General features: G+C 37.9%; 6 protein-coding genes and 1 long non-coding RNA gene across 18 annotated transcripts; 4 read left to right on the top strand and 3 right to left on the bottom strand.

Annotated features, from left to right (window-relative positions):
* Window positions 1-45014: 45014 nt before the first annotated feature.
* On the bottom strand, window positions 45015-49738 carry FGF20 (fibroblast growth factor 20). Its single transcript, XM_030492418.1, is given in 3 exon segments — window positions 45015-45576; window positions 46868-46971; window positions 49210-49738. Coding segments are annotated over 3 exon segments (879 nt in total). The 3' UTR covers window positions 45015-45330.
* Window positions 49739-56539: 6801 nt separating this feature from the next.
* MICU3 (mitochondrial calcium uptake family member 3) lies at window positions 56540-109672 on the top strand. 4 transcript variants are annotated; one of them, XM_030493161.1, is made up of 15 exons: window positions 56540-56873; window positions 68569-68722; window positions 72691-72722; window positions 73567-73645; window positions 77540-77587; window positions 79021-79103; window positions 83900-83971; window positions 85240-85278; window positions 88505-88600; window positions 93701-93801; window positions 94646-94817; window positions 97154-97262; window positions 98240-98397; window positions 101533-101607; window positions 106175-109672. In XM_030493161.1, the coding sequence occupies exons 1-14, from the start codon at window positions 56592-56594 to the stop codon at window positions 101599-101601; spliced, it is 1494 nt and encodes a 497-aa protein (XP_030349021.1). In that variant the 5' UTR covers window positions 56540-56591; the 3' UTR covers window positions 101602-101607; window positions 106175-109672. The 4 variants fall into 4 exon arrangements, with proteins under 4 accessions (XP_030349021.1, XP_030349020.1, XP_030349023.1 ...); XM_030493160.1 differs by lacking the exon at window positions 101533-101607; XM_030493163.1 differs by lacking the exon at window positions 88505-88600.
* A 7449-nt stretch (window positions 109673-117121) lies between these two features.
* Window positions 117122-152001, top strand: ZDHHC2 (zinc finger DHHC-type palmitoyltransferase 2). Of its 3 annotated transcripts, none has more exons than XM_030493164.1 (13): window positions 117122-117310; window positions 126516-126542; window positions 129649-129743; window positions 132831-132951; window positions 133870-133939; window positions 135566-135598; window positions 139631-139751; window positions 140488-140620; window positions 143029-143155; window positions 143331-143423; window positions 144825-144934; window positions 145393-145471; window positions 148409-152001. In XM_030493164.1, the coding sequence occupies exons 1-12, from the start codon at window positions 117139-117141 to the stop codon at window positions 145431-145433; spliced, it is 1143 nt and encodes a 380-aa protein (XP_030349024.1). In that variant the 5' UTR covers window positions 117122-117138; the 3' UTR covers window positions 145434-145471; window positions 148409-152001. The 3 variants fall into 3 exon arrangements, with proteins under 3 accessions (XP_030349024.1, XP_030349025.1, XP_030349026.1); XM_030493166.1 differs by lacking the exon at window positions 117122-117310 and adding an exon at window positions 117333-117344; XM_030493165.1 differs by lacking the exon at window positions 135566-135598.
* Window positions 152002-157539: 5538 nt separating this feature from the next.
* Window positions 157540-178119, bottom strand: CNOT7 (CCR4-NOT transcription complex subunit 7). Of its 6 annotated transcripts, none has more exons than XM_030493169.1 (8): window positions 178040-178086; window positions 176809-177013; window positions 176323-176516; window positions 174400-174459; window positions 172973-173134; window positions 166891-167035; window positions 162037-162147; window positions 157540-159238 (listed from the first exon to the last, which is right to left on the bottom strand). In XM_030493169.1, the coding sequence occupies exons 2-8, from the start codon at window positions 176923-176925 to the stop codon at window positions 159110-159112; spliced, it is 918 nt and encodes a 305-aa protein (XP_030349029.1). In that variant the 5' UTR covers window positions 176926-177013; window positions 178040-178086; the 3' UTR covers window positions 157540-159109. The 6 variants fall into 6 exon arrangements, with proteins under 6 accessions (XP_030349029.1, XP_030349027.1, XP_030349028.1 ...); XM_030493167.2 differs by lacking the exon at window positions 178040-178086 and adding an exon at window positions 177857-178026; XM_030493168.1 differs by lacking the exon at window positions 178040-178086 and adding an exon at window positions 177627-177714.
* A 38-nt stretch (window positions 178120-178157) lies between these two features.
* Window positions 178158-196106, top strand: VPS37A (VPS37A subunit of ESCRT-I). The gene is made up of 12 exons (XM_030493176.1): window positions 178158-178374; window positions 182126-182200; window positions 183037-183151; window positions 184098-184198; window positions 185104-185320; window positions 186367-186437; window positions 188615-188742; window positions 188833-188891; window positions 188983-189051; window positions 191043-191186; window positions 191895-191975; window positions 192212-196106. Exons 1-11 carry the CDS (start codon window positions 178247-178249, stop codon window positions 191973-191975), a joined length of 1188 nt encoding a protein of 395 aa, XP_030349036.1. The 5' UTR covers window positions 178158-178246; the 3' UTR covers window positions 192212-196106.
* Window positions 196107-197985: 1879 nt separating this feature from the next.
* On the bottom strand, window positions 197986-242434 carry MTMR7 (myotubularin related protein 7). Of its 2 annotated transcripts, none has more exons than XM_030493175.1 (14): window positions 241891-242434; window positions 224317-224439; window positions 223067-223229; window positions 222685-222797; window positions 221022-221150; window positions 218442-218576; window positions 213470-213602; window positions 209352-209461; window positions 207253-207378; window positions 206431-206480; window positions 204578-204778; window positions 203251-203391; window positions 201196-201322; window positions 197986-200725 (listed from the first exon to the last, which is right to left on the bottom strand). In XM_030493175.1, exons 1-14 carry the CDS (start codon window positions 241912-241914, stop codon window positions 200366-200368), a joined length of 1935 nt encoding a protein of 644 aa, XP_030349035.1. In that variant the 5' UTR covers window positions 241915-242434; the 3' UTR covers window positions 197986-200365. The 2 variants fall into 2 exon arrangements, with proteins under 2 accessions (XP_030349035.1, XP_030349034.1); XM_030493174.1 differs by having other exon boundaries at window positions 222685-222842.
* LOC116915274 lies at window positions 200354-203259 on the top strand. Its single transcript, XR_004389940.1, has 3 exons — window positions 200354-200494; window positions 201414-201588; window positions 202894-203259. It is a non-coding gene; the product is annotated as an uncharacterized LOC116915274 (long non-coding RNA).
* Window positions 242435-243793: the final 1359 nt, after the last annotated feature.

A 243793-nucleotide genomic window follows, 5' to 3' on the forward strand; every position in this document is an offset into this window, starting at 1 on the left:
CATTCAAATCTGTACTACATCTCTCTCCAGAAGGAGGGGAAAAAAAAAAATTAACAAAAAAGAATTACAGCACCTATTCTAAGGAATCAACAACATGGGATTGTTGTAACTCAGAAGAAATGAAGCACAAAGAACTGCTAAAGGGAACTATAAAAGAAACACATAGTTTTGTAGTAAATATTATCATCATTCTTCCATCAGAAATTACAGCACAGTGAGAGTAGGTGAGAACAACGTGGGTTTAGACATTTTGAATTTGAAGAACAGGCCACAATTCACATAAATGGTACAGATTTTCTTTTGCTTGCCTTTGGGCTGTTGAAATATTTCTTCTCCTCTGTCCATTCCCTTCTCCGCTGCCAGCTTAATCCCCTTTTCACAAGGTGTTGCAACACTGCTCACACAGAGGAAGCCCAGCTCCATGATGACAGCTGCAAAACCAATAGCTTTTCCATGTTTCACCTGTTTTATACACATGAAAACAAATCCTCTTGCAACAATTACAAGCTAAAGTGAAACAAGCTGTATAAAAATGTGGCCACACCAACAGGCAGGAACTGAGAAGGTGAGCATGATGGTTATCTCAATTCCCTTTTCAAGTTGTTTGGCAAGGATACTGCGAATATTATAGCCACCTAGCACAGAATCTTTATATGAACACCTTAAAAATATTAAAAAAAGGAATGCAGATTCATGAATCCAATTTCTAAATCTCTTTGTGTTTGGCCAGTGAAAGAAAACGCTTTTAATGAGGAGGCACATCCTATTCATAGTTAAATCTGTGTAAATCTAGCACAAAACCACTGTCTTAACAGAAATTGTTAAGAATTTACAGAATCTGCCATAATCAGATGTTATGCATTTTTCTGAAAAACCTTCCTACAGGTTCAAATTTCAGCTGCAAATTACAGTCAAAAACTCCTGGTAAAAATTATATAACTAAGCAGGAATAGCCCACGGCATTTTTTACACAATCATTATAGTTAGTTTGCATGACTCATGGATATGAGAGAGCAGTACAATGGCAAACCTATCTACATCTGTGGTGAATGGCAGGTGCAAAAGTCAGGCACCCACCTTTGGATCCTTCAATTTAGTGACTAGTTGTCATTCACCATCCCTTTATGTCACCTTCTCTTCCACTACAACTGTCAGGAAGCCTGAAATACAGTTATAACCTAATAATATATTTCTGACTAAAAAAAACAAAAACCAAAAGATTACTGTCTTCCATTTAACATGAGAGTGTAAATGTAAACTTCTTCAGTCAATTAACAACATTTATCCTAAATCTTATTTTTAAATTATATAAGGTCTAGAGCCAAGGAATTCAAATGCTAATGACATGCTGTTAATCTCTTTAATAGAATTTGTTTGAGATAATTCAAGATGAAAAAACACAAACATACAAAAAGAATTATAATTCATATTTTTAGTTGATTTTAAAATTTACTTTATTTTAAAAAAGTTTTCTCATATACATCAATGTATGACACATTGTTTTCTCTACTTCTGCATCTGATTGCTCAAACCATAATCATCTAGGATTACCATTAAACATGCACATGTTTTTAAAGCAGGCTAATCTTACTTCAGTTTGAAGTAGATAGGGTTAGACATTAAAGTCTGCATGAACAGTCCATTTCCTTTTAGGGCTCATGCAAGCTACCTGTCCTCTGAGGCTCTGATTTTGCAGCTGTCATCTTTCCCAGCATTTGGGCAATGAAGGAATCTTTTGTTCCGCTGAAAAGTGGTGCACTGTTCCCTGCTCAGGTGCTCAGAACAAAAAGTATAAGAGAATACAATGAGCTTCTCTCCAGAGTGGCTTAAGGCAGGGAGGGGGCAGGTTCTGTATGGAAGATTTTTCACTGAATGAAACTTTCCTTGTTCAGGCTAAGAAAATTTGCAACTTTGTATTTAAGATCTTGAGGTGTAGGATAAAGATTCCAAAATATATTCAAATGGCATAAAGTGTCTAAGCCAAATGTAGTCTCTTTACAAACATAACAGTAAATTGAATGTTTTTATTTTGCTTGAGCTATGCAGGCACTTTGTTTATTTCAACAACAATAACCAGGTTATTTCCAGACATTTCCAAAAAACACTACTCAGCTGCTTCTATTTATTCTGGTTGCTAATGAGAAATCCCCATACTGTGAGCTTCCCTTGGCTTGATGCCCCAAATTGCTAGAGGAAAGCTCTTCAGAATTATTTTTGCCTATTTTCTATACTTCTTTAATGTATCCTATCACAGAAAGGGGCTGCCTCATCACGTCTAACTCACATTAAGATCATAAACCCAAGAAGAATTACAAATGCCAATCAACTAGCTGTAGATATATTCCCCGTGAAACACATTCTTGGATTAATTTTATTTTTTTTACACTCTCGGAGATATGCTCAGCTCTCTACAAGATATCGCATTAGGCAAAACTCTCTAGAAAGAGAGGGATTTCTCAACTTTGAGGAGCAACTTTCTTCATTCTCAAGGGAGATAAAACATCAAAGCACAGGTTTAGCAGAGGAATAAATAAGAGTGAGTTCAAGGAGACAAGAACCTGTAACTCAAAAAAACTGACAGCGAGTCTGCATTAGCATTTTTGTTTGGATTGGGAACACACTTCCGGTACAAATCTCCTAATATTCCTCAGTTAACATGCTTTGATTTGCACCACAGGATTGTCTCAGAGCACACAAAACAGATCTCTTTAGATGAAACTAAACCGGGAGATGTGCGTCCTGTTAATGCCAACACAAACCTGGGACAGAGTGCTCCAACCCCTAATTGGCATGCAGACCAGGAGACCAGACTAGAGCTATTCTGAAATAAAACCTCCCAAACACGCACAGCATGGGTTCTAGGTCTTCAAAAATCCATTGGTTTTCTTTCCAGATCTGTTATATTCTGCTTTACTGCTTGTCAATATAGACATACTGTGAGAGAAGCAGACAACAAATAGGCCTGACTAGATCAAGGGTACTTGCTATTTAGCAAGAAGTGTTGCACAGCATTTGATGAAACTGAAAAGGTCACCAAACTGGCTGAAGCAAAAACCCATCACCTGTCAAAAACACAGTTTTCAGGAGGGCAGATAAGGATAAGCCACCTTTATTTCTATTCTACCTGGCTGTCCCTTTCTACTGAAGGAATCAGGCATTCATTTCACATTTTAGTAACAACTACTGACTCCACTAAAGAAAACTTAGAGGATTTTAAGGCTAGGAACTCACAAATGCAAGGCACACCCAGTAGAAAACACTGCAGATGCTCTGGAAGCATTCAGGCCAAGGCCGTTTTGCCAGAAGCCACATGACCTAGGAGCAGCTTATCGTATAGCAGTGGCTTAACACTCTTTACCTTGTTTACACTCTACTGAGCTCCACTCAGCACAGTGTATATGCACTGAATTAAAGGCATAGCATGTAAAAGCACTTGTGATATAAGCTCTGGTTAAATAGAAAATATCAGTTTGCCATCTAATTACTATATAGGGTGAAATACATCATGTTTGGTGAATATATTCTGATTATAATATTAAGCTCTTTCCTTATTGGACGAGGTGAGGTAAGGTGTTCTTAAAGGTTACTACAGGCATTTCTTACCTGCAGGCTATCATAAGGCCCTGCTCATCACTGCTTTGCCCATTTAGTACCAGAAGATGGTGTGTAAAGCTATCAGTTCAGAACAGCAGTGTATTCATCTTGACCTCAATCGCATGAAAACCAGAAGGGTAGGTACAGGTCATCAGGTAATTAAGCCCAGAGCTTACTTCTAGAAGCCTTTAGTATTTGATATATGTTCATCCTGACAAGCTAGAGAGGCTATAAAATGTGGTTACCATGAAGCACCTTTGAAAGATGCTTTTTGAAGTTCTGATAATTAACTTTATTTACCAAGCAAATATAGATAGAATTTATAAAACTTCCACAGGTCTGTGAAGCAATAAATGTTTCTTGCACCAGCTGTATTGATAAAAATTCTTAGAAAGGCAGTAGTTATTCAAACCCTGCTAAGGAGTCCTGCGTGGTACATTCTAGTAACATTCAGCCTCAGCGAAGAACCTTCCTGCGTTACCCTAGTGTTATCGTGTAGTTACAAGTACAAGGTTTTTGCTTGCAGGATAAGTCTTTCCACCCTCTTGCTGTCCTTTTCCCAAAAACTGATTACCCATGCAAAGTACAGCGTATTTTTCCCCCTTGGCTGCTGTTGGTTTGCACCAGCTTGCTACAAGTGCTCAGGAGGCTTGCTATATCAATTAGTGGATTTATGTTTTAACACCTATAATACTAAGTAACCCTTCTAAATAATTCCCACATGACATATTTCAGATTGTGAATTTAGAAAGGTTTGTTAAAATACTGAAAATATAGACCTGGCAGGATCAGTCATATTCACACACGGGAACAGTAGGTGGAAGAGAAACTGTTTTCCACCTTTGCAAAAAGCCAGTTATCTACTAATAGAATTTAGTAGAAAACTTCCAGTCAGCACAGGCTTTTCTGTAACCCTACCTGATAGTGTTTCTTTTGCCACCTGAATGGATGAAACAGCTCCTAATAGAAGTGTTTTACCTCTTTCTACTTGATCGTTGTATATCTGAAAGGTGAAAAGCAGACTGGTTAGCGACTGGTTAGACTCTCACTTCTGGAGTACACCATTTTCACTACAAGACTATTGAATAAGATACAGAAAGATAAATTTGTCTTCTGCTGATCAGGAGCAGCAAACTTACATCTACACTCAAAAGACTGCTGAACAAATAAAGTCTGTGATGTGAGGTAAGAGAGAAAACATCTTTTCTTGTAATTTTGGCTGTCGCAGAGTGCAGTTTCAGACTAGGTGAAATCAAATCTAATGGCCACCAAAATGGGTATCTCCACTTCTCATTTCTGTCTCCACTTGTGTGCTCTAGCCCATTCTTTTGTGTAAATGACTTTGTGGCTTCAGGGTGTCTCAGCTCAACTGACTGATCTGATAGAAAACTAAACAAATGGGGAAAAAAAAAAAAAAAGATTGGTTTTCTGTCAGATCAGCAAACTGAGTTAATTCGTCCTATGAACATATTACTCCAATAAATTTATTGGCATTAATAGAGACAGCAAGCTTCAAAACTGTGTAGTTTTGAAATGGCTGTAAAGAGTGGGGTGGCAACATAGCTCGTAATAATTAAAAGAGAGAAACATTCTGTTTGGAAGATTAGCAGATAATAAATTGATATTTAGGGATTCTTCAGGGTGTTTTTAGTGAAAAGTTACCATTACAATGAACTTATACTCTCAGTCTGCAAAGAAATGCAAATAAAACCTTCATTATCTTTCTATACTCTCTTAGCTAATGAGTTTCAGAGTAAATAGTAAGCAAATATAACAAACTATTTTTAAAACTGCTTGTACTTCAGTCAGAGGTGAATCAAGAATCACTCCTACAATTTCCTAGGTTGCTTGTAAAATATTTGAATAAACAAAGCACTGTTGACTGGAAGGTTTGAAAGAAACCTCTGTTCATCAAACCCTTTAATTATTCCAAGAAATGTAATGAGTGCTCCATACACACAGAAAACTAGCTCATGTAAAGTCTGGGAAATTACCACAATTTAATATTACAGAGATGTCTTTATTTTTCATTTATATTTTGCATTACTCTTGATTTTCAATGATTGAATTCTCTGACACAAATTCAACACTTTGCATTTGTAAAACAGAGACACATTTCTAAACAAATTTTTCAGCTTGCTTTTTATCTCTTGACACGTTGAAATTAGTTTGTACATTAGTTATTTTCATTAATATTTTGGGGGAGGATTGAGACATTGCTCTAAGTTTTACTTGCAGTCAAAGAAACTGCTATTTGTATGTGTAGCCCCAAAATAGTTTAGCTCTTGCTCTGCAAAAGTTTGAATTACCACCAAGTGACTAACTTTGTTCAGGTAGACACAAACATCAGCTTTCAATATGAAATCAAGTACAACAGGAACAAGATGAGAAATATGTGATAGATACCAAATCTGTACTTGAATTAGTTCTTTTGCAAATATCTGCATATATTTGCCACTAAATCATTGCTGAAAGACAATTTTCCAAGAACAATTAGTACTCTTCAAGAACACTCTAACAAAAGAACCAGAATTAGGGCTTATACTAGACTAATTTTCTGATTTTAGCACCATACTTTTTAAGTTTACTGATTTGCCTCAGAAATCTGTTTTTGTCTACTAATTGCAAGTCATCCTTATTCTGGTGCTCAGTAGCAATTAAAGGACACTGACGCCTAAGAAAACATTCAGCTGTTAAGCTATTTTTCTGCAGTACTCAACTACACTGAAAAAGTTACTCTTGTGACAGCCTAAGCAACTGCATGGCACAAGTTTGTATTTCATTTAAAAAGCAAACAGATAACAATAAATGAGAACAGATTAAATGGATTCTCTTTATAACACACAATATGCTGGGAATCAGGCAGCAAGTCAGCCATAAAATTTTCTCCATTACACACACCACCTAAAACACCTTTCCATTGTGGCCTGTGATTTTTTTTTTACCATTCACACTGAAAATCAAGTTGATGTGATGGAGATTTTAAGTACTCTTAAACTGTGTTTACATTATCAGTCATTTCATTATAGTATTTAGACAGACAAAATTTTAACAGCCTTACAATTACGTCTATTGTCCATGATTTTAACTCACATCTTTTGTGCTTTGCAAGTACTTTTTTTAGTAACATCCTTTTGTGAATCATCCTTATAGCCTAACAGAGCATTCAATGACATTTGACAAGAAGATTATCAAATACTTAAGATACTATGTACCTAGGTACTTCACAATATTAGCATCCACTATAAAACATGCATATTTTTAAAATCAAAGTACAGATTTTTAACTATTGTTTACTGTGGAAAAATAATTTTTATTTATTAATTTATGGGTTGGAACTAGATGATCTTAAGGTGCTTTCCAACCCTAACTCTTCTATGATTCTATGATTAATTATTATTTCTATATTAAGAATCATTACACTCTAATTTCTATAAAAGTTAGAACATCTGCCATAGTAGGAATATAACTCTATGAATAATTCCCCTGGAGAGATAGTGGCAACTTTATTCTGCAATATTTGTGATTTTTGCCTATAAAGTTATAACCAGAGAAAACACATATGCTGAAACTTGATTATGTATGTTCTGTAGGAATGTCACTTCATTAAACTATTCTTATAGCCCTAGAAGCTTTCAGTTGTAAAAAGATCAGGAAAGGTAAATATTAGTATGACTTCAGTTTACAGAACAAAATGTCACATTTCAGCCCAAGAAAGAAGTAAAAAGGAGAGAAAGACTGGCTTCTCTGTATCTGACCACACTATCTAGCTTTATTTCTGATCATTTATGCTAAATCTGTAATTTGAGTATACTTCTGCCATAGACCCCCTGGACAAAAGCATGTTCCACTCGGCTCTGGCATGGACACATGAACTTCATTCTGTATTTTGCCATCTCAGGGTGACACACTTTGGCCTTCTAGGCTCAAAGGCTCAGGAGCATTCAGAGCTGTGTGCATCAATCTCCGCACCTTGAACTATAGGAGAAAGTCTTCACAGGAAAAGCTACATTTGCATACTTGGTAGAGAGAAGACACAACATATGCTGACCAATTAGTTTCTTTTATTCATTTTACTAACAAACCAGGCTTTTAAATCATGTACAATCTTCTGAACTACCATTTACCTTCTTTGCTTCTTCAACTCACATAAGCAATTACTTTTCTATGAGAAGCAGATGGGAAATACTGCTGAAATACTTATCATTTGGCCAAGTTTTAGTATTTCAGACCACCTTGAAGGCTGCCTTCCTTTGAACGGAAATATGTGCAAATCTATTGAAGATTTACAATCGTCAGTGGAAGAGTTTGAGCTGAGCAAGTTTTTCTGTAACCCTATCAAGTTGTAATTTTCCTCTATTTCAAACGTTGGCAGGTAAATTTTGTGCATCTCAACAGTTTTGCACCACCAGGGCTTTAGCTTAAGCTGCTGTATTTTCTACCTGGCTAACCATCCTTCTTTGATCTCTGTGAAGCCCTGTCAGGTGGAAGTTCTCCTAAATCCTTGAGTTTCTTTGGGCTTTGTTTGGCTTCATAATAACATCCTAAATAACTGTATATACCCATCCCCTACCTTCTTTCTTTTCTCTTTTTGTTTCCCCAGAGAAATGCCTGGAGAGTTAAAGGTCAACCGGGTGTAGGTGAAAGATAGTACACCTATACTATGTAATATAACTCTTGCCAGAAAGAAAATGTTAAGCCTTCTTGCAAAATACAAAGATGTAAAAATAGTCTTCACTCACAAACACTAAAAAAAAAAAAAAAAAAAAAAAAAGCATCACTTTTTATTACTGTAGTAATAATATAAAGAAAGAAGCTTTGCTTTATTTTCATAAGCTAACTAGAGTAACCCATTTTACTGATTGGGGATTTTTAAACTTAAGACCTCTTACTCCATGTTTTGTGCAACACGTTTTCAGATGCAAGACAGCATTAAAGAGTTTATTTATTAACCTTAAAATTACAGTTTACAATCTACTGTATTATTGCCATTGGAAATTAACTTTCCCTCCAAGTTGTGGGAGGTTTTCTTATTCTCTCTATTTTTTTGCGATATTTTTACACATATTCTTGCCACATGGATAAGTACTTTAAGCGGGGCTTCTGCAGTATATTTCTGCTTACCTGGAGACCTTGTTTCATTCCATAGTATCAATGTGCTTTAACGTTTTCTCAGTTTCCCATTAACCTTCTCCAAGTTTGCACAACTCACTGAACAACAATAACTAACAACAGATTCATACAGGACAGAAAAGAGACAAAAAAGAGATAAAGTGTCATCTCCAATTCATTTGAAAATGTTTTGCAACATTTCTGCTTTCAAAAGATATGGCCTTCTCAAACAAGAGGAACTATCCAAACCACTTTCCCATCTAAAAGTGACTGTTAACAGCTGCTTAACAGAATATAAAAGAGTGGATACTTATGGAATAACTGGTGCAGAGAAAATTTCCTCACTATGCAAACTACAATGTGTTGAAATCTACCTGGAGAAATCTCAGGTTTACAAATTACCAAATGCTTCAGATTTAGAATAACAGATGATACTTCTTCCAGCATTTCAGAGATTAGCCTTCATTTGAATTAATGGTTCTGTTACCTCAGATATAAAATAAAATTACTGTCTGACACATAATTTATGATCACTCAATATACAACAGTATGTAATTAAGCAAAGATCACCTATTACTTCAAATTCCACCTTTCATTCTCAATTTCGCAATTGCAAATACAAAAGCAGCCATGGATTTGAAATAATTCTCCAAAGATCCAATTATTTTTCCTCTCTTTCCAAAGAGCATTCACATGAGAAATATTTAGTGGTCCTTTCATAGATTTTTAATCATGCAAGACAATATTTACGTAGAAAATTGAGCCCTCCTATGATTTAATTTTCCTATAAGACTTGGCTGAGGAGTGTACCGGGTCTCCTAGGATGAAGTTAATTTTCTTCATAATAGCCCACATGGTACTACTTTTGTATTGATTATTGCCTATCACACAGGGTGTATTCTGATCATTCTGATCTCTATCAGTTCAGTTTGCAGGCTGAGGTTTATAAAGTAGTATTTCCAATCATGGGAATAGCTACAAAAATACTAGTTTGCAAGCACTGTTCATGACTGAGTAGAGTTCAATTAACTTACTCTGGCCTCTGATGAAGATGCTGCATAAAAGGCATGCTGCTATCCTTGTGAGCCTGAGCTTTCATGCACTGGCAGTGGACATTGGCATAGGGTCAAAAGTTCCCACGAGAAAAAAGCACTGTTAATACTGTGGTAGAAGGAAAACCTGCCTTTTCTTTCATCAGCTGATGGCATTTCGACAGATATCACATTGCAATTTTGTTTTCCTATCCCAGAGAAAAATTCATGAACATGCAAAAAGAGGCTCCAAAGCCAATTGTCTACATTCAGAGCTGAAGTCTAATTCTAATTCAAACAAATTTATTCTGCATTTTCCCTTTTCCTAAACCTCATGGACATTTTCACTAATGTTCCCTGCGTAGTTCTGTTCAAAGTGCTGACTTTTTTATGTAACATTTAACTTCCCCTTCATTTCCTTTGTTTTGCAAATAAAAAAAAAAAAAAACAAAAAAAACAAACCAAACCAAACCAAAATAAAAAAAAAAAAAACCCACCCTGTCTTTGTATTTCACTTACCAATGACCATGGGACCTTTCACAGAAAAAGGTGAAGGTGAATTGTGACGATTCCATTTCCTGGGTTGATCTTCCACTTCACCAGGAAATTACTAGGGCTTATACAGCCTAACAAAAGACAGGTAATAACTATTATTCCCATTGATAAGCAATGTCATTTGTACCTTGTGAACCAAGGTTTGCATTAATTTCCTTTGTTAGTAAAATGATTCATGCTACTCTGTTATTCTACTGGTATTCACATGTAACTTTCACGCACTTAAATGACCATAGTCTCTCTAATAATTGCAAATTTGTAACTGTTTTGCGAGCTAAGGCTTTAACTGCTCACACAGTGAAGGTGCTCTTTGCTCTTGCCTAGCCACAGAAGTGTCTGGTTGAGGAGCTGGAGGCCATGCCAGTGCCAATAATGAAGAAGACAAGTGAGCATCATACCTGCACGCAGCTCTCCTTCTTTAGGTGACAGAGGAGCTGGAGCCAGCTGTGGTACCACAAATGCTGCCAGGGCAAAGCACTGACAGCTGCTGCCTCAGCGCCAAGGAGCTGAGGCCCATCATGGTACCCAGATGGCTGGGCAGAGACAGGAGCTGGGCAGCTGTGGGTAGCCATCAGGTAGCTCAGGTGGGGACAGGCCAGGATGTTGGCCCAGCGGTGGGTCTGACTCGGCAGGGTCCATGGCTGGGCAGCGCAGGGCTGTGGGGAGCTGGAGACACGGTCCTGATAAAACAGAGAGGCTGGAGATGTGTTTATTCCCCAAATCTGAAAGGCAGAGAAAGTTTTCATGGTATAAAATTGCAAACCATAGGATAAAACCATCAGAAGAGAAGCACAGCCCAGGCTAGTGGCCACATGCACACTACCACCCGGTCCTCACTGTGGAGACTTCCTGCATGGCCAAACAACAGGGGAGTCAGTATTGAAACTTTCCTGTGTGCCATCTGGCTAGGACCTCTTCCTGCACAGTGAAGTCAGTTGTTAGAGAATAAAAGGGAACTTTTTCACTTAACATGGACTTTTTACCTTGTTAATCATACACATTTCTATGCATTTATCTTAGTAATCCATCTGCCCAGACCTGACACAAAGGCAGTCTTCAAGGAATTATCTTTCTATTGAGAGAACCAACTTACTGCTTCATTTGTACATATATGAATATTTATACAAACATGAATGATCTTATCTGTCCATGCCTGTTAACTTAGTTTGGGAAAAATTATACTGAACGAACATCAAAGATACTTCATTTTATTCCATAGTTTCTGAAAGACAGCAAATGACACTAAATCAGTGGCATGCCAGTAAGTTTTAAAAAGAGTATGGACACTGTGTAAGTTTAGTAAACACTGTGTTCAACAGAACAATAAAACAGAACCATGCTTTGTTTCTCTTCAAACAAGTATCATTTGTACTGTCTCTATCTGACACTGTGTTATTCTACCCAGTTTCCCTTCACCAGAGATTGAGCAGTTTCCTCAAAGATTCTTTTTCTTTTGGAGAATAGTTTCAAGGCTGCAGTTAATATTTTTTATTAAAGAAATAGGTTAAACAACATAACAACTAAGAGCTCAGTTATTATAAAGATATCCTTAACTCAGTAAAAGTTCTATAAGTTGCTTAAAGATTTTTCTCAAGCTATCAGTTAGTTATAAGAGTGCTGCAATTCTGTATATGTCCTCCAGGTGTAGCATTTTCACAGTTCATAGGTAGTATCTGACTGTCATCACTGACAACGCTACGCAAAAAACTACATATAGTTCAAGCTCCGTGCTAACTTTCATCCAAACAGTCACAGAGACTTCAAAAGATTTGTACAGGGTTTGTATCAACATGGAATCTGGCCCTACATCTATAAACAAACCACTAATTTGAGGGCAATTATGCTACAGATAAATTTAACCAAAGCCTGTTTGCTTGGTGTCTTTTTTAACTACCAAAGCACTCCCATCAAACTACATTCAATGAATTCATATTACTGTTTGTGAATATATTACTGGTTCTTTGTTGTTAAAAGTAATACTGTAGTGGCTTTCCTAACAATTTGTTTAATACTGTTTTTCTGTACCCTATCTGAGCTCAGGTAGGGTACAGAATAACCTATTTGAGAACCTCAAAATTTTTACTGATGTTTCAGATCTTCATTACATACTATATTAGGAGCCTGAGGAACAGAATAATCAAGTTTTAGAGAGAGAGGAAATGAATTGCGTACGTTAAGGAACATACATATATGATTCAGATTTCCTCTAATTCCATGTGACTGGGTGTTTGGATACCCAAATGAAAGACCTCTGCATACTCTTCTGTCCCAGTAATTTGACACATATACACAAAGCACTTTGCTAAATCAAACCTAATACTACTAACATACACCTTTTAACATGCATTGTTTCCACTTTGGGGGAGCAGGGAGGCAGAAGGGCAACCTTTACTTTTTCCATTGAAACCCTGGATGGAAAATCTGGGTTTACATCTGACAGTTTACATCTGACTGATGTAAACTTATTTTTCTTAATTAATGTCATGGTTCCCCATCATGCAGAAACAACAGTTTAAAAACTGTGTAGTAATAAAAATTCAAGCAGTATGATATGTACCTTTCTGGGGGCTAATAGTGGCTTCATTTTTCTGTCAGTTACTAGTGATGGCAACCATTAAGATCAGGTGGGTCTTTTTTTTACTCGTCAGTAAAAATAATGAGAACAATTTAAAAAATCCTCCCAATATACTGGATTTTCATTGAAACATCTCAAGAAATATGTTACTCTTAGCCCACGTATACTATGAACCTGATCTTGAGAGAGAGAATATTTCTGTAACGTTTCATGCTAAAATAAAATTTCACAGGTGAGGTGACTTCTTCCCCACAAACCAGCATTCAGATTTCTCCGTTTCCCTGTCAAGTTGTATCCTTTTTAAAATCAAACCAACATTCATTGTTTGTACAGTCAGAATGATACTTTTATCCCAGGAAATGTCATGTCTAATTTTTATGTTTGTCCATGAATATAATAAAGGACTGAAAATCCTAATATAATCACTGATACGGATGGAAAAAACTGGATCATGACTGAACTGATGAAATATCCTTGTTTAAATTCTCTTGAAGTGACATTCAGATTCATATAACAGAGACTAAACAGAGTTACTATCAGGGTCCCATTCATATTATTGATTCTTGATGGTTGATATTCTGTATTTGCTTGACAATAGTTCCTGTGATACATGGTAAACAAGCAATCAGCTCAAGCCAACTGAGGCTGATAGTTGCTGCATAAAATAAGTTCTAATAACTCATCAAAATAGAAAAGTCAGCTTTGGAAAGCAGCAGAGTCTTTGTTAGCCAAAACACACAATAACTGGAGCATAGATTTGTCTGGATTGGGAAAGCATTGAGCACTGAGGTAAGTTAAACTTCAGAATAAACATAGAGATCCACATTCTTCTTCCAGGCTGAATCTTTACTTACATGCTTGGGCACGCTGCCATTTATCCTGGAGCTATGATTCCCCAAATGTCCAGATCAGGCACTGTTTAGAATATACCTCAGCTCCTGTCTGGGAGCATACTTGTGTTTGCTTTCATGAAATTCAGAAAGCAGGCAGTATATCTATCTCATCTGAAGTTAAGGTGTGACCAATTTTCACATTAAAAAAAAAAAAAAGGACTGAATTTTCAGAACTTAGAAGAGATTAATTTCTAGTGGAAGACAATTCACAACTGTAGCTGTTACATAAAATGAATAATTTCATTGCCTGTTATTCACAGCTAAACCTGAAAAGAAAACAAAATCTGCCATTTTCTCCTATTTTCAATTCCCTTTATAGCATTACATGCAAATAATTTTACTGAAGGAGGGTATGCCAGAAATATTCATTGAATTAATACATTTTCAGTTTTTAAAATACATGGAAAGAAAGTGTGAGCTTTGGTTTTCAAGAGCATTCACACTAGACTGTACAAAATGTATAGAAGTTCTAGTCAACCAATCACACTTCAGTTTTAGTGGTCATTTATTCTCATCATAATGCAAATATTTGTGCTTTTAATGAAGGAATTTCATACATGAAAAGTATCACTAGCTTGAATATAGTATACTAATGAAAATATCAAGCGAAATATGATAGATAAAAAAACATTACTGAGTCAAGAAAGCAGTTAAATGATGTCACTGAATGGTACTGGTGTCTAAACAGGTTTGTTACACTGTAACTAGAGAAGTATCAAGATCAGTTTCATTAAACTGATATGTCTGTTTAGAGACAGGGTCTAACATTTTCCCTCAATGATTTCAGGCTTAATAAGCTGTCTTTTTGTTAATGACCTTAGGAAACCCAACCAAGAACCAGCAGTTCCACATTATAACATCTCTGTTTTACTTAAAGCCTAAACACTGTGCAGATAGCTGCAGTAATGGCTATCTCAGCTGACCTACCAGTAACCCCTGTTTTGACCTCTACGAATCACCCTCTCTCTAGAGGGCAAGAAGTTATTCCAATTATGGGGCTTACTGATTCATCTGTGTCAGTGGAAAAGTCTTAGGCAGAAAACGTTTCCGAGTCTTGCCTGGGTTTTTACAAGCCAATTTTCTCTGAAGATTTCATTATGACTGTAGAAAGAATCTTGATTACCCTTCCCTCAGAAAAAAAGATGGAAAAAATAAGGTAAGAATTCAAGCCATCAAACTTGAAAATTGATTCTTTCAATTGTCATATTTGTTTGTCATATTTGCTAGCTGACCAGCTCAGGAAATCCTCTATCCTGCTCTTTGCTCCACTATTTGCAGTATTCATTGTCACTATACAAACATCTTTTTACAAAAGGCAGCAGATTCCTTACTGGGTCAGGAAGAACATTCCAATCGCTGCAGTGTCTTTTTAATGAAAACAAATCCACAGCCATCCCAGATCAACAATGTTATTAAGGTAAATATATCAAACAAATATAAGCTAACAGGTAAAGGTATGAAAGGTACCAAAAAGTTCTTACAGCATTTAGTTCCTACTCTTTCCAAAAGCTGTTGTATTCCTAAGTACATTTATGGATCTGGCACCATTTCTTTTCCAGGATGATGACAACGTCTGTCTAAAATTGACACATTTACACACTTGCTGATCCTTCATAGACCATAATGGGGCAAGAATGGGGAGGGGGCTTTTTTCAAAGACAAATTTGGAGCACAATACATTTGGCCTCTGAGGCTCAAAGGAGCAACATATTTATTCAACATGCTGAAGACGGTAGTACTTTTTCAGAGCATACAGTAGATATAGTAGCATACATATTTCTATATGCCTGAATAGTTTATATGAAAAACTGTAGATTGTCTGTGAAATTGAGATAAGAATTTGACCCATCATTACAGAGAGCTGCCAATTTCTGTGTTGGAATACTTTGTAGAGCAGAGCACAGCATAACCCTAGCAGAGACTGAGTTCTATTGCAGCATTAACACACATACTATTGTCATGTGTTGTCAGTGCAAAATATATCTTTAGAGAATTATTTCTTACTCACTTAACTAAAACCTTGTAAAATACCTATTAAAAAATCATCATAACAAACAATGCCAGTAAATCTTCCATTACATCTCTTGACATCTAATAATACAATCTTTTTGGAAAACATGTTTTTCAAGCAAGAAATGAGTATATCAATCCCCTGTTTCGGGGCTAAATATGCCTGCTCTTGAGATTATTAAAAAATAACTAGGTGCCCTTTAGAAAGGTACATTTTAAAGCAATTTAATAAAGCTCATCAACAGTTACTACTATTATGATAGTATCTTGGCAAAATACTATTCCTCTGTGGTTTTCCTTTCATGGCATTATTCATTTAGGCAATAGGAAGGAAAAAGCAGTTGAATATTAGCCATGCAAGCAGTTAATAAACAAGCACATATCTGTCGTTACCTGGTATTTTCTACTTCTCAGTACTTGAAGCTACAATTTCACTTTTAATTTATTGCATTTTTACCTATTAAAAACATCCTAGTTCAAGTAGCAGTTCTAAATTAAGCCTGTTACTGTGGAAGGAATCTATGTATGAGTTTGGTTATTTAGCTATTGAATGTGTTTAAAGAATGAGACATTAAACAGAGAACATAGTTCAGAAAATTAAAAAAAAAAAAATTGTATTATTTTCAGGTCAGAATCTCTTTCTTCTGGGTGAACAACGACTGTCAATAATGTTGCTCTCTGGAGAGATGGGAAGTAAGTACCAAATACAAATTGGAAATTATTACATAGGTATAAGAAGAAAAAAATCGGGGAAGCTCTTTGTGCTTATCCAACGCAGTCACAGACTAAAGAGCAATTCTTTTCTTTCTTTTTTTCTTTCCCCTAAACATTAAATAACTTCATACAATACTGTGTTTCATGGCATTTTATGTAATCTCTTTTATACTGAGAGGCATATTCTGCGTATCAAGGTTAAGGCTTTTTTTACATGTTTAATATCAACATATAACACAATATTGGAATATGCCCTACTGTTTGACAGCTCTGAGTGTCTACCCACTCACAGGAAGAGTAGTATGAGAGATGATCTCTGGTATCCATGGAATTATTCTGGTATTATAACTGATAAAACCAAAACCTCAGGCACTTGGCTTGTGTGGTGCCTATGTTACCTGCTCTCTTTAGCATATGCAGAGAAGGTAGCGGGAGGCAGAAATAAGGGTGCTGCACAGGAGGGAAGGTGAGGCAGAGGCTGTAAAACTGCTGTTTCCTTGCAGCAGTCCTGTGCCTCTGCCACAACAGCTGCATGTTTGAATACCTTGGACCCTGCTGAGTTTCAGTACCAAGCCCAAGCCACATGGCCTTTTTTGCTCCAAAGCCCTGTATACTCCTCATCTTTTAAACTAAACACTTAATTTACTATAAAGTAAAAAGTGGCATTTCATAGTCATGTAGCACATGCTTTTAGCATGCAATGGAGACTTCTAATTCCTTTACATTCCTAGTTCTACACAGGATTGCTGCATGTAAGACTATTACCTAACAGATGCTTTTGAAGGAAGTTAATTCCTTTCACACGAAACACCTGCTGGGTGACAAAAAGCAGGACAATTAGCTGACCTTTTCGTTGCCTCAGGAATAAAGAACTAGCACAGTGCCAAACGAATACTTGTCTTTTCTGTAGCAAACTGAGCACATATTCTTGTTTTTACTAGTAGAACATGACATGGTAGATTTTCTTCTCTCTATTTCTCCAGCACTGTGATTATTAGGATAATTGATTATCCTAATATGGGAGATGTTTTGTACGTTAGTACATCAGGTTTAACTTTTAGTTATAAATCAAGTCTGAGATTCTGGTTTTCTACTTTTCTAGGATTCAAAGAGATTTAGGGGACCTTTTTTATTGCTTCAAAAGGAGTAGACCATCAGTAAAGTGACCGTGACTCATGTCTTTCTTGCCCTTACCTTGACTCATTATACAATGAAATTTCCCATATTTCCCACTATGTGGCATCAACTTTTTTTAAGTGCCTTAAGCAACATATGTAATAAACAGTCTTTGGAAAGCATTTAATAGAATACACATTTTAGGACAATCAAATCTTTAAACCTGTCTTTCCCTGAATTTCTGCAGACCCTAGGAAATGGGAGACTCTTGGCAATTTCAAATACTTTTTAGGGAGTATCATTTTATGCTCATTTGTTCTCAGATCAGCAATGACAGCATGCTTTTCTTCTCTCTCCAGAGAGTCTTTTTGGAAATTTTATTCCTTTGGTATCTATGCTTCTGGCCCTATGTCCAGCTGAGACCTAAGAGTAGTCCACGCTTTAACAGGTTCTTTTTTGTAAAAGGTGGTTGTCTACCATTATCACATTGCTCCATCAAGCTAACAAGAAATTGATCCGGGTTTATTACTATGTTAGTTATTAGATACTATATTAGTATCACACTGCCCAAATCACATCAATATTCATAAAATTCTTAGGTAGCATTTTAGTTAATCAATTGAAAATGGGGACTTTCACCATGCCAAACTGATGTATCACAAAGTATGTGAAATTATTCAGGTGCCTGGTTACATGTGTGGTGTAAAGAAACAAAATTTAGAAAGTAGCTTACCTAATAAGACTATTACTTTGATTACAAAAAATACCAGAGTTTATATTGGTTTGGGTTTTTTTCTAATATGAAAGATTTGTGTTTAATCTCTCTTCTAATGGTTCAGCAGCACCAGTTTATGTGGTCTTACTTGGATAAGAATTGTTTGGCTAACAGAACATACCGTACTGTTTGTGATTTAGAATAGAAGATCAATGCCAATACATGTGGTACTTCATCCGGTAAACATGACATTCCAGAATGTGAATGTGAACAATATGGGTAAATTCCTGCTTTGAAGTTAGTGGTAATCTCTAATAGACCTAACAGGGGCCACATTTCACCTGATAAATTCTACAATCTGTCTCTAAATATGGCTGTAAAATCTGAAAGTAAATAATTGACAAGCCCAGTTAAGATCAAATTACTTGACAGGTGTGAAAGGCATTAGAAATTCATACAGCTGCCTGAATGTATCCAGTGAAATTGTGTTTCACTATTGATTGGCATTTAAACTGAATTAAAATAAATGTGAGCTCAGTCCTTATGAGAAAGCATAATGAGAAGCCATGTGGAGATAACATATATATTTGCATTGTCTGTAAAAAATATTCACACCCTTCTAAACAGTAGACAATACAGTAGAGAATACAGGTTACTCTCTCCCAAACAGATTTTATGGTGTCTAATAAGTTAATATGTCGTAAGTCATGAATTCTCAAGAAAGCAAGATGTTCATAGCCTCACTTTCCCACTCTCTTCCTACCTCTTTCCCTCCCCAATTCTGCCCCTCCTTCTCCCTACCAGTGTGACTTCTTTAATGTCTATAAACAGTATAGATCACACTTTTTATTTTCCATAGCAGGGAAATCAATGTAGTCTCTCCTTTTTCTGCCTGGTAACCTGTTTTCATGAACATTTGTAGATCTTTTACACCCCTATCCCAGTGTCAAATTTGCTCTGCAAATTGGTTTTTCTGTTTGAATGATATTAGGGTCTTGCACAAATGCATATCTGTATCATGTCTGCAGTCATTTACTTAGCAAAGCAGGCTGATGAACAAATTGGATGATACTTTAAATTTTTTGTCATAATTTTATGTGGGTATGTAAATCTCACTGAAGTGCCACAAAGAAATCCCAAGGGGATTTTGCCTGTATAACAAAATGGCTGCCAAGCATAATCTGAAGTGATCAACCACAAAAACCACTAGCTAAAAATTAACAATGCAAAGTTAAATAACTTAGGCCTCTGTCAGAACTGACAATACAAGACCATGGATGCTTACTTTATGTAAGCTGAAAAACTAAGACTGAAAATTTACTGTATTGGGTCCTATAGGTATTGCACAGATTCATAATCCAAATGACTGCCTGTTTCCCCCTTCTCATAGTTTTCCCTTCTGTATTTTCCTTTAGACACTTGAGTGCTTACACTCTACGAACAGATTCTTCAGAAAATTCACCACTGAGCTTTGTAATAAGACCAATGACGTAAATTAAGGTGATAGCAGTCACATAAGGTGATATCTAGGCACTTAGCATCGTTTGAACTCTGAACATTTCTTCCTTGAAAAACAAGTTTGAAAGTATGAGTGTTGAAATTCACAACCAATTCTGTGTTTATAGTAATGTGAGAATTTTCTGTGTTCATTCACCAGATGCTTTTAGCTGTGCATACATAGCAAATATTAAAAGTTAAATACACAATTTCAAGTTTTTACAAGGACTGCAGATGGATGGTTTCCATTCTTGCAAACTGTCCTGTCTCTGTGAGAAAACAAAAGCATGTTACTGAATGGCAGAACTACGGCTGATATTAGTAGGGTATATTATGCCTACACAAATTACTACTCAGACATACATATTTCACAGATATTGTATGTGTGCATATGTGTGTGTGTTACAGTGTAAGGTAAATATCTCATTGTTTGGGGAAACTGGATGTTATATAATTTCAAAGTATTTGGTAAAGAAATCAACATGTGTTTTATAATTACATTTATTATATTTAGCGTCTAGATGTAGGAAATCTACCAGCAGAAGCTGATTATTGATTGAAAGGTATATGCTTAGCTTTGGGGATTACTATAAAAACCTAACACTGGAGGCAGGTTCCTGTACCACAGAAATAAACTGAACAATATCAGCTTCATTTGGCTCAAAACTTCAACCTACTTTAGAGAAATTTGCATATTTTAGGACATAAAAAGTATCTGTTAGACTGAAATATATGAAAAGATTTCAAGGATATAAGAACCAGAAAATTCTATGATACCACATTATTCAGAAATACACAAACAAAAATATTGTATTTTAAAGCACATTTCTAATTGCCCTGAATTCTGCCATCTTGGCTATTTTGGAAGTTTATTTAAAAGTTTAGGGCAAAGTCAAATGTATATTCTATAGATCTGGGGTCTATTTATCTGCTTGCTGGAGTCTTATTGCAGGGCAAATACGCTCCAGGTGCTTCTGTTCTGCTCTCTGTCTACATTCTGTTCCCAGAATGTGACTGAAGTGAGTAGCAGCATTTAAAGTCTTTAACCTTTAGACAGTCCTAAAAGCATTCCACATCCTCCTGAACATCACATAAGCCAATGTGGTGTTACATGCACTGGACCCATAGCCACATCTGATTTCCAACATGCAAACCCTTACTTGGAGGCTTTGATAGACTGTTAGAAATGACAAGGAAAACAACATAAATGCTGCACATAGATTAGCAGATCATTATTAGCCCTTTGCACACTAAAAGCTGAAACCTCCTTGATCCTAGACTATAAAAAGCCTTCTGAAGCATTTTGAGCTTCTCTTTGATTCTTGGCCCAAGCTTTAATTTTCTCACAGTGTTGCAGCTCTGGGTTTCATTAGGGATATCTTCCCAAATTCCTTTGTGCCTCTACTTTTTTGTAAATGTTTCTTCCAACCTCATCTATACATACTCTCCACCTGTGTCAAAAGTTAGCTGATGATATCAAAATGCTTCAAGCAATGCCCATTTATGAGCACTGTTTATTTTTTGCATCTAATATAATTTGGTTTTGTCATTCCCTTGTAATATAGAACATTCTTATCATCTATCTCAAAAAAATGAATTTGTTGTCATGTTATTCTCAATTTCTTTCCAAGTATTTATATTTTGCTGCATTTTCAGCTAGTTCATTTCTTGCTGGAAGGTTATCTTCAAGTATTTTTTATTTTTGATGTATGTCGAACATGAACACCTTTTGTGCAACCAAAACCGGGAAGACTTGTACCTTGCAAATATGCACTTATTACTCCAAAATATAATACATTATATTCTCATAATCTTTAAATTAGTGTGAATAAATACTTTCAGAGAAGTCTGATTCGAGAATTATTATTTAGTTATTTCTTATAACCATATGATAAGCATATAATAACACTCATGTATATTGAGGGAAGGTCAAAAGTGACCAAATACCAGAAATTCAATTTTTTAAAACTACTTGATATTACTAGTAAAATGAATATGCAAAGCCTTTGGTTTTGTTTGGCTTCTGCTCATCATAATATCTGTATCTCTATTAACTGACAGATTTCTGGAAGTTCAGTTTCTGACTCGTACTACGAGTCATCTTACCTAATCTTAGATATTAATCAAAATACAGATTACTTTTAGTGGTGGAAAATGCTATGCACCTTTCCAAGATCTAGAAAAAGTCAGGAGGAGAGGGAAAGGAAAAGACAAGAACACCAGAGTCAAAAGCAAAGAGGTAAGGCCATTTTGATGGCAAATTTGATTTTGAATGCTGAAGCCAGACAGAAGAGGAGAATTTATAATGATCAGAACAATGGGATGAGAAAATGAAAAGTTCATTGTGATGATAATAATGCTTTGTTTGAGATAACTGTTATGGATCTAAGACAGTATTTTGATGAAATTTAGCCTTAGAAACATTTTTTACTTTATACTAAAAATGTGTCTTCAACTTTTTAGCTGCAAAGCTCCACAACTTGTTAAAATCTACTGGTTGCTGTGATTAGGACATTTGTAATAGAAAAAGAAAAAAAAGAATAATTTTTATAGTCTACTAAGTGTCATAAAACTATCATCTGAAGTACTGCTCACTGTTAGGTTTGGATTTGAAGCAATTTTATATCTCTTGTCAGACTTTCATTTAGCTTTCTCAGGACGAACTGTTTAAGGCAGATTCAGCTACAACAGCACAGCTTTTTCTGAGAAAGAGATTTTGGCACTGATCAGTCTTAAAGGTTCTTGCACTGAGAAGCTCCATGCTTGTATCTTCATGAGCAGGAATATAAAAATTGTCTAGGCAGTGGTCCTGATGCAAGATGCACTATTTTCTGTCTCTGAAAAATCTGCTTCATAGTGGTTGAATTATAAACCTTTCAAAGGTTTCTGTTTGCACATGGTCAGCCAAGGTTTCCATTATTCCACCTGTACTGAGCATGCTGTTGCTCAAAGATGCAAGGATGAAACAGGACTTCTTTATGATTGCTCCAGCTAATTGCTAAATTACATGACACAGGACCCTGGAGCTGAAAGCAAAATGTCAGTTTCTCCTATCCTCAAGTACCTTTCAGCTGGCTCTCAAACAGTCAAAAGAAGAGGAAACTACTCATCTTGAATGCAGAAGAGTGACAAGCATGGAGAAGCGGGTTGCAAGTTTGAGGATATTTGCAGGAGGAAGGAGTTGCAGAGTTAGGGAAATACAAGGGCCGTAGACAGCACAACTATCTGAATTTCAGAAAGACACAAAGGAGCCAGTGTGCTGACAAAGGCACATCCAAAAAAGGAATGTGTGAAAAATTTCTTTTTTTTTTTAGAAATTATTAGAAAGTGGGAACTAAGAGAGGTGGGATTTCAGGAAAAGAAAGAGAATTGTTGAAGTTGAATCCACTCAGGTTTTATACAACGCAGTTACTACCAAATGAGAAATTTCAATGATCCATCTAACATTTGGAAGTTAGTGAGCACTGCAATTGTGTACAAATTGCTTTCAAAAAATGAGGTATTCATAAAAAAAAATCATTCTTCATATCTCAGCTTTGGCACCCAAAAATGGACACAGTAAATTTGGCATTAATGTCTTTGCACTTGAGTTCCATAGCCGCAAAAAAACCATACTGATAACACACTTTCAAAGGGATAATAAAGATAGGTTTAGGAGTAGCCATGAAGCAATTAGCTGGTGTGATAAGACAACCAGAGAAATTCCCAGGAGAAGAAATTAATAATTCTGCAGTCAGTCAAGATTTTGGATGATGTAACACAAATAAGGCCTGAGGCTAAACCACATAATGAACAGGATAAAAAGAAATGCTGGATAACTATTATTCACTCTAAAAGCCAGAGGACTCCTGGGAGACAAACTGTACGTGACTGTGTAATTAAAAATTATATCATAACTCATATGCACAAGAGGATGAAATAAGTTCAAGTGGGAAATGTTCATTCCTGTCTGTCCTTCTTTTCTGACTTTTAAAATTTCAGACCTACTATTTCAAATGTCATGTTAGAGTAGAGGAGGATTTATGAGTTTTGTATAGGGAAAGCAAGTGAAAATAATTTTTAAAAATTATTAAAATTAATATTAGCATTGTAAGCAAAAACTGTTTAGATCTGCACTTAAAAGGACAAAAGAATATTATTTAAAAAAAAAAATTGTTCACGACAACTTATGTACAGGTGAAGTCACCTATCTTCAGGTACTTCATTCATGTTGTCATCACATTGCATGTGTTTCTCTTCTCCCTGATGTTTGATGAAGGAGTTGCAAAACACAGCAGACTGTAAGTCACTGGGAAACCTACTGATTACCAGCATTCTTAGATAGCTGAAATTCTATCAATCAGATCCTCATTACCCTATGAGTTTTCTTACCATTTTCTTTTTGATCTTCTCAGTCCAATAGAATCCAGAAAAACTTCCTGAGCTTTTTCTTGGTTTTGAAATACTTTACCAGTGTCATCTTTATCATGAACATCAGAATATACACATGGAAGTTGAGTAAACTTTTTCAGATGAGACCCTCTCACCCTCTACCCATCCCTGAGGCTGCTCTAAAAACTTTTGCATATGCAGTTTATGCATCATTTACTGGCATTGAAGTAGGCTCTTGAGCCAAGACAGATACAATATAAACACTTGCCGAAAATACAACCAGCTATTTTATTGATGTAAAGAAAACATACACATTGCACCTTGCTGTGCAAAAACTTAATTAAAACATTATTTCATTACATTCTTCATAGTTAATCAAAACTGGATTCCTTCTGAATATAAATTGAAGCTTTATTCATGTTGAAAATAAGAAGGAAAAAAAAAGAATACTTATTCTTTAATTTAGCCTAATACTAGATATAATTCTCATCACTTTCACTAGCTTTATTGTTTCAGTAGAGTGACTGATGCACTACTACTTCCATACATAGGGCATGAACTCTCTATTCTAAAAATCGGCCATATTTAGCTTCCTTTCTTGCTGAGGCACCTATTGATTCAGACAACCCAGCATCTGTTTTAACCCTGGAGTTCAATGCAAATTTGAGTCTGGGTTTAGGACTCCACCAACTGAATCAGAAATGTTGTTACCTGGTGATACCAAAGGCTGATGCATCTAAATTTGTTCTCTCAGGCTGATTCCTTCAAAAGCATGAATGGGTATATTTCTCCTGAGAGACTTTATGATGGACCAGGTATCACATGCCTGTGTGCTTCTAACTGTAAGCTGAACTGGGTATTTGCTATGTGGAAGCAATGTTAAGTATGTAATGCCAACTGTATTGTATACTATGGCCAATTTGATAAAGTGGAATGATATTTCTACACCTGAATTAAGTAAAACTTGGTTTAGTCAGATAATGCAGTAGGTTACAGATTTTATGTCAATGACGATGTACTTTGTCAGGAAGGCAAAAAAAACATTCTTTGTCCTCGTAGCTCATTCTTGGCTTTGAGAAAACCAGTTCAATGCTTCCTTTAGCAAGCTGGATCAAAATAATTTGTTTGAGGAAATTTTTAAACAAATCCTATTTGTTGGTTTCATTAATCCTTTAGTTACTGTATAGCTTTCCTCTACTTCCCCATTTCTTTCCTTTTAATTATTTAACTCCTCTTGTATGACCTATAGCCATAAATAATAATATGCCTCCAATTTGTACAGCATCGTGGCAGCTGTCAGAAAAAGAACGGTGCCTTTCTTTTGCAAAGCCAGAAAATGGAGGTTTTCCATTTAGAGAATTGTAGTCTGAAGAAAAGCTACACAGATACAAAGGCAAACACTTTTTATCATATATTCTCACTCTTAGATTCATTAAACAAAAGCTGCTGTTGCTTGAATATAGTGTTCTCAATTGACCTTACTTCTAGGCAATCTAAAATATGGAAAAACACTTGGCCACATCAAGTGCCCCTTTATTAGCTTAGTTTCAACACAATGTTTATAAAAAACCATGCTAGACTACCATCTACCAGATCACACAAGAAATTGAAGATGTGGGGATGTACAAAATGTATACACAAAGGTTTTTAGAGCAGGAGGGACGGGTAGAGGTGAGAGGGTCTCATCTGCAAATATTCTGAGCTGGTTTATGCATCATCTTCAGTACTTGGACAAACAATACTGTATTGCCTGCTTTTGAAAAGATACGCATTTTACTTACATCCTGAGAACAAACTGCAGCAGCCACATTCATTTTTAGGCACAGTAACTAAAACGCATTATTTTGTCTGTTTTTTTTTTTTTTCTTTTATCAGTAGTGAGATAAATTTGTATGGATCATCAGTAAAGTCATTTTAGAGATTATGACTGATTTCAGGATGTTGCTGGGGGAAGTGGGAAGGAAGAAAGTAGATTCTGAGGATTAGAGCCTGATAACCCTGCATTTGAATACCTCCAAGAGCCTTCTTAAGTGAAACATTTCCCATTCTTTGAGATTTGCTTTTTATGAAAACCATGCATTTGATAATATTTCTGCTTGAAGAAATAATGTTTAAAGATGAGGACAGTTGTACTTTAATACATTTATTTACCGTTTTCCTACATGGATAAGCTATGGGTTATATTAGTAGCCTTCAGACCACTTTAGAAAATACACAAGTTTTACTGTGTGCTATTTTCCAAACCTGAATTTCCTATTATTTTTGAATATGGAACTTTCTCTAGTCTTCAAATACGGAATGTCTTTCTTCTTAGCTGTTTCTCAGCTTCGCGATTCAGAAAGTATTGCTAAATGTTCATGATCAAAAGTATTTAACAGAATGTTTTTAGAGCGTTTTGACCAAAATTGTCTTGACAATAGTTAACTAACAGTCTAACAGAAATATTGATGTCTGCCAACATAGAAACCAGGGCTACTCTACCAATAAGGTTAAACAGTGTTCCCCCTTTGGCACCTGAGCTCAATCTTAAATTTTTCCTAATGCACTTTACTGAAAGTTAATGAAGTCGTTCTGTGTCAGTCATGTTCAGACATGAAAGTGATTCAAAGCACAATATTTGCAACTTTCATTTTAGGTTTCACAGAGCAATGAAACAGTTTGCTAATATAGAACAATTGTTAAATTTGCCTGATTACCTGAGGAGAGGGAGGGTTCCCAAATGGACTCCAGTGGCTGACATTAAACTGGCAGCTGGTTAGCATTATCAAAATGAATAATGAAGTATCAGTGACATCTGGATGGGTTCTAGGCAGGCTCTGATGTATCAAGACAATTTCTCTGTTTTAAAGAATGATCCTTCCACTGTCATTGACCTGATGATAAAATGCATCTTCACTTAAGCTGTGAAGTGTTATGAAAACACAGAATTACAGTAACTGCTAAAAAGATTTAAACAGGGAAATGAATCATAAATAAAATTTCCTCTCTTTCCCCTTCCAAGCCAAGTATTGGCATGATGAGATAATGCAGTAAATGTCACAATAAAATGATGGAAAGTCAGGTTTAACTCCTGTAAGTGCTTTGACACAGCAGATAAAATCTTCCATATACACAGTAACTTTTGGTGTAATGATTTATCAAGACCATAGAAATTTTTTTGAGTACTAAACGCTTTGCTTTACATATTTCCAGTAAGATACATGACATAGTTTTCAATTCAGCTCAGTGACACAGAGAGGAAATTATAGAACATGACCTTGAGTAAGAACATCTTCCTGTGTTTGCAGTAACAGGTTAAAAACACACTGATGCCACAGTTTTCTGGTCTATTATTGTGAAACACAGCATTATCTTTGAATGCATTTGAAACAGCATTTGATGAGTTAAAAAGACAAAAAACAGTTGTGTAATAGTTCAAAATGTTGCACTGTATTACTACAAGCATTGCTTGAGCATTCAAGGGGGATGTACCTGTGTTCTTAAGAATAGAATACCTGGCAACAAAATATCATTATTCTCTTCTTGCTGATAAAATATAAGACAGTGTAATTACTCAGTGTAATTACTGCTTAACACTCTGAAAATTTGTTGGTGTATGTCTGTGGCCAAAGATAATCAGCTATCTCGAAATCACTCAGAAAAAGAGGATTCCCTAGTTATCACAGAGGCAGAATAACATCTTTACTTGAAGTGTCTGACGCAAAACAAACCATTTCCTTGCTTTTCATACTGCTATGTCATTCAGAAATACCAGGATGCTCTCTTGAAAAACCTTTCCATCACCAAGCCGATAATTGCAACACAAATAAGAAAATTTTCATAGAAATTAGTTTGGGAACAAATGGGAGGATTGTGTTTTCTTTTTAACAATCCTAATTATCAGACTAGTTCAAGCAATTCCAGGCAAGTCCCTGAGGGACAGTAAATATGTCTTAAACTTATTCTAAGTTTCTACCCTGCATGGTCTCCGTGCAAAATAAAGTAAGTCATGAACAACAACCATACGACAGATCAGCTGTTCAAAATTTTAGTTTCACACTTAATAGGAAGGGACTAAATAAGTGGCTGTATAAATTTTATAGTTATTCAGAAGGCCTTCATTATACTTTGTCACTTTATAGAAGATAGAACAAAAACAAGCAGCGGTAGCCTTTCGTATGTCTTAAGAGTTATTTAGATGGGAAAAAGAAATTACTGTGCAGATTCTATTGACATTGAAGGTATACATCCTCCGCTGGTTTAAAGAAACAAGGTAATTTAAATCTGCATATTTATATGGAAAAATGTCTTTTTCATATGTAAAGGATTTTAAAGTTATATGAGCATTTTGTATCTTTTATTGCTTATTCTTTAATACCACATACATAATTCAATCAAAAATGAATTTTTATCATAAAGCAGAAATGTTCTCCATTTTGCCAGCACATCTATCAGATTTTTCAGCCAATTTTACACATTTTTTTATAAGTTCACACATTTAGTGTAGGCATTAAATGCATACCCTTTTTTTGCCACATTTTTCTGTTATTTATCAGTAATTGCAGATTTCAGTAATAGTTAGCTTGCTATTCTTTACCTCTTAGTGGTTGTTGTTTTGTAAACTATCAGGTTAAAAAAAGCCCTCCACCTCTTAGATTGACAGACATAGCTGTGATAGTCTTTTTAAACTGAAGACCAATAAGAAATAAATTCTGTTTTATCCTATTTAGCCAAAACAACAAAGCAAGGGGGGTTTTCCTACAGATTTAGTGTAAAAGTCCCCAGATGACAAACACAAAAGCCTAGATATCAAACAGGATGAAAATGCTGATGTTCAACACCTGCACTGTGTGAGGGCCAAGAAGTAAGCTAAAGCCTTTGCTAACCAACACACCTGCTTGACAGTGCAGTTTTTAACCCTTTCCTCTTCCTTCTCAAGTTCCATAATTTAAATAGGATAGGATTCTAATAGAATGGTGCAATCAAAAGAGATGTTAAAGCACAGTTCTAAAACAGACTACAGTCTTCCTTCTCGTCAAAATGTATCAAATGAATATTTTATTTGTATTAAAAGGCTATTTAGCCTTTTAGCATTTTTTAGTTTTTAGTAATACTGGAAAGGATTATTTATGGCTACAAAATTATGCAAAAAATTATATGTGCTATGTGGAACTGTTATCTGTGCCTACCAAAATATTTGTGCCATCACATTGTTATATCTGACCAGGCATATGCTGTTAAAAAAATATGAGTGGTCTAATCTTTCTCCCTGCTTTTCAGAGCCTGCAGTGATATGATTAAGGGCCATCCAGTCAAAGCTGAGCACAGGTATCTACTGGGTCTGCTTTAGCAGTGCATAAGCACTGCGCATTCATGATGAAGTGCAGAGGGCTTATTTATAATGCCACAAATGCATGAACAGGGGCCCATATTGCAGCAGTTCTTACACTGTCATTCAAAAAGAAAAATATTTGACAGCTTTTCCTCTGTCAGAAGTAATACTAAAAATGACAGTCACATTATCAGGTCTTTGGTCAATTTTAACATAAGCCACACAGGCTAATTGTCACTGTAGATAAAAGTAGTTTGCCTAACTGTGAAAACTTGTGCTGCTGGCAGTTAATTCATAACTTTAAATTGATGTTGCTTTCTGCTTCTTTCACCATTCCATGTAGAAAACACATTCTAGTGTCTTCCTTTATTGCTTGGAAAGTTCTAAATAAATTCAAAACCATAACCGAATACTGGATAAAACGAGATACTGCGTATGGGAGATAGTTGTGCTTCTTACAACAGAAAGCGGGGTCAAAATGGAAAGAGTGGACTTGATTCAGTACAGTTATTGCTGTGCAAAATAGGCATTTTCCCCATACCTCACCGATACCAGGGTATGATCACACCAATGCAGCAGCAGTATTTTTCATGCTCCAAGATCTCAGAGGCAAGGACATGTGCAATTTTGATGTTAATTACCTGAACAAAGACATTTCAAGTTTTGGTATGCCTCACAAGATTATTCATATCTCACTTGCAAAACAAAATTATAACCAAAAGTTTGACAGTATCTGTGTGGAAACAAAGAAAAGGCAAACAAAATTTCTTCTCACTTGCCACCTCCTTTAGCCCATCCTTTTAACCTCTGTTTGAACTTTTGCAGCAGTTAAATTGTAGATTGACACTTTTAAAAGAGCTAAAAAGTGCTGACAGTGTTGGAATAAAGGTTTGAACACACTAATAGGTTTTAGTGTCTGAAACTTTTGATAATTTGGCCCTGAGTGTCATGGGTCTGTCTGAGTAGATTCCATCTGTCCCATAAAGTTATGTATTGAATTGTAACACAGTCCTTTGATCTTCTCTGCGTGAAGATCTTCGTGTTCTATAAAATCAACAAGATGCTCTCACTCACTGAAAAGCCAGATCTGGGACTTGGTGATTGGTGAGACTATAGTCCTTGCCAGTGTACGTGCCTTTTCCCCTTTTGTTTATGTCACATTTTGATTGCAGGACAACCCAACAACACTGATGAAAAATCTGTCTTTATTACAACATAGTTAACTAGCCTTTGGCCACATCAGCATAATATCAACTGAGACTGTAAAATAAATATTAATGGTTACACTGTGAACTGAAAAACACTGTAGACACATCAGCAATGTTGTTTGTTTGTTTTTAGTGAAGTGGTTTAACATCTATAAGTGTTCTTTGCAATGGAGTTTGTTACACAAACATGACAACTATTGGGGTTATTTCAGATTAGGGTATTTTTTACCTGAGTACATAGTTAGAAATAAAACTCAGACTGAAAGCTCACTTGCCACTTGTGTGGTTATACAAAATACCTGTGCTCAGATCTTCAGCTATTCCTGGCAGACCTGAAAAGCAGTCCAGAGGCATAGGCTCTCTCCATGCCAAGCACACATCCACAGTAAGTCCACAGCACAGTGCAGAGCAAACTCGTGCACGGTCCTTCCGTGCTAAGACTCTCAGCCATACAACCAGAGCTGCCACTAAGCTACTTAGGAGCTCTGTAAGACCCCCAGAATCGCCAGTACAGGGGAAATCCAAACAGAGCTGAATCCCAGCCGGCCTCCAACAGTCCCAGAAAATGAAGCACTACGAGCCCTCAGGGGATCCCCTCATCCTGCTTCAGCATCCACACAGCAGTGCTGCTGTATCTGAGTACTTTTATGCAGACAGATGTAGGACAGGATTTTCCCTTAGTGACTTATCAAGCTCATTCAAGAACTACACTGCATATCTGGAAACACAGTCCAGGTGCCTCTACTCCCTATACCTTCATCCTCAAAACTCATTTAGGTCCTTATGTGCACTAGTTGGTGAAAACAACCTCTGGCACTGTAAACACTGTGTTTAAGACTGTCTGAAATGCAGAATAAACCTATTATGATGTGAAATTAAATTTAATTTTATTTTTTCTTCATGTCTTCTAAGAAAAACTTAATCACTGTATTTATTTAGTTTGCTGTTTTATTTAAATACCATCAGTAAGATGAACATTTTTCCAGCCACTTAGCACATCATCAGTTAATAATATTATTAGTATAATTCTATTAATCAAGGTCTGTTTTCTATTACTATAAATGCTATTAATATTGAAGTTGTATTCTGTGTCATATCATTTACTTCCAAAAACTGATGACAAAACCATGAAATGTTTTCATGTAATTTACAGTTACCTCATTAGATGGCAGTGTAACATTCAAAAGAAATGTTTTATTCTTTTATACATATTAATTTCATATTCACCAGCTGATTTTATGTTAAGTGATAAATCTAATCTTCTTCTAAAGACCAATTTAATTTTACATTTTGGAATGTTACAATCTAACATCTGCAACTGTTTCTTAAATTTAAATGCTAAGTGTTGATAACTGAATCAAGATATTATTCTTCTCGCCAAAAAGTTATAACTTTTAATGAGTAAGATATTATTTACTGTCATCTTTAACTCATAGGGTCTAGTCAAGAAATTTGTGCTGCAGAAATCAATGTGTTGAGAGGAATGATGGTTTTCAACACTCTTTATAACTTTCTGATTCTTAGGCCAGCTCCAGATAAAAGTTTGGAACTACTTTAATATGTTTTCCCAGTAGAAAGAGTCTTTACAATGCCAAACATCATCAGAGAATTATTCCTTTTGTATCACAGATACCTATGCTGCCCATTTCCTACGCTAAACTCCAGTTTGTGCTGCTCCATAATGCAAAGACTTGGTATCTTAATTTTCAGAAAACCCTATTTTTCTAGAACTGAAAGCATATATCAGGATTTTTTTTTCTTTCCTAATTCCTTCACGCTCCTTTCATCTCTTGATATATCTATCAAGGAGGAAGAAGAAGTCTTAAATAGTTGGTATGACTGATAGTGAAGTAAATCAAGTATGTTCAAAATATCTAGTTAAGTTTCATATTCTTCTGTATTTACAATTTTAAGTTTAGCAATGCAGCCAGCCCTCAGTGGGTTGTCAGGACTGGCCAACAGTAACTTGCTGGTTCTGAAGGAGAATCTTGTCTTGAAATTCTATCACTTAATAGTTCTCACACTAATAAAAAGCCCTAGGCTACAACTTACTATTTACAACTTGTTCCCAGCATGCTAGGATACATTCCTTGGACCTTAAAAGCTTCATACATGACAATTCATAGTACCGAAGAAGACACAGACAGCTTCCCTTGAACACGTTGGTTTATTTTGAATTGGTGAAAAAAAAGTATTATCCTGATATGATGAAAGCTAGCCCTCCATTATAGTTAACTGAGTAACATTGTTTTGCATGGAAAAAAGTTATTAAATATAAAAAACATTTGCAAAGAGCTGCAGAAGGGTATTTTTTACCTAGTGACCAGGTAGTTGAAATGACATATGAAATTCGATGGAAAAAGCTCTCTTCCACAGCAGTGGACTCAGAACTAGCTGTTAAGGCTCAGAAAAAAGATCCCAGTGTTAGAGCAGATAGTTCCATGAAAATAGAACTCATCTCAGTTCTCAGGGGCAGTCCAGAAAAAAAAACCAGCCAAAAAAAATGATAGGGCTTATTTTACAGTAATTCCTTCTTAGACCACAAACCAAAAAACATATACCTATATCATGAATTTAGTAGACAGTTTTACCACTGACAAAAAGAACAAAAATAAATTGGCAATAAGGATGTTCAAAGGTATCCGTATAAGGCATGAGTCAAATAGAAAAAGAGAGAAAGAAAGAGAGAAAGACAAATTTCTGCACTGAATGTATAATTACATAGTGGAAATCATTTAGGTGCTAAAGTTTTCATAAGCTCAGAGAAGTTTAGTCAAATTTGTGGAAGAAAAAGACCATGTAAACACAAAGATTTGAATACAAAGGCATTGCCTCTGATTCAGGAAACTGCTGCATACCAAGGAGTTGGAGGGTAAAAGGGTGCTGGGGAAATAACACTGTATGTTTGTCCCAGGCCCATCTTCACATCTGGCATTGACCATTAAATAGGATAGCAGCGTGACTGACAGACCGTCTGGTCCAACCTGGTATCACTGTTCATAAGGAAAAAACTAATAAAAAATATTAATGCTATATACATGCTTCAGACTGTTCTCAAGTGCCACATGCTTCAGATGACGTCCTTTTTTTTCCCCCAGAAATGAATTCTGCCTTTGAAACATACAAACACAATTTCCACCTATAAAGTTTTTTTTTGCATTTTTAATCACTTCATCCATGCAGCTCTATACTTTTATACTTTTTGTAAATCAATAGGGTTTCAGTCTTGCTGGAGGAAGATTATAGTAAAGAACTACACTAATTCTTCTTCAGTATTTCTCTATCAGCAGCTGTTCTGATAGCAGCAGAACTTTTACTGGGAAAAAAAATACTCACCAGTTAAAAAGTGCAGTTTACATCTCTCTCTCTTTACAATACACATGCTACCAACAAGGTTACTGACATACTGTTTCTCCTGACTCTCCTTTTCAAGGTGACAGAGCTAGTACTGCAGGTGCCTGATAAGAGAAAGCATCCTCCTTAATGTTGTACTGTCCTTCCCTGAACAGAAGTCTCAGGCGGTGTGCTGAAGTGGACTGCTTTTGTCTCACAATATTCTTTGAGGGATTTCTATTTTTCAAATAACATCTGATGTGACAAGCATTTTAAGAATCTCTGGTTCTTTAAAATTCCACCTATTCCTCTGGAAAGGCTTGCTAGCAAAATGCCATGTCCTTTACTGATATTTACCCTGAAGGCTAGGAAAGCATTTCTGTAGTAAGTGGAGTTCTGGGGGTACAGAATTACAGCAAATGTCTTGCAAAGACCTACTTTAGGCTAGTTGTTTTTTCTGCACCCTATCAGGGTTGATTGGTTTTTCCTATCCGTGTGAAATTATTTTGTAATTACACCAGTATAAGCATACCACAGATTTGGTCACAAGTTTGTGTGTCTGATAGAAATGTCCCTTTGGGAATGTCTTCATTTTTGCCATATTTAAAATGACATGATTATTTGCCCCCTACTTTTCTTTTCAAACTTCATTAAAAATATAAGATTCTCTTCATTTAATTTTCTGCTTCACTTTATTAGCAAGTTACTCAGTTCCAGGAAATGGAAAAGCAGAAAACTGACATTGTCATTGGGTCCTTGGGAGACTACACATAATGCAATGAGATGACACAAGTCTATTAGAAATTGAAGGAAAGAATACAGGCTGAAGAAGAAATTAATTATCTTAGTAATGATAGTATACGAAAAAAATCTTGTTTTCCAATCTTTTGCTGGTTTTTCCCATCTACATGGCTAGGAACTGTTGGGTTTTTTCTGTGGTAGCTTTTATCTAGCAAGCAGAAATATAATTTTTAAACTGAAATCTTTAAAAATGAAATCCAGGATGATGATGATGAGGAGGAGAAGGAAGTGGAGAATGATGACAATGATCATGATGATGAACATTAATATTGTTGTTGTTATTATTATTGTTATTAAGAATAATTATTGTTGTTATTGTTTGTAGAATAGCAAAAGATATTGCAGATCATGTTTTATAAGTTCATTAAGATGCATCATAGGTGGCTAGAGTTCCCAGTGAAGCTGAAGCACTTGGTAATGGCTCTGCAGTATGTGTCCTATCATGCCTTCATGTTGAAATACCTTCTGGCAAAACTTGTCTTCTCATTGGACACAACCAGATACTAACTCAGATTTGAAACATAGCATTCTCACATTCATGTTTACTAACATATTAATGTTTCAAATTCAAAAAATAATTGGAAAATAATTTTTCTTCTTTTTTTTTTTTTTTAATACTAGGAAAACATAAATGTTCTACAGAGCCATCTGGGGATTTAGGAAATTTTAAATGTAAATTATAGACATGAAAAACTACAGAAGTGAATATGAGCACGTAACTCTAATAGTATGTTTTATCTATAAGTGAACATGTCAGACCAGGGCAGAATAGATAGTCCAAAGTCTTCAGAATTTTATATCATCAGTCATTGGTGACAAAAAAAAAAAGTTACTATAAAATTATAGTTTGATCAGCATTCGCTGTCAATCAAACAGATTCATGCTTCCCATACAGTTTGTAGAATGTGTGAAAAACACCACTATGTTTGCCAGTAATCACCCTTGTTTGACTATTTAGCCAGCAAATAAAATACAGAATGCTGAGGGAAATGAAAACCTGTACCTCAAAAGGCCTCGGGCACCACAGTTCAGACAAAATGGAAAGTGGTGTGTAATGCTACTGAATGTTTTTAAAAGAAAAAAGTTCATCTGCCTTTTAAGGATTGACAGCCAATAAGATTTGCATCAGACCAGACATTTTCTGATCCTGCTTCCCACCTATATGACTAAGGGCTAAATGCTAGCAAAGCAGTTTGATCTCAGCCTGCCGTTGCCTCCCCTCTGCACACAGACCTTTGCTGCTACTCACATCCCTCAGTGCACTGCTTGTACTCAGGCACTCCTTTGCACTTCCTAGCCCTGCTCCTTTATCCGTCTCAGCTGCATCTCTTTGCACAGAAACACACTGGTGTTACTGCTGCAGGCTAAGGTAGCCACGCTGGGTGAGGGATTTGGCATGTCTTGGGAAGCAAGGCAATGCTTTCCTCGAGAGCAGTAAGAGATGCCTCTTCATAGATCAGGGGTAGCTTTACAAAATCCAGAGTTGCCTCTCACAGTAAACACTAAGCAGTACAAGCATCTGTGGCATAGCCTTCATCAGAAAGGTCCAGCTCTCTTCAATTAATCAGGAGATATCAGTTGACCAAGGAATTCAGGCTATAGTTTCTAAAAATGTGAGGGTAATTAGGAAGACTTCATTTCCTCGTGAAACTGAATGTGGCTTGTGAAGGGATATAGGAGGATATGTATGTAGAAGAATTGATGACTGACAGATCAACCTTTGGAGGCAATCACCTTCATGGAGAGCATAGCTTGTGCAAATAGTCAGGGACTTGGGACTGGGAATTGTTCATAATACATTAACCCCATCCTGCCATTCTCAGTGCTTCGGGCCACTTTCTAATTCTGTCTTAGGAAAAGAGAAGCAGAGATGTTAGCCAATTATGATTTAATTAGCTGAGTATTCCCATATACTTCCAATGACCTGAAAGAGATTAATTTCCTGCTACACTGTATATATTTACTTTCTGGTAGCAGGAAAAATAAATGTTATACCTCATAAGTCAGTAGCAAAATACATTAGTTTTAATATCATTACACAGTTATGAATTTTATACAGAAAAGCAGGACACCAGCCAATTTCCTTCTCTTTTTTTCCAGCTATGTGAAGGAAAACCTGAACAAAAAAAAAGTTAAAAAAAACCCAAAGATCAAAAATATATCTTTTGATTATTTTTCTTTTACTATCAGATCTCTTCTGCTGATTTGAATAGGTTACCTAGGAGAAACAATGTATAGAAGTCTGTTTCAGATCTCTGATAGGAAATCCCCACTGCAGCAATATATATTATATTTGTGGCAGGCAATTGGCAAGCTACCTTGATCATGATAGTCCCTGGCTGACAATCACACAAAAGTGAGACCAGAAAGTATATCTTAAATATTTCAGCACTTGGATTTTCCTAACTACTCCTTTCAAGTACTTTATGAACAACGTGTATATAGATCAAAACATGCTAATTTCATCATTGCTGGCCAGCATCATAAAAGAATCATAAGAAAGCATATGGGCACACTCACCAACTTTTTAAGCAACCAAATCTTTCATAAAACTATTGAAGTTTCTTCATAAGATAAAAGTTTGCTGTTTTGAAACAATAGTATCTCTTTTTATAATACGAAAACATATGCAAGTGCTATATGTCATTCATTATCTGTCACCTTTTCATTGAAAATGCTGTCAAGGGGCTGCCTAAATGTAAAAGTAGCAAGGGCTAGTACACTGCACTGCCAAGACAGGTTTGGGTTTTGACCCCGAATACACTGCCTAATTCCCCAAATCAACAAGAAAAAAAAATATCAAAAAAGCATATGCAATACCTGATTATGAGATTATACCTTATTTTTAATCTCTTGCACAATCTTTGAAGGAGCATTGAGGAGCTGCAAGTGATCTGTTCTCAGAGATGCGCAGAGGTAGGAAATCCATCCTAAAGAGTAACCTGAAGAAGGGAGAGGAGGGAAGAGCATTAAGAAAATACAGATTCACCACATTAAAAACGCCAACAAAGCAGACAGAAAGTCTTAAGGAAAACTGCTAATAACCTAGAATTAGATGACTTGGGCTTTTCAGAGGGTATGTGCTGTGAATAAAACCCACAGAAACGTCTACATTTTTCTTATTGCAGTTGTTTGCCTAGCACCAGCATCAGAATGAAGAATATTTTAGCATTCTTCATTTAGTATAAAGAATACTTTACATAGTTAAAATTAGCAGACACATTCCTAGATAAAAGAATTTATCTCCTCATTACAGTAAACTTGAGGAGTTAACTGAGGTTATAAGCCACAAAACTAGAACCACTACAGAAATGCAGGTATCTTGGGCCCAAGTTTTAGTAATAAATCAAATGCAATATGGCACTTTCAATGGTACTTGAATACAAACCTGAGACATTTCTGGTCACATCAGACAATTTCATACTGCACCTTACAGTGCTCAGCAATCACTAAGCACGAAACTTACCCTAGGAGACTTTATGATTTTGGAATAGGTATGCATGACACCATGACCTAAAAGATTAAGTGTGACTGACTAGATACCATGCCACACACAGGTTTAGGGTTTAGTGTTCGTCAGTTTCTAGTTTATACATAAAGATTATAGCATAGAATTAAGTGCATTTGGTGACTGTTAAGTACTGAATTCTAGCTCACTACAGAAAGTTTGGACAAAGCAATCTTCTCACAGCAAAAATCTACTGCCAGTTTATTCAAAGAGGAATAAAACTGTAGCAAGAGCAGGTATTCTTTTGGATTAGCTGGAAAAAGATTAGTAAGAAAAAAACATGTATCCAGATCCCTACACTAAATTATAGGAGGTAGCTAAAGTGGTTTCTATAAAAAATAAAAAATAAAAAGGAAAAAGAGAGAAGTCTCTGATCTATGTTAAGAGCTACAGATCTGAAAGTTTGACTGGAGGGCCAGCAACACAGCATAGCTTTGTAGAACCATGTCAAGGAGTTTCCTGAACAGGAAAAGCTACCATCTGACATTTTAAAAATCAAACCCTGTTCTAAATCATATCTGGAATAGAGTAGCCTACAAACAGGTATCTGTATCTTCGTGTTAAAAGTTACCAAATGTGTAGACCATTTTAATAGGCCCATTCTGCAGCAGGTGAAATCTCCTGACAAATTTGCATAGTTGCATGTGTTGTAAGACTTTTCTGCACTTGTTTAGCTTGATAATTTATTAGAGATATTGTCCCCTTATAGGTGTTGAAATTAAGATTTAAAGACTTTAATAGGTAGTCCCAAGTTTGAATAGCTGGAGGAAAAGGCAGAACAACAAGCATAATGCAGTTCTGACTTTTCATGCTGTCATTGGATTATGCTACTTTTCAGAAAGTGTAGATGGCCAAAGTGGTGCCAAGTCTAAGAGATGAAGACACAGTCTTTGTTCAGCTGAAAAGAAAAAGAGCTTCTGGCTGGAGTTCAAAACTTAATAATGCACCTGATCAGTAGGCTCTCTAGTAAGGAAGACTTACAAGTTGTGAAGATCATCTTGGAGTTTGCAAAAAGTCCTGAGAATATTCCCCTTCCTATCATTTCATGACAAGTTCCCACCATGTTCATGACAAGTTCCAGCCAACTGGCTTCCACCCATACTTCTACTAGAAAAAGAAATTATATTTTTCTGGCTCAAGCAAAATAGGAGACATAGAATTAGCATTATAAGGATATTAATGACTTCATAGTTAATATTATTTTATGCTCCTACCTAGAAGCTTCAGCACGATAAGGGTCAACTGTTAAAACTCCAGTTGCCTATTGCCATCTTCTGATACTCTCAGCCATGTACAGATGAAACCACCCTAAGCCAAATCTAACCATGAGACCCATATTCATGTCTCTGGCACCTTCCAGCCGCTGGAATTAGAGATGGATGGTAGATCTCACATGAATAATAAAAAGACAGATATGTTCCCTGAAACACTGAGACTATTACTGCCAGGAACAAAGGAAACGCTTGTAATTTGAAAAGCGTCTTCCATAAGTATATGCTAGTGTAGATACGTATATATAAAAGATGACATTTGGGAGACAAATGTGACTTAACTTGAGCTCTGTTCATAAATCAAGTAACACTCATTACTTGAAGATATCCATGACAGTGGTTTGTGATATTTTAAGTGTGAATAAAGCATGATTCAATTTTCCTATAATTAGAAAAAATATATAAACCAGGACTTTACCACAGAAAGATTTTTATTAAGCTCGCTTTCAGTAGACTACCTTTCTAACACTCTTACTCCTTTCCCTGTGAATTGCATTTACTGGTGATTTTCTATAATAAGAGAACACCAAGACCATTTTGGATGTGTTCGAATTATAGAGCGCTACTGTCACCACTGTGTTAATTCAGTATTTTCTCTTTTTCCTGAACTTCCAGAATGGTTCTAGTGTCTGATCATGTTGCAGATGAAACAGTTATTTTGGCAAGGTGCCAACCAGTTTCTGTTTGAAACTTAATCTCTCTCCAACTGGCAACAGAAGTAACTGTTTGACCTCTTCCCTGTTCAGGGTTTTTTTCTCCCTATTTGCACACAACTTATTCATAAAGATGTCATGGTTAAGTATGTTCCACCTGAGAAGCTTTTACACCTTTATGCCCATGAATCTCTGACTGTTAAGAACCCATACAGAATTGCCAAAAGTGCTGCAAAACTTTGTATCAAAAACTAGCTAAAACTAGTGCCATAAACCAAACTTTCCTGATTAACATTTTGATAGGACATAACAACTGCAGAATGTTCTCTTTCTGTCTCTAGCAATATACTTATTGCCTTGTACTGAGACAAGAACATGTATATCCAGACATACTCTGACACTAAGTAAACTAACAGCAATGATTTCACCACAACACCTGAATATACCACAGCAAAGTAAATTGTTTTAAGAGAAATGTCTGATAGAGTGCAGATTGATGCAGACATCCAGGAAGTGTAGAATTCCACCCTCATATTATTCAATGTTGTGAAATGTTTACTTCTCTTTTCTGCCTCATAAAATGAAATGATCCAGAGGAGAATTGACTAATCTTAGGTCCTAATCTTAGCCAGGATTCTACAATGAATGCCCAAAATATAAGCCTGTCTTATTCTTACTCTCTTCCCCATGCAGTAGAGGTGTGGTATGGTCTGATCCCATGCAGCTATTGTTATGTTCATATAACTTCAATCTTCAAATGGTTGCACTACCAAAAAACCCTATCAAATAACTGCACAGAATTTAACAGCAGTGAAGTCAATATTTTTTTCTCTCTCATGAAAAGCAAAATGTTCAAATGCAGAGAAGATTTACAAAAGGCCTCCTTTCTGATAGCATCTCCATGCAGTATAGAGCAAAACTTAAGCATCTTAACCACAGTGTTCTCGGTATTTATGACCCAGGCTTTGTCCAGTACATTAAGGCAATAGTGAAGATGCATTTATGGTGTATAAAAACTGCCCTAGCTCTGTTTAGCTCTTTGCTGTACAGAAAAAGGAGCAAGGCAAACCTAATGGTTTGCAATGGTATAACTGGAGACATGGTACAGTGGTACTAGTATGATTACATAAACTGAAAAAAAAAAAAAAAATTAATAATCACACCCATAGCTCATATGGCTGCTGGTAAAGACCTATGTTTAAGTAAAACTTCACAAAGTTACTGAAGCATAATTGGATGGCTAGGAAAAGGAGTTAACAAAGCACATCAAGAAATTAAAATAGCTGGAAATGAAAGCTGATATTAAAATGTACTTGTTGAATGACTCTCACATGTCTGAAGTTAATTCTGCACAATCCTGGAGTGCTACTAGAGTGCATGGCCATACCAGTGATTTGAGCATGAAGGATAACATCAATAAGCTTATGACAGACAACCAGAAGACATAGACAGGACCAAACTGCTCCATGCAAACACAAATGGTTCAGACCAATGAAAGGACTATGTGCCTGTTAGACTAGCTGTCACTTTTTCTGATTATATCAGCTTGTCTAATAAAAAATACCCATTTCTAGAGGCACATGGGTTCTCCTATGTCCTATAACTATTACAGCTGGAAGACTTCCACAGAAGACAGTTAAAAATACTACCATCTGCATTCTGACCAAAAGCACAAAGATTAATAAAAGTAACTATTTTACTTCAAATATGCTCAGAAGTCAAGGTTACCCCTGGATTTCAGAACATCTCCTGCATGGCCAATATATTATTTCTGACACAAATTGGAAAAGAGAGTAGCAGAAAACAAAGCATGTGAAGAAATACAGAACTGGCATAGAAAACTCAATATCCAGCCAGCTCAGAGATCAAAGAGACAAGTTTTACAGCTACTAGGAGAATCAGTGAGAAGCAGAAAGTGGGGCTGCACCTTCTATACAAACTCCGTACCTACCTTGAATGGTTCTCCTTCCCCAGAAAAAAGGCACGGCAAAAATAAAGCAGCCAGTCATGCATTGTTTCAAGATGTGGCATTTTCTCTGCCTTCAGAGATTTCCCCTGAACTTCTTCATATTACAGCAGCTCCACAGCTTTCAGATTGATAGGTTATGCAAAATGTAATGAGTGATAAACTAGACCATTAATTCTAAACAAAACCAACCTCTCCCCCTCTATCCAATTGGGCTTTCTGAAACCACACAAATAAAACAACCACTGACAACTGAGGTTATTAGTCTAATGACATCTGAAAAGAGCTATTTTGAGGTGTTGCTTTTGCATCTGCCATTTTCAAACTAGAAAAACATTAACTGCATCTGAAGATCATGATGGACGGAATGTAACAGAGAGTAAAGAAATGCTGCAAGCAAAATGAAGAAAGAAAACACAGCATCTTTCTTCAATGGCAGTACATGAGAACTGACAAAGGAGGCTGTGGCAGATTTTCAATGCTCTGGGGGTTTTATACCGTTATTCATCACCACCATACTTGCTCCATTACATTTTGTTCAAGGATTATTTACATATATCTAAAATGGGAATGGGGCAAGAAAATGACAATCACGTATTGCTGCTCTTCTTCATCTGTATGTTGGCTAGGTGTTTGGATACAGAAGTTTCAGCTGATTATTTACCACTTATCCCCAGTTACTGGTCTGGACTGTGTTGTATCTGTGAAAAATAATGCACAATAATAATAACAAGAATTACAGCCCTTGTCATCTTCAAAGTACTTTTGAGATACTTGGATTAACAGTAAACTGCTAATCCAAAGAAAGATAACTCTGTTATTGGTATGATTTAAACACTGTGTTTGCTGGAAATGAATGGAATTATGCCCTGAGCAGCAGCCACTGGTTTTCCACACAATTTATATGGAATAAATTACTTTTTAACATGCAGAGGAAAAAAAATCTATTTAAAGCAAATGCTTTCATTCTCAGTCATTAATCTATTACTAATGTGACTCGGTGTCATCCATAAAATCATTATTTCATGGTAAGTTGAAGTGCATTACAATAGTATTTTATTAAACTGCATTCAGTGCATAGTAGATCTTCCACTGCCTGTTTTGCAGAATATTATAATGAAGCCTTTAACCTTTCTAAGTTGCATTTTGCTAGCCACAAAGTGCTGAAACACCTTTTTGTGTATCTGCATTTAATTTCTATTTGGCAGAGAGCAAAACGATTTTGTACACAGTCCATCAGTAATCTATGCTCATCCACTTGTCATTATAGATTGAAAGAAGTTCTGATATAGTAATGGCTCTAGCATGTTATATACTGGAAAATGCCTTTTGTTAACACCTTGGTTTGATATAAATGATATGTATGCAGTACTTGAATCGTGTTCACAAACTGAACTCAAATGAGTTATCTTGAGCTGGAGCCCACTGGGAGCATTGGCACCTGAAACATGAGCACACCTCTGGTACAGTATAAATATTGCTGCCCTCTCCTGGACTGTCTTTCTTGCAGACCTTTTCTCAGACCAACCTTTGCCATGGAGGTGGCAATCGCCTCCAGCTTCAGCAAGTTTAGGTCTAAATCACATAGGTTCTGTCATTAACCCTTAGTATTCCTACAGAGGGCAGAGACTTCCCTGTTTGTTAGTCAATACGCAGATGAGTTTGTGCTTCATAATTGGCAGTCCTGAGTTACTGTAAAGTAAATCAGTGGGATCTACCTGTTGTATAGCTGTAACTAGCATATAGACATAGCTCATCTTTGTCCTGACAATCTTCACAAAAAAACTTATGCAGAGATTATTCCCTAGAGGAGGAACTAAGATAAGAAAGTAGCCTCCTTAGGCTCCTCTGCACTCAGCAGAGAAACAACCTTCACCCACAGAAGCTTTTCATTCAGCAATATCAGGAACTTCTTACTCTGATACTGTTTCCCCTTGAACATATTGATAGGGAATATAATAAAAATATATAGTGATGAGAATCCTACATTAAAATTTTAAGCAATTCAGAGAATATTTATTTGTTTGTAAAGACAGTAGGAACCATTTGGCCAAAAAAAAAAAAAAAAAAATCCAGCATGCTGTGATTTGCATCAAGATTTCAAGAGCTAAGACTACTTTTTCTTTCAAGGTAACTGCAATACACTTCACAATTGTTGCAGGTTTGAAATATTACACACAGTGTGCTAAGAGACTCTCAATTTAAAAATGACAGTAAACCAAATAAAGTGAAATAATCTTTAATTCCCTTTTTAAATGTGCATTGGAATTCAATACAAATCTGTAAGGCACTCTCATAGGCAAAAAAAAAAAATAAGAAAGTTAAACATTCTTTCAAAAAACAAAGACAGTCACAAGGCAATGGTATGTGCATAAAATATAACCTTATCTGTAACTGATAAACAGTGAAATATGAATGTTCAGGTTTTGGACGCATTGCAATGTAATGTCATTTCTGCCTCATGACACTACTCGAGTAAATATTGGCACTGTAAATGATTTCTCATTGGGGTTAGGGGCTTGTATTCTCTTCATATCCCAGTAAAAAATAAACTCTTTAATAAATAAATATATAAAATAAATATATGCTATCTGGAGATGTATAAATAGGTCCATCCTGAAAAAAAGTTCCAGCTCATACTATGATGCACCAACATCTAAGGTCCATTGCTAAAGTGGAGGCACTATAACTTCATATACAGTTCTTAGGATTATTATTTTACAGTCCATTTATTTCTATTTCTTCCAGCTGTTGTCTCATCAGCATGATGCAGGTAGTTCTCTGCTAATTCATGGACTATAGGTAATCCAGACAAATTTGCCAAGATTTTGTTATTTTAAAAAAAGTCACACTCCCAACTCCCCTCTGGTTACTGGCTACCAAACAGTTCAGCAGGTTTGACGGAGGCTGGTCCACTGCCAGCTTTAAGGCTTGTCTCCTAAATCCAAAGGTTATAAACCAGATGCTCGCCTATCACAAAGCAGCTTCTTCCAATCCATCATCTCAGACATCTGGCAGGTTCCTCATGCTGGTATTGCCATGAAAGCAGAGGCAAGAGCTCCAGTATGGGTTTTTTTCCCTCAGTTGCCTCCCTCCTTAGCTGTATCCTAAGACATCTTTGTACAGTTCTGGAACTCTTTCAGGATCCACGGGCCGAGGCAAGAAATGTGTGAACTTCTGGTGTCTTTTGGACCTTGCCCCATCTCTGGGAGTACCGTCTTTGTTAAGCGCTACGAAGTATCGTCGCCCCGAATCTCCATGTTTGTACACATTGGATGAGTAAGTGTTGTACCAGTTCTCTTCAAACTGTTCCCTAAAGATGCATTCAGAAGTTAGTTTCTCCTACAAAAAGAAACAGCAAAGAAAAATAAGTCAAGCTGTTGCAAGATATCATAACACACAAAAAAAAAAAGATAAAAACAAATGAAATGTTTTAGGCTTTGCGTGGCCTTACTGTTCATTTAACTGTCAATACATCAAACCTACAAGAAGAGCATGTAAACTCGACACTGAGTCTGGAAGCCTATTTTAATCTTAACTATTTTAAAAACCTGTACATATACAATTTTGATTTTAAACATGAACTAGATAACTCTCAACATCTCTCTAAGGTGGCATTATTTATGATTTAACTAAAATACCTGGCCTACCGGAACTGTATTACGTAGAGTTGTATCTACCATTCCAGAAATTAGATTCGGGGGAAGGACTCAAGCGCAACGTAGCATATCAGGAAGGTTGGAAGGTCCCTTCCAACCCAAACCATTCCGTGATTCTGTATTTCCATGTGTTCTTTGCAGTGTGCATCACTTCTCGCATTTTAAACCACAAACAAAGGAATTGGAGAGACAAGTATTTTATCTCAAGATGTTTTAAGACTTGAAAGGAGAAGAGTCTAAGATTTATTTCCCTGAGAGTACTGGAAAAAACAAAGATTACATTTTTACGGTCATATGTTGAAGTTATTCAATAGATACAAATCAAATGCTTCGTTATTCAATGAAAATATTCCAGTCAGGATCTACAGATACTGCCAGTACTCTTGCACCACTCCGATTTTTCAACAGTGGCACCTAACTTTGACATAAGGTATTGTCCATTTTTGCCCAGCATTTGAAAGAATGCTTTTATGTTAAAAAACTGGTACCTGGAAGTACCACCTGCTGATTTGTAAAGGAGCATTAGGCTGTACATAAAGTAAATCAGGGAATTATACTAATTGTTGTTAATTTGTTCCATAAATATCCTTTTAACTTTTTTCCAGTTGCATTCAATGTTTTTGATGATGGAGTATGCACTATGATACCCTGGTAGTATTGATAAAAAGACAATTAGATAGCAGGCAACTTAAATGCTGTTCGAATACCTGGTTTATCTATTTTTTGGTCATAATTTAAGAGGAGCATTTCTTTTTGGTTGTCTTCATCTAGGACAGAGAAACTTTTCTCATCAAGAATTTACTATCCAAGGGTATACTGTATGCTTTAAAAATGTATTATACATTTTAACAGGCAAAGATGTTAGTGTTTTGAAAGCTAAGATGACCTCAGCTAGATATTTGAGGGGGTTGCACAGTGCTAAGAAGTGAATCAAAACCTCAATATGTATAAGCTGATATGAAAGTGGTACTTACAGAGCCATAAAGTTCTCCCTTCTCATTCATTCCAAGGTAAAGGCCACTGTCCACGCCTCTAATACTGACCAGTCCCACTGCCACACTGATGAATTCAAGGATACCTGGGGGGAAAAAAAAAAAAAAAAAGAGATTGCTTTAATTCAACCTGTAATCATACAATACGTAGCATCCAAAACACAGCTGAAAACAAGTAGAAAATGTACATGTTATAATAAATGTGGCTTAGTTTCTCTGAAATTTCACATACTGCATTTGAACATTCACAGGAAAGCAGCTGAGAAGCCTCATCTAGGAACAAGAGCCCTACACCATTTAAGAACCTGTTTTTTTCTTAATGTTGGATATGCAAGGATTTTACTCAGCACTGACGCTAAAGCCTTCAGTACTATGCAGTTGGAATCTATATTGATTATACACTATTTGCTTAACTGCCTACTCAAACATTGGAAGATAGGTTTGAACTACCTGAATATATACTTTACTTTCTCTATAGCATTATCTTAAAAAAACACACCCATTATTAGATCATTTGAATGGAAATCAAAGTACAGATGGGAATTTTATATAGCAGAATCTACCCACAGGAAAAAAAACTATTTGCCAGACATCTTATCTAGCATATGGGCCCACACCTCTTGACACAACTTGCTGTCTTCAGTGCAGGCTTTTTATGAGCATGAAATATGCTGCTTATTTGCTAATGTTTGGGTTATAATAATATAAACACTGCATTTGCCCAAAAATGCAATATATATTAATAATATAAAGTATTCACGAGATGAGGCACTATTTGAAGCCTGAATTTGGCAAGGGTATACTAACATATTTAACCAATTGATATGCACAGATTACAGTACATATAAAACATGAAAGAAAGGGAATGTGTGAACTGGCTTTTTGGAAGTTGTTAGCAGTATAAACAAAGCCTCAAAAAGAAGTTGTTCTAGAACCATACCTGAGATTCTGCTGTGCAGCACCAAAACCACAAAACATTTTAAAAAATCGGAATCGAAGATAAGTGGTTTTAAGTGGTGCATTTGATAATGACATTTGTCTATTTGCTGTGTTTATAGTTACTCTTTGTTATTCAGGACCACTTTTCACTCTCAGACAGATGGACTGTCTGGACTATACAACAATATAAAACGTTTTGAATTTTAATTGAGCTTTGCAGGTTTCTTATTCGTATTACCAAGCAATAAAGAAAATAAATCCTTTACAAAGAGTAAGCATTACAAACTCTGCTGCACGTAAATCATCCTAGTCTTCCAGATCCTGAAGCACAAAGTCCCATAAAAAGAGGTGGAGGTATTTTGTCTTTCTGGTATCATTTTCAAAGCCACCTTTTTTCAAACTCTAATAAGCAGGTGATTCAACCCACAAAGCAACCACATCAGACAAACCTGCCGAGAATAGTGGTAGCATAAAGGAAGAACATTTCTAAAAAGCCCAGTAAATGTTTGATTTGAGGCTAACTTTTTTTTTTTCTTTTCCTTTTAAAGCAAAGATTTATTTCATGTTTACATGCTGTAGGAAATCTTCCTTCTGAGAAGAACTGACTACTGCTCTTTTACTTCTGAAAACATCCATGTGTTATAAAAGCAATTAAGAGCCATTCCAGCAGATTGTTTTGACTATGGGGAGGACGATAGGAAACTCTTTAATCACCTTTTTACGACTTCTAAATCAATACACACAAAAACTCACATGTACTTGACAACGGCAGGTTTGTTCAGATGTCCAGTTCCTACAACTACTACTTAGGATTTCCTCTTGTATCACAGGAAACATTTACATTTTGGAGTAGCTTCACCTCCTTTTGGTTTATTGACAGAGAAAGTTGACTGGGAAGCATGTTAAGGATTTGAGCAAAGAGGCATTTTAGGCCCTTCTGCTTCAACTTTCCGCCCTGCAAACCAAAGCAGTCTAACCCAGCCTAAAGGTCAGCATGCCGGAGCCCATGAGCTGTATTATTCTACGAAGACCCAAGGAGCTGCGATACAGACAGGGAACACCGAAAGAATCGGTCCGACTTTCGACTCTCCCCACTAAACCTGCAGCCGCGTTACCGCAGTGGCAGCCAACCAAGCAGCAGCGGAGCCCGGCAGGGGATGCACAGCCCCTCGCCCTACTGCAGCCCCAAGGTTCGATATCGCGCATCCCGCCGGTACCGGGAGCTCATCCCCCTGCCCAGCACCACCGGCCCCGCACCGCCTTCCCGGGAGCACGGGACACACATGCACACACGGACACGCGCAGGAGCACGCTCGCTGGGTGATGCGCGCTCTCGCGCAAGCCCGCGGGCTGAGCACGACCGAGGCCGTACCGCAGCCGCCTACCGAAGAGGCTGTGGTCCTGGCGGGTGCCGCGCACGCTGCCGTCGGGCAGGATCTGCAGGTGGAAGCCGGTGCGGCAGTACAGCTGCCGCCGCCGCAGGATGCCCTGCAAGTGCGCCAGGTCCGCTGCTGCTGCTGCTGCTGCTGCTGCTGCCGCTGCGCCGCCGCGGGCCGCCCGCTCCGGCGGAGCCCGGCGGTCCCCGAGCAGTGCCGGGCGCTCCCCGGCGGGCGGGAGCAGGAAGTGGGCGCCCACCGGCTGCCCCAGGCCGTCCAGGCCGCCCAGGAAGCCCCCCACCTCGGCCAGCGGAGCCATGGGGGCGCGGGGCGAGCGGGCTAGGGCGCGGCGGCGGAGAGCGGCTGCCGGCCTCTCCCGGCGGGCATGTGGGGGTTCGCGGCGGGGCCCCAAGCATGGGGAGCCGGCAGGGCCGAGCCGTGCTGAGCTGAGCCGAGCCGAGCCGGTATGAGCCAGGCGGCGCGGTGGTGTTTATACGCCCCGCGTGTGTATATATATATACGGCGGTCTCCCTGACATATGCTAATGAAGCCCTCTGCGGGGAGGCTGCGTTTGAAATTGTAAACCGGCTCCCCCTCTCCTCGCACCTTCCTCTGATCTTAGACGGCGGCGGGGAGCGAGCTCCGGGCGCACCCCCCGCGCCCCGCCGCACACAGCCAGTCATCGGGGAGGCGGGGGAACGGAGTGGAGCGGGCAGCGGGGGGCGGGCAGGCGAGAGCGGGGCCCCGGCAGGAGCTGCCGGAGCATTACGTGGACAGGTGCAAGGAGAGGCAGGAGGGAAGAAGGAGAAAGGGCGTTACCTGAGGGTTAGACCTGCCCAGACACACATGAAAGAAAAAACACAAAGATCTGACAGTTTTACTCCCTGTTTCTAAAACGCTAATAAAATGTACATGCATTACCCTTCCCTTTTATCGCTTCAGCTACAAGGAGGGGAATTTCTACAGAAATTGGCATAGTTGGGAAGGTGTTTTCCCCTCTGCAAATTCTCCCTTGCATTTAATTTATCATTAATGTGACATGAAACCGATTTATAGCGCTTGGGTATCGACACAACGTCTTAAAAACATAAATGGGCATGATCTCGTGGTTTGTGATAAATATTTTCAAAACCTGCAGAGAAGAAAGAAAGACTGAGAAGTGGCTCACCTAATCCATCTTCTTTGGGGTTTTGCATTGGGCCCCTAACCAAGGTCTGTGAGCATCACAAATGAGCAATAATATCATCTACTGAAAGATCTCTGTTGTCTTCCTACAGTGTTTTGAATCAATTTAGGACTTTGCTGTCCTGGTCCAGATGAGCATACACATTTTTTTCATCCCCAAAGTAGAACAGTTCATGCACATAAATGTATTGGTGGAACACGTGCTCATTATTAGCAATGGTAAAAAAACTAAGAGCTTGACTTTTCCCTTCTTTGCTGCTTTTTTCTGTAATGTTTAACGAATTTTAGGACTCAAACTAGCGTTCAAGATACGCAACGCAGTTCCTTGCCAGTATAAAATGCAAAGATCTCTCATAGTTTCTTCTTTCAAAAGTTCAAGAGAATCACTTGGCGGTTTAAGGTTTCATTTAAACAAAAAAGTTGCAGAGAATCATGAAAGATTAGTTCTCCCGTCTTGCTCCGTGGTCTTTTCAGTCACAGTCTAAATCTGAGAGATCAAATGGATTTGCCTGCTTAGCTTTATTTGCTATGGAGAGTATAGGGCTAATTAATTGGCAGGTGCTTTAAAGCAGGTAATGCTACACCTTTTCATCATTGCAGTCCTAAGTACTGCCCCTGTGTGCACCTGAATTATAAAAAGGCTGCTTTAAAGCAAGTGATTTACTGTGGAGGGATTTAAAACTGAAAAAACTAACGCTAAAAACAATGATCAGATAAATCACCTCAGAAGAGCGCACAGGCGGACCTGCTCTGAAGGCAGTTACAGATAGATGTTATATTATTTTACCTTTCAGATAACAGGAGCCTGTCATGTGGTGGGACCCAAAAATCCACCATAATCGAGATTTCAAAGCACATCTGTGTAAACATTATCACATCAGTGTAAAACATCAACCAATGAGCTTTCTCTTTGAACCAAATCTACTTAATTGCAGTGCTAAATCAAAGAAATAGATCAAAGTTGAATAATCTATATGGCACCTATTTCTCAAGTAGCCTGTGCATTGATTGCTCAAATACACCCAAAACGTTTGAAACACGCATCAAGTATTTTTATTGACATGACTGGCAGGTCAAGATCAAACTGTTCACCACAGCTGCTAAGTTGCAGGACATGCGCTAGGATGGTACACCTAAATCGAGGAGGTTTATTCTTCTATGCCTAAAGATGCTCCAGTACAGGTAATGTTTCCAAGTCCAACCAGTACTCTCCAAGTCCTACGAAGAGTAGAGCGCTCTTCTGGTTTGATGGCACCACTGTCCCCAGTAACGAAAGGTTTGTTTTTTAAAAACACTCCAAAATCCTCAGCCATCACATGCTGGAAGACCCTTATGGCTAAATCTTTCCTGTTATATAGTGGAAACATTAAAGTAGAGTGGAATAAATAACCTCGATCTTTTCTGAGAGGAGTGTTTAATGTCTCGGCACTAAACCGGTTATGCTGTTTTATAAAGTACCAGAAAAGAAACAAAAAGATAAGAATTTTTTTTGGTGTTTGCACTAGTCACGTGACAGGAAAAGATAATACTAAAGATTTTTTTTTGCACCTTCTGAGACTATACCATGGGAAGTTAAATAATTTTGAAGAGAGTTTTTACAAGAGTACATAATTCAACTTAAAAGTATACAGAACAATCTAATCGACTCTACATATACTTCCTAGAGACGGCACTTTCAGTGTCGTTGAACAAATACATATGCAGTCAAGTTTTTATTTTCATAGCAAGTAGTTAGGCCTTCTATAGACAATATAATTACTGTGTATTTCCTAAGAATTGCATATTGTCATAGGCAAAACCTGCTAGCTACCAAGGGAGTGAAGCAAGCAATGGCCTGAAATCTTTGATAGATAGTTTCTCTCTATATATGTCTATACATAGACAGAGAGATAGATCTAGGTATCTATCAGGGTGGATAAAAAATAGCTGTTGGCTGTAAAACTTTATGTCTAGCAATTTATTGCACCTTTATTAATTTTAGAACTCCCTTACAACAGTGCTGTGCAAACCATAAAATTTCAGTGATAAAATACTGGCTAGGAGAATGAAGGGGGGAGGGCCTGAATACATGAGAAAGCAAACACGGTGTGAAATGAAAAACACTGAGTAGAACATAAAGGAATATGCCCAGCTGGAGATACTTGTGTATCATGGACAGTTCTAGATTCTTCCTAGACTGGACAAGAGAACGTAGTTGGCTGCTTTCAACAAGATGAGCAGAACACGCAGAAGTTACAACGAGAGCCTTTCTGAGCACTGCAAGCATGAATAAAATAAGGTGTATTCTTGTGCAGGATTTACTAGGAACAACAGAAAAATTTTCAAAGATCCATGTACAAATCAGGACATAATCTGATGATTTAATGCCTTTTAAATGCAATACATACAGACTTCAGAAGCATTCAGAACTTTTTTTTCTGAACTGATACAGTTACAGGTATGTATGCATGTATACATACATGTATATATAAATATATCTACCTATTTACAATGCTGTAAAAATGATTTTCCTATGGAAGGGAAGTTCTACATTTCTTGCATCTTCATTTTCGTTTTGCTTCTTTAAATGAAGTCAGAAATCCATAGGACTTTTTAGGGTTCAGGATTCTATTATCCCTGCTTTTCTGGATACACGAGTAACTCCTGCATAAGCAAAATGGGACAGAGAATCTGGGTAGTGAGCACACATTTACACCCAGTTCCATCCAGTGAGAATGGACCTTTTCCACATACATCAACATTCAAATGCTGCTTTTGTCAGCTTTTATATTACTTCTGTAAGTGGATCATTAGATAAAAAACACCTTGAGTTATTTAAATTACATGGTTTCTAAATCTGCACACATAAGATGTGCAGACAGCTTACGGTTTTTGACTTGCTGCACACATAAATTGCGCTCTTGTTCCTAAGCAAACACCTCAGCAGGGAAGTTCTGACTAACATACCCAGGTGTAGGTAGTTACAGATGTGTATTGGATTTTTTGAAGTGGGGGGGGGGGGGGGGGGGAAGGATTAGCCTCAAGGTGTTATTGAAAAGTCATTAAAATGGTCATTAACCAATTTCAGGGAAACAATGCGAGCTGGGAGATAACTCAGGGTCATGTCCACAGTTTAGGTAACTGATGAGTCATCCAGCAAACAGGTTTACTTTGGGGCATTGTATTGACCAAAAGTGGCTTCTTTTCCAATCAAATGGAAAAACTAGACTATTTTTAAAAGGTAATTGTATTGGTGAATGATGTCTCCCAATGAGGCAGCTAGAACTGAAAAGATCCAAGAGCCACATTGTACAAAATTTTCCAGACTGGATGTTTAGTCATGTAACTGCAGGAGAAATACTTGAGTTTCAGTCATGCTAAGCACCTGAAACTATTATTGTTTTGACACCTAAATATTGGCCTTTATATTGGCCTTTTGTTGTTTAGTACAGAGATGTAGCACAGATTTGGAGACAAGACTTTCGCTTGGGAAACATACATATAACATACTTATAAATAAAGCAGTAGACATTAAAAAAAATAGTTTTTAACAGATGGGAATAATGAAGTGAGCTGAATTACTTGAGGAATGAATTGGCTTACAGTATTCTGAAATATTGAAAGAAATGCAGTAATTCTATCATTCACCCTAGATTCCTGCCTTTCCAGACATAGCTCTGAGGTAATTCAACCCTAGCCATGATTACAGTTGTATGATCTGTCAGATAGTTGGTTGACAAACATGGCCATGATTCTCCCTTGAGACAGTATCATAACCACTGAAATGTTTCTTAGAAAATGAAAATGCATGAGAGTGCCTTAAACCTATTAAGGCTGACTTGGCAACGTATGCTCGCAGCCCAGAAAGCCAAATGTATTCTGGGCTGCATCAAAAGGAGCATGGATAGCAGGTTGATGGAGGTGATTCTGCCCCTCTGCTCTCGTGAGACCCCACCTGCAGTACTGCATCCAGCTCTGGGGCCCCCAACCTAAGAAGGATGTGGAGCTGTTGGAGCAAATCCAGAGGAGGACCATGAGGGGCTGGAGCACCTCTCCTATGAAGACAGGCTAAGAGTGTTGGGTTTGTTCAGCCTGGAGAAGAGAAGGCTCCGGGGAGACCTTAGAGCAGCTTGCAGTACCTAAAGGGAAAACTGGAGAGGCACTTTTTACAAGGGCATGTAGTGGCAGGACAAGGGGGAATGGGTTTAAGCTGACAGAGGGGAGATTCATATTAGGTGTTAGGAAGAAATTCTTCACTATGAGGATGGAGAGAAAATGGCACAGGTTGTCCAGAGAAGTTGTGGATGCCCCATCCCTGGGATTGTTCCAAGGCCAGCTTGGACGGAGCTTTGAGCAACACAGCCTACTGGGAGGTGTCCCTGCCCATGGCAGAGGTGTTAGAACTAGATGATCTTTGAGGTCCCTTCCAACTCAAACCATTCTGTTATTCTAATTAAGTTACAGTTTGTGTATTTTCTGAAATCTTGTTCATAATAATATAGAAAGCCATCAAAGATTTAGGGGGAAAAAATGCCTGAAACTTGGGAAAAACATATTTATACAAAGACTGAGGTTGTACCTGACTATTGCAAAAAATACCCTGTGTTATGCTGTGACTTGAAATGTCTGTGTGCAGTTTATGAAGTTTTGAGGTAACGCAGCTGGCGATGCAAGTTGCACCATGGAGAATGCCACAAGTGAAATGCCGGACAAGGCGTATTGCCCATCGGCACCAATCAGGGACAAAAGATCATGATCACGTTTAACAACTGGTCTTTAACTAGTGCTTAGTTATGCTGAGGAGACTGCCTGCAGCTAAGAATGTCGGAGGAGAGGCTGCTGACATGGCAAGTGTCTGTGGTTTCCTGATGAGAGGGCCTCATAACACAAGAGTTTGAAAGGGTAGGACACACCATGGTTTGGGGTCCCTGTCAAATGAACAGCAAATACGCCTTAAATAGGGCTAGGAGAATCTCCCTTTTCCAAGAACCTGAGGTGCAAAGAGAGGTATGGGAGGGAGAAGTCAGATGGACCTGGGGAGGGAAGAAGTTTTCAGCCTACTGGCATTTAGGGAATTAAGTATTTAAATTGGGTCCCAATGCATCAGTGCAGTAAGCAACCAAACAGCAGTGTTATCTAGATCACTCTTAAGAATGAAGGACTCTTTGCTGGCAAGTTGGTTTGTTGGCAAGTTGGTTAGTTCCCTCTTTCACATTTAATTTCTAAAAACTGTTACTCATGGGACTAGGTGCCACCTACGGTCACTTTACAGCACAGTTCAAAAAATATGGAATAGTCTGCCCAACCATTTGTCAGCTTTCAATGTATTTTAAAAGCAAAGATTTAGTATTGACAAATGCTGTATCATAAGCAACGCTGTTTAATTTCCGTTTATGTGAAACAATACTCATGCTTTTAGTTTCAGGTGTATATCGGGTATGCACCAGGAGTTTCTAAGCTTTGGAAACAGGTTGGGACATTACTAGGTTTTACAGGACTGACGGAGTTGCAGCAACCTTACGTCTGATAAGGGTAACTAGGATCACTGGACGCTTCTAAAGCCTTGGCAGTAAACCAGTGAGCAATCTTGATGCTGCAGCCACCTCCAGCCTTCAGGGTTGTGAGACCAATGAGGTACGCTTGGAAGCTCTTCCTTTTCTGAAACTAGCACTTCCAGGTTACTGCACATACAGTGCTGGGCTGTGTGGCTACACTTCTTTGGGTGCAAGGGTACAGAAGCAAAGGGTCAGGCTCTGCCACACGTTTATGAGCGCACACGGTCTGCATAACGAGTTGCAGTGTGGCCCACACAACAGCCTTGTCCGCACTCATAGCAGCTTCTACCATGGGAAGATCTCGCCTTCCCAGGCACTTCGACTTCAACCGCCCGGACTCAGGTCCACGCCCGTTCTGTTTCCTGGTGTCCAACCACCCCGTGTCCCGCCAACCTGGCTGCAGCCGGCCGCGGGCAGAGAACGCCCAGCCGCCTGCTGCCGCCTGTGTCAGCCGCTGCCTCCAGCCTCGCTGGCGGGCTGCGCCGTAAGACGGGGAGCAGGGGTCGCCGAGCGGGCTGCGAAAACACAGGGCCGCCGGCGCGGCGGGGCAGGTGGCGCGGGGCGGAGACTTGAGGGGGCCTCTCGCTTCCCCACCCCTTCCCCGCTTCTCGCGAGGCTTCTGCCGGTACGCTAGGGGGCTCCGTCTGCTGTCGCTGGGGCGGAGCGGCGGCCATGGCCGCCCTGCTCACCCTCCTGCGATGGCGCCGTCGCTTGGGCCCCGCGCCTGGTGCGCAGCCAGCTCGGCGGCTGTGGGCTGGCGGCGGGGCCGGGGCGGCGGGGCTGAAGCGGTGGCGGCGGGAGCTGGGCTTGGTGGCGGGGGGGGCTCTCGCCGGGTACGTGGGGTACCGGCTATCCGACCGGCAGCGGGAGCCCTCCCGGGAGCCGGCAGCCGCCGGGCCGGGCGGGCCCCGGGCGCTGCTCCCCATCCCCGTGGCGGCCGCTGCCAAGGAGACGGTAGGTGTGTGAGCGCGCCGCGCCCCTCACGCCTCACGGCTCGGCGGCCTCGCACTGTGCCGCACTCGGCGGTCCGGCTCGGCTCGGCGTGGCGGGGGCCCCGGCGGGCGCTGCCAGCTGCCCAGGGAACCGGGCGGAGCCGGTGGGGATGGAAGAACGTCGCTCCCCTCCCTTTCGCTGTGGAAAGGTCCCTGCGAGGCGGCGCCGCAGAGGCGACCCCTCGTGGGGCCGGCCCGTGGGCTGGGTGTCGAGGCAGGGCCAGCGGTGAGGGCAGGGGCCGGAGCTCGGCGCCCGTCAGGAGGGAAGAGCTGTCAGAGGAGCGTCGCGGCAGGCAGCGGGCCTTGGCTGCGCCTTGGAGCGTCAACCGCATGCGTCCTCCACGGCTTTTCGGCTCTGGAGCTGTCCTCAGCGAATTTTCCTTCTTTGATAGAAAATAACAGTTTGCAAATGGAACTGCTACTGATAGTGCAAAACCTGCCTTCATCATCTTTGTATTTAGGACAGTTACGTTCTTAATATAGAATGTTCTGTAGAGTGGAAGGTTCTTGCAGAATTTCATAAGAAGTGTCAGCGTAGCGATTGGTGTAAATAAGTAGCGCTTCAGTTGGACTAATTCAGTGAAAACATTTGTTGACTGACTCTGGATAAAAAGCAGTTGATGTGAGCCTGAAAAAGAAGTTTTCTGTATTAAGGAAAAACTCCTGTACCAGGCTGTACGTAACATATGGTAGTGATAGTAGTTTCCTCATTAAAATATTGGGTTCTTTTTAAAATGTCAAGAGCTGTGATTAGGCAGTTTGTCAATATGGTATCTGCTGAGACTGGAAATCAGTGGTGCAATCAGCCTGCTTTCTGTGGATCAAGTTTATCTTGTAATATGTTTGGGAAGAGGATCTATATCTTTGCAATAGAGGCCTTAGGCTTAACTATAAATGTTGTTATCCCCTTTGCCATGAGTTGTTAGCCAAAAGGCAGATTCTGTTAGCAACATCCTTTATGAAGAGAAGTTGAGCCAGGTATTTTTGATTATTCATGTGCTTGTTGTCTTGAGTATGTTACTGTGGCACAGAGAACCAAACACAAACTCTTCTAGCCTTTCATCCTGTCTTGATTTGACAGAACTTTACATTGTTTTACTTAGCTGGTCTTAATTCTCAGTCTTCTTTCAAGGGAAACACAGCTGCTGCACCTTTGAAAAGTCAATAAATGTAGTGTGATGTGTAATTATGAATTTTCATACACATCGCTATAAAAACACTGAGGTCAGAAATAAGGTTATATCGGAATAATGTAAAATAAAAAAATGTATAAAATGCGTCTTCTGTGTATACAGAAGACTGTTTCTTGAAAACAGACACCATGCTCCTTTGTGGAAAAGGCTCTAATTAATTTGGTTTTCCATTTGCATAGCAGAAAATTTGAAAGATTGACTGGCACTATGTTCACTCAGTTTGTGTGGCCACAGTGAATGCACAGCATGACACCTCAGAATACTAGCTTTATGTTTCTTTTCTTTTTGAATGAGGGGTCTCATTGATTTTAAATTGCAGATCTGAGCACTCAGCGTTCCTGAAAAAATAGCCTTTTAATTGAAGCCCACTAAAAATGAGGATCAAATAGCTGTGGAATTTTTGGTCTGAGGTAGTGGGTTGCTTGTGCTTTTTTTAATTACTGACCATTGTGCTGCAGAAGGGCTTGTGTGGCAATGGGGAAAGACCATAGTTGGATGCCGGATCTAGCTGGCGAACTACCAAGGATAGTTTGACCATGAGCTCCATCTGTGATCTGTACTCCCATTTATGATTGCCCTCTAGACTTGTGTTGAGCACCAACTCTTTCATTACAGGTTTGTAGAACGCCTCCAGAGGTGTCTTTCAGAGGGAAAAAAGGTTCAAATACTGTGCTCAAATTGCATTGAATGGTATTCTGTAATGGGTTTGTATTATAATATCCTTTGTTAGAAGACTGAATTAATGTTGCTCGAGTGACAATAACTTTTTAATTCCTAATTTTAGGTACTGAGCTTACAATCTAAATAGTGTTTAATAGTTCAAACAACATAATAACGTTTGAAATAGAAAATTCTGTCATGAAAAGTCATGTAAGTGTCAGTGTTATTAGGGTGCAGGTTGAAGCTCATGGATCTACTCCAGAGTGTGTTTAAAGTAATGGCTGGAGAATGATAACCTGCAGTTTCTGTATAGATGAGTGATGAAAATGTGATGCACATTTTGCTAGGAGGTTTTTATGATTGTATCATGTACTGGCCAGCAAAGAATGATGAGGCTTAAGCATCTTGGGATCCTCTTGAGCTGCTTTTTGAAGGTCAAAGACCTTTATCCTTTATTCCTGATGCATAAAGTTTTGCACCACTTTCTGGGGCTTTCTAGGTTTGTCCTTCCCCCACTTTCCTGTTTTCTCTAGCTCCCCATTTCATTTCCAGTCTCAGTCTGCTTTTCATTCCACAAAGGCAAATCATCCAACATCTTTTTTGTCCTCCTTTCATCCAATCCAAACTTTTCTACTTCATCCTAATACTTCCATTTGTGTGGCTTCTTCCTTAATCTTCCTTTCAGTAAGATGCTTTTCCTAGATGCTATTTACTTGGGTCATTGGAAGCAAGAAGCCGGTGGTGTCTCTGCTCTCAATGTCTTGGTATAGAGATGATCAGCAGCTGGTAGAAGCAATTACACTGAATGTTTCTTGTGTCCTCACCCGCGGGGCTCTGACCTAGAATAACCATATAGCAGGTGAAAATTTTGGGGAACTTGGCTAACAAATTGAGTATTTTGGGGTGATGGTTTGCATAGGCTCATACCTTAGTTACTTCTTAGCAGAACAACCACTAAAAAAAACCCCAGTCCTGATGTTAAAGTGACCAATCCTTGAAAAACCTGAAATAGTTTCCTTTAAAACATGGAATTGCTGGAGATTCTTAAAGAATTTAAAAATGTTCTAATGTGGGAAAACCAAAATCTATCTCCTCCCATAGTTTTTGGTTCTATTCAAAGAAAACCCATTCTGAAACATTGATGATGAATAATTTCATTTTTAATGGTAAATAAGTGGTAGGTTTTAAACTGAGAACAGTATCACAATGTAAAGTCTCAGATATTCAAAGTGTTGAAAAGTGTTCAAGATAGCTATGGCTGTCTCATCCATCTTGTTGGGGTTCAACCCTGGCCAGCAGCTACCACACAGCTCCATACCACTGCTTTCTCACCCCCCTGCCCCCCAGTGGGGTGAGGGAGAGAGTTGGAAAGGTGAAAGTGGGAAAACTTGTGGGTTGAGATAAAGACAGTTTGACAGGTAAAGCAAAAGCTGCGCACGCAAGCAAAGCAAAACAAGGGATTCATTCACCACTTCGCATCAGAAGGAAGGTGTTCAGCCATCTCTAGGAAAGCAGGGCTCCATCACGCATAACAGTTACTTGGGGAGACAGATGGAAAGATAAATGCCTTCACTTTGAATGTCCTCCCCCTCCCCATCCTCCTTATTCCCCAAACCTTTTATTGCCGAGCATGGTATTGTATATTATAGAATATCCGTTTGGTCATCTGGAGTCAGCCGTTCCAGCTGTGTCCTCTCCCAGCCTCTTGGAAGCTATATGTCACCAGCATGGGGTTAGTGGTGTGGCAGACTTTTCAAACAGACCAATCTCATGTGGTCAGTACAAAAAAATACTTGCTTGACTAAGCATATCACTAGAGGTGTTTAGGTAGAGAGTAAGATCTGTTACAGGAGCAGCATGAAGTTAAGCCCCCTACAGGATTCTGTTTTCCTAGATGCTTCTGAGAATGATTCCGGTCCTGAGGACCAGGGTTTTATTTGTGATTACCTGGAGCAAAATCTTAGACACAGTAATAAAGCAACAGTTTTAATTCCAGGGTTGCTGCAACATAACATTTCAGAACCAAAGTAAAATTCCGCAATCAGAGCTGCTGGTTTTGTGTCTGAAGTTTTGGTGAAGACGGGAGAGCTAACAGACAGCTCCTTTAAAGTCTAGGAGATGCTTGTGCAGAGCAGGAAACTCTTTGGAAGAACTGTTACTTTGATACAGATTCTGAATACTGACAACTGATAACAGTATTGACCCAAGAAGAACCTTGATCCAATATACTGCTTATGAAGTATTTACTTTGTTGTACTAGCTGAGTATCATGGGGTTTTTTTCCAGAGAAAAAATAACAATTTTAGAAAAACATAATCCAGTGTCAGAGTTCCTCAGAGGAATTAATATTTATCTTACAGTTCCTTATTTTAAAAATTCCAGTTAATTTGTAAAGCTTATTAAAATGGGCTTGAAAATACCAATGATGCCCTCTTCGCACTCCAGAGGGATCTTTTCTGTGATCATGTTGTCATTGTGTAAAGGTAGTGAACTCCAGGTCTCTCTGTTTTTACAAAATACTCTCTGAGAATCACTTCCTTCAGAGGTGATTTAGGAATTAAAAGGGGGGCAGGGAAAGACAGACACAGAATATGTACTTTATCACATTTCTTGAAGGCACACTGATTTCCAGGAGAAGGAAGCTGCATACTTCAGATGTTTCCAGAGTTTTTTTTTCTGGTACCTCAGCAGTACTGTCAAACTCTCTCTCTGTGAAAATACTCAAAAGGTCAAGTTTATTTGTAGCAGCACATTTCTAAGTGGATTACATAATGTATTTCCATCTGCATAACGAGGAACAAGATTTAACTCCAAAAAGTAAGGCAAACTCTCCTAGGAAGGAGACTCTCCTGCCTACTCAAAGACGATGCTGTTCCAAGATGTGCATAAAGCATCACTTTTACAAGAACCACTTGTAGCTAACCTTTTTTTCATAAGCATGGTGCATTTCGTGTCATAGGTCAATTGGCAGATATAGGAAGATGATTTGCTGTTTGCCTGATGACATCCGAAACTCTTCACAGTCATCATCCTGAGAAGGATACTGTGCCAGGCACCTGTAGTGAGAGACATGCTGATGGAAAAGGAACATTTACTTCTCAGCATTGATTTTGTGTTCCTAAGGATGCTGAAAAAGGATGATAGGTGTTTGGGACAGACAGCTCCCGCTACTACTACGTTTTAGTCTTTAATGCAGTGAAACATATGGCAATGTGTAGCAGCATATACACACTGACTAAAGCTTCTTGAAGAGCTGTTAGAGGTTAAGTAACTTCCATATGGAATTAATGTAAAAAGGACTGTTGGAGAATATTTTATCATAATACTTATTTTGGAGGATTTCTAGAATAGCTGTGCTTACAGGTAAATATTGTTACCCCAAGGATTTCCTGTAACAGAATTTTATTTGAACAGGGCCCTTTTTACAGCATTTTAAACACATTCTGGCTTCCTATGCGTGTAAATATTTTAATATAATAATGCCCTTATCTCAGTGAAGCGGGATCAACTGACAAAATTGTTGGCTGCACTAGATCTAAGCAGTCTGCTAGAAATATAACTTCAGTAAGCATCAAAACAGTTTTGTCTACTTGGGATTTTCCCACACTGGGAACTTGACGTTTAACCTTTTGGCCACCCAGCATGAAAACAAAATGTGCTACTTTTATCTACATGGGAGCATATTAAATAAGCCTCAAGTCAAATATAAACGAAGGAAGTAAGGAAGAGCATTGCTTTGAAAACCTTTTTATTTTAATAATTTGCACAGATTCTCATTGATGGAAGACAGATTACTTTGCAAGCAAAAATTCAAAGAAACTCGCTTGAAATAAATTAAAGATTAAACTACTGTAACAGAACGTATTTTTGACTGCAAGCAAAAGGTACTTTTCGTAGTAAATGTTGGCTTTAGCTAAAATAGTCTTACCTTTATCTCAGTTGGAAAAAGCAATAGAACACTGATTCAACTTGTAACTCAGCAGAGTTGTGGGACTTTATGTGATACTGTTGGACCTTTTTGCCTTGTATTTATACACATGCAGCATATATATATTTTTACCTATTTGTTTTGTAAAATGCTTTGCAGTATTTGTAGATATTCTCAGAAGCTGGGAGTTGGGAGTATTGTTCTGGGTTTTGGTAACGGATTCTTGCAGATTACTTCTGCAGAGCTTTATAAGCTCGTAGGCATCAGTTTTTCTGATTTTTCAAGTGTATCTGGCATTTGTTTCTATGGGAAAACCAGATTTTTTTCTACAGAATAAAACTTCTGAATTACTGACTTAATGTAATACGAGACTAGCACTTGGCAAAGAAAATTTCTTTTGTGTTTTTTAAGAGAAAGGGTAATGATGTCATGGTTTATCTTCTGCGCTTCTACTGAACCTGAGCCATGTCATTACCATTTATTGATACTTTCAGATATTTTGGGGTCATAAGTACTGCAAATTTTTAGGTATTTTCATTTTGCTCTCTGAGCTCATGTCCTGTGTTAGGTCATTGTATGGCAATGTAGTTACTATATGGATTTTACTGGAAGGTCGTACAGGTTAATTCATGTTATACCAAATTCAGACAGACCTTATCTCTCAGGTAAGAAAGCTAGTAAAGACAAAAATGGGGCCAGAAATGGAGGGTATCCCATGCTTCAAGGAATTTCAAGTAATACATGGAAACCCGTGATTAGAGCACCAGACTTTCATTTTGACTTGTTTCCAGTGATAGACATAGTACATGAAAGATGGGAATGGGTTTTGGACACTGATTTTTGCTTGGTAGAAAACCTTGATTTTGTTCATTCAAGTTTTTTCTGTGAATAGAAGAAGAAAATACAGAGTGGTATCACTCTAAGAGAGGTTCTGCAAGGAACGCTTTCAAGGTCAATTGACTTAAAAGTGTTGAGCGTCCATAACAAACACGTTCATCTAAAGGACTACTACTCTGTGAGACACATGGTGGTAGTATTGTGGCTTTAGGTGGCCCTCTCTAAATACAGTATTTCTAGAAAATAGTTTTTAGGAATTACATGAAGTCCTTGAAATACATTAGTGAGAGTGCATTATCATAATATTTTCATTTATATAACAGATTTTGAATTTTTGAGGCCTTTTGCAGATATTTTAGGCTGTTTGTAATATGTTTGTAGCATAGATTTACAGTGGAAGCACATATAATTGAAGAGTGATAGCCTCCATTCAGAGAAGTACCCTGCCAAATTGCTATTCAGTCTCCAATTTAATTTTTACTTACCTTAATTTGATAAGGTGATGTTAAAATGGACTTTCTGTTGGAAATGTTTCACTCTGTTTCCTTTGTCTGGCAGTGGTTTGCATATAAGTGCTGAATTTAATCCATTTTAGAAAGTGGTTTGAAATTTTCTCTCTGAGAGAATTGAGTATGTGTGTATGCATTTCTGTTTTAGGGGGATAGCAAGAAAATAGGCGGAGATAATTTTTTCTCTTCAGCTGATTTAAACTGAGCTTAGAAGAGTCACACAGTCTCTGTTCTTAGTTTTGCAGAAGGCAGATGGAAGACAAGACCATGCATAACAGCTCCCCAGAAAGGTGCTGTGTTGGCTTCGCAGTCCTTCTGCAAGGGTGTGGCACAGGAGGACAGGAGGTGGGAAGGGAAATATGGAGCAACAAGGTACCAGAGTTTGAGGGAGGAAGGGCAGAAGGATGATAACCAGGAGTTGTTTGATTACAACTCTTAATGCTTAAGAGTTTTTTGAGAATAGAGGAAAGATGATACATTGTTCTTGAGAGCTAATGAGCTTCAGTCTTGCCTCTTTTTATTTACTTCATGAGTTGTGAAGTTAGAAGAACAGAAATTCTGTTTACTACCTAGGTTCTTGGTTTCAGCTGTGGGGCTTTTGTTTCCCCTAAAAGTTCACTTAATAAAGTGGGTTGGTGTGTACAGGTGAAGCAAAGCTAACCTGCTACACCTAAAATGAAGACAATACTGCTGTTGGGAGATTCGTGACATGCAGCTTGAAGGAAATGGCTGTGTCCAGTTTTTAAAAGGCAGAGAACCATAACATGATACAAGATCATAGTAATTAGTAAGCAGGATTGCCAAGAGGATTAGTAAACAGAAGCATAAAAAAAATCTCCCCTCTTTTGTTTGTCAAAGAGATGTACTTTCATGGAAGTTTTTGAAGATTGTTGATAATTACAGAGAGATTTAGTTTGGATAAGCTCTTGAAACTTCAAATAGAAGTTGGAATCTTACTGAATCTTGTTCATTCTTTCACCAACCAGTATACCTCTCCTAAGGTATTGAACATCTACTTTCTGTGTCTTGTTCATGTGTCTGTTGGATTTGATACTAATGCTGCTGCAATAAGATTGCCTAACCTGGGCATAAACATGAAATAGATCGAGAGCAAGTGTTGTCACTAAGATTCTCACACTTGTCTCACTGATTATGATCTGCTAATGTTGGGGAAAACAGGAGACATTTCATGCTTAAATGAATGCCTGAACAGGTGCAAATTGAGGCCATGCTTTAGAACGGGTTGACCTTTAATTTAGCATATTGATTAGTTCCTAGTAATTGCAGCTTTTATGCAAGAGAAGGTTGCTGTATGTTATATAAATTGTTAAGCACTAATAGAAAAAGGAAAGTTATAAACAAGACACTTGGACAAAAAATAGTAGTATTCCCAGAGATAGTTTTATTTGTCAGTTTGCTAAGTTACATTCTTGGAGTCTTCTGTAGCCAAACCTTGTTTTTATTTGGATATGTAGTGTATGGACCAGTTAAGCCCTGTATGTCTGCGTTAAGCCTTGCGTACATTTGTTTGAATTCATATTGGAGCAGTAGCAGAAACAACTTGGTTTGGTTATTTCAGATACAACCACAGTTCAAAATAAAGTGATATTTTTATTCCTTGGAATAAAATTGTGTTTGAGCTTGCAGTTTTCCCATCGCTTTAACTTGAAGCAGGTAGAGCTTGGTGCTGGAATCTTCTTTGCATAAGCTGCAAATATTCGTGGCCTAGGTTTTGAAACAACTCTTCTTGTGGGGTAGATCCAGGCATTTATCTGGCTAAAAAGTTATGCCACCAAAACAAAAGTTCTCAGACAGACCAGTTCCCTTATCCAGTTTGATGTGTGGAAAAATTAATATAAAGTGCCAGAGCAAGGGCATGCGGGTTATTGAGCTCTTTCTGGTGGTAGGCTGCATTCGTATCAGGTTACAATGACTTTGAACCAGTGTGGAATGCTGGCATTGCTATATAGTCAGAGTGAAACTGTAGATTGGCTAAAATGGGGCAGAAATTAAGGTTTTGCAGAGCTGAGTACTGACACGAGTTAAGTTTAAGCATGTCTTGAAAATTCCTTGTTTGCAGTATGTTATTTTATATTTATAGTAGCATAGAGTACTTTAGATAATGTTGAAATATGTGTCTGAGAATTTAGCAAATGCTTTTCTAAGTGTCTGAAGCAAAATACTAAGTAGCAGTACCTGAGATAGTGTGAATTTCTTGGGAGAGCAAAGAATCTCAGCATGCTTTCCAAATACTAAGTGATCAAAACTAAGATGATATTTCTTGAGTGATACATTATCTACAGATTCTCCTGATTAGGTATGATTGATTATGACTGATTACAGTCGATTACACACACTTCATGTGTAATATGGCCTTGAAGCAGTTTCTTTTCTGAAAATTGACTTTGCAGAAATACTGCTTTATTACTCATGCTTACAACCTGCATGTATACAAAAGCATGTTTGTAGTACTGATAAAATAACATGTATCAAAAATAAGATAGATTATTAAACTTCAAATACAGGGATAATCAGTTATGTCACTACAAGCTCTATCAAAACAATTGAGTCGTGTAAATCCCACATGAAGGCATAGCTTGAATACTGCTGGACTGCTGAAGGATCAGCAAGACCATAACATTCAAACAGTGAGATAGGACAAAAATATTTTGGCCTGCACATGAGTATGTTGGAAGAGAATTCAGCTTTTTTCTGTCAGTCTTGGGTACGTTTGTAGGTCTAGCTGTTAGATTTTTTTTTTTTTTTTTCCCTCCCCATATTTAATTTGGTGATAATTTGAAAATTCTAAAATCCACAAAGGCCAGGTTTAAAGCTGCTTCTCAAGCAGAAGTGCAGAATATTTGTATGTAAAGCAGTCTCCTGAAAATTAGATGGTTGTATAAGCATTTCTATTACGCTTTCTTTCCATGACAGTTTTTTCCATTGAATGAAACGTTTTCACGCATGCACACATGCACTAGAAGCAATAATTTCAAAAAGCCTAGAGACAATCCGGAAAGAGAAGTATGCAGTCAGTAGTCTCTTTTTCCTTCTAGAAGGCTGGTTAAAATCTAAAGTATTGAAGTACTGGGACTCCCATATATAAATTCAGGAAATTGTGAGTCTTCTGTTACAATGTGGTTATATATATGTGATTTTTTTGTTTTCTTTTCCACATAGAAAGTGTTTGACTACTTGTAGACACACTTCCGATCTGTCTGTTTTACAAACATAATTTAATTCCCTGGTTACAACTGAGGCCATAAAAATTTGTTTTGGTGCCATGATCTTACTAATGTGAAATCTGAAACCTCTTCTTAGAAGGATTTTGGAAAACCAGTTTCCATTTGTAGTTGAGGACTGTTATGTCTTTGGGGATAGAATTGCAGAGGTCTCCCAATTTATCTTTGTGTTTATATGCCTCTCTGAAAAACAAAATGTATTTGGCTGTTTTATTAGTTGTTAAACCAAGTGCTACTGGTTGCATTTTTTTAGTTTGACACCTGAAGAATTTTAGGGATTCTGTATGAAATGACAGGAATAGTGAGAACAGTGGCAGCTTGGGGTATTTCATTGGTAAGATGAAATTCCTATATTAACATACTGGGAGGAGTTAGCTATGTCATTGTTACACCTTTTATGAAACAGTTTGTGAAAGGTTTGTTTTTTCCATTTCTGAAAAAAACTTCAAGATACTTATATTTTCTTCAAGATACTGATCCCACGGAGGAGCTTGCCTTGTTATGGGCTAAAAGAGGTTTCACATAGTGGTAGCGTGTTTTCTGTTAAAAGGTTTGACAGTGTAACACAAAGATGTAATAATTTAGGACACTTACAGTTTTGTACTACTAAGTTTACATGTAAATCATCTGGAGGGTAAATATACCAGGGACTCCTGACATCTATAAACTCTCATGAGGCGTGGGCTTGCTGACATATAGTACTTTTGCAACTCTGGAGAAGTAATTGTACTTTTCTATTCTGTTCCCGCAAGTATAGTAGCTTTAATTGCATTGGATACTTGATACAGTGGTATTCGTAGAAGATTTACACTAGGGTATATTATGGAGGTGTCTTGCTTATTATTGGCAACAGCTGTGCTCTACACTAAGAAGCAATATAAAAAAAATGTTATTCCATTCTCTTCTGAAAATGTCAGACAACTAAATAATTTTGGCAGAGTTGTTTAAAGTTTGACTGCTGAAGTTGCGTGGTTTTCCTTGAGTCAGAGTAGTTGCCCCTTCTTCTGTGATTCAAGAGCCTAAGTTTTCTCTTTTTTATTTTTTTTCTGAGCTTGGGAGGTGTCAGCAATTTGAATGCATAAAGATTTATTGCTAAAATTGTAGAAGACCGAAAATGATAGCAATGAAATCCTGACTGTAGTTTCAGCTCTCATACAAAAGTATTTGAACGCATGGACCTTATGAATTATCACCTTTACATTTACAGTTTCTTTATGGTGAATGGCAGTGGAAATTGTAAATCAAAACTTCTTTCGTACATTAAAATTGTTTCTTTCTGTCATTCAAGGTTACAGAAAACAGATCTGACCTTGAAGATTTGGAGCTTTATGCAACTCCTCGGGAGCAACGGTTTCGCAGGTTTGCCAGTTTAGAATTTGAAGGACAGCTGTATATGACTCCATACGACTTCATTCAGGCTGTCACAAGTGATGAGCCCAAACGTAAGCAGGGATTTTGTATTGATTAAATTGCTAGGGAAAATGCCAGTGGTGTCTGTTATTTTTCCATTTGCTTTTGATTAGTACTTCTGTTTCTGATTGTGGTAAAAAGATACTGCATCTTCCAGAATTTCGTTTTTAATGGTATTCCTAAGTGCGTACAATCAGTATCCTGATTGTTATTAGATTGTAAACATCTGTATACTAGCCATTATTTAAACGTTCTTGTCTTAGAGGTCACAGATAGCTCAACAGGCATGAAAGACAAGAAGTTCATTTGTACCATTTGCAGTGACACAGTTACCTTTTTTTTCTGAGCAGGCCAGTATAGCTGTAAAACTCTTGCTCCTCCTCTGAGTAGTTTCTATGTAAATAGGCAGGCAAGATATGAGTTCCCTAAATCATTTAGGATAATGTTATTTTGCAGTTTTTGCCATGTTAAATTGTCATCTGCTATCATGTTGGGATTTTTTTGCCCTACAGAGATTTTACAACTATATCATATCTTTCTAAATAACATGCTTTGACTAAAAGTTTCAGTCCCCCAGGGGATCCACTTTCTATACTTAGAAGTTGCCAGAGTTAGCACTATGTGTTAATTAAATTAATGAAAAATAAACTATCAACTTTAATTCACTTACTGTAAAATGTTTGCTTTAAGTATCAAAGAGTAACTAAATAGTAAGGTGATCTGTTTCTGATGTAGTTTGATTTCCTGGCCCTCAGGCTTGCAGTGCATTGGTAGCAGCACACAACTTCTAGGGAAAGTGAGCATCTTTGCTCAGGTGAGACATGTATAGTAACTCACCTTTCTTTAGGTCTTTCTTCCTAAAGTCTACACCACAAAGCTAGTATAGAGAACAGTCAAAAGCAGCTAAAACAGTCAATGGAGAGCTTAAAGCTCTGCACAGATGTTAGATTTTTTTCCCCTTTGTTCTCTAAACAGTAATGAAACAAGAGGAAAGAATTCAGCCGTGGCACATCAGTGATCAAAACTTCTATAACTTTTGAATAAAGAGGTAACAGTGAAGACAGAAGCTTAGATGGTGAAAACTTGGAAAACTTTGAAACTCCTTACCAGAAAGCAAATCTTCATTCTCTTTTTTTAGCTCTGCAGTTAAAAGAGAGGAAGCAGATTCCTTATCACAGAAGCTAATACAAATACGCATCAGCATTTTACATCTACTTCCTCTGCCCAGATTTCCAAGTCCTCCTTTTGTTGTTACTATGGAATTGGGTTTCACCATGTATGGTCATGAAGCATTTGTGCCATATACTGCACATCAGTTAAACATTTCAGTTTAACTCAATTTTATGACAGTTTGATTGGTTTGAATGCACTGTATGTATGATTTGCTATTAAGATTTTTTCCATGGTAAAGAAATTTGTGTTCCCTGCTCTCTGACAGCAGGTATTCAGATTTAAAAACAAAACCAAACCAAAAGATGTTAAGCTCACAAGGACATTCTGTTCATCTCATGCCAAAGGTGAAGAAATCTGGAGTTGAACAGTTAGGCAGCCTTCTGAGTGTGGCAAATCTTTTATGTACCAAAATCCTTCCTGTGCATCCAGTTCATCTCTGAGACTGAAAGCAAAACTAACCTGGATGTCCTTTAGTTCTATAGACTAGTATCAGAGATTACACGACTGAAATAGTTATTTTAAGGGATAGTGTAAGAGGCTGTAACTAAGCAGAAGTGGATGACTTCATTATAGTGGAAGTCATATTGTGTGGGACATTTGGAAGAAGGCTGACAAGTAGGAAATAATAGATGAAGTAGATGACCTGCAGATTACCACTTTGAGCTTTTGATCTCCAACTGTGTTGATTTTAACCTTTGTACTGCAGCTTTGTCAAAGTACTGCTTTGTGTGTTTGGGCAAGTCTTAGTTTTGTGCCATGCTCTGTTGAAAGTGGTAAGTTTAAGAAGGGTATTTTTCTGAATAAAATAATGCATTCTAAACGTCTTATTTTGTATTTTTGAATCATTTTGTAATTAAGCTGCAAGTTGTGAATAATTGAGTCCATTCAGGCTGACACAGTAGAGCATCTGTATTTTGCAGGGAAAAAGAAAGAACATTCACCTGGGGTGGTTTTTTTTTTGTGGATGAAGACTAGAAAGTTCTTGAGTTTTGTCAAAAAGCAAAAATGCCCTTTGAAGAGTAATAACAGTAGCTCTTTATGTCTGCTTTTTAGAAAAGCTAATAATACTAGACCTGAATGAGATTTGTGATGGAGTGAATGCATCTATTGTGATTGATTTACTTTGGAAATTTTGTAAACCCTACAAAAGTCAAGAGGGTGTTCACTTCCTTTTTTGATTAAACACTAACTAATACTGTAAGAGTATATTTTCTTTTATAAAATGTAACTTTTGACTCCAGATGGTTATTATAAAAATAGATATATGATAAATGCTGTAATTAACTTGCTGATGATTTTTTTGGTGCAAGCTTTCATTTGGGAAAATACAATAGTTTTAGCAGTCATGCTTGATACATTTTTATCATCTGTATATATGTTTATATATTTAGAAAGCAAATTAAGAGAAGAGGAAATATATTTTATTCTCTTTAGCTCTAACTATAGTAATTTTAGAATAATACTGAGCTGTAAGACAAATTTTCACTTGCTTGTCCAGAAAAAAAAAATCTATAATGTATGAGACTGAGAAGTTATCAGATGGGAAAGTTAGATATATTTATTCCCCAAGATTTTTATGTTAGGCATAAACATATATCAATTTATATGGCAAATGAGGTTGTTGGGGGGGAGGGTATTTAGTATCTTGAAACAAGACTTTAATTGACGTTAAAAAATTAAACTGAAAACTGTATGAAAATCTGTTAGCTCATGTTATGATGTTGCTTGATATAATTCCACCATAGTTAGACTGGAATTTGTCTACAATTTTGTGGACAGTCTTGGTGCTAACCTTTACCAACAGGTAAAACTAAAATTTCAGTAAGTTTCTAACAATGAACTAATAATAGACTATAGTTAGTAGCTTCTGTGTTGTGATAATTACTTCATGGAGCATGGAGTTCATCATAAGAAAGGGATTTCTAATAACAGAGTGGTTTGCTCTGTAAAATGAGCCTTTACCAACCAAAAAGTTATGGATTTGACCACACACTATGCTACTTTTTGTACCTTTGTGAATTCTGATATTCATATTGCTTTATCTTAATATTGAATCTGTGCACATGTTTGTCTTGAGTGTGACGATGAACCTCTTGGATACTTGCAGACAACTGTTGTCAAATGCGAGTATCTTTGCTCCTGGAGTCTGTCATGTAAGGCATTAGGAAAAAAGCATCTGCTCAGTCTTTCTCATCAGTTTTCAGTGTTAACAAGCAGTTCCAGCTCTGAACTGGAGGCTTTCTTCAGCTCCTTTCTTAAGACTACTAATAAAACATTGAGCCTGACAGAAGCTGTAAGAGGAAGCATGGATCTGAGTTATTAGGAATGGCCAAAGGGAGTCTTGGCACCTGCTGTAGTTTCAAGGATTTTTTGTTTTCTGTATTTGCTTTAAAAGGTATGAGTAATCCCTGAAGCAAGGGCAGAATCCAGGACTTCCCACAATCTGCTTTGTAATACTGCTGCTACTAAATAATCATTTCAGAATATTGATACCACTGGTTAACATGAACGCCCTCTATTTCCTGTTGAATGTTTTAATGGTGTATTTTGGAGGTAGAAAATACTTTCTCTCACTGAACCAGAGTTGGATTAAAAACTATACATCTGAATTGGTTCTTTAAAGTTAGGAGTATATGTATGTATTAAGCTAATTATTTCTTAAATAACAAAAGAGAATTTTTTGGAACCAGGTTGAATATTATCCTCATGCAGTAGGAAAATAGCTCTCCTTTGGTTAGAAAACATAATATAGATGCAGTCTAATTTTTATGACACCACATTGGCATAGCTAAATTCTGTGCATTCATAACTTTGTCTTTTGTTGCAGGTACTAAAAAGTGGCGATCCCTTTCAAAGCAGGTGGGAAATAATTCCTGTGCTGTCTTAAAACCATAGATTTTGATACACCTACCTTTTTTCATGAGGTAAACTTAGTCACAGGAGAAATAAGGGACTTTTTTAATCTTTATTTTTTTAAAAAGAGAGAGACTTCAATTTCTTCATTTTTGTCACTTCAGTCTCAGCTGAGTGCAGAATCTCAAAGATACTTGAGCAGCTGTGCCTGTTAGGGTGGATTTACTGACTTTCTCAAGCCCCTATCAGTTCTTTCCTCAGCCCATATCTGACTTGAGTTTCTTTAGTGTCTTAAGTGTAACAGGTGCATGCAAAACTGCCTAAAATACTTACGCCACTTGCTGCCTTTTGTGATGTGTAAGTGTCTCTTTTTTTTTTTTTTCCACATTTGTACAACTGCAAAAAGACTCTGTCTGTATCCCTGTATTTTAAGTAAAGTACATTCATATTCATGGGTGAAGTTCGCTTTAGTTCAGGTTGAGTGTTTTAAAAGAACAGTTGCTTGGAACTTGCATGAAAACCTTACTGAAATCCAGGGGGACATCCTTGGCTGCAGTGAATATGAGCAGTGGTGAGTAATTTCAGCAGCAAATTCGTTACATGTCTCTCTCCAACTCTGCAAACAGTATTCATGCAGATGAGTATTTCTTGCAATAACCATGTGTGCAAAATTTGTCTATGTGCTTGAGTACTTCCAAAGTCATTGTGGTAAACTGAAGTTAAATTAACCAGTAGATTTGCATGCAGTTCCTTGTCTTTTATATTGATTCCTAGCATTTACTCATAATCTGTTAACTATTTCATCAAATATTTAAATATGTACTTTTATCTTTTTTAAATCTTATTTTAGGAGCTGAATCAGATCCTCATGGAGACACCACCAGTTTGGAAAGGATCATCCAAACTTTTTCGTAATCTTAATGAGAAAGGTGAGGGATAGTAGTTCATTTTCCTGAAACAAATTATCACTTGTATTAATTCATCGTGGCTGAAGTGATGTTGTACTTTAATCTGAGTCACATCTTCAACAAGATAAAAAGCATTTGTTGCTTTCTGCATTTTACAGCATGAAAAAGTTCTCTTTAGTCTCTCCAGTGTTTTAATCATTCCATCTTTCAGCTAGGCTATTCAAGTGAGTTGGTATCTTAGGGTTTGTTAAACTGATGTGTGAATGTTTCAAGTTCAGTTCATTGTAACAAAGAATGATCTATATACCATAGGTAGACTATTCTAATAAAGACACTATCGCTTTACTTTTTTTAATAGGTTCAGTGATGTGATTATTTTTAAAGACAGTAATGGTATCTTATATCACTAAATAAGCATTTTCTTCGCAAAGAGACAGTTTCAGAAATGCTATATATCCCTTTAAATTCTGCAGATAAGGGCTTTGACAGCTTTTAAAACACACACTATTGCTAAAAGAAGAGAGCCAAGAGCCACTTCTGGTCCCTTTTTTTTTTTTTTTTAATGATGGCTTGTATACAGACATTTAAAAGCTATTTGTGATAAATAATCCACATATTCCTTTGCTTATATTCAGAATGGCAAAAGTCTGGTGGAGCATTTAAAAATATTTTAAAAACCAGCCACAAGTAATTGCTATAAAATAAAGATGGTTTAGGAATGTTTAAAATAAGCATACCAGCAACAAAATTCCAATCAAATTTGTGCATGTAGTTGATGGATCTATTTTAAGTGTAGCTCAAATTTACTAACGGAGTAAGTATGCATGTCAAAGGAAGAGCTCAAGTTTGCATCTAGCGCATGGAAGTACTCGCTTTTTTCCCTGAGTCTGCAGCCAGAACTCCAGAGATGCAAAGCTGGCATGTCTTTGCATTGTATTTTCTTGTATTTCCTTGCTCTAGGCTGCTCTCTGTATAGTCAGAAAGCTGACTTCTGAAGTATTAGTTACATAAAAATTCAGCTTCAGAATCTGTTACATCAGTATGTTATCAGTGGGAAAAAAACCAACCCTCCGTGTTGCTTAGTAAGTCTGTAATAAAATGTCTGCAGTGTGCAGTCTTAATTCTACAATATTTTACTCCAGTTTTCTGCCAGTGAAATTCTACAGAAGTTGGTGGAATCAGAGGACTCAAAACTGGCATCATAATCTGGTAAAATTAGTAATAAGCTTTAGCAGTTCCATAGCTTTTCAACACGCTTTATGAAAAAGTGAGTTCAGTTATCCCTTTTTATAGTTAATAAAAGAAAAGATGATGGGTCTTACAACTGACAAGTTCATTCAGTAAGCCAGTGAAAGGAATTGGAATAGAATTCAGGTCTCCTTAATCCTTAATTAGTGAGGGGTTTTTTATTTATTAGCTTACTATTTTTCTTTAAAATGTGCACATTTTAATATGAAGAAAGTAGCAAAAGCCTATGTCCACTTATTTTGCCGTAGATTGATTTAAATCAGATGTGCCATAGATTTGTGCCAGTTGTCCTTAAGTTTTAGTTTTATGTTTTACCTCAGAGTGACCTCCCTCTCTTTTTTTTCTAGTGTAAGCTTTTCTTTCTATTCAGTCATCATTTCGGAACCTTTCTCCTATAACACTCAGAGCAATCAAGCAGAACTACCTACAGCCACAATATACCAGTACAAACAAAAGAAGAGAATGCTTTCAAGGCCTTTTATATTGCTTTCTCAGTAGTACCTGTGAGGAACTGCTTACAAATGCACTTTCTTCCTCTGTTTTACAACAAAGAAGGTGTCCTCAAACAAACAAAAATACATATTTACATTTATTGACTGGCTATTAAAGAACTCTCTACATCACTGGATGAGAACCTTTGAGGTATCTGATTTCTTGATAGCTGCTTGTCCAAACAGATTAAAACAGGGCTTTGAAAACTAATTTCTGCAAGCTGCTGCATAAAATCATAAGAGAAAGCATAGAACATGCATACTTAAATGCCTGCATTTAATCTTCGCTAATCTTCAGTGTGGAGCTATGTGTAAATTGAGGAAAAGAGTAGGTGGTATTAAAAATACTTAGTAGCCTTCCTAACTAGAGCTACTAGCAGTACTATAATCTTGATTCTGAAGACTTAAATTTGCTCTTGGATCAAAAGGTGGGAAAATCTTTTCTTTTTTTGATGAATGGAGTGGAAGTTGGATGGCAGTGTTTCAGCTAGCAAAGGTTGAGGGTTTAAGATCTCTGTGGTTGGATATTTTATGTTAGAGGATAGGCGACCCGATTCTCTTGAAGGTCCTTCTCTTTCAGGACAATTGTTTTTGGGGAGGAGTACTGAAGTATCATTGAAGGTTTGGGGAGGCATTTAGAAATTTGGACAGATCCAAGAGAAATATAGCTGAGATTTTAGTATCTCAGCTACTCAAGAGGACAGAAAGTCCCTCCTGAGTATTACTACAGTACAGATTTAATTTAGAACTTTTGATGCTGTAAATATTAGTAGAAGATGCCAAAGTTTCTTGTGTTAGCAGTGTTGGAAGTGCTGATGTTAAACTTGTTCAATAAATGTAAAATCCACATGAATGATACAATGTTTTGAGTTTTAATTGCACAGGTTTTTTCAGTGAAAAAAAAAAATCAGATGACTTTACATGCTTTGTTACATATTCAGTTAAGTCAGATTTTAAAAGATATTTAAACATCCAAAGATGTAGCTGTTTTTAGAAAAACGTTTGCACCTGACTTGGACTGAAATCAAGGAGACGGCCAGCAACTTTTGAAAACCCCAGTTGATAGACATCTTTACTCTCAGGCATCTAGTTACTTTTTTTTTTACTCTTTTGAAATAGCCTAGTATTGTGGACTGACTTAACGCTTTTGGTTTTGGAGGACAGATAAAATCAATTGGTTAGAAATCAAGAACCAGTTTTGCTAGTTCAGTCTCAAAGATCATTAGAGCTAAGGGCCTTTGGGAAAGCTGCAAGTCACTGTTTTCAGTTCTTAGTGAACTGTAAGATGCTTCTTTTTGTTGGTACTGTGGGCATTCTGCAAGGTTATCACTATACCCCGCAGCTAGAAAAAAGCAGAAGTACAGGTTATGGTACCAGACATCCTGTTTGGTTATTGACTTAATCTTTAATTTAAATTTTGCCTTAATCACTGCTGAAGAGAAAAGGAAGTGCCATTCCACACTGATTTCCTTTTGACATCTAATGAAAGATTAAAAGCTTAGAATGTATTCCTTAAATTACCTCTGAACACAGAAGAGATAGTACAAGTGACTCTGAGAGGCTTTAAAAATATTTAACGAAATTTATGCATTCATTTAATACGAATTTTAATATAAACTTCAGGTAATGATTATGAAAATGTTCATATAGGAACAACTCAAAATCTGTGCTTTCATAAGTAACATGAGGCCAAGTTTTCAATTAATATAGGGCATGCACTTAGGAAACACGTATTAGAGTCAAGAACTGTATTCAGATGGTATGTATCAGGAGGGAGCACTATTAATGTTCTCATACTGTTAGAGAGTGTTGTCATGAGTTATCAGTGGGGTTTCAGGAAAGAAAATCAAATAAATAATTTGCATTAACTTCTAAGTATCTAGCCAGCTTCTGTTTAATGAGCCATTCTCCACTGACTCTACTTGTTTATTTGCCATATTCAATGTATTCCTCCCCTAAAATAGTCAAAAACAAACCCAAACAAAACCCCCCACCCCATTGATCAATATTTTAGATAAATAACTCATTGACCAGCTTGAATATAGTCACATGTACACAAGTATGAATATGCATATGCAACAGAAATTGTTCTTCTTATACATAGATTTAATATTTTCAAGTTGGATGTGAAGACAATGTAAAACTAATATGGCATAACTTTTTGTTTTGTCTTCAGGTGTGATATCTTACACAGAATATTTATTCCTCTTATGTATTTTAACAAGTAAGTATTCTTGGAAGGGAAAAAAACAACCAAACAAACACAAACAAAACCAAAAGCTTTCTTATGTATTTATAAGTTCTGCATGTGTTGTATGTTACAGTACTCTTTCCTTTCCCTTCTCCTGCATATCATACGTCTCTGCATCCATTCAAAACTCTCCTGTCCTACTGGAATCTTGTGTCACGTTTTATTTAAGTGCTTTGTTATCTAGGAGAGATTTTACTGATGTGAACACCTTTTACTGATGAGAAAGTTGAGCTGTATACTTCAGCTAAGCTCCAGTTAAGAGCTTAAATTTATTTTCTTCTTTGAAATTCCTACAAAAATTCTAGGTGAAGTTCATAAAGGATACTGAGTGTAGGGAGAAGAGAAAGATACACATTATTACGGGGTTCTTTCACCTATTAGTCCATAATGGGTGACATCAGTGAGACAGTGATAAAATACAAAATCTGCCAAACTGAAGTAAATGTTTGTTTATGCTGGAAAACATTAACAAAATTGAATACTTATTCTTCTATCTCCCATAAAACCAAAGCAGAACAACTTAAACTAAGCCAATACAGACTATGTTTTGATTTTTAAGGAAGTGTTTTTTGGGAAGAAGCAAAGTGTTTCACTTCTATTCTGTTTGTATGTAATGAAAATACTTTTATTGAATTTATTAGTGTTTTTTTCTCCAGACATGATCTGGATTCTTACTGTGAATCAGAGCAGGAACTTGACCCTGAACCCTTAAAATCTAACTGTTGGATCAGTGGATATTCTTCCATAATTTCCTTGTTATCTTTACTAACTTCTGGGCATTATTCATCCATATTGCAAATCATTGAGTATCACCAAAATGTTGCCTAAAGCTTCACTTACAGTTACCTTCAAAATCCCCATATTTCAGAAATAATTCAAATTATAATAATTCAAACCTGATTTTAAATTTCAGGGACTCTAGGCACGTAAACAAGAAAATTCTGGGTCTTTTTTAACACATCATTTGTTTTGGCCAGAAGTTGCATCTTATACCATTTTTGCAAAACTTTTTAAAGTGTCTATTAGAATGCTGTGTTTTCACAGAAAATTTATTTTCTACAAATTTGTGTTTTGCAACAAAATGGACTCTAGTTATGAACTAACACTGTTAACTACCCAACCAGCCAGTAGTGTGTGATATTTTTTTTGGTAATATTTCATGGTCTATTTCTACTGTCTATTTCCCCTAATCTAAGAATTTGTGAGCATGCCTTCTGTTTTCATAACATGGATAATATTGTTTTACAGATGTTAGGATTTGCATTTACTATGTACACAAATGTATCAATTCAAATTAGTTGAGGATATGGCTGTTATAAACAGACACCAAATAATTTCTTAGAGTTTTATATTTGATTCCTTTCCAAGCAAATAAATAATTTAATAGGGATTTTTTTTTTTCGCAGAACCACATGCAGGTTTTAGAATTGCTTTCAACATGTTCGATACTGATGGCAATGAGATGGTGGACAAAAAGGAATTCTTAGTGGTATGTATATTTTCATTCTTTGAGTATTTTTACCTACTTTTGAAATTCATTTTTTGTCTGATGTCGGTAATAATGAGAATATGAGCTATTCACTGAATGTGGTTGGTTGTGTCTTATTTAATGTAAATAGCAGATGTAATGTAAATTGTAAACAGTAGCTCCTTATTACAGTGCACAGGTGTGTTGCATATAATGGTTTTTGAAGCTTAATTCCAGTTTTTATTCTGGATCTTTTTTATTGCTACTACATTCACAAGTAATTAGCCTGTTAAAGTAATATTGTTGTATCAGTGGTCAGCAGAATAATTTAATTACCGTAATGGTGGAGGGACTTGAAAAAGAATCTTTTCCTGGGAGACCACTTCACTTTGTCATTCATTTTGCTTATAAACCCAGGTGACCTGAAAATATTGACTGACATAATGTGATACTATCATCTGTTTTGGACAAGATTTTTACTGAAATAAAACATACTGTATATATATAATCTAGTTCAGCCCATGAAATCCATATGCTGAGGCAATTTGTTAAACTGGGGTTCATTGGTTTCTTTTTACTGAGAAAATTCCTCATAGCAAAATTGATTTTGGGCTGAATAATTTAGGAACAGTTGGCAGGACATCTAGAATTTGGCAGTAGTTTCGTTATATCCGTGGTTTTGTTAATTACAAATCTGAATTACAGTATTTTTCAAAAAAGAGCTTTACTCAGTTTATTGCTTGGAAAAAGCAGTTCTGTAAATACTTCTTGCTAGTTATTTAAACAGAGAGTTTATTTTTCTTCTGATTAGAAATTTAAACAGTTCTAAAAGGCCCCGAGTTTGAAAGAAAAATTGGCTTATTTCATGTAATTGAGATTTGTGCATTAAGAATAATTTGGCACTTGACAGAAAATCTTCAAAAAACCTTAAATCACACATTAGAAATTGATTTTGATCATGATAAATCTGATAATTGCATTTTAAAATTCTAATATTTCATCATTTTTAAGGTGATAGGATCCACTAAGTACAGGAGAATTGTGTTTGCACTGACAAGTATAAAATTAAAAAGCCTTGGAACAAGAGTGCTATTTCAGGTTTATGTTAATGTCATTTATTTTCTGATTACAAAGAGAGAAAGAGAGAATAGTTAATGTTATTCTAAATTAATGTCACTGATGAAGTAAAAAATTGGTCGTTTTTTAAAAAATCGGGAAATGTAGAAGATTGCCCACTCAGCACTGGGGCTTCTGATTTTACGGCACCTACATGGTTTTACATTACCAAACTGCACAATGCAGTATAAATCAGAGTTTTGTAAATTGGTAATATCCATATGCAGCAGATGTCTGGAATTACACTGAAACACTCAGTTATGGCAAAACCGTAGTTTTGGACGTTTCTGTCAAAATTAGCATTTAAAATTTTGTGGTTAGTGGTTTAGACAAGCTTTCTGAAGACTGCACAAGGCCTTTATTTTCTGCTGAACAAGTACAGGTGATTAATAGAATAAAAAATATTTATAAGAATTTAATCAGATGTTTGTAAAAAATATATTTGCAGAAGATATCAATTCTTCATACATTTTTTTGTATAGTTGAGTTTATAAATAAATGCAGTAAAAATGCATGAGAAAAAGCCCACTGCCTTACTGAAGAAGAAGAAAAAAATGGAACAAAATATAAAGAGGAAACAGACACATGGAATGGATTTCAGTTTCAGACCATGTTTATCTAAAACGAAGACGTTCTAATTTCCTGTGTGCTGTTTCTTAATTGTTTTCAAGTGAAGTTACAAGGCTTTATTCATATAAGCTATGCTAACCTAAAGAAAAGGGAAACGTGAAAGGAACTGTCCTCAAAACACTGAACTTCCCTCAATTCTCCTTTTCAAGGAAGTGAGATCTGAAATCCGAGGTCTTGTTTTCTTGTGGCCTAGCTTAAGCAGAACAGGTCTTGTTTATTCTGGAAGCTGTCACCACTTCCAGATTGTGGTATGCTGATAATTTTTTTGTATTCCAGTATTAAATGTACATATATTTATAATTGCTAATTCCTAACAACCATCTCTTCCAGTTGAGGGAAAAAGCCAGCAAACATTGGATTAATTGGCTAAAGGAAAATAGAGGAAGAAATAAAAAAAAAAAAGGTCTTTCGTGAGTCAGTAAAACAGAATGTTTTCTCCTTCTTATTCTTTTTCTTTACCAGTCTTGGTGGATAGAAGAAAGCAGAATTTTCAAACATTAGATATACTGTTCTCCACCTATTATTGTATTTAATAAATTTGTATAAATTAAACCTGATCTTAAATTCTTGCTTACTGTGTCAGTGACCTTTCAAAAATTACATCAAAACCCGTAAGTCAGAATGTTAGATCTGAAGTGAGAAAGACTAAAATAGATCAGTATGTAGATAGATAACGTCTGTGTAAATAAAAGTAAATATGAAAATAAAAGTTGATTTAGTGATGCCGCAGCTGTGACAGACCTGGCCCCAGAACATGCATTTGGCATCTCTACTTGCCTTGCCTGCATGTGCATCATCTCCTGTGTGCCTGGTAGCAGGACACTCATAAGTGTTGCCATTGGAATGATATCAAACATTTGCAGTATACTTCTCCGTTGATTACAGCCATAGGATTGGAAGTATAGTTAATACTATTCAGTTTTGCAAATGAAGAGACTTTAAAGAGATTGGTGTAGGGATTACATGTAATTTTTGAAGAGTATGTGTAGCGAAGAGTTGAAAAACACTTAATTTTTCTGATAACAGCTTTAGTGGGTTTGTAAACTAATTCCATGGTGTTTGTGCTTTCCTTTTTGCTTATGTCATAGGGTGGAGGTTAGGGAACAGAAGGATTGTGTTGCCTTGTTACAGGAGATCTTGGTTTTGCTGCTTTCAGCAGTCAGTCTCATTATCCTCTTTCAAACAATGTTCCTATGAAAGTATTCCTAGATCCTTTTTGCATTCACTTTTCTACTCACTGGTATCCTGTAGCACTTTTTCTGAGCAAAAGATCCATTTCCAGAAGTTTAGCAAGTGCTTTAATGATGAATGCAACAGAATCCTACTCCCTTTGCCTCTATGGCAGGAGAAATACATCCAAGGATGCATTGCTTTTTACTGTTCTTTTTTGGTTTTTCAATTGCTGCCACTGTTCTCTCCTACTTGATGGCTTGTCACTTCACTTTTCACAAGGTATTTTCTTTCTCCTTCTCTCTCTTCATTTACTTTTCTTCTTTCCACAGTTTAGGGTTGCAAGCTGTGTAATACTCTTTGCCATCCAGCTAAATGTCCTATCGTGACTCTTTCCTTGTCAGCATAGGTTACGGTAATTTGTGACTGCAGCTTTGCAAAAAAATTAGAAAAAACATAACAAGGTCTGTAAATTGATCCTATACTCAAAAATATATACGCACAATATTCTGCTCTGTGCTGGAAAGAGACGATTCCAGAACACAGTAATCAATTTTGGAAATTCATAAAACGTTATTTATAAATTCATTTGCTATTTAATCACTAAACACTGTTCATTTATTTCAGTGTTGTTATGCCCCTGCAGTAGATCTTGCTGAACCCTTTGTCTGCGTAATCTGCCTTCTCTGAAATGCAGTATTCTGAAATTCAATTTGATAAATTTGCTTGCAGTATTTATCACACACAGTCTGTCTTTCACGTTCTGATCCCTAGGGAGCTCTGTGGCCATGTCATTACAGTATCAGGTTTTTATCAAACTTCTAGTAGGTAAAATCAGGTCTTTGAAACAACTGCCACAATTGTGTCTGTATGCCATGATGTTTGGTTCTGAAAATACCATATTCTAGATAGAAGAAATTTTTTACCCACAACATTTATTCTTTTTCCAGTCCACTTTCAGATTAGCAAATGCTACAAGTGGCAGTACAATATTTTCACGTGCAGGTTGTGAAAGCTGAAGATTGCTGGTAGAGGTATAGATGGCATCCTATATACTTAATACTGATCTCTCTTGCAGTGAAAAGTAAACATTGTGACACTTTTTTTCTAATTGTTTGGGAATATTAACAAGTATTACTATAAATAAAAATAGCTAAATAAAACAGATACTTATAAAGAAAGAAAAGAACAGACCAGTCCTTGGAAGACTTTATAAGTTCAAAAAATAAATATGCTCAAGAATCGGTATGTTTTAGATCTGGTATGTGACGTTTTCTCAGAAGTCATGTTTAAAGCTCTTAGAGAAAGTTGTGAGAGGGGTATTTTACAAGACCTGAAGGTATTCTTTGAACAGACTTGAAAAAAAAGCGTACTTGATAAATTATTCTTGAGTAGTAGTTTGTTGCTGCTGAAAGGGAATGTTTCACCCCCACCAGCTGTTTCCACCCCTCCCTTGTGCCAGCAGGAATAAGAACTGATCTGGTTAGAAACTAACAATATGAAAAAAAAAGATCAATCCATCTGACTACATAGCCACACAGATACTAATTAGTACCTGACAAAAAAGGATGTGCCTAGAGGTGGTGAAAAAGGCTGGAGCTTCCCCTTTTGGTATAGGCTGGATTAGATAAAATATAAACCTAAATAGAATGTTCTTAGTATTGTGTTCCCAAATAGAATTATTAGCCTTACTTTGTGTACTTACTGTAGCCTTACTTCCTTTTTCCTTTCCGTGTTATGGTTAAGGTCACAGGAGGAACATGAAGGCATGAATATGAACAATAAAGTACCATTGAAACACTGATATTTTAATTAGTTTGCAACATTCCTCATGATGAATTATTGTTATGCATGTGAAATAGCCTGAAAACTGAGTAAGAACAAAATGGTTTGTTTTTTAGCTACAAGAAATTTTCAGGAAAAAAAATGAAAAGAGAGAAAGAAAAGGAGATGAAGAAAAACGTGCAATGCTGGTAAGTAAAATTAGAATAGTAACAGCTGGTAGTTGGTTTGGGTTTGTTGTTTTTTTTTTTTATATAGGATGAAATTGTGTATTTCATTAATCACTTTTTTTTTAAACAGTAAATTCATATCATGAAAATAATATGCATAATTTTATATATAGAAAAAAGCAATATATAACCCAAACTGCAGTTATTTAAAAAAATCTCTGAGTCATGCATAGAAAGGAAAAATTAGTGTTTAAATACTGTATTACATATTATGACAGTAGCATTAATTCCATTTGGAGTTTATAAATTTAGGCAAAAGTGAATAGTAATGTCCCAGTGTTATCGTCTGTAAGAGTGAGCGATCTCAGTGGCAAGACCAAATTATGCTCTTGCTCATAACTAACTGAAGCTGTTCATGTAGACATACTGATCCTGATTCTAAAATAGCTGATGAAATATTATAAATGAACTTAGATTTTATATTCAAATTTATCTTTCTTTTTTACTAAATACTGATTATGACCAATGCAAAACATTTTTAGTGGAATGTCAAATTTACATTTTTTTTTATGTGTACAAGAAAAGTAAGTCAGACAAGTCTGTTGTGGTTCGTCTGGAGGATGGCAGCAGTAGCAGGAACTTATTTTACTGTTGGACAGGTAAAATCAGAGACAAGTCTTTGTCAAGCTCACAGCAGAAAAAAAAATGTTCATTTGCAATTTGCATATTTATTGCAAAAATTCCCTATCACAAGAAAGTTTTTGTCATACAGCAAAGCTTCTCATAGTGCCCATTATCCTTCTGAAACTGTAAGTGCTTGATCTCAGATCTTTGTCTTGAAACCATAGGAAGTTTGCATTTCAAGAATTAACTACTTTTCAAACCTTCTCTGAGCATAAAAAGGGATCTCTTCTTCCCACCCAGAGAGACCTGTCCTTCTTAGTTTTTCAAAACTGTAGGTCAGTTGTTGAATCTTTCACACATATTATTCTGAACAAAGGAAACTTACACCTAAAGGAAGAGCTTTAGGCAAAAGTAAGGATTGCAAAATAGAACATTTCTCCTGTGAGTAATCTCTGCAACTCCATACTTCTCTTTTGAAATTTTGAAGAATGAGATTAAAGATAAACCATTTTTTCTTCCTGTAATTTTAAAAACAAACAAATCTAGTAATATATAAAATAAAGATATGCCTGTCTTAACCTATTCTGTTGTCCTTTCTCCCCCCCCCCTTTCTTTTGGCTTCATTCTGACATGTGATACTTGGATACATGTTTGCTGTATGTCAGCGTCTTCAGCTGTATGGATATCATACTTCTGCTAACAGTGTATGTACTCAAATTATTTTCAATGTATGCAGTCTTCACCAGTGAGGTGAAATAGTCTTCTATAAGAAAATTAACTATATTTGTCTTTTTCATTGAGTAAATTACTTCTGCTAATCAGTAAAAATGTAATGGATCTTTACTTGCATAAAAGATTTTGCATGCTTGTTGCATGCATTCTGAAACAGGCAAGCCTACCCAGAGGAAAGGTTGGTCTCTCTATTTATATAAAATGAAAAAAATGTTATTTTGAAGGGAAAGGACAAAATATGTCTTGAGAAATCATAGACTTGTTTTTAACTAATGTGTGCAATTTAAGTCATTCTGCATGAGTCATTTGATCCAGGTCTCTCTTGTCTCCTTGCGTATAACGTGAAATAATAATTAGTCAAATGAATCCTTCACCTCTTAGTTCCTCCCCCTACCGAAAAAGAAACTAGAAGAGAGCTTTTATATTTTTGTGCTTCACTCAGAAAACAAATAAATAAGAACTTTCAGTGCCGAACTAGCATAGGATTTACAGAAAATGGTCCCTGTATTATGTAGGTGATGGTAAACTTACTTTCAATCAGTTTTGAGGAGTGGGAGAGAGAATCGGCCAGAGAGATATCTTCTGGGTTTTTCAATGTCTTCATCATGGTCTGATTAATTTTTGGATCACAGCAGAAGTAAAACTGTTGTACCAAAAAAAAAAAAAAAGTTGTTAAAATGAAAGAATTAAACTTGTTTGGGTACAATTATTATGATATTCAAAGTGAGGAGAGGGAACTTAGGAGAACTAGATGACTAATGAAATTCCAATTTTAAAGTCTGTTTCTTTATATAAGCATTCACAGGAATGTGCAGACTTATTTCCTGTGAAGTTAGCACATACAATTTGGGCAGTATGCAGGAAGGAAGTCTGTTGAATGAAATGGTGCAGTGACATGATGTAGATGCTGCAGTGTTGTGAGAATAATGTAGTAGGGAATGTAAGGCCTTATGATTCAATGGACTTTAGATCAGGCTTCACTGCAGCAAAAGATGCTGTAGAGTGGTTGCCATATTCCTGTGCTGCCTCCTGTTTTAAAATGAAACCAAACTAGTTAGGCTTTCCTACTCATATAATAATTTTAAGCTTTAGAAAATGATCTCTTTCTAGACTCCAGCCACATCCAAACTCATTATCAAGATGATGCCCAGGTGTGCATCATCCTTTTCTGCCCTCCTGCAACCTGAATGGAGATCACCATGTAAAGGAGACTCAGGTGTATAGGAAATGACAGTATCTGACAAATCCCCCACTCCAGAAAATTGATATTTTGGGTTTCTATTTCTCTTACTGAAACAAGACATGTAGCAGCCTTTCCAGTTTGCCTTGGTGTCCTGGGGAGTTGAAGATACTCAAGACCAAGGAGATGCAGCCCTAAAATGTCTGGGATAGTCCAGAGTGTTGGGCCCTCCTGCTCCCTTCATCTTTCAAAACAGTTCTAATTTTTTGAGAAGTGTCAAGGTCTAGTCTATAAGCCATAGAGTGCATACTGTGACATATTTAAAATGAGTTAAATATTTTTGTATTTTCATTTGAATAGGTTAATTCTTTCAAGTCATGTTCTGGGGCATACTGCAGCTGTGTGTTGAGGCTACATCAGCGTGTGTTGCATGAGTGTTTTCACTAGCCAAATGCCAACCAGAACATGATAATTATGATGAGATGCATGTAAGGAAAATAAAATGTGCACGCCCGTAAGTACTAATTCCATTGGCTAAAGTACATCTCCACTAAGAGCACAAATTCAGTGAACACTTAAAATAGATAATTACAGAATTGTATGCAGAAAAGAACGAGGTTTTATTTATTCACATGACCCAGTAAAACATAGAAGTGTAAGAGGGCAACTGCTAAGGACCTAATCCTATACACACTGACGTAAACAAATTATATGAGTTTAGCAGTTTAGGACTAAGTGGAGTTATATATGAGAATACTGTGGCCACGATGTAGGAACTGTTACTCCATAATAAGAGAAAGGTATAAAACCAGAATTTTTCGAAAAGGAAACAAAAGTATAATATACATTAAGCATGGGCATAATTCTTGGTAGTTTGTCATGTTTCTTTGATAACAATTTACAGAAAGCTGAGTTGAATTGGTCAGTGGAGGAAATACGTAATAGAACTTGTAAAAGCAGTACATAAAATGTGTTGAGGTAATGTAGAATACATAGAGACAATAAACCTTCAACTCTGTACAGTGTTCTTTATGATAACAGTGTGGGTTTATACATCGCACAGCAGCATAAATCAAGAGAACAGTATGTGCTGAGTAAAAACAAAAAAAAGGTTTTCATTTGTAGTTAGAAGATTAAACTCATTCTGTCTTCGTTTTGCTTGCCCACATGGATGTGAGTGGGGAGCCATAAAAGTGGTAGACATAGTTTAGATTACTTTTTGGAGGGAAAGGGGAAAGTTTATTTAGTTGAAGTAACCCTAACCAAGTTCAAATAGCCTTCTACTGTCTTTAGGATCACCTCCCTTAGGTTCTTTGGTGGGGGGGGAGAAATGTATTGCATAGTCTTCCAAGACTAATTGCAAAATAAAGAAAGGTCTGTTTTAATAAGGGAGGATTTTTCAGGCTTCCAAAAATGAAACATTTCAGAGCACAAGATAAGCGTATTTTACTTGGAGAGATTAATCACCAGTTTTCTGTTTAAACAAGGTAAGTTTGATCATCATATGTGCATAGTGTTTTCTGTATAAGTATGTTACAGTTGAAGTTGGACTTCTGAGACTTTTTTCTATTTCTTGATTGGTGCAAGTATGTCCTCCTCATTATTGGATGAAAACAATTTTAGATAACTAGCTGTATGGTAATATTTATATTTTGAACAATGAGAAATTTCGTAAGTACAAAAATTAACATTTGGGGGGGCAACACAGAATCGTTTAAAAAAAAACAACAGCAAAATACTGAATTTAGATGGATGTTTTCTCTGATTTTGTTCAGGAAGTGGAGTCTGGTGATACTTCTGGCACAGCCAGGTTATGAATAATAAGCAAATAGCTGTAACAGATCAGTGTTCTTTTCATTTATAAAGTGTCATGTAACTAGATAGAAATTTCTCTGTGTAGAAACAAAGGAAGCAAGCCATGCTATTGAAGATCAGTTGGGAAAAGTTTTGAAGTCTGTAAATGGTTGTTTTATTGTTTGTTGGTTTTCAAACAATTGTGCTTCTTGAAACTTCTGCAGGTCCTTAAAACAGAAGGAGAGGACCTTGTTCCCAGAAGCTATTGGGATACTTTGAGACGTAGCACAAGCCAAGCACTCTTTTCGGACCTTGCGGAGGTATAAGCCAACCTCTGTCTCTGGTCCATAAACAGACTGCTATTTTATTTATTTATGTTCTGATTATTTTCCTGTTTTACGCACTTTGTTTCTTCTCTTTGTTTTAATTATTTAAAAAACAAAAACAAACACTGAAAGTTCTAAGATGAAATAGATTTAGTTCCATGCAGTGTAATTGAAAGTTGTAATTTCCAAGTAAAAGCAAAGTTACCTTTTGAAAGAGTTGGAAGATCAAATCCTCTTCAGTCTTTACTATACAAAGCATTTGCTAACACTAACAGTGATGATATTTCACAGAGAAGTAATTCAGGAAAACTTTGTCATTTAGGCTTGGTCTAGTGATATGACAACTTTAATGAGAGTTGAAGCCCTCTAAGCTTTTAACCTTTTTAGGTCCTTAATGTGCTTTTTATGTATGTTTCCAGAGCTTATCTTCACAAAAACAGTATCACACAAAGATTATTTTAACTGTCAGATCAAACCAGGAATGTTTTAAGTTATATTAATCAACCTTTTTCTTAATATCATGTGATCATTATGGAGGACTAGCAATATCACTGAGCTGTCAAATTAATTTCCATAGTGCTTTAAATTCTAATAAGATTCTTGTTTCATGCTCTGCTTTCAGATAATTGAGACATTTATTTGTATTGATCATTTAAGAGGGTCAGAAAACTAGATCATTTAGGCTTTTCTGTGCCCCATACAGTGAGGGTGCTTGCTCTGCTGGTTGTGGCATTAAAGGACATACAGCAACTCCCCACTGACTCTGATCTCAAGTCCCATGCTTCATAAGCAGGATCATAATGAGAAAAGAACAAGGAACTGAAACGGACCTCCAGGGTAAAATGATCTTTTTTTTTGCTTCATAAGCAATGTGTGCTCCATATTAAAAGTAATTAGTGTTTTGTCCCTACTGTTCCTCTGCAGAAGCTGTTGAATAACCTTAGGACTTGGATGGACTTTTTCTAATTTCCAGGTTAAATTTGCTCAGTCCCTTTATACCAGTCTGTTGTCCCTTAATTTTCATAGAGCTTTTTCTTCTTTAGTGTTAATCTTCTTATTCATGGTTGTATTTATAAATGCAGTCATAGCCCTCAGTTTTGCTTATCGTAGGCTAAATACAACAAAGTCTTTGGTTTTTCTCTTAGGGTAGGACCTACATTTCCCAGGTATCAAGTAGGCCTTCTCTGTACCTCTCTCAGCTTGAGCCCATTTGCCTTTGAACAAAACAAAATGCAGTGTTACAGAATTGAGTTTTATACTACTATTTGTAGCAATACTCACAGTAATAATACCCTCATAGTAATCTTGCAATAAAGCAGTATACCCAGCCTTTCTTTCCTTGCTTTTAAATTGATGAGATCCTGTATGAGTCCAGTTATTAGTCCTTATTTCTTCCACCAGATTTTAAATCCCAGAAAATCAGCATTCTTGTCTAGTCAGACAATAGAGGAGAGAGTGGGCCACTATTTTCATTGACTATTTAAGAAGCTTGAGGAACTGAGTTTTCTGAATTAACTGTTGTCTTAATCTGCAATTAACTGGCATGGATTCCGTCCCAAGTATAGGTGGACTTAAGTTTGGTAATTTCTACACACCTTTAATTTAAAGAGAGAGAGGTTTTTTACATCTGATGCCTCAGACTAGTATCTGTAACTACAATGTAATTGAAGCTTAACATCAGCTATACTAAACATTGATTTAAATGGTCTGTAAAATGTATAAAAGGTCTCTCTGCTCATCATTTTATGAAGAAAAATGATGTCCTGCATTTGCTCCACTGACAATTTTCCACTTCTTGCCATAATCATCTTTTATCTTCCTTGGGTTAAGGTCAAGCCAGCTGGCTTTCATCCATATTCTCTCTCCCAGGTACTTTCACATCTGAATAATATTATAGCCATTTGTACTAACAAAGTGGCATAAAGCTAGGTGACACTGGCATCTGTGTTGTTTCATAGCCTTTCGAGAAGGCCTTGTGTAAGTTGAAAAGGAAAGTAAATAAGGTTCCTTGTGGGAGTCAACTTACAAGGTCTCTTTGTTCTTTATTCATCACTTCCAGTTTCTTTCTCAGGCAGCTTACAGTACCGTTTCAGCTATTCCTAATTTAGCATCCTGTTGGAATATGCCAGTTATCACTGAATTCAGTTTGTGGGTTTATTCTTAGATTTCTAAATGAAACTGGGAATCAGTAGAGTCATTATGACTATTGAAAAAATCAGGGATTTGAAGTAAGAAATCTCTTACTAATTCAAAGCATAACATGCTTACTTCATTTTCAGAATTTGTTGCTACAAGTGGACCATCCCTTATGAGAATAACTTAGTTTTAGTCAATCCTCTTTAATGGAAAGCTTGAAATTAATTTTGCAGAATATTAAAACAGATTTACTGCTCTTCAAGTTAGGAAATTCAGAGGAAAAGATGTTGCCATTATGCAGCAAGCCAATAATGTGACTGAAACACTTTTCTCTCCTGTTTGTCTGTTTACCTGTATTTGTATTGCAGTTAGTGGAAAGGTAAAGAGAAATGAGGCAGGGCATTATTCTCATTTAAATGACTGCACAATATATTAGATCAGAATAGAGGCTCATTTGTGTCTATGGAAACAGGTGTGGTCATTTCATTTTCACCAATCTAAAATAAAAAATTCAGTTTTTATGAACAATAAATAATAGTTTTAAATGATTAAGGCTTTTTTTTTATCATTACCCCTTCAGAGAGAGAATTTATTTAATGCTATGAAGTGCAGAAGGAGCACAGGAATAGTTTTCAGTTGCCTGCAATTCTGCAGAAAAGCATACTGGGTTGAGTTTCTGGGGTGAGGTTTTTGTTTGAGGTTTTTTCGTTTAGTGAGGCTGACCAAATGGGAATTGTGAAAAGACTTAGATTGTATATTTTTAAATAGTTCTTTAAATATGGGTGAATGCAACCTAAGTCTAAGATTTTGAAATGTTTTTGCAAGATGAAAGGCTGTAATTTAACATTTGATATCTTTTCAGTGTACTTGAGGGATATTGTTTGAATGTGCTGAGGGATTTAATTGCTTAAAACACATAAGAAATCAGGGTATCTGCATTTCAGTATTTTGTGTCGTATAGTAGAGGATAACAATATTAAAAGACAAATAGTGATTACTTCTCTGAATTAGTCTGCTCACTTGAAGAGTGGAGCTGTCTTAATTGAAGGACATGAAATATCTCTCTGCCTACATATATATACTATGTCATTATATTTCTCCCTGGAGAAGAACATGAGGATGAAGAGGAAGCTAAGAGTACATGAAATACAATCTTGAGAATCCTAAACTGATTATACTAAAGTACGGAAAAGTCTCTCTCATTTCTTTAGTTGTTGGATGTTGAAAGGAAGGGATTTGTGTTGTTACTGCTTAATATTTTTCCTTGTGGTTGATACATGAATACTACTAATGGATATTGCATTGTACATTTTTTACAAATCAGTGTGTAAATTTGAAATTAATATAGTATATTTCAGAGAATGTAGATATGAAATAGTTTTTTGTGGTACATGATGTTGAACTACTGCATACTGTTCAAAATTTTTGTCCTAGTTTCTTCATTTAGAGTTTCTCCATCTGCTATAAATTTATAGCCTCTTCTGTTATGAAATAAAGTCAGACTTAGAGGACTCTTAAGTCCAGTTTGCAGGTTCGTATATGCAGATCTTCATAGATATGTATAAACAGTTTTCTATACTTATAGTAAATCCTATAGGTTTATAATCTATGACTATGTTGATAAATTAGTACTCTTACGTCTCCCAGATACTTAGTAGGTTTCTGTACTGTGTATTCTGTTTTGTACTTCAACAGTAGAGTTGGCAAGCACACTGTTGCAAAAATACAGTGTTGTTGATGGGTGGTAGCTTGCATAGGAAGAGCAGAGACTACTGGCTCCCACTTTGCTTCTATCTTGTCTTTATAAGAAAAGAGAGAGCTTGGACAGAAGATTCTCCCTAGGCAGGTGCAGCAAGGAGACTAAGCATACTACTTTTGAACTTCAAATGTTGGCAGACACACGTTAATGCAAGATGGACATTACCATGATGGGGAATACTGTGGCTTATTTAAGACCCTTTTATTACTGTCTTATATTACTAGCTCTTCAGTGTATCAAGAGTTTCTTTGTAAAAGAGGTAAAATCTATGCATATACATGACAGTAAGGGTAATGAATATGCAGAGTAAGGGTAATGAATAAGCAGTAAAAAAGTGGAATTTTGCACAGTCACTATACAAAAATGATAGTTACTTCTGTTTATATGCATGTCTTCTTATTTACAACTCTTGCTATTACAAATGGTCAAAATTAGTTGGTATTACTATTCTAATTCTGTGCTTTCAAATATGGTAGTTACTTATTAAAGAAATAGTATTAGTACGTGTTCAAAGATTCCTGACTGATGCAGAGACCACATACTCGATAGAGAGGAACATTCTTAAGAGAGTGAGTCAGAATTACTTCATTATTTCAAAATTTCTTACAATTCTGTTGTTTTAAACATATTTGGGCAATAAAATTTAAATGTCATTATCTGCTACTTGTAGAGAAGAATAATATAAAGGACACCTGACTGATGTGACTGGGTTTGAAATACAATCCCATACTTAATAATTTTGAGACATAAAATAGGAGTATATGAGGTAATGTCCTTTAATTTCTTTGTAGTTGCATAGTAGAAGGGAAAGGAGATTGTGTACAAAGGGATTTATTTTTATGGTTTACCTCAACTGACTAGAACTTTTTTTTTTCCCTTTTTTTTAATTCCCCTCCCCCCCCAAGTTTCTGGTTTTCTTTTTCACGCTTTTTCCCCTTCATTGTAGTTTCCATTATATTATATTGCCGTTATAAGTGTTTCCTGCTAAATGCAATTAATAGCCTAATGTCGTTTTGTGTGAAAATTGCATGACTAAATTAAATTAATGTTTCTTAATACTAAACTTGTTTTTCAGACTGTGAACATAAACCACAAACTCTTTTAAGAGAAATGTCTATTGTGATGATAGGCATTCTCAGATTATTCTTCTGTAACTAATCCAATCATGGCCTTTAATTTTTTTTATTCTAATATTTAAGCGTGCTGATGATATTTCAAGTTCACTGTCAGATACTACACTGCTTGTACACTTTTTTGGCAAGAAAGGAAAAGCTGAACTGAACTTTGAAGATTTTTATAGGTGAGTCTCAACTTTATCAATTCCCTGTAAAAAATACTTGCATACTTGGTCTAATTAATATGTATTATATTACTATACACATTGTTTATTCAGATGTACATAAAGTTTATGTTCCCTTTGTCAATGTCTACAGGATGGGAACCTTTGTGAACCTGTAACAAGGAACTTACAGGTTAACAATCAAATAAGCTCCCAGAGCAGTACTGTGACCAGAGAGCTAATTCCATCCTTGAGCTGTATAACTAGGACATCGAGCAGAATCAAGGAAATTATGTTTATATGTAGCTAGTTTTATACTTCATCCAGTTTTGGTGTCCAGAATTTACCAACTATGCTGTTAATGGGAGGAGTTTATAGAAATATCATAAGAATAGTGAAGAATTAAAAAAGAAAGATTTTAGATTGAAAGGCTGCAAGAGCTCATCGTACTTAGCTTGTTAAAAGAGTAAGGTTTAATCACAATTGGTAAGTAACTATCTGGGGAATAAATTTGGGGAATTCATTTTGTACCATAGTGGAATTTTCAGTCTAGGGTGTAAAACTAAAGATCAGTGACCCACTGAAGAAGAAAATTAAGCAAACACAAACTAGAAGTAAATAAAAAATGTAAGCATTAAGTTGTTTAATCCGTAGTAAAACAATTCATCTTTGAGTTAAGATTATTGTATTGATTAGAAAGTACATCAACATAGATAAAGGATTTACCAATTTTGCCATCAGCACTACAAAAAGGGAACTAATTTACACAATGGTATTTGGCTTTAAATTCTATGAGTATTTTAAGGACATGAATAGGACAAATGTAAGGTACTAGTATTTCCTCATATTTATGTTTGTGCTTTAGATTTATGGATAACCTACAGACTGAAGTTCTAGAGATAGAATTCCTTTCCTACTCTAACGGGATGAACACCATTAGTGAGGAAGACTTTGCCCATATTCTTTTGAGGTATACAAATGTGGAAAATACATCAAGTTACCTGGAAAACATGCGCTGCAGGATTCCTGAAGAAAAGGTAATTGTTTAGCGAGGACAGCAGTGGACCACAGCATCCAGTCCCAGTGTCATTGATAGGAAAGCATAGCCCTGTTGGACTGAGTAAGATTCTGTCACTGAATTAATTGGCACCAGGATTTTATTGTGATCATAAGCTGTGTGTCTCATGTTTTTCAGATTACTTCTTGAATAAAAAGTATAAGAGTAAATAGCATAGAATTATGTTCCATAGGATTTAGGTGGTAATATTTTTGCAGTTTAGGTAACAAAGCTTTATATTATGTGAATATTCAGTTTAAACAGCAGAAACCATAAGACTTGAAAAAAAAACATTCTTTAGAAATGAGGTGGTTTTTTATTTTTCTTCTCTTTTGCACTGCCACTGGAATAGCACCTCTTCATAAATAACTGACATTTTGTCTAGTTGTTTTATAGTCTCAATAATCGATCATTTCTATATAAGTATTGATGGGTATGTGGTTCTTCTTAATGGCTGAAGAGAGAAAAAATAATAAAACCAGTAAAAGTCATAAGGTAGGTAGTCCTTCATTTGTTTAACAACCAGTGTGTTGTCAGAAGTGTACCTGAGAGAAATGCAGTCGCAACTGTGCATCAATGGTAATCAGTAAGATAATGTTAAAAGTAGCCCTTCAAATAGGGATGTTTTGGATATACGCCTTCTCTTTGTGTTTACAGAAGGTGATCAGATTAATCTTCCCTAGAAATCTAACTCTTTCAATAGCGATCTATTTTAATAGCATTGACAGCAGAGCTTATAAAGGAAAGTAATAAATCAGTTTGGACAGTTTTGGTTTGTTTTGGGTTTGGGTTGGTTTTGGTTGGTGGTTTGTTGTTGGTTTTTTTGGTGGTGGTGGTTTGGGATTTGTTTTTTTTTTTGTTTTGGGTTTGGGTTTGGTTTGGTGGTGGGTTTTGTGGTTTTTTGGTTTTTTTTTTTGAGAAATTACATTGTAATTTCAGTGTACAGAGGAAGTAAGATCAGTCAGCTGACCTGATAGAAACACACCTCAAAAATAAATCAACAGCTTTCTGTTCAAGTATCTGGATTTTCTTATTCTTCTTGTGGCTGAACAGAAGTAGGTCCACTGAGAGGTGAATGTAGCTGTGAAGCAGGAAGGGAAAGCAGGACTGTCTCTTTTGCACCAGATCAGGTGTAAGATGAAGTGGTAGGATTGGGATCTCTAAAAGGTCTGCGCAGCATTCAGTATTCAAAGCCAAGACAGTGCACCAGAAGTGGTACAAAACTCTTTTTGCACGATTTGCAGATATTTTTTTGTTCAGGGTGGAATGAAGATTTGCATTTATATGGGAATCAGGGAAAAAAAAAATAAATTCAGGGCTTGTGTAACAATGACATCTTGGGTAACTGAAAAATGACAGTCGTAGGTACACAGAAATACTTCTTTGAATGGCAAAGGTTGATTAAGTAAATACAAATACAGACACTGTCTTTTAAACCAGGGAAGTAGTCTTGGAAGTTCATCTCTTAAGTCTTCCAGTGCCACTATTCTGGTAGCAAGCCTTCCACAGTAGTTTCCTCCTCTTGCTTTCCGGTGGGACCATGAGTTATGGAATACTTCCACACAGAAGGCTGTGACACTCAGTTACAGGTTTGCTTATGCTGCATTCTGGGAATACCCTGCCACTTGACCAGTGACATATACCAGTGTGTCATACGCTATACCTCCCATAAGTAAAACAAGATGTTGCCATTTTCCATAGCTCCTTATTACTGGCTTGGTAAATACACTATCAATATAGTGGAAAAAGTAAGTTACTGTGGCATCTCTTGTACTGGTCCCAGGCTTTTGAGAACTTTACCTCTTACTACCATGGAGGCAATATATTAATACATTTGCGCTTTTTTACACTTGTAATAACATTCTAATTTGAAAATTATGAAATGTACTCTCTATATTGTTGCAGTAATATGCTGCAATACTAATACAAACCAAAGGATTCCATTTAGAAGAAAAATTAGTCTAGCCTGTGAAGTAATAGGCAGCTACTCTCACAGTTGGCACTGTTAATCTTCGGTGGTGCTATATGTAGAAGCCTCTAAAGCAACACGATGGTTATTTGGCATAGTGCAGTCACGTTAAAATGTTCAGATGGCATGCTGCCTCCTCACAGGATGTTTTCCTCCCTTTACTAACTGCATCCCAAGCAGTGATTCATTTAAGCTGGCATCTTGGATTGCTACAAATAACAGCTCCTAAAGAAAGTCTATGCATTTTTAACAGCATTGGTAGGCATATGTAACTGTAAGGTTTATGTATTCAGTTGTCATCGCTACTGATAATTCTTCTGGTGCATATTGTGTTTCCATTTTTTTAGGGTATCACATTTGACGAGTTTAGATCATTTTTCCAATTCTTGAACAACCTAGAAGACTTTACAATTGCAATGCAAATGTATAATTTTGCAAGTCGTTCCATAGGTCAGGGTAAGTATATTCGTATAAAAATTTGTTGATAAAGATACAGAACTGTTGACAAAACTCCAAAAATGTTTTGGAATTCCTAGTTTGTAGTTTCAGTGTCTCAGGTAAATGGCTAAAAAGGCTAGGACTCCAGCTTTGAAAGGAAAAGGCTCAGTTATATCAGGAGAGAGATGATAAAGCTTTACAAAGAAGTCGTAGAAGGGCTGGGTAAGCTGAATGCAGAATAGTTGGTCACCAAATCCTACAATGCAAGAGTTAGGAGGCACTTGATGACATTAATAAGAGATCAGTTTAAAGCAAACACAAGTATTTCTTCACACAGTGGACATTTGGAACCTGGCCTTCTACAAAGGATGTAGAAGGAAACAGTGTCAGAAGGTCTGAAGAGGGATTAGACAGATTTTTGAACAAATCAGTAAGTGGGTGCTGAAAGAACTAGGCAGGTATCTTCTGACTAAAATCATTAATACAACAGTTAAGATGCTTGGGGAGTGCAGGGGAACAGTATGTGAAGTGGTCAGACTTGCGTGCCCTCTTCAAGTTGCATCCTTATGGGTCTGACACGGTCACACCAGCATAATCCTACCTCATGTGGCCTTACCAAAGGACTGTACTGTTTTCTGTGTGCTCTATTTCTTAAGTTCTGTTTTCAGATGTCAATTAAGTAGATGCCATTGGTATATATGTAACAGAAGTTTAATTATAATATGATTTTCTAATTTTGTTATTACACATAGTATATGGACTCTTATCTTTTGTATAAGATAATTGGTACCAGTTAAACAGCATCATTTTATATCAGTTGAGAACTACTTGGTTTAGAACTGTGAAATTCAATCCTAATTTTCACATTTTCTTGTTTTTTGAGTGCTTAAATGTAAAAACTCAAAAGTTTACTTGTATTTCATAATATGTTGTCACAAAGTACAATTAAATTAATTTTGTGTTTTGTTCTTTCTTCTGATGTTCTCTTTATGCAGATGAATTCAAACGTGCTGTGTATGTAGCCACAGGTGTGAAGCTTTCGCCACATTTGGTGAACACGGTGTTCAAGATTTTTGATGTTGACAGAGATGACCAGTTGAGTTACAAAGAATTTATTGGCATTATGAAAGACAGACTCAATCGAGGGTTTAGGGTAAGGATTCTAATTTTTGTAGTTATCTTAGTTAACTTTACTACTTCCACTGTGTACTTTAGCACCTGTAGTACCAGTGTGATGCAAACAGTGCACATGTTTAAAGGCATATGTTTTGTAGAAATCTGGATCAGTCTGTAAGATAAATTCCTTCTTAAATTCTTGACTTTTTTGTTAGGAAGCAGTACGGAGAGGACCTTTATAGTACACAAACTAAATTGGAAATGGGAAATCCTCTGCATACTGTCATTTCTTCTGTATTGTGTGATTGCTATATAGGCATTAAGAACTTTGACAAGGGTATATATTATGTCTGAGTTGTTTGGAGGGAAAAGAGAATTTGTCTCTCAAACTCTGGCAGTTTAGTTAAAGGTTAGCCTCTTTTAAAACATTTAAAATGCGAAGTGTTGATAATGACTGTTGGAAAGAGTTGCAGCAGAAGATAGTTTTTAATTTTCAAATGAACAATTGCATAACAATGCTATATTCTAGTTCAAAGATGCTTTTGATAATTTAACCCTCTGTCTTATATATCAAATTTATAATAAGCTAGAGGGCTGGAAATTACTTGCAGAAACTTTTCATAGGGAACGGCTTTAAAATCATGCATTGCCTTTTAGGTGAATATATAGGCCTTGCTGCCATCTTCAGGTTCTGTGTAGTACAGGGAATTTTATAGTAGCAGAGAATTTTTCATTAGAGCATGATCAATAAAAGTCACTTTTTTTTTTCTTTACATGGCAGATGTTAACATTTTTTTACTAAATGTAAAATGGTGTTCTTCCTGACAACGTAATCGCTTAGACATATATCTGAAACTGTATCATAGTTCCTGAATTCACATTTCAGTTTGTTACTTCTGTATTATAATTTTACTCATTTTTAGTTAGCTTCTTCAATATAATTTTAGAACTTTTTGTGAAGTTGTGTTGAGTCTAATAGTCTACTTGTTTTTGTAATATTATGATCAAATGTAAAATGCATTTGTGACAAACTTATTTCTTTGTTGGTCCTCAATTCCTTTTATTATGGTGTGGGAATGATGATTGTTTCATAACTTGTTTCAAGATGTTCAGCTGTATGTTTTAATTGTTTACTAATTGTAAGTGTGCAGTGTATGTTTAATTTAACAACGAAACAGTCTGCTTACTAAATAATTCTTCTAAATGTATTACATGTTTCTATTTCACAAAATGCATGACAGATATCACATATAACCCTTAAGAATCTATATCATCCAGCACTATTCAGTCTTTTGCATGTGTCTTTCTTCTGCATAGGCCACTCTAAAATATTCAAGTGGCCTGTAAAAGAACTGTAAAGAATAGCCAAGGATGTACAGAAGAATAGCACCATTTTTCATAACTGAAATGACTAATTTTAGTTTGGTATGAGATATCTCCTGGTTTGCATGGGAGATGATCATGATTTTGGTCCTATAATTCAGTTATATTCAGACATGCCTACATGCACATTTGTTAGATTATTCAGAAAAATGCATTCTCTTCACTAATCATTGGTAGTCCAGGACAATTAGAGTACCAAAATTAAGAATTACAATTTCCAGTAAGCTTTCCTAATCGTCACACACACACGATTTTTCCAAGAGTGGGTAGTAGTAAAAACTGCAAAAATTTGCCTTTTTTTAGTTTAATAGACTAAAAAAATATAGTATTTTTAGTATATTAATTATACTAGTGTAATTAGTATGATTAGTGTAATTAGTACAATTATACTAATTACTAGTATATTCAGTTTAATTAATTATACTAATTACTAGTATGTTCAGTTTAATAAACACCCTTCTCTGACCCCAGTCTCAGTTTAGAATGAAAGAAGAAAACATAAGAACCTTTTGCCCAGAACAAATTGGTGGAAAATATCATTAATCACCTTCTATTCTTTGTACATTAGAAGTTACACAGTATTTAGTGTGGCCAGAACCAGTAAAAGTTTACCCTCTTGCTCCTACATTGTGGTGGCTCAAGTGTTGTCTTGTTCCAAATTAAAACTAACAAATCACTAACCTTTTTTCGTTAATTACTGTGTCTCGAATCCATATTAAGATTGGTCAGTTCTGTTACACAGATAAAAGAACATTATAGCCTCCGTCTATGCAGTATTTTGTAGCAACATGGAAATTTTTACCGTGAGAAATTGGAACCTGTTTATAAAGTGTAAACACCCAATTTTAATGTTAAGTACCTTACAATTAATGTCTGCCCAAATCAGTGTAGTCTCTGATTATCACTCTAAAAACATTTAAAACTAACAATTTAAAATAGGCCTATGATTTGAAGTGTAATTTTATAATTACCATTTTATACTTAGTAATTCAATTTTTTTAAAAAGTTGCTTTACTAAAATGTTTGCCCAGAAGAAACTGGAGGGCGTCACAGAGCTTGGTACTGGGGCCATGTATTTTGTAGTTATCTAGTCTGACTACAGCAAATGTATTCAAGAGCAAAGATTTGCACAAGTCCAGTGAAACTGGAGTTCTGAAAGGTCAGTCAGTATGTACCAGATTTGTCCTTTTAGAAAGTTTAGCCATAGACCTGAGAAAGATCAGGTACCATCCCTTAGAGGAACATAATAAATACTCATTTTAACATATATTTTAGCTATGATTTGGGAAAAGAAAATGTCTAAAGAGTTTGTCAAATGAAATTTCTCTTTTTCTGGAATATAGTAGTATAATCTGAAACCTTTTGTGGTTTTGGTAGTTTGAACCCTAAGTATTCTATGATTCTATGAAACAAACTAATATATTAAGCTGCCATCAAGTGGTCAGTCAGAGTATTGCCATAAACCTATTAAAATGTGCAGACATTAAAAGCTTTATTTTTTTCTCGATGTTTGGTTTAAAATAGTTATTTCAAGTCTTTTTTTTATTTTTATTTAAAAATACATATGAAGATTCCCTTTCCTTTATAAATTCAAATTTTAAACTGAATGATTTGGAACATGACTAAATGATAAATGTTTTACCTAGCACGAACTATACTGTATCTTCTATCTATTCATCACTTAAAAGCCATTTTTTTGTATTTTCATGATACCGTTGTCTTATGCTTACCTCTGGCTGCCTTCACATGTTGTCTGCATCTGCGCACTTCTTCATCTTCTGCTCCACAGGGCTACAAACCTATACAGAGGTATACTACTTTCAAATCCTGCGTGAGGAAGGAACTCTATAGCAGATAAATGACGGTATGTGTTAGCCACCCAGTCTGAGTGTGCTGGCATGCTTGCAGGAATGGCTGAATGTTAAACTGTCACTGTTTTGTTTCCTGTTCCAAAATTCAGGAATAGGTTATCTGACTGTAAGCAGTGTAGTAGCTCAAAGTGTCATGTTGTAGTTTTGACTGAAGCAATAGAATTTTACTCTGGAGTTGGCAAGGACTGACTCGCGCTGTCACTGTTTTGTAAGCCAGCTGAGATTTTGTACTATGTTTGCAAGAAGGAAAAGTATTCTTTCATGGTCTCTGTTGCTGTTTTCTGTCTGTCCTGTGACCACTTTATAAGTAGTTTCTCGGGTACCTGTGCCTAAGACGTATGTAGCAGTGAAGATTGTAGAGGCAGATCTTTCTTCCTGAGAGACTGTTAGTAACTTGATTCTACTTCGACTTAGACTTTTGAAAACATTAATGTGGTTTTGGCTCAATTAATGCTATACCAGCAATTTTCAAAAATGTTTCTGCATATCCACTATATGAATATTATTCTTACAATTAGATTGTACTATGGGTTTCAGTGTAAAAACTGGAGTGTGCATATTCTGTAGCCAGAGCTGTAACTGTTTGTCACATGGTGGACACAGCAGAAATGTGCTAGTAGACATTTCTCTTGCATAAAGCGAGAGTTTGCTCCTTTGCATTTTAAGGTTTTGGTGCCAGCACATTTTTCCTGTTTATATTTACAATAGTTGCTACAAAGGCTGTTAACAGCTAACAAAGAGATGTATGCCATGACAAGCAAGGCCTCATGGCCAGTGGTGTCATGGGAGTGGACCTCGTGGAGTAGTCGACACATCTTGCGCTCCTGAGCCAGGAGGGTTTGACTGTCATCAAGCCTAATAAAATTAGCTTGGTGACAAAAAAAGAGACTGTGGTAAAAGCATCAGGTTACATACATCAACACCTTGACAGAGATCTGAATTCAGGCAATAAATTAATTAATTCTTATTTTGAGATGGTGTAAACTGGGAAAAAAATACACAATGGAGGTTTATAAAGAGAGATTTTGTTCACTCTGTATAAAGTCATTCTCAAGAAAAAAAAAAAAATCAGAGTTGAATAATAGTATGTCTACACTACGCAGTGGGAGGCAGAGAAACCAGGTGAGTTCTGGGTGCACTGACTTGGCTACAGGTAGCCTCACTGACACAGTGTAAAGGTCGCTGGTTATTTACTCTGCTTTTCTTCCCACCTGGAGCTCCTGGATGCTATGAACAAAAATGCTTCTTCTACCTAAGCTTCCTTGTGTAGGTCTGTATCAGATACCTCTTACCTGTGCCATGAAGAATACAGCGTAAGCCTCGTTGACTTACATAATACTCCCTCTTCCCTGCTGGCACATTAGTTGGCTACTGCTCTTCACTTGAGCAACTGCTTCTTGTCTGTTATGAATTACAGTCACGTATCCAGTTCTTAGCTATTTGGAGTTCCTTTCTGTGCAAAACATTAAATAACTTACAGTGTTTCTTCAGATTTGTTGTAAACTTTTATTAAAGTTAGTTGCAAGTGTCGGTTAATGGGAATGGAAACTTTAGACAAAACACATGTGAAGTGATTTGGTGTTAGTTACTGCGGAGGAGAACAGAAGTAGTCCTGTCTTTGCCATACAATGTGGAGTGAAAGTGGATTTACATCATTCTAGAAATAATTATTTTCCATTTAGTTTATACGTTGAAAAGATAATAAAGATGGAATCGTTGGAGATTTGAAATTGAACTATTTCAATTGGGTGGTTGGTACACAGAAACACATAAATGTATGTGAAATACAAAAACCTGCTGCACCTACATCCCAAAGTTAGGTCCAGTGCAATTACTGTTAAATTTACTTTGTTCCAAATATAAATGTACAACTCATTGGGCTTTGATATACTTTCTGTGGTAAATGTAGAACTCTGGTGAGAGATTAAGATGGTTGGCATATGTACCACAGAATCTGCACCCTGAAAAGTGGTAAACAGCACATGGTGCTGTACACTACGTATCTCCAAATTGCACTAATGCAATGTACTTCACAGTGTAAAGCATGTTATACCCTTGAATGAAAATCTCTCCTTGGGTAACAACTGTGCAAAGCTCTGTGTGGTCCAAACAGCTGACGGCGTTCCTGGAGAGCTTGTCTTTCTGCATTTCTCTCCATGCAGGGCACACAGCCTGACTCAGCATCAGCAGGTATTCCTTTGCATACACTGCAGGGAGAACAGAAATAAACATGTTAGTAGACAAATGCCTGCCAGAGCAGAGAGGAGAACTCCACTTTGAATGTCTTATGGAAGGGAAATTTCTAACAAAGCCCTTTCAGAGTTCATTTCCAAAAAAGGATGCTAGTGGCCAACTTCAGGAGGGATTCAGGTCCATCTGAAAGTCCTATTTGTGTGCTCAGTAGCTGCAATAATTTTGCTTTTGTTGACTTCTAAAGTATTAAAAGTAACTATTACATGTCACAAATATATATCTAGAAATTAAGCTGTATGTCCCAGTAATTTCCCCAAAATCTTAAGATTTTTGCATTAAAATAACTCTTTTCTAGATGTTCTGAATTTTGTGGGATTTCTAAATTTTCAATTAAAGGTTTTTAGGAAATAATAGTTAATAATATTTAGGAAATAATAGTTAATAGCTAAAAATAGTAGACTGATTGAGGAACGAAATTTCATTTTGAGAAAGACATGAAAGACTGAAGCATGGATTCAGAACCTTGTTTCCAGCCATGTTTCAGCAATAAATTGCTGTCTTCTGTAAATACTTCATTCAGTCAAATGAGATTAAATTTGTCATGTAGTTATTATTTTGAAAGCTTGTAATTTCCATGCTGTTCTAGTTCGCAGTAGTTGAATACATCTGTCATAAGAGAGAGCTTTAAAAATCCCCCAAACCTGAAGAGGGTGTTGCTTACCTCTTCTCTAAATCTGAGAAGTGTGTGATAGGCATGCCTCATCTTACAAAGGTAACTGGAAATTACAGAACTCAGGCTTTTCATCCTAAACCTGACTAGAACTTTAAAAACATACCTGTATACGGTGGGAGGAAAATGTTCCAGTGAAACGTGAAAGCATTGCAGAGACTGTGGACAAAATGTTCTTTCTATGGATTTGGTACACTAAGAGTTGATAAAACAGTGCATACATTAGAAATAAGTAGATGAACAGTTAATATACTCCAGTGTTTCTCTTAATGATTTTCATGAACATTCATCTGAACCTTTTTCATAAAATAAAAAATAAATGCATGGATTAAAGCCCTGCTTAATTAACTGAATGTGCTTTTGTTAAATAATGCAATGCATTTTGCAAGTAATGCATTTTTTTTTTCTTAAGATTATAAATCTCAACTAAATTATGTATTCATGTAAGTACTGTTTCTAATATTTCTTGTAAAGTCTAGATTATATACTGCTGTGGTTTAGTTTGTTTTCTGAATATTTACAACTTCTCTATAATATTCTATGGGTTTTAATTATATGAGTGATAAGAATAAATGGATGTAGGCTTCACTCTCTAATGGTTGCTTTTAATGTACTGCAGTGTCGCAGCATTTTTAACATCTTCACTCAGTTCAATCAGACCAAGTTATCACGCAATCTCTCACCTTGTGTCCTGGTTTTGGCTGGGATAGAGTTCATTTTCTTTCTGTTTTGGTGGGGTTTTTTTTCCCAGTTCTCTCTCCCACCCCACTGCAGGGTCTGGGAGCGAGCTAAGGGCTGTGTGGTGTTTAGCTGCCTGCCAAGGTAAACCACGACACCTTGACACTGTAACCCTTTGCGTCCAGATACTGGACTTAAACTGTAATCCATCTTAGAAATTAAAATTGCTTGTAAATGCTTCTGACTTACCTATAGCAATTATAATTCCTATTCCTCCCTTAGCTTCTTTCCCTAGTTGCTATAATAGTCTCTCTCCATCTTTCTATACTTACTATCAAAATAAGCTTGTGAAGTTAGGAATAGTGGAAGAAATAAGGAGATCCAGTGATAACTACAGATAGCATAGAGTCAAGTGAATCTTCCAGGTCAGCCTTTGGCTGATATTGCTCTCCACTGAATGGGCACTCATTAACAGTGCTGAACTACAATGCAGTTTAGGATTAAGGCAACCTAATTTAATAATACATAGTGTTTGGCTTTTGTTGATGCCTCAGTTTCATGAACATCAATAATTTTCTATGCTTTTTTATTTGGTGTTATAGGTGACCTTTTTAGTATAGTGTCAACACAAAGAAGTAGGAAACAAAACTAGAGACAGAGCAGGACATACCTGAATAAAAAGGAAATCCTTTCTTGCAGATTTTAATATAAATAGGCTATTTGTTGAATGCTAACTGTGTGCTGTGAGGTGAGGATGCATTTTGAATACTTAACCTGTGAATGGATTTATAATCCTCATTTTACAGAAGTACTTTTGAGCTATAGAAGTATTTGATCTTCCTGATTTTAATATTAAAGCATTATATTGGTGTGTATGAGTCTGAGTAAAATTTAAGGTAGTATTAAGAAATTTAATGAACAATATCTTTTTCCAATTGTTTGTTTTTCACTTTTCACAGGAGACTCCAAAATATGGTTGGAAGGAATATTACTCTTGTGTGATGACTGTAACCAGTGAACACCTCAGAGATCTGTGGAAGCAGTTTCGGAGACGAGATATGCTGAGATAAAGGAAGAAAGAAGGATTATCTGCACTGGCTAGAACTATTTATCTCTATGAATTCCTAATGAAGAACAAACTAACCCAGGTGAATTGTGAATCTTACAGCTGCAGTAGAAAACACAGGACTTCTTTTCCAGTTAGTGTAGTGATTGTCAACTCTTACAACTGCTTTTCAGTATGTATTTTATTTAAATGATGAACTAACCATCACCTGATTGGCAAAAATCTTTTTCTTAAGAACACATTTTGAATATTTTTTATTATTTTGAGATAAATTTGCAATTTAAAAGAAAAATAAGTTTTACACCTGGGTAGGCAAATGTTGTGGCAATGAAGAGAAACTGCAGCAGCTTAGACTGTGAATTTTCTTTCAGAAGAGCACTATTAAAAGTTTGTGCAAAATTGGCAATGAGAAGGCATTAAGTAGCATAACACTATGTACGAGTTGAATGGACAAATTAAACTCTTAGAAGCTATTATTTAAAAAAAAGTAAAGCTGTTATGGTTATAATGTGAATGATAGGTATTTACCTAGGGAAGGTACTGTATAGACTCTAATGTTCAGATTCTCCAAGTCTTACTATTACGTTTAGTAACTTATCCTTTTAAAAAAATAGTATAGATTTTAAGATGTCTTACGAGCAGTATGTCAAAAGATCAAAATGTTCAAATTCATGTTAAGTAATATACACTTTGTAATATTTATTATAAATTTTATTGCCATACATATAAATTCACTGATATATTTCTGGTAGAGTAAAACTTCATGTGTTTCTTGTGAATAGTGCACTTTTATATGAAGTGGCACTGAGTAGAAATCATAGCTGTCTAATTTGCTACTCTGGAATGCAATGTCTGAAAAATAGATAATAACTTGTGTTTGTGTCAAACAAAGCAAAACAAAACATGAATGCATGCAACAGTACAGAGCAACACTAAGTAATGTTATTTGAATATTACACATCAAATATTAGACACAAATTCAGCTTTACAAAGGTTATGGAGACTACAGGCAGTCAGTAGCCACTATGCTCTTTCATGCCCTGTAGGCTTAGATGTTACTGAAACAGTGGTAAGGACACTGTTACATTTGTTTTTCATATTCTCTAAATTTTTTTTGCTATCCAGCAGCAGTGTTTCTCCTTACTCCCTTTCAAGATTATTGATAGGTGATATCAATTAAACGCAAACAAACATGAACACTAATTTCTTACATCCTTCTTGAAAAGGTTTGCTGGACATTAAATAAGTCTGTACCTATTTAGAAACAATCTGTGCCTTCAAATATTTCTAGCTGAATACACACACACTAAAATTAATGTCATTAAATTGTTATCAGAAAGGCAAAAATTTGGTGGAGTCAGATAATTAAAATACAACCAAAATAATGGTTTTAAATCTTTTATTACTCCAACATGAAAACAAACTTTGCAAAATTGTATTTAGTGCACATGTTGCTCAAATACCACCTTAATATCACATGTGAATAGAAATGATGTATAGCATCTGTGCAAGTGCAGCTAAGTTTAGAATTGCTTAATTTATAATAAGATTTACCTCTGCTAAAAAATCAAAACAAAATGAGAAGGAAGCTGGGTTTTAAGAAATACCACACTGGGCATTTTAGAAAATAAAAATTTGCTACATGTGGCTTTTATCTGAGAAAAAGCTGGTTCAGAAAGCATTTGAAGGGTGCTACTTTCATGTTTCATGATTGATAGTTACTTACGAAATTTCCACTTTGGCATTATTAAACTACTGACAACAAGAAAATCAAATAAATCGGGATAAAGGTTTTTGAATTGATACAACCAAACATGGGTAAGCTGCAATCCCTGTGTGATGATTTAGGGAATCAACTGTATTCAATGTGTCGTTTTGGTACACAGAACTGTCTCACTGCTTCTTGTCAGCATCTGCAAAACCCAGATTGCTACTTCAGTGGTGAAGGACAAAAAAATGGAAGTTAGGGAGTTATTGAAGGGGTTCACGTCCTTCCTCTTCATTCACTAGTGCCCAAGCACAGCAATCCTCCCCTTGGAAGCAGCAGTACCATCACCATTTTGCCCCTCCACTGCCCTAAGCAATAATGCACTTTGCTTTTATGGCTGGCTTGAGACAATTTTACCATTTTTATATGCATTTCCTAACTACAGTCACTTAATATAAACTAGAATGTGAAAGTGTCAGATTAGTTTTTAAGAGTATTTTTTCTCATGTTTAATAAGTTATTTAATATAAATATGAATATATGCATATAGTATTCTTGTTTATTTCAAAATAAATGCACTTGAAATTAATTTTCTTCGCAGTGTATATCATTCAAATTTTTTGTCATAAAAAAATTTCTTTGCATAACATGAATGTGTAAGTGCTTTGAATTAGAGTATCTCAGCATCATAAAAAAAAAAAACCAGACTTGTTTGCTTCTTTTGGTTATTTCTTTAGATAGCTTTGCTTTTCTGCCATGGAATTCTGTATAAAAAAGCTGTAAGTGCAAGGACAGACAGGTGAAAACAAGGCTGGGAGATGGAATATGCCATCTGCTATAGAGGCACCCCTTGGATAGGCAGCAGTCACTGTGCTCAATGAAACCTTATTCAAAATCTGCCAAATTCATGGCAGCAGAGATGATGTGTATGCTGCAACTAAATTCTGTGAGAAGTTGTGTAAATGAAGGGGGTTTTTTAAAACCAGTTCTTGTTCTCTTACCTGAGTTAAGAAAACTTTAATAATGTAAGAAGATATTCAGAGGTTCCTATAGTTATTTGATTTCTTCTTTTCTACGTAAATATCGAGATAAGGATACATTGAAATAAAACAGGGGAAAAAAGGAGAGGAATTTTTCACTTTGATTCAGTATTGCTTAATATTCTTTACATAATGATGTCTTGCACTCCTGTCCCACCAAGGACACTTTCAAGACAGTTTATAGCAAAAGAACTCCAGACTAATCCTTGCAGAAGGAAAATAATCAGTCCAGAACCTCACTCTACAAAAATTAATCTGAAGCTAATTTGTAGCAATACCAAGTCTGAACTCCCCTTAAAATCAAGCTAAAACTAGTATAAGTATTTTCTAATATGTGAGGTCTGAATGTACAGTATTTATCCCTATATCTGAAAATCCATGAAAGCATTTGGCACCCTGTACCTGTCAGCAGATGGTGCCCTTGGATATCTTATGTTCTTTTTCATACACACACAATTAAATACATGAGGGTGTGCTTTAATCTTGAATGAGTAATGTGAATTTTTACCACTAGTTTTGACTTATAAATTCCTCCCACAGAAGAACATTATTATTAGCTAGGGGCATTCCATAAAAATGTTAGTACCCGCTTGAAGATTGTAATGCAAAATACCTAATTTTGTATATATAAACATTCATAGAAACAGCAGCATATTAAATGTATTTAAGTTTTAGTAATGTGTTTCTATTTATTCAATATAAGCAAGTAAACTATTACTCCTGTTGATTTGTTTAAATACAGACAGCTGAGTTACCTATTTATATGTCCACCCTAATTTAAAAAAAAAAAACCACCAAAACAAACTAATACGATTGTGGAGGATAGTTTCATAGCTGGCTATTGCAAGTAACTTTTCATTTACAGCTTCCTTCTGACAGTAAATTTAGAATTGTTTTTAAGCAGCCATACCTGTACACCATGGCGGTTTTACTGTGTGGATTCACTGCTAAGTGGGCTTAGGGGATGTGCCTGAGGTTGTGAATTCTGGTTTGAAACAATGAACTTTTAACTCACTCTAACCCTGATTCAGAAGCTATAACCTAGAGTCAAAAGAGTGTAGTGCTGGGAAAAGAAACTTCAGGTATTCAAATCTCTGCAGTAAAATACTCAGTCTGAAGTTAGTCACCTAGGCTCTCCAAAAAATGCATGCAGAGAATTGCACGAGATCCAGAAATACCACGAACTGTTTTAAATCGGCAAACTAGTTAACTAGGCAGTAAAGAGTATAGGGCTGTAAGGCTCCTGGAAACTGTGCGTTCTCATGCACCTTCGTTCATGGGCAGAAGCACGTGTGTGACGGGAGTGAGATGGCTCAGAAAGTAACACAGCCAAAAGAACCACATAAATCTATGTACAGATGTGATTCAATGAAAACAGCTCCCTCTTACACAAGTTTTGGGGACAGCATAGAGGTGGGGCTGGAAATACACTGCCTAAAGCAGAGATGAAGAGCAAGATAATGGCAGTCTGGATTCAGAGAGACCTGAGCTGCTGTGGTAGTTGCTATCAAATTGCGTTTCTTGCCAGAGATAACATAGCTTGTGAAGAGAATATGCCCTTGCTTGCACTTGGAAACCACATGACAGGAAGAAATTCTTCCCTGTGAGGGTGGTGAGACACTGGAACAGGTTGCCAAGAGAAGCTGTGGCTGCCCCATTCCTGGCAGTGTTCAAGGCCAAAAAAAAGAAAACCAAGAGATTGTCAGACTGATAGTTTTACATTTAGATGCCTATTTTTGGAGTCAACCATTAAGCCGCATAACAACTACTCCTAAGGGAAGAAAGCACTGGATCAGTGCACACAGCCTGGGATGGCACAAGATGGGTTAAGGTTTATTCCTTACAGCTCTTTAGGGTCTTTCCACACCAGGGGTTGTGATTTTTGCCTAGGCAGAGACATGTCTTGGGGCACTATACAAAAATCTCCATTGCACCAGAACTAGTACTGGCTGGAACTGACTTAACTTTTTCCCATGTTTCCCACCTGAAGTGGCAAAAGGGGAAGCAGCAAGGGAATGAAAACTCTGAAGATGAATACGTCTGGGAAAAACAACACAGTGAAAAAATGACTGCTGAAAGTGACAGAAGAGTGGATGGGTAAGCCCAAACAGGACTTTAAACAACTTCCCTAAAGGCAGACTGTGGCAAACATAGTATTGTATTAATTCAGGGATAGTGTCGTGGTTTAACCCCAGCCAACAACTAAGTACTACGCGGCTGCTTGCTCATTCCTCAGACTGCTCCTTCCTCAGGTGGGATGGGAAGGAGAATCAGAAAAAGGTAAAACCTATGGGTTGAAATAAGAACAGTTTAATGATTGAAATTAAGTAAAATGTAATAATAATAGACATAAGAATAACAATAATAGCAATGATAATACTGTAATAATAATAAATAATAGTAATGATAACAACAAAAGCAGGAGAAATGAAAATTTAGAAAACACAAGTGATGCACAATACAATTGCTCACCACCCGTTGACTGATACCCAGCCTGACCCAAGCAGCAATCTGCGCCTTCCAGGTGACTCCCCCCAGTTTATATACTGGGCATGATGTGCTGTGGTATGGAATACCTCTTTGGCCAGTTTGGGTCAGGTGTCCTGTCTCTGCTTCCTCCCAGCTTCCCCTCCTCCCTGGCAGAGCATGAGACTGCAAAAGTCCTTGATCAGGATAAGCATTACTTAGCAACAACTAAAACATCGGTGCCTTATCAGCACTGTTCTCAGGCTAAAGCCAAAACACAGCACTGCACCAGCTACTAGGAAGAAAATTAACTATATCCCAGCTGAAAACAGGACAGGTAGCAATCAGGAAATTCCAGGATGGACTTCATTACCTGAAAAGGAGCTAAAGGAGCCTGGCCTGTGGAGAACAAGGCAAATTTCCACTTGAAAATAACTAAGTTCCTAGCTAGGATGAAGGGAGAGCAAGCAGATGAATATCTCTGGTCTAGCCCTTCAATTAAAATGCACCTGATAGCTAGACTGAGACAGGAGAGGCTGCTAAGCAGCTTGTTTTCGTGTAGCTGGGAGCCACGAACTATACACAGATGGTACTTGACTCCAGCTGGGATGCAACATACATTTTCTAAGTGATACCTTATGCCAGAGATATTGCAGAGAGGTTTCTTTTTCCACGTGTGGTAAGTGTAGTCCAACACCCAAGCATTCTGGGGAGAATCAAGCAGCACGGTCACTGTTGTGAAGGTCAGAGAGCATCCCTGTAGAGCCCCTGGGTCACCTCATTAGTGCCACGCACCTGTACGTCTGTGTCCATGCGTATTCCTGCTTCTGGCTGCTGGTCTGTGTATTGCACTGGTGTGAGAGCAAATAAATATGCTCCTATTGTCCCTCCTCCTCTTGCTGCTCCACTGAATATATGGGATGTGGCAGGAGAGAAAGTATTCCATCATATCAGATTGCTTACCTAGAGGAGGAGATTTTCAGAGTCTATAAGCTGTAAATTCCTAGTCTGAAAAATACTTGTTAAATTAAGAGCATTTTTCATGTGTGTTTGTTTATCATTCACTGTATTCTGCTTACACTTAGTTTGGGATTTTTTAATTGACCAAATAATGAAAGAAATACCGTGATTAAAATAATCAGAAAGTTGTTATAAGATTATAAAATGTACCATGCTTTATCATTTTCAAACTGTTCTAGCACAGTAAGTCTGTGACATTTTAAAATGATCTAGTAACATGAAGTCTTGCTTTTCCACACTCAGTTGTTGCAATGGTAGTCTTAAAGAGTCCAGTGTAATTTTTTAGCTGAAATGTAATAAGCTAGGTACACATAGGATGTTTCCAGCTACTCATCGTAGCCTATGAATGGACAGCAAACATGAACATTTATGGCCAGCCTTGGATATTAAATCCCCAAGAGGCTAAATGAATGCTAATGTAATTCCTTGCCAAATGCCCTCTTACTGCAGTATTGTGGTATTCAATTCACGTATACAATAAGGAGAACACTGTTAATTTTCATAATCACTTTTGTGGCTCATTTTACTTTTTTATTCTTTTTATTAATTTTCTGACCTTTCAAACTGGTACAAAACTGAGCTCCAAAGACACTCGATATGCTGAATTATCAGTAACAGGTAATTTTTCTCTGCCATATGTTAAACATCCTTTTTTGCTTCAAATTTCCTTCCATTTTGCCACCATTACTTTATGAGATTTATTATCAGGAACTGTTTATCACATCTTAACAAAATACATTCAAGACATCTGTGTAACTTCATTAGGCATGTAGAAACCTTCTACTACTGTTTGCTCCAGATAAATGACTTAGTAACACCGGAATTCCTAGTAGTTTCTTACTTCTTAAATGTCCCAAAATGCTCTGAATAGCTATTCATTTACAATGAGCATTGTAGAAATGCAGCATCAGCTGACTATAAGTATCAATGAACTTTTAATGTCAGCAATTAGAACCACAATGTAATTCTTTAGGTAGTTCAACAAAGTAGAGCCCCCTAGACTTGTGCACAAGTAGTTTTCAATTGGGACTGCATGCTAGGGTACCGGGATGCCTTCCTTCAGAAAGAGGCACGATTTCCACTCTATCCAGCTGGGTTGTCTATCTGAACCGAGCTGAAATCTACCTGTCCTGATAGACAGGTATGTGGAAGGAGAGGGTGCCTCCTTCATTAAAGTCATCCTTCATTAACGAAGGACATTGTCAAGTGGCATGACAGGGAGAAGGGGGGAGGCCAACAATACAGAGGCACAAACCCAACCGAACAATGCTCAGAGACAACAGCAGGGACCAGCCAGACTGATTGGTAAGGGGGTGTGGAGCAAGAAGATGCTTGTTTTGGCAAAATCAGCTGGACAAGGATCATACCAAAACACAGTGATGCCGGGTCCCCAAGCTGGCCTCCAGCAGCCAGGCAGGAGGATGCCCAGCACCAGAGCTGCAGGGCGCAGCCCCTTCTTGTAACATCCCTTCACACTAGCTAAGTCACCCAATTTGATACAGAAAATAGTCAGATGTGGTAATGTTAGAAACACCCAAATGTATTCCAGGAGAGACACTTCTTTAAAAAAATCCACCAGCAATACTTTGCACACACCTTGCCTGAGGGGAAAAGCTGAGTTGTACCACTTAAGACAAGAACATTTTGTTTTCATTTGTCACACACTCAAGCCTCCTCCTCAAACCCCAGCTATCTTCAGACCAGCTCCTGACAAGAAGAAAAGCCTGTAAATTACCTTCATTTCCTCTAGCTTGTGAACGTTTCACACAAGCATCAATTACCTGTGCCCCAAGTAACCTCTCTCATTGCAGAAAGAGGCTGCCTGAGCAGAGACATTTAGGAAATCTGTCCATGAATACCTAATAGTTTAGATTATCCCAGGATTTACTTCTGCCATAACACAATGCTCCTTTGAACATACTCACTCTCAAGTTGTTCTGCTGTTACCTAAAATTTCTGCAGGTCATATCATAGAGTGAGGAGGAGGAGGAAAGGCACAGAAATAAGGTGTCTTATGACCCAGTGGTGAGAGTTATGGAAGGAACAGAAAGGAACTGTGGGCATGAAGAAGAGCTAGGGAGCCCACATCCATGGGGAGAAGCCAAGAGTGCAAGGGCAGGAGTGAGGGATTCTTTACAACTCTCTGACCAAAGGATGCTCCAAGGTAATTGGGAGTGTCAGTCAAGGCAGGCTTTTTTGTCCCAACTAAATTAAAGTGAGATTTGCCTGTTTATTTGACTAAATGGGCTTATCTTGAACCAGAATGACTGTGATTTTGGAGCTCTGGCAAAGAGTATGCTATAATAATAATTATTAATGTAATTATTAGCATAGTAAGTAAGAAAATTCTGATTATTGTGAAATCTGAGCAGTGAGAAGAGGGCGATAGTGGCCATGGAAAAGTTAGAAGGCTGGACTACATGAGCCCATTTCCATGAAAGGGTAGTAAAAAGCCTCTGACCAGAAATTGTATGATATATTTTGAGGTCTTTGTAACACATCATCTTTTTATTCCATTATCTCCGGCAAACTGCTACCTCTCTGTGTACATAATCCTGTATAACTATTATTTCAAATAATTAATTACTACATTAAAAAGCTTTCTCTGATGTTTACTACACTTCCGTGGCATGCGTTGTTGTTAATAACTCCCATAACACATAGAGCATTTTAAAACGGTTTAGGAGGAAGCTTTTCATAGCCCTCCAAGTACAATGCAAAAACTACTTCATCGTTATACACAGGGCATCCAGCTGCTAACTTCTCATGGTGCAGCTGTGTGCCCCTGGAAACACAACCCATATAGATGTGTTACCCTTTGCACCTGAGAGAGGTCACTGTCAGCTGTTTCCAAATCAGTGCAAAAAGCCAGCAAATGAATTAAATTGCCTTCATTTCTTTTACTCTTGCCTTTAAAGCATGGGGTATGCCTTCAGGCAGGGGTAATCTTATTCCTTATACTTTTAAAGTCTGTTTCAAACAACCACGGATGTTCTCATTAAAACATACAAAAGCCAAATCCTCTAAATATTGTATTAAAATGTAATGACTTCCATAAGTAATTATGGTAAACTAAAGTGGGTTTATTGCCTATGTTATGTTGGGTTTGGTCCCTTTCCTCTTGTTTTGTGAAATACAGTATGCAGGAATATCAAATCTAGTTTTTCAGCACCATTCATTATATCTCTTTTTTGATGTATAATACATAATTCCCCATTATGCAGAATCTTTTCTTAAGTTCTTATGTTCCAATCTTTCAATGCTATATTCCGTTCATTTCTCTTCTATGATAACTATACATTGCAGAGATGGTTTCACTGAGCCGTTCACAATGATTACAAGTCTTTTTCTTGAATAGGCAAAGAAAATTTACAGCCATGGGATATGTAATATTTCTCTCGATACATCATTCTGTATTGCTCATTCACCCGCTTCACTGTGGCTAACTGAAATTCCTCTGCATCATCTTAGACTAAGGAGGGGTACATGGTTTTGCATTACATGAAAATACAGCAGCCACATGGTCAACTTCTTTTCCTGCCTCTCTGTTTCATCCCCTGGAACCTGGCAGCACATCTACTATTGTTTTTCTCATACTTTCTCTATCTTTTTTTCTCCCTCGCAGCCTGTTTCTCAATGAAAGGCAGTTGTACTCCTTCCACGCTGTGATTACTTTGCTTCATGCACAGTCTTCATGCACAGTGTAATACTCAGAGGTATTACACAAGCCTTTTTTCAAAGTCCAAACACATTTTAACCAAGCTCCTTCCTACCTACCGTGCCGCCGGTGCTCTGAGAGACTCTACCAGATTGCAGAAATACTACGGGCCGTGCTTGGCATTTCTAATTCTGGAATGATAATTCAGCAACCGTTTGGGCGCACACACTGCACCGCAGCCTGGGTTTACTATGACATTCCACAGGCGTTTCATTACGATGGCCATAACGCAAAGCCTGTTTGGGAAGGAGTGAGTCAGCACAACCCTATGCCGCCTTCCCTTGGCCGAACGTCTGGCGAACACAGGGCTGGCCACCACAGCCTCACCATGACACGGCTGCCTGCGACACTTGGCCGCTGTTGTATGTTACTCCAAGACACGATTCAAAAGTGAGGCAGCGCTTTTCTTAACCAGGTGTTTTAAAGTATTTCCAAGGGGTGTTAGTATCCACATCCCTGTTTTGTAGGTGGAAAAGCTGGAAGAAGCCACACTGGGTGTTATAACGGGGGCAGATGTTATGGACGTCTCCAGCACCTAACACCCAAGCGCTCCAGCATGTGCTAGGGGCTTGAGGCACGAAACTCATTTTGGAGGAAGCCGAGCTGCCCCGGGGCCCGGATCCCAACTTCAGGGAGTGCGTCCCGCTATCGCCCACGGGGGGCGGCGGGAACGTCCCCTTTCCTGACAGGCCGGTGGCGGCGGTGCCTGCAGGACCCCGATAGGACGCTGTGACACCTCAGGCAGCCCTTCCCCAGCCCGGCCCCGGCCCGCGGGAGAGGCAGGCGGGCGGGCGGTGGGAGGAGCGGTCCTGCCGGAGAGCCCTGTCAGCGTAGGAGGGAGGGGCCGGGGCGGGCTCCGGCGGGGTGCGCGGCCCGGGCCCGGGCCCCCGGAGCGAGCGGGCGGGATGCGGTGCGGGAAGATGGCGGCGTCGCCGCCGCCGCCTCCAGCCAGGGCGGCGGGCACCTGGGGCGGCGTGCGGCGGCGCTGCCAGCGGCTGCTCTACTGGGTGCCGGTGCTCTTCATCTCCAGCATCCTCTGCTGGTCCTACTACGCCTATGTCACCCAGCTCTGCCTGCGTGAGTGCCGCCGTGGCGGGTCCCGCGGGACGTGGTGGGTGCTACCGCCGCCCCGGTGCCCCTTCCCCAGCCCTGCCGGGAGGGTGCAGCCGGAGCTCCGCCGCCCGCGCCTGCCGGGACGGGGTCGGGGCAGCGGCGTTGTCTGTTGTTTGTCGGCGCCGGGGCGCCTCTGGCCGCCACCGCCACGCCCGCGGCTGGGCCGGGAACGGGGCCGGGGCTGCGCCGCCGCTTGCGGCCGGCGATGGGCTGGGCTGGGCTGGAGACTGGTGCGCGACCCCCCGTGGGCCGGTCCCTCTGGGCAGCCGGGGTCGCGCTGGGCCTCCGCGCTGCCTTGTCCCTCCCACGACCCGCTGCGTGTGTTCTGCACGGGAGGAGGGAGCCGGTCGCACGGGGGTTTGCACGGGCGTGAGTTTTCCTCCGTGGCGTTCACCGGGAGTGACTGATCACACCTCGAACATGGGAAGTGGGGATTGTGCCGCAAAGTTAGCGCCCGTTCGGTTTCCCTCTGCTGCATGAGGGCACGTACACATGTGCTTACATGGACAGACATACAGGGTGTTCTGTCAGCTAACCTGGGAGCAGGAACAGGTAACGGGAAATCCCCGTGCCACGCTTCAGTCATCTAGAAAATGCCCGGCTGCCACAACTTCTTGGTCCTTTGGCATCAGCGGCTGGAATTCATGCGGAAGTCATCCCGATCGTGTCCCTTGGCTCCTCCGTAGCATTAGGCAGATAATCGCACACTGGTGACTGGGTGTGAATTTGAGCAGTCGAGCCAGAAGGATTTATTAAATGATCAGCTTGCTAGCCTCCCTTGAATCAATTCCGTTTCTGTCACGGTATGTCCTGTAGAAAACACTGTAATCTTTGAATTTTAGGGGGTAATGTAGAGCATACATTCATATAGTGGAATACAAATCAGCTGTTGTCTCCCCTTGCTACTGTAGGTGAGGTTCACAGTGACTGTTGGTCATTTAGCATCTGTTTAAGGAACAGCAATGAAGGGAAAATACCCAGCTCAAGCTGAGTGCAGTTACGTGCCTATGTAATTTTGCCAGACTGCAGCTGTTCACGGTTCACATTGAAGATCTCAGCAGTCTGGTACCTAATTTTGGATTTCCTCTTTTTTTTTTTTTTTTTTTTTTTTTTTCTTTTTTAACAGAAGGCTGTGATAGAATTCTTGTCCTACAGATGCTTGGCTGAGCAGTTGAGACATTAAGTGAAAAAATGATTGCCAAGCCTAGCAACTCTGGTTTGGAGGGAGGTATCAAGACTTAGTGTGGTTCCTGTGTTGGAGGTGGGCTTTTTATGTCTTTGGGTTTGGTTTTTTTTTTCACTAACAGCATTCAAATCTGTTAGTTTTAAATACTGCTCGTCAACTAGAAGTTGGGACTTGGGTTGTGGGAGAAGCTGAACAAGTGAGCCTAGAAAGGGGAGCTGTAAGCTGGCACAAGGAGGGCAAGAATGTTTTGGAGGAAAGTGACCCTATAGTTAACATCTGTCCTAAAGATACTAACTTCATCCATCATGACCATAAGCCCCATGGTGCTTGCGCAGTACAGTAGGCCTGATTCAGGCACTATTGTTTGAGTGATCTACTGTGATTTTTTACTCTTTGTAATTCTGTATAGCAGAGGAAGATTGTGGTTTTGCTTACGTGAAAGCAGATACCTCTTAAGGAAGTTGCATGCTTGAAACTTGCTTTAAACTATGGTACTATAATTCCTTAAGAACCACTCAAAACAAAAGGTATGAGAGGGGAGGAAGAGGGAATCCTGGGGCTCTGCTAACACACCTTCTACTGAATTCTTTATGGTCAAAGGTGACTTTTTTTTTTTTGTTCCCCCCACGTTGCCCCCACCCTTTCCCCATTCTGCCTGGCTCATAAGTTTTTGAATTCAGCCTAATGGTTGTCCACGACTTCCACTAATTCCATATTTTATCTGTATCTGGATGTTTTCCCTCAGTTTTGGCATATTAAGATAAAATAAACTTATGTCTTGTCTTACTGATGAATATTTAGTGTAAACAACAGAAGGAACAGCTAACAACTCAGAATGAAAGCCAACGGCAGGAATAGACTGTAAGCATTTCAGCGCTTTGAAGCCAGCCTGTCTACTCAGTGCGTTTTTCATTCCCACAGCACTGATTGCTAAAGAGGATCCATATAGCTGCTTATTTTACTGCAGCTTACTGTCATTGATGCTAATGGCAACATACAGGGAACAGTGTTGACCATTGTGCAGTAGGACTTAGCGAGGACTTTGCACAGTTGTAAGTGGTTTATTTGAGCTTTTAATGATGAGAAAGTGTTTCAAAGGTAGTATTTTGAATGTTTTTTGCAATTTCAATAGAGTGCTGTAGGAGGGACATTATATATTAAAAAAAAAAAAAAGCAGAAGTCTACTAAGATGATCCCTTTCATCCCTAAAGCTGGGTATTTAAAGTACTGAGTAGCATTTTAGAAACAAAAGAAGTTTCAGAAACAGAAAAAGGAATCCACAACTTTTAACTGTAGTATTACCATATCTAGAGTTCTGTCTCTTTTATTAGTGGATTCACTAATAAAAGAATCCACTGCTTTAACCTCTAGGGAGAAAGATACTGAACACCAGTAAATGATTGTCTTCTTCCTGCTAGTTATAAAATATGGAATTAAATGTGCAAATGAATTGGTTTTAAATCGCCTGACTAAAAATTTCTTCTCTCTAATCCAGTTCCATTCTCTTGATTTTGCTGATATTGTCAGCTCATAACCCCTGTCTGTCAGTAGTAGTTGTCTTTGTTCCCCAGATAACTTTGTGTTTAAAATTAATGCGCCTTTAAGTATGCCTTCCCTTAAAAAAAGATGAGTGTATTTATGAAACCTGTGGTTACAGATTTATCATTCTTCCTCCAAAAAATGATGAGGAAATTGTGGGGATGTACAGTGATTACACTGAACTTTGGTAGCTGAAGCTACTGAAATTTCAACGTAGGATATATGGAACAACAGTAACATGAAGCGCAAACAGAATTCTTTCCCCCCGTTCCTGCATCCATGTGTCTCTACTCAGAAAATACATATTTGATTCAGTCAACTATATGCAAAGACAATAATTATTCTTATGCCTTCCTTCTTAGGTATATCTCTAAGTTGGGGTAGTAGATCTGTAAGGGACTTGGGAGTAGTTTTTCACTCCATGCTTTGGGTAAGGCAGAACCAGTAGTTATTTGCAGTTTCTGATAGTTGTTGGTCAGAAATGTTCTTGACAGACTTGGACGTTGAGATCCTTTTTGGTTTTATGTTTTGTTTTCTTGGCAGTTCACGATTTGGAATTACATATAAGAAGGAAAATGGGAAAATTTGACAGTGCCGTGGTAGACCTTTTTAGTGACAGTAAAGACTGTGCTGATGAAATATGGATATATGTTCAGTTTTGATCCATTTTTACATGTCAGTGATACTAATTCTAGGGATAATGCTTTTGCTCAGGGAGTCCTGTCTGAAAATGCAGTTTGAATTTGTAAGTTGAAGAAGGAAAACAGATTTGCTGTGGAACATATAAATGAACAATAAGCACTTTCTGGTTACGTAAGTGAAGTGAAAGGAAGGAAATACTGTCACCTGGTGAGTGGTTTACCTGATTTGGTAAAGAATAAGTGACTTCAGAACAGTTAAAGAGGGGGACAGGACATTCACAATACAGTCAGAAGAGCTCATAAGCCTCATCTCTGGTTTTGGAGTAGAATATGTGACTGAGATCTGGCCACAGTTACCTTCAGTGGAATAGGAAAACGTGGAATGACATCCAGCTTCTAAAGATGTTAATGATCATGAATGATTTTTGCTGGAGGATCAGATTGATTAGTGCTGAATTAAGGGTTTTGGCTCTCTTTAACATCAGTGGAATAGAATTACAGCAGGATAAAAAGCTGCTTAATTCATCACAGTTTAGAGGCAGAATTAATGAGTGCCCTGGAGGTATGGCACAGCTTCATCGGGGGATCAGAAGCACAGAAAATATGGAGATAGAAGCTGATGGAGAAAAAAACAAGAAGAAAAAAAAAGGGTGACACCCAAGATTTGATCAGCTGGATTTGAGCTCTTGCTCAGGATGTCTCCAAATGGATCAAAGGATTAATGGTACTTGCTCCTCATGTCTTGCAATCATCTACAGCTTACATTTGGCTATAGAAATACAAGTACATTGTAGTATTGCAGTTGGCAGTTGTCAAATACCAGTTAAATACCCTGTCTGTACTTTGGCTGCTAAGGTAGCAAAAGACTTTGGTCAATGCAAATTTGATTTTTTTATACCATATTTTGCAAACACCACACTTTTTCCTCTTTGAGTTCACTGGTTACTTTCAGGAAAGTTTCAAAACTGGCAGATGAAGCAAAATAGGCTTTGGAATTTTAGCCAGTAGCACTGCTCTATGTTTCTCAAATTTAATTTTATTTCCTTCTCAGACTTTCAGTGTCAGCTGCCATTCTTCACTTCTGAAATTGAACTGAAGTCTGTATAAAGTATGACTGGTTAACTCTCCATGTAGTGCCTAGTGTACTTACTGCCTATAGGTTTTGTGCCTTGAAATTTAAACTGTGGCTTTAAGTTGAAAACGTAAGGTCTATAGTGAGGACATAATTGTTAGATAAGATTCTGTTTTCAGTTAAAGATTGAACACTACATGATATATAGTAACTTCTTGGGTATTCTTCTCAGGGTGTACTCTGTTTGCTAAAAACGATCTGGTCAACAACTTCTCTAGAAGTAGCTTTCAGTCTTCAGTTAGTCTGTGTGACTTGGAAAGTAAATGGGAGTTTGTAAAGCAGAAAGATCGATCAATCCTTAGTCATACTCAATCCAAAAGCAGTGGTTTCATGATCTTAACTAAAAAAGTACCAGATAGCAGTTTGCTGCTGGGTAGGTGTGTGGTGATGTAGTTTGATCGGCACAGGGTTAAAAGGAGTTTACTGAAACACTCACAAATACTGTCAAATCCAGATGTATGGGTTATTGATGGCTACTTATGCTAATCTTCAGTCTTCCAGAAATATTTCTGTTATTTTTGTCCTGAAGCGAAGCACTGGTGGCAGTCTCCACCTTGTCACTCAGAATCAATGCATACCACTGCTCTGTCTAGAAAAGAGGTGGTTTTTATTGTAAGTCCTGATTTTTTTTCTGAAGAACTGTTGCAGGCAACGATAGAACACTTGTCACAACTATAAAACACTTTTATGTGTACAGAGAGCTGAGTTAAACTGCATCTATAGATCAGTGTTTCACAGTTTAAAATAACGCTATAAAGATAAAATATGTACTTAGTTTTGTGCATCAGATCCAAGATGTTAAACTGTATAAACTTTGAGAGAAACGGCTATTTATAGATGTGGCTGCAGAGTCTCTGAATCAGATGTATCTTATTTTCCCATTCCGAAGTTTTAAATATTTAGCAAGTGTACTTAAAATATGGAAGCAGGATTTTGTATGTTTACTTTCATCAAAGCTTTAAAAAATTAATTGCTTTGTCCTATCTTTTTTAATCTAACCATTACATTTAGTGTAAGGTTCAGGAACTTGATTTTGGGTTTTAAAGTAAAGCAAAATTTAATGTTAGAAAATGAATACCAATTTTTAAGGTGAATTTTATCTTCCAAAATCTTTTGGGTTTTGTTGTAGCAATCTGTCTTGCCATATCTCTAGTTACATGGAGATAAATGCCTTAATTTTTCCATGGGTGAGCAAGAATAAAGATTTCCAGAGAAAATGAGCCATAGTTCAGGAAATGGAAAATCCATTTCTATCACTGAATTAAGGTCTGCCCCGTGCAAGGTGCTTAGCAATGTGGCTTCTCTTCTTAGCAAACTAATTGTGTGATGAAGTTGTGGCAGGCAGGTTTGAGATATGGTGGTGCCTTTTCTCTTGCCAAGGCAGCATTTCTAATGCAGCATGGCTTTCTCCCAGTGGGGAAGACTACCAGCAAGTGTGGGATGAATTTCCCAGGCTTCTCTGGTTGTCCTTTCCATCCTGGGCTTTTTCCTATCATTTGTAACACAACTTTCTGTCCTCCTCAGTCACTATTGATTTTTGCAAACATAGGCTGTTCAGCACCACTGACTACTGAATGTGCCATTCCTGTTTCTGGCTGCCTGGGGCTCAGGGTAGCAGGGAATGATGCTTCTGGCTCAGAAAATTGGCATCTACATTGGCTGAAGTCCTGCATATGTCCCAGCCTGATCCCTAATTCTGATGAGCACTGTCTGCAAGCTGTGTAATGAAACAGAGAGGCTCTAATTATGTGATAGTCTGCTAGTACTGAACTGTAAATGGCATCCTGATGCTTTAGCAGTGGAAGGCTGATTCTTAATGAGCGCAGTATCTCAGGCAAACAGAGCTGTAAGTTTTTTATGACTTCTGGAGGACAGGTCATGGTTTTATAATTATATCCTTCTCTGAGTATACAGGAGTATCATTCCATTCCCCTCTCAAAGAGTGTTACCATGTTTTCTCCCAGATTGTAGAAATTGCTTAATAGTTAGGATTGGTATGTCACTGGTGTTTATTTTAAGCCGTTGTAGACATAAATGCTTTTTACCCTGATTATTCATATGCTATTTGACTACTAGTAAGTGAATTCACAACATTTAAGCTGATATTTATTAATGACAGGATGCACAGCCTGACCTACTTTTCTGTGCACTATCAGCAGTGAATGTAACCCCTTGGAAGAGAAATTAGGAAACTGCCAGAATGACTAGTATAAATGATTCACAGAAGACTATAAGATTGAATATTATTCAATAATACAGCAAATCTGTATCACTAAATCTGCTGAAAAATAGAAAATTTGGTTTAAATAAATATATCATGTGTGCTGTTCAGAAGGTGGAGAAAATAGCAAATGTTTCTTTGGTTGAATGCAAGATTAGAGGAGTTCTTTCATGTTAGAAAATTATTTTTCATGGATTTTTGTTAAGTAGCTCAGCCAGTCTCTTCATAGAAAACACCAGTTGCAGTAAGTGTGGAGAAAAAAGATGGTAAATTTGAAGATAGTGGCATCTCTCTTTGGCCTTACCTTTTCTACTTTAGTCTCTTACACTGTTGTAACTCAGGAGCATACAAAGTAACTTTGAGTTATACTCTGGCGGTAGAAGAGATTAAAATGACAAGATGTATTAAAAAAAAAAAAAAAGGCTTCTCATTCTGCTGGGATTAACTGGGCATCTTTGGGCACTTACGTTTTAACCTTCAGCTCCTGACTGTCAGGAACTTTTGGCTTCCAGGCTAGATACCACAGAAGGTGAAAAGGCAGTCCACTGAGCAGGTGCAGACTCTGAAAAGTGCATTCCATCGCGGAGGAGGGCAGAAATTGCGAAGTGGGCTTGCAGTCAGGTAGAAATCTGAATTTGGATTTTTTTAGTTGTATTAGTCCTTTACTTACAGACATGCGGAAAATGTTAAAGTCTCAAACACATTCATTAGTACATTTTATCCAAGGTGTGTGTGGGGGCGTGTGTGTGAAAGATGACAACTGCTTTCACAGCAATGTTCTATGCCATTCCCTTGTTAGGAGAGAAAAATACCACAAATCATTGTGAAAGGTTGGTGGATTGTAGTTTGAAACTGGTGATTCTGCAATGTATGCTTGGCTGTGGCTTTTTGGTTAGCAGAGAGCAGTTATTCCAAGCAGACTGGCAAAATTTCTGCACACCTTGCTGACCAGACCATGTGGAGAAAGAAAAATCAGAATTTGTGTAGTGGCTAGTTTGTCCTAATCTGAGAGCTGCAGCACCTTGAAATTACACTTCAGCTCTAGAGATGTCTTGGTTTTTTGCTAATGGATGACTGTTTACTTACAATTTTACAGTTCTTGTGCATTATTGTACTGCAGCATCTCTGCTCCTCAGAGTTAAATGTATATGCATATTCCTTCAGCTTTTCTTTAGGGGTTGTCTAGATAGATTTAGCTTATCAAGCTCTGAAGACTTCTCTTAGCTGAACTAGAAAACTGAGAGCAGTCCCCAGGCTGTGTCGTTGCAGGGGGTTGTTTCTTTACAGGTGCAGGACTTTGCCCTCGCTGAATTTCCTAAGGGTGCTGTTGGCCCATTCCTCCAGCCTGTCTGGGTCCATCTGGATGGCAGTCCTGCACACAGGCATATCAGCTGGTGTCCCAGGGTGGTGTCATGTGTAAACTTGATGAGTGCTCACTCTTCCAGAGCATTATTTAAGGTGTTGGGCAGCACTGGTCCCACAGTACATCCTTGCATTGTGCAGGGTATACTTAAATAGCAACTTTCACTTTGTCAACATGCTGAAGTTTAATACATCAGAGTAGGACAGTATGGCTGCTTGGCCTTTCAGTAGGAGTTGCCTTGTATCTGCTGTTTGAAGACCAGCCTTGTGCAGCCATTTTTATTAGGACAAGAGAGGATGAGAGATCCATATAGCTACTGCCCTCTTGCTCGCAGTTGCTTACAGTTCGTAGGCTGCTTAATTGGGATGGATAAACGTGTAGTTTGAGTGGAGAGGAAAGAGCACCATGAGGTTTTTGATCACTTGGGAGTTTCTGAGTTACCTGTTGTGGGGTGGTTATTTTTTAAATATACCATGACCGAGGGTGGAATATAGGTGTAAAAAAAAAGATCTATTCTCTTTCATAAATGTGGTGACTGATACATGATAACTGTGTACTCCATGCCTGACATACTTGCGCCTCTCTTACTATCCCCAAATCCTGTAATCTGTGGGTAATTTCTTAAAGGAAATGCAGCTTTTGTCTACTTTGGATTTTTATGCTTTGGAGATCTAAGGTATCACTGGGTATTGCTGCAAAACCACTTCTGGAGTCTGACACCTCTGCCTCAAGAACATAATGTGTGTAAACAGTAAAACCTGTACAACCACAGTTAAAGAAATAACTGTTCTGCAGAGGTGGCTTTTCTTGGGTTAAACTTGGCAGCTTCAGATAGATGGAGATGCTAGTTCTCAGGAACTGGGCCTGGAAATGGGAGCCAAAAAACGTAATAAGCAATTGGCATTGTCTACCTATTCTTGTGGTGAATGTACACAGCAGGAAAGCTGGATAGTGTGTGGCCTTAAGCTTGTATTTTTTAGTGATTGCTCTCCTCGCTTCAATTGAAAAAGAGAAGTTTAAAATATTCAGTTACATCATTTGCTATTTAAACATCATTTTTACTCTTTCCTTTTTTCTCATTTTCCAGTGACAATGACAAATATTGGAGAAAAAGGTAAGATTTTTTTTTTTAAGCTATTTGTAAGTGGAATTCATATTTCAGGGTAGTTTACTAGTAAAATTGAGATACAGGTCTAACCTGTTTTAAATAAGTAAACTTTTTTGTATTACTCAGCTCCTTTTATTATCCCGCTGTTCCCGAATATTGCTTTAGCTATTCCAAATAGAGATAAAAAAAAATTAGAACTTTTAACTCTACTTACTGGCTTTCTGAAGTGTCAACTAATCCTTACTTACTGAACAAGTAAAGCTCATGTAAAACCAGGACTTCTAAAGATGAGCAGCATGTTTGTGCAGAGTGCAACATACTTAAATGGAAGGTGATATTTTTCTGCATTTCTTCTGTCTTTGAAGAAAGAGGAGCCTTCAGATACATAACCTTTTCAGAAGATAATAAAACTGCCTGATTAGTTGTCATCAGAGTTTGTACCCCAAGGCTGTAGCATGTTTAGATTGCTTTTCCAGATGCTGTTTTAATACCACAGCACAAAATGGCAGTGTAAAGTGTGGGGCTGTGAAGGTTTTGCAGGAAGGGCTTGGGGCTTAAGAGACAAACTGTGTGCATTTTACACTTGTGTAATTCCAGCAGGTTTTACTATATCATTGGTGACTTCCTCACTTCTTCTAAATGTTTGCTAATTAATAAACATTTGCTTGAAAACTTTTCAGTTCAATGATCTCTCCCCCAGTATGAAAGCATGAGCGTATCTGCAAACTTCAGCACCTGCGGACTTTAAAATAATTCCAGTTTCTTGCTGCTCCATAGTGTGTGTGTGGGAAGACGAGTGTGGTGTTAGGCATTGCTTAAAAAGCACATTAGAATTATGAGCAAAATGCATCAGGAGCATTACATTTCCTTATTTTTAGCTGCTCAAAGCCTTGGTGAGCTTCCGCCAGTTAGGAGAAATTTACCCTGGCTGTGCTTCTGCGCTATGTTCTTTCAAGAGGCAAATAAGGCTCAGACCTACTATAGGTCGCTGCAAATTTCCAGGCAACTCTAGCCATACTAGCTATTTGTAAATGGGTGGTTTGCAAGCACAGCATACACCGTTTGAAGTCATTTGGGGGTTTTTTCCCAGAAAAAAATGTAAAATACAAGGATTTCTGCGCAGGGAGCTGAGGACAGCTCTTCTTTTTCTGTCTCAAGGGAACTGAGGTTCCTGTGTTGGACTCTCAACACGCACAGACCCGGTGGAGCTGCTAGTAGCCCAGGGTCACTTTGTGGTGCAGGTAAATTGGTGGGTAGGTAACCTGGGAGAAGTGATTGGTCAGGACCTCGGCCAGGTTGGAGAACAGAGGTACATGAGTGAACAAGAAGAGCTTAAGTCTCATGCAGGCTTTGAAGGGGAAACATGGGATAATGTCTTCAGGCTAAAATTTTGTCTTACTCCAGAAGTCTGAGTTTTTATGTGTGAAAAAGGAATTTTCTTATCAGTCAGTTACCATTATTCTCACAACAGTGAAATATTGATGGAGATTAGTAAATTCATAGTGTACAGAACTGATGTAACTTGCCCTACCTTGCCCTCACTTTATGCCATGAATATACTGTTGTTTAAAAAAAATACTGATTTAGTTTGTATAAATCAGGGTTTTTTTTAGAGTTGATAGAAATGTTTTGATAAAAATGTGGACTGTTCCTTCCAGATGCCTGTGCAATAACCAGATGGTCAATAACTGTATTATGCTTGGTGGGGAGTCCAGTTCCATTGCTTACTTATATTGATGACATTTTTTTTCTGTTTATAGACATGGCATATGGCTCTTTTCCCCTGTCATCCCAAAAGCTTTCTGCGGGATTGCTCCTCAGATTTTGTTGGCTTTTGTTTATTGTTTTTTAACTGCCTAGTGAATAAGAATAAATATTTACTGTGTTGCTGCTTTTTTTGAGTAAACAAACTTCAACACCAGAAACATTTATTCAGTGTTACTTTTGAGACAAAATTACAGAAACCAAGAACATGCAGATCTACTGTTCCTGCATTTATACACACTATCATGCATGTGTTACAGAAAATTATCTAGCACTGAATATCATTATGTATATAAAAACATGGGCTAACCATACAAGGGTAATATTTTGGATTGTGTAGTGAAAGTACACTTTTCCCTTTATGATGGTTTTTTTTGATGATGAATTTGTAAAAGTTGTGTAAAGGCTATTTGACCATATAGCTGCATATAACCTTGAGCTCCCAACGATCTGAGTTCATCTGTACCGCAGAGAAATAGTATTTTTGACTGTTGCTGACCTAGCTGTCCTCTATTTGCTGCTTCTCCGCCTGACTTAAAAAAAAAAAATCCAACAAAATAGTCTTTCTTGTGCATTAGAGCAAGTTAATCAGGGGATACAAGTATTGGATTTACTGTAGTGAATTCTTGGTACAGTGAGAGATTTTAAATGAACACCTATCCATCCATGGCAGGCTCTTTTGGAAAGGTAATGTTACCTTCTGTATTCTAGTAAAACAACTCAGCATGGTAAATGTTGACTGGCATCTATTAAAAAAATCCAAGAATAAATCACTGGCTGTGAAGAATGTAAAGTAGTGAATGAATATTTGAATTTAAAGAACCTGCAGGTTTTTTAAAACCACCCTACTGTCCTCCCTCCTAAAAATTTATAAAGCAAATTAACTGGTTATGGTTACTGCTCAGGTATCATATGCATATCTACTTGAAGACTCCCCTCACTGTAGTCATTGTTTAGGAAGCTTTACTTCCTTTGTGGGATTTGAGGTTTTGGGGTTTGTTTTTTTTTTGGCATGGCTAGAAGTCTCCCTACATGGTTTATAGAGCTAAAAAAGAGATGCATCAGTTATTTAACAAATGCATAAATGCTTGATAAATAATTATGGGGCTCTAATAGGCTAGTAACTGTTCCCCTCAAACTTTTGTAATGTATGTATCATGACTTTCCGCACAAAGTCTCTATTTGTCTCACGTAAAGTTGCAGTGCAGTATTTCGTTGTTTAGCTTTCATGGAGGCTCTATTTACATCTGTAAGAGCACTATCTATCTGTGCTGTGTATAGCAGCCATTTGTAAGCACTATAGTATCACTGGTCTGTTTGTATTAATTCTGTTCCTTTTTGATTTTAGTTGTGTGCCTGGTTGCTTACCACATATTTTTCATGCTGTTCGTCTGGTCATATTGGAAGACAATCTTTACGCTACCAATGAATCCTTCAAAAGAAGTAAGATAAACTTCACTTTTGTTTCTGAAATAGCCTACTCAAATGCCTGATTTTGTAGTATTTGAATATCTTAGGCTCTGGTCTCACGTAGTTTTACACTGTAGAAAAATACAGATGGTCGTTAAAGCTGCTCAATAGCAGTAAGATTGCAAACAGTGTAATGACCAAGACAAAAAAAATTACATCTTCTCTTTAAGTTAAGTTTTAAAGGTTTTTTTAATTGCTTTTTAAAGTTACATTGTGTTTATGATACTAAGAAGGAAAAAGCTCTCCACTTGAAAAATCAGAGCTATTCGAACTAGCAGCTCAAATCTTTGCATGGGGCAAAAAATTGATTTCCCTGTGTTTAAGACATATTGCCTGTGAGCATCTGTCTGTTGTCCTCTGAATTAGAACTTCTTCCCCATCTGTTTTGGTATGTAGGAATTTGAGGGTTGTGGCACGAGCACACAAGCAGGTAAGCTGATCCTGGGAAGTCACAGCTGGCTAGGCAGGAAGGGAGCTAGTGGAGAACAGCTGCGTGGAAAAGAGGTCTGAGTAAACCTATACCCCAAGTCTAAGTCCAGCTAGTATAGAAGTGTTAAAGAAGGAGGATCCAGTTGTCTTGGAGAATGTTAATACACAAAACCAAGTTCAACATGACGTAGCCTCAAGATAATTGCTTTTAGTACTGTATTAGCTTTTTAAATTATTTTAATTTCATGTTCTTTCTAACATTAAAAAAAACCAAACGAAAAACCAAAACTGTCGATAGCCTTGGTGAAAATCCTCCCCATGCAGCTTCGTACAACCAGCACAACTTTTTAGCCTCTTGCATCCTGTCTTTGTACAGAAACCCCACAGTCCTCAGTAGATGCATTGTCAGACAACCTCTGAGGTCAAGAAGAATCATGCTGTGGCTGCTCTGGAGTTTGAAATATCCACAAAACTAATGCTTATTTTGGCATGGACTTGCAACTCCAGTTTCTATAACTACCATGCCAACACAAAATAAATAGCTTGTGATTTCTGCTGTCTGTTGTGTGGAAGTTCTTTTCTGAATAGTTTTTATTCACTAATAAGATATGTAATTGTGGAAACAAGTAGATAATTCAAAGTAATTGGCATCTTCCTTGAATTTCACACTGCAGACTTTACTACAGCTTGGGGCAGAGAGGAGTGAAATAAATTAAGAACCCATTTCATCTGGTAATTGCAGCAAAGTATATGTATGTATATGGTGAGTGTAGTGATAATTAGAAGGGTTTTCAAATTACTGGGCTGATGCCAGTAAAAGACTTCCAAAACATTTTGACAAATCCTTAGTAATTACAGTGGATTTCAAAGCTATCATACAATGCTACTGGTGAACTTCAAATGGGATATTAAAAGTATTGAAGTTGGGTAATAGAAAGCAGTGCATGGTGTTTCTGTGTTCTTTGAATTTACACGATGTTGCTGGCAGTAAGTGACATCTTTGTTGTTCCATGTCTTTTTCCTGATGTACTGGAGCAGAAGTTTGTAAATGAACTGCTGTACCAACTATAGCAAATACTTGTTTGAAGGCTGAAAACACACGTAAAGCTTTTGTGTTTTCTTTTCATGGATACTGCAGCTGGTGCAAACCATGCAGCTTGTACATTTCTTTTTAAGCTTATTTCAACTTTATACAAGTGTGAAAAGCTCTAAAGTTCCAGCTGCAGTTTCTCTTTGAGAGACTTTGAGGGACTTCACTTTAGTGTACGCCATTCTCTACCTGTGTGTACCTGTATGGCGCACTAGCTATATACAAGCATTGCGTGAAGATGGGAGAGAAGATGGTTTCCTAGGCAGGAAGGTTTTGTAGACTTAGGACCACTCTGAGAACCAATACAAAATGATGGAGCAGTAGCTCCATGTGCATCAAACAGGAAGCATTACAAAAATAAAGTATTCTGAATCAGGTTTCTGCAGTGAGAAATCCTGTGTATCCCAATATAAATCAATTCAGGTGTTAGCAAGCATGTGTTCTTGCTAGGGAAAAAAATGAAAGGTAACTTGAGAAACTGATGCTAAATAGTGAAGCTCCAGCTTCTGCTGGAAGATTGTGAGCCTTGTTACAAGGTAGAGTGGTGCCTTCTCTCTGGAGGGGAGAATAAGCTGCTAACTGTATGTTTGTCTGCTTTCTTAGTTTTACATGCATCACTTCCGTTTAGGGGAAAAAAAAATTATTGTCATGACTAGCCTTTCTGTAGACATAAACCCTATGCAGAGGTCTTCTATTTCTAGCACACTTTAGAGACAGCCACTTTTCCTGCCAAATATGGACTTCTTTTCAGAGGTGGTTTTGTATCCTGTTTCTCTGGTAGAGAGACTTTGGCATCTCCCATTTCTAGAAGCTACAGTGACAAAGCTGACTATGTTGCTGTGTTGCAGAGGACTTCGGATTGCAGGAAATTTGGACTATGTCACGTATATTGTGCATTTCTTTCAATGATGTTTACCCTCTTAGTTCTTACTAGCGCAGTGTTTGTTGTGGACATTTTGGGCAGTGACAGAAGTTGTCCTTTCATGCAAGATGTTAAGTGGTTATTCTGTCATACAGGACACCCATCTCTTCCTTCTCTCAGCCAGTCTCGAAGTAAAAACACATCCTGACAGCTGCTGAAGAGAACAGCAAGTCTCCAGTGGGAAAGAATAGAAAAGAAAATATTAGTCACATGAAGAGAAATAAAGCTATCTTTTCTGCTATTACTAGTAGTGTATTTTCTTTAAGTTAAAGATTGGCACCTAGCTTATATTAACTATATAATATTTAGTATTACAGAAGTAAATTAACTCACCTTTCAAGGGAATGGTAAGTGCTTGATCCTCTTCTTGAAGAGTGATGCTTATTACTTGTGGAAACATTCAGCATCGCATCAATACCAAATCAGAAATAATTCTAATTTTGTCTTCAGTTGTCATAAACTAAATTAGGGGTCTTAGGAACACTGGGTTATTTATTGTAGTACCTTGTACATGCTGCAGATCCATCATTATGAAGTGAATGTTTATTTCTCTTTACATCTCTACAGATTCTTAACTTGAAATTTGCTAACATATCTTTGATTTTAAAAATTATTCCAGTTTCATCTATCATATTCAGACAAGGAATCCTTGGAGAGGGAACCTAGAGGTGAATCCCAGCAAGAAGTCTTAAGACGGGCAGCCAAGGATCTTCCTATCTATACACGGACAATGTCTGGAGGTAAATAGGTGTTCAGGAGAGCACCAAAGGCAGGTGTCTTGATGTACTACGTAAACTGACTAAATAAAAAAATTCAAAGGTTTGAATTGTAGGGAAGATCTGCTTTTCATCCTTCGTGAAATAAAAAAAGTGACCCAAGAACTTAACTTTAATATAACGTTATACAGCTACATTTATTCAGTGGAAACGTTGTTGGAAAGTAAATTGCTGCATACAGTTTAGGATTTTAAAGTGGATTGACAATGCCTTGCTAAATGTTTGCAAACTGACATTAACAAATAGCTTGTAATGCTAACAAACTGCAGAAGAGGCTGTAGCAGTCATTAACTGCATTGATTTCTTCTTTCATAGGTTGAAAAAAAAAATTAATAAATCACTGTCTGCATGTCATGTATAGCTAGATAGATCACAGTAAGAAACTTACTGTTTTACTTGCTGGTTGTTCAGTTGCAAGAACAAAGTAAGAGTTAATCTTAACCTACTGATACTGTAAATTTGTAAATGCTGGCTAGCTAAACAAATCCAGGAGAAAATCTCATATAGTAAATTAAAGCTGTTAGAATAATAGCTTAAAATAGCTGTATTGTTGAACAGTCTTTAAAGGTTTTACCATCTAGTGAGGGTTTTGTGTATGGGTTTTGTTGATTCATTGGGTTTTTTCGCAGAGCTGAGCGGTTTGGAAGAAAGAGCCCTGATTAGCATGATTAGCAGAGATTGCAAAAACTGAGCTTTTTGGCTTCACTCTGCCAGATTCAGCACTGCAAGTACTTACAGAATGCAACTGTTTGTCCATGCTGAAATGTTTTCCTGAAATGTTTTCTTGCTGGGCTGAGCTGCTAGTATTTACTTTGTGCAGACCTCAGGAATCAAAATGTGTAACTGTACATTGAGATCTAATCTTGGAACTTTTTCGTTTAGCAATCAGATACTGTGACAGATGCCATCTTGTAAAACCAGACCGTTGCCATCACTGCTCTGTATGCGACAAGTAAGAAAATATTTTGAATAAGTAATTTTTATGAATTAATGGATTTTTTTCTTGACACAGAGCCCTTGTATTTTATGCATAGATTTTTTTCAGATTTAACGTTTTGGCATATGAGCTTTTTTTTCCCTCAGATTTTTTTCAGATTTAGTTTTTATATACTTATTTCTAGGGAAGTCTGTAACTTACTCTAATTCATTTGATGGCTTTCCTGATGCCAACATCGATTACATGGTCTTATACATTCTTTACATAATGGTTAAAATGATGAATATTAATAAAGAACTTTCCTTAAGAATGTAACCAAAAATAGCTGATAAACAAAAATTTGCTTCTTTTGTTAGAATCTGAATAAACATCACTACCCATCTCAATCTAATCATGATGTGACTTGCATCTTATCCGAGGTAATAAACTTAATATCCTATTTTTCATTGGATAACTTGCAGGTTATTTGTTGGGTTTTTTTTAAAGAAAGAAACAACCAGCCATCCCCCCATTTCTAACTGAAGTCATAAAACACAAGTTTTTGTTTGTCTAACACAAAAGGAAGTTCACGTCCATATTCCCCAGAAGTCTAATTGCTTTTTAATTTAATCTTTCTTTCAGCTGTTCTTCTCTATGACCTCTCTCCATTTAGCTTGAGTGTCTGTGTGGTTCTCCACTCTTGCCCTCAGTGAATTAAATTTCTAACTTTAGAGAAGGGGCTTCCTCAGAGGTAGATTTATTCTTAGCTTTAAGGCTGTTCCAAAAGCTCTTCAGCTGATATGCATCAAACCTCTCAACATGATTGTGGGGCAGAGAAGACTTTCCCTTTGTCCAGCAAAACAGAAGAGGCACTGAAAGAGTAATTGAGCTGAGGCAGAAAGAGGATCTCGGTTGTGTTGTATGGGCTGGTGGTTGTAATGTAAGATAGGAACATTCTTGTGACTGAGCAGGGTGGAGAACGCAGGATGACCTGTGTTATCCTAAGAAATGTGAGTAATTTGGAGAAGGCTATTAGTTCATAAGTTTTGAAGAATACCTTAATTTTGTCCTTACCTTGTCACAATTCACTTGCTTCAATTATATCTGATTTTCTTGTGCATGTTTTATTAATGGAGAGTGATTCATTGCAAAAATGTTTGGGATTTTTTATACAAGGTAAGTTCTTAAAAACCTGTGTGCATCTGTATATATTTCTATAAAAGCAAATCATGTATTTGGAAATACATTTGCTTGTATCAGTAAGTATATAATAATTGAACTATAGAATATAGTTCTGTAGAATATATGGAAACTGAGCCCAGTTTCTAAGGCTCTGTCAGAGAATAAACAACAGTTGAAAAACCTGTTCAGAATGAAGACCAAATCCTAAAGTTGAAGTTATAGGCTGCATTTTCTTAAATGACTATGCTCTTGACAGAACAAGTGTTAAGAGTTCGGGTTATCTACAGTTTACTTTTAGGTAAACTATATTATCTGAATTTAAATAGATACCTTTTTAAAATAGATTAGGTAACCAGTAGTACATATGGGCAGTTCTTAATCTGTATGTGAATAATTTAAATCTGACACATAACTGTGCTTCTGACTTTTTTTTTCCTTGTGCTTTCTGCGATGCTTGGAATTCTGTTGGGTTTTTTTAAGATGCATTTTGAAAATGGATCACCATTGCCCTTGGTGAGTGTACTATTGGCTTTCCTTTCTTACTTTCTGATTTGGTAAACTCTTGAGGAGCCTGTTATGAAGGTGATGCTTCACTGTTCCTGCACTTAGATGCTTATGTGAAGTTACTGGTCTTTCAGGACTATTGGAGTTATTTACTGTGTCTTCTTATCCTAGTTGTGAGGTGTGGAAAGACAAGGGGTAATGGGTTCAAGCTTAAACAGGGGAAGTTTACATTAGATATAAGGAAGAAGTTCTTTACAGTGAGGGTGGTGAGGCACTGGAATGGGTTGCCCAGGGAAGTTGTGAATGCTCCATCCTTGACAGTGTTCAAGGCCAGGTTGGATGGAGTCTTGGGTGACACAGTTTAGTGAGAGGTGTCCCTGCCCATGGCAGGCGGGTTGGAACTAAATGATCTGAAGGTCCTTTCCAACCCTAACTATTCTATGGTTCTATGATTTTTCTTAGACCTATGACTTAGCTATCTCGTGTTTTTACAGTTAGGATGAGCTAGGATTCTGGTCACTAAGAAAACTTGTTTTAAGAATTGCATCTTCATGGACTTTTGAGTATTAGTGTGGCTTAGTTGCACTGAATGGTTAAATACTACCTTAGGTTAAAAACCAAAGGGAAAGGCTGTGCCTCGTTCCTCTTACTGAAGCTACTAGGACAGCTTGAGTGGCCTTGCTGGAAACAGCAAATTAGCTCTTTTAGTTTTATGGGTTCTTTGTTTTCTTTCTATTTTTTCTTCCCTCTCCTTCCCACCCTCCCTCCTTTTACTTCCATGTCAGCTTGCACAGTGTTTTGTTTTCCTTTTTTCAGCAGCTCTTAGAGCCAGTGGGTAAACAGGATGTGTAATTAATTTTACGTTGGTTTGGCAGGTATCTCATGAACATACTTAAAGATAATTGTTTAGTAAAGTTCAGGTTAAGAGGATTGAGTGGTAGGTATCAGTTCTTTACCATATGGAACCAGTCGGAAAAGAAGAATCTCCTGGCAGTGGTAGATGGTTCTAAGCAGCTGGTTTGACCTTCATAAATCAATTTGTCCTGGGGGAGGAAGGGGTGCAGGGCTTCTGCTGTTTGTCTTGGTCCTGACTACAGCTTCTGACATAATGCAGTATGATTTAAGAGTCTCCCCTTATTTTGCAGCTGCGTGGTAGATAGATACGATTGAAAGAAATACTTAACAATATAGGATAGAGTTACTTCCTGTCTGTATTTTTTGCTGTAGGGATATTAGCATGTGAAACTGGCTGATGCTTAGTGGTGTTAGCATGGTTCTTAAGAAAGAAAAAAACCCAACAAACAAACAAAAAACCTCAAAACAAAACAAAAATACCCACACAGATAAAACCATTGAATGCAGAACAAATTTCTTATAGGAAGAAAGGCTGTTTCCTTTTCTCAGCCTTCTTACAGCTGTCCTGTGGAAAGCTGAAAGAAGAATAGCTGTCAGTCTATTCTTGGCAAAGTGTCAGTGAAAAGTCTCAATATTACTATATTATTCAGTATTATACACACTTTCATAAGATTTATGGTCTGTTTGGGATCTTTTGAGTTGTCCTGTCTTAGGATAGTACCTGAAAATGTCCTTCATGTAAGCTTTAATTTCAGAATAAAAATCCATTGCATCAAATAACAAATCATAAACTGAGCACTTATGTGTTGTATGAAGGGATAGTGAAGTGGTATTTCGCTAGGGCATAGACTTCTAGAAAAATAAACTCAATTTTCCTATCAATCAGTAGCATTTGCTTATTTTGCCTGTTTGCAGACTCTTTGTATCCAAACAACATAAACATAACCAGTTTGAGAGAGTATTTACATTGCTCAACATAAACATACCCAGTTTAAGAGAGTGTTTACACAGCTCATTGGTTTTAATCTAATAAGCAAGCAATGGGTGCAGAAAAGCAAGAGGTGGAGAAGGTACTTGAAAGACATGTAACACTTCTTGATGGAGAAATGTTCCTTTTGTACTTCAAGTAACAGAAATGCACTAGAAAAAGAGGTATTATCTTGCTCTATTTTTCCTAGTTTCACAGTTCCTTGCTCACCCTGAAAAAAATAACTGTGAAAGTGGCAAAGACTTTTGAAATACTGCACAGATGCTGATCAAATCCTATATTGGGAAATACAGGGCTATTTTGCCAACAAATGTAATAATGCAAATCAGTATACTGGGTGGGGTTTGGCCCCCTTGAAAATCTCATTAGGTCCTCTTTGCTTTTTGTCTTGGGATTTTTTGGTGGGAGCAAGAAAGAAGGGGGAAGGAACCCAAGTGATGCTTAGGGAGACCACAGAAACAGTAATGGGAATTACTACTATTTTAATACTCTGCTATTAGAAGGGTTTCTGGAGAGAGGACAGGTAAAAATAACCTAGAGAGAGTAAGATGAAGCATTTGGAAGGCAGAGGTAGTAAGATGGTAGTCATGTCCTAGTCCCAGATCGGCTGTTTTCTCCTTTTTTGGAAGGCTTTGTTTTGGCTGTCACTCCTGTGCTAATGGAAGTGCTGTGATAAACGGAAATATTTAATGCTAATTGCCCTCTAACTACTCTAAAAGGTTTAAGTGATGCAGAAATAAAAGCATTAGTGATTTCTATGCTAGTGCTGCTGCTACTCATACTGTATATAGATGGAGCTGCAGGCAGAAACGCAATGGCTTGAGAAATCACTAAAAATATAATTTGTATATAATAACTTTAATACTAACAAGGTGCATTAGGAACACCTTAGGAATAATTTGAAACATCTCTCTTTTGTCTTTTGAGTCATCTGAAAAGAATTTAGCATCTCCTTAATTCTGTGATGCTTTTTGTTAATTGAGTTGCATCACTTTCAGTGCCTTGTAGGTTATTTGCTTGGCATTTTCAGTAAGCTAAGTCTTGAGACAGACAGGATATCTCTTCTTTTTGTACTTCAAAATTAAGTGGTTTGAATGTTACCTGTAATCCAAATTGTTAACCTGGACTGTTCTTTTCTATGAATGTTTTAGTGCAATAGCACACCATTATTTAGCCAGTCGTTGGTACATTTATCAGTTTCACTCTTCCTCAAAAATCGTAGACTTCAAATCTAACCACCTTTCTTGGGTTTTACTATAAGTTCAAATAGTACAATTACAAAACCTTGGTGTTTACTTTCTCTCCAATCTTCTGATTAACTATTCTCTTCCACTAAGAACTCCTCAGTCTGCAGCTCTGTCAAGATTGAAGAGACTGGAATAATTTATGAAAGTTTATTTTAATGTGTGTACCATTTGCAGTAGTACAAAACAACGAGAGAGAAATCTGTCTTTGACTCAAGAAATTCCATCTTTGGGGGATAACATCTCACTTGAAATTTCTTTTCTCACTAAACAGTGTCATAAAGTAAAAACTGTCCTAAAATAAATACCATGAAAGGAAAATGGGGTTATCAGAGAAACCTGGAATCTGAACTGCTTACAGTTTATCATGGAATTTCTTACTCTGACATATTTAACGAAAAAGAACACTTCACTGTGGAGAATTATAAATTGACTTACCAATCAGAATCATGATAAGCTTAAAAAATCTTATGGGTCTTTTTAATTAGAGCAATCTGTTGTGAGTCCTTCTTAACTGTAGTTGATACAGATGCTTAGCTATTACTGCATGTTTAAATGGCAATGCTAAATATAATGTTTGGCCAAGGTGGCATGTTCTGTAAAAGCAAAGCCAATAACAAACCAAACAAACATTTACATCACATGCTGGGAACAGATTTCATGCAGTAAGTGAAAATTCAATTTCAGTAAGCTGTTGAAAATGGTTTTACCAGGTAAAGGTTTTGGGGTTTTTTTTCTGGTGGTGGTGTTTTGGTTTTTGTTTTGTTAGAATTACTATACTAATTTACGAGTTGAAGCTAGATGTGTTTCAGTAGCTTGAGGCACCAGAGATAGGAAGTAAAACTTGATTTACATGCTGATACTAACTTTGAGTAAATAGGTTTAATTTTAATTTGGATGAAAGCAAAGAAAATAACTTCCCTTATATTCCATTTTTACTTTTTTTATTATCAGGGTGAACAACTGTGTAGGATTCTCCAATTACAAATTTTTTCTTCTCTTCTTGGCTTACTCGCTACTATATTGCCTGTTCATTGCTGCAACGGATTTACAGTATTTTATCAAATTTTGGACAGTAAGTACCATAATCTACAAACTGTCTTTAAGCATGTGAAGTTACCACTGTGCAAGAAGTCGAAGATTCCAAGGTGTTATATTGTCATCTAGTATCTCCTAATAGGAGGCACAAAACTTTATCTAATAATCATAGCTCTCTATTTGTTTATTATAGTTTCTGAATTTTCACATATTTCTTCCGTATTTTGAAGCTGTGTAGAACAAGTATGCAATTACTTAGAAAACATTTTACAATGGAATTTACATTATAGGTAGGTTTTGTTAATTTCCTTTGATGCTATGCTGTGCAAAAGTTTCAGAGACATTTTCTAGTATTTTAATTATGATTATATAGGTTCACAACTTAGGGTATTACCTTCTTAGATTTGCAATATTTATGCTATAATACAAGTTTTCTGAAAAGGTTAATTAAACAAGACAATTGGTGTAAAAATAAATTATTCTTCACTGAAAGACACTTCAAAGTTCAGATCCAAATTTCAGATTCTTGTTGCCAGTATTTATACTTTCTCAAGAAAGGGCCTGTTTCTTTAACTTAGATACTGTCAGCAACCTAATTTCATGGCCATTTGTACATAGAAGGTGTGTAATTCGTTTACTCAAACTCTTATATGTGGTGTGTTTGTGTCTGCACTGAATTTAATTTGGCCGAATAGAGGATTATTAATAATCAAATTAAATAGCTATTTCCCCAGTTCTAACAGCATTTTCTGGTTTGTTTGTTTTATTTGTAGAATGGCCTTCCTGATACTCAAGCCAAGTTCCACATCATGTTTTTATTCTTTGCTGCAGCTATGTTTTCTGTCAGTCTGTCTTCTCTCTTTGGGTATCACTGTTGGCTTGTCAGCAAGAATAAGTCTACATTAGGTAAGTTGCTTGAATGCATCTGTGTTTGACAGCTGAAAATTAATAATAAATGTATATTATATGTATGGGTGTAGTAGAAAAAGTGGGCAATCCTATAGAGGTTCCTCTGATCCTAGTTAGAAGTGTCCAGATCTGGCAGTGTCCAGTACTGACTCACCAGTTCTGGTGCTCCCCAGGAATTCTGTCTCTTCCTCTTGCTTCATGCTAATGAACTTCTCCTCTCCCTCCCATTTCCTCCCATCCACAGCTTGTTAACAGAAGCTGAATAAACTGAAAAATAATAATGATAAAAAGTTGAGATCACTTTATAATAAATGCTATAACACTAATGCATGCTCATGCAAGTGCTTCTTATTTGGCATTCCCAGCCCCACAGAGCAGAGAGTCGGCTGATGCGATGTCTCAGGGCAGTGACTCCCATGTTCCCTTCCCACCCTTGCTCCTTGCAGAACCAAAGTTCCTCTATTCAATTCAGCTACATTTTTGTTCAAAAGTTCTGAAAAACATAGTTATTAATTCAAAAAATTTGCCTCTAGTGGAGGCAAGAAGAGAGGAAAAAAATCCAGAAGGCAGGTTGATTGTGGGCCTAGTGGTGGTGGTTTTGATCAACATGAATGAGCAAAAAGAGGCAATGTCAGAGAATGATCTGATATGGAAGAACAGACTTTAAGGAAGTGTTTCTATATTTGATACAGTTATGCATCCTGTCTACCATATAATTATAGATGCATAGAAAGGACTCTGTGTTAAGAGTTTATTTTGAAAAACCTCAAAGAAGATGGCCTGTGCCTCTGCTATGGGGCAGTACGTATAACCGCATGGAGTACCAGCGTTAAACCAGGATTTCCCACCACTTGAATGCATGTTTGGTTACAAATCTTAATAAATGGAGGTGAGGAAGATTTGGATGCCTCTTCTACACTATATCCTGGACTATAATAATACCAATTTGCAATAATATTCATTAAAGTTTCTAAATCTCTAAATAGTTTTCTGTTGATATAAACTGAATTAGAGTAAGCCAGTGAATTGATTTCCCCCCCCCCCCCCCCCCCCCCCCAATTCTCTCGGGATTTACTAATACGTAGATGATTAGTGAAAAACTTTGGATATATATATTTGAAAGACAGCTTGTTTACTTGAAGATTTCTCCAAGGTTTGTGGGTTTCTTCAGTATGCCGAAAAATCATCTACTTAGAAATTAGTATCAGAAAAAAATTGTTCAATCTAGTGATAAGTGGAGAAAAACTTCTAGTAATGATGCTTAAATGAACAGAAATAATTAAGTATTGTGTTTATAAACTGGTCTTACCATTTTAGTGCAAAAAAAAATTGTTAGAGATAGCCACTTTTAATTCAACATTTCATATTTTTAAACCACATTGAATTCCATGCAGGTAATATACCATGTTTTCTGTACACTGAAAAAAAATCTTTTTGTCTCTTCTTCCCATTTTACCTTGGGAAATTGCTTGACATGTGAAACCTTGAACATGCAATAGTTTGGAAATGAAGCCATGACAGCTTTAAGCATGACTGTTCTTAAATCCAAGGAGATGTTTTCCGAGCCTGACACGGGCATCTAAAAGGGTATCTCTATTTTCCCTTCCCCCTTCTTTAAAACATCTTGTAACTAACGCATGCTACATGTTGAAGGTAATTTCAGCAGTTCATGGCTAAGGAGTTACTGCAGAAGGATGATTTCTGCATGGTTTCAGCATGGTTTGTGTGAGCTGTACTGTCAGGACACCAGGGCATGGTTTGCCTAATATATATAGCCAGTTAAGGGAATTAAATGGCTATCAGTCACTTGGTGGAAAGTGGATGAGTTTTCTGCTTCAGGCACTTTGCAACACTTGAAGCTATATTTAGCACTTGTCTCCAGAAATTTAGGTTGGATGTCTGGGGGGAACAATCTGGGTCTATGAGTAAAGTGCCTTCTTTATGCAGCTGTAAAAATACACAACACTTTAATACCCCAGGGTGTGAAAAGCTAGTCTTATTACTAAAGTAGGTTAAGCTTTTGCTCTTTCTCATTACTCTTTCTGTCATAAACTGTTTGTTTAGGCTTTTCTTTCTTGAACACTGTGGTATAATCACATGCTGAAATCTTCATATAACATACCACGCCTTTTTAAAAAGTGAGTTCCTTGCTCTTCTTTGCCTTGATTAGGGGGGCAGATAAAAGAGACTTCCACCCTTCCTTGGCCATGGGACTTCCTCTGCACACACCGTGACTATGGCACTGACTTTGGCTTTCATGAATGGACTAGCTTTCTCAGTCATTTGGGCAGTACAACCTCTCCTCTTGGATGATGGTATCATCAGTGCAATTGCCTAAATACCAGTGTGAAACTTAAAACATGCTATCTTGCAAAGAGATCTGTTTGGTTTTTTTTTCTTTTAAGAGGTATTCAGAGCTCCCATATTTCGTCACAGAACAGACAAGAACGGCTTTAGCTTGGGCTTCAGCAAAAACCTAAGGCAAGTGTTTGGCGATGAGAAGAAATACTGGTTGCTGCCTGTGTTTTCAAGGTATGCTCATTTTTTAATGCTTCATTTGTTAGAACTGTTGAGTAATCAGGATCCACAGGGTTTAGGGGGGTGGTTGGTATTTTGGAATAAGATACAGTAATATTCGCTTCAGAAAAAAGTTATTTGAAGTCTGGGGTGGGTTTGGTATATGTGACACTAATCCTGAATTTTTCAGTCTAGGGGATGGTTGCTCCTTCCCAACTTGCCTCGTTAATCAGGATCCTGAGCAAGCTTCCACACCTGGTGGTCTTAATTCAACATCCAAAAAGTAACTGCTTTTTGTTACTTATTTCAAATAGTTGATAGTCTCTTTTTTCCTCTGCACATATAAACAGAGCCATTTATAAGATACTTAAAGTGGTAAGCAAATGAAGAGTATCCTAATAATAAATACAAGTCAGATTTTAAACAGCTAAGCTGTAATTCTACTAATAAATTCATGGAAATAAGGTGTTTGTTTCCCCCCCATAATGTGCTTTGTCTCGGTTCAGTGGCGTCCCAGGACTTGAGTTTTCCACACCTGCCTAATATTCAGTATCAGCAACATTCTGTTCTGCATGCATAAGAGACAGTTGGTCTGCCTGTGATACGGCTGCATTAGAGGTTTCACACAGGGGAATCCCAGGCCTCAGCACTTGGAATCATAAAATCAACTAGGTTGGAAGAGATCTTTAAGATCATCCCTTCCAACCTTTACTCCAGGACTGCCAAGTCTACCACTAAATCATGTCACTGAGGCCCTCATCTACACAGTTTCTGAACACTCCAGGAATGGTGATTTCACCACTTCCCAGGGCAGCCTGTTCCAGTGCCTAACTACCCTTTCAGTGAAGGAATTTTTCCTAATACCCAATCTAAACCTCCCCTGGTGCAGCTGGAGACCATTACCTCCTGTCCTATCACTTGTTAGTTGGGAAAAAAAATCAGCCACCTCCTCGCTCCACCCTGCTTTCAAAAACGTGTACCAAAGCACAGGAGGCTGCCTTTTAAATGTACATCTTGTTTCTCCTGATATAAAGACATATTTTCTTAGTTCTTATCCTTCATGGACATGAAATCTTTAAAGTGTGAAAAGTACACAGATGCTTCTTAAAGTAAATAAATTTAATAGCTTAGTATTTCATATTGTAACTTTTTTGCAACACCTAATGAAGAGTATGGTAAGTAGAGTAGACTTGAAGATGTGACTAAGAAATTATAATGGAATGGTATTGGCAATCTTTTATTTGTAAAAGAAATACATTAAATTTCAGCTACCTATTTATTTATGTTTTAAATCTTACCCCAGTGATCCGTAGCTTATATTAGGTAAGAGAATTTGGAGATGTTTTCTCCATTATTTATCATGTCAGGTTTGTTGTAGTGGGAGAGAATATGGCTAGAGTGCATTTGGAACTGAAGTACATGTACTAATATATAATAGCTGTCAAGGAAAAAATTGGAATGTTTCCCTGTTCTGTGCTAGGGAGTTGCTTTATAGATTGCATCTGTCACACACTTGCATCTGTGACAACTACAGTGTAATGTATGTAGTGATAAAAGTGTAGTGATTCATCAGAAAAGAAGCAAGGTCAGCTAGGTAAAATACAGATTATGACAGTTTATAAAGCGTGGTAAGATAACGAAAAATTAGTGCTGTTTACTAGTGTTCTTTTTATTGGTGTTACAGTGAGAACCATCTGTTTCCTGCAAAGCCGTTGCGTGATTCCCAGAGCCACCTTCTCACGGATACACTGTCTTGGTCTGAAACCAGTGCAAAGGCTGAAAAGGGCAAAGTTGGTAAGGAATTGATCTTATGCTGCAGTGATTTGTTTTGTAGTAAACTACTTTCGGAGGATACAGTGTAAAAATGACCACAGTTACTTGGTTTGTATTCATGAACCAAAATTCATGAAGCTTGTTTTAAATCCACGTTTGTAGGAAGTTTCATGTATCAAGCTGCTGTGCCCTTCCCAGGTAAACCTGACCAAGAGGTACTGAGAACACTAGTGCTATTAGATGCTAATTATTATTTAGGCTGAGACCGATAGTTCTTTTGGCAACAATTTGCTTATACTAGAATATGATGACACCTTGTTGCAACTAGTGAAAAACTGTGTAACGGACACAGGACAGGAATAGACTTGGTAATAGTGGAATGACATTAAGATGGCTTGTTAATTAAAGGCTGTATTATTTGTTGAAATAGACATGAGACCTTTTCCTATGGAAATGCCTTTTTTTTTTTTTCTCTAAAGGTATGAGCAATCCTGCATTAACCATGGAAAATGAAACCTAATTTCCCTAAAAAGAAACATTTTGAATATGTAAGGAAAGGTATGTTAATATTCTCTGTACTTAATATGTTTCCATGATGCCTTACCACTTAAAGAATGCACAAAAGAAAATTACTAAAGCAATTCCTATCTATTTTCTTTTCTTAAATTTATTTTTTTTTACCACTAGTAGTAGCACATGAATTCATAGTTTTAAACTAAACCTCCTGTTTCTTGATATGTTAAGTTTGCAAAGTAGTTTAACCTTTATACCCTTTGCTTTTAGGCAATATTCCAAAGTATTATTCCCTTTTTTTAAAAAGATAATGAAATTGTGACTCGTCAAGCAGTCCAGCAGGTATTTGTCACTCTGAGTTTGAAAATGAAGTTAGTCCTTAACACTGAACCATAGCTTGGTCTGCTAAAGCAAGTAAAGATCTATGAAATGATGAAGGAAAAAAGATTTATTCAAATATGTAAGCTATTACCAGCTTGTTCTTCTGTGCCAGGTACTGAGCTGCATGTTATTTAATAGCAAAAAAGTGCTGCCTACTGAAGACAAGGTGTCCATATGACTTCCCGAGCATTTAGTCACCTATTTTCAAAAATAGCTAAGATTATTTCTTGCATTGGTGTCTTACAACACAGACTTCTCAGAAGGCAGGTTTGAGAAGCAGTTAGTAGAGTCTCTTACATACATGAGAGGAGGAGACCGTAATAATTGGGTTGCAGGGAATGAACACAATTGATCATCATATTCACTTCTGTATTTGAAGGTTTCTAACTCCACCAAAGCATATGGAAATCAGCTATTTAATATTTAAAGATGGATAAAGAATTTGACTCCAATCCTAAGAATTTCAGCATACTGAATAATTTACAATTTTCCAACATCAGAGGAGTTGCTCAGCAAGGTCATTTCCATCTCTGCTATTGAAAGCACCCTTTCAGTCATCCTGAAAAAGTGTCTCCAGTGCATGTCCTTCATTTGTGTGTGACATGGCTCCTGGACATGCTGTGTCACAGCTGTCAGGTTGCTCTCAGTCACTCCTGGGGGAAGTGGAAGGCATGGAATGCCATCAGAGAACTGCAGCAATTGTTACTAGATCCATCAGGCGTGGTATTGCAATGTCAAGGCAGATGGTAAAAATGGTAGGTATGCAGACACCAGCAGGTGGCCTGCACCTTGTACCAAAAGAGGTCCTACAAGTTCAGTTGAATTCATCGTAGAAACTGAAAAATTCTTGACCCTTACATTCTGGTTTTATGTTAAGCGGTGGGTGAAGATGCAGATGGTTTCGAATGTAGGTACTTCTACAAACTTGATGATGGTGTGAAGTGTTAAAGTGTTGAAAATGTAGGTGTCAAATAACAGAGTTAAAGAGACGAGAATGAAACAGCCTTTTTCTGCAGTTGTGATTGCTCTGTGTACTTTTTTTTTAATAGAATCTAAAATTCTAATTTCTAACCTTCTGTTCAAAACGTAAAATGCCATCCCTCTACCAGTTCTTTCCACAGAGCAGCTTCTGGAAAAGAATAAATTACTCAACGTCAGTTAGTTTAGTATCTTACATGTCATCGCTACTCAAGTAAAGCATTGGAGACAGGTTTTAAAGAACTAGTTTTGTCCAGTTAGAGCTCTATTTTCTAAAGTCCTGTTAAGAATAACTTGGAAACTTTAATCTTTCTTTGAAGAGTGTGTACATTTTATTGGAACTTTGTCATTCAGATTATTCCAAGTTTCAAACATGGGTTGTGTTTTTTCTAAAGATGCTGAAAGTGGTTTTTTCAAGTTGTTTACTTTGATAAACATCTCATGCTCTTTTTGGTTGGTTGTTTTGGTTTGTTTTTTATCCAGTCTGAGAAAGTAACAATTAGAGTTGTGTTTGCAGTCTGATTACCTCAGCCCCTAGGCTGGGGTGGGTTTTTTGTTTGGGATTTTTCATTTCTTCTTTTTTGTGAGCATCCATTTTGAAGTGCAGCTTTTTAAAGAGAGGCCACCTTCAGAGGAGGTTATGTTCCAAAGAGTGTAAAGCCACGTAAAGGGGGTCCTGGAAGTTAGTTTTGCTGTAGACAGACAGATGCATGTACATCTCAAAAGGGCAGTAGCTAAGGACTGATAATTTCTCTGTCATGAGAGTAAGTGTCAGTTTGGTTGCATCCTTAGCTCTGTTTGAGAGATTTCTGTGTGGCACTTAAAAGACTTTCTGAAGACGTAACAAAAAAGCTAGATTACTGTATGTATGTGTGGGTGTATATATATATATCTGACATATAGTTGCTGGAATAAGAGCCCTTAAAAGTAACTATTTTGCATTTAACTTCATTACTTTATTGTCAGTATTTGAGTTATATTTGTTTCTAGGGAGTGAAAAGAATTACAAAGATGCTTAAATAACAACAACAAAACCAAGTAATTTAATCTTTGACATGAAAAATACAGCTCACAGTCCCTGCCAGCATGTTAGTAATTTGAATTTCGCTCCTAACTAAGGATATGTTGGATGGTTGGACAGGTTGGATGGGGCTTTGAGCAACCTGCTCTACTGAAAGGTGTCCCTGCCCATGACAGGGGGTTGGAACTAGATGATCTTTAAGTGCCCTTCCAACCCAAGCTTTTCTATGATTCTGTGTTCAATATCCTGTATCTTGTAATCCTTTATAGTTAATGAGGGGACTAATTACTGAGAGTGCGAGATACAGTTTGCATAAATGTGATAGAGAATTGTTTTTTGATGGTATTGGTACCTGAAAGTATTGCAAAAATAGCTCACTTCATTTTATAAACTGGTGCCTGCTGGCTGTGTAGTCAGTATTTAATCACTGTCATCCTGAAGTAGATTAATAACATAATTGTGAACAGTCTTACCATGTTCCTCTTCAGAGTGGGTTCTTCATGCGGCCGTTGTTCACTTTCCCCTTTGAGTTGATGAGACTTGTTACAATATCTTAAAGTATTCTTCCATTCTAATATTTTGTGATTAATGTTTTGTTCCAGTTCAAGAAAAAGCTGTTGTTGGAAGGAAAATTAATTCTTCCAAGTATCAGCCCTGTTGGTCAGCTGCTCCTGTGTGGATGTGCTCAGAAAACAAATGGACAGATGATTAGCTGTCTCCATGTCACTGCTTGAAACATGAAACTAAACATACTACTTCTGAACCACATAAAGAATGTTTCAACTTAAAGTTACTGATTTGGAATGGTTAAGGATGATGAGTATTAGGAAACTAAAAAGAAAAAAAGAGTCTGAGTGAGTTTACAATTGTAAAAATTCTGCGGCTGGTTTTACTTTGATATTCAGCACAAGAAAGATGTGACCTCCTTACATATCAGTCCATGTTCTTGCCTTGGTTGTGAAAACTCACCTCTTAATCGCTGTAAGTAGTTGAGTTCAAAATCAAATTTTTGCACTGCTGGCTTTACAGATTTGGGAATGAGCCAGTGTCGATTATGAAGAATTTAGCGGCTTGGTGAACTGTATTTTTGTTTTGAGCATTTGATAAGCAATTTTTGAAGATACGGGGACCCCAGTGAAGTGTCTGACTATTTATGAAGTATTTTTGGAAAACATTACTGCAAAAGCTCTGTTATCCCTCAGATCTGCGCTATGAATAGTTTGAAAAGTTGTGTGTGTGGGGGGAAGTCCTTTGTTAATTGAATGCTACAGTGGGTCACTGGCAAGTGGAGCGATAAAAAGCCTGTGTTCAGATAGGCAATACATAAATGAACCTGGCCAGTTGGGGATTTTGATTGGAGTTGGACAAGACAGTGCAAGAAAGAAATTGGGGATTTTATTGTGCCATTTGGAGCCGTTAACCCCTTTGGGAAATGAATGTTGGGCACTTAACTTTGATTCAAAATGCTTTTTACCAACCTGTGTTCCTGAGAGCCACTGTCTTTCCAAATCCTCATTTCTTATTAATCAATAGTTGTCTCAGATTTCTTTTTCACTTTTTCACTGTTGTTTTTTAAGACACTGCCTTTCTTACTGCATAACTTAATGAATACCTTGTACAATCAAGGACATGGTTATAACTTGTGATATTTGCTTTTACAGGACAACAGACATTTGATTGCAATACCAAAAAACCAACCTGCTGCATGTAGGAAACCCCCTTTAATTCACTTAGGAGATAGCAGCTTGCTTAGGATCAGAGTTTACCAGCCAGAGAATAAAAGATGCATTATCAACTTTCAAAGTTAAGGAAGTTTCAGCTACACAAATCTAATTGTCTTGTGCCTTTCGTATACACTACATTTATGGAATCAGTGTTTACATTTAAATGCAAATTGTTACTCTGGAAACAACTTCAGGAGGAACGTGGTTATGCTGTCTAGATGGCTAGATAAAAGGACTAGTCCAAAAAACAAGAAGTGAAAACCTCTCAGACTAAGCTCAGTTCAGTTGAAGCAGAAAGTACGTCTGTTATCAAACCCGAGTCACGTAGCAGGTTGGTTCACAGTATGAAGATGCCAGTGTGCTTAGAAAACTGGCAGCAGGACTAAGTGACAGATCTCTGAAAGCAAAAATCTTATCATTCAATCTTCTACAGGCAGGTAACCTTAAAATCTGTCTTTCCTGGGTTTTCAACTTCAGTGACAGCTGTTGGAGCACAAACGTGGCTTTTTTTTCTAGTGAGAAAAATGTACTTATTTGACTTTTTTTTAATTGAATCTCAGAACTTTACCAGCCTGAAAACATCTGTTTCTTGCCAGAAGTGCCAGAGTGTGGATCCCTTGATGTAGAACACCTTTTTTTAAACTAGCATGAAGGTAGCATACAGTTTACATGATGCCTGCAGACATCTAGCAACCAAAACTTTTTGCAGCTATTTATTCAGTGTTGTTCTGTCAGCTTACCTCATATTAGTGTTTGTTTAAAGGCTGACTTGTCAAGGGATATGGGGCAGAGGGAAAATATATTTTTTAACACTTCAGGTTCTCTAGCTGTAGAGTCTTGTTTTTTATGCGGTCGGTCAGTCACAGGGTGGTTTGTCACGGAGCATGCATTTGAAAATACTGAGTAAAAAGTTGATGTTCAGCTTCAGTGTGAATTGCTCCATATTTTTACATAAATACAAAGTACAGATTTCTTCCCCAGCAAAGCTCATAATGGAAATGGATCTCTCTGATACAGACATCAGCCTCCCTGGCTATGTCCAGGGCTCTGATGGTGCTCAGTAAGGCTGGGGATCAATGGAGAGAAATGACAGGGGTAAGGGGTCAAGAGATGCCTGGCTTCTCCATGTCTCAGAAGTCACACTTGGAAAGCACAATAGCCCTAAATAGTCCGCAGCTTTGATGCAGCCAGAGGCTGTCACTCTGGCAGAAAACTGATGGAGGCATGGGAAATGTGGGCTGATGAGGGAGGAGAAAGCGAAAGAGAAAAGGCAGTAGCTCAGAGGTAGATGTTCAGTGGATCTGTGCCAGAGAGCTGTAGCTACACCTGCTCTCAGGATGGGTATGAGCTGTACATCTGGGAAGAGTACTGTCACCAGGCTTTGAAGGGTTCCTGGCAGTTCTTGTTGTACAGAGTATGGACAAAAGTGAGTGAGCTAATCATGCTCCAGAGTGTAATTTCTGCTGTTGCTATATTCTTGGCTTTAAGCTCTCTTACACTTTATATAGCAAAGTGAAAATGGTCTTTTTGATATATTGTCATTGAGCATTGATGCTGTTAAAATGCACATGGTAGAATTTGTGAAGAAGAGGTAAGGGGAAGCAGCAGGGATGCAATGTTATTTGTCCACTTAAATTGATTCTCCTGTTCTTTATATTCTTGCTAGGCACTTTACTACAGCCTTTTGTGTAACTTCTGTATTTTTTTTAAAGACTGCTTTTTACCTACTGTACAGTTACTAATCTACTTTTTGCTAAAAAGAAAGTAATAGCCCTGATATTTGTCTAGCAGTATGACTGCATGTCAAGCTTCAGTGAAAGTTGGACGAGTTCTACACACTCAGATGGGCCTGAGTCTCCCTAATGACAACAGAGCTAAATTTATTTTGTATATATGTAAACAGTCATGTGAGTCGTAGCCCTCCTCATGTGCATAAGATGCTTCCTTAATTTGTAGGTTAGGATAGATCCAATAGTGTCTGCACCAGAAGTGGTTCACACACATTCTGTGTCAGTTGATGTGCTGGTGATGGAGTGCTCAGTCTTCACAGAGAACTATTTTTATTAAGAAGATGGAACACCTCGATGTTAAACACAGCTGCTGCTATGCACTTTAATTCTTTGAGAAAAAAAACATTTTCCAGTTTAAGCTGCAGATGGAAAGTTCTTTAGTAGCCTGTAACTATGGGTAGGTAATTAATGAAACTGCTAATTGTTTTTTAGTGTTTGTGTACTTAAAATCAGGGTCTTCAAGCAAGAGTTCAGACAGGCTGCAGGAAGCAGGTCTGGTTTAGTGCATGGTGTGTTGTAGCTGTTACGATCATTATTTGGACTGAGAGTTCTTGCCCCGATTCAGTTGACTGGTGTGCTAGAGTGTGTGTGGGAGGAATATATTTCTACATGAATTTAGTGTATAACTTTGCCACTTAATGTATTGCTCACATAAATAAATGCTTCATGTTCAGCAAGTCACATATGTAGTAGTCATTGACACACTACCTTCAGTTCTACTGACAGTGTACCCAAACAGCAGAACATCATCTCTGCTATGGCATTATTAACAACATAGTTGCTGTAGATGGCCCCCCTCATCCCTTCACCAACAGTCTTTCTTTGACTTTTATAGGGAAGTTTTCTCTCCCCAGTTCAGTTTCTAGATCCCTAGCATCTCACAAAACACCTACACTGGGAAACAGGTTAAAAGGAAACCAGATCCTTTTTAGTCTTCCACAGCTTCCTGCTGCCAGAGCAGAATGTGCTGCACTGCCTTGGATGCTGTTGAAGGTCAAAAAGGTGGAATTTTGGCCCCCAAAAGAGGGGGTTCTTAGAGGTCTTTTCCAACCTAGTTGATTCTATGATTCATAGAACTGAGGAGGTGCAGGGAAGCGGAACATGTTATTTACCAGGCGGTCACCCACAGCAGCTTTGCTTCATGAGAGCTCGCCAGACTCTTCTGACCTGCCTGACTTTGTGCTCTTTGTGCTTTGGTAAAGCTCTCCCCTGGGGCAGTGCTATATCTGCCTCTGGTGCAGAGAGGAATGAGAATGTCTACTCCGGGACCTCTAAAGATACAGGAACAGTACATAAAGGTGAAAGCAGCTTTCATCTGCTGCACATCAGACATGACCTGCAGTATATGCTCCCAGCTTTTCCCATTTTTTATTTCCAACCCTTCCATACATATTTGTATTGAACCATATAAAACCATTCTCATCCAAAACAAGACTACTAAAAAAAGCACATGCTGCTATACTGTATGGGTGGAAAAGTGTTTCTGTTGCCACTTCACTTGCAGCTATTACTGACCTGGTGAGATGGGAAAAGCAGCAGCCTTCTGGTGTGAAATTTGGAGCAAGTGGCAGCTGACGTAACCCAAGGAAAGGCTCTTCTCCTTCCCCTTTGCAGCTTTGCAGTTGTTCCCTTTGCAGATTTCTGATCATCAGTCTCTTTCTTCCCCTTCCTTTTCATAGAAGTTCAGATTGAAAAGTCTTCCATTTGAAATGTACAATCAGTATCACAATCATAGAATACCAGGTTGGAAGAGACCTCAAGGATCATCTGGTCCAACCTATCTTAGCAAAGCATCATCTAGACTTTATGTCCTAGCACCCTGTCCAGCCAAATCTTGAAGTCTCCCTCAAAAGGTTTATTCTAGACCAATACTCCCTTCACTTCTCTCAAGTTTTCCTAACAGCACCCATCACTGAAATAAATAAAGTGACTCAGTCATCCTGAAATTCAGTACTGGGGGCAACAATCACATGCTTCATCCTGGATCACTGTAATCTTCTCAAGCAGATGGGCCCAACAGTTTGACTGCAGCATTTGGAAGCGCGTGCTGTGAGCTATGTCCCCTTTCCCACCTCCTGCAAGCTCACAGTTTAACGGATTGGCATAACTGGAACAGACCCAGCGCTTCCTGACAGTCATCATTTTATGAAGCCATTTTCCTCTTTTTCCTTCTGAAAACAGAATCATTCTCCCTTCACTTGGGAAGGAGCCCCAGTTATAAAGACAAATTATAAAGAAAGACATTTATAAGCTGTGTGTTACAGCCTGAACAACAGGAACCTATTGCCACTTACTTTCTCTATCGTATCAGATTAAACTGCCCAGTAGTTCAAACACATGCAACAGAGAAAATCAGTAGCTTAGTGCAGATATAAGCACTCTAGTGATTAACCTTCATATAAAACACTCCAGAGCATGCAGAGGGACAAGAATGAAGGAAAAGAGGGAGCTTGCAAAGCTCAGCTCCTAGATGATGAAAGGTAAATAAAAGATACTGCCAACTGCAATCATAGCTACGATTTGCTGCCCTGTAAGAGAGAAAGCACGTTCTCTGTAATGCAGCTCAGAGCTTCAGCTGTTGCCAATTTCTACCTGATGCACAAAGAAGGGAAGGCTTCCTCTCTCCTCCCTCCATGTTCCCCTCCCTTTATCCAACACAGTTGAGGCAAATGTCTCGGGAGCACATGGAAGGGCACACTTGGGCAAGTCAATTCTCCCTCTTAAGCAGAGGCAGAAAAAACATCTCATCTGTGCTGGCAGAAGAAGGACAAGCCAAGCTTCTGCAGAAACCAGATCCTCACAGTTGGCATCAATGCACATTTCATTTCCAACCCAAGACTGCTAAAATAATGCAGGAGAATCATCCTTGTTCCTCTATCATACCTAGTCAGGTAAGCAGGAAGAAAACACTAGAACAATCTCCTACAAATCCACCAAAGTACGCTAACATTCAGATATACCAGAATCACCTCACAATAGGAAAGTACACTGGGACAACTGATGTGTGTTACTCCATGTAAAAATTGGGGTTTATTTTTTTTAAGCACCAATATTTCTAAGCTAGGAAATTTAATTTTCCTTGGAACTACTAAATGGAAATACTATAAAATCATACTGTCTGCCATATGGGCTTCTGTGACAAGGACGCTTCAAAAGACAGGTTTGATTCTGTAACTTTGGTTCTAAAGTACACACCCCGTTACTTAAGGCAGTGTTTAAGGTTACTCCTGCAGCATGAAAATTAATACCCTCAGTGCTGTGCAATTAACAGAAACACAACCTGTAACCCAGCAGGAATAATTCTCAGCCTCATTTATTTACAGCTAAACATTCTTATTATCTGGCTTCTCACGCTGTGACTAACCATCCTCTTAATCTGGTACTGTTTGTTACCTGCAATTGCTTATGCTCCCACATTTCAAGCGCTACTAGTGGCATTAGCTTTGATACAGTAATTTTAAACTAAAGAGAACCAGATGAACAATAAATGATTCCCAAAGGCACACTGTCTCCTCTTGCTTCAAGAGCTTAACGTGCCCCGTTATCTGAAAGTGGAACCAACCATGTACATCTCTGTTCTTCCAGCAAAACATATGTAAGAGGAAAAGCCTATGTGAGGAGGCAAAGAACGGACCTTAAAACAGGCTGTGTGCACAAGTTACGTCTTTAGTGCATGCTATACAACATTAAGTAGCCACTCAGTCTTAGCTGTGTGGACCGTCCTCTGGGTGACCAATAAACTCATGTACCTTGTGGGTACAGGATACCCATACTCATGCTTCGTCTGTAGGTGTGCTCTAGTATCATAGAAGTATTAGGTCCCTTCCAGTGCTGTGGTGAACATCTACTCCAATATACCTGCTCAAAGAAAGGTTAAATACAGCAAGCTGGCCAGAAATTATTTCCCCTTCATAAATCCAGGCTACTTCCAATCACCTTTTAATCCATTGTTTGGAAATGGTTGCCAGGGCTGTCATCTGCTCCCTCACCTTCCCAGGGATTGAGGCAAGATTGACCAGCCTGCAGTGCCCTGCATCCCCCTTCCCCTTCTTGAAGGTAAGAAAGAGCGACATGTGTACCTCTGCCACCCCTCAGGAAACTACCCGTACACCACGACCTTTCAAAGGTAACAAGAACAGCCTCACCATGACATGTCAGCACTTGCAGGCGCATCCTATCAGGCCCTCTGAACTTATTTATGTCCAATTTGTTTATATGTTCCTAACCTGATCCTCCTACACCAAAGATAACTCTTCCTTGTTCCAGATTTCCTAGGCATCGCAGGGACCTGTCATTCCTGGAGGAAAGTGTTGAGAGTAAAACCAAAGCCAAGGTGGCATTGAGTACCTTGGCCTTTTCCATATCCTTTGTCACCAGGTCTCCATTTTCTCTAATCTTTGCTCCTGATGTCCCTGTAGAAAATTTTCTTGTCCCTCACCAGATCCAACTCCAGATAGACTTTGGCTTTCTTAATGCAACCCCATCACACTGAAGATAGTGTCACCTGTCCCTGCTTCCACCTTTAGTACACTTCCTTTCTGAGTTTAGTCAGAAGCTCCTTGTCCATTGATGCAGGCTTCCTGTTATTTTCATTCAATTTCCTGTGTGAGGGAATGAACCATTCTGGAGCTTAGAGTAACCAGTCAGATCTGATTAGAGAAAGTTCTTGGATGTCAGGTTTTACATCACTCCCAAATTCATATGGGAAAAAGCCTCAAATACTCTGAATATGTTCCAGACCCATTTTCTTCCATCTAAGATCCTTCTTACCTAGTTCCAGTGAGCAAAGGGATTAAATGCTTTTTTAAAAAGTGACAGAGAACATAATGTTCCTGGAACACTCGCTTGACTCTAGAAGCCAAAAATACAAATAAATAATAAGAGCAAATATAACAGTTTTTGATATTGCATTTCTTCTGACAAACCTATTCAAACAACAATATTTTAGGTGGATAGAGAAGAGCAGAGAGACAAGAGAATTGTCGTCTCTGAGCAAAAAGGTGCATGTCTAGACAGCTGGAACTATGCCTGTACATTCATTTTTGCAAAAGCTATTAAAGCTGCTCACTTTGGAAACAGATTCAGATTTCAGGCTCTGCAGCTTACAAGTAACAGTCCTACACATAGGAAGAAATTACTTTTTTCATAATCTCTACAATTTACCATTTAAATCACTCCTCAATGGAAACTAAATCTAATTTTGCCACGGAAACTGAATGACGCACAGATGTCTCCCCAGCTGTAATCAGCTCCCAGACAGATCACATTGATCAGACCGAGCTCTCGCACAGAATAAAGCATCATCTTCATTTCATGCTGACTGGTGGCTTTTGAGAAAAGCTTTTCTTACAGGAAGAAAACTAAACAGGAGAATTGCTGGAAGTCAAACACCCCATGAGAATTTTAGGCTTGGGCTTCAGCACACTCAGCCTAGTCCTGCAGACGGTGTGATCATTAGCATCTGGGACACAAGCCACACAGCTATCATGCATCTTTGGGTTTAGCTTCTTCCAAAACGAGCCCAAGCTCTGACAGGTTCATGATGGGAAGCAAAGAAAAGCATGTCACAGCATGTGGGATGCTCAGCAGTCGCTTCAGAAGTGTATACAAATCTGAACTGAAACTTTTACTGTAGCCACGCATTTAGAAGCCTCTAAAAGCTTCCTTGGATCCACAACTAAGAAGTTACTTCAAAACAAAACCCATCAAAGTTCTTCGAAGAGTCATTCCCTTTAAAAGTCAACCCCAGAGAGCTGTACTGGTATGCTTTAGGCAAAGCTACTACACTTTAAAGCAAAGGCATCAAACTTCAGGGGTTCTTCATTCCATGTGTATGCAAATGTCCCACATAACACACAGTAAGAATCCATCCTGGTTTTCTGTCAGATAGTCCCTATGTTATTAAAGCCAAAGGCAACCAAAGTTAAAACAAACCACCATCATCTAATGCATAATGGTATTAAAATTAGTTACTAATGGGATTTGAATGCCTCCATCGTAAACTGTAATCCCCGCTCTTGCAACTCAGGTCAGTAGGAATGAAGTGACTGGAAACACACAAACAGAATTCTGCTCTGGAAGTAGAGTCAGTCAGGGAGCAGTGAGTTAGGTCATTTTATAAGCACATGGAAGAGAACTATCCTACCTAAATGAAACAGAATGCAGAACTGAACTGACTAAATACACCTGGAAAAAGTTTGCAACAAAACCACCAGTGCGTTGTTATGTAAGAAAACATTTCTTAGGCCTTTATTTACAAAAGCTTTAATAACAAATACCCTCTGTTATGCAAATTATTTGTTGTTTAAAAAGGACCACCCAGTTACATCATTGTAACTCAATGAAAAAAGGTGTTTTGATTTTTTAAGTACAAGGTAAAACAGAGTAATTTGGCGAACATTTGGAGATTCTTCTACTATTGATTTCCATGCCAAACACGCGCACACAGGCACACGGTGTCGCACATTCCATCATTTCAGGCTAGTATTTAGCTATTCAATACCAGAAAGTCCTTCCTGCACAACTGCTCTGTACACATGCTATGCAGAGTTAAGAATGTCGTTTAGGGTCCTTTAAAACAATATATCTAAAATATATTGCTAAGATATACTCAAAAATAAACTAGCATTACACTCCTCAGGTAATTTTATTAGCTAGAAGTTATTTATATTTTGTTGTTTTACAACAAATATCTGTAACATCTGTCTTTGTAGCAACTACAAAAAAGCACGATTTAATTGTCCTTCTAATTCAATTAAATAGTATTTTTTTCAGATCTTTGGGTTTTGTCTTTAACTAAACTGACTTTCAAAAATCATGAAATCAAGTACGTAATAAATATGACTTCATAAAAAATATTTGAGGTGGACGTTACTAGAATAAAAGCTAGGAAGTTAATCAAGGGAAGCGTGCCATTACAAAACTCCTACTATTCCAATATCCTTCAACTCTCAGCTTCATGGCAAAAATGCTGAAGTGATAGCTGTTCTTTTCCTGAAGGGTGTAAAGCTGTTTTTTCAAGCCTCTTTCCCCCATTACAGAGCGGTTTTAAAGCAGAAGGCCAACCAGCAGTTGACATGTGCAGGATGAGTTTGAAGATGACTGAACACTAGTAAAATAACAGCAGTTACTATGATTTCACTAGTTTGTTTTGCTCGAACAAACAGAGGTTATGCAGCAGGGAAGTCACGTTCTGTGGCTTGAGACACCAAGGCAATACAGCATGAAGCTGCTGAACTTGGCAGATGATTGTTTTCTAGCTGAGGGCTAAAGAAAAAAAAACAAAACAAAACTTCAACTAAAACAGAGGATCTGAGTCAGAGTCACTCTCTAAAGTGCAAATTTGATGGTCCACAATCTTGAATAGCTAAAACGCCTGCATACTGGAAGGAACAGACATGAGTGGGGAAAGTTAGTTACAATCAGTGCCAGTTAATTTGGAGGAGGGAGGGGAAAAGAGACAAAACACCAGAAGATCAATACAGGTAAGTTTACCAGACTTAAAATTCATTATGATTTAACTTTCCCCTTCTCTCTGCCACACTGATCCTATACATGCTTCTTTACAAATGGGCTAGTTATGAGGGCAAAATGTAACCCAGAAAATTTTACATATCAAGATCAAAATTCTGTGATAGGAACAGTCAAGTTTAGTACGTACAAAGGCAGAAAAGAAAGTGTGCTGAGAAAGGGGGAAAAAAAGCCTTATTGTCCAAGGGGTTCAACCAGAGATAAAACCTATATACAAGCACGTGGAGGTCAAAAAGACGGCCTTTCATTTCATTTCATGTCATGACTGTTTGTTGGCTTCTTCTTCATATGCATTTCCTGTGCCATTTTGTACATAAGATGACCCCGAACCAAGGCCGTATAAATGGCCACAATATTTGGCATCATCAATGTGATCTTCAAAGAACATCTAAAGAGTTAAAAGAGAGACAAATTATTGCCAAAGAAAAGGCTCAGTTTAAACAGAATTATAGAAAGGCGTTAAAATGTTACTTTCTTTTTAGCACAACATATCAAATCCCAAGGTGCAGAAGCTGATATAATTAACATAATACACTTAATCTCAACACATTATCAAAATGTGCTCATATGACATGATTCTTTAAAGTAAATCTGTCAAGGAATACAATCAGTCTTCCTGTGCACCCTTCCTGATGAAATAGCCAAATGCAATGTCTTAGTAATTCTGTACTATCAGTTATCACCCACTCTTCTGCAAGTGCAGCAAAGAGATCTCTCCAACCGATCTCTGTGGAGTTTCTCGCATACGCTTAGCATCCACCATTGGTGCCCATACTCTACTCCTCAGTGTCATGGTTTTCATCAGAGTGTGTCTTGAAATGGAGGTATGTCCTCATTTATATTATAAAGGTTTGAGCATGCGGAGAATGTTTGAGCACAAAACCCATTACAGTGTTCAAAGAAATGCAGGACACATTTCCAGCTAGCTCCTCACAGAGAGGAACTTCATTTAATAAGGAACAGCAAAACTGAAGTAGATTTTGTTCTAAGACTTCATTTACACAAGTCTTAATTGCAAAGAGAACCTTTCAGTGGAAGACATACATAACCCATCATATTCTACCTTTCAGACTTAAGTTTTCAAGCAAAATCATGAATTACCCCACAAAAATAAGAGGGCAGACACCTACACAAAAATTTTCACCCTAAAAACTTCATGGCAACCAAGCACCTCCCAGTGGCTGACCTTCCGAATCATCATGATCTTAAGGTCCTTTCCAACCCTAACTATTCTATGATTCTATGACCATCAACATCAGAAACCTAAGACAGCCAGAATCATGCAGGAGCAGGGTGGACACGCTACACAATCTGAATGCAAAGGGCTGCATATACCACCCAGGCTTACAACTTCGCCCTTCAAGGTCTACTCTGAGCACCATGGTCTGGATGGGAAGTTCCGTACTGCAGGAATTGGAGACCTCAATTAAAAGCTTTAAAGCCCCCAACAGTTCTTGAAAGAATTAGGTAGGAAAACTCCAAAACAGCAGTTCTACTGTTGCAGAATCAGTATTTAAGTGTTTCTGATGGGAAGAAACGTATCAGTAACTTTTTTTGGCTGGCACTCCAAAACCCATCAAGCAAGCTGCAAATCCTTCACAGCAATTAGTAAAACAACTTTGTACCTCCAAAAGCATTGTAAAATTATTTTCACTCAAATACATTTCTAAACAATGAACTCTACTGAAGAGACTTTAAAAATGCACATTAAATATTTCTGACTACTGTGCCCTTATTTAGAAAGGCTGCATTTGCAAAGAATCAGAGAAAGTACTGAAAAAAATCATCATAATCAAATCCATGACTGTTGGCTGCTTTGCACTAAAAACCAAGGTTTCTATTTCTCCCAATAACAGCTTTTGGTAAAAAAGCTCAAGAAGCTAATTTGCCACATAACACAAACTGCATCTCGTTAGAGGAATGATCCTGGGTTTGAACCTTTTCCTCTAGAAAACTAACCTGAAAGGCAGTATCTTAGGCATGATTTTCACATACCTTCCCTTTCCCTTTATTTGCTTGGGATTTTGTTTCCAATTCAAGAATGAAAGAACAATACTGGGCAGATGGCAGTTAGCCGCACTGGCCTTGGATCATACCAGAAACACAATCGTCTCTATTATATCTGTAGCCTATGGCCTGCTTGACAACTGCAACAATTCCAGTGGAGGCAGAACAGAGTGCTATGATGAGCAAACCACTTTAAATCATGCATTTATTTTTTACCTGCTGTCTCACCAGTATTTGTCAGAAACTTGTGGTCATTTTCTCCTTTATACAAAAGGTTGCATTACAGAAAGTAGACACTTCACACTAAACCTTATTAAAAGATGAGGTTTGCTACTGCCATCTATTTTGACATGGTAAGCGACACTGAATTGCTAGCAGAATGCCGTGTTCAGAGGTACTGGCATTTGCCCAGTGCAACTGCTTTCCAGAAGAGGTCCGTTTAACATTTATTTGTTCAGCTAATGCAAAGTAACCTAATATCTTCCTGGTGTATGCAGACAAATAGTAAGGAGATGTGAAGCTTCTAAGGCCTGATTTCTCTTACAGCAAACCTTGAATTAACTGACAGATGTATAGTCTTTTAGAACCTGAATTAATCTGTGTTTTACTTAACAGTAAGGAACAAATGCATGGACGTTTTCCACAGCAGCCTGGAAGTCATTATTTAATATACCTATAGCCTGCAAGTTAAGCTGTGACTAGTCAACACTTTTTCCCTCTCTAGGCCTGTCATAAGCAGCAGTGCACACCAGCCGAGTTCTACGCTGAGCAGAAGCTTCCAGAAAGTTGGCTTTAAGTATGGGAGTATGGGAAGCATACTCCCCTGAGAGAGTATGCTTCCAGCAGCTCATAAACTCACTGCAGGAGACACCTAAAAAAAGGTACCCTGCAAAACAGGTAAAGGAAAAAAAACAAAAAACCAAAACCAAGAACCCACAAAAAAAGAATTCAAAAGCCAGGCACAGAAACAGGAAGCAATATTCACTTGCAGCATCTAAGCAGAGAATCAGTAGGGCTGGTTCACACTTACTCTGGGGAAAACACAGGTGGTCTTGTCTTTGTCAAGAGTGACCCCTGACCTCCTTAAAATACAGCAGACTTAACAGAATCAGCAACTCCATCTGCCTATCACAGCACATTACTATCATGGAGATAGATAAAACCAGTATGTCCACCTACTTCTCTCATTTTGAAAAAGGCCATTCCTGTGAGTAAAGAATCAGATCCTGCCTGATGCTGTGGTCCTATCCTTTCCAGCTCTAACTGCTCAGCCACTTCTTGTAATCCACCCTGAAAAAGAAAACAATTGTGTTAACTGCTGAAAAATAAATTAAAGCACAAAACAGAACAGCTGTATTTGGGGCAAATCTGTTACACAAGTCAACCTCAGGCGTATTTTAACATTTGCACAGTAGCTGAAACAGGTATTATACTAAATAAATACACACCTGGAAAAATCAAACATTCAGTATCAATAGCAACATTAGAATTCTATGTCAGTAGTGATTAAATAAAGCAGTATGAACAAAACTACTACTCCTTTGTGTTCCAGCTTCTTGATTAACCAGATGTTATTACTTTACAAAACAACTCCTTTAAGATGTTGAAAGAACTGGCAATGCTGAAGAACAAAACCAGGTGCTCCTGTACTCCTATTTGCATGAAAGTTTAAAAGGTAAAAACATTGTTCTACAAACACAAGAATTCAAGTGCTTACAAATGAGGTGCCCATAAGCCTCCATGACTTAAGATATCCAGGCTTCCTTTGAAACAGGAAGACCTTTTTCTTTCCACTTACCTTTCAACAACTAAGGTGAGAGTTTTTCCACTTCCCCTCACAAAAACCAAGAGTATCCTTAAGTATCTAGCACACTACAGGGAGTCCAGGAAAGTGTTACACAGCAGGCATTTAGAAACCTGATGGTAAAGTCCAAAGAGGAAGAAAGCATCCACTCCATCTCTACAAGACATGCTACCCCTTGTGAAAGTTTGTTTTATCAGCTGTCATAAGAGGATAGGGGGAAAAAAAAATGCAAGAAAAATCCACTGCCTTGCAACTAGTTTTCCAAGATACTAAAATCCAACAGTATAGGCAGCTTTTCCGTTAGAGATCCATATTTGTCACGTGTTGTAATGAAACCTATTTCTTATAAAAGTATTTAAACATCTCACATACAAAAAGGGAACAATTCAAAATAATAATTGTCTCCTTTGAATGTTGATACATGGTGAAGCTACAAAGTTGCAAATCTATCTGCTCTTAAAGGTAAAACTTCTCCAGTTTTGAAGCAAACTTTCTTCCCAAAAAGCTTATGTGAAAAACTATTCCCTTAACTGCAAAGTGACTAAATAAATCTCTTGTTTATTGTTTGGGGATTATTACCCCCCAAATGGTAATAACCATTATGTTTGGAAGCAAGCCTGTCAGAATCTGTTTGGTTTTACACAGAACACAGAGCTGTTGAAGTACAGACATGCTATACTGTAACTGCAGTCTTTTAATGCTGTAAACTACACCGTGAGCACATAATTTTGTACATAAATCCTTTTTTTTTTTTAAGTCATTAAAGCCATAAAGCTACTAGAAACAGACTAAAGCATGTGCACATTCTTTAAGGTCTAGAAAGATCAAAAATGTAAAGACAAAATGCTTAGTGCTCCCATAAGCTTTGGAAGGGAAAAGAATGTTGCGCAGAGGCAGTGTTTTTAAAGAAAGACTGCCTAGTATTAGAGTTCACCTTTCCTTGCACTCTTAACCCATTTCAAGTACAGGAAGGGAAGCAATAAGAGGCAAAAGCATAACAATTACAGTTAAAACTAAGAGCGCAATAAAGCCTGATCTGAAAATGAGATCAAACATTATGGGAATCTCTGTGAATCTTATGGCAACAGGTTTTGGGCCAGGTTTCTGTTTTGTTTAAAAAGATGGAAGCTTCAGTAATACCATTCTGAAGTTACACCTACAAACCAACCTAGTACTGGTATGGCTAATTTTATTCTAGCTTGAGCAGCAAGAATATAGTTTACAAAAGTTTAAGATAGTAAGTCTATACACTATCTGGTTAAGCTCTGAAGCTACCTAGTTTCTTTACGTGCTTGGATACAACATTTGAACACTGCAAACATGCTCGGTAATCTAACTTACACTAAAAAACATGCTGAGGGTTACTGGTCAGCAGAAAAAAAAAAAAGGCATCTCAGATACAAGCATGTTCACTGCTTTCAAACTCCAATACTAAGCTGTGAAGAGTTAGCAACAGCAGGTAGGCGCACACCCTTTCAAGGCATCATTTTCTGCTCCCAAGCCCTCTACTTCCTCAAGCTGTGAATAAGCAGTGTCTCATCGTCAGGTTTTGCTAGCTGTAACACTATCTACTCTAGCTTAAAGTAACTTTGAGGAAAACACAAGAATAAAAATCAGTAGTAGTCATGCAGCAGCTGCAAGCTTTGGAATGCAGCCTTAGTAATTCAAAATTTACAGTAACTGCAGCCTACAGAAGAATGCTTTGAAAGTAGTGCTTTTAATGGTATATATCCATTTGTAAATATATCACACACTACTTGTGTGGAACTTCTCGGTCTATAACTGCAAAATAAAATTTGGTTGTCTCTGAAAATTAATAGACTATTGCGATTCTCTTTCAGGCAAGACTTTCACACTCCAGATAAGAACATTTTATTCTTAGGAGAGAAGGACAAATTCTTCCCGAATTTTCAGACCATCGGTCTTTCAAGAAAAAAGCCACAGACTGATTTACATAATCACACCACCACGGTCAACAGCAAATGCAGCTCAAACTCTGGTTTCATGGCGCTGGTACCAGAATTTATTGTTCTGTACAAACTCCCATATAAAGAGCAAGTTTCCAACAAGGTTTATAAATCTACCTTAGAGTTACCATTACTATCAAAAGGTTTGGAATTGTTTACATAGAACGATTTTTTGAGAACAAGCAGGAGTTTAACCTATAGTACATTAATATCCCAAGTTAACTCCCAACCTGCATGCCAGCAAAGTACATTCATGTCCATTTAAGTTAGAGTAACATACTGTAAATTCAGAAACTTAAAAACAGACTACTTAATTCCACAAAAAGAGCATCAAACAGCTTCCCAATCCTGAAGCACGTTTCTCTTCCCAACGCCAAAAACTCCTTTTTGGCTGTGTGGAGGCAGTGAGTGAGGGACCTACAGCAAGTTAGTGACTTCCATATGAAAAGTAACTTAGACTAGTCAATAAAGGACAACTGCACAGCAGTTCAGTTCACTGCAATTTAATAAGAGATTGAAAGTGACACATTAGGAGACAGTGCATGCATTTTTAGAGTCACAAAACTGCATGTTTAGCAATTTGTTTCTGATAGCTGCTCTCGGTACAGTACAAGTCCATCACAATTTCATCACTGGTAAATCTGGAGGGGTAGGGTAGTCCACATCCCTTCCCTGCTGTCATTACCAGTCTGCATGTTAGGTGACAGGATCAAGATTTACTGCAGGAAACTGACCTACATACTGAGCTCTGAAAAAAATAGTGTCACCCTTTTTCTTAAGGTTTGCTGAAATAAAACCTGGGAGGGTTTATCTTGTCTCCAAAAAAACATTAGCATCTCTAAACAATGAAGGTTACACAAAACTACATCTTAATGAAATGACAGGAAATATAATCCCCCTCTTCCCCAAACTCACTGGGAATGTCACCTCCGGAATGGTGACATTGTCACCTCTCCTACATCACTAAAGTTGGATTACACATTCTGGTTTTGGAAAGCATGTTGCGACCACTAAGACATCAGATTCTTTACTTTGTTTCACCAGGAGTGATAAAGTGAGGATGTTTTTTGTTTGGGGTTTGCCTCCCCTAGCCCTTCCTTTAAGACTCCTGAAGTTTATGAACATTTAATTTTTTCTTCTGGCCCCTGTGGAGAAAAACTGTGTGTATGATGTTTGCTAATACTCGGCCATGTGCCCAGCTGATTATACCAATAACAGCTCTAGATGAACACAGGTAGGTGTATTTCTCTTTTTGACTCGAAGGGAGGTCTCCTTTTTCAACATTAATTCAATTAACGAAAGGATTCACACTATTTACTTCCCACACAAGTAGGCTACTAAAGATTTACATGCTCTATTAGTTTATCTCAGAAAGAAACAGAGGACTATAAACTGCATGCAGATCACTGGTTCAGCACGATGAAGCGGCAAGCCATCCCTTAGGATTTGGTTGTACTACAGTCAGTGTTCTTTTTCCTGCAGGTTCTCATTAAGAAAGCCTAGAGAATCGAATTACTTCCCATAAAAGCAGCAAGCCATTAACTGCTATGCACCTCCTTCCAGCAGCAGTCTAGACTCTTACAGTTTTTTGGCAAGTAAAGCTGTCCACAGTCCCCGTAGCCTCTTTCATTTGCTGTCTTCCCCTTCGCATACTTAGTTCCAGTTTCCATTCATCCTCCAGGCCAATTAAGTATCCAAATTTTATGCCTGACAGAGTAAGCCAATTAGTAGCCCCACTGGCTTGACATGAGATTAGTTTCTAGTACTGCTTTTTTTGCCTAGAAGTCACATGTTGTCCCTGAACATATGCTGTTGTTTATCTTTCCTTATGAAGCCATCTGAAATATTCTTCACTCCATTCCTCTTCCAAAGATAATTCCACAGCATCATCGTTGCAATTACCTTTGCCAAGATGACTGCAGTCCTTTAGCGGACTGCACAATGAGGAAATAAAGAATATACAAAACCCATCAATTCTGATGGCTCAAAAAGTGAAGGATTAATTTCAAACATGGGTTTATCATCTGTCAACAAAGCCTGGGCACTGTAAATGCAGCATCAACATGCAATTTTTAACAGGTAAGCAGTTATAACAGTTGCAATGTGCTCCCACCTGCTTCTATCAATAGCCTTTAATATTAAATACATAAAGCTCGAGACAACAGTGCTTAATAGGTATTATCAAAGCAAAACCAGAAAATGGGCATAAAGAATTCTGTCTCCAAACACAAAATTTGTTCTGAGCCATTAGCAGGTACTTACCTTCAGATTTTTGCAGCTCTTCATGAGATACTTTACATCATAGATGACCGGGAAAAACAACCGCAGTATCTCAAAGAAGTCCAGCTCTTCTTCAGGTAAATTAGAGTTTGTCAGGATTTTGATTAGATAGCCAAAGTCATATCCACTGCAAATTAATAACAAAAACAATATAAGCCAATAATTTAGAAGCATCCTTCTCACTTCCAACATCAAGACTTCATTACACATTAACAGGACACTTTGCTTAATTTCAATGCAGTTAAGACTGACTCTTACGAAACGCTAAGCTTTAGTGTAAATGACCCTATTACACACCCCAGAGAAAGTATTTTAATTTAGTCTGAGCGAGGCCAAGAACACAAAGAAGCAAAAAGGTCTGCCTATAGGACTTCCTCTAAATCCTGAAACAAGGTAATGCTGCTGTGGCTTCATCTGAGAAGAACTTACACCAGAGTGTAAGAATAGAGTTTCTCACTACAAACTGAACAAGACAGAGACTTCTACAGTTCTTGAAATACAAAAGATTAAGGAGTTTCCAGAGCCAACACATGTTTATGTCTGAAGGCAAGTTACACTCTCATCAACAAAGAAGAGCGGATTGTCTTTCAACTTCCCCAATTAAACCAGCACACAGTTAGACAACTGGAAAAAGATTATAGACTATTACTCTGTTCTTGCCTCCAAAAAGAGTAAGTTGGAAAAACTTCTGTGTGTACATGTAAGTCAGCAGGAAGCAGCAAGATAATCTAGCAGTACAGGTTTGGTAGAAGAAACTGAGATATTATAGTATGTATGTGGAACGAAGAATTTGGGAAGACTTCCTTCTTGAGAGCCTGACTGAAGAATGAGGACATAGGAACAAGGTGAGGCAGTAAAAGGGAAACCATATACTGTCACAAAGGGTTATGATAGGAAACATAGGGTTTAAAGCACAGGAAAGACAGATGTCAGGTACTAAGCAGGACTAAATGCCACAACAAAAAGCAGTGATGCCTAGTTATTCTTTTCCCTAGGAAGACAGAAGTTAAAAGCCATGATCTGATCATGAATCTGATCTGATCCCTTGCAGGACTGCCTGTGTACACATACGTACATACACTAGATGGGGGCAGATACGTTCTCTTCTTTGTTATTAGGTTTGCATTGAACCAAATCAGTTCCTAGATTTTACTGACATGCGATTTTAAAAACACCTGTACTAACAAAGATGATGAAAACACATAGCAGGGCTGCTTCTACTGAAGGCTGCACCAGCTCTGCTGCTTAAGGAACTTTTGTGTATAGCTGGGAGACAATTAAGTGAACTGACGGCTACCACAGACTCCAAATTCCCAGTGTAAGACTTCATGTTCATTCTTGCTTACATGAGGATCATCCCCAAAGGCAAGAATTCTGCAACTTGGTAAGTACTGACCGAGATCTTTATCTGAGAGATGAGCAGAATTAACTGAGAGAGTACAGAAGACAAATCAGTTACAAATAGGCACTGTAGTACTGGTCCTGTGGATATTTAGCACCCATAAAGACTGATGACTTCTGACGTAAGCTCAAGGCTTTAGCTTGCAAGTTCAATGTGAAGAGGATTGCTTTTTGTACCTTTCTTATATGACGGGGTTCTCTACATCATCTTATGATTTTCCAGACAGAGGGTAGAAAATATTGAACATACCGGGAATGAATTGAATGTTTGCTAGAAGTCCATTATTATAAGATATACAGAAGTAATGGACTATTGCAGCCCTCCCATGGGGGGTTTCCAGTACTCTATAAACAGGAATTTCATGTTGAATGAATCCTGCACTGCATCTGGTGCCTTGAAGCTGTGCTGGCAGCACTCCAACCTCTACAGCAGCAGCCACTGGCCAGGCGCAAAGAAGCCCAAGATAAATAAGGATTTCAGCCGAGTCTTATAAAGTAAGAATTTGAAATATACTTGGCAAAACAGTAGCTTGGAAGCTTAGTTTTATTAGATCACAGGGAGGGGAAGGGGGGAAGCCTGTACAAGCATAAAGCCTCTAGAGAAAAAAAATGAAAAAAGCCACGTTAGCAAAAAAGGCTGTTCAGAAAAATGCAGAAAGGGCTGTTCAGAATTAAGAAGACTTACTCCACTAGAGACGAGAGAGCTTATTAACTCACTGAATTCCTGACATTGGTCATCCTTGTGGCTCAAATGTAATAGCTGTATTAAAACTTTTAAAGTGAAGAAAACAGTATTTGTGGTCCTCTTAAGGTTCTTGACTTCCCTCCTCTACCCAGAAGAATTATGTACATGACTGAATTACTATCAAACATACACTCTCAAACACTTTCAACTTCTATTAAGAAGGAAGTACTGTAAGAAAAGAAAGATTCATTTACTATTTGTATTGAGAGGGAGCAGGCTGTCATAGATCTGCAATTTTGATGAATTCCTCTCCCCCTTGGCGACTGTAGCAGATTCTTTCATTCCAGGATCCTCATGCATAAAAAGGAACATGGTATTCGAACAGTGGGTTTAACAGACATGATTGCTCTTCCACTGCATGACTACATTTCAGTCAGATATCTGCTCTGGGATCCTAAGCCTGAGTTAGCTTTCGTCAGCTCAAACAAACGATGTCTCACATTTCTTAAGTTCCAGCTGCTTAGACTTAGTCCCATTGTGCTCATAACAATCACCACAAACCACACTTTGCTAATCACAATTGCAGTATAAAAGCATTTACATAATCTTTGTAGTATACTTTTTTCGGGGTAATATGCTCCAGTCATCCAAGCTTACAGACATAAGGACCATCACTCCAATTCGAGACTAAGATACATCCAGTTCAAAAATTTTTGAGTGGCCACTGCTGCTGAATGCTGACAAGGGTAAGAAAGTCCACAATGAGCAATTTGGTAATTACATGCTCATTAAAGAACTTTTCTTCTAATCCTCTAACAGACAATTAGTGGTTGGTTTCTACCCTGAAGCACATAGGCTTCCTTTCCTTATAAAGCTTTCACTAGTCCCAATATAATCACCTAATGTTACTTAGTGCAGCTAACCACAATCCCTGGAGCCAGAAAGCTTTTTTCTTTTCTTTTTTTCACTGAACATGGACAGCTGTAGGCAACAAGACCATGGAAAAGATCAAAGATGCCTGTATTTCTTTCCCCTTCTTCCAGAAATTCAGATAGCCAATTAACAATGAACTCTACTCAAGCACCAGCAGTCTCTGAAATAAATCAAAACCTGACAGACCTGAGAAAGCTTTAGTTTATTTTCTAACTGGCTAACAGAAATGAGCCAACAGATTCAATTTTACTAAAAACAGTTCGGCACAAATGCGTATTGAAATACAATAGCTTGGAACCTTCCCACTTCCAAAAAACATCTGGGTTAAGAGAGAGGCATATCTGCATAGTGCCTCCAAAGGTAGATTGAGGAGGTTGCACACAAGTGGACACTCAAAGCTTCAGCACATCAGCCAGTTGAACATCCACAACAACAGTATTTGAGCTGTTCTGTTTTATAACTTGTTAGACTGCCAAGCACTCACAGCTCTTGACTGTGACAAGAATCAGAAATTCAGGGCTTCCCCCTCCTCTCTCAGCTCAAAATACATTTTAACACACACAAGATTTGAGTTGCTTATGAAGTTGTGATATATACAAGAATCAGTGACAGTGCAAATGGTTCTTCACTTATGCCTGGCAGAGCTGCAGATCCACAGAGATTTGCCAGTAAGTAAGGAAGCCAAGGCAGCTACATCAAAATGCAGAGCTAAAAAGCACAAAGCACACAAAGAAAGCTATTTTAGAAGCTAAGAACTTAGAAATAAACTACGTAAGAGTTCAAGTAAATCAAAGACTGGGAAATGAAACAAAACCAACACACAAGCTCACTCTGAAAAAGGAGTAATTTCCCTCTGCCCACTTCCTAAGATACTCATAAACTTGGAGGATTAGCAGTAACTGAAGCATTTTAAGGAAACAGAACCAATAGCACAGTCAGCAACTATCAAGTACACCTTTTTTCAGTAGTAAAATAACTACTGCATGGAAAGCCTACATGAAACAAATTTAACAGAGCTGTCCTGTTGTTTAAGCTTCCACTGACAATCCATAATCACAGTCAACACAAGATATATTTAGAAACAGCTGTTTACTAATCTTTGTGGCACATTTTATGTGACTCATGCTCATTTGTAGCTTTGTGCAATCTCAGCTTAACCCATTACTCCCAAGTTCGGTGCTCAAGACAATATCAACATACTCTATCAAGCACAAGAGCCTTTAAACAGTTTCTGACATCAAGCAGAGTTGTGGATAATCAGTGTTGGATAAACATTTACTGAAATAGCTGTTTAAGAGGATTTCTAAAGACATTTTCAGTGAAGTCTACAACAGCAACTCATTTTAGCACAGATGAAATTGGACTTTGATAAAGCCATTCCAAACACCTTCATAAGCTGCACTAGTAAAAACTGCATTATTGCTCAAAGTTTGCACTACACTTCAACCAGCATGAGAGTCAGGAATCACACACAATCGATGTAATTATGCTTTAGAAAGAATCCCTAGTGTGGAAATGGTTCAGGTATTCTTTTGCTAGGATAGCTTACGCTGGACCCTTAAACTTACTAGGTGATATTGGAAAAACACACTTGTAGCTGTTAACTGCTTCTACGTGGTTGCTGATGTACCAGATACATGCGTAACACGCCTCCCCACCCCTTCTCCTGATCCACCCAGATTATTTTACTATAGTCAAGTGAGAATCAAAAATATGCACATAAAAGCCCATAATAATGGGTTTAGGAAGCTGAAAGAAACATAATTCACTAATTCAGCCTTTGTAGTTCGACACAGTTCATGGCATTCAGTATTCTTCCCCCAAGGTGCTGCCACAGTAGCAGGATAGCAAGAGTAAGATTATTTTGGAGTCATATTGTGAGTAGAGACAGCTGCCAGTGGAAGATGGAGGCAGATCAGGTGACAAGCGTACTCAAAGAGGATCTCCCCTTTTTTTTTTTGTTAGCTGCCTTTTCCCCCCCTCCTTTTGGAAAGAAAGTCAGTCTAATACTTGCATTCTACAAAGCAAGTCAAAACGATGAACTCCACAACAGGCTGTTATATGCATCTTTCTTTTACTGTTTTACATTGCTTGCTGAAGAAATCCTTATTTGTCAGTTGGTTAAAAATATAAACACTTCTCTAATTCCATGTGACTCTCTCTTCAAGCCTCCCCTCCAAGATTTAATACTTAAGAATGAATAATTTCCTTTTTTTCTAATTTTGTCATCTAGATAATACTGCTCACCAATGCAGCATGCGTGATAAACAAGAATAAGACTGTAAGGAAACTACTAGACTAAGCTAAAATGTCTGCTCTACCTTTGTTGACCTGCTTAGCAGCCAGCATTTAAGATGTCAACCTGAGGGCATTACATAGCAACAAGCCATTAAAGCCACTGATGCTTGCAAAAAGTGCAAATTATCTCTGGCAGGTAGCTGACTACACAACAACTACTGCCTAAGTTTTAAGGTGTTAAATCTTATTAACGCCTGAAGGTCTTTTGTATCTTGACAGATTCATAGAGATTTAGCATTCACATTTCTATTTCTACATCTTCTACTGGAAGATGTGCTCCTGTGATGGCATGAATAGTAAAATATATTCAAGGCTTTGAATATAGAATCAAGGCTTATCAGGACTCTCCTTCCAAGACAGGTAATTTCAGCTGCCCAGATTACCAGGAGATTTAGAACAAATTTAAAAGTGCTTTATAGAACTCTTCTCTGATAATTCTGCAGTCTCTCAATGAGACAAACTGCATTTGCTCAATAATTGCTTAGGAATAGTTTGCTTTTATCGTCGTTACAATTATTACTTGCATGTGTGATATTAAAAGATACAATGCCACCTGCTGGCTTAGGAGATTCACGTTTTTCTGGTTTACAGTTTTCTGGTTACAGTGTAACCACCACCACACTCTATTCTAATACAAAATTAGTACTACAGCAGAAATACTTTCTAAGTCACACGAGATGTGAAATCCAAGCTCTAGAATTCAATAATCAATATCGAAAACTCCAATCCTTAACATGCAGAATTTACCTATGAAAGGAAAGCCACTTGACCCCTTCACATAGTACAACTCCTGATGTCATAAGCAGTTCTGCGAAGTACTGCGTCTCAATTCCTTCTTCTTCATGCTTTTTAAACTGGATACCAGATGTTGTCAACAGTTCAATAGAGTCCTGGGCATACATATCTTCTCTAAAAAAAGAAAGAGGAAAAGTAAATTTCAAAATATACAAACCTCAGTGATTATAAACCTGGTATCATTTCTTTTTTTGATGTTCACTCAACAGACTTCACCAGCACAGAGCAGGAGCAACTTCATTTTTTTTCCCCGTGTTAATTTCAAAACAAACCATTTTCATAGCTTTTGGGAACCTTCACTAGCATTTCACCATTCCCAGCACCTCCATTCTCACCTCCTTCATAAAAAACTAGTTCCTAATCCTCTTCCCGTTACCTAGAACTCCTCTTTTGCAAATCTAAGGAAAGTGAATGTATGAATACAGATATTTTATCGAATAAGATCTATTACTGGAGCTGTGACAAATGAAACATAACAGTTGAAGCCCTAACATGTTACATTATAGAACTAGGAACAGTACACTTCAGATCCCAATGCTGTATTCGTTCTGTGGATAATATTTTTCACATATTCTTATGATTTAAGCCTATGTAAATTTTTAGACATCAAAACTTCCTTCTCACTACAACTGGAAATTAAGTCTTTGTTCCACCTAGTCAATCCTTAAAATCCAGGTAGCCTAACATTTTCTTTCTAAAAGACCATCTTCTAATAGCCATATTTTGGACCTAAAATTTAACAGGCTGGAAAAAGATTCCTTTATGCCTTGTTTGATCCCCTCTTATCCCTCTATTTATTCCCTTTACTACTAATATTTTTGTAAAGTCAGGGATTTTTGATGAAATGGATGCTTGGGTTTTTTCCCCCTAAAGTTTAACCTACCTAGAAGATGATACTCATATTACTGTCCACAACATAGTATTCTACAGTCTCTTCAGTGTACAGTTTTCAATTTTAATAAAAAAAAATAAAAAAACCCAACCAAGACAAATCACAGAAAATAAAACAGACACGACAACTAATATATCAAACTTGACTACTAGATTCAGTCATAGACTTATACTCCTTATTCCTAACAGCAGGTCATCATTCATCAGAACTCAGAGATACATTCTCGAGACTGTGTTGTATTTTTCCCCTCCCTCCCACACAGCTGCTCATTAGTTCTCCAGCTTTAAGGCATCAGCTTCCCAACACCTGTCCACCTCCATAACGCATTAAAGAACCCATCCAAACATGCCTATTTTAAAAGAAGGAGCTTCAATTCTAGTTTGTTGCTCTGCACTCATCAGGTGGATAGTTAGTTTAGAGAAATATTTATACTCTTTAAAAGCACACTATAGCAAGACCTGGCTGGAACCACACACAAAAAAATTACCTTCCAGGAACAGCCAACAGCTGTTTTGCTTTAGGAGCAGAACACCTGGCACAGGGCCACTTCCCAAAAGGAAGTTTAGGAACAGACAAAAGTAAGAGATTTCTCCAACCACGTAAAGGAAAAAAACACTCATGCTTTATGCAGCACTTACCTAGCTCACATTTTGTACAAAATCCCTCAGTGAACTACTAATGAATGCAATAGGTGACTGCCTATCTTGCCTTACTAAGCTGTCCTATCTACGCAGTATCTGGCACAAATGGATGGAAACCTACTTTTATTTTCAGTTGCTTGACATTAAGTGGACCTTTGAAGAAAATAAATAAAACATAACACAGGCTCTTCTTCCCAGATCACAGTTTGGAAGTTACTAATTCATTTCTCCTCCTCCCATATTTAGCCAGATTAGTATATTCTTCTATTAAGAAAACAGAAACCTTCTATACAGCATTTATATGGCCAGGTAAGTTTAGAGATACCAAAATAACAAATCCATACTCCCATTTCTTTCAAGAGGTGCTTCAAACAAAGCTTTTTTAAAAAAAGCATGTCATTCCTCAGCCCAAACTGACTGGTGACAAGACACAGCACTGATAGTTTAGAAAAGCTGAAAGATCAAGAGACAGCAGCAGGTTTTTTTTCTTTCTAAGAAGCCTGATTACTTTAAAAACACTCCTTTTTATCTGCAGAAGAAAAAAAGGTCTGTTCTCTGAAGCTCCCTTAGGCTGCAGTTTTAACTCACGTACATCAACCTGTCCAGTGATCAGCTTGTAAACTGCCAAAAGCCTTCAACACACTTAAGTCTGAGAAGTATTTGCACTGATAACTCAACTAAGGCCATATGAAAACTTATCACACCAATTATGTTTACTTCAGGAAAAAACTCAAGATACCGGGTAACCTTGTCAGCTACCTGCTAAAGATCAGAACTCCACAGAAGCGTCTGTGGAGTTCCCACTGGAAAAGTTTGGTTTATACTTATTTATCGTTGATGAAAATCACATTGTGAAATAAAGTTCACAATATTACTCTAACAGATCATAAAAAAAAAAAAATCAACCAACACTTTACACAAATAATCCATAACAAAAATCTTCCCAGGAGTTGTGTTGTAGAATCAACAATCTATTCTTCACCAAAAAGGGTTGTCAAGCATTAGAACAGGCTGCCCAGGAAAGTGGTGGAGTCATCATCCCTGGAGGTATTTAAAAGACCTGAGATTGTAGATGTGGCACATATGGAATGATTTAGTGGTAGACTTGGCAGTGCCAGGTTAACAGCTGGACTTAATGATCTTAAAGGTCCCTTCCAACCTAAACGATACTATACAAGAAAATTAAAATACAGTAGCTCAGAGTATGTAGCTTTGAAAAACACACGACAAACTGCTGCAGTATTAAATAGCTGAATGTAATTTACTAGTGTATTATCTAGAACTTATTGTGAGTCTCTTAAGAATAATGTTATTTTAAAGAGGACATAGCACACTTGCTTTAGAACTTGCTGATATTTGTCATGCGTCCTTCTAGACACTTCGGTTACATTTCATTTTTTCTTCACATTGGTATTTTCCACTTAAAAATATGAAAAGAAATAACATGTGACTTCTGTAACATCTAGTCAGAGTTAAACTAAGGTAGAAGCAGTGTGAAATTCCAAATATGAAAACACTGAGCTAACTCTTGCACCAAGTATAACTGTCTCTTTTTGAAACCTTTTAACCAAATTACCAACAGTAAGACAGACTGTACAGAAGTGAGGAAAGAAAGCATGTGTGTGACTGACAAAATTTTTCCCTCACGTAAAGTATCTATAGCATTCCAATTATTTAGATAAAAAGAGTTGCTACAGGTTCCACAACCTAGAACACATTTTAAGGAAGTGAGAAACATACATTCACCAGCACAGACATTTAACACTTACGTTAAATTAAATTTAAAATTAAATTGCCAAGTTGATGTTCCTGGAGGGTATTCTCCTTGCTCGTTCATAAAAGTCAGTCCTAGTTGAATTATTTTTAGCAAGTCTACGTTGCAGCGTAATAATTGGTACTGATAGTCTGCATTGCTTCTGAATTCTCCAATAGGCCTTGCAACTACTCCTGGAAATTCTGTATCCTGCAAGAACAGAATTAAAACTTCAACAAAAGACACCCGTAAAAATACACGCTGCTCATTCATTCAAGCATCTTACAGTTTCATAGCTGAAGATTACTGTGTGTAAATTTAGCTTTTAAAAAGGTAACAATCAGGATCCTAATGTTTATACAGCGTTAATTCAACCTTAAGATTCCATTATTCTTTCAACAAAAATGGGTGAACAAGTCCATAGGTTTCATTTACCAACATCAAATGAAGGCATCATGTTTTTCATGGTAATTTGCTAGATAAACATCAAATGCCCACTTACCATAGCTACATAGTTATACTTCCGTATAACTTGACGAATTTTCTTCATCTCTTCGTCTAAGTTACAAGCCCAAACTTCACAGATTCTTTGGCTATGGTCTACGGTAGCTGCTGGCATAGTGGGGGGCTTTAGAGACCATACATCAAAAGTTACACTTGACTGAGGATCAGTTTCAAAAAAACATCAACTGTTTATTTTTTTTAACCTAAAAGACAAAGCAAAGTATCAGAGTATAAGTTTTTATTCTTCATTTATCGGGGGGGGGGGGAACCCACTTTAATAACAGGATCGAGCCTTATTCTTCGGAATTTCATACAAGAAGCACAACACAGCCACCAAAACCACGCAAATTTCAGCTATGTGAGTTCAGAATACTGCCTGAAACTGAAACTCTACGGTTTTGTTAGTAACTTCATTTCTTGCACAAAGCCTTGCGAACGAGCAAGGAGCACTAGTTCAACAGATGAGACACCTGATCCCACAAGCGCTATTCCCCCATGGGTTACGAGAGCACATTCCTGTGGATGCCACGGCTGCGTGCAACAAGAAACGAAGCGGCACAGCGACTATTAGCGTTACGCCGAACTGGGGGCACTGCGGACGGCGGGCAGCCGCCCGCGCTGGCCGCCTCCCTGGACAGGGGAGGCTCTTTCAGCTCGTACGGGCCGAGGTGACTGAGACACAGCCCCACCGACGCAGCTCACGGGTTCCTTGTGCGTACAAGGCCCGAGGAACGCCTGAAGGAGCCGCAGAGCCGCGCAGGGCAGCACCCCGCCGTGGGGAACGGGCGGCAGTGGGAAGGGGCCACCCGAGCTTACCTTGCCCCACCCCGGTCTGGGGCCGGCGAAGGCTCCGCTCCCGCGCCCGCCTCCAGCGGCAGCCGCGCGGCCCGCGAAGCCACGACCCAACCGCAGCGGGCCGCCACGACCACCGGTAAAGCAGCGGGGCCAGCGCGGGCCCGAGCGGGGCACGGCACCGGGCCGCCCTAGTGCCTCCCCCCGCCCGCCGCCGCCGCCGCCGCCGCCGCCCCCCCTCGCGGCTCACTCACGCTGCCGGCCGGGCGGGCCGCGCCGGGCCGGGCCGGGCCGCGGCGCTGTGGCGGAGGCCCCGCGGCGGCCCGCGATCGCCCCGCAGCCCCCAGCCGCCGCGCGACACGCAGGAAGCGCCGCCCCGCCGCACAAAAGCCATTACATCATCGCCGCGCGCCGCCGGGCGGACTTTCCCCCCTCACCTCTGACCGCCGCCGCCAACGGCGGCGCCAATCACCGCCCGCGCCTTTCCGCCGCCGCTCGGGTCAGGGGCGCGCGGCGGTGACGCAACCCGCACGCCGACGTAGCGGCGGGGCGGGGCGGGGGGAGGCGCATGCCGCAGGGAGCGGGCGAGGCCGGGCCGCGGTGCCGCTGGTGCTGCCGCGCCCGCCCGGCGCTGCCGCGGGAGCATGAACTGGCTGTTCCCCCTCGCCAAGGGCGGCGGCTCCGCCTCGCCCGCCGCGCCGCTGCCGCCCCTCACCAGCCTCCAGCAGCAGAAGCAGCGGCAGATCGAGTCCCTGCGCGGCGCGCACGCCTCGTGAGTGCCCGCGGGTTTGAGGAGGGCGGCCTGTGTCCCCTACCCGGGCCCGGCGCCGCTCGGGGGGCCGCGCCCCGGGCGGGTGTCGTGTGTCCCCACACGCACGCCCAGCGACGAGATCTCGCCCCGTCCGCTCCCGCGGAGGCCTGGCTGGGTCCCGCCGGCTCTCGGCCGTGCGCGGCGCTGGTAAACAGGAAACCGCGGCCCTGGCCGACCATAGCCGGGGCCGACGGGTCCCGCCGGTGGGAGCGGGGCGACCAGCGTGCCGCAGGGTCTCGGCTCGGCCCCGGGGCAGGGCCGCGGGTGCGTGGCCAGGGGACGGCCGGAGGGTCGCGGCAGGGTGGGAGGGAGCGCCGAAAGCGAGATGTGCTGTGGGGGCGGCGGGAGCCGTCCGCGCTGGCCGGGGCTGTGTCCGTGTGGCTCGGGCGCTGATGATCGCGCCCAGTCACACCGGCCGCTTGACCGGGGATCAGCTGAGTTATTTAATGGGTTTTGAAGTGTACAGCGAGGTACAGGTTGTGTGTGTTGGACTAAAGCCCTCTTTCTGGGAACTGCTTGTAGGAGCGTAGTTCTTTACAAGTTCAGAATTCACCACAGAGCATGCAGGAGCTGGTACCAGCAGTGGCATAGCAGCCCTACCAGCTCTACAGACTGGTTTTTTAATGTACAGTGCCAATTTGCTAATAACTGACTGTTCCTTGGTAACTTGTTTCATTTAGATGCTCACCCGAGGCAGGTAGCTTTTTCCTGTTCAACAGCCACACTTTTTACAGCAGAAAGTTCCCTTACCCGGAAATACCTTAGCTTGTCAGTGTGCTGGTCAATTTTGCCTAAATTTTAGCCTTTCAAAAGTGTTCACATTTTAAAAGGAGATTCACATCATGTATTTCAGATTAGACTTTCCAGTCGATGTGTAAGCATTCCTCATGCTTCCTGGGATGTCTGTCGAGGTGGAATGGTAGATGCCCCCAAAACAATCCAGAAAAATGAAGGAAAATTATTTCCTGTTATATCAGACTGAGACTAAGAGTGTAAGAGATACTTACTGTATTTCTGAGCAGACTGCGCACTATCCTAATATTTTGAATTGTCACACAGGAAAGATAAGTTTGACGGTAGTGCTAAGTACTGTTGCTTGCTTAAATCTGTTCACAGTCAATTTCACAAATATTTTTGAAAGACACATCACTTTTCTAAGGAGCTGTCTCTGTGGGTACACAACAGCTTACCTAACTAGAAGTTTTTATTGGACAGGCCTTACTTTTAGCCTTCTATTTCTATCCTTTTTTCTCTACCAGCGGGATGAGCTCACTCCAAGTTAAGTCATCAAAAAAGGTGATCAGCTTTTGTCAAAGTCAGCTTGCTGAACTGGTTTACCACCTGTTTGTGCAGGCATCAGTTAAGCACAGGCAGAGATGGAAAGGACTCTGCAGCTAGGAATGTCGGGAGGTAACAGCTGCTCTCACAGAACTTTACAGCCATGTAAACTCACCTGCCTCATCTCTCTAGACGATAGGTGTAAAATACCCCCAAATTAGGCAAGCGAAGGAGTAAATTCTGGCAGAGTGTACAGGTTTCATAAGAGATACTGTTGAATAAATCCGAGTAACAGTGCCTCAAACTCTCTGCTTTTAAAAAGGTGTGTATGTTTGTCCAAGTCTTCAAAAGTAAAAAGGTTTTTTTGGGTGGGATTGATGTGCTTGTTTATGAACACCATACCAGCACAGATCTATAGGATAGGAATATGCATTAAGCATTACAACAGCGTTGTTTCCTAAGCAATGATTAAATAAATGTCATTCTAATGTTTGTTTTGTCTATAAGTATATTTTGTAAAAGCCCAGATATATGTCATCTTAATTTCATTAAAGTAGCTAGTCTTCCTTTTCAGGATCACTCACAGGTTAGGAGCTTGAGACGAGGGTTTTGTATATAAAAAAAAAAAAAAACCAAACGGTTTTTTTACATTTGCTGCTGTTCTAGCCAAAGTGTGTCATTTTTACAGTGTACCCATTCCCACTTGGGGAAGGGACAACCAAGTTTGTCAATTCAAGGTTTTGCTTAAAGGAGGTTGTAATAGTTCAAATAGCTCAATGAGATTCTGTGTTTCTTGGTTCTCTCTCCCTGTTCTCCTCTTCCTCCCCAGTTCCTGTAGGTCGTGCATGTGAGTCAAGCATAATTATATACTCTTCCCAAAAGGATTTTGTAGCAGGCTATTAAAATGCAGAAGAGATTATTACAGGGCAGGAATATGCATGAGAGATTCCAGGGAGAATCCTTCAGTTAAGAACGAGGAGGTGGTGATTTCAGTGTGTGGTATATCACAGTAGAGGATTCTCCGGTGCCGAAAGATACCTGGTAGTCTCTTCAAACAGCATGTGATTTCCCAGGGAAAGAGCAGGTACTGAGTTGTCTGTCAGAGGAGTGAGGTTGGGCTGGGGAAGGCTAGGTGCATAGCTAGGTTTGCGTCTTACTCCATTTATTCCTGAAGCTCTGAAAGCAAGAGTTTTAAATTCTATATGCAAATAATGCTTTGGAGGGATACAAAACACTCCTAACACTACGCTTAACACACATTTGCAGGTAATGTGTTTTGGGGTTTTTGAGGAAGTAATTGTATGGAGTGTAAGTGGAGGTGGATCAAGGGACATTTCTGAAGTTTGGTGCAGAAGGCTTTCTGGGAACACCCAACTGCCATTATTCCTGGTTGGAGCTGTGTTCCCTCACTTTATAAGGAGCCTTAGAGAGGTGAAGGGGAACAACATTATTAACCAAGTACAGGCAGGAGAAATACACAGAAGAAGAATCAGTCTGGCTCTTAAGTTTGTTTTGATTGAGGCATTGTAAGATGAAGCTAATTTTCTGCCCTCCTTTCTCCCAGTCCCACCTTAGGTATGTTTGTATTGTCTGGAAATTCTGCTTCTGAGCTAAGTCTTCTACTCCTCCTCCTCCTCCGCGTTCTTTGGGATGCCATCTTTCAAAATAGTCTTGCTGTGCATACAAACTGTAGAGTGCTTTGGGCACTGAAATCCATTCCCTCTTGATGCACCTGATGTAAAGATTTCCTCAGTAACTTGGCTCTTACAAGAGAAGTAAATTTGTATTTGGTCTTGCCAGGTTTCGTAAGATACATGTTTTGTCACTTGGTGCTTTCAGGGGGTCTGTGTCTTGTGCGTTGCTGTATTACAGAACTTTGCATTCTTGCAAGTAGCTCTTCTCCAGATAATCCTTGAAAATATGTGTGCAAGTGCGTAGAACTCGGTGCATGTGGAAAAATCTGCTATTAAGTAGTAAGCTAATATATTAAGGAAGAAGGCCTAGTTTAATATACGTTCTAAATATTGATCAGTAGGCAGTGTTGCAGAGTAATTTATCATTGCGAACCAAGTGTAATGCCTTCACAAAGTAAACATTTTATCAAAATTCAATATATAAAAAAAATCGCTGATGTCTTAAATTAAGCCAGTAAGTGGAAAAAAGTAAGTTGTCAGATCAGTGAGTAGCACAAATTCTCCTACTCTATTTCCATTGCTTGTGATCACGTATAAGTTTTAATAGTTGAATCTATTTTCTGTTTAATATTCAATGTAGCATTCTGAAGCATATGAATCTATTCCAGCATTTTCAATTTTATTCTGACAAGGCTTTCCAAAACTAAACTAAATACAAAGATCTGGGGTCATGCATTTTTTTAGACTTCAGGCTGTTATATTGACCATGAATTGGATGGTAACAATTTCTTCTTTGACAGCATTGCAGAAATACAGAAAGATGTGGAATATCGACTGCCATTCACTGTAAACAACTTGACAATTAATATTAACATGTAAGTAGACTGAGTTATCTCTATGCACATCTGGAATATTAAAATTGTAAAAAAACTAAAAAAGTAGTAATAGAATATAAATGGCTTCTATCTCATAACTACTTTCAGTAACTATAACATGGATTTGTATTAGAAGATGTAGTGATATGAGTGAAACTAGTTATGTACAAAATGCAGATGCTCAGCTGAAAGTAAAACTATGTTTTGCTGTGCTCAGCTCCCAAGATACCTGCATGGTTTGAGTTGAAGGTAAATAAAAGAAAACTCTTGAGGGTTTCTGATGACTACAACTGAAAGTAAACTTAATTCATAATTTACTAATCTGCTGTAACTCCTAACTCTTACCCTAATGAATCTTCTGGATCATAACTTAAGTGACTTACTGTAGCATTTCCTGTGAATTTACTTTGAGGGGTGCTTTTGCTCTGGCAAACATTGATGGTATTCCTGAGGTTTTTATTACGTTAGCCTGGTAACTTGCCTGATATTCTTGCAGGTTACACTGCATTGTCTTTGAAGTTTGTATTAGAAAATATTCTCATTATGCTACAGCTTTTTCTTTGTCCATGGACATTTTTTCTGCATTGTTATACTACACTCTTGCCCAGTAAATGCTCTCTTTAGTTCCATGGAAGTCTGGTATTCTAATCTGTCTGACTTCTAGTTTTGTAATTGAGTAATACTTTTGTGTGCTTCATTCACTCTGTATTTCTCCATAACTTTTCTCATAGAAAAGTTTATGTAATTAATGGTATTTTTTGTTTGCATAAGAAGCCGCCTTGTTCAAACTTTATCATGGGATGTAGCTGTAATAATGATTATTCTTATATTTGCAGCTTGCTTCCACCTCAGTTTCCTCAGGAAAAACCAGTCATCAGTGTTTTCCCACCTGTGAGACATCATTTAATAGACAAGCAGGGAGTATATGTCACTGGTCCATTAATAAGTAACGTATGTATAATTCATAGTGTCACATAACATCTACTGTTAATAGTGATTTTAATACTTGTCACGCTAGATTATTGCTAATACTGCTGGTAAAAAAGACCAGTACAGATCCTAATCCCTCTCCAACTGTATTTTGAGAGGTCTGAAAACAAAAATTCAGTAGTGTTCAGTATGCTACTGTTATTTTACTGCTACCATTACTGAGCTTAGTATTCCATGTATCTAGAACTATTTTAAGTTATGATGGCTTAGAAAGTTCCTGTTGCTTTTCTCATTAGTAGCAATAGCAGTTCATGTTTCTTTACAGTGTATTCTAGGTAAGGGAGAAGGATGCTTTAAGACTGTTTTGTAACATAGTTCTTTCTACCTCATCCTATTAGAAAGATGTCAAGGTTTCAGCTCTAATATTCAGAATTTTAATCAGGGTTTTAATATGCTGTTCTTTGTTTATTCTCTTTCTTTTTTCTCTGGCTACAAGGATGTGGTGTAGTTTTTTGGGATGGGAGTACTGGAGAGGTTATGACTTTTTCAGAATGCAATTAATGATTTTTGTCTTAAATCTTGGTTGGTTTTGTTTGTTTGGGTTTGGGTTATTTTGTTTGGTTGCTTGGTTTTTTCTTTCTCCTTTCTTTGTTTTACCAAATGTAACTTGGAACTAAGGTGGGGTTTTTTTGGTTGGTCAGAAATGATCAGAAATGTATTTGATTGGTTCTCCATTGTTAATGGACTTTGATTGTTAATGAAAGACTTTTAGTTTCTGTTCAGGTCTGAGTGGTTTTATCACTTTATTTGAAGCTTATGTATACATGTTGTAGATTAGCTGGTATGTTTCTGAGATAGCTTCCAGCACTGCTGTGTGTGTATAATAAACAGTCAAGTTCAGCACATTTTAGAACTGTTGGATTCCAGGCATAAATTTTTCTTCTGCATTGGGCTTTGTTTTTACCAGTTTACAATGCACTCAGATCTTGGAAAAATTATTCAGAGTTTACTGGATGAGTTTTGGAAGAATCCTCCAGTTCTGGCTCCTAGCTCAACATCATTTCCCTAGTAAGTATCTATAAACATGATGAATGGAACTGCGTGTATTAACTTACGTTGTTAAAAAGAAATGAAACCAAGTATTGGGAGGGCGGGAACAGGAATAATATAGTGGATGTACTTGGAGACATAGATTGCCTGCCCTTGCAATATTTCATGGGCATGCTTTATGGCATGATTGTTTTGAGAGGAAACACAGCTTTCACCGGAGTTACCGTATCAAAATGCAAAACTTAATGTGCTTCTTTTTTCTTTAAGAAGAATAAACGTTTTGTTTATCAGATGAAATCTTTAATTTTCTGTAGGTCATGATCTGAGCAGTCATGTTTCTTCATATTCTGCTCCTAATCTCCCAGGCTTAAAGGCAGCTTCTGTTGCACAACTACACAACAGAAATCATGCAACTTAAAGACTTGTATTAAATACACAAAAGTGGTCTGAGACATTACAGCTTTATCAGTACAACTGTGGTTCTTGTGGCTGACAATGATACTACATTTAGATGCAGCTGCAGTTGTGAATTTTAAAAAATCATTCATGTTGTTTAGAAGTAATTATGTGTGAGTTTCCCAAGCTGTTAAATACCATAAATAAGAGCTAATGTACATCACAGATGCATTTCTCGGGACTTTTAGACATAAACAATTTAAATTTATGCAGTCATAAATTTTTGAGAAGTGGGTTTCTGTAAAGTGTGTATATTTGGCTGTTCTACAAGAATATAGTTTAATGGAATATATGTTGTAGATATACTTACTATGTTGGAAGTAACTGAGAACAGAAAATGCAAAGTTTATGGTCATTTAAAAATTCAGTCTTATGTCTTGTATGTTATCTGGTAATTATAATTCAAATGGTAAGAAATGTGCTGTAAGCAGTTGCTTGCTCATATTGTTTGTTCTTTTTCTTTTTAGCCTTTTCAACAAACCAGCTGGAATGCCTCCTTATGCTCCTCAGGGGTTTCCATTTCTTCCTCCATACCCACCTCAAGAAACAAGTAGAACAATAGCAGCTGTACCCGTTGCTGAATCAGTTTCTTCAAGCTACACTGCAGACAAGCCTGCTGCTCCCTCTTACGGCTTGATTGCTGATCTGCCACTACCTGTTCCAAGAGCAGAAGCAGTGCTTCAGGTCTGTGTGCAGAGTTTTGCTGCTTAAGGTATCAGACACTGGGTACAAGTTCTCTCAAGGGCACACAGAGCTTTGCTGCAGAACTCAAGGGAACAGTCTGAGTGACTGCACTTGATTGTTTTGCTTGTGCTAGGAAAACAAAACTATCATTCTGGCTTTGATAAAAAGTTTTTAGAACAAACTTGAAGTCAGAATAAGAAGTTTGTCTTTCTGAGTTTCACTTAAACTAATGTTATGCCAAGTATCTTTCAATCTAATTTTTTTTTTTTTTGGACCTGCACTCCCCCATACTGCAGCTGTGACTGTTTAACCAGACACAGAAAATGAGGTCCTGTTCTCTAGATGGGATTTCCTGCCCAGAACCTGAACAATGTGCAGTCTCAAGCTTTTAGGTGTAGAGTTTTCAAGCTTAAAATAGCTTCTCTTCACAGATCGTGTATGTGTGTACTCATAAAGTCCCCCTCACCGATGCACCCTGGTAGGACTTTTTTTGGATGTCCTCCAAAAACATTTTATCTAAATGTTTAGCCTTTTATCAAATCTTGTCTTTAGAAAAAAAAAAGCTTTTTAATCTTGGAAGACACTTTCTTGGCTTTGTATAATTTAAAATTTCTACATTCTGTTAAGACAGACTTTTTTCCTTTGTCTAAAAACTTTATTCCCCAAGGGATTATGGATTTAAAAACCACGTGAAAGAGGTCAAAATGTCAATCTCTTTATCTGTTCTCACTTCCCTGAGTTACACCCCTCCTATATGTTTCCTGGGTCATCCAACTGTTGTCAAATGGAGAACATAGCAAGACAGAATTATTTTCCTCCAAAATTGGCTCCTCTTTTATGACACACCACCCCAAACATCCACAAGTATTTTGTTGCCATGGTTTAGTTAAGTGTCTTCTGTTCAGAGACTAGTGCTACTGCTTCTTACTGCTTTCCCTATTTTTCTTATTGCTGGCAAATATGCATCTCAGTTTTGGATTAATCAGGTTAAATATCAAGAAATTGCTCTTCAAAAATCTGCTAAATATTTCTAAACTTCCATTTAGGTTGGCCAGAATGGATTTACTTACAAGATGCCTGATGTTCCTGATACCTTTCCAGAACTCTCAGAACTAAGGTAATTTTTCCAAAGGTAGCAAAACTTTCCGTAGTCATTAAAAGGCAATTACAGCTACTCTGTATCTGACAAAAGTCTGCAAACATCACTGAAAGGTTTTTGTGGAAATTATAAATACAACTGCCACTTACCAAAATTGTAGAGTCAGAAAGTAAGCCAGCCTTGTATTCAGATGCGCTGCTTTTTTAGGTTTTTTTCAGCAGGAACAATACTTCATGATTCAACACTGGGAAAAGGAGCATTTATTTTTACTTTTCTTAACTATCAGTGTTCTGCTGTCTTCTGGGGTCTTGCCAGGGATGTAATTTCTACTAAGACAATAAGTGTAACTTGAAGGAGGAAAAGGGACAGGGAAATGGACTTGAGACTGGTTCACAAATTGCATTCTCTTAAATTCAAAAGGACTGTAGCACAGGGTAAACAACAGACTACTTTGTGAGCAGCTCAGCATGTGCAGGGTGGGTGGGTTAGGTAAATGTGCCAGTCTCCCAGTGCACATCACTTCCACATACTACACAAATATTTTCATCGAAAGTGTGTCTTGTCACAATTCAAAAAAATTGTGTTAGTTATAGTTCCCAGCACTTTGCTCAGATTTAAGGAGACAGTTCTCTGTGTCAGTTATCTGGGATTGAATAGATTACAAATTAGCTATTAATTCTGAAGGGGTCTTAGGAGGTTGGTTTCTTTCTCATCTTGTGGTGGCATCATAGTTTAGTGATTAAAAACTCTGCTTTCAAAAGGGAAAAGACCTTCGGCAAGGGCTTCAGTTTGGGTTTTTGTGTGTTTGGTTGGGTTTTTTTTCTTTTGTTTCACACATTCCTAAGAGCCTGTTTAATTTAGCTAAATCAGCTGTAAGTTCTAGCAGCGTCTCTTTATTGTGTAGCAGCAAGTTAGGGGTTTTGAGGGGAAGCGTGATTTGTTCGTTAAAACATTATAATCAAGCTTGATCCTTTCAAGAAAACTGGATTAAAATTCCATGATTCTTCTGGTGGTAGCTGAGTTAAATCACAAACAATATTGCATCTGTTCTGAGTAGCTCAATTGTGTATAGGTGGCAAGATTTTGGTTGCTGAGGGGCTGCATGGGTGGAATGTGTGAGAAAGGGCCAGGGGCACAGCCAGCTTGGCAGTAGACCTACTGCAGGACAGCCAGGTCCAACAGTGAAGCGTATGGTGCCTCTATGATTCTATATTTGAAAAAGGGCAAATGCTGTAGAGGCAGTGAGGACTGGGGGGGGGGGTAGAGCAGTGTGAGAATCTTCTGAACGTGCAAGTCAGAGGACAAGTGGGAGGAGGTGCTCCAAGTGCCAGAGCAGATACTCATCTGCAGCTCATGGAAGTTTTGGAAAAGACCAGAGTAGAACAGGTATTTCCCTGTAACCCATGGAGAGAGCTAAGCTGGAGCAAAATGCATGCTGCAGTCCATGGAGAACTCCACACTGGAGCAGGCAGATATGCCCTGAAGGAAACTGCAGCTACAAAAAGCTCACACTAGAGCAGGTTCTCCTGCCAAAAACTGCAGCCTGTGGAGAGGGCCCCATGCTGGAGCAGGAGAAAAGCATGAGAAGGAAAGAGCTGCAGAGACAAACTGTCACAGACTGCAGCACTTGCAATTCTCCCCCAAAGCCCTGCTTGCGCTGCTTGGGGCAGAGGGAGGTAGAGGAGTTGGGAATGAAGGAGTGAAGTTGAGCCTGGGGAAAAAGGGAAAAAATTTTTGTCTTTTTTTTTTTCTCACCATCCAACTCTTGCCGTAATTAAAATCAAATTTTTCTCAAGTTGAGTGTGCTTTGTCTGTGATTGTAATTGTTAAGTGATCTCACTGTATCTTGACCCACAAGCTTTTCCTCTATATCTTGTTGAGGAGGGGGACTGAGAGAGCTGGGTGTCTGGTAGCTGGCTAAGGGCAATCCACTATAGTAGCGTTAAAAAAATCACTTTATGAGAAGGAAGACCTGAAATAGGAGGTACCTTTTAACACACTGCTGCTTAAGCGCACTGCTGCAGATGATAGAGCCCACAGTCCAGGAGAAAGGGGAAAAGTAAGTTGTGGTCAAGTGTTGTGTATCTGAGAAACCCCAGTAAATGCCTACGTTTTGACTTTTGGCAGAAATGAGTAACTCTACACATAACATTTGCTGTTAGTTTTAAATCTGCTTGCTTTCTGCTTGAATATAGTATATCGCAGCTGACTAATATGAACGAGCAAGAGGAAGTGTTACTGGAACAGTTTGTGACTCTACCACAACTGAAGCAAGTCATTACTGATAGAGATGAGTTGGTGAAAAGCATTGAAGAGCTGGCAAGTAAGATGTCAAAACATGAGCATCTGTGACTGTTCTGTGAACAGAATCCTTTTTAAAAAAAAAAGTATTAATAGTTTCTTTATTTCACAGAAAAAAACTTGTTGCTGGAGCCAAGTCTTGAGGCTAAAAGACAGATGGTGTTGGATAAAGTAAGTGAACAATAAAAGCTTATTCAGAAATACTAGTTGAAATATTCTGCTTTTTTCAGGGGAGAAACATTCTTTTTCTTCTTCTTTACAGTATGAGCAACTCACACAGATGAAAGCAGCCTTTGAAAAAAAGATGCAAAGACAGCATGAGCTTAGTGAGGTATAATTTCTCTTACTATATTATCCTTTAAGAATACTTCAATAAAACTGAAATTTTGGTTTGTATCTTCAACCATAAAGAATATTCTTCTGGTTAAACTCTAATTTTGTATGAAATAGATTTACATCAAGTATGAAATAAAATGGGATTAAGTATAAAACAGTGTTACGATTGCACTGGTTTTTTGGTTGGTTTTTTTTAATGCTGCAGTAGAAGCAAAGTTGGAAGAAGGGAATGTGATGAGCATTTAGAGCTGTTCTTACGTACAATCCTGGGTTAAACCAGTTTTAAGAATAGAATGATTTTTAAAGAAGGCTTGTTTAATTCATGGTACCCATTTAACACATTTAACATAACGAGTCTCTAAAACTGTACCAGATGAAAATGATTAAAACCATTGCTTTAGAAACTTAAATTCTGTGATTCACTGGGTATGCTTACTTTGGGCATCATGTTCTATGTACTGTCAAACTTTACACATTCTAAAGCACAAATAGGGTAAAGTCAATACTCCAGAAAGCAATTTGGGAGAGGAGAATAATTTCTTAGTATGTTTACCAGGTTATGCATTAGAAGGTGTAACTTTTCACAAACCAGTTTCTGCACTGACATCTTCATTATTTGCAAGACTTGTCACCTAAGAATACAAGTCTATCAAAATAGCATGCACAGTACCTGAATTTCAGAATGGCCCGAAAGTAACAAAATACAAAATAACAAGTAAAAACAACATGACAGCAAACTGAATGATTTCGTAAGTGATCTAAATGAAATAAATGTTTCCTCACTTGAAAACCAGAATCATCTGACTCCTGATGCCTCCTTTCCGTGTGATATAAGTTGTCTTTAAAGTGGACGGAGGTAGCCGGCATTGAGAAACTTTCTATTTCTGCAAGAAACAACTCAAGAACAGGACCTAATACCCCACTGTTATATAACCCTTTATTTTTTCCTAAGAATTGCTGATTCAATTTAACTATGGTTAGGAGGCTGAGAGTTGGGGAGTTGCAGCTGGATTTTTGTGCTGTTTATCCATATATGCTATATGTTCACGTACCAATGTTCACTGTGTACTACCTGGTATCTCTTATTAACTCTTCTTCAAAGTTCCAGACAAGTCTTTTTACTTGTACTGTGGGTGAATTTTACTCTTTTTTTTTTATTAGAGCAAATTGTCCTTATTTTGCAGAAGATTAATTTAACAGGAAATTTCTTTTTACATTGCAGCTTTACAGTACACAAATGAAATATCTTTCATGGGGTAGATGAAAAGTAGTCCAAGCATCTAAAATCTATAAATATCTTAATTTTGCAGTTCTGGCTCTGTATGTACTCCTGCTGAAGACATGAATCATGTTCTTATTAACTACCCAAAGGTATTAGAGGAAAAATAATGAAATTATATGCAGTAAACAGAAATAAAGTTAATAAGGTTTGAAGTTTATAAGAACGGAAGAATGAGTATACTGGTTTAGATTAGCAGCCCATGTACTTCTTGAGTAGGTGCTTTGTCCTTTTCCATCTTCTTCTCCACAGTCATTTCAAGGGTGTTTAAAAGCTTAACAGGGTGTGCTTTTTTACCTTTTAATGCTTCTTAGGCTCACTACTGAGTCTCAGAAGTAGACCCTCTTTATTGAAGACACTTGAAACACCGGTTCTACTCAGAAACCATGCACTTAAGAACCTATCAGATTTCCAAGTTTGGATGGTTTCTACCCTGGAGGGTAAAAGTTGAAAAGCTTCATATTTGTGAGAGTGATTGTGAATCAAGACCTAAACTGGCAACACCCTTCTCACATTGAATCCTCTACAGTTTAATAAGCTATTGTGTTTCCTGGAGGTGAAGCTTCATCTGGTCACTTAGGCTTTTATATAATAATAATAATGCTCTATTTGCATATTCCATATTTATAGAGTCATTTATTGTTCTTCTTGGAAATGTAGGTTTCGATGGACAGTTTAATATTACATAGAAGTTTTTATTTTCTTAGAGTTGCAGTCCAAGTGCTCTGCAAGCCAGACTTAAAGTAGCTGCTCATGAAGCTGAAGAGGAATCTGACACTATTGCAGAAGACTTCTTGGAAGGCAAAACAGAAATAGATGACTTCCTTAGCAGTTTCATGGAAAAGAGAACGGTATGTAATATACATATCATTCTAATCTGAGACATACAGAACAGAGTGAATAAATTAGGGGTTGAGCAGTCTTGTGATACAGAACAGTGTTTTAGTAAGCTCCAAGAGAAGAAAAATATATCCCTAAGTGGCTTCAGTCTACTTAGAATATAATGTGCATTCTGAAGGCTCATATGTTTAAGGTGGGAGTGCAAAGATCTGCTGCATTAGACCTTGGTCATGTGGTGTTGCAGATATTTTTGTGCCACTTTTTTTTATCTACTGTATAAGGAAGATAGCCACATCGACAGTTTTCAAATTGGAGAGTCGACGTAGAATGACACATTAAGCATCCTTAATGTTTAATTTATTAAACATCTTGAACTAATTATTCTGTTGTTGGCTATCCCCAGATAAGTAACTGAGGTTCAAAACCTACTGTTCTTGCTTATGCTGTGACAAGAGCTACTTACTGGATAGCATACCTTTCTTTAAAGACACCTAATAAATGCATTTCATATCATAGAAAAGAATTCTCTTGTAAGCAGTCGTGGACAGAATAATGTTACCAATACAGACAGTTGAGCCTGAAGCTTAGAAGGGAGGTGGTTCACAGGACTTTCCTTTTTTAAGGAGCCTGCAAAGTAGCTAAATCACTAAAGACAAACTGTAGCGTGCCTTATAAAAAATTCCTTTCAGAATTTACTCTTCCTGTGCCTTGTTTTGTAGCTCTGCCACTGTAGACGAGCCAAAGAGGAAAAACTTCAACAGGCAATAGCAATGCACAGCCAATTTCATGCTCCGCTATAGGTAAACTGCTGCTGTAATATTTGTGGTAAACTACTACTTTTATTTTTTCCAATTTCTCATTGTCACACACTTACAAATTGCTAATTGCAAATAGAGCAAACATTTATTACAATGCTTGGAGTTCTAATAATGCTTTCTATAGAAATCAAGTATGTCCTATATCTGTTGTTATTTGTATTTAAAACATAACTTCTGGAGGAGTTAAAATATCTAATTATGGAAATTTGTCTTTACAGACTTCCTGCAAGCTACACCTGCCAAGAGAATGAGTGAAAAACCCAATAAAGCACACTTTTTAATAACTATTATTTGCAAATAAGCATTTCATCTTGTATGGTTGTATTTATAGAAGAGATTGTATACAGAGTTGGGATGGGTTTTGTACAAATTAGAATGTCTCTTTATATTCTCATTGTACTCAAGAATCCTTCTATTGCAATCTTTGCACTAATTTCTTGTATTTATTGTTGATAGTTCTTAATTATATTTAAGTTCCTGCTGCTATACTTCATTCTTCAGAGATTAAATATCTAAACATGTAATTTTGACTAGCTTTTTACATTTTTATAAAAACATAATTCATATCTTTTGTATTTTGGACTTTAAACATTAGAATTGGCTTGATCTGTGGAAACATTTGAGATAAGTAATGACAGGACTTTGAAAACTGAAGAAGTTCAAAATTTGAGATTGTCAGTGGATCCAAAAGCTGTCTTTTCTTGAAGCCAAAATGTTTAAGAACAGGTGTTTTTTTATTTTTAAGTTATATAGAAAACAGTATAGCCTGTATTGTGTTTTGGATTAAGCAAAGGATGTGTTGGAACAAATTATATTGGAATCAAAATAGAATAAATGATCTCTGCGTAGATTTGGTATGTTGCTCGGTAGCACTGATGCACTTGATTTCAGGAGTGGCTTGGTACCTACCACTGTAATTAAACACAATTTTCATTTAACAATTTCATTTTCATATTTGTTTTTACTTAAAGGAAAAATAATCACATCACTTCCCAGTGTCTGTCTTATGCAATATGAATATATTCATCATGTGAGGAACTCAAAAGCACTTTACAAAAACTAGTTCTGAAGTTCTTTGTGAAGTAGCAGTTATTTGTTCCTAACTTTAAGGAACAAATAAACTAATTTGGCTGGAGTTGCATAGTGTGGTATGTTAAGGCCGGTGATTGATAGAATTTGGAAGTGAGGCTTAATTCTGACCCTTAATCACTGCATCTTGCCTCTGGTGAGCTGACTGGGTTTTAGGATGGCAGTATATCTGGTGAGAATGGATAGAACCAAGTGCAGTATTCTGTAACAGAAAAATATAGCCCCTAAATGCATGCATGTATGTTATGTCTTGCTCTTGCAAAAAGACACATTCTTAACCTTGTTGGTGCATTAGGTTTTCATGGAGACAAGTTCTGGAAGAACAGAAGAAATTGTGCAGTTCTGAAAGATAAGTAAGATAAAGCACTGGTTAAGTAACGTGGCAGGAATCCTGCTGCTTTCTTCTCAGGAAGCAGTCTGGAGATATACCTCTTGGCAAAGATACTGCCTTTGTGTAACCTAGATGGGGTCACAGAATATCACAGATTCAAATCTCAAACTAAAGCACGTCAGTCCAAGTGGGTACTTTTCTGTGTCGCTAATATTCAGTCAGTCCTAAAATCAGTACTCTTCTAGGAGAAGAGTGAGTTAAGAAATCATGCAAGTCACTAGCCTGTGGAACAGACATCTTGCAGTCTTCAAATGGGACTTTAGTCTCAGCCCTGTACAGTACTGTGCTTGTCTGTCTTAAGCTACTGCCTTTTGGGGTGAGTAAGCTATTCACTGGTATTTGATGGGATTTTTCTTTGTAAAGATGGTCTGAATTCTGAGATTAGATGTCCTAAGAAAATACAAGTATGGTCCAAACAAGATACTTAGGTGCCAGATAAAATCAACAGCTTTTAAGTGCCATGGTTAAGCAATAATTTTAGAGTATCTTCTTCCAAAACCCACTTCTACTGGCTATGTATAATACTGCTTGTGTATTGACATAGCACTTCTGCTAATGTGCTAACTAAAACCCTAATTAAAAATGAGATTGCATAGGTTTTCAAGTGGTTCTGGACTTGGGTCTCTGAGTAGCGTGGTTTCTGCAGCTGTGGTGAAGAGTTACATTTAAGTCGTCTGTTTTACCTTCTTGGCAAACTCCATCTGTTTTTGTGCTGAGTGTATAATTTTGTTTTGGATCTTTTTCTGAGTAGCTAGCTAACAATCTTAAAGACCAGACACACAATTCTGTACAGGACTGTTTTGTTGTTACTGTTGTTTCTTCCTTGTAAGCAGAGAAAGGAACAGATAACCAAATATCATGTGCTCTTCCTGAGTTGGGCTAGTATCTTCTGTATACATTTTATAATGTCATGGAATGACAGACTTCTGTCCTTACCTGCCCCCTCCTGTTGACTGTTATGTGGTGTGTTATGGTGCTTCACTGTGGCTGAACTTTCTAGCCGGATGACATCCAGGGGATTTGCTTCCCAAAGTAGTGTAAGTTCTCAACACTTCAACTTTTCCTCTTGTGTTACTTTTGTAAAGTTTGCGAATTTACAAATTCAGGACTTCATTGTAAAGTCCTGATGATAGTGGAGGAGAGTCTAGAAGAAAATCACATTGCTCAGTGCACGTTCTTAGTACAGTGTTTCTTGTTCAGCGGTACAAAAGTTCAACGTCTTCTCTTTTCTCCCTTTCTATTCTATAACTCATATCATTGTTCCTATTAGGATTTTCTCCCCTAATTTTTAGCCCCTTCTGCAGTCACAAACCCATCCTCTAGAAAAGAAGTCTCTCTATTCAGGAGTGCTGTACTGGGTTAGCTTCAGGTATCCTGTCACATGCAGGAATGGCCAGCCTGTGCCTGACCTGTGAAGGACAAGCCAACCAGCTGCTGGTTGGTTCATTTGTTTTCTTTTCTTGTAGTCTTACACTGGTTGTGCCAATGGGAACGTGTTTTCTTTTAGGTAATCTGCATACCTTCACCAGAAGACTTAGAACTGGTAACATTCTGTCACAGTAGGTTTTTTGGTTTCTAGCACTCTGTTAGTTCACAGTTGAGCACATTCTTCACCTTATTTTGCCGAAAGATGGCATGTAGGTGTAAATCCAGCTTTAAACAATTCCCTAGGAAGTGTAAAAGAATGGCAGCTGCTGTTGGAGGCATATTCTAAAATCTTTGATATGTGTCAAGTGAACTCTTAAGATATCTGGAATAATAGGGTACCTACAGTGTCTTGTTTCTGGAGCACCTTGCACTATGTCATGCTCTTGCTGTGGTGTTCTGCCAAGCGGAAAAGCGAAGTAAATGAGCAAGAAATACAAGAGTAAAGGAGGTAGCTTGTCTCTGGTGTTGCAGTAGTTTGGGGTGAGGGTACATTCTGTATTATAACTGCTAATTGAGTCTGGGTTTTGGTTAATTTTAATACTTGATCTTGCTGCTGAATGTTTTCTTAGCTCAGTTTAGACCTCTTGTTCCTCCTCGAGTCAAGTGATTACTTAAATCCAGAAGAGAATTCTCCATATAGCAATTGTAACTGATGCTATTGCAGACAAGAGAAATTTCAAAATGTAAGTCTAAAATCAAGTAGGTTTCATTTTAGGATGATCTTGTATACAGCTGATGTTAATGGTACATTCTGCTGCTGCTTATAGAATAAAGGTTTTCCTAGATTTCAGAGTGTATTTGGCATGCTAACCTTTCTGAAGGATGGGGATTATCAGGTATGTACAGCTATGCTAGCCACCACTACAAGCAACAGACTATACTAAAGTTAAAGTAGTATCTAATGATCTACTATAGTTTTGTTGTTTGCTCTGTACCTACTTCTGCAGCTTTGCCACTTTGCACCTTGACCAAATGTGGAAGTTAGAAATGTTTTAGTCTCATTTCTGTCCAGTTTTTTACTATTCCCTTCAAATATGAGATAAATCTTTCTAAAAGAGAGATTTAAGAGACCTTCAGGTAAAACTGAATTAAAATTCTGGCAACAAAGTTAAGTCAGTTATCACAGCCTTATTGTGTCTGTTATTCTGAACCGTAAATGCTGTAATGTATTCAATTTACAAATAAAGGCTTTGGGATTTTTAAGATATCTCGTGTTGTCTAACCTACAGAATGAGTTGGGCATTGCAGGACTTTTTGGTTGGGTACAGAACTGTGTTGGAAATGGGTGCAGTAAACTAGTCAAGGACAAACCTTATAATCTGTGTGTGTAATGGTTTAAGTTTTTCCTGTTTAACCCTTTCCATAGCAGTCATTCTTAGAGCTACCTTCACTAAAATGGGCTTTGAAAACCCATATCGCATCTCTGGCTACTGCTTTTTTAAATGCCTTCTTTTGGTCACATACCTGTAGAGATCAAATTTATATTCAGTAGTAAGCTACAAAGAAAGCTTGTATATATAACATGGAAATACCTTAACATAAAGAACCATGTTCTTTAGTCTTCAGAAACAGAATAAATTAATCTGAACAGCCTTGACAACCCGCAAACTTCAAAATGTGTCCTTGCCTGAATTCAGTCATAGCAGTTCTAGTGGACCTGTGAAGGTTTCATTAGCTTCCTTCCTGAATGGTTTATATTAAAAGACTAAAAGTTTATGTTAAGATTAAACATGATTTGATTTGCTGGTTCCAGATGCTTTACTGGCAATTTAAATAATACAGATAAAGCTGGATGTTTATTTTACCTTTCCTTCTCATCACCCCACTCTCTTGCTGGCCTCTCTGAATTCGGGCTTTGCTGTATACTCAGCCCTAGATCTTTGGCACATTTTTCACTAGTCTTAATACTGTGATAAGTTGCCCTACTTTTTACTCACCCCACCGTATGGTCCTCCCTTCCCAGATGAATTGTCAGGACTTACCTGCCCTTGAAGGATTTTTCTGTCACTGTGGTGTTTACTGGTCTCTGCACTATGGAGTGTAAGGGTGACCAGACAGCCTAAAAGCTACATTCGGCTGTGAGCCTGCACGGGGGGGGGACACCCCATTGCCACAAATGATGTTTGTGATAAACTTGAGGACTCTGCGTGCAGATCAGGGCAGCGTCTGCATAAAAGTATTGAGTTAGCTTTGTCAACAGTGACAAAATGCTTATCTCCATTGGAAAGGCTACCTCCTTGTTGCTGGGTTTTAATTGCTATTAGTTTGTGTCACCAAGCATCTTTAATGATGTGTAAACTGGTGCTCTGGCTTGCCCCTATCTTCAAAGAACCTTACTGCTAATTTTACAAAGAGCTTTCCTTCCCTGCCTCCCTCCTTTTACTTACTTTTTTTCTTTTCTTACTTTTAATGGTATCCTTCAGTCTGAGTTGTGCCCTCCAACTTCTTAACTTTATTTCTCAGCTTTCCAAAGTCCATTACTAGTTTACCGCCTTTGTCTATGCCTTGCATAGAGCTACCAATAAAAGCAGCTAGTGAATAAGTTTGCTTTCTGTTCTTTAGTTTATGATGTTTTGTAGAGAAAACTTTAGCTGTTTGATCCCATTGCCTTCAACGTCCTTTAGATGCATATTTTCATAATAAAGAGCAGCCTAAACCTAGCGAGGCTAACATTACACTACAGAAATCTGTAATGCTTTTCTGATCCTTTTTTTCCAGTGGTTTAGTTATGTTCATTCATGTCCTATTTCAAATTACAGTGGGCTTATGCCAGATTTGCAAGGATTTGCAGCAGAGGGGAGCCCCCCACAAATCTACAAGAAATCAATGTAGTTCATACAGTGTGGTTTTCTCATCCTTTCTCTTTCACATTCCCTAAAACACCCCAAAAATAATACAGGGGTTTAACACACTCCCATATAAATAACTCAATTGACAGGAGCCTCAGTGTTCTTAGTTATCAATTGTAGATTCCTTCACAGCTTAAACTACTGGATTCAAGTATTGAATTAAGGAAGATGCAGAAATTCCTTGATCTTAGCGACAAAATTACTCTATTGCAAAAATTGGGAAAGCAAACCTTGGTTTCATTCACTGGTGTGAAATAACATAATACTAAATGTTTATTTAAAAGTGTTTCTCAGCAGGCTAATAATGCCACAGTTATATACATTGCAATGAAACAGTAGTAGCTAATGCAAAATTCCAAGGACTGAAAGACACATCACAGAGGGCTGCTGAGTAAAGGCTTAATATAAAATGTTAATATGTTGGTATTTTAGTTGTAAAGCTAGTTACAAGGAGTTGCATAAGCGACGTGAAGACAGTTTAGAATTTGCATATATTGCTGTTCTGCATTTATTTCTAGACATGCCAAAGAGGACACAATACCATCATATATAATTTTACATTTGAAGGTTGCAATAATATTGCATAGATTGCAATAATATTGCCCATTTTCAAACTCATTTTTAGGCAGAATATTTGTGTGTTTTGTTTTAATTTCTGACTTTGCAGCATGTTTCTTTAGCTTGAGAAAACCCCATTCAAAATCTCCTTTAATACCATAAATTTTACAGGCTATATTCAAAATATGAAACATTTTAAAAAGTGCAATTAAAATCAGGGCTTTCATTTATTAAAAATTCATAAAGATTAAAACCCAGAAGGCTAGATTCTCAAGAGAGTATAAATCCTAACTGTATTTATTTCAGTTGACCTACAGTGATTTATCAAATTGAGGATTTGGCCTTGCCAGTATAATATTAAGATAAATCTTGGTGTTAGGAATTGAATTATTTGTTCAAAGACAGCAGCTCCGTTAGGAGGGTATTAATAATGCTGAAGTTTACCTACTCATTTTTAATAACATAAGTTCACAGAACAGAATAAAAAGCCATTCTGTAAAAGCAAAGTGAATAATTAAAGCTTCTAATTTGAGGTATATTTATATAATTTAATTTTGCCTGTAAGTCTGTATTTAAAGGAGTAGTATGAAATGCAATCAAAGTAAACTTATATCACTACTGCTTTGCTTTACTGGAGTTCAATACCACGTCGTCTCCAAGCAGGAAAGAGCAGCCATATTAAATATGTTTTAACTGCTTTCTTCAATTAAAAGTAAAAAAAAAGGAGAACCTTTGAAGAATTAAGACCTGCTATGGAAGCCTCTTTAGTAAGTTTCAAAACATCCCAATTTTTTCAGTGGTTTGCTTCTGTACCTATGATTATGAAATATATTACCCCTACTCTTAAAAAATATGAAAATTCTTCAACCAAATGAGATTAAACTCTCTGTCATGGTGAATCAGTCTTTTTCTTTAATTAGCATCGCCATTGCTCAGTTCAGGTTGGCAAATACTAAAAGGGAAATGCTGTGTGAGGAAAAAAGCCCAAAACCCACTTGGTTGTGGTTAGCTTATTTTGAACAATAAAATTTGGAAGGAATATTCTTCATAACAGTTCCTTGATGGGCGTAACCTTTCTTTAGTTCTGAATTCAGTGATGCTTCCATAAGTGACACTTGTAAGGATTCCCTGTTCTTTCTACTGTATATGTACCTCACTCCCACCCAAATAAAATATTTTCAAGTAGGAATCAAAATAGTCTGGAGAATTTGGGGCTTTATTAACTTTAAAATTTTACCTTTATATCTTACCTTGGTTTGGAACAAGGGTAAGATATCAACAATCTAACTTGACAATAAAACATAAAGATGCTAGAGCATACTGTCTAATGTACTTAAGCATTATAAAGGGATGCTTCTCCAGGAAGGCTGTGTAAGTGTTGTATCATTACAAATGAGGTGCGTTCATGTGCAGCAGCAGCAGCTGCTTACCAAAGGACTTTTTTTGCAGGATCAAAGCTTCATTTGTCCCCTAAGCAAGCACGTCCATTTGTTAAGTTTTACTTTGCCGCGAAGGATTTTAATAGGAGAATATGCAAAATATTTGTTGGAATTAAAAATTTAACACCTCCCATGAAAAAAAAAGTGAAGAATATACACACTGTGTCTGAAGGCAAAACAGCTCTACAAAAATAAGTTTTGACTGATTCACCAGTAAGCCTAACACTAACAAATCTTCAACCTTGTCCCTACGTGTAAGAGAGTAGTTTGGAATTACACTTCTTTGGAGAAGAACTAATATTTTGTACAATAAATAATTATGGAAATGTACAAAGTAAGGAATAATTATGTACAGCATTGATAAAGTTAAATACCACATTGGCTTAACTAAATATACTTTCTAAAGTATATTTTACTTTAAAGATACTTTCTTTAGCATTATGTCTTTAATAATGGTTTGTTCTGCTTAGATCTTTGCTTACACAATTGCACAGTTCCCTTTCTTTGGATTATTTCTTTAGGCCACACACCTCTCCCATTCTTCATCCGATGAAAAGATCTCATTCCAGGCTGTGAAAGACTCAACTTCATCTGGGTCCTCACTGTGTTGAAGATATTTCAGACTGCCAGAAATACAGCCTCATCTGAATCCTTGCCACTGTCTTCACTAGGCAAGCAGCCACCGCCACTTGGGGACCTACAGCTTAAGTCCTCCACACCAGACTCCTGATCACTGTTAGCTGAGAGGTCAGGATCAGAGCTTTTCAGGTTGTCCTGTGTCAAAATCAGGGCTGAATCTTCTTCATCCCCTTGTGAAGGGCTCCGGGATGGGAATGATTTCAGATCATTGCTATACTCCTGGGGAGTGTTAGCTAAGCTGTTGCTGGAAGTAGAAAGCCCTAAATGTTTGTTTTGGTCTTGTTGCTTACTCTTGACTTTATTACCATTTAGTTGTGATTTCTGAAGGTTTGCCAATCTCTGAAATAAAGGAAACAATAGGTATTAAGTGGACACATTTAATGGGCCCACTAATTCTCTTACATGTGTCTGCCTTCTTTTGTTTTTGAATAAAATAAATTCAGAGCCTAACCCAATTTGCACCCTTAAAACTGCCTGTTTGCATTTATGGAGTAAGAGAAGTGCAGAGTTTATCACAAACCAATGCTGAATTACAACATCCTGAGTTACAATTCCTTCTGAGTTACAGAAGGATATAAAATTCCTTACAGGAGTAGCATTTGTGCACCAACACAGGTTAGATTTTATCCCTAAAGAAAAGTCCACTGTTGTGTCTTAAATGTAAAACATTCACAGTAATTTCTGTGAGAACAAAGATGACAGCTGCACATCTTCATGATGGAAAAGGATGTAGCATGTAGGGGACTGCAGTGTATGGGTTTCATTTACCATCAGTTAAGTCTGAGGCATCGAGATCAAGTGTTTATTACCTCTCCTAAGACCTCCAGCTCTTCTTCCAGCTGCTGAGTTTCTTCCTTCACTGCCATCAGATAATCAGTAACTGACTGTCGAGGATGCAGCCCCTTTTCAAAGCGGTTGTACATACCACTCCAGAACCTGGAATTGACAGAAAGCTCAGCAATGTCCTCATTTGGTGAGGTGGCCTCAGAAGACTGAAATACACACTTTTTTTTTCTTGTTTTTCCAGACACATGTTGTCCTAAATGATCCATTCATGGATTATTCATCATTAGAGTGCATACACATAAGTTCGTTGAACATTTGGTAAGATCTATGGTTCATTTGCATTGGATCTGTCCTGAAGATGCAACTCTAAGGACATAAACAGCTTGAACCAATTATGACGCACAATAGAAAGAAAGGTGAGTGTACCTTGGACTTGGTTCCCATGGCTGTGGGTGGTTCACTGAACACAAGTTTTTGCTGTATTATTTTCTTGTTCTACGCTATGGGCTTTAGAGCAATGTGGTACCTATAAAATAGCTGAGGTTGAAAGCAGCTTTTCCTAATCCTAGTTCTCAATTGTTGTTTAACTTCCCATCAGGTCAGCTTTGAAATTTCATATGTTTATTTTTGTCTGGGGCAGGAGAGGGGGTGATGGGGGGAGTGGGGGGGTGGTGATGTGCAGCTAGTTAACAGGCTTTTTTTTTTATCCTGTAAAGAAGAGTTAAAAATAAGGAGTAAAAAACAGTATGGTGTCCTATTCTTTAAAATAGGACACCATAAAAATTTAAACTGACATTTTAAACTGGCTTATGGAAATTGCATGAAGCATATATATTGGCAAGTTCTTATTCTATGGAATGATTCGACAAACCTTTATTTAAGCAGCTGAGTTGATCTTTCATTTTCAGGAGGAAAGAACTTGAACTGTAAGTCTATAGCTTACTCTAGCACTCCTCCCATCTTCCATCTTCCCGGCAATACATGGCCATGGCCACGGCCACACTCTGAGCATGTATGGAGTTCAGACGTGTTAAGTAAGCAGGAGACCCACTGTCAGCTGCAGCTGTCCAGGCAAGTTGCTGACAGAGGTTTTCAGAGCATGTGCATGCTCCTTGGTGGCTAATTATTCCTACCCCAGTAGTATACTATTTAAGTCATGTTCATCTTTAAGTTTACCATCTGATAGGTCATGCTTGGAAGTCTTTATGCACCCAAGTAATTCTATTAAAATCAACAGGATTACTCATCCAATGGAGGATTTGCAGTATCAGTAGTTCTTTTATAAATCCCACTATCCTAAAGAATATGATTAGTGGCTATCTTTAAGTTGTTTTAAAGTGGATGTGACCTGGAATAGCAGACATGAAAGAATTCTATTTCTGTCATTTAGGATATTTATTGATTTTTAACAGGTGCTTTTACTTGCAACTAGGAAACAAATTGATCAGTTTTACCTAAATCACAGTTTTCATTAATTTCTATTGAAGTTCTTGAATCTTTCTTAAGATTAATGTCAAAATTGTTACTATTGACATTCTGACTGGAGTAATTATTTCTAAAATTACTACATTCTGGAAAAAAAAATTAAATCAAACTTACTGTGTATTCTTTGAGGTATAGCAACAACATTGGGAAATTCTCGTGTTTGTTTTACTAAACACTTGTTTTAGCAATGAAACCCTATCATTTCTTGAAATGTCTCTTTTTATTTTTGACACCAGTTGATCCAAATAAATATCACAAAATCGTGGAATGGAAGAAGTTGAAATTTGGAAACCGCAGACGAGAACAGAATTGAAAGAGACATTTCTCAGTGGAAGAAGTAAGTAACCATGAAATTAGGACACACAACTATCAATATAGCTTTAATCTTAAGCTTCTTTTCAGACTAATACTCCGTTGTGAAATGGTGCAGAGGCGTTGGCTGATTATGAGCGTACGAGGAACAAACACATAGTATCTGAGACTGAATTTACTCTCTATAAGTCACCTTATGGAATGAGAAATATTAAATACAAAGGCACTCTGTTCTGTACAAACACATCCTACAATTCTTAGTAGCAAATGGTGCTACCTACTTGTACAAGAAGTTGCATGGAGCCATCTGAGGGCGCAGGGTCCCTTGGGTTTTACTGTGGTCAGGTCGATACAAAGGATTGAGGTAATCTGCACGATTTTTCCACAAGTGAGCCCACAATGAATATGTTCGTTCTTGGACTCTGGAAAAAAAAAAAGAAATTAAAATATATTAAAGTCAGTTATAACTAAAGCTTAGTTGTGACATTCTAGTGCTCTGTACTACTCATTTATAATCTGCTTTATACTTCCTGAACAGAATTAGTCTGAAATTATGAATATAGAAAAACAGAGACCCATATTCCTTTGTTGGTCTCTAAAGGCAAAATCCAATCCATTTCCTATAAAGCTAGGCAGCTTTTGTGGTTTTTTTGGAGAGAGAAGGTGGAGAGATGGGTTCCTTTGCAAGTTGATCACTTCCATAAAATTAGCTTTCAGACCAATCTCTACACCAAAGGGATCCCCACATTTAAAAGCACTCTTACACCATTAAGCTGTTAATTTCTCATTATGTTAGTTACGTCTTGGGATAGGATGACTTGTGAAGGTTTTGACTTTAAATGGACTATGGCACTGAGGCAGCTCTGCATTTGAGCAGTGAAAGGGGCCAAATGGCAGCAGCAAGCAGCAACGTGCTCCTGCCTCTCATGACTACTGCTGATAGGATCAGAATGCATGAGTAAATGGTGGGTATCATGATGTACCTGAGGAGCCAGGGCCCCAGAAGCAGATATGAACACTAGCACTGCCAGGACTGATATTACTGTCTCTGTTTGGGCCTGGGGGCAGATAAGTCAGTTCATAATTGCTTTGGGGCCAGACAGCAGGATAGTTTTCTGGCTCAGTCTCAGGGGGGGCTACCAGATAAAAAAGCTGTTCATAAGAAAGTACGCAAGAAATCAGGAATAAAATGTCCTGAGATGAGATCCAAAGACAGGTTAAAACACAGAAGAGCAGCGACTCTTAAACTGAGAACTTAACTAGAGTTAATATCATCTTGTATTAGAGCTACAGTGATAGCTTGCCTTGTTTGTTGTCAGTGCTGCAATAAAGGTAGGACCACATGGCTGAAGGGCTAATGCTCCTGTCAGTTTTCCCTAATCCCTGCCACGCACTGTGGATTACACTCCCAGCAGAGCCAGATTGCAGGGATCAACTTTTTTTCTGTATTAATCTGTGTTGCTAGAAGACAACAGCCAAGAATTGTACACTGTGCCCTGCGCCTAACGAAAGCACGTACAAGTAGACTGGCAAATGTCTGACTCCTCAATACGCCACCACCCACAGGCTCCACATATGAGTATGCTACTTAAGAAAAGACTTTTGTACTTCAGCTCTTGTCTCTCCTTCTGGCTGTTACACAGGAAATTCCCAAACTGGCAAGAATAGATATGATGCTGTAAGTGGATGAGGAATCTCTCATTGAATTCAAAGGCACAAGGAAACTGTTCCATTAATTGCCAAACACACTCGAGGAACTGGTCAATAACAGGGGATATCTCCTTTGGATCTCCATCTAAGTTGCCATACCTGAAACAAGACAAGATATGTTCAATTATAACCCGAAATCCTCTAGGAGAACTGAATTAACACTAATGAAATCAAACCCCTCACTTTTACTGTGCAAGGTACATTATAGGCACTCATTTATAAAATCTCAACTGCCAGTACACTTTTTTACTTACAAAAATGATGCATGATTTGAAGAGTAGAATGAAGGCAGAATTTATCAAATACAAACAAAAAGAATACTTTTATGGGTGTCTTGTTGCCTTACAGCTACATGTTTTAATGCTATTAATATAAAGTTATACCACGGTAATATAAGTCATAAGAATGACTGCAATGACTTAATGATAAAAACATATTTTAGACAGTCACTTAATGGCAGACTGTTCCCAAAATCAGAAAACTGAGCAGGAGAGGAACAGCACAACCTTGGCAGAAAACTGTTTAAAGCTGCCCTCTTTTGATGAAAATTTTAGAAGGTGGGAAATGTTGACATGCTACTGTAAGAGTCGGGTGAACGTCAAACTTCCTGTCTATAAAAATGTCTCTTGGAACCACCTGCAATGAAAAGGAGCCTGAAAATATAAAACGCATAGAAGTAAAAAATAGGAAGAAGCATTTTCAATCAATTATTCTGCTTGTCTAGTGTGTGTGTGTATATATATGTGTGTGCATATATATACATATATATCAACCAATGGGAATTCCATAAACATCTCAAGTTGAAACTTCTAATTCTACAATTCTCATTCTACTAATACATCAAAGGAAATATAGCAATACTGTACTGCAAACCAAAGCTAGCAGTGATTACATTTCATAATATCTTTCACCACTGGTAACAGACATCTGACATATCATATTAAATGTAGTAATTCCTGCCAGAATTTCACAAGTGGTGTGGAGCTACACAGATTTCCTGAAAGTTTTGGGTTTGTTTTTTTTTTAAACTACAAGAAATTCATATTCAAATCAAGCAACATAATGTAATGAAACTCCAATATAAAAATTGCTTTTTTATTTTTACCAAAACTAAAAGGAAATACAAGAAAGAAAGAAAATGTGGATATTTATCCATGTCTAAATATATAAATTCTTCAAGCATTTTCATAATGGATGTACAAAATTACTTGTCCAAATAGATGACTTACTTTCCACTTTGCTTTACTTGGTGTTTCTGAACAAATCCTACTGTTTTGTTAGAACAGAGTGTAATAGGAAGAATGTATTTTATGTACTAGATAACTTGCAGACATGCCTAAGATGAAGTATTGTCCTGGACAGTGTAGACTTTGCTGATCAGGGACTTAAATGAGGAGTCTTGGCACTAGTGAGAGATCTGCTGGAATCCAAAGGGATTTTGCAAACCATATACACACTGCTTTCCTCTCACATGGATCTCTCAATGCTCGTAGCAACTGCAAGACCGGCACTGAGGATTCCCAATAGCAGTCTTGGAGTGCATATACAAGAAAAGACAGATAGATTGGTATGAAAATATTTGACTCTCATTTTTCCATGCAGCTAAATTACATAGTAGGAGAAAAGGGTCTGGTGGTTTCCAGAGGGCATTCTGTTTATGTACTTTGTAAGGCAAGAAGGAATAAAATTGGAATGGAAACAGATACTGACTACATAAAAATGTATACAGAAAAACCTTAGCACTGCCTTACCTGTGATTAAATTTGTGACCAAAGGAAACCCAGTCTTTTTCAATTAACACCTAAAATGAGAATATTGCATTCAGTGTTGTGGAGCAGAGCTGACACATGTTGAAGCAGGTAGAAGTGTGGTGCAAACAAGCACTATTGGAATCCCAGTTAATTCTTAGATTAAGCAGAACAGTGCCAAAAAAGAATGATGTAAGAAAGCAGTATTAGAATCCCAGATAACTTATCAAATAAGCAGAAAAATAATGAGTGATGAGCATTGCTGCCAGCTCAGGGGAAGTAGCACTCTGCATGGATGCAAATAGGATGCCAGTATTTCAGCACAACTTCAATTAGCTTGATTCATTATTTTCTATAATAGAACCTAAAAACATCTCAAACATCTTTTAAACATGTGACCAGTAAGTTGATAGGCATTTCTAGATGCTTTACCAGTGCTGATGCGCTTGGGAAAGGAACAGATTTTCCCAACATAGCTGCTCATTGCAATCTAATGTCTAGGGAGCACACACTTCTGATATTCAAAACTTCACTGATCCCTGAAAATGAATATAAATCCTTGCTTGGATGAAAGGTCCTTGGGCTGCAAGAGTCTCTTGGTTGAAGTCAGGAAAAAAGTATAAATGGATGCCCAACTGATTCTCACCTTTGCGAACATTTCATACAGAAACTGGGAGACTGTAACATGGACAGATAAAAACCTTCCTTCCTACTTAAAAAAGAAAGTTATATTTAAGGAAAGTTTATTTTCCATCAAAACCGAAGTTAATCATCTTTAATGATGCTATAATACTTCATTTACTCTGTGAAAGAGAACCTGCTTACCATGAATCCCTTCATAGTTCTGTAATATGGATCCAATAGAAGGCTTGCTACAGAGCAAACCTGGGCTGTCCTATCCCAGCCATCAGAGCAGTGAACAAGCACACTCACACCTTCCTCAGCCACAGCCTAAGGACACAGAAAAAGTCAGAAATTTCACAAGCAGGGAGAAAGGCAATAGTAAGAGAGGAACAGTGAGACAGTGCAATGTAGAGAGTATTAATTTGGATATTGGGAGACCTTGTTCATTTTTTATTCTGCCACAGATTTCTTGAATTATGTTGAGTGTTATTCCCCTCATTTGAAAAGTCTTAATCTCATCCCATCCCATGCAACATGGCAGCTGCAGCATCACCTGTTTATGCTCCACTATGGGAGGATTTGGGATCTGTTTCAATTAAAATACATCAATCTGTCAGAGCAGACAACTATCTAAAGCAGATTCAGATGCAGTTAGTGCTCTAATTCACATACCAGCAACAGAACAGCCATACTTTAAATATGGCTTTTAATTTCTCATCTTGATGGTAAGGTCAATAACAGCAATGTCAGCTTCTGATGTCAGCACTAGTGTGGATATTATTACAACACACTGCATTGCACACTGGTGACATACTTCTCAAGGTTTGTGGGAAGCCCATGGGAATGGCAAACTTCCATATCTAATAAACAAGATTGTATCAGTATCTTTAATGTAAATACTGGGGTTAGAGCATGCCATTTTATACATAAACACATAAAGAAGAGATCATACTAAGTTCTCCAAAGTCTGGTGTTGCATTATTTTTGGAATTTGAGGTGGTTTTTTTTTTTTAATTCTAAAGGGTTTGGCCTTTGTAATTTCTAAAGAAAACTTAATCTTAAAAATAGAGAAATAAAATAGGTTAGGGAGGATACTGCTTAGAAAAACAAACATTTAAATTAAGTTTGGGCTTAATAAGGAACAAGGAATTATAATAAATTATCTATGTTTATCTCAAGAGACAAGTAAATTCTGCCAAAATAGAAGCCCTGTGGGCAGGCGACCAACAGCTGAGACCTGGGAACGGTACAAATGAGAATGGGTTACAATGCATGTCTGAGGAGGCACCAGAAGCTAGCAAGCATAGGGACAGAGGATCAGGGTTTTTTGGACAGTATTTTAAGACTAGCTATGGGGGAAAAGTTGGCAAGAGCTAATTTAAATGACCTAATTTCTATAAGGTAATGAAAGCTAGTAGGGCTGAGAAAATAACAACATGCATTTATCTTGCAGCTTCTGTTCAGGTAAGAAACAGTTGCCTGCTGAGCAGGAAGAAGCAAAGCAAGAGAAACAAGCAGTTACTGAGGAGGAAAACCCATGAAGTTTTATTCATATGGTTGTATGTAGCAGGTCATGTGAATAAAATGGCCTGTAAGAAATTGTAACAGTAGTCTCAAAAATAAGAATTGAAGCAGTAAAAGGCAAGGAAGGGGGCAATAAAATTGAAACTACTGTCAGTAGATGACAAATTTCTGCATTATTTTGAGTGGGATTAGGAGAAATGATTTCTTATTAAAGCCACCAACTTCTTGGAACCAGTTCTCAAGTATGCAAGAGTAGAAACTGCTAGAGAGTTTGGCCATGGTAATGCGCAGGAGTTGGTTTAGGAGGTGAATTTTGGTTGCTAAATAACTCAGAGGGGATAATACAGTACCTAATATTCCTATATTACAACCATCATGAAAAGAAGTAGTCCTCGAACAGAAACTTTCAACAAAGAAAACGTCCAGAAACCAGTGGAGGAGTCAGGGGAAATAATGAAAGAAACTGTGACAATCACTGCTGGGGAGTAAAGTAAGGGCATTCAAATCCCTGGCATACAAGATGCTGGCTAAGTAGAGGATTTAGTACATTTGGATTCTTTGGTGAAGAACACAAACTTCTTTTTACCATATTAGCAAAATGTCCACACAACAGCACCTAAGAATCATCTCCCCTCATATGTGAAGCATTTCAAGATGGGTTTTTTTTCAGGTACAACATCACTAAAGATAACAAAAGTTACCCACAAGCAGAGAATTTGGTCTTCAATGTCTGTACCTGGTTAGTCCAAGTTTTGTTCTCATTTTACACACTTTACCTTTGCAATAAAAATGCCAGCATCCATAATGGCTTTGATATGCTTCAGCCAGCCAGAATTTTCTAGGCCCCACAGAAAGTCACTCATCGAAGGTGATTTCAGCTCACAAACTGCAAAATAAGCCACATCTTAAATGTACAGTAATCATAGACCCTTAAGCTTTCACTGACTGTTCAACCAAACAGTTATCTCTTCAGATATCCTCCATATAAAACATTCATCTTTTGAAAAGAATGGCTACTTCACAGTCAAAATTTACCACTGAAAAAAAAGCATATATTTAAGAAACAGTGATGGATCAAGTTTCCCCCAGTATGTTGATGTAAGTTAAAAAGAGAAGCTGTTACAAAGCCTGTTGCAAACAGTTTACCAAAGACATCCTGTGCAGAACAAAGTTTCCAAAATTGTGTTGGGAGTGAAGTTTTCAAAACCCTGAGAGGGGATTGTGTATTTAATAATGAGGGCTTGGAAACAGCATAGAATTTCTGCTTTCAGACAGACAGACAGACAGACACCTAAGTGGTGCCACAGCCTCCTATTCCAAGCTATGTTTGCTGATGAAGGTCTGTAAGAGCAGGCCCACCAAACTCAGCCATCAGCATCACCACAGATGATGGTATTTGAGTGAAAGCGATTCATGCAACCATTCTCCATCCCTGAATAAAATCTTATTAAACCTTCACTTAGAAACTATTTTGATGGTGAGGAAAATCTATAATTCATTAAGGAAAATACTTTCCTGAAAGCTTTCCAAGCTCTATGCCATGTTTGAAGAAAAAAAATCTCCCAGTTTTTACAACATAAGTTTCTACCCTGCTGTGTCCTGGTGTCTATTTTTTAGTATTACAGAGTTTGTAATCTCAGAACAAAAAAAGGGCAATCAGAATCTGAATCAAATCGTAGAATCATAGAATGGTTTGGGTTGGAAGGGGCCTCATGTAGTTCCAACCCCCCTGCCGTGGGCAGGACACCTTTCACTACGCCAGGTTGCTCAATCCAGCAGTAAACAAATACTCAGCAGTATTTGGTGCAATCTGTTTTCAACAGTGAGATACTAAATTCACCCCATAAACAGACTATGCATTTATTTTGATCCATGTACAATTATGCTGTCTTTTAAGGAAAAAGATATTAACCAGTGAAATGCATTTAAGGAATACAGCGAAAAATGTCATGATTTTTACTGAGTTAATGTACAATCTATGACTTAATAATGTCTTAGTAGATCACTTGTCCTCTGGAAATCTTCTGAAGGACTCAGTTAATGATGGCCATCATGACCAGTGGCACAACTTTAGTGTCCTTCAATGTAACTGAAATTTCATTTTACAAGCGAAGTCAGAGTTTATACCACATCCGAACGTATTTGGCTGTCTTAACTCCATTTAATTCAGGGGGAAAATAGCCTAATGTGTCCATACAGAGTCTTGCAATCTTTATACATTGGGCCTCTTCCAGATGGTTATTTTAAAAGTAATTTTTGAAGGATATTTATAAAAATGCATAGATAGCAGCACTGAAAGCAAACAGCTTTTCACGATTAATGCTCCTGTGCAGATGGAAGCATGACCAATTAGTAGCTGAATTCTGGCTGAAGCTGCTGTCTCTATTTACAAAAGCCCAAGGTAAGGCTGGAATAGTGCTTTGCTCATTCCCACTACCAAATTAGAGTCAATATTTACTGTCCACTTCACTGAGCAAAGGTCAGACTGTCCGAAAGGCATACACTGTATATTTCACATGATTTTGGCTACCAATCTGGGCCTTAATACTGAGTTCAATTATTAATTCAATTATGAGGCTTACCTGACAGGGAAAAGGTGTATCTATCTCAGCAGAAAAAATATCAAAATCTTGGAGAAATAAGAACTGCTGCATGAGCACACAAAAATCAAGAGCCCCTGGGCAGAACTCATAGCAATCCAGTGGCGCTCCCTTCCCCAGTTAGGGAGGAAGAAACAGGACACGTGGTGGAAACTGCCTCTTCCACCAGCGAAAGGACCAGAGGGGGATGCTGGACCAGTTCCCCCTTCTATCAGGAGGGCCATAGGCAGAGGAAGGAGTAGATGCTGTGGGCCAAACCCTCAAACTCTCTTTCTGGCTGATCTATTGCTGAAGTCAAAGGATTGAGGGCTGCTCATATATCAGCAACTGCTCCTGGTATGAGGGGAGGAGAAGCTCGTATTTGCTGTTTAAATACAGACAGCGTTTAAATACAGACAGGGAGCAACGTGGGGTCATCATCTCAATGCACAACAAATGAGGGTCAAGTCTTGGCTGGCCCCTGGGTGCGCGACAAAGCTCTCCCATCACAAAAACCAAATGACAGCCTCAGTCAGCCCTTGAATCTTTACTGGGAGAAGTCCTTGTGCAATATTTCCTTCTAATATTAAAAATAATTTCAAGCAGGTTGTGACCAGGATCAAAATTATGACACAGATCTCCACATATACCTCTCTTTAAATGAAAATTTTAAAAATCAATTCTATACTAAAGCACTATGAGGCAGCAGAGACAGAAGTAAAACATTTTTGGGGGGGAGGAAGGAAACTCCAGCATGTTGAAATGGATTTTACTTCCAGAGAACAGTCAAATCTCAATATTATTTGCATATTCTGAAAAAATCCTCCTTGTCCTACAAATTCGGTCATTTTATAATGATGATGTATTTTGCCCCAAATTAACATTATACAAGGGTAAATACATGTTAAAGTTAAGATAAATAAAATTATTAGAATCAAAGTCAGTAAAATCACAAAGCTGAAACCAAATTTTTTTGCCTACTCAAATAAAGCATTGGCATAATTTTAAGTATAAATCAATTTATTCAGCTTTTTCCTAAAGAAAAATCATTGAAATGAACACATTCCTAATATAAGTGCATTTTCCAGTGGAAAACTCAATAATCAATTTTTGTTCAAATTTCCTCAGCATTGGAAGTTATTTAAAATTGTATATTGAAATTCTCTCATGTGAAAGTTTCTCCTATTCTCATATTGAAAGTTTCTCATGTGAAGAAGATCCTCCAACCTTCACTTCTGCTTAATCCGGTAAATTGAATGAAATGGCCCCTGCACTTCTGGAACACATCAGACCCATTATGTCTTGATGTCCTCTTTTCCATGCTGTACACTTCCAAGCAACAATGCAGCACACATTAAACATTTTTCATCAGCCTCATTTGTCTTTTCAAAGGTTTTTATGTACCTTTGGGGTACATAACATCTCACACCAGATCACAAGTAGCAGACATATCAATTTTTAAAGGCCACCAGAGAAACATGAAGGGACACTGAATGGAAAAAGAGAAAACCTATGCAGCACCTTACATGAGAAAAGCCCTGCTCGTACAGGGCTTTTTAAAATAAAATGACTTGAAATCCTCAAGTGCTTGAACTCACAGATTTTACTTACCTGATTTCTAATCATATCAGCCAGGTTGCTAAATATGAGATTTCAACATAGCAAATACAAAACCTATGAAAAAAGCAGATGTTTTGAGCATATGGCTCATTTAAAAAGAGACGTTAAGAAGGAATGTGCCCCAAGCAACCTAAAGTGTTACGTGCATTAGAAATTACCTTGTTACCGATCAGTTTGGGCTGTGGGCCTATCTCACAACCTTTTAGCTCAAAAATAATACATAGCACTGTCCATGCAGCCAGGCTGGTTGTTCACTACTTTAATTTTGATGATCTTAAGCTGAACAAATAAAAGAACAGGTTTATTCACTCAGCCTCTCTCCTAGCCAAACAAGACTTTGTAGTGAACTAAAAATCGTTCCGTTTTCCTCCCTGAAAACCTTAGACCAAGGATTTAAGTATAAATACGTCGCAAAGAAAGTGACTGTTTTACCTAGATCAGACTTTATTGAATTGTGTCATTAAAGTAAATGATATCTGGATTTCACCCATAAAACAAGGTGTTTGCACGATTAGGAATTCACCACTAGTTGTGATGATGCTCCACTGCACAAATCCCATTAGCCAGCAGGCAGCTGCATGCAGCTCCAATGGGCTTTTCATACCTGTTTTCACTGCTGCTGATTCCAGAGCAGTTATCCTGATTTGAATGACAGAAGGATCAAATCTTTCCTCTAGTTTTCAATAGAGCATTACCTTCAAGCATTTTCTGCAGACTGTTTCTCATGACATGGATGTTCTCAATACCTATGAATTGAAACTTGATGTTGGAGTAGTTGTCTTCATTTTCGTATCCCTTCCCTGCTGCTCTGTTTGCCATTGCGTTGAGCTGAAAAAAATAGGGAAAATTAGATGAAAACCCAGTAGCATGTTATTTCCAAAACACAGCTTGTGGTCTACTGCAATAAATCAGAGTGATTTCAGTCAGGCACAAATAGGAAGCATTTATCACAGTGTCAACACAATGGGTTAGGAGTTGGGGATCTGTTACAGCCTACTGCGGGCACTGAGCTGCTGAGGCTCTTACCTCTGTTATACACACTTGGAGTGAAACTTCATTACTGAGGTTAAACACAAAAATCACAGCTTATGTAGGGCTTCTCTACAAGACAATAAAGTTTTTAATTTGGGTTTAAAAGACTATTCTGATTTTATTTTTTGATCAGCATTATGTTTACTAGCAGAATATACCCAGCAGGTGGCAGTGTCTTATCTGCCATGCCACTGTTTCATAACATGTACACTGTAATGTTGCCCAAGTTACTCTGTTTTCTGCTCAAATCATCCAAAAGTTGATACAGCTTACTTCTTTGAAGCTTGGAATAATGAAGAGAGAGTTGGAGTAGTTCTTCCTAAGTTTATAGTATCTTGGCCGTAGTTGTATGAGACCACAAAATATTTGAATTAACAAAATTACCACAAATATTTTCATCTGCAATGCAGTACTATCAAATATTTTGCTCAGCTTCAGCAAAAAATACATGCAACTGGAAGATGGAGTTTTATCTTTGAATATCTTACTTGCTTCATGGCGTGGGAAAGTCACTAAATGATCCATTAGTTCAGTTTTCCCAAGCATAAAATTAAGGGGTTTTTAATGCTTATTTTCCCCCTTTTGAGGGGGAGCTGACAGAAATGAATGAAGTGCTTTTACTTTATTATCCTATTTTTATTTTCTTTTAAAATTTTTTTCCTATAGCAAAATCTCACTGTCCAATAGAAAAAAACTCTCTTTTTGCATAAAGTCCCTGCTCTTCTATGAAATGCACGCTGTAAGGCTGGGGAGCCTTTGAGCTTCCTGAGAAGTATGAAGGCTCCAAGAGTAACAAAGCAGTCCACGTGGCAGAACCTCCATGCCTCCAAGCACGGCTAACAGCTTCTGCTCGGGAAAAATTTCAGAATTAAATAACAATGGATATTGCACATCCAGACTGGAGGGCACTAACAAAGCTTTTGGAGAGACCTTATGAGGCATCAGCTGGACAAAAAGTGACTCATCTTCATTGCAGTGAGAGCCAACGCTCATGAAAAATCAAAACAAAGTATCTCTTAAGCATTGCCTAGGGGCTAAGAGACTATGCAGATAACTCTATTTCTCATTTATTTCCCAATATCGCAGGCAGTACTATTGATTTGCTGCCTCTGTGGTTGGTTCTGAAGCTCACAATAATGTCCTTCAGTAATCTACTAATGGTATCAGGGGATACACAAGAATGTCCCTTCCTGATCTCTGCCACCCCAAACAGACATACTGCCAATATTCAATTTTAATTTGGAGCTGAATGCACGCAGTTGAGTAGGATTGATTGTCTGCTGCCAACTTACCTCCAGCTAAGATGAACAAGTCCAGCTTTTTTGCATCATATGTCAAAATAGGTTTCGATGGACCAAATTTGACCTCTCGACTTTGAAAGGAAACACCTGAAGACTAAAAGCTTTTTATGCCATTATAATTCATTTTATATGCACAAGAAAACAGCTAGATGAGACAAATTTTCAATTCCTTTATTCTGTCCAAATTAATATGTAAAGATCAGGGATTTTTTCCCATCTTCACACTTTCTAGCCCATCCATTCCCATGAGCATCCATGAGCAGAACTTGGCGATAGGAATATCTAGTTATATTTGTGGACCACCATTTGGAATTGAAGCATTGCATTATTTCATGATGCAACTCTGAGATAGGAACCAAAGGAAACCCCCAGCATTTTTCATTTACTCAAGTCCTGTGTAAAACTTCCTTTAACTTGTAGTATGCAATTCAGGAAAAAGCATAGGGGGAAAAATATTCTAGTCTATCAACCAGCTGTTTGCTGATGTTCTATCAATGAACAATAAAAAAAACCCAGATACAGTCTGAGAACAGTGTGTCCTTTAAGGACAAAGTCCTCAGTGTGACTTGCTAGAAAGATATAAATTATCTGCTGAATCCTAATCTTTCTCTTTTGAAGTAGGTATCAGTGTCTAAGAAGAAAGATCTGTATGTATGAGCGTAAGCCACCACAACCCCCTGAAACACTAAATGACAAACATCTGGCCCCTGACTGACCTAATCCTCAGTAAAATAAATGCTATTAACTGTCTCTGCAGCAGATCAATTTTGTCACAGAAATCCTTTCTTAAAAGACAATCTGAAATAGCCCTCTTTAAAAGTAAATAAATATAAGGTTAATTTTGCAAGGCTATCTGACACTCATTTATTTTAAATATTGTCGGTTGCCAAACTTTGCAGCTGCCACAATATTTACTAACAAGTTTTCCACATCACCTACCAAAATTCCATCTGTTGCTCTTAAAGCAGTTGTTGTAAAGCTCTCTAAATTGTGCCTGGCTTCACTTAATCTCAGTGAATATGAGGATACAACCTCTGAAGGGAACAGACCTCACTTGCCAGATTTCCTGGCATCTTTAATGTGGAGGATAACCAAGTCCTGTTTTGTTATAAAGAGTTATAGAATTAATCTGTTCTAGTCATAAACAGTAAGTTTGTATTAGCTTCTGTAAAGCTAATAGAGGAAGGAGAAAATCAAGAAAGACAGTAGCCTAAGTAAAGCTCTGCATATGGTCACCCTGGTATATTTAAATGAAGAGGAAAAAAAGCTTTCTTCCGCAGGCAAATCTTTTGTTTTGAAGATTATCAAACACAATGAAGGACAACATATGAGGAGCACCGGGGAATGCTGAATTCAAGGGTCCATGAATTCATAATCTCTGCAAGGAACCAGTTCTGATGAGAGAAGAGGCAGGTAGTTTTCTAACTTCCTAGATAAATGGGAAACCTTGCACCAGACTTGGCTATCTTACCTTTGCATTTGTTAAAGGTTCCCTGAGGAACAGCTTGCACCAATACCTATCACTTCCTACATGCTCTAGATTTATAGATGCATTAGGAGGTATAAAACTGTAATAAGACTGTTATTTGGCACCAGAGATCACAGGAGCTTTAGTGAATTAGTCAGTCTTGTAGCACAGAGAAGTAGGAATCTGTGTATACAAATTTCTTTACATCAAAACCCTTTTTATTAGAGAAGTTTAGTGAAAACGGTCTTCATCTCCTGAGTGGCTTCTGAAGAAGCCAGAGTTGCTGGAAATATGACGTCATTCATGGCAGAGCAAGCCGATTTTACTCTCTCCACTTAAAGTACAGGCTTTTTTCACTGCACACAGGAAGTGTCTCGAAGTCGTTTACCAGAAAAGTTCACAGAATGGGAACTTCCCGTTAATACCTTGTAAAACATTAGTAATAGCCAAGTCAGTCAGTCTTTAGAAATAAATCCCGTCATTGAGCAACTTCCTCATTAGGGAAGACTACCAGTATTATCAGCCAGGAAATGTTATGCTGTAACTATTATTACATATAGAAAACTGTTAAACAAGCATTAAACAGCTAGGTCTGTACTTCCTATTTAAAGCCTGTTCTGAACACAGTGGTAGCAGTCCTGTCCTAGTGCTGATCATGATTCACTTGCTTCAGGACCACAAGTAAGGTGGTAGCATCCTTGTCTTCCCAACAGAGGGAACTGAAGGTCAAAGTAGTCACCAAATTAGAAAGTGCAATGAGACATGCCAAAGCCCTGATTTTCTGGCTGCTGCCTCTGGTTACAGCTGTAAGTGCTCAGCACTTTCCCACCGGCCCCCAGATCTTCCGTCAATCACCAACCAGACATGTTCCTTGTGTCTGCTCCAGCTCTGCCCTTCCTCACTCCATTTCAGGATATCGAAATAGCCCTTGTTCCTTTCCCTCAAACCTTTGCTCCCATCTTTCCTTTTCCCATGTTATAGCTCATCCTATATCTACTAGGGATTTTGTGGAGATTTGCCCCTCTGTCTTCTTTTCTTCAGATGCTTTCTTTGGTAACATCAACAGGAGAGCTACTGATTGTGTAAGAAGGAGCATATCCCTGCTGCCACCTCCAGACACTGAAGCCTATCTAGTCCTCATCGCCTACAGCTGTTTGCTAGCATGCCAATTTGGACACAAGGTTTTTTCAGCTTCCAACCTCTTCTAGAGGATTACTGAGTTTCTGCACAGCATGATTTTTTTGAAAGCTTTTATCTTGGCCAAAGATTTTAGTCAGATATAGAGATACGGCACCTGACATCACTATTTACCATATTTCCGATTCTCTCTCAAAAGCATAAAAGTGCTGGAGATATTCAAAGAAGGTTTTCTTCAGTTCTTGTAACCTCAGTAAATTGTCTTTCCTCAGTCTTATGCAGAGGTCATTGAAATTTTCCCATTTCAGGAGATATGTTGCATGGAAAATTTTAGTATAAGCAGGCAAAGGTTTGCAACATTACGAACAGCTGTAAATACAGGTTTATAATGGGAATTATTTTCACTACTCTCATGAGTAACGTATAGTTACCAATAGTATCTCTGTGTGTGGAAACAGTTCCAATTCAAGTTATTTACTTATCTGTATCTTAACATTTTGTTAAGAACAAAGAAGATAAAAGCTCAGTGTAAATAAAAAAAATTCTCTAAGAGCTAAAAATGTGGGCAAGGTTCCTATTCAAAATTCCCCTGATCAACCCCGATTTGCCTGTGGAGTTACCAATGCAACTAAAATCAGAAGTATGGTGAGTCACTTATGTCGTGCATCTTCCCTAATGTTTTCAGCCCATATTCAGTCTTGCTATGTGCAAGAAATTTAAGGTACTTACTTTGGGCCGTGTGTCAACAACATATATGAAATCACTTCCTGGATTTGCTTTTCTAATGGCCTGGAGCATCTGTTCATCCTCCAGGCATCGAGCACTAAAGCCAGATAAAGGCTGGCTGCTTCTGCATATGGAAGCCTGTTGAAAAACAGACAAACAACGGAAAAATCAACATAGTTATTAAGAAGAAATTATTTAGCATCCAGAAGCATTTACAAAACCAGCTCATTAGATGTTTACATAGATGTACAGCTACATGGGAAGGGCAGAATGGTAAAATGAATTATATGTTTATAAACTTATTTTTAAAAAGGAATGGAAATATTGAAACAATGCAACCCCACTGGCCCAAGTCAAGTCTTGAATCCAAGTTTTAGAGCTATTTTGAATATAGTATTTCTCTAATGTGGAATAACTCTGGCAAGGTGGTCTCTAGAGGATGTGATGAGTACAACATTGTAATCACAAGAACACTGATGTAACATAAATAATGAGTCCTTTTGCACTGTCACTCACACTTATTAGTTGTGATACTGACTACACCCAGCTTACACCAGTGCATGCTTTACTAAACAGCCTGACTCTATGAGTCCAGAAAACAAAACCACATAACAGGCAGCTAGATCACTGATGGTGGTGTATTTTTAGCACTGCCTCTGGAGAAAGACCTTACTCCATGGAAAGTGGGTCAGGCAGCCTGACCTCTGGAGTACATTTATTAATCAGTGCTATTGAAGAAGTAAAGAGAGTTTCTCCACAGACCCATCAGGATCAGACCTCCAGGTGAAACTGGGAAAGAAGGAACAGAATGTGAAATGGGCAAGCAAGGAGGTTTTTATTTCTGCTAGGCAGAAGGCAGCTATATTTGTAGAGGGCAAGGGGCTAATACATGCACTTTCTAAGCACTGAACATAGGCATGATGAAAATCTGCCTGCTGAAGGTCATGACCCATGCAGACTGCCCTACAGATTATTTATTAATGTGAAAAAGGACGTGCTTTTTTTCAGCCAAGTCTTTGAAGTATCGGTAGTTAGTAAGTAAAACATAAATCTTTAATACAGGAAACCTAAATGTGTGAGAGCCTGTTCATACTTTATTAACAGTTTTTGCACACAGATTGTTATCTAGAGCCTTGCCTGCTGATCAGCACACATTCCAGCAATTTAATATGTGCTTATACCTCCTTTGCATGAAGCAAAAGGTACATTTAAATATGTCCACAACCAATTTAATAGAAGGAAGATGTTTCTCTCTCCTCCATAGCCTACCATATTCAAGGCAGATATAGACCTCCGGATTAAGGTTAAAGTTAGGGCTGTGGATGAAGGCTAGGATTCAGGGAAGTGTGGACTACAGCCCATTACATTGTGTCATACTGGGGGCCCAAAGGGTTAAGGTATGTGCAGGCAGTAGCAGGAGAGAATGGTTTGTTTGTCAAATTAGTTTTGGGATTGAGATTATGTTTAGCCCCAGATTAAGAAACTGCGACGCTGCCAATACTGCAAAATTAGGAACATAAGATGTCCTAGTGACCAGTGGATATCATAAGTGGAAATCATTATCCACGATATCCATGAAGAGATCATCTCCTGTCAACCCAGGCCAATTGCTTAGGATGAGCATATACATCTATAAAATTTCTTGTGCTATTTTTAAGAGTAGGGCAAGAGATGAGGTCATGTTTACTACTGCACAGGCTGAACAAATAGTTCCAGAGTTTGATCTTATCATACTCACACAGATCTTGTAAGACAGAGAGAAAGATGCCACATTGTCATTGAATTTGTCAGTACCAAAGAGCTATGGGAAAGTTCTGGATATGAAAGACTGAATGAGTGGCACCTGTCTCTCCTGCATGCAGTAAAGCTCTTCCCAACCTGCTGTTTCCATAGCTGTTCAGTGTCTACCATCACAAATCTTACCCCACTCCTGCCCATTACTCTATTAACTGTAACTCATGCCAACCTGCAAACTCACAAGGAGGTATTTCTTTCAACATTCCCAGCCCTTTTGCTATCCCTTTGAACCATGAAGGATCCAGGAGTAAACACAATACTTCACAATCCTTGTGGTCTGAACCTTAACCTGAACTCCAACCAAAGATTTGATGGCTCTTTCAGCCTATTCACAGATCTTTTCTTGAAAGGTTACCACTGATTCTCTTAATTGCTACAAGTACTTTTTCTCCTCCTAGTCTTGCTCTCAGGCTATGGCTACGAGATCCTTCATTGCTCTGTTCTCCTCCCAGTCACTTGCTAAGATGCTGCTACTGGCCTTCATTCTTCTGCCACCCATGTTTCAGGACCTCTTGCACTACTCCACTTCCTTGTGACAGAGAGATCGCATTTTATTGTGTTAGCTGGATGATGAAGCTGGGTTTAAATGACTGCATTATATGCCTGTTAACGAACTAACCAGAATTCCAGTGTGTGCCCATATGCACAAACCATACTAACCTGACAACAATAACCATCTTTTTTTTTTTAATAAAATAATCACTAATTTCTTCTTGTGAAAGCTTACAAGAACAATTATGAAAGCAAAACCAAAATAAGCAAACACTGCTGCAAATTCACACTTACATTGTTATCCTTGCAGTAGTAGGAAAGAGCTGGGAAGCGTCTTCGGCTCCGAAATTTAGAGCTCCCCACTATGATGTGTGCAGTTGCAGACTTTGGTACATACACTTCTGTAGGATAGGAGTCACAGACCTGTGAAAGAAAGCTCTACTTATTTTGGTCTACTATACAAGTAACATTAGCCATCTCCAGAGCAGAATCAAAATAAACAAAATATCAGCGAACTCTAATCTCAGGGAATATTCCATCATTACTGTGTACACATCATTGACATTTCTTAAAACAGTCTTTTGAAGCTAGAAAGTATTAATTCTAACTTATGAATGCAAAACTGAAGCAAAAGTGTTGAAGGGCTGTGTTTCTTTGAGAACAGATTAATAGAACATACATTCATAATGGGAAAGATTCATCACTATGTACAGCAAGGTTGTATTTACAACTGCAGTTTCCTCCGTAGTAGAATTCAGAAATAAGGATGGGAGTGGGTCTCAAACACCCCTCCGTTATAATAGGAGGGGACTACAGAGCCAAATTTTCCAGCAAATGTGATAATTAAAAAAAACAATGACAAAAAAAAAAAACCTTGGAGAAAATAAATTAATCTGTCTGCAGTGAGGATACCAAAAAGGAAGCAGCCCTGACAATGCCTACCACTTCTGAAAGGAACCCAGTGAGCCTGCAAAAAAGTCCAAAAGTTCCTCTGGAGACAAGTGGGACATCAAATGGGGTCCTGGCCTAACTTCCTTTTCCTGAATCTGCCTCTGGCATTCTGGCTGGGTCAAAAGGATATCCAGTATCTCCCTGGGACTTTCTGAGATGACTAAAGGAATTAGGATGTCCAGGAAGAAATTAAGTTCTGAGAGTCAGAGATACGTAATGAAGGAGAGAGAAAAGGAAGGGCTTGTGGTTACAGACACTGCTGTGGAGAACTGGGTTTTATTCATGATGCCATTTTTCCTACACTTTATCTTAAAAGAGGTCAAACATTTTTTCCGCTTGTTTTAACAGAAAGAAAACAAACCCTGATAGCACATTCAGTCTTCTCTGAGAAATTCACAGGCCTTCCTTAACATGGATATTCTCTAGCAACAGAGCCAATGGACATGGACAAACTTCCTTCAGAAATACTTTGGTCATTATTTCTCACAATTTATTAACATTCTAGGGACTTGAACAAGATTGAACTAGGCAGAAGAGCAGGCAGCTAGGAAGATACATGACTTGTCAAATGACTGTGAAAAACATGATCAGTCAATCACAGAGGCTTCAAAAGGATTGTGAGAATTGCTAGTGAGAAAAAAATATTGCCAAGTTCTCTATTTGCAGTCTTGTTTTTCTTAAAATGACTGTGTAGTAATTTTATATAACCCTACATGTCAGGAAAATGTTCATTCAGACACATAACATGAGGTATGATTTAAACCTCTATCCAAGCAGCCAAGCACTAATGTTTAAAACACTGTGGACATGTTTTCTGTGTTAAATGAAGACACATCCTTTCTCCCACATTCTATGTGTCTTTCTATGTGAAAGGGTGGAAGAACTGCACCCTACTACCTGTGTGTACAGCACTGAGTGCAATGAGAACCTGCATCTAAGCACTACTATAGTCCAGACTACTGATTTACTTTACAGACAGCCTCTATAACAGAAAATCACAACTCACTCCGTAGTCTCTGTTTACATTGCTAATCTGCCAATAGTTGTTTGGAATACCCATCCGATTATATTCTTCATTGAGGTCCACAAGCTTCCAGCCTTGTTCTCGTTCTTCTTTATCTAATTTTGGATTGAATGAGAAACAATACAGCTCTTCATATTTCACTGGGGAAAAAAAGCAAACAAACAAAACCAATACACCACTTCAGATTTCTCATTCTGAAACCACACTTCAAAAGCAGAGCTTGGTATTGTATTTTATGTACTTTCTTTTAAAATAGTATGCTTTGTTGTACAAAAGCACATATCCTGCGAAGGACATAGATGCACAGCTACATTCTTCCTCTTCAGGATCAGGATTGACTTTTGGGCCAGTTTTCTTCCCATACCTGGTCGTGTCAGACGTATCAGAGATATGTAAACATCATGGCAGTCTCGTTCCTGAGGGATGACCAGTTGGATGACCTGGAAGTTCTTGCAGCGGATCAGCAACGGGCAACCAGTGGCAGTGGTGGCCTGCTTCTCAATAGAGGAAATTTGGCTGTGAAGAACCTGCAAGGGAATTGAAAATGGTTATGCCAACTGATTCACGTCTCTAGGAAGAAAAATAATTATTTATAATGATGTGCCAGGGCAGGCACAATATCTTCCTGAAACTACTGTTTCAGGAAATCCCCACACTCCTCCTCATGAAGTTTTGGTCCTGTCTTCAGCTTCAGGCTCAAGCAGTGCCTGATAATCACCTACAGACAAAGAAGTGTTTCTGGAGTTTTTCAGCTGCTCAAACATTAGCCTGGTCATATGTCCAAAGCTTTTTATTCATTTGCTTTAGTGCAAGCTAGCAGTTGTCAGCAAAAGAACACTTTTCATCTGTATGCACAGTGAAAAGATGAACCAGTTAGATAAGGCTAAAATGTTGAGCATCCTCATTGGCAAAATGAGAGTCCTGATATAATTTTAAATACCGTATTAGATGAGATGAAACATTACCATCAAAATCAGGAGCGGAATAGTGAGACCAAAGAGGACAGAGTTAATAATTAGTACAACAATGGACAAAGGATTCATAATTAAGTTACATAAGAGTCTCAAAATGTATAACTCCAGAGCTATATCTGTATCTATATATATACATGCAACATATGCTATCAATCCATCAAAATAGATAACTCCATAGATACTGTGCGAAGAAATTACATAGTATCCCACTCTGCACTATGCCAAAAAAACCCCAAGACTAAACAACAAAACCGCTGATCCAGCACAAGCAGTCAGGGAGAGAGGCAAGAGCTGGCTGAACCAAGGTAGCAATTCCCATTCAAAGCATTTCTTCTCAGTTCTTCCTGGATAATAGAAGCAACGCTGTAGTTCACAGCAGCTGTTCCTCGGTCAATCACATCTGGTGTTCATATGGCAAAAGTCCTTCTACTCCTCTTACTGTGTTGCAATATCCAGAATCCATGGAAAATTTTCAAAAATTACTAGGCTGGAATTTCACACACTGTGAAGTTATAAAAGCATCCATATGAACTCATTTACTATGCTTCAACTGTTTTGCAAGGCTTTGTTCAAATTGCCATCAATAAAGTGCCATGCACTCACAGCTAACTGAAAAAAAGAACAACCCAAAAATTCATACCCAGGTTTCCTTACGAGCTTCAGAACCATTCTCCACAAATATGACGTGGGTGGCTGTTAAATACAAGGTTCCCAGTGCAGCTTTTCTTGAAGATAAACGATCAAGTAACCGAACATTTTCCACCTAGACAAAGAAATGACAGAGAAAAAAATTATAATAATGAGGCTATGACATAGCCTGTCATAGTGAGATCTCAACATCCACATTTTGCCCATTACGAAGTTCTTTTCAGGATCATATGAAATTACCATTGGAAGAGTATAACTATCTGACAAAATACTATTATATTATCTATTTCCAGATCTAATGTTCATTCCTTAATGTTAATTTTTCCCCCTCTTGTGGTACTTCTCTATCCAAAAATCTGTTAGCAGAGACTTCCAAAGACAATTTCTCACTTGAGCTCTTTCCTGTTATCTCACCTTATCAAAAGGTCCTGGCCTTCAGCTAAACTCTAGCTTCATGTTGTCCATTCAAGCCATTCCAGGATTATCAGTGATACATAGGAAGCTAAATTAAAAAAGCAGTAATCATGGTAGAGTACCTTTCTTCAGCAGACCTCGCTCAGGCTCCCAGACAAGTCTCTGCTGATAGTTTAAAAACTGTTCCAGTGTTTGTTGCTGTGCTCCTATTAGGGCTGACAGCAGTGGTCACACCAGAAATTTTGCCTTCAGTCACTTTTTGATGGGAATCAAGGACTTCACATCATTGCTCTGCCTCATTAGCCACAAAATGGGCATTCTCTCTTTGCTGCACTCCTGACAACAGGCAAGTCCATTACACGTTATTAACTCTCAGATCACCAGCTTGTGGCTTCTTCACCATTAGTATTTTGTATATGGCATATCTCATAGGCATTTATCTAATGCTATACGGCATTTCTGACTGAGAAACTAGAACAATAAAAAAATCAACAAGGTGGATATTAAATGACATAAAACCTGCCTAAAATAGTTAACAGTTTGCTACCATGGGTTTGATGTGTTTCCTACTACAGCAATTTTAAAACTAAAATTAGTATTGTTTCCTAAAAAACATACCTAATTCAAAACAAATGAAACCAAGGAATGCTGATGGACAAAACCATATAACTTGTAATAAATTATTGAAATGGTCTCTTCTGGATTTATAATGTTGGAATTGTATGAGAGCACATGCTTTTCATGCAAACAGTAGCACAGATCTATGCAGCCTGCCCACTGCTACAAAAGATCTTCAACCCACTGGCTAATCTTCTCTATATCCTTTCTTCAATTCTTCACTCAAGACTTCAAATTTCTTTCATACACCCAGTTATTTTCAGGACTTGTGGCTGATTGATAGCTGTTAAAGAGATATGTCCTTATTAAAATCAAAGGGGACTAGTCTTATGTTTGAAGTACAGAAACTGACTTAAATGGTGCTCTGAGAAAATAGAAGAGGAAAAAAAAACAAAGAATAAATTTAAAGAAGACTTATCACTTTTGCATTAAATAAATGTAATTTTGCTCCAATTTCCTGAAAATCAGAATTAGGTGCAACAAATACAAAGAAAAAAGAAAATCATCAGCAAAATCAATTTGTTTTTTTAAAATGCAGAGATTCCAGATCAGATTGACAGAAACTTCCTAAAATACTGTAAGAGATGGGATGTAGCCATGTATTCTCAAAATTCTGCAGAAATAATTCCACTGAAATTACACCAGAAACAGAATGATGCCAGCACCTAAGAATTATATGTTTACAATGTGTATTCCAAATGCATTACACTAGTTTAAAAATAGGAATAAAGAAATCCTTAAAACCAAAATAAGCCAGTTTGGTAGCAAAATGCTTAAAATCAAACAATTCATAAAACCAAGTCTTCTCCCTCAAGACCAGTTATAATCTGCTTTAAACAAAATAAATAGCTAGAAAGCATGGATGAAGTCTTTTCCCAGGACCATCTACTTCAGAGGTCATGTATTGGGGTGAGGAGGAATGGAAGAAGCACAGCATTAACCCAGTAAGCATTCAGTAGTAAGCAAAAGAAGAGATACGGAAGTGCAGGGATGATAAAAAAGAAAGATGGAGGCAGTGCCCATCTAAAACCCATAAATAACAATAAAAATTATGTTTGCCTGGACAAAAAACGTACCTAGACTGTTGTCCAGCCAGCAAGGCTCTGTGACGCAGGCACTATCTGGCACAAGGCAGGCATCACTCCCACCCTACAAACTGAGGTAGTTAGCAAAGCAGGCATCCTCACAGCAGGGCAGGGCTGAAGGATGGATTTACAGGCCTTCTCATCCCACCTGCTCTGCACTCATCAATCAGAGCTCCATGACTGAATAATACTAACAAAGCTCTTGTTTGTTTGTTTGGTTGGTTGGTTGGTTGGTTGGTTAGTTTTTAATAGAGCTACAAATAAAATACAGGTTGAATCTGCATAATCAGGAACAGTTGTAATAACAACTGTGCAATAAGTCATGTTTCGTTAAAGCAAATACAATGGCTGCACCAGGTGAGATCAGAGATTCACCTACCCCTGCAATTTATCTCTCAGAGCCAGCAATTGCAGTTGCTGAGGGAAGAGCATAAGAGGCAAGTGTGTACTGATGCTCCCTTAGGATGTTATCCCAGCTTCTAAAAAGCGGCAGCTCCTGGAGCTTCCCAAGCTGAGGTCACAGTTTTCTCTTTGTTTCTTATTTTTTAATCAGTTATTACTGAGATGCCTGCATGTCTTACACTATGATACTTAAATTTCTTCAAGAGCCTTTGATGAAGGACATGTGCAAATGAGTTTTGGAAGACCAACTAGCTTCTATCAAATGGATCACCTTTGTCCATATGTTGTTACTTTTTCAAAGAAATGTTAGAGATTCTGGGTTCCTCTATGAAAGCTATGCTGATTCTTCCGCTTTCTATCATACTTACCCATAAATATAGTGATTTAGAAGGAGACCTAGGAAGTACTGCAGCTCACACCAATTTCTCAGATTAGGTGTCATATTTACCACCTCCATTTTTTTCCAACAAGGAAACTTTTAAACATTACACCATCATTACTGGCTTGACAGTTTTGTACTTCAGTTCTTTTAGCTTGCATGGATACAATCTGGTCCTGGTAATTTTTTACTGTTCATTGTTGCCAGTTTCTTCTGAAACCTCTTCTTATAACACTTTTATTGGTGACAAATCTCCTGATATGTTCTTGACTGAGAAATATGCCAGAATGGGCATGTCCCTAAATACCTTCCCTACTTTATTCATTGATTAGTCCTGTAGATTTTCTGTCAGGGTTCTACCTACTTAAAGAGAGCTTGAAAATGGCTCTACTAGTGGTTTTTGCTAAGTTGTTCTTAAAAATCTCTTTTGCTCTGCCTTGCTTTGTTTATATATTGAACTTGTTTATGCTTTATTTTCCTCATTTAGGCACAACTTCATCTTGAAGAAAGCCCTTTTACTTCTAATAAGAGAAGTCCTTTTAATAAGAGGCATCCTCTTACTCATTCGCCCTGCTGTTTCACTTTGCAAACCTTTTTTTTGTCTTTTAAAGCCTTTTTCTGAAAGTTGGCTTGCAGTGAGCTCCCATATTTAAACAATCTTCATGACTCCTATAAACATTTTAAATTTTGGATCTCTATTTTTAAACAGGTTTTTTATGTAGTTTCCTCTTTGAAGTTAGACATTGCCATGGGAGATTCCCCCCCCCCCCCTTTTTTCGCTATTTCAAGAATAATGCATGTAAATACGTTAGTTGCTGTTACACAGAGGTTCTAGCTGTGTTTTGAACCAGGTCTTTCTGTCACTGTCTAAGACCAGGTCCTAGAATTATTTAGACTTACTTAGAATTTCTTCCTTTTTTTAAAATCAAGATAAACAAATAGCCTCTATATAAGCAATTACTTAAATCCCCTAAAATTTTACTCAGAATCACCCCCCTCCCAACCCATTTACCCAATCTCAGCTTGGTAAATGACGTCTCCCCCTGTTAACTGCATTTCTGTCTTTGTGCCCTGTTTGATCCTGTTTAGGGTGTCACAGGCAATGCCACTACTTAGGTAGGACAGTCAGTAGTACAGTCCTAATACTGTACTTCAGTCCTGTGGTGCTCCAGTTCTACTTTTCCTATTTAATCTTGTAATTTCAACCTGTAGGGACTCTTTGCTTTTGTGATGTAACTAATCTATGAGATTTTACTCTGTTTAATTCAAGAGAAAAAAACCTGTTCTTTGACAGCATGACTTCACCTGTCTTTTTGTAATTTGTCACCATGTGCCTGTCACATTGATTATTCTTCTTGTACTAAGTTTCTAACATGCCTGTTACATCAACAGTCTCATTTATAACCAGTAACTTTAGTTTCAACATTTTTTTCCAGACTTCTTATATTTGTACTGAAACACACACATATTTGGTCCAACTGTCTATGTTTCTTTGCTCTGGTTAAATTGAACTCTTGGCAATTTCTATTTATTTGAGAAAATAGGATTCTTCATAGACAGACAATTTTTTGTGCCACAGCAGTGTCCAAAATAACATACATTTTCTGTATTCTAACAAGAGCTTCTCAGTTTTTCAGTACTTCAGCGTGGGTAAGTACAGCTCAGAATGAGCTCTCCTACAGATTCAACAAGGAAAAAGTACTGTTTGTGAGATGATGCAGCAGATGGAATTTTTGGGTAGCCCTTATTTCTGCTGACCTCAGAGAGTCAAGGGTAAGTAAGGGTCAGTTAAAATTAGTGACAATCTCAAAATTTGGCTCAATAAAAGTTAGCATGACTCATTGCTTAATCTTGCCTATATCTGAATGACATATGTCAACCTGTGACTGTAGTATGAGAAAAATAAAGCAGGTTTACGAATAGCTTGCCTCATGAACCACCTGATCATATCTAACATCATTTCCAAAGGGAAAAGGAATTGCTTAAATCTAAACTCTACCTGCATTCAAATCTACAGTTCTGATTTCATTCACTGTAGGGGGGTTGGACGAGATGATCTTTGACGGTCCCTTCCAACCCAAACTATTATGATTCTATGATTTCTACTAAGTGCTATAAAGTGCCTTCAGGAGCAGTAAGGGACTCTAAGCTCTGAAGAGCTTGTTCTAAAATATCTCTGCATAAACTCATGCATAGATTACAAGGTTTTCATCTGAGCTCCATCTGTGTTTCTCCTGCCTAGTTTCCAGCTACTCAGACTTTCTGAAAAAGCAGTATATTTCACCCATAGTCGGGGGGGAAAAGAGTACAATAGAGCTAGCCTCAATCTTAGATTACATTCTGCTGATCAAAGGATTCAGAGAAAGACCCCCCTTCTTCTCTACCTTCCCAATCAGGAAAAGAAAGCCAAGCCAAACCGTGTCTTTAAATGGTCTAGAGGGAATAGGAATATGTTCATATCCACAAACTAGGAACACACATTGCCGTAGTATTTTGGAAGACGCTGAGGTTTTTTATCTAAAAACTAGCAGCATGCTGATAAATCAGCATTTATTGTAAAAACAAAATATTTAATATCAGAAAGAGACACTACTTTTTTTGTCTCATACATTTTTTCCAAAAAGTGCTCCATTTTTTCACCAAAACTACTGTAGACTATTGGAGAAGCGAAGAAATCATGTATGTACTGACACATCAGGAAAAAGCATATGTGGCATGGACAAGTGCTTTGCATAAGACGGACAGCTGGTGGGAGAGACTGGATCAGAAAATAGCAGGTAAAGAGTAAAAAAGAGCAAAACCAGGCTGGAAAGCTGAAAGCTGCAAGAGCTCAAGAAGCCAGAAAGAAAGCATTAACCAAGCCAGTCTGGAGAGTGGCATCTAAGTAAAAACTTCAATAATTTATTTGAAGCTGTTGCCCCCATCATTTATTTTTGCCTGATGACTGTGGTTGTCTAGGCTTAAAGAAAAGACTGCCAAGAGATTTATTTCTATGATTACAACCCCTTACATGGGGATAAATAAAGTTGGCCAGAAACTCCATTTTCAATGCAACACAGATGACAGAAAAAAGGAGGCAAAAATAGAAGTTAAAGGGAACGCAGATTAAGACCAGATGTAAGGCACTTTTTACTCAGAGAATGAACATGAAAAATGACTTATGAACAAGGTTGCCAGGAGGTCATTCAAGAAAAAAATGTCATATTAGGAAAAAGCATGGGTCAAAGCTTTATGCAGGCACAACTCCCATCAGTTTCAATGGGACTCCCACCTAAGGAAGAATGGAAAAGATATGACCTTGAAAGTGTTCAGAAAAACTGATGTGCCAAAACGTTATTCCTAAAAATACACACGTACCCTAATTTGTTTTCATTTTTAGTATAGATTACTTCTTGAATATGCTCTGACTGCATGACCTATTTTTAAATGCTTCTTGAATATGCTACCTTAATTCTTACCTCTCTAAGATGATTCAGTATCTTCAAATGCATGGCAGTAATATAAAAAAATGCAGAAGTTACTGCTACTTTTTCATGCTGTTCGTGACTCCACATGGGAAAGCTCTTTAAGATAATGCAGGATCAGTTCTGACTGTGGACTTAGACTTGACTAGGGAAGTGAGAGAGAAGCAAAGCTGTAGAGCAGATTGGTCATGCTGAGAAAAAACCATGCCTTGGAGCAAAACCTCAATCCCAGGCCTCTCCAAATCACTTTGCTTCCTGACACAACGACACTGTGTACAGCACAGAGATGCTATCTGATACAAAATGGCCTCTACTGTAGGATTTTCAAATAAAATGAAATTCTGAATTAGGAAAAACCATCTCAAAGATTTTTACTCTGACTACAGAGGTTTTCAGTCTGTGTGTTTGCTTCCTGTGTATTAGGTAACCTGAAAAAGAAGACGACAATTTAACTGCCAAGTTCCACCATGGTAATCACCGGGATGGCCATTACAATTATCACTGTGTACCTGGAAGGAGAAAACCTATCTATCTGGCAGCCAAGAACAAAATAGCTTTGCTCTCCTGTATCACCAAATTCTCCCCACTCCTTCAGGAGGAACTGTTCCCAATTCCTCTAATTGCTCATCACAAAAAAAGGAAGAAAGACCAGAAAACCCTCCCAGCCAGGAGAAAGCTACAAATTAAAGGTAAGCAGGGAATGTCCAGCTCAGGCCACATGTTCAGGAGTTTCTCCATTGTTTGCTGGTTAAAATTCATTGCTCTACAATGAAAGACTATCGAAGCAAGTTCCAGAAGAAAGCGGATCAAGTACCTTGGCATCTGACTGTACAAAGGAGTTTCAGTGATTCTTCAAGGGTAAAGGAAGACCACTTTCACAACAGTCTATGCTGCTCAAAAGGTTGACCCAAAGCCAAGGAATGTGGCCTGGCCCTGCTTACACATGTGAGTGAAAGCAAGAAGAAACTGAATCCTGGGAATTAGTGACAGGACTCTGACCAGCTTCAGCACTGCAGGCACGCAAAAGCTAAGTGAAGAGCTTGTGCAAGCCAAATGCCTGAGCCTAATGAGAAAAAAGGAGCACAGCTGGTATGGTTTGAGGCCAAGTGGAATATTTGAGCTTTCTTCACCCTGGTTGACCCCAGCTATCCATGTGTTCAGCATAATTCCTGAGGGTGAAAAAATACAACATGCAAAAGACCAAATGCTATCACTTCTTTTTTTTTCTTCACACAAAGATAATATAGTGTTGTACTTGTTAAACAAAATATAAAATAAGTGATCTTTTTGAAAAACTTGGAACAAGAAAACTTGGAAAAGAAAACTGAATTGCCAGCTGATGTGGTTTCTGTTCTATTTCATAAGCATCATGAAAGCTGTAGCTTTTATGTTTCCATCTCTGAAAAGATCTCCCAAGTGCAGTAAAATAATGCACAATCAGTCTGTTACACAGAGTTGGATGGTTGCATATGTAAAAAGAACCAAGCCAAAAATACCAAAATTATTACATTTAAGTAAAGACACCTTAAGCTCTGCATTGTAAAAAGTTTCCTCAGGACAAACGTGACAGGATAGGGAAAAATAATCAAGAAAAATCTAAACAAGTCTAATTTACTAAAGGACTGAAGTGAAATGGGAATACTGGAAAAGTGCTGAAAAAAATTATGAGGAATTACTCATAACGTTAGCAAGACAGTGAACAAATTACCTAATAATTTGGCTTAAGGAAACCCTATTTTCTGCTAAGATCTATAAAAAAATGGAATGTCAGGACCATATTATCGGATATAGCTGAGTAGCAGTTGTATAGTGGATGCAGTGAACAGTAACGTATTACAAGTGTACATAGCATTGCAATATGGTGTCAACATCGTAACACTAAGCTCATCCATACTACATTTTCTCTTTCAGTCTGTATCGGATCTCATTTATCTAGAAAAGGAGAAGAGAGCAACTGAGTAATTTCCTAATTTTTTGTGTGTTCTGTTGAAAATCATACCCAACAGCATTAATTTAGGGAAAAAACTGCTTCCTCAAGTTTGTAAGTCTTACTGCATTTGCCGAAAGTGTTTAGATTTAGTTCTGAAAACATACAGAGAATTATTGTTTTGCTCATAGCAGTAAACTGTAGTAGGGAGAAAGAATTCTGCATGTAGCCGAGGGACACTGAAAAGAAATGTATCTTTAAATTCCTCCATTTAACACAGGCTTTTCTGTTGCATGTTCAAAATTATGCCCTGTTCAGCAGGCTATTTTAGAGCAGCAGTACCATGCTGTTTCATTTGTGCAGGCCACAAAAGATTTGCATTAAAGGATTTGTAGGACTCCCTTTTCTCATAGTAGGGATCTGTCTGTCTCAGCAGAGCACACCTGTACATCACAAAATGTCAGTATGTATTTTCTGTTGCAAATAGATTATTCTTTTAGCTTACAGGCACTGATACATCAAATACCACCACTCAAGTCCACTAACAGCAGGCTGAGAGATTCCAGCCTTGACCACTCCAAAGCCAAATTTCCCAAATCCTCCACTCCAACCTCAGTCTCCTACTATGCATAAACAGAACTCAAAGAGTACCCTGCAGACATGCTGTCTTTATGATTTTCAGCACCATTTTGAAGTGCAATAAGTTTTAGAGTTACTACTTCAGACAACAGATGACAAGAGAGCAAATTAAAGTATGTGGCTATCCATGGATTTTAGAATTTATGACTTTATCCAGCTGCCTCTTTACTGAGGGTCATATTATTGAAAATAAAGTCTGGCATAGAAAATCCAAAGGAAGTCTGCCAATTCCAGGATTAGGGAAATATTTATATTATTATGGACTTAACAGAGCAATCTAAATCTAAAAGGAATAGACACAAAACTAGAAATCTAAAGACAAGCTACCTTTCCAATTAATACAATGAGTCAGTACACAGATCTCACAAGGGAGAAAGTGCCTTCCCACTCACGCAATGTGGGAAAAGTAAGGCATTTAGAGAAAGACTCGATTAAAAAAAAACCCAGACCAAACCAAAACAACACTACAACCAAACCAGAAATAAAGTGCACATTGGAAATAAACATATGTATGAAAATCAAGTTTCAAAAGTAAAAAAGCTTTCAGAATAAAAGGGCCCTAATGCGAAGGGAAATATAAAATAGAGAACTAAGTGAAAATAGAACCAAAAACATAAAAGACAAAATGTTAGTTTCTGAGTCTTTTCAAAACAGAGGAATTCTTTCAGTGTCTTAAATGGCCTTTGGATTAGGACCACTGGCTCAATCAGTGTTCACGCTTCAGGACATAAATTTGGAAGCATCTTACCAGATGGATCATGCTTTCCCTCACTTGCCTTTACACTGCCTGTTAGTTAGTATTTGGAATCAGATGTTTTGGTTACAAAATTAGAAGCACCACCAATCTGATCTAGTCAAATGAGTCCGGTGGTCACTTTGCAAGTCATTTGTCTCACAGAGGTCAGTATGCTCCTGGGCTTACTATAGATTAGATAGAACCAATAAATATTGAATTAGCTATTATTTAAATGGTGAACTATCCTATGGACATAGGCACAGAGTTTTGAGACAATGAATATATTTCATATTTTAACAGCTTTACCTGTTTTAAATGACACTTCCAATAGGATGACTAAAGATTAAGAACAGAGAGATGGCTGAAAAGGACCAAAAGCAATTTTCTGTCTCTCTGTTTTTTTTTTTTTTATATATTTATATGTCAGTATGAGAAATATGGCTCACGGAAGTAAGAAAACAGATCTAAGAATGGTGAAGAGATGCAGTTGGTTGTTACAGCACAAAATGAAGAAGGTATTAATGCCATCTAAGTTTCAGTAGCTTATTTAGGTAACTAAATTAGAAGCTTATGCACATGAAGAATAAATGGTGAATGGAGAATGTGAATTTAGTCTAACAGGATTCTGAAAATTTCTTTGACTACATCTGTGGAGCCTCTGTTCTTAAATTATATACCTAATGCTAAATAGTAAAAATCTCACCCTGTAAGTAGTGATGCCCAAAAGGAAAAAACAAACAGGAGAAAAAAACAATGCAAACTTATCCCAAATAACCAGAAACGTGACATTTCAGCTGCAACTGCACTCCAAATTTTTAGTTCTAATCATCTGCAACAAACAAGTTACTTGAAAAAACATAGTGGCATACCATCATTTAGAAAATATTTCATTATGCTGCCCATAGAAAAATTGCAACCCACTTTAACAAAATTGGATTTTTATGAACCATGTAGTAGTTTTACCTGTGCCACCTACTCCAAGCTCAAAAACAAGGGAGAAAAGTGTGATGACTTTGTGATATTTTGAAATCCCAGCAACAGGATGTAGGGTTTTGTCTACTGCCTCAGCAGAATAACACTGTTGGGCCAAAAAAATCTGTAATACAAATAAATTTCACATAGAAATTAGAGAAAGAAAATAGCTCAGTAGACTTAATGACTGTGATGTGCTCCTGTGCAGAACCTGCCAAGGTCGATTTGGCTCCTTGCTCTTAGCAGTGTACATCTAGTGCTTGTGTGGCAAATAGAAACAGCCAATGCCTTGTATGACTCTAGCTTAGTTTTTTTCTTACCCCTCCAGAATCATAGAACAGGCATCAGTACTACCAATTTCTATAATCACATCATAGAATCATAGAATGGTTTGGGTTGGAAGGGACCTTAAATATCATCTAGTTCCAACCCCCCTGCCACGGGCAGGGACACCTTCCACTAGACTCCCATTTGACAATTCCCATTGAATTGCACTTTGACAGCCCTCCCAGAGAACTGGCACTCTGAAAACCCTGAGTACCCTGAAGATCAGAAGTGAGACTTCCAACTCCAAGCCTAGAAAAGCGAGTTTTGTGGGGAGAAAAAAGAACTGACCTAGGACTGTCCTCAAGTCTCCAATCTCACTGCTGACTTGAAGGAAAGGCAGTTCTCAGATCCTCAGTAATCTCCTGGATAGACAGCCAGGGAAAACAGGCAAATTTTCATCAGAACCCTGCTGATGCTTTCACGGAACTTTAGCAACAACAGTAGCCTTCTGGGGCTCATTTTGGTCTGGTAAATAAGAGCGTGTCCATTTAAAACTCCTTAATTGAAAAGCTCCTGGTAAAGAAAAATAAAATTACAAGAGATGAAGAATGGAAAGAAGATGGAGTCCCGTGAAAACACTCTGAAAGAAGGAAAATAGCAGCACTACAACCTGATAAGCCTGAGAGAAAGAAACAAAACATCCACATCAGTGATCAAGAAAAAGGAAGTTCTGCTCAGGGAATAAAGCAGCAGCCAAAATCTTCCAGTATAGCAAGCAAAGTCTGGTATTCACACATATGCCAGTGGGAATGAGCCAAACAAAACCCATGATGTGGGGGAGGAGGAAATCCAACACCCAAAGAGCAATTCCATCTATGTGATTCTCTGAAATTAGACTGCAGTGTTTCTTTTTATCAGGAGTTAGCTTAATTTCACTAATAATGAAATTACCTTGAAACCCACCCAAATCAAAGACAGCTCCAGATCTCCTCTAGTCCCAAAAAGACATACTGTGTGACTTCAGTGATAAAGATGATAAGAAAATCAGGCTGACATGGGCAATCCCAAGCTGGATTGTAGGACAGTCAGGTTACCTATGAAAATATGAACTATGAGTGAGGTAAACTGCAAATGTTTTTTGGGTCAAGTTTGTGGTCCATGCTATAATCAGGCTGTGGTTCTGATGTCCAGTCAAATACAGCTAAAGTTTAAAAGTCCACAATTCTCTGAGGTGGGTTTGGAAAAAAAATACCTCTGAGTTGTAATTTAGTTAAAAAGGTATCATGAATGCACAATAACCATGATTTGCATGACTTTTGACCATTTTCTGACCAAATATTTTGAGAATAATGGCTGTTACAAGATTTTGTTTAAATCTCAACTCACTCAAATAAGCAGGTCTTTCGACGACTCTAATTCAAAATAAGTATTTTAGGACGAAATTCCAAACTGAGATTTTAAATCCAATCCCACATCACCTAGATATTTTCTGCATTCCTATTTTCATTTTATCCACCTCCAGAATGCCAAACCACAGAATGATTTTTGTCATGGTATATTACAAAGCTCATTCGTATTAAATTTATCATTTGTGCTCAAAGTTCCACAGCACAAAGATGGAATAAATGGAACCCAAAGAAAACTAAATGGCATTCTAAAAAGGGAAACTCCCTTACCGAGAGAAAAAAAATCCATAATGCACAAAATCAAGAGTCAAAAGTGTCCAGAATCAGTGTAGATTTCAATGAATTGCTTTGAGTATAAGCAGTCAAGTAGAATGATGTTTGAAATCATTCAACGTCACTGGTCCCAGAACATGTTAAACATTTCCTAACCATGATGTAAAGGGAGAAAACAGTTATGGAATCAGAAAGCACCAGCTGAGCTGTAAGGTGCATTGCTCTAAGCTATATACTTAGAGGAAAGAACAGAAACCACATTTACACAATATTTGAAAAGCAGAAAATCAACTTGGCACTTCAAAGAGGTTGCAGTAATGTGTCTACCATAAGCTGATAAAAGGCAAGGGCCATGCCAGCCTCACGTCTTCTACCTTTCCTAAATAGCAAACTAAATAAAAGTTTAGCCGAGTGCTAGGACCACTACAGTGCAGTGCCTGCGGCACTCCATTCCCTGGCTTGTAGGGGAAACAAGGAAACATCCCTAGCTGACACCTGATGTTGCCTTAGGACTGCTGCCACCTTCCTACATCACTGAAGTAAAATCAAACTTCTCTGAAAGGACTTGTAGCCTGAATATGTAGAACCTAACTACAATATCACCTCTTACCTCAACAGAAGGCACAAAGAGAGCAATGGTAGAAATACGAGCTTAGCATAAAGAAAGGTGGAGATCCATAACCCAGAGCACATAGCTGCAAAGTAAAGATTAGGTGTGCTGGGTTTAATTTTGCCATTGAGCTAGGTGGACAAATATTTTGCCATTTACATATGTCATATATAAAGTGGATGTAAATTACGTGAGTCTTTTGGTGGAGACATTGGGAAAACTCACATGTATTCTAAAACTTTTTGAATGAAAAGCGAGAACTATGGAACGGAAAATAGATTGAAACCAAAAGGAAACAGAACTCATTTACACACGCTGGAAATTTGTTTTGGAAAGTAGTACATCTGGTAGAAAGATTTGACATTATCATGAGAAATGGCAGCTTATCTTAAACTCTGCCTGTGAAAGGGATCACTGAAAGGAAATACCTTACCATATCGTCACAAAAATGAAAGCACTCAAGTAACTCCAGTTATCCCAAGTATTCTGTTAACATGAGACACTGAGCCAAATGAATTTCTGGACTAACTCCACTGAAGACAGCCCTACACCAGGGATAAATCTGATGTATTCTCTATTATAAGAAGGCCATTCAGTAGGCCTTCTGCCAATATATAAAGCCAAATGATATGGAACAGTGGTAAATAAAATCAAGTAACCGATTAGCAACAGTTCACAAAGTCCCTATGTGGAGTATACTTATCTTCAGAGCTGTTTATCTCTCAGCCTGTCCATGGCCATACGTATCTCTACATACATTAACAAGAAGTGCTGCTAGTCTGTGCAGCTGTGTTGCTTATTAATTTTTATGACTGTTAGGAGCAGTTTGACACATTTCGGGTTTTGACAGTTATCCAAAACTATCTTGCTGCTCAAGCCATACCATGGCAGTCAGTGGTTTTACTAATTTGTAATTTTTAAAATATTATTGGATTTATATATAATTCTATTCAGCAATGAGTGACTTTTAGCAACTCTTAAATGCATTCAAACTACAGCCTTCATACATAGGACAGCATTTACTTTGGGAAAATATCATTACTGAGTATGTACATACATACAAGCATGCAGTCTGTGTTCTACCCATAGTATAATGATATGACAATAGCATTCAGTACATAAAATAGTGTGTTAGGGACTTGGCCATCCAGGGAGGCCAGGGAAGGTCCAGAAAGTCTAGGGAATACCATTTCAAAAATAACGAAGAGAAGCAGTTTTGTCTAACAGACAACTGTCAAGAGACCTGGCTTCTCTTTCTGCTTTTACTTCCTAAGGAGACACAGCAGTTGAATTCTTCAGAACTAGACTTAAAGGTATAATGTCTTTTGGTGAAAGACTAGACAATGTATCATTAGCAAAATAGTTAAGGCAACAGGATGTGAAAGAACAGAATTGTTACGCACACGGTCTATTGGGAAAGAACCAGAATGGCTTTTGCAGCTGGAAATCCTGCTGAAATCCTGTGATGCTGCCACGAAGCACATGGGTAAAGGTGACCCAGAGGGCATAATATATTTAGAGTTCAAAATAATCAAAGGTTATTAGAGAAACTAAATTGCCACGGTACTGGAGGAAAGGTCCGTTTACAAACGAAGCTGATTAAAGGACAGGAAGCAAAGACTAGGGCTTAATGGTCTCTTTTCAGGTTGGAGAAGAGTCAACAGTGAAGTCCTACAAAGTCTGGTGCTGGGACTGGTTTTATTGAACTTCCTCAATGACCTGAAGTAAATAATATACACTGAAATCTTCAATTCTGTGGATGATCATAACTGTCTTAAAAAGTCAAATGCTTCATCTGTGGCACAAAAATGCCAGAAGAGCCTTGCCTTGTGTGGGCAAAAAAGTCACAGAAAGGCTTCAACATAGACAGACACAAAACAGTATGCCCATAGGAAAAAAAGCCTAAACCATATCTACACAACCATGGACGAAGAATTAATAGTTACCACTCAGGAAAGAGGTCTTGGGGTCACTGTTGACATTTCTCCAAAATTATCAGAATCTGGTGGGTTGTGAACAAGATTTATGGTGAAGGCAAACATGGAACTGTTATTGATCAAACCCTTGAAGCTAGAAGCAGGGAGTATTGAATAAAATTACTAAGAACTTTTTAATAGATACAACAAAGTAATTTTTTTTGTACAGCCATGATCTTCTGTAACTTGTTTCCATGCAGACTATGGAGTCAGAGGGTTGTCAGCATGTTTAGAAGCAGCTTTGGCAAACTCACACAGAGAGGTCCATAAATGGACACTAATGGAACTAGGAAAGGTTGGACCCTAATACAACTGTGAGGGTACGGAATGCGGCCAGGTTTATATTGCTCTCCTTCTGTCACTGTCAGACACAGAGTAGTGATCTAAATGAACTACTTGTCCAACTGGTATGGAATTTCTTTCTGCCTGTTTCATGACAGTTGTTTTATCAGATTTATTTTAATATTTATGATCCATCACTCACTACATTTATATTTCAATTTAAATAAAAAACAATTGCCAAGTCCTAATGGATGTCATGTAATATAGACTTTTTTACTGCCTTTTGAAGGAAAAGCTTTTATTTGGGGCAGGAATTTAATCTTCAGATATTATTAAGTTTATTAATTTTTTAAGTATGGGTTTATCTTGATTTTCCATTTTTCTGGATTTGCAACTCAAGGAAAGTGTCATTATTCTGAGATAAATACCTTTACAGTTGCTTTTCAAATTTCTCTCAGGACAAAATTGGAGGGAGTCGGGAAATGTGACACCAGAAATGACTACATGATACAGTGATAATACCCCTATATTCATATAGCTTTCCCTTACCTATTTTTACATTACTGGCACTGGAAATCATTTAGCATTAAATTCCAAAATGTAAAAAAAAAAAAAAAGAAAAATCAGTAAAAGCAAAACAAAAAAACCCTCATCACTGTTCTGGTGGCTGAATTAAGCTGAGATTTTTTTAGCAAACAAAGCAAAGATACCAGTTCTGCTAGGTAACTGTATATACACTGACTTGTCAGTGTACTTAGGAGTTATAGGAGAGATGAGGTATTTCAATACTGACTCACATTGAGTGTCCTGGATTTTCTACATTTATGTAGGAAATATGAAAGGATTTTTGTATCGCTTTAACCTTTAAACAATGCCTTCTAAACTGCTTTATTATATTAGAGATAACTTTTAGTATAGCTGTAATGTAAGGGAATACTAGCAACCAAGACTGCAGAATCACCTTGCACTGAGTAAGATTTCCAGTATCTTGAGTCATCAGTATAGTGCCTACTCACAGCTGTTGGATGCCGAAATGGGTTTTACATATTCATAGTAACATTTTAAGGGCTTGCTTGTAGAAAAGCTAACAGAGAAGCTTCCATTGCCTGGACTTGCCTGGGCCTTCCATTCACAGCAAATATGACCATTTATTTTTAGAATCTTTTCTACCCTTATTCATTATTTTCACTATTTTCGTCATTCATACTTTTGGCATTCTTCAGCTAATGGTCAGTAGCATCTTTGAGACAACTTTCACTGCTAATTTCCTACCTGCAGTAGGATACATTCTTGCTATTCTGAGATTCTTCCTTCCCACATAGGCAGATAATAGATCATGAAATGAGATGTGAGGAAAGGCAGTTGTTCCAACTGCGTACCTTTTTAATATATTTGCAGCTTAACACCTAAAGGCCCAAAAATGTAGATAAAGTAAGAAGAGGGCCCTCGTCTCAAATTCATGTCGTCATACTAAATATTGGTAATAAACAAATAGCCACAAATCAAACATAAATAGTCTTAATCAGGGGTTTGGGTAAAGTAAATACATAAATATATATGAAATAATATCCAAATCCCACTTCAAATTAACGTATTTGTTCATTTCTGATTATTATGTTTAATCTACAATATTTATGTGTCAAAATAGTATCTTCTTTTTCAGGACAAGATGGCAATTTTGTTAACAAGTACGGGCCTAATGCTGTCCAAATGTTGATATACAAACACTAAATAAAGTCGTCACCAGGTCTGAAATACTGGGATAAATAAAAGGCATCTAAGAAGCAGACAACAGACCTCATTTTGGATACCTAGACCTCATGAACAGCATCAGTGTTAACAGCAAAGACGGAATAAAAACCAGTCAAAATGCCCGACAAATCTTCAGCCCACATCGCAAAACAACGCGTATTTTGTGCGGATTTCCTAGCAAACTGGATGAAGAAAGCCCCGCATCAGCTATAAAGCCCGCAGAGAATGGCTGTGCACAGCCTCACGCCTCAGGGCTCCGGCCAAAGCCTCCTTCCAGCCGAAGCAGCAGCCAGCCGGAGGGATGGTGAGGTGCTGCCGGGGTGCTGCCGGAGCCCAGGCCGCCCTCCCGCCCGCCGGGACCCACCTTGGGCATCCGGATGTGCTCCATGGCGGCGGCCCCCAGCCGAGATCCTCATGCACCTCCCGCAGCCGGCGGGGAGGCGGCCACACGCACCCGGCCTCTCTCCTCTTTTCTCCTACCAGCCCTGCTTTTAAATATATATATATTTATTTTTAATAATATATTTATCTTTTATTTTTCCTCTCGTTTTCCGGCGCAGGTAGGAAGGAAAAAGGGAGGATTTATTCAAAGCAGATAGCGTGCTCCGATGCTGGCAGGTCAGCGGCTGGCTCCACCTCCCCGGCAGCTGCCATGCTGCCCCGCCGGCGGGGATGCTCCGCGCCCGCTCCGGTCCAGCCCCGGCCCCGGCCCGGCCGCACCCGCGGGGACCCTGCGAGGCACCCCCGAAGGGCACAGCATGGAGGTGGCTCTTGAGCGGTTTGCTGTCTTGCCTAAAATTACATCGCTCCGTCCTTCTCTTCAGGAAAGATACGACCAGAAACACAAAAGGGAGCTCTGTCTGACATCGCCTCCCCCTGTTATTTTTCTGTTCCCTGGTCCAGCACGTACAGTATCTCAAAGACAAAAGCTGCACTTACTGAAACTGAAGCACTGAATTTTGTTTATCTCCAGCTCTGCGTGTCTGTTCTGTAATTCACGGTTTTGCTGCATCCTCAGATTTGCACAAGGGGAGGTTTTTCATTACATCCAATTTTCAATCTTAAGCCTGAAATTCTTGTCCCATCTTTTGCCTTGCCTGGTCCAAGAGAGGCGTTACCTCTTGGACCAAAAGAAATGCTACAGAGGTGTTTCCCCAGCTTACCTGTGCAAAGATGGAGAACAGGTATCTCTAACTGTCTTTGAATCACTATCATATTCTGAGCACAAAGAGAAACTTTTCAGTGTATCTGCCAATGTGCAAATGGCTAGAGATGCTAATATATTATTTTGGATAAACCATAGCCTTTGAGGCTTGTCCAATGCCCAGGTATTCTATATTGATCAATGTATTCCAGCAATTCTTCACGAATAGGGACTAGCCTTGTGAAGGGATGGAAACAGATGTGGAAACCTGTCCAACCACACAAAGGCCATGGCAGGAGTGCTCTGCTCTAGAGCAGCAGAATCTCCCTACATATCCTCCTCTTGCCTGCAGACAACAAAGCAAGCTGAATTTGTTTTGTGAAAGATAAAATATGGGCTGAAAATATTTTGGTCATAAGAGACAGCAACTGCACTGTTAGGACAGGACTATAAGTCATCCCCAGATGTGACCATTCTACTTCCTTCCTCCCCTGTTTTGGTTTATTTCTGCCCTCCATTCTCTCATAGTACAACTGCTGCCACTGAGCAGGAGTGGCTGGAATGACCATAAACTTAGACACCATCAACTAGATGAAAATTCTTCTCTTCTTGGAGTTTTTAATCATTCCATTTTATTTTGTTCACTCAGATCTGAAACGAGGGTTGGAAATACCATTTTCTGTTTGAAAATTGGATAGGATCCATAAAAGCGCATGAATTGCATCAAGTGTGGACTTCACAAGACTTTTGATCAGTGGCATATTTTGCTCTCTATTTTAGGCCAGAGCTATCAGAATCAATTAAGAATTAACCAGCCATAAAATATGTTTCATTTGTAGTTATGGCTGATGTGATTCATTGCATACGTTATCATCTTTTTGGCATTTGCTACCACCAGTGCGTAAGTAAAGTTGGAAGAATGCACTGTTATCCTTTCAGTCCCCAGAGATATTTACTTTTTCTCTGGTACATCTTGTGATTCATTACAGCCAAGTTCAAACCCTACTGCTGACGGTAAGAAGACTTTCAGAGTTAAGTGCGAATGCACATTATCTCTCCTTCACATTCATCAATAGCTGCAAAACGAAGACATTGCTCAGAGGAGACTGTTTGTGTAGCAGTC

The sequence above is a fragment of the Strigops habroptila genome, chromosome 7 (assembly GCF_004027225.2).
Source record: "Strigops habroptila isolate Jane chromosome 7, bStrHab1.2.pri, whole genome shotgun sequence".
Classification (NCBI taxonomy): domain Eukaryota; kingdom Metazoa; phylum Chordata; class Aves; order Psittaciformes; family Psittacidae; genus Strigops; species Strigops habroptila.

Excerpts from the sequence above, each read along its gene's own strand:
- MICU3 (XM_030493160.1), top strand. The coding sequence starts at position 56,592 with ATGGCCGCCCTGCTCACCCTCCTGCGATGGCGCCGTCGCTTGGGCCCC. Across the intron at positions 56,874-68,568 it reads CGGCCGCTGCCAAGGAGACG|GTTACAGAAAACAGATCTGA; the intron begins GTAGGTGTGTGA and ends CTGTCATTCAAG. Across the intron at positions 97,263-98,239 it reads AAGTCGTTCCATAGGTCAGG|ATGAATTCAAACGTGCTGTG; the intron begins GTAAGTATATTC and ends CTCTTTATGCAG.
- ZDHHC2 (XM_030493164.1), top strand. The coding sequence starts at position 117,139 with ATGCGGTGCGGGAAGATGGCGGCGTCGCCGCCGCCGCCTCCAGCCAGG. Across the intron at positions 133,940-135,565 it reads CACTGCTCTGTATGCGACAA|ATGCATTTTGAAAATGGATC; the intron begins GTAAGAAAATAT and ends GGTTTTTTTAAG. Across the intron at positions 139,752-140,487 it reads ATTTTATCAAATTTTGGACA|AATGGCCTTCCTGATACTCA; the intron begins GTAAGTACCATA and ends TTTTATTTGTAG.
- CNOT7 (XM_030493169.1), bottom strand. The coding sequence starts at position 176,925 with ATGCCAGCAGCTACCGTAGACCATAGCCAAAGAATCTGTGAAGTTTGG. Across the intron at positions 173,135-174,399 it reads CTGTTGGCTGTTCCTGGAAG|AGAAGATATGTATGCCCAGG; the intron begins GTAATTTTTTTG and ends TTCTTTTTTTAG. Across the intron at positions 167,036-172,972 it reads AAGTGGCTTTCCTTTCATAG|TGGATATGACTTTGGCTATC; the intron begins GTAAATTCTGCA and ends ATTAATTTGCAG.
- VPS37A (XM_030493176.1), top strand. The coding sequence starts at position 178,247 with ATGAACTGGCTGTTCCCCCTCGCCAAGGGCGGCGGCTCCGCCTCGCCC. Across the intron at positions 183,152-184,097 it reads CTGGTCCATTAATAAGTAAC|TTTACAATGCACTCAGATCT; the intron begins GTATGTATAATT and ends TGTTTTTACCAG. Across the intron at positions 185,321-186,366 it reads GAGCAGAAGCAGTGCTTCAG|GTTGGCCAGAATGGATTTAC; the intron begins GTCTGTGTGCAG and ends ACTTCCATTTAG.
- MTMR7 (XM_030493174.1), bottom strand. The coding sequence starts at position 241,914 with ATGGAGCACATCCGGATGCCCAAG. Across the intron at positions 213,603-218,441 it reads TTGTTGACACACGGCCCAAA|CTCAACGCAATGGCAAACAG; the intron begins GTAAGTACCTTA and ends TATTTTTTTCAG. Across the intron at positions 200,726-201,195 it reads AGCTGGAGGTCTTAGGAGAG|AGATTGGCAAACCTTCAGAA; the intron begins GTAATAAACACT and ends CCTTTATTTCAG.